General features: G+C 35.9%; 6 protein-coding genes and 1 long non-coding RNA gene across 10 annotated transcripts; 3 read left to right on the forward strand and 4 right to left on the reverse strand.

Annotated features, from left to right (window-relative positions):
- Positions 1-5,168: 5,168 nt before the first annotated feature.
- Positions 5,169-158,205, reverse strand: LOC140137727 (NMDA receptor synaptonuclear signaling and neuronal migration factor-like). Of its 2 annotated transcripts, XM_072159490.1 has the most exons (15): positions 157,767-158,205; positions 154,972-155,063; positions 145,752-146,325; positions 112,484-112,552; positions 70,166-70,213; positions 67,757-67,836; positions 65,948-66,049; positions 43,446-43,567; positions 29,074-29,151; positions 28,071-28,104; positions 26,910-26,980; positions 24,743-24,828; positions 22,799-22,901; positions 19,965-20,040; positions 5,169-18,833 (listed from the first exon to the last, which is right to left on the reverse strand). In XM_072159490.1, the coding sequence occupies exons 1-15, from the start codon at positions 157,805-157,807 to the stop codon at positions 18,745-18,747; spliced, it is 1,665 nt and encodes a 554-aa protein (XP_072015591.1). In that variant the 5' UTR covers positions 157,808-158,205; the 3' UTR covers positions 5,169-18,744. The 2 variants fall into 2 exon arrangements, with proteins under 2 accessions (XP_072015591.1, XP_072015592.1); XM_072159491.1 differs by lacking the exon at positions 70,166-70,213 and having other exon boundaries at positions 157,767-158,203.
- Positions 157,978-165,901, forward strand: LOC140137192 (uncharacterized). The gene is made up of 3 exons (XM_072158844.1): positions 157,978-158,022; positions 160,965-162,824; positions 165,848-165,901. Exons 1-3 carry the CDS (start codon positions 157,978-157,980, stop codon positions 165,899-165,901), a joined length of 1,959 nt encoding a protein of 652 aa, XP_072014945.1.
- Positions 165,902-175,089: 9,188 nt separating this feature from the next.
- Positions 175,090-176,543, reverse strand: LOC140137728 (C5a anaphylatoxin chemotactic receptor 1-like). The gene has a single exon (XM_072159492.1). It carries the CDS (start codon positions 176,382-176,384, stop codon positions 175,320-175,322), a length of 1,065 nt encoding a protein of 354 aa, XP_072015593.1. The 5' UTR covers positions 176,385-176,543; the 3' UTR covers positions 175,090-175,319.
- Positions 176,544-179,431: 2,888 nt separating this feature from the next.
- On the reverse strand, positions 179,432-180,463 carry LOC140138418 (neuromedin-K receptor-like). The gene has a single exon (XM_072160313.1). The coding sequence runs from the start codon at positions 180,457-180,459 to the stop codon at positions 179,461-179,463; it is 999 nt and encodes a 332-aa protein (XP_072016414.1). The 5' UTR covers positions 180,460-180,463; the 3' UTR covers positions 179,432-179,460.
- Positions 180,464-192,708: 12,245 nt separating this feature from the next.
- On the forward strand, positions 192,709-228,743 carry LOC140137729 (uncharacterized). Its single transcript, XM_072159493.1, has 2 exons — positions 192,709-193,300; positions 221,093-228,743. The coding sequence occupies exon 2, from the start codon at positions 222,467-222,469 to the stop codon at positions 225,188-225,190; it is 2,724 nt and encodes a 907-aa protein (XP_072015594.1). The 5' UTR covers positions 192,709-193,300; positions 221,093-222,466; the 3' UTR covers positions 225,191-228,743.
- Positions 198,372-202,094, forward strand: LOC140138420 (uncharacterized). Its single transcript, XR_011856997.1, has 3 exons — positions 198,372-198,633; positions 201,039-201,126; positions 201,669-202,094. It is a non-coding gene; the product is annotated as an uncharacterized lncRNA (long non-coding RNA).
- Positions 228,744-248,436: 19,693 nt separating the features above from the next.
- On the reverse strand, positions 248,437-286,531 carry LOC140137730 (oxysterol-binding protein-related protein 11-like). 3 transcript variants are annotated; one of them, XM_072159495.1, is made up of 18 exons: positions 286,416-286,531; positions 282,764-282,789; positions 279,070-279,175; positions 278,098-278,151; positions 277,703-277,864; positions 276,816-277,061; positions 276,490-276,531; positions 272,502-272,644; positions 264,126-264,211; positions 263,010-263,140; positions 261,756-261,841; positions 258,532-258,613; positions 257,349-257,544; positions 255,429-255,539; positions 253,870-254,030; positions 252,294-252,410; positions 250,855-251,016; positions 248,437-249,685 (listed from the first exon to the last, which is right to left on the reverse strand). In XM_072159495.1, exons 1-18 carry the CDS (start codon positions 286,521-286,523, stop codon positions 249,557-249,559), a joined length of 2,148 nt encoding a protein of 715 aa, XP_072015596.1. In that variant the 5' UTR covers positions 286,524-286,531; the 3' UTR covers positions 248,437-249,556. The 3 variants fall into 3 exon arrangements, with proteins under 3 accessions (XP_072015596.1, XP_072015595.1, XP_072015597.1); XM_072159494.1 differs by having other exon boundaries at positions 264,126-264,238; XM_072159496.1 differs by lacking the exon at positions 282,764-282,789 and having other exon boundaries at positions 264,126-264,238; positions 286,416-286,529.
- Positions 286,532-288,358: the final 1,827 nt, after the last annotated feature.

The raw sequence follows: 288,358 nt of genomic DNA on the forward strand, positions 1-288,358 counted from the left end.
TACAGTGGCTATCACTTACATCCACATGTAGCTGTCATTGCACAAGAAATAGATATGGCACTCTCTTTTTTGTGCTCTGAAGATTCTTAAGTTTAATATTTTCGTAGCCCTAAGGAATGAAAGTTTACTACGTCGATATGTGTACTTTCCTCAATTAGCATGATTAGGCAAAAAAAAAGATTGCTTGTTGTCCTCCACAACTTTTTCAGAATTTGGTCGGTCGGTCGGGATTTAAAAAAAATGTGTAAAGGTCATAGCCAAAACATGACTGTATGCCTTTAATTAGCTTAATAAATAGTCCAAATAATTCTGAATTGGGATATTTCTCTACTGTATACCACTTCATTCTTGTTTTAAAGCAGTTTGGAAGTGTGTAGAAACTGTAAAAAAATATATCCAATTACTAGTTTACACAATTCTTATACACGGTAATTCAGCTGCTGATTTCCCACTGGCTCTTCTGTCTTTGGTCAGTGTGCTATTATGGTGTAAAGAACTTGTGCTCCACAGTCGGGATATGAAAGTTAAAAAGCCTATTTGAAAACAAAAAACGTACTTCAGAAATTTCTGTGAATACGAAAACCCCGCGATTTTTCAGTAAAAATTCTAAATCTTTGCTAAAACGTCGGATTTGCATTGGTGACAAGTAAGATATGTATATTATAGGGGGAAGGACTACAACTACTGCACTGGAAATTTTATTTCAACACAGACAACAGTTGTGGAGTTAAGCGCTCCACAGACTCCGAGTATTGTACGTACAATATTGTATGTAACATATATATACGTTATTTAATCTATTGCCATTCTATTTCCAGTAATGTTTAAGTTCTAACGAATGTTTGATGACGAAAAATCGATAATATGTTACATACAATATCTAGCAGAAATATATTATCGATTTTTCGTCATCAAACATTCGTTAGAACTTAAACATTACTGGAAATAGAATGGTAATAGATTAAATAACGTATATAATGTTACATACAATATTGTACGTACAATAAAAAGTCTGAATACTGCTTAACAGTCAAAAAAGAGGGGAAACCAATATTTCTTCTTCTTCTTCTTCCTTATAAGTGCCTCCCTCATATGTATGAGTATTATCGCACTGCGTACAGACAAGCTGTACTTACTTTTTACTCTGGAACCTAGAGTAGATGTGTGTATTTTGAAGTACAGTCAACATGACCGGGATGATCCCCTGCTCTTTTCGAATAGCCTGTGACGTTCTTTAACGTGCACACTACATTAATGTGAGAAAATATGCATGTACACGGGACCGACAGCTTAAAGTGCCCTCCGAAGCACTAAGCAAGTAGAGTGAAGTGTCTTGCTCAAGGACACAAAGAGCCGGACCTGGGATTCGAACCCTTGACCCTTGGGTTCACAGTCCTATGCCTTAACCGCTAGGCCACGCTCTCCTCGATCAATAAATCAATAACTACTTGTCTTGAGTCACTGAAATTCCAGTGTAGTAACTGGATTCCTTGCCCCTATAATATACATAACTTTTGTTACCAGTGTGTTAATAGTTTTTGAGAAAAATGCAAAAATAGTCACAAATTTATCAAGGGGTGTAGTACCACCTTAACGTAGACAGCCAATTAGCCGGTCCCTCTTTATTTTTTCCACGAACGGAAGAACATAGGGCAGCGTGGCCGTACGTGGTAGCCAGTGAAGGCGCCAAGTCCAATAGCTATAAAATATAACCTTACACTTATTTGGGTCTTTTCCCCATGTTTTACTCCCGGGGTTTTACTATATACTTTACTCGCATCCTAACTTTATACATGTGCGTTATCATGGTTATAGCTCATCAAGCATCAAATTATTCAACACATAGTGAGAAATTCCAAGTTTCAATTAGGCGCAGGACTGACACTGGTCTTGTTTGCATATCACTGACAGACAGATATTTTACATGTATTTCTACATAATCCAGTTGTATAACTTCTTCTTCATTGTGTATACTAAACTCAACTTGACTTGGAAATATTGAAATTGAAATTGGCGATCATCTTGGATTTGAAGGTGAAATATACGTCAATTAATTATTACTTGTAGTTTTACTATCCATATCTCAACTCCGAGCACAAACAGAGCTTTTATTATAGCCTATTATGAAGGCTTTACTTCGACTTCGAAAATTTAAGCTTTCCGAGATAAAAATCGGCGGTCATTTTGGATTTGAAGGTCTAAAGTAGTAGTCCGGTATCTACGGGAAGTTAATGATGACCCCCAACAGGACTCTACCAAACCAACCTTTTAGCTTCCTTTTATATGGTCCTATAACACATTCAAGATGTTAACAAAAAATAATTCCCGGCACTCCGGCCATATTCAAGGTTAAAGGTCAACACAGTGGTCAAATTTAAACCAACACATCAAATTATTTCTCTCATTGCAAAGATTCAGAATAAGTATAGTTTGACCTACCTGCGACATACCGTTCTTGAGTTATAAGCAAAAAGGTCAAATTTTGACGAGTGGTCAGTTTTTTGGCCACACAGGGGCCAAAAATTTAAAATGCTCCGATTTCAGCGAAATTGAAACTGTTGTGAAGCTGCTATGACTTTCAAAAGGTTAAAAATAGGTCATCAAATCGACATCAAATATGAATTCCTCGACACAAAATACACCAGAACCCATTATTCAACAGATTTACCACATTCGCCTTGATATAAATATTGAATTGCAATATAAATATTGAATTGACGTAATGAAAAGGGGGAAGTGTTAGCTTTCGTTCGATATAAAAAATTCTGATTGGATGAAGGGAACATTCGGAGTTTTGACAAAAAACAATCACAGATACCGTATTTTCCACTAGTCACCAGCTAGAAGGTCACACAGCTCTTATGATGCTATGCACTCAACTGCGTAGTGTAAACAAAGACTGTGTAGACACAATTCACTGCTTGCTTGGAAGCTCTTGGACGAAATTGTGTGCTCATGTGTATCGAGGTGGAAATCGTGCATAGATGCGTTCATAAGAGAACCGTTTTGTAGCCAAACCTTTCCACATGACCCTACTAATGTAATAACCCCATCGGGTTTAGATTGAAATAATACCGTTAAGATTCACCTAATGGCGCTACGGACACCCTTGACATAAGTGGAATTTTAGGCACAACCTAAAACGTACCTCTCGTAAAATTCTCACCAGCAAATAAGGACACGGAACCTTATTTCTCGATGGGATTACAGGCAAAAGAGCCAAAGTGCCCCATTAGGCGAATCTTTATGGTATTATCAATTATTCATAACCTCATTAATAAACCCGATGCGCGCGGTCCAATTACATTTAGTTATTTGTGAAAACGCGAACGCAAATCGAGGTCATTAATTAGAGGTTAATAACTGCGCATCGGTTATTTGGAGGGCATTGTGAAAAATCTAAACATTTTGCCTTTGGAACCGAGGAATATCCCGAGGGGCGTAGCCCGACATATTACCGATGCAAAGTTATTAACCTCATTCATATAAAAATAGATGATTTTTACATCTTTCCTTTCCAAAAATCGATCAGGCTAAAACAGGACGACCAATAACAAAAGTGCGTATCACAATCTGTGCAAATATGGTAGCGCGCAATCCAAATACGGCAGCCAGCGCGCGCAGTTTGTTCGACGCACAACAACACGCAAACGCCGGTCAATTGTGTGCGCCATTGGAACAATTACGCATTTTGCGGTCAATTGTGAGATATTAATGACCTCGATTTGCGTTCGCGTTTTCACAAATAACTAAATGTAATTGGATCGCACGCATCGCGTTTATTAATGAGGTTATGAATATCTCACATTTGATTTCAAAATGCGTAATTGTTCCAATGGCGCACACAATTGGCCGTTGTGTTGTTGTGCGTTGAACAAACTGCGCGCTCGCTGGCTGCCGTATTTGGATTGCGCGCTACCATATTTGCATAGATTGTGATACGCACTTTTGTTATTGGTCGTCCTGTTTTAGCCTGATCGATTTTTGAAAGGGAAGATGTAAAATCATCTATTTTTATAAACTTTTGAGCAAAATGTTGTGTTATTTTGTAAGGTGAAGAGATTAAAGTGACGGTTATGAATGAGGTTAATAACTTTGCATCGGTAATATGTCGGGCATTGTGAAAAATCTAAACATTTTGCTTTGGATCTCGGAATATATTCCTCGGTTCCAAAGACAAAATGTTTAGATTTTTCACAATGCCCTCCAAATAACCTCTAAATATTCTTCTTTGTTTTGAAATTTTGTGAACCTCTTTAAGTTTAAAAACGGGTGCCAAATTATGCGTAACATTTGTAAGTTAATTTGTAAGTTAATTTGTAAGTTAATTTGTAAGTTAATGTGAATGTGGTCCAGGAAGTTGTTCCATATCAGTGCATTTTGCTGTTGTGTCAGTTTGACAACTGCTTGGTTACTGGCATGTGTTTAGAGTAGAGTATTGAGGCAATCCTGTGTGTCATAGTCATAGTTCATTGAATTTATAACCGTACGACAAAACAGGCGAAAATAATAACTTTTGCACAAGATTGGCAATTTCAAGAGAATTGGCCATTGCTCATTAAAATGAGGCTAGTATATGGACAATATAAGTGTGCTCTTTTATTTAATGACATAACATTTGAATAATATTGTAAGGAACACTTGAGGTTTTGACTTTTAAAACCTACAGTTTAGTCAAAAAATGTGATTGAATAGGTAGTTTTCAACAGATTTACCACATTCTCCTTGCTATAAATATTGAATTGCGTTATCTGTTGACCTAATTGGGAAAAATGTTTTTAGGGGCAAGTGTTAGCTTTTGTTTGTTATAAAAGATTTTCTGATTGGATGATGGGAACACTTGAGGTTTTGACAAAAACCAATCACAGAATCCTGTTGTCCACTAGATCTCACACAGCTCTTATGATGCTATGCACTCAACCGTGTAGTATAACACAGACTGCGTACTAGGCTAGATTCGCTGTGCTTGAAATATCTGTATGCTCTGGTGTATCGAGGTGGAAACTGTGCGTAGATGCATTTATAAGAGAATCGTTTTTGTAGTCAAACCTTTTCATATGTTAAAAATAATGAGTTGTGAAAAATTATAAATTTCCTTTTTGGCTTAGTGTATGTACATTGAGTCCCGCGCTCCACGCTACATAAATCACAACACACTTTACTACACATACATTTTTTTAATACTTTTATTGTTCGTATGGTTCCAATACAGTCATTGTTAAGTTACGTACGTATCTAGGCCTACGTCAATATTTTTCTGCATAATTAGGGGTCATACGAGGTCATCCGTCCGGAAGTATAAATCTACGCACCACTGTTGTTTACTTACACGTCGACGTCATAACAGTGGTATTTAAATAATTTTTATGTAATATATACTTTTTGTTCATACATATCTTTACAAATTGTAGAAAGGTTTATACAGGTTCTTAATAACATCTAAAAATTGTGGAACTATTTATACCGTGAAGGTAATTACAACACCGAAATAGAACGAGAATCAACGAGAATTTACGTGATAAAGACAATTCTTTTCCCCTTTTTCGGCTGATCTCGCGTGACGCTCGGTAAAAGCGAACAAATACTTATGATTGTTAAAGAAACAAAGCACAATGATATTTCTGTAATTAACAAGTTTGCTTGAAATTAAAGCATTGACAAAAGTGTTAGTGTACAGTATATGAATTGCCTTTTAAGACATAAAATTCATTTATTGCGAGTATTTCATGACCCGTTATGGCCAGATTAGACGGTAACCAAGCAAATGCAAAAATGTTTTTCCAATTTGGTTTTGGTAAAAACATTTTAGTAACATTTAAATGACGGGTTATATAAAGGTCATGAAAACGTTTTGAAAATGTTTTATACGAATAAACAAAGCAATGTAATTTTAAAATGTTGTCAAAATGTTACTTAACTTTTTTTGTCAACACGTGATAACATTATGTTAGAATGTTTAGCATAAAGTTTCCAAAAACGTTTTCTAAATGTTATTACAACGTTTTATACCCTTTATATAACCCAACATGTTTGCTGGGAATCGATGGGTGAATACGTCACCAACAATATTCGGGTACATACTTAGTAAGCTAGCAAACCTCATATTATAATTAGTTTTCAATTATATCGTTACAACTCAATTACCATTGATGTTTGGAAAAAGAAATACAAATTTTAGTTATAGAGTATGTTTGGTCTCTTTTTTTAACAAACCTTATTGTTATTCAAATTTCAAACTTACACAACTGTATTTCAATTTGTTAAGTACCGATTTTACAAAAGTGTGATTGGATAAATTCGGTACTAATATATAGAAGGTAGTTCCGTACATAATCAAGGGAATCAATCCGATTTGTGCTGTATATCACGACGTCAATATCTCGGACTTTTGAAACGGAGTATACGATTGGTTCCCACGATTATGCACTTCCCCATATACGTATGTAATTATTTAAGTTACTAATTTAAATATTTACAGTTGTAGTTATTCTCACCTACCATATTATATATATTATCGTTACATTTATCAAAAAATAGTTATTTCTTGTCATATTTGTAATATATTAGTAAGAAAATAATACGACATTAGTATTCTTAGCCCATCTGCATGCATAATTTACATTAATTACATTATACAGATATTACGGTATATGGTGATCAAGTGTTTTTCATTAGTTTTTATAACTACAATAATTCATAATATTATAATTCATTGTAGTTCGTAACTCAACTTACTTGGACCGCACTCACTTTTACTCCAATTGAGCCTATTTCCCTGTCATGAAGGTAATGTTGGAAAAGCTCCTTGCTATAGATGATTTGACCTTTTGACCTATGATGTCACTTGTTTACATTCAGAACGCCCTCTGTTATTTCACACGAGGCTAAATAATACAGCGTATCTATGGCCGACCACATAAATAGTTTCAAAACCCATCTTGCAAAACCTTATGCTGTATAAGTTCTTGATAATATGTAGCCTATAGCTTGTAGCACCTGTAGGCAAGTTTAATGAAATTGCTGGTATTATTCGCTTTGAAACCCAAGTATTTGCACAAAAAAAATCAAATGCCTCCATGTGGACTATAGGTATCTCAGACCAACAGGGGGCGTACACCTAGGTTTCATTATCATTGAGGTATAGGACTTTTTATTTTTTTAGGAGAAGAGCAGGTAAGGCAACTACTTGATTATATTTCTACATGTTCATACTACATACTCTGAAAATTTTAGAAAATTCGCACGAGTCCGTTTTCTTTAAATCACATTTTTGTTCCTAAAATGGGGGTTATAGCGCCCTCAACGGGCAGTCTCTCCATAGGGTTACATGTAAAGACCAGTTATAGACAAATGGCCCTAAAATAAAACGGACTCGTACGAATTTCCTCAAATTTTGCATATGATGTAGATTTAACATCTGGAATGTAATGCAAGTGATGTCGTTGCTGCTCTTCTAAATTCATTTTTAAAATGTCCGCCCCAGACCAAGGTGCGTACCAAATATAAAAACAAGTTACTTCCTAAGCGATTTTTAGCACGTAACTTTTGTTTTGTATTCAATTTTCCTTATGTACCATCTGAGTTTAAAAGTCACGTGTAAGGAATTACTCTGCGCATGCTCGGTTTAGATTAAAGTGTGTAAAATTTGTTAAAATTAACAAGCAATTAATCAAAGCCAAATAATGTACGAAAAGATTCGATTATAAAATTCAGGTTCTTTGTTAGGTTACCACTAATTTGGCCAATTTTACGAAGAAATGACTCGCAACTTGAAACCAAAATGTGAGTATCTCTGCAGAAATTAGTTGAATATTTAAATATTGTTTGAAATAACAAATTTTAGGCAATTCATATTAGTACTCTTAAAATTACGCACATATTAGTCTTTATCATCATAAATAAAAGTGTCTCAATAGTAAAACACAATAATAGAATAATCCTAAAATAATCATATAACATGTTTCATTTTGTTTTCATTTGTTATCTATAGTCCAATTTCAAATTTTGTTTGCATAGGACCCTAATTAATGAAAACCTACTGAGAATACACGATTAAGTAAGTAATAGCCATTTTCCATTTCTTTGGAAGACATTATATAGTACATGGCGTTGTATGGTAAGTAAGTTCCTTTTCAACTCAATCTACAATAACGCGGCCTATCATTATACCTACAGTAATCTATATCACAAAAATATACGAGTTTGTATTTAAAAATACGTCACAGATAGTTATACAACACTGATGGCAGCGGTAGATTATCGTGAATTTATGAAGGAACAAATAAACTAATCAATGACCGATTATACACTTTTTTACATCAATGACGCATGTTGAAGAAACTTTGGTCCATACCAATCGACCATTTCGGTAATTTCCAAAAACGTCTGCAAAAGAAACCTAGACTACGTCATCGATAGTGTGAACATCGTCACTACGCATGTTCAACTGATCGAGAGTGCGCAGATACTATGTGCGCATGATCAGCGCATCAATGTTGACGTAATATCGGTTTCTTTTGCAAAGGCTTTCGGAAATGACCAAAATGGTCGATTTCGATTACGTGATTTTCCTAGTATACAATTATACTGTGTACCCTACAACAATACATTTACAGCAATGGAAGCATTGCTCGCAATAAAGTATTTTTAAAGCATTCGTTATACATTGTATACATAATAAATCCAGATGCAAGAATTAGGAGGTAAATCCATAAAGCTTAACAAAAACTTTACAGAACTAGTCATAGGGCGAGAAATTTTACTCATAACTCTCAACATGCGAGAAAATATGGTAGAAAGGTTTGCACCCTCTGATTTCCGTTAATGTGAATTCACATCGTGAATTTTGTTTCCTACATTTCCTACATCTGGTACAAATCATTGATAAATAATTAGCATTAGTGATCAATTAATACGACTAAACTTTGTAATTTAAGAAATAGGAAACGATTTTGTCCAAAACAAACTCGGCTCTTCACACTTTTAAATGTCCCTTGCACCTCCCCCATTTCCTAAAGATTCTTTCCAGTCCTTGAATATCTTTAATTGATAGAATTAAAGTTTAGCTTGGGATCACACTGAAATGTTGAAATCCATATATCCCCTATGGAAGACATGAGCTTAATCTTCCAAACAGGGAGTGCAGTGTGGATTTCAAATGGGGTTACCTGAATGGGTGGTTCCATTTGAAATCTACACCCCCTCTGTATGGGCGATTAAAGTAATGTCTTCAGGTAGGTGTGTGGATCTCACCTGGAATAGTCCAATTGAACAGAAATAACATGTTTGTCAATGATCAATCATTAGTTGATTATTATACGTTACGATTTGTGCAGAGTGCCGAATGACAGTTTACTATTAACCGCGCCTATATAACACGTGATGTACTTTAGGCGATTCGCCGAGCGCGAGTAGCGACCAAATCAAAAGTGTTAACAAATCAAACGCTGCTCTCTGATGATAAATCTATACAGGAGCTTTAAACTTGGATTCAATTCAGCAATGTGCCGTGATCACAATTTGCTCATTTCTTGATTAACCCTAACACCCCACCCGAGATTACTACAAAATACCACGAGGATAACCACTGCGCATGCATGAATCCCAGGTGATGCGATGACGCAATCACCCAAAATGCTATATGCTCAGGAAATCGCTGGCCGGACCAGCGAAACCCCTGTGGCTACCGGCCGGTGATCGTGTGCTTGGCATGCTAGGGGTCTAAGGTTCAAATCCCGAGGTACCAAGTGACTTCTTTGTTCACCTTCTCTCCTTTTTCATTTCTTCTTTAACTTCCTATAGCAAAAAGCAGTGTACGGTGCTCGGGTTAATGAAATATGAAAACCATCAAGTCTGATTGGTCACAAACGGTTCCCAAAACAGTCTTCTGAACTCTTATTATTGCTTGCCCATTTTCACACTGTATGTATTTCATCCAGATCAGAAATGAAATAGATTTAATTAAACATTTCTTTGTATGATAAATAACATTGTGATGTCCCGTACATTTCAACAAGATAAACGAAACAGTTATTTAAGTGCACTAAAGTTACAACAAAATATTAACAAGCAGCAGTTTCAAAGCCATATCTGCACACACAACATTCCCTTATATTTTGAAATAGTGATGTCTCATTACGTTTTGTTACCTGCAGAGATTTGATCATGTCTCACCTCCTTTTTCAACCAAAACTCACATCATGGGAACTAAATACCACACAAGGTCATTTTTATGTAACTCATTGACCCATGTGTGCCATATACTGCCTCTAGCTATAATGACAGCCTGCAGGTCAACTCATTAAAAGATATACCAACCTCAGGAGGGAATTCATTTCTTGATCAATTCTCTTTAGGTAGTGAAACATAATGTTGTCGGGAGTAACGACTGGTGCCATCTTGATATTCTAACTTATAACCATTGCGTTTACATGTGCGTCTTATAATAAAGCTTTTACAATAAATAAAATGATCATACAACACAATTATGTACATTCATATGTAACTTACTGCAATTCCCTCGGTACGGTATTTGTATATACCGAGAGTATAATGCAAAGTTACAGCATCAAAACAAACTCAATAACTATACACAAGTTGAATATTAAATAAATCATATCGCATTGTTATAATTTACAATAAACATGGTACTGTTCATATGCTATTGACTTCTAGCCAATGCCTGTGAGAAAAATATATAACAATATCTTATATTCTTAATTAATGACTTTCGCTCGTGCGAAAAAAAGGCTGTACACGGGGAAAAACCACATTTTTACAAGCAAAGTTGTCACTATGAAGTTCAGATGAATAATACACATGATATTTATTTAACATTTCTAGAATCAAAGCTATTACCTGAATGTTAACAGGTTTGCAGTAACATATCAACCATCTGTCACATTATCATAACAGTGGCTACACCTGATGTCTATGCAACATTCCACGCATAGCAAGCGCATGCAACACATACTTAGAACACTATTATCTTCATGTAGAAAAATGATTCATGGAGCAAAGTGCCTATTCGTATAAAATATAAACACTTATAAGACAGTTTCTTTGTCTCGAGTTGTAGCTTTTAATTATTCCACAAAATAAATACATGCAGCCATGAAAAATCGGGCTCTTTGAAATTCGGTACTGAAATTTGAATCTCACAGTAGCAGATTCTGTAGGTAAAATGTCTTTGTTACGAATCTGATACTCTGCATCTGCGATTATAATGATATGGATTAAAATATGCGTAATTAACGACAACGCAAGAGCAGCACCGGTCCTCCATTTTCGTCTTAATCACGGTTGCTGCTTAAAATCCCGACATTACGGTATTTGCAAGGAGGTCGCGCAGTGAGTTGCTTCCCTCTTGCTTCTCACGTGATATGTCGCATGCAAGATCAGCAGTTATGTGCTGTAAGTAGTTACCATGCATGAATCCAATATCGGTTGCAAGTTTCTTACTTGTCAGGTTAAATCAATGGCAGCCGTAATATGCTCAATAAGATTTATTGAGTATTATGGCGAACAAATTCACACGGCACAGAATATACAATCGCGGTGTAATCACTGCAATCCCGGACTGCAATATCGCTAGTAATGAACCACCGAATTTCTTCAATTATATGAAGATCTTGGTTCCAAACCATGTTAAGTCCACAAACACATGTTTCTGATTTACCTGTGCGATATTGCAGTGGGTTGTGATGCTATAGGTATAGTAATTTCAGTTGGATGCACCATTACAAAGCAAACAGTGGATAGATGCACAGTACCAATACTGTGTGCAGCCTTTGGTTCCTAAATGAAAACAATAGTCTGCATATTGTTAAACAGCATTGTTGTGGTAAGTAATGGCTTGTTGATGGTACAACTCATTGTTGCTAATGTCAATCCTTACATCTTCTCTGTTATATCACACAAGTAAAATGAGAAACATGTGGTTGTGGATTTAACATGGTTTTGAAACAAGCTCTTCATATATTATTAAAGCTGGAATTTATACTTCAATCACTAGCAAAGAGCGACCGTCGTTCGGCGTAGCCAATGAAGCAAAGTAGCCCGTACTTTTCAGCACACGAACCCATCTCATTGGTCGGTGAAGTTTTCTCGTCTTTGTGATTCATAAACAATGAAATGCAAATATCTGTGGCTCCAAAATTACAACAAATACGAAATCAACTAATAAGTGAATTCACAATAATATATTTGTATCATGTAATTAACATAATTGCATCGCACTTCATAATCACATTATAATTATATATACATCAAATGATATGCAAATATTGGGCTATTTCAGATAAGATATGCCCCAGGCCCAGTTCGAATTAAAATAAATCTGGCTTAAAATAAAAAGTACAAATATTGATTTCCGAGCAAACACAAAACGTTTCACAGAAATATTTAAATATCGGTTATATAAAAGGGTCTAATAGGGTATAAAACGTTTTGATAACATTCAAAAAACATTTTGAAAACTGGCTTTAAAACATTCCAACATACTAAAATATTTTGCATTTTTAAAAAGTTGTTGTAGTGTTTTTTCAGATAAAACGTTTTCAGAATGGTTTCATGACCTATAAATAACTCGACATTTAAATGTTATTAAAACATTTTGACCAAAATTTTGACCATTTTGTAACCAAAACGTGTATCGTTTTACAAACGTTGTTGTGTTTGCTGGATTGCATGTTTAATGGTTTATGTGAGTGTAATCGTGTCTAGTGAGAAATATTGTCAAATAGCTGCCACATGTAAAATCATTCTTTGCGCAGCATAGCAAGTGTAAAATTATGTTATTTTCCTTATTTGACATTGTGATAATACAAGTGGCAGCTACTGTATGCACAATGGCGATTCTGGCCACATGACGAAATGTTCTGAAGTGTTTCTAGACTTTGTGCTCTTGATAGCAAATTACACAATTAGAATTAAATTCCAGATTCCATTAGCTTATATTATTTACAAACGATTACAAATTCTGTGGATTATTTAAATAGCAGTTCATATTGAAATTTCCGATTTGCGGGTCTATTCGGTTATTAGTCATTGATATTGGGTATGGACCATATCTTATCCTGAAATTACCACTTTTTCCATTTTATTTTAAAGAAACATGCAGATTTTACACATATAAAACCCATAATAACATAATTTTGATATTTTAAGCTGCAGTGATTAAACATTCAATACTCAAGTTACGCTTGATATGAGAAGTACTCGCACATTTAAAAGTCTCATTGAGTTCTTAAAGGAATTCTTTTTGATAATAATGAGCTAAAGAAAACTAAGAATATTTCTTGGGAATCACAAGCTACCGACTGACATGTTGACTTTTTTGATAACTTTCAAGTATATCATTATATACATTGACAAACAGCGTCTGGTTTTGTTTTGTAAGTACAAGAATAATAATTACACAGATTCTCAGTTAATACAGTTTATATGGAAATACTCTACCCATATTATATATTCATCAATTTTTATTGCTAATACACTGACTGTGCGTAACCGTCCGACGTTTACGCCAGGATCATGATAATAATAATAACACTATAAAAATTTCTTGGAATGTTTTTATTACATAGATTGTAAGTCATTATAATGCTTACCAAAGCTAATTAAAATAAAGAAAATTCATTAAAGAATTCATAAATGTACGCGTTTGCTGAATATAATTATAGGGTACCTGACACACTAAATCGCATGGGTTAGGAAATGATCTCCGCGATAAACTTTGAAGGAAATTGGATGAAGTATGTCACCTATATTAATAATGAAAATCTAAAATCAATAGTTTTGAATATTGTTATAAGATGAAGCAGAAGCATTTCAGCCACTAAAATTATACAAATTTGCGTTGAATTGTATGATGTCGTGATTTTTTGAAAATGTGGACATCGCCATACACAGGATGCTCTGTTAACTGTTAACATCGACAAAAACGGCATGTGAATAACCTCTTGAAGAAAATACAGCACACTTTGCAACAGGTTGGTGCATGATTTTGGTATAATTTAAAAACCTTGGTCTTCGACAACTTTGTACTGAGTAGATTAGATTGACGCTTTTTCGTTGAAGCAGGTTAGAGTTGGCCTAAAATGCTACACACAGGGTCACATGGAAATGTGAAAAATTACAATTGGACAACGGGGATAATGACAGTAGATCCACCGTAAGCCAATACCGTAGAATTCCGTCTAGAAGCATATATGCCTCTAAACGGGGGGTTTTTTTAACGAAAGATATGAAAGGCCAATACCCTTCTCAAAAACATTGCAATAGATTGGTCTTACAAATATACATGTTTGTACAGCCGCCTTTATCAGTAATATAGTTGTTCAAACTCCAAATAACGTTTTTGTTGAGAGTGTCTGCCTCTTGTCTCTTGTGTCAAAAAAACCTCGTTTAGAGGCATATGCTTGTAGACGGAATTTTACGGTATACCTTAAATATTTCGATGGCAGTTTGTCCGTGCAATAGCAAATTGTGTAACAAACTTCGTCCCTTAGCCTATTTAATTTGCATGTCATTGTACTTCTCTGCTTCGTGTTCATTCAACCCTGGGTAGTCACCAGCTCACCTCAGGAGTCAAGAAGGGACTACGTTTTTCAAAGAATTTATCTGGCCAGCGAGTAAGTTAAGATTTTTTAAGGGAAACGTTTGGAAACCAAACGTCACCGATGTGAAAGTCTCAAAGGGTATACCGTAAAACCCCGTCTACACGCATATAGAGTGCTTCTAATGAAAGCTACATTAATCCAGGCGCCATTATGGAGTTTAAATAAATTACGGATCCAAGCATATACAAACAAGTATTATTTAAGACCAATCAATTGTATTGGCATATTTACGCTTGTTTCAAATTAATTTAGCTTTCATAAAAAACACTATATATGCTTGTAGACGAGGTTTTACGGTATAGCGATTGTGATGTATAAGGCTTACTCAATCACATATCCAGAGGCAAAGAAACGCTAGTACAATGTTGTGTAAAACCAACCGTTCAAATTATGATATCAAAATTATGCAAAATGATATTATGGAAATTACGCGTTAAATTTGACAAAAATACAATCTTTTATGTTATTAAGTCTGATCAATGAATCACTTACCAACTCTAGGCCTAATTCATGTAATTTATGATGTCAAATGGTAGGTTTTTCTGCCTACGTATCATATTAATATCGTTTATAATAATCGGAAAATGTTGTCGGCTACTTGGTCCTAAACTAAGAGAATGATAAAAAACAAAGCCTATAATAACGTGCCTGAACAGTATGCTAAACTAAAATGGATTTTTTTGTTCTTAAAATCAGCCTCGAACTATGATCTATAGCAGTATACATTATATTTCATTTATAAGGTATAATAGCTTTTTCCACATACATCTATGTTGTTTGTATTGTTCGTTGGTTTTTCATAATATACATAACTCATGTGTGAATTAACGCATATTTAGGAACACAAAATTGGAACTAATTCGGGAGCACATAAATGTACGTTGAACAACGAGATCACTAAAACGGTTATGAGTAAGCTGGTTACGGTAACTGCGTAAGCTGGTTACGGGAACTGCGTAAGTTGGTTACGAGAACTGCGTAAGCTGGTTACGGGAACTGCGTGATCTGGTTACGGGAACTACGTAAGCTGGTTACGAGAACTGCGTAAGCTGGTTACGGGAACTGGACACGAAACTACACTGAGGAATACTTAAACTAACTTAATGTGTGTCGACAAAATATATACATAATTTGAAACAATATTATTTTCATTCAAATAACATTCTTAAAAAAAACCTATTTTAACTAAATTTTGAAAAGTCTACTTCTGACTGTAAAGTTAGTTCTTGTCGGTCTCATGAATTTTTTAGCGTTGAATTTGATCAAAATCCTAATAATTGTGATTAAGTATTGTAATGTATTTTTAGTTAAAAAATAAATTTTGCGCAACAAACAAGTGCCAGTAATGTTTTTATATCTTGTTTGCTAAACCAAGATAACATTGTCAAGATAAATCAAATCACAGTAAAATTTCAACGAATGCTATGCAAATGATCTGTTTACATAATGCAACATATTTTAACCTCTGTATTGCTTTTCATTGTATTCATTTGAAACACTATAATGTCTAAATATGTCCGGCTTTGTGTTGCTGTAACAATAAAGGTTATTGTTCCAACTACCTAGGTTAGCATTTCATGTGAAAATAATCCGAGAATTTTACAAATTTACAATGTACGACAAATTCATTGTTTTGTTTCTGCATACAAAATATCGTTGATATAGTTCCTTTAAGGCTATGGAAATGACTACGTTAAAACCTTCAAAATTCTAAGCTGTTTTAAATTAAAAAGTTTCTTTAACGTGTACAGTGCCCCATATGGTTTGCCATTGTAATGATTAACAACTGCTGCATTTTATTGGGCAAAGAAATATCTTGTTTGCCAGCTCGGCCACACTTACGGACAGACATTGTGTAAGCCGTAGCTTATATCACGACATTTACGGTATATCACTTTTTTTGTTTGCTTTAGATGTGAATGAATATTCAAGCAGGAGAAAATATTTGAAATTCTGTTATTGCTTTACGTGTTGTAAATTTGCATAATTTGAAGTCATATCTTACTTGAATAGTTTTGTCAAACTTAATCTGCAGATGTTTTGCCCGATGTTCATGATGTTGAGCGCACTTCTTGGTCTAGAACAAACCCGGGAGAAAAAAACTTATCATATACTTACATGCGTTTTACGACATTGACAAAATTGCATTGAACCATAACCCTCAAATTATATATTACATATGATTACAGTAAATGGTCAGTATTCATATCAGGAGATAATATCAAATCTTATGCGGCCCATACACGATCAAAATATTGATCAATATTGGGGACCCTAGATGCAGGAGTGGATACAAAATATACTATTGTGCGTGTTCAATGGTAAATTTTGTATTCACTCTTGTATTCAGGGTCTTTGATATTGATCAATAAGCTTGAACGTGTATGGGCCGCATAACACCAAACTGAGCTCAAGTCGAACCTGGCAGATTACCTCTGATGAGCCGTTTACTCAAATAGAGATACATACCGTCTCTTATATTATTATTCGGACATGATTTCCGCACATTATCAGATTGCTACAACCGTCCCCATATAAATCGTGAAGTGTCTTACGTGATTCGCGGAGCGCGAGGAGCAACCAAGACCAAATCGGCTATGCAATGCTAACCAGACGGTACATTACACGATATGTGCACGTTTTGAATAATCCATCTTGGTTAACACGTGATTTTGAAATACAAAGTCAAAATTTGTTGAATTACAAAGTCCAACAATTTAAGAATGTGGTATGTTGTGATAAAATACTTTTCCATTCTTCATCCACTGGAGTTAGAGAACTAACTCCAGTGTAGGTATTTTGTTTTTAAATTTTGAATTGCCTGGTGGTTTCGTCAGCCTCGTACGTAAGGTGATGCGTGAAGCGTATCAATAAATTCGACAATATCGCCCTCTATGTTCGTTATAATACAAAGCGACGGTTTCTAGTTATATGGGGTTATCAGTGTGAGACAATCACCACGATTATATATGGGCAACACTTACGCATTCCCCGGTGAAACTGGCAAAAATGAGGAATCTGTTTAGAAATTCAAGGAGCAACTTGGTTCCGATTAGTGTATAGTGACCAATTTCACAATCATCAATATCTAAAAGTTAAGTACATTAACGTTTCTTATTTTATATATGTGATAAAAAGCCAAGCGATAGCGACAGACCAATGTGACTGACAATGGGCAATGCTGGAGGTAGTCTTTTTTTCTCAAGTATGTAAAATGCATATGCAACATTTGCATCATTTCAATTAGTATACAGATTGATAAATATATGGTCCATCCACACCGCGTATTTCAATCCATATTTATCTGTACTCACACAATCCGGATGCGTTTTGGGTCAATGACTAGTGCATATTAACTCTGTGATCTAATCCGATCCTGATCCAGATTGGTTCTCACTTGGATCCGATTCAATCTGGATTAAATTACCCAGTGTAGATGACCCCTATGTATCTAACAAGTAATTATAAACTACTTGCTAAACCCAGGGATATGAGACAACCTGCTAAACCCTGCATGGTCATCGCAAAATGGAATATTCATTGATAAAATGATAGAACTTTTGAATCATACTTCTCTGATTTGATGTTAATAGTTTGAAAATATATTTCCACATAATTATCTACCTACTAATCACCCATTCAAGTGTGTTCTTTATTTGCAATAGTAGTTGCTGTTTATACTGCTGTATGTTTCTAAAGTGTTTAAAAGTTGAAACCTCCAAACCTTGCATAAAATGCAAACAACACATTGTGGTATAGCCTAAATATTAGGTCCAATGTCGTTGTAATCGATGAGTAAGAAAAGAACAAAAAAAAATCGTGTTATAATACTGGGTGTTTACACAGAAAACACAATCTAACACTTTTGGATGAGTAACCATCTATAGAGTGTAGTCCACTGCTCGGTCATAATATACAGAACTGAATTAAGGCTGTATAAACGGTAACACTAGTATTAAGATGATCGATGCCCAAAATAATCGAGTGCATTCTCTGTGTAAAAAGCCCGTATGACTTCCCCAAATGAATCATATCATCCAGTACGGGATCATGACCAGCATATTTCCTATACTCAGATGGAACCAAGATTTCTCCTCCTCCTATTCAGCCCATATTCCTTCTACTAGTCCATTCCGTCCACTTTAGAATTCCGCCGATTCTTCCATAACTTGTATTTTTCGAAGTCAAAATAGGATTCAATAACTTTCCTCCCTGAAAATAAAAATAAAAACAAGCATATATGAATATCAATTTGCGACCATTGTTTAACAACGAACTTGTCCACCTCTATTCTTACACCAGGATACTTGTGAGGTTCAGCATTATGTGTGTATAAAATATGCCAGTGGTTCTTTCTGGGGTATGCACATATCTTGTGGTGTACAAAAAACGTATCACAAACAGTTTGTGGGGAGCGGTTTTTTTTTATACAGACCCTCCTAACCTAACGAGGTACCTCTAAAATAGCATTTTCACACGTTTCAGACCTTATGGGGTCCTATAAGCTATTTTTTCTTTATGGGAACCATGATTGGGGAATTACACTCCGCAAAGAAATTACACAATACTCCACAACAATGCTGGCACTGGAGAACAAATGCACTACTCACAAGCTTATTAAGCCCACCAACGAGTTACCAACGATCATGTAAACCATGATCTATGTGTAAACACACCCCTGTGCCTACTACCAATACACTCGAGTCTACGTAATTTTCTAACCGCTTTTCTGATTGGCATATCAGATATAGGAGTATATGACTTTGATTTGACAGTGAATCCGATATTGACCTCTTAAAGAAGTGGAATTTCTTGAGCCCAATCACAGTTGGCATTGTCATGAATTAAAGCCATATTGTAACATTTCCATAAAAATAGATTAGAATTTCTTTTCCATAAAATGTTAGCTTTTACTGTCAGATATGTCCCTTTTTAATTTTGGGCCGAACAACTGAGGTCAAGCAAAGAAAATTGGAATTTCCGTCGGTCGTGCTACGGTACCATCCTTTGATGTATTACCGTCCCGCACGCCATGTACGTACCAGTTTACGTGCTGTGTTATGAACATCGTATACGCGTTCGACTAACATTTTCATCGTAATAATAAACCGCCTTATTAACACGTTTTATTCAAAATCTCGGATTTTGACAAAACTACAGCAGCTATAGTCTTGATTTTTGCAGGGTATCTTAGTTTACTGAAGTACATTACAATCGTGTAAAAAGCAGAATTTAGACAAATATTGAGGGCGTCCTCCATCAGCAAATGTTACAATATGGCTTTAATGTAAATAAAGTATTTATCTATTTGTAAATATGTGTTCATTATATGTTTATTTATACCTTCGTCTGATTGTTCCAATGGTGCTTCTAACTTAACAATGGACGGTTTCATTAAGTCTGCTATATATTCAACCAGCTGTGGAGATAAAAATACATTGTAAGTCAGTTAAAATTGACTCATATCGTAATTTCTTAATTGTTTCAGCACTTTTAATAAAATAGCATATGAAAACTTTAAGGACTTACTAATTAATTTCACTTTTGATCAAAATGTTAGCTTTCACTATACACCTTCAATGACTTATGTACCTATAATAGATCTTGGTCTTTAAAAATGTACATTAAGCAACTAATCGCACTCATCGCACGCATATAAAATAAGACTTTTAAATGATATTCGTCCAATTCGCATGTCCATTGTGGAAATTGTCATCTGTGCGAGGAATTTATACGCAAAGGACATATAAATTCAAGTCAGCAGTGGACTTTGCTGAACAGTGATCTTACACCAGTCGTCGAGAGCACTAAGTGCAACAGAACTTTGTAATCAGCAACAAGAAGAAGGCTACTGGATAAGTAACAGTCCTAAACACTGTATTTTATTGATTCTAAATGGTTTTATGTATTTTCGTTCATTTGCAAAATCAGTATTAAATCATACTGTACTTTTCATTAAATATCAGATATTGTTAACTTAATCAAACAATGTAGTCCAGTCAAAGGTGGGTTTTGACTCGCCACTAATTGCAACAGAATATTTTTCACTGCTATGCATTTCCGTGATGTCCCTGAACAGCATATAAAAATTTAAAAATAAAATTGCTCCAATCATTTAAAAAAAACCATATCAAATCATTCCTCTAGTCGTAAGGATTAAGAAAAAATATAGTTTGCCATATATGTGATGATGTACGGTTCTTGAGTTATAATTCAGAAGGTCAAAGGTCAAGTGTTGGTCTCCACAGAGGTAAAAAACTAAAAATTGTCTGATTTTAACCAAACTGGTCTCAAATTGCACGTTTTGCAAACACAATTCATTAAAAAAAATATTTTCACTCTTTAGGATGTTTAATTACATAGGTAACATCGGAAAATAGGTCATGGTCAAAAGAGTTCAATCACCGAAGATGTCTTTTACCCTGCTACCTATCGAAACATCCCAGATTATGCAAGATATTCTTAATTTGGAATATTTTTCAAGAACGAACAAATTGAGACCATTTTGAAAGAGATCGGTGCATTGTTTGGAAATGTAGCCACGTGTAGCCCAAAATATGACCTTTGACCTTTGACCTTTTAACTTGAGAAGAGTACATCACAGATATAACAAACTATACTTTTTCTGAATCCTTATGAACAGAGGAATACTTTGACATAGTTTTGAAATACTATCCATCCATTTATGCTGTCGCCATACATTTCAATAGCTGGGATTTTTCACTGAATCATCATCCAGTGTAATACTTTACTATGTAATATGGCAGCCATTCAAATGCAATTTCCTCAGCTATAAACCGACTGGTTGCTTCAAATGTACATTTTCTTCAAATATCAAGATCTAGGAAGTCGTGGTGAAGGCTAATATTTTGAGATACAAACTGTCGAATGGGATCCATGTTTTGTAATCGCCCAGACCTGATCCTCATTACTGTCTTTGCATAATTGAATATTGATCATAGTGCCATAAGCCATGATACCCGTGCATCGATTAAACGCCGCATTATCCGTGCATCTATTGCACGACGTAGAGCGATGTATTGGCCAAAAATATCACTTCTTGTTGGCTCTCAAAACAGTGCGGACGCAATTATCTTGTCTCCTGATGTTTTGTTTAGGCTTTTGGTTTATGAGCGCGAGTATGATCAAATTCAATTATGCAGCAATGTAACTCGGGTAAGGTCTATTATTATTAATACATACATTTATTATTTTGATCCGTGTGTTAATTGATGTGAAATCACAATGAATTTTATAAAAGTAATAATTCTGTTTCATCTGGTTCATTTCGTGTTAGCCATTCCTTTTCCCGCACATTATTCCTCCTCCTTTGGGACTACAAATCCGGTATCTCTCTCTGCCCTCTCTGTGAGTAATTCCCTAGTTTAGCGTCATAATATTACTATTATATTGGTGACCAATATTATTCGCATCTACTTCTTTGCAATTTCCCAAAAAAATGGCACAAAGAAGATAATTTTTAACAGTCATACGATGGCCATTCAGAAAGGTATACCTCCACCCTCGTATCTCAGCTTGTGCATTTAGTAACCCTTTCATATTTTCCATCATTGTAACCTAGGGTCTCACCTAATTTGTGAGAAAATTGTTTTAATATCTTTTTCCATTTGTTGTAGGCGAAGTAAAAATGAAATCAGGATTAGGAGTCGCGGAAATGGTGAAAAAGAAGTAGACCAAATTTAAGTGACCATAAAATACAATTTGGTCACTTCAGTTGGCTTAAAATAACGCTATAAAGAATACTGAGAAAAAGAATATAAATGAGAAAAAAACTGCTTCACTACACAAATATTATTGCTTTATAGCAAAGAAAAGATAAGGGGGATAAGAACTGTAATCAAATTTAATGTTTTTCTTTAAAATGCCCAAAAGACGTTTATGCAGAAATCTGAAAAAGGTATCAATATACATTTTTACCCATTTGTGGGTAATATTCCGATGTATAATCATAAGTTTATAAAGTTTGAAGAGGCTACCATTTACAGAACCAAATTTATAACAGCGTAGGTAGAACTTATTGAATGATCTTCGTAATAGGTCCTTATTTATGATTTGATGATAAACTTGCGCCAAATTACAAGTGCCAACTGGTCCAATTGTTCTCGCATCGTTTGCTAGGCTACTGTATTCCGTGGTTGTGGACTCTATAACCTTACCTCTGGTCCTTTTTCGTTGCCCATCAGATTACAGCCAAGGAATTCTATTTTGGTCTCTCTCGGATTTATCTTGCTCATTAATCCACCGAGTTCCTTCCAAAACCTGTCAACAATCAAAGAGTTTTTAAGAAGCAAACTTAATTAAAAAAGAATTGTCTAGCTGCACAGATTACATTTGCACCGGCGTAATTATATTATATACAGGCATCAGAACTCGTGAGACCAATCTGATTTTGTTTAAAGCATTCATCATGCTCATGAAGGTTTTTATCAACCCTGTGTTTGCTAGTAACATGCTAAATATGGTCATTAAAGTTATGGAATAAAACGTATAGTTGGGATAATGGTTGGGTGTAGTTGAATAGGTTGGGATAAAGGGACTTAGATGTTATTTCGTGATAAAGGGACTTAGATATTATTTCGTGATTTTGAGATATGAAGCAAAACCGATATTTATCAGATTTATGCAAGATTTATCACTTTTTAAATATATGAAGAGCTTGATTCCAAACCATGTTAAGTCCACAAACACATGTTTCTGATTTACCTGGGCGATATTGCAATGGGTTGTGATGCTATAGGTACAGTAATTTCAGTTGGATGCGCCATTACAAAGCAAACAGTGGATGGATGCAAGGTAATGGGCCTTTGGTTGCATTTGAGAACAATAGTCTGCATAATTGTGACGTAGCATTGTTATGGTAAATAATGGCTTGTTGATACAACTCATTGTTGCTAATATCAAACTTGTCAAAGTAGTTGTGATTGTATCACACAAGTAAATGAGAAACATGTGGTTGTGGACTTAACATAGTTTGGAAACAAGCTCTTCATATATTGATCAAATAATGTCAAATGCGTAAGAAGTTTATCGGTTTAAAATATTATATAAAATGTTGTCTCCCAAGCTTCCTTTTGTCGCGGTTTTTCATCAGATCTATATTTTGCGCGCACAAATCTAACAAGTACTTGTCATCCTATTTTTTAACTTTTCAAATCCAAATGTTTGATAGGAGGAAAATATTGAAGGTTTATCTATCCAAAGAACAGCATTTCAACAAAAATTACTCTTCATTTATTTTGTCGCGGATGGCTTAGGGCGCAGTATAGATGTGTAAGTCACTGGTCGCTGCATACAGTTTTTGTTCATTGTCGCAAAATAAGTAATATGTCAGTTACACCTTTGTTCGTGGTAGGGCAGCATTGTAATTTATATTTGTATACCTGATAATATAAACATGGTCATCAAAATGATGGTACAGTATATATTTGGGATAAGAGTTAGGTTTAAGACTTGGGTTGGATAAGAGATTGACATTACAAACACTTATTCCCCATCAGACCTGAATGCTCACGTATATAGGCTACTTCACTGTGTAACATCAACAACCAATGCTGTTTTACCCTAGACCTGGATATCCAACAATATATAATGTCGGTTTGTGAATGGTAAAAAATACATTTTTTTGGTCTGGGCATTTCCAATTTGGGAAAAAAGTGGGCCCTGCTGTTATACTAGTCCGACACTCGTGGTCTTTTTAAAAAGGCGACGAATTTATATAACGCAATTATATATAACATAAGATCATTGCGCTTTACACAAAAAGTCGCTGATCGATAAACTATTGAGCATCATTCATGGACGTAGTTCAATACAGGCGCAGAACCCTAGTCAACATACATATAACAACCATCGCAGCCAGGATCATCAGTTTTGTATGGGTAGACCCGAACAGTTTATAGCAGTAAGTTTATCAAGCTAGCTAAATTTTTCCACTTGACATTGCGGAGGCTCGAACTCGTACCTTTAAGAACTCACACGAACCAGAGTCTAACGCCTTATCGATTGAGCCATTTGGATTGCGTCTCTTTGTATACTGGAAGAGCATATTTAAGGATTTGGTTCTTGGTATTTTCCATGTATATACAATTTGACATTCTTACCTGACTTGATCTGCCTCTGTTTCCTTCTTTAACTTGGCTACTGTCACCACTTTTCGTTTCAAAAGATACAGATGACCAGGTCCACCCTGTAAAAGTAAAAGATATAGATAATGTATAGCTACATACAAGTATGTTGTAGTAATTTGAAAAATTAATATACAGGTATGTTTAAGCTAGTATTATCCGGCCACTAAGGTCTGATTTCTTGAAGCTTGGCTAGTGGTGAGGCTTCCTAAGCCAGTGGGTTAACTCTACCAATGTGGAATCATGTCATTGATGTATCTTTCTTTGTGAAATTTGTAAGTACTGGTATATACGACTAATTAGGCTTAAGCCTGATGGCTTAGGAAGCCTGTCCACTAGCCATGCTTCGAAAAACCGGCCCTGAATGTTTCCATATTATTGTGTTTTCAAAGCGATTCTGAAAAGGATCGTCAATCAAGGTGGTCCTTCAAAACATATCCTTGACGTCAATCTATTTATAAATAATAACCAAGTGAATAATTTTTTATTCATTAGATTATTTTGAACATGCTATTTATATGTCACTGAAATATTTGTCTAAGCGTCCCATGGTGTTATTTTGAAGTTGGTATTAAAACAAAAATCCCTTTAAAAAGGGATATGTCGGTAACGGATGAATTAACATAAGTAAACATCAGATTTCTTTTTGTATAAATGGTAAAAATAATGTATAAGTATTATGGTTGTTCGAACATTTTGGGTCGAAAAATCAATCTGTTGCGATTCTCTTAAAATCGGGCATTTTCAAGTTCCAAACTTCTGATCTAAAGACTGCATTGAATTTCTTACATTAGTTCGATTCTGCATAGTATATTTTTATGTTCTTTATGGTGTTACTTAAATTAAAAATAAGATGAAAAAAAAATCCAAACATTTGGCACCAAATGTGATCCTTCTTGCATCCTTAAGAATTTCCGAAGCAAATTCATCAGCGAGTACAATCTCCTTCAGTGTAAGGTGCATGATAAGCTATGATATGTAAACAATGCATGTCGGGATCAAAATTAAATCACCTTTTAACGGATATGATAGGAAATCACATGATCGTTATACTGTCAAGCGGTGGCTGTTATTTTTACACACGATTAACTATAATGACAATAAAAGTAACGTCATTTTAATTTGATATGATAATAATTATGTGCCATATTCACAGACCAAGTCATATACATACCATATCAGTCTGGCGAGTAAATATTATAGAAACACTGTAGTGTAAAAACACTTAAATGAATTATCGGCTTCGTTGAGAGTGTCTACAGGCCAAAATCAAATCAACAAAATATCCTGTATTTTTCATGAATTTAATCAACGGAGCATGTAGCTTGTCCCGATAATAATATCATCCCTTGAAGAGCTGTGGTGTTAATATTGCATCACCACTAAACCGTAAGATTTTGAAATATTATACTGCTGTGTTCAAACATTTAGGTCAAATGGTTTACTGCGTTACTTACCGTGCTTACTGAGATGAGTTAAATATGATAAATCTATTGTTTAATATGAATGTACTCCCAATTCCACAAATGTAACTCAATGGGGGGGGGGAGTAAATTATTATCCTGTTTTGCCAAATAAAAGATACCTCACTCCTGATCCTTTAGATGACATAATAATCCAATTCGTAGTATTTTTTAGAAATACATGTAAGGGTCAAAATGTGATTTTATGGTGTTTTTTGCATGCTGTGACAATCAAGCTTAAAGGAGGATTTCGTGATCCTAGCATCCTCTTTTTATGACATTTTTCAGTAGATATCCACGAAAAAAGCTTATTTCCAAAATTTCAGTTGATTCCGATTTTGCGCTTGCGAGTTATGCATGATTATGTGTATTACACTGCTCCATAGACAATGTGTTGTAATTTCGTTCTGGTGCACCAGAACGAAATTCAAATTTGGCGATATTTTTGCTAAACGAATTAATCTGTAAGAAATATTTGGTACATAAACATTATGTAGCCAGAGGTATCCAGTGGTGTAAAAATCTCAACTTTTTTTCGGAAAAGTGGGGGGATGAGGCTGTGGATCACGAAATGCCCCTTTAAATACTTGTACACTATAAAATCAGTCTTCATTTTAGCAAACATAAGTCCTATTCAATTTTTTTACCGATAATTAAAATTTTAAATCAAATGTTCGTACCTGACAATATACACATAGCGTTCTTGCTCGTGAACCCTCCTTGTATGCGTCCAAATGTCTTTCTATCGATTCTGTACAACAAGTAACAAATAGTATATAGAATTAGTCATATTTGATAATAATAAATATGGAAAGTCTACCTTCGCATCAAAGTTGCCCATGTTTTTAATTGTACCTCTAATCGATCCTGGACATGGAAAGTCTACCCTTGTATCAAAGTTGTCCATGTTTTCACTTGCACCTCTAAGCAATCCTGGACATGCAAAGTCTACACTTGCATCAAAATTGTCCATGTTTTCACTTGTACCTCTAATCTATCCTGGACATGGAAAGTCTACTCTTGCATCAAAGTTGTCCATGTTTTCACTTGTACCTCTAAGCAATCCTGGACATGGAAAGTCTACCCTTGCATCAAAATTGTCCATGTTTTCACTTGTACCTCTAAGCAATCCTGGACATGGAAAGTCTACCCTTGCATCAAAGTTGTCCATGTTTTCACTTGTACCTCTAAGCAATCCTGGACATGGAAAGTCTACCCTTGCATCAAAATTGTCCATGTTTTCACTTGTACCTCTAAGCAATCCTGGACATGGAAAGTCTACCCTTGCATCAAAGTTGTCCACGTTTTCACTTGAACCTCTAAGCAATCCTGGACATGGAAAGTCTACCCTTGCATCAAAGTTGTCCATGTTTTCACTTGTACCTCTAAGCAATCCTGGACATGGAAAGTCTGCTCTTGCATCAAAGTTGTCCATGTTTTTAATTGTACCTCTAAGCAATCCTGGACATGGAAAGTCTATCTTGCATCAAAGTTGTCCATGTTTTCACTTGTACTCTAAGCAATCCAGGACATGGAAAGTCTACACTTGCATCAAAGTTGTCCATGTTTTCAACCAAACCTCCAATCAATCCTGGACATGGAAAGCCTGCACTTGCATCAAAGTAGTCCGTGTTTTCAATAATAGCCTACGCGTTTCTCCTCAATCTTTAATTGTTTGTGGTACAAGACACCTGTGCAATTTGTTGTCTTTTGGAACTAATATCCTCTACAATTACTATTTTTTAACTTCGAAGACAAACGATGACGACGATGACTATAATACTTGAGCAAGGACGTTAATATAAATCCATAAACGAGCAAATAAACGTCGTGATACTTACTAAGTAACGAGCTGCATGTGTGGTTGTCAAAATCCTGCAAAGGAAAAAAGTAAACAGTTACATGAATTACGAAAAATGTTTACAAAATCGAATGTTTCTGCTTACAAATATGTAGTTCAGGTGGGCCAATATGCTGGTTCATGATACTGTATGCCTCAAAATAACCACCACTCGCACTACATGGCACTACATACCATTTCATACTGGGTTATATACCCCCCAAGAGGTACTACAAAGCTACTATCGAGGTACATCAAATAAGATTGTCTCATTTGGAAATATCAATCAGTTTCGTAAACCATAATGACGGAATCTGGTTGTGGGTTATTAATAAACAATAATAAACAATATATGGAGCAAATACGTCACCGCTAAGGCGTTTTTGCCGCAGGTATTACACATAAACAGATGTTTTCTAGCAGGTAAATAAGATTGAAAAAACAAAAAACTTTATTACGTCGTTCAGCTTCATATTTGTACCCTACGCTTAAGGTTATTAAGTTTCCAATTTTCGAAAACAAGGCATTTAATATGTTGCCATAATCTAAGCTCCACAATGACGTGTATAGTTTAGTTAAAAACAATGGCTGCCACGCGTGGGTCTGATATTGAAACCAACCCTTGAAATTAATCCAGAAATTACAATTCGCCGATCTTGACTTTTAATAAAATTTAGAAGACCATTTGTTTCAGTCAGTTTATAAAGTAAAACATCCAAATAATAAGGGATTTGTTTTTAATAAATAGTACTATAATTATTTTGTATATATAAATAGAGAGAGTATGTCCTCCCGTGTACCCCGAATAAACGTAACAACACCAACACTGGATGTTATATTCCAGAGGACCGAATAACCAGCATCGCATGTTTATTTACCTACAATTGTGTGTTTGTTTCAAAGATGATTTCAAGCACTTTTGCATGAGGCAGCCATCAATTACAAAGTACTCGCCTAGGAATATGGATTTGACATATATGTAACATAAAATGTGTATTACTTACATAATGCATAACAATGACCCCTTTGGGATGTGCAAGTGTTGGAAGTACATCTCCTTGAGGCACCTTAGATGAAACGAGCTGTCAAAAACAACACAGAAATTCTCATTATTTAGTACATAATATATATCTAAGGGTGCCAAACTTCACATATTAAACCATATCATTTCGAAGCGCGCCAATGTTCACCTATGTGGCGTATTTATTAGTAGCTAGCTCAAAGAATGATTTGTGAATCCGCTCATAAATTTGCATCGTTTTCGCGCCAAGAAGTTCTGTGTCAAACGCGTTGCTAAAGAATATTAGACAAAATCGCTTCTTAGGCCTACAGGATGGACGCAGCAAAATTGAAATATTTCAATGATAGTCATGTTAAAACTAACTCACACATTTCGATTTTGTTTTTGGAAATGTTAGAACTACATCATATACATATACCATGTATACTAGGTCTTCGTTTTGCTTACTTCCAATAAACTTCGTTAAATATTCACTAACCATAGTTTGCTTTATTATAAACACTGTTACACTGCTACAAAATAGCGGTTTGTTAATTAACATAAACCATACATTATTCACCGTGAGATTGAAAACCACTTTTCACACTTGTGCGTTGAAGTGAGCAAGCAAGATAAATGGGGCTGAGAAATATGTCGAGGTGTATTATGTGCCATGCGCGGCATGCAGCAGTTTTACAGTATTTACCCGAATACTTCAGTTAAAATCTCGCAATACATACAACCACTAACTCCACTCTCCGACCGCGATCCCATGACCCGGTCACAATAATAAATACCTTCTACACATAAAATATTAGCATATTGATGTAATTTGAGATCGAGGATGCCACAGACATACATGCGGAAGAGATAAGCTGTTGTTATCACTAAAATGGCGCGCGATTGCCAAGACAGATAGGTTGGTTTATTCAAGTGAACGATAAATCCCGAGATTTCGCTTGCTTGTTGCAAATAGACTCGTTTGTCATAATATTACTCATAGTCCTAACGTCTTGGATCTGTCTTCGAGACAACACAAGACATCAATGTTTACAACACTCTAATTCATATAATTCTAACATTTATGATAGCCCCCATTATTATATACGGGGGGCAGTCAGTATGTAATATGAAAGCCCCCTAATATATAGGAGGGGTAGTCAGTGAGTAATGAGAGTTGACTGGTAACCCCATATATGAGTTATTTTGCATTTCTCTGTGATCACATAAACACTATACCTTTGTCTTTCAAACAACACATGTAAAAATTATATCGCACACTTGATTACGTAACAGCATTAGCATAAAATCAATGATCTATATTCACTGGCTGATATAGATCATTGATTTTATGCTAATGCTGTTACGTAATCAAGTGTGTGATATAATTTTTACATATGAAGAGCTTATTTCCAAACCGTGTTAAGTCCACCCACCTTCAAAATTGAGATTTTCATGAAAATGGGTAGTGAGTAACTAGGGCTATCCAGCAATGTGTTTGTTTTTTCCCAAAATTAGTCAAGTTTCGAAATATTGACACACAAAGTATCAATTTTTTTCCAAAACGTGTTAAGTCCAATCCAGTTTTGTAGCAAACTGTGTTAAGTCCACGAACACTGCCCTTGTGGGCAGCTTGTAGGCAAGTAGCACGGCATAGGGCTTCCAATAGTTAATCGCCAAAGTTCTTGTTTGGTCTTGAGACTAGTATACATGAATTTGGTCTGCATAAAAGTTGTTGTTGTTGTTTTTTTTTATATTAGTAGGCTTAGTTTGTATGGGATTTCTGAAATATTTGATAGATACCTCCAGAAAGACATGAATAGGGTGGGAAGGGGGAGAGGGAGAGGCTGTGATGGTAGAATTAATGTTAGAGGTTCTTGATATTATTATTTTGTATGATTATCAAAATGTGCTACTAAATTCAAGGTATAATTTTAAAGTTAAAGGTATAAAAAACTTAGGACTTAAAAACTTACGACTGTCAATATGAGATTAGGGTGGCAGCATGGGGGAGGGAAATATTTGTGATAATGTGATAAAACAAGTGGATATTTCAGGTCATCACTTATTGTCAGTGAAATGATGTTTATTCAATTCTGAGAAATGCAATTCAACTAAGTTTTGAATTTTGAACTATTTTAAACGTCGAATTTTGGTAATAAATGGGCAGCAGGAGGGGGTTCGAGATGCAAGGTGTTTTGTGGCAAAATTGTATTTTATAGTAGAGAGAATCACATTTTGTATGTTTTTAATAAATTTGTTATCTTTTAAGACTAGTTTGAGAAAAATATGGTTAGTTCTGTGCTACAGATACTATGTTTTGTGTCAAAATGTGTTAAGTCCATGCCAGAAATTGCGTTTTGTGTCAAAACGTGTTAAGTCCATGCTATTTTTAAAACAAATTAATTCATTAAAAAAAATCAAAAGTCTCTAGATTTTAACTTAACATGTTTTTATGGTCCTATATTATGTCACCTTCACTTCACTGTAATTTTATAGAAATCGAACTTTTTTTCATTGCCATAAAGAAAATTCCTGATTTTCTTCAAAGTGAATCTTGTGGACTTAACACGGTTTGGAAATAAGCTCTTCATTTGTTGTTTGAAAGACAAAGGTACTGTGCTTATGTGATCACAGAGAAGTCCCATGAATATAATTCATGGGGTTACCAGTCAACTCTCATTACATACTGACTGCCCCTCGTACATTATCTAATTTCGCGTATTATTTACTGTTGTTGTTTTTTTAAATTTTAATGCGGGAAGTATGTTCATGTTGGTCACCTTATTTTTCAGTCAAAATATCAAATGTCCCAAATTTGTTTACATATAAATACCATAGAAACAAATCATGAGGCGTCACGTCTAATATTATTTTGGTACTACTTAAATTCATCAGATATTCTCTTATTTATATTTCGCTAACGATATACAATGAATTTGTTTACCAGCCCCTGCAAAATGTCGAGAAAAGGCCTCCATAAAATGTACAAACACAATGTGACATGTTTAACTCTCCGAGCATCGCTGCCAATTTAGACGACACGTCCCCTTTTATTTTTTAAAGAAGTATAAAACATTTCAAAATTGTAACATCAATGATCACATTTGTATTTTTCAAGAAAAATAAGTCCACACGTGCCTATAGTATTATCCCAGCAGCTTTTGAAATAGCCTTTAAAATCTGTGAAAAATATAGCGTTTCACAGTATATAAAATAATATAGGATATCCGCATCGAGTGCATTAAACTCAACAAATATACTGCGCCTCCCACGCATATATCCCTAACCCCGAACACCCACACATAAATACACCCAGAATTGCATTATCATACCCTATACTGGATACTGCTAATGCACAATGATTATGGGTTCCTTTTTATTCCAAAGCATAGCGAGGAAATATAATGTACCGATTCTTGTACGGAGAATATACCTTCCTGAACAGACACATTACACGTACACCTCTGTAGTTTTAGCTGCGTATTTCTCATTGCATTATTAATTATCAATTTGTGTTTATCGTATGTGTTCGTAAGGATGTGAACACAAACAACAGGACTTGCAATCAAACAAGTAGCCTAAACAAAGACACAAAAATGTTATAAGAGATTGCTCAATGAATTTCTAAAATACAAATTCTTAACCCTTCTGGTATATTTTTTTAATTATCTAAAAATAGTGTTCTTTAACAATTATATGTGGATGTATATTATTTATGTATCATTTATTATGTATCATTTAACTTATGAATATATAAATGTTGCTTCAAAATGTCTTTGTTATTAATTTGCAAAAAACGCAAAATTACTGCGTAGGCTACTGGCAGTCAGGCTATTGTTTACACACGAATATGATTTGTTTCAATCTCATTGGGCTATGCCATTTAAAATCCACACTACCCCTGTGGAAGATTTGGGAAATTATCTTCCACAGGGGGAGTATGAACATATTAAGCAGCTCCAATTGAATTTCATACACCCTCTGAGAAAGATCAACTTGAATCTTCCACTGAGGGAGGGTGAGTTTCAAATGGAGCTGCTAATGTGTTAATTCCATTTGAAATTCGTATTTCCAAAATCTTGAGGATTTAAATGGAATAGCCCATTACACTACATATTTCGGGACCGTAGTTAAACCAAAAATACCAGAAATAGTAAAAAGAATAATAAACCACACTGGGGGTAATGCAAAGCTCGTCTCCCATTATGGTTAATGGAAGAGACTGCAATTATTACTCACTTTTCATGTCAGAAAATGAGTTGGCATACAACCATAATGATGGCATTGAGTTTTTGTGAGAAATCGCAATATAATAATACGTAAACTTGGAAGAGAAAATGGAGCACCGCATGGCATTGATTAACAAAACGAAAAAGACAACGCTAGATTTGTGATTAAACATAACAATAGTAATAATAACAATAGTAACGTTATTTTTTCTAGACCTCGATACTAAATAAGAAAAGTGTCCAAGGTCAAAGACAGAATTGTTTTCTCAGAATTTGGTTGCCCAGTAAACATGTGTGCATTACCAGCCGGAGATTAATATTCTTTCACTTGGACCTGATAGCTTTTTCTATTTAGTGTACAGCGTCAGAGTTGTGGTCCCTAGTAATCAGCCCTTACATAATAGACTGTGTGGTGTGTTTCTTAGATCTGTGTGCCCAATCAGACTACTTACAGTGTACAGTATCTTGTATCTTACAGAAAAAACTATGTTTTTTCCTGGACTAGTGTGACTCTACATATTATTTAAGAGCTGCAATATAAGAAATCTATGACATCTACGTGTCCTTCTCCAGCGGTTATATAATTGCATTACGTCAGGGATTACTACTTAGGTCGTCCTTGACATTGGTATCCAGTAAGACTATTATAAGTAGAATGTCAAATGCTACTTTTGCCCTTAACCAAAAAAACCACTCCATTTTATGACGTCATTGACTTTTGTCGTTGTTTCTGGACCAGGATGGATTTTGTAAGTGTGCTTTATCATTCACTAATGTCGTCTATTAATATTGTTATTCCTGGACATATTGTATGACATCAGAGATTTAATGTTCTTCTTCCTGAACCTGGGTGCCCAGTTACACTATTTTAGTGTATTTTATCAGATACTAATGCCTTTCATCCTAGTAAAATTCTCTTTTGTGTGATATCAGCTATTAAAGCCCTCAATGTATGATTTTCTTGAAGTTTTAAATTCGTTATTCTATACTCAAAATGCTGAAATAATACTCGGTAAGGGTTTCTGTCCATGGCCATTTAACATGTAGTTCATAACAGGAGGACATAAAGTAATAATTCATGAATTATGACTTTATATCGAACTTTGCTCTGATGACCTACAAATTTGGCTGATTCAATTTAGGTGCAAATTGGGATACGTGTAAACATATTTACAAAATGCCTTTAAAAAAATTACCAATTTCACATTATAAGATCGTACATTATGGCTTTAATGTGGTTTCCCAAAGCAGAGCGCCTATAAATAGACTAGACATAATGTACAATATGAGACCATAAAATCGACTACCGCTGATATAACTCGTTCTTTCCCAGCAAAATGCTCTATTGTATGTCATTAGAGACTAATATTGCTTTTCCCGGACCAGGATGTCAAGTCAGACTATTTTAAGTATTATAAACTGTATCAGACAATAATCGTTTTCTTCCAGTTCAAAAGGTCAGACTATTTCAAGTGTATTAACAGTATTATACTGTATGAGATAATGTTTTCCTTCTCAGTAAAAATACGGCAATATATTTGTAATTCTATGCCAGTGATAAAGTGTAATAAATAGATAAATAAAATAAACTTAGAGACTAATGTTGTTTTTCCTAGATCTGTGTGTCCAGTTACACTATTTCAAGTGATGCCATACAATAAAGTATTTTACTGTGAAATAAAATAGCATTGTCTTATACAGTATAGTACAATTGAAATAGTGAGACTATTTTCAAGTGTATTATAATGTATAAGACAATAATGTTTCCCTTGCCAGTATCAATACTCTATTTTATGGCATTAGAGACTTATGTTGTTTTCCTGAATTGTGTGTCAAATTGAAATAGTGAGATTATTTTCAAGTGTATTATAATGTATATGACAATAATGTTTCCCTTGCCAGTAACAATACTCTATTGTATGGCATAAGAGACTTATGTTGTTTTTCCCGGACCTGTGTGTCCAGTCAGACTATTTCAAGTGTATTATACTGCATAAGACAATAATGTTTCCCTTCCCAGTAACAATACTCTATTGTATGGCATTAGAGACTTAAGTTGTTTTTCCTGGACCTGTGTGTCCAGTCACGACTATTTCAAGTGTATTATACTGCATAAAGACAATGATGTTTCCCTTCCCAGTAAAAAATACTCTATTGTATGGCATTAGAGACGTATGTTGTTTTTCCCGGACCTGTGTATTTCAGGTGATTATACTGAATAGGACATTAATATCTTTCCTTCCCAATAAAATTATCCATTTAATTGTATGGCAATAAATTAAATGACTATTTCAAGTGTATTATACTGTATAATGCAATAACGTTTTCTTTCCTACATGTAGTAGAATTAGAGAATAAACGATAGGAATTTTTATTTTGCCTATCCTCTACCGTGTGATAGACGACAGGCAGGTCCAATATTTTGAGTAGTGGATGCCGGCGCAGCCGGTATCCAACTACGATAAAAATATTGGACCTGCCTGTCGTCTATCATAGGTAGAGGATAGGCAAAATAAAAATTCCTATCGTTTATTCTCATTCTTAGTCAGTTAAATATTATTTTAATAACTGTAAACAATTTTTTAAAGCAAAAACTAAGTTACCGTCATAAAACTCCCTCATTATAAAATGAACGAAACTTGTTTACAACTTCACGTATTCTGTTGCGAGTACTGCTAGCGCGTCGCGTATTCCGCACTAGTCTACGCATTACAGCGCAATACATACGCGCACCTCTACAAGCGTGTAAGGCATTATCAAGACGCATAATCACGTGGGGTCGTCTACGGCCTGATAAACGGCACCCGAAATCTTGCGATTGTCCAATCAAAAATGTGTCTACGAACTAGACCACTCCCGCTGACTAAGAATGCTCCATATTGTATAGCACTAGAGACTAATGTTGTTTTTCCTGGGCCTAGGTGTCCAGTCAGACTGTTTCAATTATATCATACTGTATAAGACAAATATTGTCTTATATACATTATAAGTATTATAATGTTTTATTTCTCATTAACAATACCCTACTAATATAAACTCAACCCAGAAAGTATCGAAACGATTATAGATTGTCAGATATATCGGGAACTGAAATATATAGCAAAAACTTATTTAATGTATATAAAGCGCAGCTTTCTCCTGCGCATTTTGATACCTCTTTTGTTGCTCTACGATATCATTTGGTCGAGTTATTGGCGCTTGAGTGGCTTCAAGTCGGATTTTAAAGTTGCACTTAGCATGCTTAGCTCCTATTCAAGCCAAATGCGTTCGTCGTGTACACACACACCCCCACACACAATCAAGACAAAGGACACCGCGCTCCCGTAACCATGAACTTTACTTTATTTTACTCCTTCGACTTCCAACTTCAATACTTGCTACCCTTTACTTATCTCTGACTTATCTCATGAACTCTTTCTGCTGACATCTCAATACTTGGTGTGCCCACCATCACTGTCTATCACTGCCTGGATTCGTCGTCGCATGCTCTGAACAACGCATTTGGCTTGAACAAGAGACAAGTGCAACTTTCAAAATCCGACTTGAAGCCACTCAAGCGCCAATAACTCGACCAAATGATATCGCAGAGCAACAAAAGAGGTATCAAAATGCGCAGGAGAAAGCTGCGCTTTATATACATTAAATAAGTTTTTGCTATATATTTCAGTTCCTGATATATCTGACCATTTATAATCGTTTCGATACTTTCTGGGTTGAGTTTAGTTTTCCCTGGATATTGGTGTCCAGAAAGCACGGTTCTTTGATGTGATAATTTATTTATTTTCCTAACAAAACACATTAAAAATGTTCAATTCTAGACCGGGACAATACAACAGCTATCACACTAATACACATACATCTAAAAATTATTTGTAAGATAAATTTCGTTTCTATATCAACGCATTCATTATTTTCTGCTTTTTTGTGGAAATTTTTATTCTATAAACTGTACATTTGTGTGCAAATTGAGGGCGCTATTTACATATATTCTAAATTTAAATTGGCCAAATAATGACTTTTCCTTACATTTCATAATAAAAGGTTTTTTGAAAATTCCCTTGCCATTTGTTAGTATTTTTGCTGATGTTCTAATACCATTATACAAGTGTCCATCCCTTGTAAAGATGCAAACAAGATTTAAGATAAATAGCGCCATCATTGTTCAACGTTACTTAAAAATGACCCAGTTTTACATTACATCAAACAACCGTGAAAGGCTATTTCAAGTATATTACACTGTGTGGGACAATGGTGTTTTCCTTCCGGTAAAAAAAGAAAGAAAAAAGAAAAGAAAAAGAGAAAGAATCGAAAAGTTTAGAAGTACTGATGTGCGATGTGTGATCGAGGCAAAGATAACAAGTGGTTGGTCTACGCCCGAGCTTGAGATTTAATAAACTCTCAACACTTCCAACACACCATGATACAGATTTCCTTCTCTATATCACAAGCCTTTCAACGTCGTGTAAGACTTGTATCACTAACCATGCTTTCAACATAAACCTACCGAAATAAATGGGATGCACCTATAATGAAAATATTGAAAACATAACCTAATAGTGGTAAGAAAACCTACATTAATTATGCATGGAGATAATCATCACAAAATGCAGTGATGTAAGTCTGTGTATTAGAACACAGTGACATGCCTCAAGACTAGACTAGGTATTGCAAGTAAGACATACTCCATATTCGTGTAAGTGTATGTATTGTATCATAGCGCAGCCCGACATGTTATTAATTGATTTTCGCTATTCACTGAAAACCATGGATACGGAAACGGGTTCTGGATGCAGACACGATTTGACCCGAGGGCGGGAAAATGGTGCATTGTTATTGTGAAAAAGATGCATCTGACACAATCGTCCATAGCTGCCGTATATGATATTTCTTTTGAGTAAACGTTCTATGAATCAGTGGTTTACTTTCCTTTAAGCGGAAATAAAGCAGAGTAGCTTAGAGTAATACGGGTATCTCGCGGTAGACCATTTTGTTATTACATCGTGTTGTACCAACGAATCACGGCCAGACACAGGTATTTGTGATGTAAATCTACAGCTGATACTCAAAGCAGCTATAATTCTATTTAGTTGATACGTTTTCTTTGCCATGACACGACGATGTAGCCTGCAAAAACAGCTCTGATATTACATGTAGTGTGTTCTGCAAGCAAGTGCCTTACAAATTAAATGCGGATCCGGTACGTAATAAAATATCTTGTCCCTACTTGAAATTCAGATTTGGATTTTACGCAAACATTATATTTCACAAGTCGAAATTATACCATAAATAACTTGGTTAACTTGAAGATTCAGACTACTTCAATTGGAACTGATAAAAACTATACTACTTTTTGTTACTGGTATTTCGCTTCGTTTCATTAACAAAAAGCTCAGAAATAGTACAGTAATTCTCTAACACGAGGACTAGACAGAATACATAGTCCAGAATAAGCACAGAGACACAAAATCCTTGTTTCGGGATTGAATTATGTAATATAGTCCTGTGAATATTCGAACTTTGCCTCCATTAGTGTCCAATGATTACTGTTACAATGGTGGAAGATGTGTTCCCTTTAGCAACGGAAAATGTCGGCGAGGTCACGAGCCCGGTACTAACCCTCACGGGTGTGGCATTTATTACATTATTTTTAGACTGTGTAAGTCCTTAATGTACGGACGGATAGGGACGTAAGGCTTGTGCAGCAAAATACGGAAACTCAATATTGTTTGGGTTGTCGTTGAGCCTGAAGTATGCGTATTGGTTTGTTTTTGTTTATTTCGAGGAGTTGTAAATATAACTGAAGGTGAATAACTAAATGTGGACATAATGAAATTATTACGCGTCGTTAACAAACACTAAAAGCTGTAGCTTTATCTATTAAATGTAAGCATTAAAGGAAAAAAACTAAACAATGTATAAAGCAGTGTGGTTGCCTTTGCCTTTATATTTTAATCCAATGGCAATTGGATTTTACGCAAACATTATATTTCACAAGTCGAAATTATACCATAAAATAAGTTGGTTAACTTGAAGATTCAGACTACTTCAATTGGAACTGTTAAAAACTATACTACTTTTTGTTACTGGTATTTCGCTTCGTCCCTGGTTTCATTAATAAAAAGGGGAATTTCCATAACCTGACCACCTTTTCTGACTACCTTTTCTGACCACCTTTTCTGACCATCTTTTTTGACAATCTTATTTGATATTATTTTGATGTTTGCTTCATTGTTATTATCTTTACACTTTGCACAATAATGTTGTACCATTCTGGATGTTAAGTGACATAAAATTGAAATCATCAAGTGAAATTTGTTTTGTTTTTCCATACTTCCATGGTTTTTCACAGGGCAGTTAACTTCTCAGTTTAGAGAGGAGACAGTTATCATTTCAGGTGCTGGGTCAATAATCAATAGAGTAAACACAATTACCACTTCACAAGGTCACATTCATGATATTTGTCAAACATGGGTTTAAGGGTATACGAGGTATTGTTGGTCGAAGCAGATTTTCATTTATCTGAATTAATATATTATTGAAAAATAACACTTTGGTGTTTTGCAGAAGTTCATTATACAAATCATATACTTTGGAAAACTTGCTTAATTTATTGTTTATGAGTTATGTACGTTTTACAAAAGTGTTGTTGTTTCAGCCCTCTCTACAACATAACTCAAGAACCACAGGACCTACAAAAGTATATCTGTGATATTTGAATTATTCTACACGCTCGCTATGAATAAGCCCAATCGCCATAACTTTCAGGTTTTTGGGACACTTTGACCTCTGACATATCTGGAAAATTGCTGTAATCATTAATTTATTATTGTAATAATGTTATCATTATAAATAATAAAATAATTAATTTATACAATAATCAAATTTTTGGGTTTGTTTTTATTCTAAAAACACGTTTTAAATTATATTTTGTACGCTCAAAACCCCAATTTTTCTGAATTTTCCCGATAGGTCAAAGGACAAAGTGTCCCAAAACTGCAAAATATGTCCCATAATGCATTGCAAACTTCCAATGCCGATTGGGCTTATTGAGCAATGCAATTTTTGCTAAAGCTCACTACCATTTGCAAGGTGCTGTGAACTACTTTGTTTTCTGCTGCTTCGACCAACAATACATCGTATATCCTTAATTGTCCATCAGACAGACAAAGTATGAACAGGGAAGTGCTGAGGGTAACACTTGGGAGCACTCGTTCGAATGAAGTCAGGAAAATGGGATGCGTGTGCAAGTTTTTATTTTATTTGTTTTAAACCGGTGTTTTAAATAATTTCATTTACCATGAAAGTGTTGTAGTTTTTAAGTTTCAAGTTTTTATTTGGAAATTGCTTTTACATCAGTGGCACTCGATCCGATGGTGCATCCAAGACATTAAATATACAAACAAAACTGTATTAAACAAAACAAAATCAAAGGATACTCGACAAGCAAAAGGTACAAATAAATAATCTAAAGTGAGAAAGAAATAACAACCATGTACCCTTAAAATGTTGTTTATCTATTAACAAGTCCCAGAGAAAAGCTTGCTAATTATCACCCAGCATGACTGTCTATGATTATGGTGTAAAACACTAGGATCCAAAACATTCTCACCTATTAGTGCACAGTTCTTTAACTCCAATACATTTGTACATTCATTGAATGACCTTTGAAAATTGGGGTACAAAAACCTCATACTCTGCAACTTGAGTTCAAATTTTGCACTATGATTGTTTAGTTAATGTTATTGGACTATGGCATTGGGATAAGGCCATTGTGGTAAAATCAAATATCAGAGGGCTCACTGTAAAAGCTGGTCAGAAAAAGTAGTCAGAAAAGGTAGTCAGAAAAGGTGGTCAGGTTATGGAAACACCCAATAAAAAGATCAGAAATAGCACAGTAATTCTCTAACACGCGGACTAGACAGTGTACTCCAGAATAACCACAGAGACACAAAATCCTTGTTTCAGGATTGAATTATGTAATATAGTCCTGTGAATATTCGAACTTTGCCTCCATTAGTGTCCAATGATTACTGTTACAATGGTGGAAGATGCGTTCCCTTTAGCAACGGAAAATGTCGGCGAGGTCACGAGCCCGGTACTAACCCTCACGGGTGTGGCATTTATTACATTATTTTTAGACTGTGTAAGCCCTTAATGTACGGACGGATAGGGACGTAAGGCTTGTGCGGCAAAATACGGAAACTCAATATTGTTGTATGCGTATGGGTTTGTTTTTGTTTATTTCGAGGAGTTGTAAATAAAACTGAAGATGAAAAACTAAATGTGGACATAATGTCTTCCATTGTCTTCTTGCCATGTGTAATTTAAGTATGTTGTAGTGTAAAACCTTTTTGGTATATCTTTTTAAACATGAATTCATTTTGTATATATTTGTTGTAGTTTACTTAAGATATTTTACTGTTCAGCGCATTGGGATATGTTCTTGTATGTAATGCGCTTTATAAAAGTGTTTTATTATTATTATTATTATTATTATTATTATAATTTAGACGCAGGATTTTAAAATTAAGATGTGTCGTTAACAAACATTAAACGTTGTAGCTTCATTTAATGAAAGCAATAAAGGAAAAAACTAAACAATGTTTAAAGTGTGGCTGCCTCCGCTTTTATACTTCAATCCAATTTCAATATTCAGATATATGGTCGTATGTATGTTTGCTTCGTTCTATAAATTTAGACTCAAAAGTCTTTCCTCATTAAAATGACTTTCTCATAGTTGATGATTTTAATCCCAATTCAAACTTTTCCCGATTTGGTAATTAATTATTGAAGTTCTTTATAATCCAATGTTGATATTTTATGTACGTGTTGATTTTATGTTTTAAAGGAAGTATATTCTTCAGGATGACTAATTATTATGCATGCAATTGTTTGTATTGGTAAGTTCAATTAAAACTAGTCATACATTATATGAACACTAAAAATAATATAAAGTAATTTATTAATTTGTGTAATACTTGTTGTGTAATTACTTGTGTAATAATTGTTCAAAGTATAAAACACAATACCAAATTCCTATTGCTGACAACCCCGAAGGTACACTGCTGCCCAGCTACCTTGTGGCTACTCTAGAGTACCAGTGCAGTATTAATCCAGTACTACTGTGTGTAATGTATATTATGTGACCGTACACCACGAATGAGCCGTAAATGTCCTCAATTGTATTCTGAGTGACAGGGTAAAATGGGCATGAAGGTCATATTCATAGGTATTTCAATTTGGTGCTACGTGTATCTCATTAAATGAGGTACACGTAGCACCAAATTGAGGTACCTATGAATACGACCTTCATGCCCATTTTACGCTGTAACTCAGAATACAATTGAGGACATTTACGGCTCATTCGTGGTGTACGGTCACATATGTGTACTTTTAGACACTCTTAAGTACCAATAAAGTAGCTGGACACCAGTGTACCTCTGGGGTGGCAGCAATAGGAATCCGGCAGTGTAGTATTGTCGTGGTCTTTGTCTCTATTATTAGTCAACTTAATTGCATCGCGTAAATTGAATAATAATAATAATAGCTTTATTTATTCACGGCCTCCATGGCTTTTTGGGCTATCCTTGGTCTTATCAACGTGCTCTCTATAAATATGTGCTGTCTACATTCTTATTCTGTTTTTATAAAATGTATATAAGTATTTTCTATATGTGCCTTTTAAAATGTCAATTGTTGATGTTGATAAGACTAAATAAATATGAAATGAAATGAAATGAAACCATTGTTCTTCCACATGTCCTTGGCAAACGAATAACAATATACAGATTAAAGTGACAGGTTTACAAATTAGTACAATAATTATTAAAATAATATATTCAATATATTATAAAATCATAAAGCACAAGTGCGACTTCGTGAGTGAATGTGTAACTGGAAGTAAGGTATACATACTGCAGTAAGGTGTAGATTTTTATTACTTTTATTCTGGTGTTTTTATTCATCATCTTGTCTGTTTTATTAGATTTTGATGTTATTCTGAAATGAGTTTTACTGGATTCTAATTTTTTTTTAAAGGACAAAGGGACACACAGACTTTATTTTCTGCAAAACAGACAGACACCCAGACAGACACCATATAGACAGACAGAGAGGTAATCTGACAGACAACAGAGAGACTCACCAGAACTCTTGGTGGAACAAACCCAACACCTCCCATCGAGATTTCCATTTGTTGGTCTGCCTTCCATTTCAGCTCTGTTATTTCATCTTGGAACTGTAAAATGTTTTCTTGCGTTTTCTCGCCTGGAAAAGTAATAATAGAAGAGGAGAGTCAAAGTTAGTCACAAAAATCTTGTGGAAACTTTACAATTTTCTGAGCTTTTCTTTGAATATTGTAAGTTTATCGCCCATAACAAGCGTTATAGGAGTAATCAATCAGAAAACCCCTCATTTATGCATACAAATGACATTGTTTTTGCACCCTATAGGGCACCACATGTAGTTTAGTCCTATATCGCTATATCGGTGCCCTTTTCAATGGTTTTGTTCAATTACACCAGCCGTCATCCTTATACTAGCTCTAAAGTTGACTTCAGGTTGTGGAGTATATGCTGTTTTGCTTACCTTATTTCATCTAAGGTCAAACATTTTGCGAATTAAAAAAACAACACAAACCTATTTTCTTTCTTTTTTTCTTCTTTTTTTAAATTTTTTAAAAAGATTTTGGGTCGGTCGGAAAGAGAAATACATTTTTAGGTCTAATAAATGCCATTTGCACATTTTTTTGCAAATGTTCAGGGTATGGTAGAAAGTGAAACCGGGGTATTGATAATGCTATAGGACCAAACTAAATGATGTGCCTAGGTACTACAATATATGACATGGTATGATGGTAATTCTGTCCCATGAATTACAGCATCACAGAATGCCTTGTAGTCCGTACAGAACAAATGGAGAGGTATATTCACAAGATTATATTAACATAGAGTGCTGTACTTAACTATGTTTATTTTCACCTACATGTTCTGCTACCTATGGGTTGGATTTTAGAACTTTAATATGCTTGCACACTTTTTGATTGACCTTGAAAAATGTTGGGTACAAAACTGCATATACTCCACGATCTGAAGTCAACTTTAGAGCTAGTATAAAGATGACGGCCGGTTTAATCGAACAAACCCATTGAAAATGAGACTATTTATATACTCGATCGCTTTTGCAGACAGGCGAATCGCGTACACGCTCAGTGTGCAATAAACAAAGCAATTTTTGCGCACTGAGCATGCGTACGAATCGCTTGTCTGCAAAGAGCGATCGAGTATAAATTTTGCGTTTTAGTGGTAATATAATGCTCGGATATAACAAGTTCACATACGGTCCCTGATATAGTCGCCTTTTATGTAGTAATTTACAAGCTTGAATGAGGGTGTACTCTATAAAACTCTTTTGCAACATCTTTTCTTGAGCACCATGTTTCTATGCTTTTAAAATGTCTGTCAAATGCACGTCCTATTAATACTGTCAGCCCATACATCAATCTAGATTATTTAAAAGTATCAGGTTAAGAATTTCTTGTTAATCATAGACGATGTTCAAGGCATGGAAGCACTTATGATATATATCGAAGCATTTCTGTGCGCTCGAAAAGAGAAACAGATAGCTTATACAGTGCATACAATCGACGATCTTGAGAGATATTGTTCACTGTACTTCACATTGAGCACAACATTAACATGTATACTTGTCTCATGCATACAATGGACATGCAATTCACTTAGTTTCAACATGCTAACGAGTCAACATGGTCAATGAAGTAGTCACAACAACAACGAAACAAGAATAAATAAATACATAAAATGAACCTTAAAACCATCACATTATGAGCAGATGGTATCATATACTTACGCATGAGAAACTGTCCTCAAGTAACACTCGTCTAATTAAGGCGGGTGGTCGCCACCCCTATGGGTCCCTCATTCCGGTTAACTAAACATACAGTTCAGTGGCCGTAAGCTTACCTTATTTCATCATCAGAAATATTTGCCTTTATTACACTGAAAGTAGCTTACTATACCAATATATCCAGGTTCTGGTGGTGAAGCCTAACATGCTCAAACAAGCTTGGCGTGGAATTTAAGGAAGTAGAAGTGATATCTACCATCTTTGAGGAAATTTGTTACAAAGAGTACCTCGCTGAGGCTAATGATAAATGTTTAGAGAATTGAGCCACATATGATATTGAGGAAATAGCATAATGAAGCATAATTAAATGTATCGCAATGAATTCCCTTTATAATGTTTTATTCATATCCTCTTGTATCAACTTTAGATATTTGACATTACCTATATGTTCAGCAATGTTTATTTTGATTTGCTGAAATGAACGATATAGAAATATAGTCACGAGGCAGTACAACGGTTCTTTGGGTGGTCAGTTTATGGAAGTGATACAGTAGTATTACATAATAATTCTTGTCAACTAGATTATTCCACATACCTTGAAGCAACCAACATCCAACAAGTAGCATCCCATAATAAAGTGCGCTTGTTTGAGTCTTTTGTGGTATTGAACACAAAATGTGTGTTTTCTTAAATTGGTATTACAACTTGTATCATCTCATATTGAAGTCTATTCTTATTCAACATTTAACTGGTATATATTAACCATTTCGTCCTTGTAATTACAAATATCAACAGAGATATTATTCTCCCTCTCTTATTTCCAAAGATTGAAGATCATGCTCTATGCACATAAAAGGTCAAATGTAATACATACTGAGGAAAGAACATCAAGTCAATAAGAGAGGGGCCATTTCTACAACTAACGTAAGTCTCAGTATGTCTGGTCTTATAATCTGGTTATTGCAAACCTGATTATACTTGCTAGGATTACTATCACATCCCATGAGATATAGATTTGAATGTCATCCCAGAATTCATTGCGAAATTCTTATGTAATTGTCTAAAAGAGCAACATTTAAATCTATTCATATATAACAGGTTTATTCTTGAGATTCTCATGAGCATTATGAAAAGTAACACAATTAATATTGTGTCAAAGATAGTCCTGATTCAGTTCCTATGCACTTGCGCCGCTAAGCGCTCGGTGCCTTTCTTTTTGCTGCTCTTTTGTGCTATATGGGTGTCACAGAGCACTGAGTCGGTGCTCATCGAAGATGACCCCTTATAAATTTGTATTTATATTTCCAGTTCCATGGGTTCGGTTACAACTTAGATATAAATTTAAATATGAAAGAATGTTGGTTTTGCTCGCTTATATATGATTCTTTTAAGAATCAGATAGAAGCAAAATCCGGGAGGAAAACTATACTTTGGCTCACATCAAGTTCAGTGCGTAATTGCGTATTTCGCTGGTTGCAGTATCAAATCTCGTGCATACAGTTAATCGCATAGAGCGTACACCCACGCGTACAAGGGCGGTCAGTTGGCATTCATGCGGTGCAACCGCGAAAAGACGTCGGTACCAAAGTTTTAGGAGAAACCACAACATTTACTGAGGCTAACTCACCAGACAGTTCAACATTTTTTTATTCCACTGGCTAAATTAAACAATGATTTATTTTTATAGTCGTCTTGAATATTTATACATTAACCTATGCGAGTAAGCGCGAGTATTTACAATACGTAATGTAAGATCATTCAGTGTGTTGCTTCAATATGAACTCAGGTGGTTAGGTGTTGCTACAATATCCATATTTCTAGGTGAGTTTGTGCTTATGACATTAATACCAAAAACTTCTGTTCCGATTACATATATTAGATTAATATATCTTATAAAAATGGATGTGCGTCAATAAACCCCCTACCCTCGAGTTGGATGCTCTACCATACCCCGGGTAAGGTGGTAAGATCAATTGTTTTGCTAAAATGAGCACAAAGGATGGTCGTACGACATGGAGCCGTTTGGTGTTTTGTATATTATTATTTTTGTTATTATTATTGTTATTATTAATATAATTCTCGTTATTAATATTGTCACATACTGTATATTTTATGCTCATACTATTTGGTATGGCAACCGATGCAAACCGCCCAACGATTCAACATGATGTAAATCCATTGCAGAATGTTGTTCATGTGACATGGACATACCAGTGTCTACCAAGTAACTAAGTAGTAGTTGCAACCCCTCTGGATTATCAAATGTCCAATGTTTATGATTTAATGAATAGGGATGGGTCTCCTCTTTCCATTCATACCAAACAAGTGCAAACATTCCCAAATTATATTGAATTTAGGCCAAAAATTACAGAAACATGGATTTTTACAATATTTACCACTGCAGAATAAGAAACCACTAATATAACACATATGAAGTTAGTTTCCAGCCCATAATATTATCTTATAACAGTATGTACCTGGGCCTCAACAAATATCCTCCAAGTTGGATGTCCTACCATATCCCGGGGAAGATGGTAAGATCGATTGTTTTGCTCAAATGAACTCAGAGGATGGTCATTGTGGCGGTTTTAGAGCCATTTGGCGGTTTGTTTGAGTGTAATGACGACAGAGAAACAATCCGCATCCTTTCGTTAAACAAGGGTTAATTATGAATCGCACTCTTATATTGAATAGTGTGAACTACCATTTTACCATTAAATATTTATTTCTACATTTTCCTGCATGTTGTAATCAACTGCGCATGACTAATGTCAAGGACGAAAACCGTGATGGTTTCCTTGTGTATGTCAATTTATTGCAAATGATCATCGATTGAAAAAATTATGGAAGCTGGCAGACGACAGTGGTTCGCTTCCATCAATTTTTTAACATTATTGGATAAGCGATGCAGGCAGGGATTTATGAATTGGGGGCCTCGTCAACCCGAGGAAAATAGTTTTCAGAATTGATTACAAATCAAGATAATTTACTAGAACTAAGAAGAAGATGAATAATCGGAAGAAGTGAAGGGACTGGAAGAGAAGAAATTAAGAAAATCGCGAAAATTGAGAAAATCGCGAAAAATAGCAGACGACAGTATTTTTTCTTGTATTGATTTTTGGATAACTGGAGCAATCGTGTAGCCCTGACTTTCTTCCATTGGTGTCTCGCTAAGCCGAGAAAATGGTTTTCCGAAAAGGACAAGAACAAGGACAGCGGATGAAATGACAAAGGCAGAGCCACGTGGTTTTCCACTAATGAATTTCAAGGTTTCAAGGTCAGAGGGCTGACTTAATTTCCACTTGTTTGACATATTTGATTTTAACGCGATTTTAACAAACATCTTGATCGGAACAAGTAATATCAAAAAAAATGTTAAGCTTTACTAATTATTCGAGCCATTCAACTACCATGACTACGACAATCAAAGTTGTGACAATTCCATTGAAATTGGTAAATTGGCGGAGTAGTCTAATAACCTAAACTCCTGACTGAGCCATTAAAGCGATTTACACCTAATACAAAACTGCAACAACGTGATAGTCCTCCCACTCCGATTAATGAATGCATCTATTCCAAAAGAGGTTGTTATGGGAAAACGGGATGCCTAAATAAGGTCTAAAACATGACAAACAGCAAGTTGAAGATACTTTGAAACATAATCCGTTATAAGGGTAGCAGTATAATGTTAACTAGCATGTTACACAATTCATAATATTCGGTCATACAAACAAACAAGCCATCTACTAATTTTACCCTAAATAGTCCTTCTAAGGGACTAGATTTATCCAAGTTTCAGAAGAGAATTTCTTTATCCCATCCGTGATGTTAACAATATATACATGTAGTATGCATTCACGAGAAGGTCAGCACACGTAACCGTAAGCCGACTACTGATCCTGCATGTATCTTTGTACGTGTATGTAGTTGTGAGGAGAATGACGCAAGTATCATCAGCAACATTTCTCCTGCGCTTAAGGTGGTACTTCACCCCTTGATAAATTTGTGACTATTTTAGCATTTTTCTCACAAAATAATAACACACTGGTAACAAAAGTTATGTATATTATAGGGGCAAGGAATCCAGTTACTACACTGGAATTTCAGTGACTCAAGACAAGTGGTACGTTATTTAAGATAAGAAAAGAGGTACCACTAGAATGTACCTCATTTCTTAACATATATAATGAACCACTTGTCTTGAATCACTGAAATTTCAGTGAAGTAATTGGATTCCTTGCCCCTATAATATACATAACTTTTGTTACAGTGTGTAGTTATTGTTTGGAGAAAATTCAAAATTAGTCACAACATTTATCAGGGGGTGTAGTACCACCTTAAGCTTTAGTGAAACATCCAATCTGTAAATTTAACATGATATTTGTCAATCTATATCTACTGTATTTGCGTTTTGCTATATCGGAAATATTTTGTTAAATATCAAGATCTTAGTAGCCAGATCAGTAATGCTAACACGCGCGTTGGTATGAGCCATGAATATGTTTGGTTTGGATAACATTAGTACAAAAGCAAAGAGAAAAATTAGATTCAAATGTATAATATCAACCGATTAACTTTGTGATGCTAATTATTGTCGTACAAAAAACTTAACAAGCCGGATTTCGAATAAGAAAGAAAGAAAGAAAGAAGAAAAGAACGAAAGCGCAGTGATTTATAGTGCGCTACGCACAGGCACAACGCCTAGACGTTGATCCACAAGCCTCAGCACACTTTACAGTGTTCCGAAATATAATATACACGATCCTTGGAATATAGTTTAAGAAGTATATACAATACAATACAACCACTCAACTAAACTGTAGCAATACGGGCTGCCCGGTATCTTTTTAATGGCATTAACGCAGCCACATTCCTGTCTATTTCTGCAATCAGGGCCTCGCGTGCGCTACAAAGAAACATACTTAAGGGTACACGATATATTGTTGGTCGAAACAGCCAAAATATCGATTTTCATTATCTTAATCAATATATTATTGAAAAATAACACTTTGATGTTTTGCAATAGTTCATTTTACAAATCATATACTTTGAAAACTTGCTTAATTTATTGTTGTTAATGTACGTTTTACAAAAGTGTTGTTGTTTCAGCCCTCTTTACAACATAACTCAAGAACCACAGGACCTACAAAACTAAATCTGTTACATTTGAATTCTTCTACACACACTCGCTATAAAATGATCAATGCAATTTTTACCAAAGCTCACTACCATTCGCAAGATGCTGTGAACTACCTAATCGTAACAGTTTAAAAGTATATCACTGTGTATGCTCATTTAAAAGTACTTACTAACTTTAAAGCCAGTGTGTATTAAATTTAAGTAAAGCACCTGAAACAATGGTCTTTGCTTTGCTTGAGTCGAGGGTAGTCATATTGTCAAAGCTTTCATACATAGCGTATAACTTTGTCATTCATTAAAGGTTACTCAAATAATTCTATTACTATAATAAATGACCTTGAAACTCCTGCATGTGCTTTCCTATATATGTACGATGGATTTTTAGCTTGCGCAAACCACTAAAATCGTTGTACTTGCACAAACTGTACCAAACAATTACCGGTCTCAAATATAAGAGTACGTTACTTTCATACAGCAAGCTTCCAACATACAGGAACTCAGCAATCATTTCCCTAACTCCTTAATATAACTCAGTTATTATTACAGATGACCTTGAGCGAGTAACGCATTCTTTACCATTGCGCACTTAAAGATATTGATATATTCTAGCATAGAAAATGCCATTCCGAAACACAAAATTGCTTTTCTTTTAAATTTAGAGTAGCATATCTTTGAATTTGCTCATACATTTTTTTGTCATACAAGGTCAAAACAACGAAGCAGTAATCTTAAGTAATTCAAGTCGAATAACTCGGCTGTATCTATACTCACAACTTCGAAAAAGCACAATCGCTCCATTCTGTAATTCTACATGCAGCACTATACCGTAATACTATCGTCATTGCGAGACACATAATATCGCGAGTCCTTAGAATAATACGCTTATTTTAAATCTCGAAATGAAGAAACATAGCCTCCCCTAGATTGTGCACTTAACTTAGTACAGTATTATCAAAAGCCGTTCGCAGTATAAGCAGCGCAAATAACACAACCAAATCTATTACCTTAAACGTAACACTCCACCCACTCTATTACATGCAACAACTTGACCTTCTATAACTCATTACGATAACTTAAATATGACTCAATGTACTCACGACCTCCAGAGACTCACCTGAAGAGCTCATCTCCGCCGAATTCATGGTTCAAATGACTACGGGGAAACAGAATACCATTTAGCCATTTGCTACGGTTCAATTAACACTGATTTCCCTGACATTTAAGAAAATACTTGCACATCAGCGCTACACAGGTGGTTTAAATGTGACAGTGCAGACGGCCAACAGGGTGTTAAAGCCTTAACTTAATTTGAAAGTAGTTTCGAAAGTATTGCAATCCCATCTGGAATACGTAACTTACGAATTTCATATGTTAATTTGGTATTTTTAGTCGAATGGTGTAAAAACAAACGAGAATTTGTTAATAAATTGGATTTTTTAATAAGAATTTAATTTTGATGATTCCACGTCACCCTATATTGAGTATCGTTAGCTAAGCACACAATTGTGTCCGTAGGGAGCACATTTCAGCATGACGAAAACTGTTTGGTCGCTGATCTATCACCGTCAAGTATAGAGCTCATAAAGGCGAGAAATGACGCGGTGTTTATGATATGCTTGTAGGCACTTAAGGGCCCTAAACGGTTGAGATAATACTGTTATTACGGGATCCCGTTGTTTTTAATGCCTCTTTGAAATTCCCGCGAGAATAGTGCTATATTTTGTCTTTTAAACGGCTGAAATAACGTTTGAATTCAAGTTCCTGCGTATTTTACAGGTTCTGTTACTTTCTAATGAAAATGTATCCCTTTGTGGGAATTTGGCGGGAATCTGAGATGCAAACACAAACAGACAATATAAATGAATTCTTATGGAAAAATAATGTACTTTCAGGAATTCGTATGGAAAACCATGCACTTTTTTCATAATGGAATTGATTTTTTGAGGTGATTTAAGTGCATTATGTTTCAGAAACATTTTCTTCAGAAATAAACATTTCTATAAAATAAAAATGAGAGATAAATCATTCTTGCTGATTCAATAATGAAAATCGTATATAACCTAAGTACCTCGATGGCTAAACATACTATAGCTAATATTGTTACATGTTCTCACATTTTTCATTTGATTTTGATGAATCCTTCGTATTAAGGAATATGACAATGAAATTTCAAACCTTGGGTTCAAAGTATTTTTCGAATGTCTTTTAACTCGAGACCCGGAAAGAATGTTTACTAGCAGTAGTTTGCATTAGATGGGTAGCGCAGAAAAGCACTTTAACAACAAGTATGGCAGAATAATCGTCTACTATCCAATCTTTTCCATATATATAATGAAAAAGTCGGATTTCAAAGACTACCGAAGATGAGATGATTTGTCATTTTAAAAATGAAACACAAGTTGATGCAGCACATAAAAAACAACTAAGCTATATATAGGCATTGCGGGAATGGAACGAAAACACGAGAGCCATAATTAGACCCAGAGCCTGCCTTGCTCTTACCGCTTAAGCCTTAATTGGATCACCATTGAATTTGCGATGGCATTTATATTACTTGGTATCAGCCATTTGGGTCTTAGTTATCAGCAAAACCCCGATGCACTCTTTACACATTACCCATAATTCATAGCATCGGGATCCAAATTACGTCACCTGCTGTCTTGTATTGCAATGTGGTGCGTGTATACGGAGTCTACAACGCTGACGTTATTAGAGTATCGACGCAAAGCATTACGGGACGTTCGCGTTTCATTACTTTGTGTCTATCATATTATTTTAGAAATCGCGCGACACTGGAAACAATTTACTCGTGTTACATTACGGTTGTAAGTGTTTGTAAAATGCAAGCTTGGGAAGATGCTTAGATGGTTAATTCAATGTTGTGAATGAGCCTCAATTAGTTTATAGGATAATTGAAAATAGGCTCCTCACAACTGCTTTCGTATCTGTCTTTAAGTATTTCCCCATGCACCCATTCGTTAGTCTTACTTCAGCGCAATCAGCGTTGCATTGATAATTGATGGGCAATTTTGCGAGGCAATGCTTGGGACGGGAAAACACTACTGCGTCGATATGGTAATGTTTTTAAAACAATGAATATTAATTCGTAAGGTTGTTTACAATAGACATAAAAAATATATTTTTAAATCCTTGATTGATAATAATATTGATTTTGGTGATAATACTTCTTGAAAGTTTGATATTGCTTCATCATCATGTTTCGTGACTTTTCCATGATACTGTTCAAATTTTTGTGATATGCCACAAAATTATGTCGAAGATATTCCTTGATGTTGTCATGGATGTAGGGCAAATGACATAGCTTGCAAACAACTTGTTACTTAAAAGAAAATAATTTCAAAACATTATTCACCACCTACCAAGGAATACTATTTACTCCAGTTATTTCTGCACCAGAAAACTGTAACATTACGGGTCAACCTTTTCTTAGGGCTGTTTGCTCTACAAATGTCGCAATTGGTATATGTATGCATGGTATGCTACTGCTTAAGTTAAAAGTTGAGTCGCCAACGCTATGCGATTTTGTCAACCAATGAGGTGGAAAGTACATTTCGCCTCAACAAGTAACAATTGATCATATCCATGTTATTGGTTGATAATTATTGCGTATGTTATCTATTTTAATTCATCAGTGTCTAAGAATTATTATCCCCATTCCTATATGTTTATTTATTATTATTATTATTAGGCAATGGAATTCGTTCGATCAACTTGGTTGATCGTTATTATCAATTGATTAATTATCAATCAATTGACTTGTTAACTGTGACTTTGTTGATCACATGCGCCATCATCATAATAATCATCATCATTATTGTGTGACCCTTAAGGGTATCCGTAGGGAGAACACTTTGTTTTACGGCCAGGTCTGGCCAGGTGCATGTTTGTTCGCAGTCTACAGGTGTAACTAGGTTGTTGTATATTCTATAATTTTCCTGGTGTGTTAACTGTGATTACATCTAGACACCAGTTTATTTTTTATTTGAACGGGACCCTAATTTAATGAGAAAAACGCCGAAAAGAGAGGCCCGGCAAAAGCCGATTTGCAGACAATTTTGTAGCTACAGACAGCTCGTATTCCATATAACAACTACGGAAACCAATCAGTGCCAGAAGTGTTGATTTATATTTCATCCACTTAGGTTTGGCTTAACCCACTAAAAGGTAAAACTTTAAGGCTGATCATTTTAATTATAAATGTAGTGTGTGTGTAAAAGTATATTTCTCAAAATGGAGGAGAGCGCCTATGACTATTGTCCGTTCTGTCTACATGGTCTATGATAATTATTTTCTTACCGAAATATATTCACTTAACACAGACCACGGTTGCCAAACAAATGAGGGCAAACCGCGGGTCAAATCATTGAAAAGTCGCCCAATATATTTTTTTTTATCAACCGTTGGTTTCTATGAGATAAAAAACTACCAGAAGTCGCGTAAGCCAATGTTGAGAAGTCATGCAATATTTTTCTTAACCATCAATTGGTGTCTATAGGACAGGAAATTGTCGCGAGGAAAATCTTCAAAACTCATCCTATTGACCTAGGCCTATTACATCGCGGGTTTGGCAACCCTGCAATATATACAGTTATATAACATCGCACCGCATTGTGAGGTGAACGAACTGAATGTTGACATTGTATTCAGGATTTAAAACAAGAACTGTCTTTAACCAGACAATGCGGTTGGTATAAAACATAGCGTGTGATATCATGATATCAACTTCAAAATCTAAAAACAAAAGTAAAGAAATAATTTAGGGCGAAATAAATAAACAGCGTACAGAAGGTGCTATCTTGTCAATAATGATAAGAGGAACATGAAAAAAACCAGCAGAGAGCATGCACCCCAGTAAAGAGTTAAATAAAGCAAGGAAAAATCATAATGTGCAGAAGGCCTACTTTTCGGATGATATTCACAGAAACAAAAATAAAGAACTAAAGATCTAAAAACAAAAGTAAAGAAAATGAGGGCGAAATAAATAAACAGCTTACAGCATGTGATGATAATTATACACTTCGACCAAAAATTTAAAAAATACTTAACACGCGACATAAATAAACAGCCATCTATCAAGAATGACAAGAGGAACATGACAAAATCACCACCTAATATATGAGAGCATGCACCCCAATAAAGAATTGCTTTAAAATAAAACAATGAAAAATCATGACATGTGAAATGTATGTTGATACACTTATAAATAATACTCAAGGGTGAAATAAAAACACCTTATCTACCGATATTTCCACAGTTAAACATACTCAGTGATCACTTGTACTAAAACAAAAATAAAGAAATACTTCACAAATGATAAGAGGAACACATAAAAATAAATAAGCGAGCATGTCCCAAAAAAATTAGTAAAAGATAAAATAATGATAAAACGTACAAGAAGGGCAAAAAATTTGTCGCAAAAACTTATTAAATGCTCATTTGCTCTAAGATATTTTATGTTTGCAATTTACTCCTAGTTTATCATTTATTTATTATTTATCTAGGCTTATATATCTTTTATTTATTTATCTATTAATTTATCTATTTATCAATTTATTTCAATATCATTATTATTAAGTGCCTATTTATAATGATATTTAAATCTATCAACATTATGCTTACGTCATCCAGGAGTTATTATCCCACTTGAAATCGCCATATTATAAACACAAATTAATAAAGAAATACCCAATGGGTGAAATAAAAGCATGATCTATCTTTTCAAGAATGAAAAGAGGATATAAAAATATAACAGAGCATGTCCTATAAACATGATAAAGAATTATTTAAAATCGTACAAATGTGAAACATGTAATATGACATATACTTAAGGGATCTGGAATGAGCGTTTTGAGCGTTTCGACAGTATTTTTGTGGAAATGAGAGCACATCAGACATATCGAATTGCATTCTGAATACGAAGAATGTCTTTTCATATCAAATAATTTTCATTTTTGAAATTCACGATATAATGCAAATTTTATGACAAATTATTAAAATTTGATATTTTTCAAATTTTTGATATATAACAGTCCTCGAAGTAAATTTTATAAATCTAATGACATATTCTTAAAGTGTATGTAGCTGGGAGGAAAAGCCGACGATCAATTGAAAATTTTGACCTTTCATATTGAAGATATGGATTTTATTTCCCAAAAGACCTATTTTTTTTTTTTTTGGGGGAAATCCATATCTTCAATATGAAAGGTCAAAATTTTCAATTGATCGTCGGCCTTTCCTCCCAGCTACATATACTTAAAGAATGTATCATTAAATTTATCAAATTTACTTCGAGGACTGTTATATATCAAAAATATCAATTTTTAATGATTTGTCATAAAATGTGTATTACATTGCGAATTTCAAAAAATCAAAATTATTTGATATCAGGACATTCTTAGTATTCAGAATGCAATTCGATATGTCTGATGTGCTCTAATGTCCCACAATAAATACTGTCCAAACGTTCATACCCCAGCCCTTAACATAAAACAAAATAAAACGGTCATGATAATATGACATTAAGGGTGAACACCGCTAATGAAGCGTCTTGGTTGAAATGCACGTGAAAATTAATGTCTTTCTTTGCTCAATTTGAGGCCTTTTTGGCTCTCATAGTTGCCTGATGTACCCCGTTACATTTTATTAAGAAACAAGGTAGTATAGTTTCTCTCCATTGATTTTGCAATAGCGTCTCCAGGAGGGGGGCTCAGAGGGGCTTTCAGATTTATGCGGTGGGGGGGGCTTAATGGCTAAAATCGCCAAAAACCGCCTGATTTTACATATCCCTCTAGCGTTGGTTGTCAGTAGATTGCAGTCACTCCTCATCAAGTGTTGACAAAGACAACAGTGGTTGTTGAAACGTACACAGTAAGTGCATTTTCTTGGATCAGATACTACGAACTCTGGTTTACTAGTTTACTCTACCGATCCTGATGAATTTGTTCAATCAATAACGATATCTGGGGACCAATCACAAGCCAGATTCATTTAAAGATGCATTACATCATGACCAATTTTAGTTAGGCCAGAAATTGGCCTAACTCTCCATAGAATCCCGTGTTAAAAAGTTATCCGCAATCCAAAGTCAGTAGTCCACTTGGGAAGCTAACAAACAGAGGGCGTACGGTGACTGAAAAGATTAGATGTGAAAATCTATCAATTGTGCACAAATAATAATCAGAGTTTTAAGCTTAAATGCAATAGCCAGAAGCACAATTGGCAAGTGGAGTACGGAGAAGTCTAGCTACACCATGGAAGGAAAAAAAACAGTATTTGAAACGAGGAAATGTGCAATATGACTTAATGTAATACATTAGAAAAGGCTTAAAAGGCAACTATTAGGCCCTGATTCATATTTAATCATCATTTAGGCCTGTAAATTAGATTGTCTGTGTAAATTTAGCAGGATCCGACTTTTTATGACGACTTTCAAAATGTGTTACATTTCAGAAACACCAAGCTGTTTGTGAGGTGGCGTTAGCTGTATGGGTTATAGGTTGAACTTTTTACAATATTTCTGGAAAAAAAATCCTGAAATCCATATATTAATTTTTACAATGGATGTCGTCATCTGACCTTCTGCTTGCAGAAAAGGGAAGTTTTGAAGAACTGAGTTGTTTTCCCGGCCCCTGTCTGTACAGAAAGTCAGTGGGGGTTATTTACTGGTGTGCACCCTAAAAGGCCCTTGTCATAACCAATGGTGGCGGCATGATTTTTCCCGTGCATGAGGGTTTAGGGAAAATTAAATTATATGTCTAAACTTGAGGATGCATGTGTAAAACATGGTCTTTTTTTAACGCATGTTTGGGGTATTGAAATGATATTTTTTTGGCTTGCACAATCATGGTAAAGATCCATGTCATACATAAGAGATTATAGGACATACAATACTTGGTAGGCCTTATGATAATGCGTAAACTTTGTACCTGTTAGGGAACTGAAATCAGACTGAAAACACAAACGTCATTCGAGGCTCTGTCTCACCAGTTGCATTTACAAGGCCCTTGTTATAACCAGTGGTGGCGGATGATTTTTTTCTGGGGGAAGGGTCACACAAGGTTCTGAACAGAAACGTCACATACGGACCAACCCACACTACCGAGAACCGCGAATGCCGAGAACCGCGAAAGCCGAGAACCGCTCTAGTTATTATTGCGACAGTGTCTACAGAAGTAGTAATAAGCATTACAATAACAAATTCAATGCCAATGTACGCTTCCCACACTACGGATGCCCATTGAAAACACTTCATCAATTCTAGAATATGCACTCTTAACTTAAAAACATGGATGTTGCTATACCTCCTCTTGAAGTCATATCTTCAAAGTCTGTATTTTTAATCTAGAAACGTTTTAATGGTTGTTGCTACCTCCTCATTAAGTCCATATCACCTGTTAGATAAATAAGAGGTTTTCCATTATAAGTGAATAAATGATGCATGTCTATTGCGTCATACGATGCAACATCATGAGCACAGGTGTCCCTTGGAGATAACCCTTTCATGCGCAGATACTAAAAGGCGCATGCTGGGTCAGCTTTTGTCCGCGTTTAAAAAAATAAAATTCTAAGGTTAAAAGTCATTTTTTGTAATTTTGATATTTGAGTGTAACGTATTGTGAAGGAGAACAATAATGCCTAGTATTGATTTGAAGGTTCTCCAGATTATTAATGTCATTTTACAACCCGAACGAAAGTGACGTACAAATAGCACATTTCAAGACATATTAATTTCAAGGGACGACATTGGTTGTCGTGTTTTCTCTTTTATATCTGAAAAATGTTTACCTTATAAATGACAACCATGACCGAATTTAAATGTTTGACACTATACAATCAACTCATTCATTAGATATTTTAAGCTCCATTTTTTCGAAAATATCCAAAGCATAGGTTTGTAGAACATAATAATATTTTAAAATTGGCTACTTTAGCACTCCCAAATATATACATATAACGTTTTTGACAAACAATTTCAAGTGATGGATATATTTTAAACGATGTGGAAACTGGATCCGTAAAACCAAGTGGTGTACGGCTTACAATAGCCCATCCTGTCCTGATTGGAGTCACCCGTTGGGAAATCGAGCAGTAAGACACTTCGCATTCGTTTCTTTGCATCGTTCATTTCAGTCTCACCGTAATAGATGCAATTGAGTCTTACAAAGATAGAAGTTCTTCTTCGGGCTCATAATATATATATATTGTATAAATCATGTTTGACACTTGGTCAGTGTGAATTTAATGATGATTTCGTCGTTTCTGTTTCCTTTATATGCAAAAGTAGAAGATTTGAAATGTGTTGAACATGGTATTTATCTATACATTTATTCGCCGTAGAAGTGATGACTTAACAGGATTAACTACCATAGCAATAGGTTCAATCAATGTTTGAATATTATCGCACTGCACTAGTACGCGGTATCTCTGCATTGAACCACTGATGTCAAAGAACAGGGATAAAGACCTGGATCGTAATTCTATACAATATTCATATCATGCTGATCACTCGCACCTGTAAGATTAGTATCTTTGAAAAGAGCGGTATTGTATGCAATCGCAGACATATACACAGGTGATGAATGCAACCTGCTTGTAGTGCAGGGTGCTATATTCAAAAATAAATAAATAAATAAATAAATAAATAAATAAATAAATAAATAAATAAATAAATAAATAAATAAATAAATAAATAAATAAATAAAAAATAAAACAATAAATAAAAAATAAATAAATTAATAAATAAATTTAAAAAAATAAAATAAACAAATGAAATAAATAAACGTCTTTTTGTGTGCATGATTCTAATAAAACATAAACCATTTACAAATAAGTAAAGAGTACGATCTGGTTAGCATTTATTTCTTACTGCTCGTATGGCTTAGGCAGGTGTTAATCTACACGCATGACAAGAAGGCCATCAATTTCTTGATCAGACCAAGGAAAATAGCTTTTCATTACAGACAATTCTTCACTACAATTGCCGTTCAGCAATGGTTGTCGTATGTTTTTATCGCAATCATTTCTCATGTCTATTTATAACATGTCGGAATGACCCATTTCGATTTGCGCATTGTTATTTTTGTCTAACGGTAGTTTGTGAGAAATTTGCACATCTCACTAATATTTGCCGTAGAAGTGATGTAACAACCGGATTAATAACCTTAGCACTAGGTTAAAATAATTTTTGAATATATCGCGCTGCACTAGTACGTTCACGCGGTACCTCTGCATTGAACCATATCATGCTGATCACTCGCACCTGTATGATTCACTTCTCCCTACGCCATACATAAATTCGCCCTGCCTCATTTCCCTGATATGATTTTTTTAAAGTTGATATTTACTTAATCCTTTAGCGGAGCATGTTTATCTGAGCTCAAAACACACAAGATGACAAAATATTGTCTCCAAAATACCAAACGTTAAATTTTGGCAAAAATTGATCGTTTGAAAAGCATTCCGGCACTCGATAATCAATACTACAGGTTACAGCATATGTATTTTTAAACACGAAGTATACAAACTGCATTAAGTCAGCAGTGCAACTGTTTAGTTTTAAAGCAAGGGAAATAAGACTAGAAGCGAGAGTAATTTGCAATGCATTCAATTCCTAAGTAGGACATGTGGGACACAGGTCTTACTAACATATGCTGGATGCTCTTAATATCTTGCACGTGACCGTGAAAGACAAGTTGCGAGTACTTACAAAATAAGCCAAATCGGCAATGCATTGTAGGACAGTTTTTGCAGTTTTGGGACACTTTGTCCTTTGACCTTTCAGAAAATTCATAAATATTGGGTTTTTGTACGTACAAAATATAATCTAAAATGTTTTACATTAATTAAAACAAATATAAAAAATATTAGTATTATATAAATTAATTATTTAGTATTTTTTATGATCAACATTATGATAATAATAAGAAAATTAATAATAATTACGTCAATTTTCCCGATATGTCACAGGGCAAAGTGTCCCAAAACTGCTCTCAAAAACCGGAAGTTAGAATGGCGATTGGGTTTATTGTTTACGCATTTCGTCTCAAAAACACTGACACAATACTCGGACTAGGTGTACTCACTGTCCTTAATGAAATGTCTATTTGTGTGCATGATCAAAATCTTCTTATAAAAATATGACAATTTTGAGGAAAATTGTTTATGTGTTACCTGCTTATTTCCCGCGCAAATGAGTGTTCATCGTCCTGTGCATTTATCTAATCCAGGTGATCTTTTAAAATACTTAAATGGTGACACGTGAAGGACAGTTGACCTTTTTTCCTTGTCAAGTTTTCGTTTTGTTTTTTGTTTGTTTATGGGGTTCTTTGTTTCTTTGTTAATTCCTGTTAACTTGCAAAACTTGTTAACTCACAAACTCTCCGTTATTATGCAGAATGCTCGCTAACCTTTGTGCCTAGAGTTCTGATTATGTAACAGCATTGGTGTTTTGGTCAAACTACTATTATTATCTGTTTGCGCTTTTTATACGCGTTTGAAGCAATTTATATGGTAAACCATCGCGTTCTAATGATTTCATCGGTGAGTATCAACTGACCGACTCCTGGGGACCGACTTCACTTCATAAATGATAATGCTCAATGTGACAGTCTAATTCAATATTGTGTACCAGGTAGTACCTATAGATAGTTCGGGGACACCCGATTCCATCTTCATCTAATGCCATGTATTATTTAAGAGATTTATATTTCCAAACAGTGCTGATAATGTGCTGAAAAACACGTAGATCCGAACAAAAATATCTGGTACAACTACAAATTGATGCGTTTCCAAAATACGTCGTATTTATGTAACATAAAACCTGTCCTGGTTTTTTGTTAAGGGATGGGGTTAGAGCATTTAGATTAGAGCACATCAGACATATCGAATTGCATTCTTAATACGAATAATGTCCTTCTGATATCAAATAATGTTGATTTTTTGAAATTCGCAATGTAATACACATTTGATGGCAAATGATTAAAAATTGATATTTTTGATATTTAACATACTCGAAGTAAACGTTATAAATCTGATGATTTATACTTAAAGTGTATGTAGGTGGGATGAAAAGCCGACGATCAACTAAACATTTTGAAAACACAAAAAAAATTCGGCCTTTTGGGGAAAAAATCCATATCTTCAATATGAAAGGTCAAAATTTTCAATTGATCGTCGGCTTTTCCTCCCAGCTACATACACTTTAAGAATATATCATTAGATTTATAAAATTTACCTCGAGGACTCTTATATATCAAAAATGTGAAAAATATAACAATTTGTCATAAAATTTGTATTCTATCATGAATTTCAAAAAATTCAAATTATTTGATATCAGAAAGACATTCTTCGTATTCCGAATGCAATTCGATATGTCTGATGTGCTCTCATGTCCCACAAAAAATACTGTCGAAACGCTCAAAACGCTCATTCCAGATCCCTTAAACACCGTTAACAGTTTTCTTTATACCCTGGTGCAAAACCTACTCATGAATTAAAAAAGAGCAGTTGATTTTCTGAGCAACATAAACAAAATTACAAGTGAAATCCGTAAGACATAATAATATTCTGTGCAAATCTCAAGGAATTTTGTCGCTGGCGAAAAAAAATTAATTTTTGATCATTGAAATAACTTATTCTTTCCAAATTTCAAAAGACAATTCAGCGCATTGGTTAAATATTTAAATTGATCATCGGTGTCGACATAAAATATTGTTTTATCTTTAGATATCATTTGGTGTCATAATTGAGGTTAAAACGTCAGCCTGAATATAGCACACTGCTATTTTTGTCGCAAACGTCACAGTTCTCTTGGCAAATTAACACTGCCATTTTAATTTCTTATTGCCATCGCTATTGTTAATTTTAGGAATACCGTCATTTCATACCCTCATAACATGAAGTATTTTACACCGAAAAACTAGGACATTTATTTGTTAAGTAAATAGCTGTTGAGTATTTGTGACAATTTAAACTACGTAAGTCGCATAAACTACCCACTTTTGCACTGTGAAACTTGATCATTGCAAATGTTCACGAATATCAATTTATGCAATACGACGTCACTCATGACAGAGCCATCCTCAATTAAATAAAATTCTGTCTACCAGAATGCCTCCTGGGGAATTTCCTGTGATAATACAATAAAACACGCGGTAGGTATGAATGGTTGTGGGATCGAACTAGAGACCTGTTCTGGTATTTTAGAACTGTCCTCCAAAATGACTGCCATTTCAATTGTTATATTGTTCCGGTTGGTTTATTGCATAGGGTCTATTCTTATGGGAGAAAGTCGTTTTTGTACAAATAGAATTTCAATATTTGAAACATTATTTTGTTTTAATTTCTATCTCGCATTCATACAATATTATTAATATCTAATTCCTATTATTAAAATACCTTTATATGGGAATCTGTTACCAATCTCTGAGAGGCTCAGGATTAGAAGGTTAAAGTTTGCAGGGCACTGTGCAAGAAGCGAAGAGGAAGCAGCTTCAAGTGTTCTTATGTGGCAGCCCAAACATGGAAAGCGAACAAGAGGTGCACCCAAGAAGGATTATATCAAGATGTTGGCAGATGATACAGGATTAACAGGCCCAGACATCAAGAATTGTATGCTTGACAGAGCAGTTTGGAGAGCCATTGTGGGAGTCCGACTACAAGAGTCGACATAAGCAAGCAAAGCAAGCAAGCAAGCAAGCAATCAATACCTTTAGTATATCTTACAGATGAACGTCATATTTTTTGGGAAAATTACTGTATGGTTTTTACTGTGATGTGAGGAAATTTATACTTAGTATTTCCAAGGTCATTTAACTGTCATTTTGTCACACTTGCAACCATAATAATAATTAATACGCCTTTAGTGAACCGTTCCTATGCATATAAAGATTACTTGCATTTTGAGGATCCGTGCTCTTGTTATCATTTGTAGCTGAAACTGTAATGTTATAATGGCCTTCTGGCGCGGTTACTCTGGTCAGCATGTTTTATCCTGGCTTGTAAAATTTGCACGGCGGTATTTCCGTTTTACCCCATCACGCCCGAGGTAATGTTCATTTTAATCCATGAGTATACTAAAGACATGAAGCAAGAATGCTCTCTCTCTCCATTCCCTTCTCCCCCTCTCTCTCTATTCACTCTCTCTCCCTCTCTCCGTCTCTTTCGCTTTCACTCTTTTCCCCTCTCCTCTCTCTACATATCCCAACGTCTCACATATTATTAATCTCTCGTTATGTTGCTAAAATGTTAACGACTAGCATTATTATAAATGTATACACTATAGTGAATCGAATGGGACTAAACGTAACAGAGAAGCTAGTGATGTTTTAACTATTCTATATGCATTTCTTATGACAAATAGTCCTACTTTAATGCTATTGGGCATACTAACACATCGTGCTATTCCGGTTGGAATACGTACACCATGGAAGACATGGCCTTAATCTTCCTCACAGAGCGAAGGGTTTGAATTTCAAATTGGATATGGGTGATTCCATTTAAAATCTATACCCTTTGTGTGGGGGAGATTAAGGTAATGTCTTGGGATGCCGTGAGGATTTTAATTGGAATAGCCCACATTTCTCATAGGTGGTACTACCATTCACGAATCAAGCATAACAAGCAAAATATTTTTTTGAAAATCACAATTTGCACAAATATACACTTGAGCCATATTAATGTGTCATAATCGAGAACAAACATTCCTAGAATTGGCATAGTCACTGATATAGCGTGGTTCTTGAAACCCCAATCCCTTCTAATTTGGAAAAAAATCACTACATTAAAATAAAAACCTTCTTTTCCCGGTATAGCTGTCATCACACATACACACAAAGTATAAACGATTGTCCCTTGCATTTCTTGGAATCGTACTGTTTCACCAGCAATCCACATTAAAAGTTGAAAAACATCGTTAAACCGTAGGCATGATACTATGGAGGTGGGTGTAAATGACATGGATGTATAGAAAAGAGAGTGACGTTTTAAATGTCAAATCTATAAATAGTTCCATGTTTGACTGTTTTCAAATTATGGCATATTTTATCATGTTTATCTAAACATATTTAAAAGGATGTCAATATTATCACGATCATAGTATATTGAAATGAAAATGGATGCGATGCATGTAGTGAGATATGGTGGAAACGATTGACTCGCTTGATATCTCTATGCATATCATAAATATACGATACAGTTCACCTTAGTAAATTTCAATCTTGGCCGAATTTCACCAGCTATATACCAGGTTTAGAAGCCTCCGTTTGAGGCGTCAGGGCCTTCTAGTTTGTTGTCTGAAAACCATGACAACAAAAGCAGTTCCTAATCTGATATTATTATACACAGAATCGAGAAGCAAAAAAAACCTATCCAAGAGAACTGACGCCGAGGTTACTCCTTCTGGTGATCCGACTACTTAGTTATAACTAAGGGATCAATAGACACCTCAAAAAAATACCTTTGCCTCATATGGTCATATACAATGGAATCGCACCTCGTCAACTCGTCACATAACTGAACTTACCTTCATTTTCACCAAAAAAGTATCTACCGATTCATAAATTTGCAATTTGCAGCTCGTGAACAACAACTTATAATAACTTGTGATTGCGTTTCATTACTTACCCATTTTCACCGTAAACTTCTCGTGATATTCGTCCTTTTGGTCTTTGTGGTCATTCCAACCTTTTGGTCTATTTTTTCTGTCTTTTTTTCTTTCAGCAATGGCTACAAATTAAAACAACAAATAAGCACATGCAAGGGAAGGTAACAAGGGATTACAAGCAAACATGCATCATGCAGGGAGCTTGGCAACATTGGGTATATACTCGGATCAGCCTGAAGTACCAAATTAAAATTTGGAATGCTATGCTATTTCAGTATGTATAGATATATATTAAAATAATTAAAGTATCGGTAACGAAGTGAAACAAATTCATACTTCAGGGCAGAGTATATTTTGTGTTCAAAGTGATGCCTAACGTCTCAATGAATGGTTTTTAGAGGGGTTTAAAGTTGTTGTTTTTTTTGGGGGGGTGTTTTTTTTCTAATTTGACAATAGCGAAGAAAAAGGCATACAGAATCAACCATTAAGCATCACTTTATTGAAATGCACAATAAAAGAAATAATAGTTTATCATTCACAAACAATATAAATGATAATTTTGACATTTCTAAATAAAATCAAACGCATATTTTTGCAACATAAATTAACAAAAAGCACCCACAATTCTCTTCACATCCTCTTCGTCATCCGAGATATTTCCAAATATGACGGCACATAATATTGTGTGTAATATACACTTTACAGGGTAATAATAAGATGTGGCACTTATATAATGTTACAAAAACGTAATAAAATATCGCAAGGATCTGCACTAGATAGTACGTGCACTCTTGTGTTCATGCCATACGAAGAAATGAACATTGTGGATGTGGATTGAAACTCGAAGAAAAGGGACGACAAGGGCCGTCAGTTTTTGGATTCTTTTAGCATCTTTTTTCTTCTTTCAAAATTTACAATATGTGAAAGCATCGTATTGTAGATATTCTCAGAAATTGAAAATAGTCCACGTTGGTTAAACAAGTCTCTCAGTTCACTAGGATCCACAACATACTCATCTAATAAGGCACAGTTCTTTAACCCCAATACATTTGCACATTCATTAAATGACCTTTGAAAATGTGGGTACAAAAACTCATGCTCTGAAACTTGAGGTCAAAATTTGCACTATGATTGTTTAATTGAGGTTATTGAACTATGCAATTGGGATGAGGCCATTGTGGTTCATAGTGGTTCTTGTGTCAAAACGTGATAAATAATATACGCATTTGCTTTCAATTTGATAAAAAATAATTATTTTTTCTTCGTACTCTCAATGGTTCAAAGATGAAAATGACTTCAACAGTAGAGAGATGAATATTGTGGATGTATTCTGTAATTATGTCTGTAAAAATATAGGAAGTATGCGGAACATAATGAAAATGATATAATGTGTAAATCAAAATTAAGAACATTTTACATCATAAATAAAAGTTGTCAATCTACTTCAACAAGCATACACAACGGCAGGTCGAATAACAGGGAATACAATTACAAATACTATTACATGACTTAAAACTCCTAGTATAATAAGCTATTTCTGTTTTTTACCTATAGTGTGTATATCCTTCCTATATAAATGAAATTCATTCTAGTACAAGTATTGACAGATGTGCATACTAAAGCTGACTTTATAGTTAAATCGTCATCGCTCTGCGACTTTCACTGACTAATTAAATGGAACATAACTTCCTACTCTGAAAAGAGCGAGAAAACAATAACATACCCTATATAGCAATTTAACAATTAAAAATCAGCTTTAACGCCATTTTGACAAACTCACAAAACGGAAGTGACCTTTAACCTTTCAACCACCGTACGATTTAACTTACTCTTTGCCCTCGAACTTGATTCTGATGACCCATCTGCAATTTCGTTGATATTATGATCCGAAAGGTGCCGTCTAAACCTCCTGTTTCAAAGCAAATTTAAGAAAAACGTGTCAGTGGGCGGGAAAAGAAATCTATGAACGCAAACACATGACCTGTTTTTATCTTACCAATTGCTATGCCTTAATTCAATTTTGGATAGGTCGGACAAGCCTTTGATATAGTGGAATTGGTTGTTAATGAATAGGTGCGTGTGGGCATACGTGTAACAATCGTTCAGATTGCCTCTAGATAGCATCTTATGTATGCAACAGATGATGAAATATTTATACAAAAAAGTGTACGAAAAAATGATTGCAAAGTTATTTAAATGGTACAAAAAGGTGATTTAATTGTAAAAATGGTAAAATGATTTCTTACTTTAATAGCATGGGTCAAAATACGACATACACAAACACTTAAGATGAAAATAACTGATACAATTCAACACATATATTTACACATTGATCAAGGTCATGTGCGGCCAGCCTTGAGAAATTTCACAAATTTAAAATAAAAATGAATGAAATATACAACCAACCAGCATTACAATCGACTTCATTTAATACATGCTGCACTTGCTCGTATACACTAAAGATGAACTTAATTAAAATTGATGTTCAAAGTGAAACATATAAAATAAAACGGCAACGTGTCTGAGTCGCTTGCTCGGCGCACATGCGAAGGAATAAATACCAGTTACGGATCACAAACCCGATGCACTTCACACATTTGCCAAGGACGAATATTTGTATAACTAAACAGCTTCTTTTTTTTTAAATAAATGAACAGTGGAACCATATAAAAAGTTAAAGCAACAACAACAAAATAAGTTTGATTGAAAAAATGAGGCAAGCAAGCGTGATATGATATGTGTTCGACTTATGTGTTGTCTGTATGTTAAAAACATATAAATAAGCAACTCACAACTGAACTCTTAATATTGTAGCGTATATAACATATAATACTCTGCGCTTTTAACAAAATATTTTGAAAAGAAACAAATCCAACTGTTGAATAAAAAGAAACTTAACACTGCTTGTTCAAAACCTGTCGAGAAAAGAAATTAACAATGTCAAAACAATCATTGAAATAATTTTTGCCATTTGCCGGTAACGTGCTCCAAATCGATTTCTTTTTTTTTAGAATGCTTGTAAATTTAACATACGGTAGTTTGATCATTATGTCAAATTTAACTTAATAAACTTTTTGCAATTAGCAATTAGATGTGGAGAACATTATGTTTACCTATATGTATCGAACTATCAGAAAAATGTTATGGCGAGGATTCAAATCGTGACCTTTGACACGGTCGTAGTTTGTCTTTTTTTTCTATAAATTATGTATGAACCGGCAAAATGGCTTCAGAATGACAACATTCCATCCAAAATCGGCAAAATCATATAGAAATAAAACCGCATAATATAATACAGCCCTGAAACAAATTTAACACACGCAATACTACGTGTGAATATTTGTAAATATAAAGATAAAGGAAACAAAATGAAACAAATAAAATGTGCTTAATTTGTTTAATCATAAAAAAATTCCATCGAAGTCATGCTTATTAACAGCGTGAGTTGAAATCATACAACAGGTATTGTACACAATCAACTAACACAAGTCAAAGAAAGTATATTGAAGATTGAAAAAAAGAGTGTTTTTATGTTGAAGCGCTTTAATAATAATAATAATAATAATAATAATAATAATAATAATAATAATAATAATAATAATAATAATAATAATAATAATAATAATAATAATAATAAAGAATAGATCATAGACAGTCAACACATGAAAATTATGTCAATATTGTAAAAAGATGTTTTTGTGCGTTGTACATAAACTCAAAAAACGGAAAAACGTATACACTGAAGATTGAAAACATTGAGATGTGGTTTGTGTCGATCAAAACACGCAACATGCGAAATTAAAACCGATATGTTCTATGATACTCATTACTACATCCACTTGCCTGGCCACATAATAATCCATTCCTCAAGTTCGTCATTATGAGGAAGCATTGAACGTAGCCACAATTTATTGGAAACATAAAAGTGCAAGAACCCACGAATAAATTCAAAACTATTGATTTATTCATGACACAAAATAGCAATATATACCTGTAAAGAATGTATACGAAAAGCAGTAAGAGCGATTTTTAAATGGCAGAAAGAGAGATGTGATTTTTAAAAATAATTAAATAGCACATGCAGTAAAGTTTGTTTAAAATCAATGAAATTAATCGGCAAAACTGTGTTTTTTTAATAAAAAATAACTTTAAAATAAAAGTGAGCTGATGATGAGAAATTGGCAACAACTGATTCGTGTGGCGTCAAAATCACACTGTAAGAAAGCCAAAGTTACTACCTGTGATGTTCTACTATGGGCTTCTCATCAGTAGGTGACGTGTGTTCACTGTAGACGAGGTTAGGTCAACAAGGTGACGGCGTGGAGCGATCATGAGACAAATAAAATACGAAGTTTAGCAACACAAACGCTTGATACCTTCTTATGGTGGAAAAAGGAAGGGCATACGGGTCAGAAACAGTAATTATATAAAGCGGTTTATGCAATAGGTCAAACAGAGCCTCTCTACCGGATTAGTCGATTTGCACCTTAACTAGAGGCTTGTTATTGACGAACCTGGCTGGAAAAAAATATCTAAGCTAGTCGTAGTATATCATTAGCACGTTAATATTACACAAAACAAGGGACTTTGATTGAATTCAAATGTATCATATTGAAACATCAATGTAATTTTACCCATCATATAGGCATGTTGTTTTACAAATATTTCGTTTATATTTTGAGTATAGGAAATACGCAGCTAATAAAAGATAACCAACGCAGCTCACACCCCCCACATGCACACCCACCCTCCATGTACCCAACCACACACACCTACCCCTACATGTATTTGCCAGGAAACGGGGACCCTGTACTTAACTATCCAAACGCGGACGTGGTTTTTTCTGATATTTCTGCGCATAACGGGGACGTTGATCCGTTTTACACAAATTATACACGATGTTTTTTTGGATTTAACCTCAACCGGGGATTTTGTATCAACAATAGGGGGCGCACTCTCATATGCATTATCAGACTGTTTGCAGTCATTTGCACATCGCAGCTAAACGAGGAAGATCCCTGGTTGCAATGACGTCCGCGGTTGGCATGTAAAGTTTCATAAACACGTCCACGTTTGCCGGCAAACACACAATTTATGCAAGAAATGCAACAAATGCACGTATAAAACAGAGGGTATTTCTCATACATTGTGTTCGAGCTCTTAATGTGCAAGATTATGAAGCATGAATTAATACACGGATCTAATTCATTTGACCCGGGCCAATTAATGATGCAACAAAAAATGAAGTCAAAATATGTAACATAATTCATTAATAATTTTAACCATATAATGCAAATCCAACCTATGGTTTGTTGATGAAATGTAAGCAGTGGTTTACATTCGTTGCCTAATACGTATCTATTACACGATCAGGCTTATAGATATTACCAAAATAGCAGTATAGATTACATAATGTTATGAAAACAATGCTATCTTTACATCAAAACAATACACTCTATAGTCTCTACGAGAACCAAACTTCTACGTATAATTGCAAAGTGATTTAGAAAAGAGCAATGCTTGTTGTTTAAATAAATGGGAGCTTTAGGTATATATCATGGCGCACGTTTGCGCACATTATACGTGTACTCAGAACCTATGTGGCGTATATACGGTCTAACACATTCAAGTACGGTTGCTTAGTTTATGCCTGCCTGAGCTCACGGTTTATCTGCGGGGAGTTTTGGCATAGGACGATTGCATTACTGATATCTTCACAATGAGTCCCTATCCGCCCTGAGGCGGAGACTGATTGAATTTGTGACTACCTTCAAACCATTTCGGTGTATCCTTCGTCACTATGTTGTTCCTTGTCTCAACATCATATACAGTACTTAACCGCAACATAGGAATTAAGGGTTCTTCCAGTTATCCTTTTAGGTGGGCGAATATGCATTTTCAATTGCACCTGATCTGAAGGAATTTGTTCTCTCTTCTTGTGAAGGTATATGTTATAGATATGCATAAACTCTGAACTACAGAGAAAAATTAGGATGAGACATTGATCATACACTGCGAATCATAGTAAAATTATATGAAATATGTAATGGGAGTTTTATTATGTGTTACGTCTGCTAGGAGGCTCACTAGATAGAACGAAGCGTCTAGTCATCATCATTTATAACAATGACATCTGCATGATTCAAACGATTACTCTTAAATTAACCCCATGAGAACTACCTGCCGATTGGTCAAAAAGAAGTTTTCATTATCAATTGGACCAATCAGCAACATTGTTAGAATAATTTCACCACACAAACAAATTCGGGTGAATTATTTGCAAAGCTCCATTCTGATTGGTGATTAAAGTGAAGATATCATGTAATTGACTAATCAGAGGCAATGTTACAATGTTAGTGCTCAGGGGGTTAAAAAGCAAAACACCGTTATGCATTTGTTACTTCGTAAGTTGCACGTATGAATTTGGAACATCCACTTCTGGAGTCGTAGGTCAAAACAGGCGCACAATGTTTACCACGCACGTTTGAGAAAAACAAAGTTTACTCGTACAATGCCCAAGCACAAATGCATTACAATAAAGCTGACTTTAAAGCACAGTCGCCAACGTAGAGCGATTGTAGACATCGTCAATTTGTACGCACACTCGGTTGACTGCCTGCTTGTCCGTATAACTTTTACCTATTTGGCGGGTAATTGAAAAAAACATAACTTAATCATCCCATGTGACCCAAGTGGTTGTGTGGGTGCTAGGTTGATATAGGTTGAGTCGAATAAGAGTCAAACAAGTTTATTATTTTAGAATATCAACAACAGATAATTATACAGCTTCATAATATACACAATTTAAAAATCCCGTTGTCCCATGAAAATGCAATTGTGTTGGTAAAGTAGTTTTACCGGGTTTTGGTACACCTTTGAGTAATAATTTACTAAACAAAATATTGCAAAGTAGTAACTGATAAATGCACACACATATCCAAACACACACACATATTCACTAAACACACAACCATCCCCACACTCGCACACATCTCCACCTCCACCCCAACCCCCACCCCACCTACAATATACATATTCACATATTCATTGATCCCACAACAATATGGATTTATCTCTTTCAAGGCCATTATTGTTTACATCATCACCACGCCAAACCCGATAAAACTACTTTACCAACACAATTGTATTGTCATGGGAAAACAGGTTTTAAATTGTGTGCTTGTATATATTATCAAGCTATTTTCCGTTGTTGATGTTTGTGACTCTTCTGCAACTCAATTCACATCACCCGTCATGTAGCATCAACACCAACCACTTGGGTCACGTGTGGTGACGATTTAAACAATAATAACCATGAAAGAGATAAATCCATATTGTTGTGGGATCAATGAACATGTAAATATTGTAGGTGGGGTGAGGGTGGGGTGTGTGCGAGTGTGGGGATGGGGATGGTTGTGTGTTTAGTGGATATGGGGTGTGTTTGAATATGTGTGTGCATTTATCAGTTACTATACTTTGTAATATTGTTTAGTAAATTATTACTCAAAGGTGCGCCAAAACCCGGTAAAACTACTTTACCAACACAATTGCATTTTCATGGGACAAGAGGCTTTTTAAATTGTATATATTATCAAGCTGTATAATTATCTGTTGTTGATATTCTAAAATAATAAACTTGTTTGACTCTTATTCGACTCAACCTATATCAACCTAGCACCCACACCAACCACTTGGGTCACATGGGATGATTAAGTTATGTTTTTTCAATACTCGCCAAATAGGTAAAGGTTATACGGGCAAGCAGGCAGTCAACCGAGTGTGCATACACGGCGTAGGAGCTAAGTTTACCCGATTAAACTAGGAATAGTCAATGCGTGTAAAGGCAGAATATAATGTACGTGTAGGATAAATACTCAATCTATTATTCTATCCCCTGTATTACTTCTCTCGCTTAAGGCAAAGCATACCGCGGTTTTACATGATATATTAAACAGAGACAAATTTCATGACCAGGAAGTGCGCCAAAAGACAAGAGGGACAAATATATAATATATATATAGCAGATTGTGCTTCAGGTCCGTTTGTTTGGAAAACCTTTCTTGGAATACATTTATATTTTTCAATGCGTGAGTCAACATTTTTTTTGCTCATGGGGGCATCTTTTTTATAAGATAAATACCATGGCTGGGTTCTTTATTAAACCACAATACATGGATATGGAATTAAAGGTCGCGAGTTATTAAGTTCCTTGTTGAATGTTCCAACCAGTTATTTGATCAATTCATCACTGAAAACGAATTAAGAATATATTATTAGAGCTACATTCACCTGTTTCAATCGGTTCATTTTATGAATGTGATTATTTATATACGTGTATGTGTGTATGTGGTGGATAAATTGATTTCATTGGAAACCTTAATTACTATTTTAAAGTTCAGTTGTATTAAAATGACTGAAAGATTGCGACTGAAAGGTTTTATGTTTTGAAATCGAAGTGAGTTGGTGGTTTATAAAAAATTATTCATCAACAGATAGAGTTAGTCCAGGAATCCAAAATCAAACCACAATCCCTAAAATATTATTGGTTACGTAATGCAAAAGTAATTATCTTAGGGGCAGCTATCATAGAAACGTCTTTGTTGTATGCACTTATACGACGAATATTTTGTAAAAACTTTGAACTTTATTTGCGCAGACGACATTGATATGAAGAAGGATATACTCAGTTTGTTTCCTACATGATGTAAATTGCAATTCAAAACAATCTCACTTCCCTCTCACAAAGCTCAATATCCTGTATATTTGTGTGGAGTCGTAAGAATTAGCCGTACATTATGTAGCAAATTTAGTCCCCAACATACATAAGGTCATCTTAGGAGTATACATTATATATTGAGGTTTAAAGAACTATGTCGTCAAGAGAGAGGTTGTCGTGTGTGAGCTCGTAGTGTTACGTTGTAGTTGAACGCCCTTTTCCAGGTGAGCGGAAACGAAAGGGGAATGCATACGTTAACTATACGTCTCTGAACACGACGTTACGGAAGCCAACTAAAAGCATCAGAAAATGTAATGGGAAACATGACCATATGTATAGTTGACTGAGAATGTCAGAGATAATTCTTGAATCATTCACAGGTGACTTGGTGCATTGAAATTATAGATATATTATATACATATCAGAAATATTTCAAACTGCCCGTAGATATAATTTTCAAAAGTCCATTGTCCCAAGACAAAGCAAATGTATCCACAGTGTAGTTTTTCCTGTTTGTGGTGCTTCGTTGTGTGATAATCTACCCAACAATGCAACGATAAAGTAAGACAGACAAATATGCTCATACACCCCTCACACACACACACCCCCACCCACACAAACAACTCCCTCAAATGAAAAATTATATTAATTTGTAAGAGTATAATTATTGAACATTAATGAAAACTACAATTAGTGAAGTTGAAGTTAGTTAAAGTTGAAGTTGAAGTTGAAGTATACAAACATATTCTTACAAACTCGTACATATTCTCGATATTTTGCCTCATATTGTCGCGTATGTTTACAATATGTTCTCTACCACATCGAATAATAGCTTATATAACAATGGACCAAAATGTTCATTAATACCACAAACATGCAGAGTATTGGTTTACGGAATCTCACTTCTTGGTTTACGGATTCTCGTTCTTTAATACTATGCAAAATGCTTTGAATGTTTAGAAATATGGTATCATGATAGAGTACAGCATTAGACATTCTTTCTACACCGCTAACCACACGAAATATGATGTATAAAATCAATAATTGCAGACCTACGTTCTGGGAACACCGGCGCCACAGAAATAAACAGAGGAATGAATGCATAAATAAGAAATTAGATAGATAAATAAATAAAATACCTTCACCTAGGGAAAAGCCCACTGAATTATCACCCGTAAGGGCCGGAAATGAAATTCAAATTCACGGAGCTGTTTAAAACAATAACTTAGTTCCAATAAATTTGAGTTTGAAATACATTGACAATGAATTTTATAATCAATAGGCACGGATATCTGAGAATGGCGTTTGAGATATTTGGATATACCCTGTCTCTCTCTTAAAGTGTTTTCAGTAGTTGTGGCACTGCGGAGGGACATTCCATGCACTTTTGAGGCAAAAAACCCAAAATTACAAAAATTTCCACTTTTTCCGGCGATTTTGCAAAAAATTTTGATTCCTCCAACTTCACTTTGCCCCATGCCCTCCCCCCCCCCCATCCTCCTCCCCCACCTCCAAAAAATCCTGGTGCAGTAGCAATTTGTCATATACCCTTCACAACTGATTGAATTTCAACATACAAATCTAATCTGAACCCTTTTTATTCTAGACATATTTTAATTATCATATTCTTATGACCTTGGACCTTAAATTTGCGAGATCGCACTTTTTTTGTATACGGCTTCAGTGAATCTAACCTGAATAATTGTAACAAAAGCAGTATTTTGATTAATTTTACCAAAGTAAAAATGAACACACAAAGATACACAACGGGAATATACATCATAAAGACGTGCGCTTCATTGTTCGTGCTTATGTTAATGGGGTACTAATGTTAATGTGGTAAATTTGTGACTATTTTTGCATTTTTCTCAAAAAATAATTACACACTGGTAACAAAAGTTATGTATATTATTGGGGCAAGGTATCCAATTACTACACTGAAATTTCAGTGACTCAAGACAAGCGGTTCAGTATATATGATAGGAAACGAGGTACATCCTAGCGGTACCTTATTTCTGATCATAAATAACACACCGCTTGTCTTAGGTCACTGAAATTCCAGTGTAGTATTTGGATTCCTTGCCCCTATAATATACATAACTTTTGTTACCACTGTGTTATTAGTTTTGAGAAAAATGGCTCGTCAATCTCCCTGTGATTGTTTACCACGGCCCTAGAACTGTTCTGTATTTTGACTCCCTTTTGCATATCACTTACTCTTGCTGAAATAAACTCGTATGACTATATAGTTTACTCTTTTGAATTGAATTGTGCATCAAAGAAAACTAAAATTTTAAACCAAACCACATGTTAAATGTTCTTCGCTTCTAAGGAAAGAAGAAGTATAAATTCAAAAAGCTAATTAACTTTCGATTGAGTGTTGAAAGAATAAATTGAACATGTGTGTACAAATTTTCAAACAAGAAGCCGAGGCATAAGACTCTTCATTGCAAAGAACGGTCCAGTGAGAATCATTCACGCCAATATTATACCTCTCCTAGGCTTGTTGCAGCTAAATAGAGCTATAACAATCCCACAATTCATCACAAATTTCGACCATGACTTATAACTATTCAATTTTCATGATTAATACTAAATGACTTTTCATTACTAAAATTAATAACAAAATTGCCTCTGAATGTGACCTCAATTCTTAAAACTCTCGTGACCCTCTGTAAAATTGTGCTATTTTTTTGCTACACCGGGAAAATTCACGGCCTCTCTATACCTAGGTAATAGGTAATATCTTTGCATTCTGCCATATCTTATTGACTACAATATATATATTATACACTGCATTTTTAAAAAAGATACTGTCTGTTATGCTATGCTTTTTGAGAGATCCTGTGTTTCTAGACTTGGTATCGCCACTGGACCTACAGACTGGTATGTTTTATGTGGCTCGAGCAATTGACTACAGTGTATTTTGACCTGTAATACATAACATGTAATTCCAAATCATCGTCTGTGTCAATCAGGTAGTGTTTTTACTATATTATCTCTTTTAACCTGTAAAATTGATGACGATAGAAACGTTTATCTTTTATAGAGGATGGCTCAATTTCACTCCATAATACTGATTCAATGATATGACCTTGACCATAACTCCCAACCTGAGTAGTTTCAAAATGGTTTTCCAAATTAGAAAGTTAGAATTATGGAAGACATCACCTTAATCTTCCACACATCAAGTTACGTGTATTTCAAATGGGATTACCTGAATGTAGGAGAATGTGTGCTTGTAGAGCCTCCTGGTGATTAAGATTATGTCTTCCATAGTGGGAATACAGATTTCAATTGGAACAGCCAATTTGGGTCATTCTAGGATTCGGGACGAAAGTAAATGTATGCAATGTGAGCCACGCTTTTCCTCACTCCCCTGCATCATATACATAAGCAAGTCATCAGAATTCTAATATCATACCAAGGACAAGACCCAACGTATGACCTTGATATGACGGTTTCTGGCCGAAGGGAAATGTATTTAATGTGAGTGTTATTTTTTCCGCTCTCTCGTACATAAGTAAGTCATCATAATTCTAATATTATGCCGAAGACAAGACCCAAAGTATGGCCTTGATATGATGGTTTCGGGAAGAAGGTAAATATATGTAATGTGAGTATTACTTTTGTTCGCTCTCTCGTACATAAGTAAGTCATCAGAATTCTAATATCATACCGAGGACAATACTCAAAGTTTTGACCTTGATATGACGGTTTCTGGACGAAGGTAAATGTATGTAATGTGAGTGTTACTTTTGATCGCTCTCTCGTACAAAAGCAAGTCATCAGAATTCTAATATCATGCCAAGGACAATACCCAAAGTATGGCCTTGATATGATGGTTTCTGGACGAAGGTAAATATATGTAATGTGAGTATTACTTTTGTTCGCTCTCTCGTACATAGCAAGTCATCAGAATTCTAATATCATACCGAGGACAAGACTCAAAGTTTTGACCTTGATATGACGGTTTCTGGACGATGGTAAATGCCAGTAAGTGTTACTTTTTCCTCTCTCTCGTACATAAACAAGTCATCAGAATTCTATTATCATACCGGGGACAAGACCCAAAGTATCGACCTTGATATGACGGTTTCTGGACGAAGGTAAATGCATGTAATGTGGGTGTTATTTTTTCCGCTCTCTCGTACATAAGTAAGTTATCAGAATTCTAATATCATGCCGAGGACAAGACCCGACGTATGACCTTGATATGACGGTTTCTGGACGAAGGTAAATGTATATACGGTAATGTGAGTATTATTTTTTTTCGCTTTCTCGTACATAAGCAAGTCATCAGAATTCTAATATCATACCAAGGACAAGACCCAAAGTATGATCTTGATATGACGGTTTCTGGACGAAGGTAAATGTATGTAATGTGGGTGTGGTTTTTTTTCCAGTTCTCTCGTACATAAGCAAGTCATCAGAATTCTAATATCATGCCAAGGACAAGACCAAAAGTATTATCTTGATATGACGGTTTCTGGACGAAGGTAAATGTATATACGGTAATATGAGTATTATTTTTTTCGCTTTCTCGTACATAAGCAAGTCATCAGAATTCTAATATCATGCCGAGGACAAGACCCGACGTATGACCTTGATATGACGGTTTCTGGACGAAGGTAAATGTATGTAATGTGGGTGTTGGGTTTTTTTTCCAGTTCTCTCGTACATAAGCAAGTCATCAGAATTCTAATATCATGCCAAGGACAAGACCAAAAGTATTATCTTGATATGACGCGACGGTTTCTGGACGAAGATAAATGTATATACGGTAATGTGAGTATTATTTTTTTTTTGCTTTCTCGTACATAAGCAAGTCATCAGAATTCTAATATCATACCAAGGACAAGACCCAAAGTGTTATCTTGATATGACGGTTTCTGGACGAAGGTAAATGTATATACGGTAATGTGAGTATTATTTTTTTCGCTTTCTCGAACATAACCAAGTCATCTGAATTCTAATATCATGCCAAGGACAAGACTCAAATTATTGACCTTGATATCATACTGAATACTATGTGACTTACTTCATGTACAATACAGAGGACACATTGTTGGTTACTCACACGTTACCTATCATGAAACCCTTGAATGACCCATTTGAATATCCTACAGAATACTGTGTGAGCTACAAATATATGTTAACCCCTGCAGAATGTGATAACCAACCAAACACACCAGGCAAACGAAACATATTTTATAGCCCTAATTTCACAAGTCGAAAAGGTGAGTAACATGTAGGGATGACGGCGCCAATAAGCCCTGACTCCAGACGGATATTCCAAAGTACAACCAACATTAGAAGGAAGATATCAATATAAAACTACACAGGACGTAAAAGGGATCAAGGTCGTTTTGTGAAAGTGACATGTTATGACGAGCAAGAAATGTGTATTTGAATGCCCTTTGCAATATTAGTGTATCAATTGATGGTAAAAATATATAATGTTGGCCCTTATATATACACAAGTACTTAAGGAGGAAAGTATGGATTTCATGTGTTACCAAATCGTCCATTTTGATATCAGAGACAAAGCTGTTAAACGGGACATCTTCCTGTCATATGTCGCACAATATATATTTGCAACGCATGATGGGGAGTATTACGTTTAAGCATGGCTGGATAAGCAAGTGTGTGTTGAGCTCATTTATATATTAACCTCTCCCTCGGTGGCTCGGTGGCTGCCATCATGTACAGACGACGAAAGGCATCAAATATATTGCAAAATTTGGAGGGAAAAAATTGAATTTTACGTTTCAAAGTTTGGAATTGATATTGGCGTTAATGTTAATGTGTAACTATTTTAATGCTTGATAGCCTTTTTGTAATTATTGGAAAAGGTGCTAGAATTTGTCGCATCGTATGTGTGGAGTTAGACCCTTGTAATGCATTAGTACTGTCTCGAGCTGGTGTAGGAAATACTAACATGTCACACTTTAATTTATAAAACAGGCTGAGCTGAGACGCATCACTAAATTTCCTTTCTTTCTATAAGAATAAATTAACCAAGTAAACAATATAAACACTATGTATACATTTCAGAAATAAAGAATGATAAAATTAATCGGTGCGGTGTTTTGACATCTTTTTTAATAAATTCTAAAATGCCTTAAGTCAGTCATGGTATATATTAGATCTTATTCTAATCATGTTTGCCCTCTAGGTAGGCGGAACATCTAGTTAATAAATGCACACCCATGTTCTAATTATAGTCATTCTAATACGGGCAAACATGGGTTGTTTTTACGAGCGTGTTAATTAAACTCCTTGTCAGATTTCTTACTCACTTTGTGCATATACACAAAATGAGCTAAAATGATCTCAATTCCAATGACGCAATTCATGAGTTTACATTTTAAACAATTGTAGCTCATTATTTGACCCCATGTTACGGTGTATGAGTTTATGTACTCAACATAGTCAAAGGTCACTCTATAAAATACAAATATGTGGTGTATTCAAGCAAAATCAGTTTGAAGTCGGGCATATTCAGTTTTTACATGATTGTGTACAAATTTTGCAAAGCTACATTTTGCAGAAAACCCATTTAAATTGAACATTTAGTTCCAAAGATATGAACAGTTAAGTGTTTCCAAAACAATATGCAAAAAAAGAAATTATTGTCTTTGTTTGGCTACATCTGAAAGTTAATATATCCGACTTTCGACTGATTTTGCTTGATTACATTACATATATTGAGGTTGAAGAACTGTGGCGGGATAGGTGAGCATGTCGGAGATCTTAGACTAAGAGAGTAAGTACTGGTGTATTATGTAAATTAAGCAAAGGTTGCCGACGCGCCGCGCAAGTTGATTGCGTTTTGCAAACCACAAAAATGCGCTTGCGTTGGGAGGGATTGTTTTTGACAAAGTTATGCAAATCGATCATCACATGAATTTACTAATTGTGGACGTTAATTGTTATTCATTGCTATGTGCTGAAGATGTTTCTTATAACAGTATACTCATAAATGCGCTTTTATACGCACGTGACCCATGGGCACGACATACCAAGACCAGCAAGCGTGACCAAATCCTCATGCATTGACCACGATACAGAAAGAGATAGGAACTCTGCAGAAAAATATCAAATTTAAGTATTAATTAAATTGCAAAATTATTACACATTTTGCAATTCCGAATTTGTAATATGTTATCAAAAACAACATTTTGAAAGTATTTGATGACGGAAATAAATATTCAACGACGGAAACGTTTACAATATGATCACAAAGTTGAACAAAATAGACAATTTTTCTGCACAGCAGTCGTCTCACGTTGTTCCGCCTTTGCATTCAATTATATAGGAAGACCACTCGCTATGTAGAAGGTCACTTCGAGACTTACTGTCTATAAGCTGTTATGGCAGGGCGGAGGTGGTCACGTGCGTATTTATAAAAGCGCATTTATAAATATAACCGAAGTACACTGTACAAAGTATATTATGCTGAATAATGATAATAATAATAATAAAACATGAAATATTGGTATTCATTTCTAGGTAATGATATTGATAATATAAAGACACTCTGATCTGGTGATGAATAACGTACTCAAAATAAAAAAAAGTACAAACAATGACTGATGACCTGCACTTTAGGCATGCTATTTAACGTAGCTTCATGTGCACAAAAAGCGAACTGATTCTGATGTCTACTTTAACAAGCATCGCTTTGCTACTCTTTTCAACGCGCCATTTTACATGTCGTTAGATAGATGAAATAGCCTAATTAAATATGGAATGACTGCTTTTAAGAAGATTCGGATGATTAAACCTAACTATTGTAATGCCTATATTGAATATGTGGTACTCTACAGATTATAACGCCCTTGGCATTTAAGATTTTTTTTCTCAAATTTATTTGTTTAAGTTTAATACAACGGAAGCGACATGGTAAGTCTATTGAAATCCTCTTTCTTAGCGATGTCCATACATTGTTTTGACAGTAGATTACACAGCGCTAGTTTCAATACGCGACAGAATTTAAAAGATAACTATCTGCAAAATGACCTAGTCGATGCTCCCGCTACAGAGAGTCCTCGTACAGGCATTAAGATCGCAACCATTGCAATCTGTCAGGCATAATTCTGCGATATGTTTAAATAATCATGAACTATTAATATACATACAGGCTTTTCAATAAACATCAAAATTGATAGGTTATCATTTAAACAGCCTGTACAGTACAGATGATGTCCAAAGGGGCAGAATTTTGCTCAAAAATGTCAAGCACGCGCATATTTTGATGATAATGATGATTGCAGGAACTACTTTTTTATAATATAGATATAATTATTATTTCATTCTTTACCGAGTAAATTTGCTCTTTAGAATGGTGTCCGTTTCTTCTCTAATTTCTTAACAAATTACAAATAGTTTCTATACTTGGTCATAGTCATAGAGTTTAGGATTAATATGAAAAAATGTTAATATAGAGTCGCTTGCCTCACTTTATAACATTCTTGGTCAGAATGCAAAATATCCACAAATTACATGCTTTATATCAAATTTGTAATGTAGATGAAAAGAACAAAATTCCATCGAGTACTAACATGATAACTACATTATAACAGCGCAGCGGTTCTTGAAATAATTATGAAACATAAACATTATTAGCTCTGTGAAAGCTAAAGTGAGCTAAATCATATTATTGCAACAAAGCAAGCGAGCAATGCAATCCATAAGGCAATACGTCTTTGCTCGGCACACGATAAATGGTATGATAAAATGAATGCTATTTGGCGGGGAATATTGCCTAATAGATTCAATTCCCCAGCTGTCGCTTTCCATTTAGTATGCTACCTGCCTTCAGTGTTTCCAGAACTTGGGCTCTCTGATGATGATAATGCGCACAAAATGGACTAAAACTAGCGTTTATTTTCAAACAAAGCTTACATTCCTCCAGACGCGGTGTGTGACGATGATACGTAAGCCATTTTGTGGATAATTTTTCATTTTAAGAATTTTCAATTTTTTTCAAGTTGTACAAATGTATCGAAAGTATTTAAATTTGACAGTCATTTTGCAGCACTGGCAACGCTGTGTTACCTGTTTTCAAAACGGATGTGAAGACACTCTAGTAACACTTGCTGGATGCTGTACTTGACCTGTTTCTAAACCAGGAAACAATTCCGAATACATGACATTAGGACATTGTATTAACACTCACAAACAAAATCTGGTATATCCAGTAACAATTTCTAGAAACATTTGAGCTAAAAAGAAGATCGAAAATGTTTTTTATTACATGCTATATCTAGCTTGTATGGCCTGCCTTCCTAATTAAACAAAAACAACAACAAAGGACAAGACAATGATGAATGCAACTTAAACAAAAGTAAACAATTTGTTATGCATGTCACAAACATTAAATGCATAGGCAAGCAATTTTAATGTTTAAAATATAATAAAAATCATAATGTTTTTACGAGCCATAAATTGTATCAATTGAAAACATGGGCAATATAAAAATATCCACAATGAAAATCTAATAAGGCAGGTTTCATTTGTGAAATATAGTTTCTAAGGAAGCAAATAAATTATTAATTTTATCAGGTGATGGTTTAATTATAAATATCTTCATTCAGATAACTAAATAAACGAAATCATTGAATCATATTCAAAAGCAAAAGGAAATCGCGCTTACGATGTAAACAATTCTCATGAAGAGATTTTCCGTCTCTAATCAAGTCAAAATCACTATACAAAATAATGCAATGAATCAGACCTTTTATCTTTCAAAAGAAATTCACATGTTTATGGTACTAATATATGTACGTAGACATCACGATTGCCATGGAGACGTGGTACGTAAAACCAAATTGAATAAAAGTGAAATCTAGAAAAAAAATGATGAAGCCCAACAATACGCGTGGCAGCGACAAGCAGGAATCCAATAACTATTATGATAGGCCAAGGACACCAGGTATAGTAGGCATAATAATGCTGCATGGCCAGTTATATAGATTTTAGCGCAACAACTATTTCATTTTGAAGATTCAAGACAAATTCAAAGAATCAATCTCGAACAAAACATACCATATAAAAGTATTTACATCAGCTAGTATAGACCAACTGGCTAATATAGATGAATCTCGCCGATACCTGAACGAAGTTGTTATAAATAGAATTGCAACCAATAATCAATCAATTAAAAGTATTTCCCTACTGATTTCTAATGAGTCAATCCTAAAATCATGAGTTGTTTCTCGTCCTCTTCTTGTTTATCTTGTTCTTTCGTTTCCTCTTTCTGTTTCACAATTGCAAGCACGCAAGCACGTAAACACGTACTAAAGGTGTCCTGATATCAACAAGCAGCCAACCAGCCACCCACATCTAGCAGTCTGTATCAGTCATTCATCATTGCTGTCATCCACTCTTCCTTTTTTCTTGCATTACTATAGTTCATGTTGAACCTGGAAACGTGAGGCTCACGTCCTGTTCTGAATGAATACAACATACGCAAAGGACTTTGTATATGACATTTGAATCAATCATAAATGCACATTATACAACACGATTGTTTTTAATAATATATTTACCATATCTATATCTTTTGCATCCACATCTATTTTATGTTGAACACAAGAATTAAGGTGCGCAATTGTGCATGCATGAAATTGTGCCTACTCCGTAACAGCCTACCCTCCCCTCCCACACATACACCCCATACCTACCTACCAAACGCATGAACTACGTATAAGCACTTATACTGAGATGTTGATACGTCATTACACCTGCGAGGCTCGTGCATTAGACGCATCAACATCTCAGTACACGTGCGTTATTTTGTACAATTTCACTCCATACAGCAAGTGATACGCATTTATTGACTAATTAGCAAATGTAATATTCATAAACGGTAAGCCTATTAATATTCATGAGGCAAATAACCAATGGACGCGTATCTTTGTCAGATAAGTGCGTTTCGTACATTGATTATTGCCAATGAACGGACGCGAGTTAGCGTATTACTACGTGACCAGCACTCATCTTCGAAGGGCTGGCTTGATCAATTTAATCATGGGTAAGCAATTATGGGCTACCGATTATGGATTAGTATTTTCGTTTAATTTTGTTATTTTTTTAATACCTTAATTACCTTAATAAAAAAAATACCTTTATAAAAACGATGGTTTTATGATTAAGATTAATGATTGGTGTTGTTTTGTTGTGTAACGTGCAAATGACAAAAATCATTGTATTTGCCTTTCAATTTTCCCATCACAATGTACTCCCCTTCGGGGTCGTGCATTGTTCTGGTGAAAAAAATTAAAGGGCGTGTGCATTTATTTTGTCATTTTCACTACACCAAATCATCTTCAGTCATTATCCTCACCTCTAAATAATAGGATAAACACGCCAATTAAAATTGTTGAATTTCTGTTCAATTTACATAGCTAAAACAATAAAAAAAACATTGAAATGCTAAATTATTGGCAAGTATATTTCAAGGCTGGGTGCGTTTTGTTTGATATGAATAACTAGAATAGCAATTTTGCTTATAATTTTAAAATTATTACATTATTGGTACGTAAGAAATACATATCACCATGTAGCTTTACGTATAAATTTTGAGTAGCATCAAGTAATGAGACTCCATACATATCTTGTGATTAAGGCAGTGATGGTTCTCGATGTTCCCCGCGGCTCTTATATCAACTATATCATTTCTTTATCCTTGATTGGTCATGGGAAAACAGTCCCCATCCTCTACACCACACGTAGAGTACATTTCATGATTAAATACAGTGTGTATCTTATATAATCCGGTAAGGTGCATGGAAGCGTTTAAGTACATAACATCATGTAACCCTTAATAACCATACTGAATCCCCATATAGACGTAGACTCAATTCGGTTCATATACTTGCATGCTGAAATCTAGAAGGTACATTTACATTTTTCTTAATATAAACGATATGCAAGCGAGTCAAATATGTGTTTCAAATATTCAACGCTTTGAGGTGCGTTGACTGAAGTCTGCTGAGTGTGGCTTTCCTTACAGAATGTTACGAATTATCTCAATGTGATTAACCAATACTAGTAATGTTTGTACTTGTCTCTATAATATGTGTCCGCTTAACGCTAATTTCAAATTTGACCATAATACTCTATATCTTTATGTTTCGTAATTATATTTGATCTAATTAAGGTTGGTCTGAACCCTGTAATTATGGAAACTTTCGGGCCTCATAACTTCTAAATTGTTGGTCTAAAGTATATAAAAGTATACGTATTTAGAATGGCAAAGACTTGATAAGTTCATCTGTGAGGTCAAATTTGGGCCAAAATGGCACTTTTGGCCCAAAATCCCAAAAATAACGGTTTTTGGCCCACTTCTTTTTTGTGCACCATAACAAAAAAGTCTTGGGCCAAAATTTTTTTATTATTAATTTTTAAAAACTAGATCAAAATATCTAGGACCCGTTTTTTAATTTTTTTGAATTTCGACTAACTTTGAGAAATTTGCGCCAAAAATGGTCAAAAAATGTTGATTTTTCAAAAAAATCATAAAAAAGCCCGATTTTGGCACAAATTTCAAATATTTTTGGTGAAATTGGTCAAAATTAAAAAAATGAAAAAACGGGTCCTAGATATTTTGATCTAGTTTTTAAAAATAATAAAAATTAAATTTTGGCCAAGAATTTTTTTTACGGTGCACAAAAAGAAGTGGGCCAAAAACCGTTATTTTTAGATTTTGGGCCAAAAGTGCCATTTTGGCCCAAATTTGACCTCACAGATGAACTTATCCAGTCTTTGCCATTCTAAATATGTATACTTTTATATACTTTAGACAAACAATTTAGAAGTAATGAGGCCCGAAAGTTTCCATAATTCGAGGGTTCAGACCAACCTTAAGCAGAGAAAATCAAACAAAAGCTTGGTTCTCGGTACTCGCGATCGCGTCTAGAAGGATAAAATCGAAAATATATCAAAAAAAGAAAATGGGTACCACAGTGTATTTTAATCGATGCATGCCGGTGGCGAGATTAACCACCCTTCAGCAAAATGAGTTCCAAACTTGCTCCACCTGCTCACCAACTTCAAAATTGCGATACCAACTCAAGCAAATTAATAAGACTGGCTTATTAGCTCGGATCACTTACATAGATACAGTTCAATTTGAGCTCCAATGTTATCATAACAAGAACATACAGAGTTCAGTTTATATTTTTATTTGGTAAATTATGTTTATATTTAATTAATATCTCTCACAATATGGCATTAATAAAGCAACTTGTGTAGCACTTTACATTAACAGTTTAAGTCTTTGCTATCTACTGAAGATAGTCTATTGATACCTTAAAAGATAGACAATAGTTTATTTATGGTAAACCTTGTTGTCTACTGAAGATAGGTCAATAAGTACACCTTGCTATCTACTGAAGATAATTCTATATACATACCTTAATGTCTTCTTACGATAAACTATAGTTTAGTGGTATATACCTTACTGTCTACTGAAGATTATCAAATTATAAGTACACCATGCTATCTACTGAAGCTCGTTCAATAAGTACACCTTGCTATCTACTGAAGATAGTTAATAAGTACACCATGCTATTTACTGAAGATAGTTCAATGAATACATATTGCTGTCTACTGAAGCTCGTTCAATAAGTACACCTTGCTATCTACTGAAGTGCAGATAGTTCAATAAGTATACCAAGTTATCTAATGAAGATAGTTCAATAAGTACATCATGCTATCTACTGAAGATAGTTTAATAAGTACACCATGCTGTCTACTGAAGATAGTTTAATAAGTACACCTTGCTATCTACTGAAGATAGTTCAATAAGTACACCTTGCTATCTACTGAAGATGGTTCAATAAGTACACCTTGCTATCTACTGAAGATAGTTCAATAAGTACACCTTGCTATCTACTGAAGATAGTTAATAAGTACACCATGCTATTTACTGAAGATAGTTCAATGAGTACATATTGCTGTCTCCTAAAGATAGTTCAATAAGTACACCTTGCTATCTACTGAAGATAGTTCAATAAGTACACCTTGCTATCTACTGAAGATAGTTCAATAAGTACACCTTGCTATCTACTGAAGATAGTTCAATAAGTACACCTTGCTATCTACTGAAGATAGTTCAATAAGTACACCTTGCTATCTACTGAAGATAGTTAATAAGTACACCATGCTATTTACTGAAGATAGTTCAATGAGTACATATTGCTGTCTCCTAAAGATAGTTCAATAAGTACACCTTGCTATCTACTGAAGATAGTTCAATAAGTACACCATGCTATTTACTGAAGATAGTTCAATAAGTACACCTTGCTATCTACTGAAGATAGTTAATAAGTACACCTTGCTATCTACTGAAGATAGTTCTATATATATATGGAAACCTTACTAAAACTTAAACTTAAAGTAGAAGATATAATGGATATGCCTTGCTGTCTACTGAAGATAGTTCAATAGGTGCACCTTGAAGATATTTTTTATTGTCCCGTCTTGCTAGCTACCGGAGGCAGTTATGTAAGCACATTTTGTCTATCTACATGATAGCATTGATGGCCTTTTAGATTTGTAATATCATTACAAAAAACAAAACATTATCCAATTATATGCAAACAGTACGACTGTTTAATTAATATCTCTCATCTCATGTTAATGCAGGAATGCACTCTGCTATTTTAATATATTTTCATTCCTGAAGAGAAATGATCAATCATGAAATAGTTCCAAACTGCTAGTGGAATTGGGCAAACAAACAAATCAAAATTTGGAATTCTAATTTGTCTAAAAATAAGTCCAACTTGTTTACGTATAACGACTCTCTAGTATAGGTGTTGTTTCAGTGCGTATTTGTTATACGTGTAGTGAATATGAACGACGAATATGCCAAATCACATTCTCTTCTATTATGCATGTATGTATGTCTGTTGAATGTATTGAGTTTGCAAGGGTGAATACTATTTTGGTTTGATACAAATATGTAAAAAGCCAAACATAATAATCCAAGGTAAAGAATTGTCAGATTTTCATCAAGTTCACATCAATATTTACAAATGAAAGTGTTACCTAATTGTTGTCATTATATAGCCTGCCAATCTTAGCGTAGCGCAAAATGGCAAATATATATACACTCGTGGTTTTATTTGCGAGTTTATTTGCAGCTGTATTTTAGAGAAGCTCAAAGAAAATGTTAAATTCTAAAGACATGTTCATGATCAATGATTACACGCATTCTTATCTCGAAATCTGAGACCATCGTGCCATAATGTTGTTTTGTTTCAACAAAAATATTGCTAATAATATTCTAGAATCGGTGAACTAATATCTTTATTTGGGTTATTAATATTCTGATAATAGAATAGATAATAGCATTATTATGTTACCGTTTACATATATTATTTTAGATCCAGGAATTAATCTAGCAATCCGTCAGCATTTTGTATACAAGCCAACTCGTCGATACATGTAAACCATATAGACTGACACGAATATAATGAAGACGGTCTAATGAGTTTCCCCCAGGCTTCAACTGCACATTCACATTGACATGTACCAATGGAGCAATCTACACGAATCAGATGATCCGCATTGATGTACTTCAATGTGGTACGGTACTTCAATAACCGCATATTAATATGCGTACCGCGATACTGTATTGAGTGGTCTGTGCTTATTAAAGGCAACGTTCTCCCAAATGCATACATGTATTTACTGCGTCCTGTAATGTCACGCTAAAGGCTTGCTTTTGTTACCACGTCAAATGCGCAACAGTCGAGCAGCGAGTAAAATCGCGCTATGTAGATTAAAAAAAGCGTGCCACACAAGTCCGCATTAATCTTGATTCGCAATTTCACATGTATCATATTAATGTGGATTTAGTATAACATGTGCATAGACTACCAAATATACTACCATACTATGCTGCTATTCGACAGATAACTTTCGCATTCAGTTTTGTTTCTGTTATACCATAGACAGTATACCGGCTTGTGTTTTTTTGTTCACGCACAAAAAAGAAACTAAAGATGTTATGTAAGAGAACGTTTTGCCTACACTACCAGATTTCTACTGCTGTCAAACCCAGAGGTACGCTGCTGTTCAGCTACTTGAGGATACTCTAAGAGTACCAGTGCAGCACCAATCCAGTACCAGTCTGTGTGTGATTCCAGTGTGTACTCTATAGTACCAACACATGCAGGTACTCTTTAGTAACAATGAAGTAGCTTGGTAGGAGTGTACCTCTGGGATGGCAGCATTAAGAATCTAGTAGTGTATAAGAAATAAGTAAAATAAATGTGAAAAATATATATGTGCGGACATTTGTGTGTGTGTTGGTGTCATGCACCCGAAATTATTGGTGTTTGTACCTCTGTGAATCTAATTATTCTGATTCTAATCATCTAAGTGTTTTGAATAAAGCTGAAATTGTGCATAGATGTACAAAACTAAATTAAGCGATTATGGATTTTCCAATTAATCATCAATATTACTAGTAAATCATTTTTGTTGCAGGTAACATTACTACATACATGTATGAAAAAGAAACGTAAAGTTAACATGGATATTTTGTATATACTTGACTTTCATGAAGGTCACGGCCTGCGAGCAATAATGTATCATTCACACTGGTCTACGAGAGAACGTAAAGAAACATTTTACTTCGGAAAGTCACCAAAATGCCACTGTGTATACTCTCGGTCATCTGGGAAATGTTCAAAGTTTCACCAAAATACCACATTTAAAGCTTGAAAATCTAAAAAACCGTTTTAACTTCTTTGCCATTAATAGATTGATATTCTATATATTTAGCAACAATTATTAATGAGTGAAAGACCAGTGTTGACGGGCTGTGTAATCGACAATTAGAGGCTCGTTCTTCCTAACAAAGACCAGAGCAATATATCCTTTGGTTCGTGTAATGTAAATCATTGACATCGCTAAATACAGAAAAGGCCAGAGGCACACACGAAAATAGTGCATAATGGTCGCCTTTGAAGTAGTCATTTACGCCATTGCAGAGTCTACACTATTGCAATATAAGTATATAGTAATATATTTGTGAATCACTATCACAGACCATTCGTTGCAGGAAACAAATTTAATAGAATTTCAAAAATCCTTCAACTTTATTAACTTCTCTTCAATAGTATGTCCATAATTTACATGAAATTATGGAAATAATAAAAGATTAAACAGTACATTTTACTAGAATATAAATCTTTGTCCTATGATTTACACGTTGCCTTTATTAAAACCCAATAAATGGTGGTTTTTAGCCTGAAATTGCATGCACTATAATTATGAAACCATGTTTTGTGTCAATATACATACACTACAAAAAAGTATTGCCACATTGCAGAACAAAAATAAGAATTCCGCAAACTGTAAGTTGACCGTTGCTCCAATATCCTGTCGATTTCTTACGACGTACTGGATAGAAGTGTTCTTTGCTAAAATAAGTAAGATTAGGCTAATAAATGGGATTGAAGGCATGCGCGTATTTTTTTTGGTGGGGAGGGCTTTGGGGGCGTCAGCCCCCGGGGTAAAAGCAAGGGCGGCCAATATGAAGGGGCGGCGGACGAAGAAGGGGCGGCAAAAACAGGGGCGGCAAAAACGAAGGGGCGGCAAAAACGAAGGGGCGGCAAAAAGAATTAGTAAATAAAAAAGGGCGGACAAATTTGATAAAGCATAAACATTTTTGAAAAAATGGAACTATACATCAAAATGTGCTGCTTTTAGGACACTAGCGCCTGAAACCCTTCGTGGATGTGACGGGTGGAAGAAATTACCAGCATTAGAAGACCAAGATCCTTCAAGGTCTGGGCGATTCAGATGTAACAAAGGTCACGTGGCTAGCATTATATGGTACCGGATGACCTTGAATCGCACCAAATATACTGTCCTTTATGTTCTTTATGTAGTAACCACATCCCCTTATTATTGTAATTAAAATCCCCCGAGTCAGCCACCTTTGACTGTTATTTTCACCCAATCACCAACCTCCCTCTGTTCTGTAACCACTTTCCTGATACCTTGCAGAAACCGATTAAACCATTTGGCGACCATTCTAAGGCATCTGGACATTTTGTGGACTAAAGTTTCTTTGTCTCTTGCATTCAAACGGAATTCCGCCATTGTAAGCACCAGAATAGGCGCATGGTGTCACCACAAGCATGACAAGTGATGCCTTCCATCCCATTTATTAGTATAATCTTACTTATGTCATGCAAAGAACATTTCCATGCAGTACGTCATGTGAAACATACAGGATATTGGGTCAATTGTTCAACTACAATTTGTGGAATGCTTTTTTTTCCAACAATGTTGCAATACTTTTGTGTAGTGTTTGTAGCATGCGATCTTGTATCTAAAATATTCGTGTGGTTTTTACTTGTATCTCGGACTTGTATCTCCTGACTCCAAAGGGTAGTCCGATTCAATCACATGTTATTGAATGAACTTATACCCCCTTACCCCTCACTTAGGGAGTTTCGTGCTTGTATTTCAATCCCTTTTGAAATGTGCATTTGAAGGCTCCATTGAATACTACGTGAATAATAAATGGGTCAACCTATCGTAGTTTGGTTTACGAAAAATCCAAACAAAACATTTGACTAAGGTGACATGGTGGCTGAAACAGAAAATGAGAAATTGTGATTGTGCAAATAATTATGACTAATACACCTTTACATATTACAATGCAATTTTATTGGGCAACCCAGCTTTTGGGCAACCCGTAACAAACTCGTATTGAAAAATAGCAATATTGTGATTTCTGGTCGTCACGCCAAGTATAAATGTTGGTCGCATAATGTTACTCCAATATGTCCTTTACCTTTTCACCCAACATTAAGGCTGGTTTCATACTGTCATACCGCTTGCCGCTAAGCGGCGTGACGCACGCGCATTGTAGACAAACGGACACAGCCAATGCTCGTGATTGGCTGATACGCCAGCAAGCGGTATGAAAGGGGCATTAGAACCAGAAGGTGAGAAGCATGGATGAATTAGTCTGTGGTGAGAAGTGACTAAATAAAAATGGCGAAAGCCGTATTACTAGTGACATTTGGGTTTCATTCACAAATTGAGCGCGCGTATATGTTCATCAATTACTGCATCGGTTTTCTCTACTTGCTATGGACCTATCATAGCATTACCAGTTTTGTCATCTTGCCATTACACTGTATAAAGATAATATTGCAAATAGAGGTCGGAACTCAAGTACTCATGTTATAAATGCACTCATATTATCAAATAATTACATCTGTAATTTAGGCAATTGGAAGAAATTTCGAAATATGTACAATTGATTTTCAACTAACACAGGGTCATTAAAAAACGCGAACAGAAAATCAGATCAGATCATAATTCTGAACATATTCACTTCATGACTTCACACATTTAGACACTGGTTTCCTAAAATTCACTGGATTTTGTTTAAATTGTCAAAGAAATTTAAAAAATGCTGGCGGATTGTAATATCTTAAAAATTAGTTGTTACCCATTAATTATAATGATTCTTGTCAATATTATTGTTTAATTTGATTGTATTTTTAACTTTGATTTACATGTTTTGAGAGCGATTTTAATTTCGAAAACACCTTTATTTCTTTTAATTAAACTCATATGGAAATTCATAAAAAAAAGCCTCAATCATAATTTCCTGTAAATGCCCAATTTCTACTCACACTCATTGTGTCTTTAAATAACGCACATGTCATTCACCTGTGATATTCCATAAATAAATCTTCATAATTATTGTTATACGTTAGGTTTCATAATTTTGATAAATTCAGACAATTAAGTGATATTTTTGTCAGACAGAAAAGAGAGAGAGGGGAAAAACAATCTTCTTCTTAGGTTCTTATCACAGTAGGGTAAGTCGAGTGTTTCCAGATGACAATATCTTTCTTTACTTCACTGTTATATTGCCATTTTGCTCACTTGAAAAATGACCAAAAATGTCAATATCATAATTAGGTATGTTCCATTGAGGGATGATACAAAGATATATAAAATAAATGACATACTTAAGATTATTTTAAACTGTTGTGATTTGGTAGTTCACAGCATCTTACGAATGGTAGTGAGCTTTGGCAAAAACTGCATTGCTCAATTCATAGCGAGCGTGTAGAAGAATTAAAATATCACATATATACTTTTATAAGTGCTGCGGTTCTTGAGTTACGTTGTAAAGAGGGATGAAACAACAACACTTTTGTAAAACGTACATAACTAATTAACAGCAATAAATTAAGCAAGTTTGCAAAGTATACGATTTGTAGAATGAACTTTTGCAAAACATCAAGGTGTTAATTTTCAATAATATATTGACCTAGATAATGAAAATCGATTTTTAGGTTGCTTCGACCAACAATACCTCGTCTACCCTTAATGCAAAGTGGTTGTAAGAGAGAGAGAGAAAGAGATAGACGGGAGGGAGAGAGAAAAACTCGTCAACTATCTGATACGATGAACATAGTGAACACGTTTATTAATAGTATAATAATGAACATAATGTGATTTTAGTCATTCGTCCACAAGAAATTACCGAAAGATTGTTATATTTCTAATGAATGCCAAAAGTTCAAATCAGATTGGTACTAAAAAACTTTCTTTCCTGGCAACTGATAAGTAAGTTAAGAGGTTTTTTTTTTCAACATTTAAAGAAGTAGGTATATGACGGGGTTCTCAGAACTTGAATTTGTACCGACTTAAACAACACTACCCTCCGGCTAACTACACAGGCGAAGATCAGCGAAAGGTGAAAAAAAGAAGCGAAAGCACAACTGATGAGGGGATAGAAAACGGGTCGATTGAGTTCAATCTTGGTTTAGTTTACATGCCATAGGGTACATATATGAGGAGTATGTGGACCAGTCTGTTCGCTTGCTAGAGCTATATGGTTAGATTCCACGGGGCTGGCAGGAGTACTTGCATACATAGCGTGAGAATCCCGTGCACGGAGTGCATCCAGGATGTGGAAAAACTACGTTAGTGTGGTGTGTTGTTCAGGTAGACAGCCAGAGCAGGTTGTACGCACACAGGTTGGGGAATTTATATCGATATGTGGAGGAGGACCAAAAAAGGGGGGAAATGTTTGGCTGAGAAAATAAATTGTATTTTATTTTAAACTTTAATAATGACGTGTTGTGATAAGGGATAAATTACGGTTTCCTATAATAGGAAGTGGTAGTTATGTTGTTTAGTAAGTCAATACGAGGTATTTTAAGGCGATTATTTTGTCAGAATGTAATATTGGAACTACTCTTAAAGTATAACACCAAATAAACATACGATTGATGTGTTGTCTAATTGTTGCTTGTCTGTGAGATAAAATTATTTTTATTATTTTTTTATTTGAAATAAAATATCAAGTTAACTATGACGTATGTATGAATATGTATTTTGAATATTATATAATACAATTTAGATGTATTAATTGGCAAAACGCTATCATTTCTACATCTACCGCCTATTTCTGTCACAACATACGCTTATACTACACATTTTACTTACTTATTTATTATTCTTTAAAAAAATAAACATAACAGTCTGCTCAAGCACTTGTGTCACTGAAATTGTTGAAAGTTTTCATTACATTACATTCAATACAAAACCATATATTATTGAAAACTCCTGTATGAGGGCCGCAAGGAACACAGAGCCTGACCTGATTCATTCCCAAATTAGCAACTGGCAAGTGCCACTTGGTGACTCTGGTTTCCCCACTCCTCTGACTTGCATTGCCATTGAATTCATCAATGATAATATCTCATAGCAAAGGTTTGTATGCAAAATCAATTTTGACATGAATATAGTTGAGAGAGAGTTGCGAGCAAGCTGCCGCTATAAAACAAGACGTAAAAAAATATGTTGTATCTTGAGCTGGTAAATATACAGCCACAGCCGCAACGAAAATATAGAAATAACTTAAGTGTACATAAGTACACACGGAGCATAATAAATAATTTTCTTCTAAGTGGGTAAGTTTTAAGAAAAAATTATAAAAATATCTAGCCTTGTAAAAGTGATGAGAATATAAACATTGGAAGATTTTCAACATGGGGGGGGCTGAAACTTGAAAATATTTTGGTGGTCAACCGTGGGGGTGCCCAATGGGGGTTTGCCCCCTCGGAGTCAGAAAAATATAGGTCACAAACACCCATTTTCCCTCTATTTATCACAATTTTTGAACTTCACCTAGGATTATTGGGGGGGGGTGGCTGAAAGGTATTCCAGCCCCCGGACCAAAATTATTGAGGGGCCCCGCCCCCGGTTCCTAAACCTATGATAAAAATAGTGTCGATTCCATTTTATGTCCTTGCATGGATTAAATCTTCAAGCGAAGCCAATTACGTCACCTAGTTTAATCTTGTTTCTCTAATTTTCACCCAAGAGATACACTCTAGAATGATGTGTAAAATAATCCATTTTCATATCGTATTTGTTATTCGTATTGTTGTTAATTAAGCACCGTCATACGTACGTAAACATTAAAACCAAACGATTCTCTATTTTTGTTTGTTAATTATTTGTTCATGTATTTCTTAATCATTCGAGGTCATTTTTCTATGGACAAAAGTGGACTTTACCATCCATTTTCTTTTATGCCCTGATCCTAACAATTGGTCGAATACAACTTGAACAATATACCCGTATTAAATGCCCATAATATAAATCGAAAATTATGTCAGGAAGATTACAATTGAAACAGTGGAAAGTGTACTTCGAATAATAAAAGGATACTCGCGGACCCGTCAATCCCAAACTACACACATTTCTTGCACTTTTTTTAGAATATTTACTGTGGTACCGAACACCACGATATGTACACCACCAAATCAATTTCACGAAGTGAACAATCTTACACAACAGTTTACAGAGTGTAGCTTCAAAACATGGAAGTGGCTACCCTGGATAAAGATGAAACCTTTGGAAAAGAATGATTGGATTTATGGTCTAATTTAATTTGACTTTATTGGATACAAAATAATGCTGTCCAAAATATATGCACATGATATAATAACAATATTTTACACAACGGGGTTATTTGGAAGAAATAAATCCAAAAGCATCAAAATTTGAAATATTATTGTATTCACGTTATCTTACGTTTAGGTCGCGTAAAAATAAAAATGTGTTCTCGTCCAGGTTTTCAACAAAGGGAGGCGGTGGCTTTTTTAAAATCGAAAAATATGTGTAAATACCCATATATTAAGCCCTGTATTTAGCGTCAATGAAAGGATGCCTTTTTTATTTTATTTTTCTGGTAGGTAAGCCCCTCTAATGATCACAGAACCTTCCAGAAGTGTTTGTTTTATATTAGCAAGGTTATACTAACTTCCTTAACATCTCTCTTCAAAAGTTATGATTGAATTTTTTTAAATAAAAATAGATTTGAAGCGGCCTCAAAAAAAGCGGGAGGGGACGAGAAACAAGTTTAACTTTTACTCGGCCTTTATCTGTATCCCTAAATCTAACCCTAAAATATAAGTCCAATAGTATTAAGCAGGGTAATTGTATAAAGATATTGCTACCGGTTTAAATACTTTACCATGACCATTATCCTCACACTAAACATGTGACTAAAGTTAACCTAAACTATATATTTTCATAACATTTGACCAACACATTTTATTTTGTGAAACATGGAAAGGGTCAATGTTTTGAATGTTCAATCTACCAGTATAATTAATGATCTGGTGATGTCACAACAAACGTAATAATAGATAATTTGAAAACCAAATGACGTCACGTTTGTACTCCCTGAACCACTCAGCCTAGGTTAAAGTACAAACCACGGTGTTTACATAAATAATAAAAACACGGAAAACCTTTTTTTAAGTGCATCTGTCGGAATTAATCGTGAATCATTTCCGATTGGAGACACTGTGGTAGAAGAAATTAAATATTGCACCATAGTTAGGTTGTGTTGGTTCAGTACAAACGATGCTCCCATGGTCGTGATCGCTTCCAGACGATGCTCATGCGCTACCTGACAATGACGTCATACTTTCCCCCTTTCTCCAAAATACCCTCAGTGCTTATAAATCCATGGTCGTTTATAGGGTGCCAAATATTTATATTCACACACCACTATATGAATCTATTTATGTTGGCAAATGAAATTTAAGTGCAACAGTAATAGAAATTGAACCGAAACTCGATTTGTTATCAGCCGTTGCAGTGGTTTTCAAATCTCCTTAAATTCGGAGGATTAGCAATCGGATAGTATGCTTTGAAAAATAACACTGCTGTCCGGTGAGCCCGCTGCAGAATGGCTATACGTAAGATAAAAACAAAAGAGATTGACAGCGATGATTTTGTGTTTTCTTGTTATATTTCAATAGAGTTGCGCATTCGGGCTATGCATATTATATAACGTGTTTTCATCCATCGTCATTTTTCTTTGAACTATTGTGTTTCAGCTGAGGATAATTGTGAACCAAGAAGATTGGAACACAAATTAGTATACGGTGTTCAAAAGCCGCGCCTTGCATTTTCTGGAAGTAGGCCTATATAATTTTCAGGTACTTTGATGTGTTTTGAAATATATAATTAAGATTGCATTTTATTTTTTAGCGTAGAAAAGAAAAGCATGGTAATTACAACAAGTGGCAATGCCAGTCACAAAATCGCTAGAGACTGCATGCCTTGAAATATATTTCTTTCCAATTTGGTAATGGACAAAACTGCAACAATGGACATATATATCATCTTATTTATTAAACTTATTTATTTATTTATTTATTACATTTGGCAAATTACAAAAAGCACAGGCAATACCCAATAGTACTCAAAGAGCACTAAATTAAAGGGAAGTCCTAAACCTTATTTAAGATACAAAATGTACCGGTAATAAAGAAAAAACAACAATTTAGCATTGTCAATTTTCTGCAATTAACATGTATAATAGCAAAGTGATTCAGAAATTGAATCCAGTTTTATTTTGCCTTCTCTGTACTTTTAGTTTTCCCATGAACTTAATTTAACCTCCTCCTATTGATTTTAAGCTTACATCACATCCTTATGTCGTACTAATGAAAACGACGAGTAACATAGCCTTGGTGCGCTCATGTATAACATATTAGCTTCTGTCTTCCGATATCGTCAATGTTATATAACTAAAAATCTATGTTTGAACAGCTTTCTTCCAAATATCATCCTTATACATAACATTCCAATATCGTCAATGTTATATAACGAAAAATCTATGTTCGAACAGCTTTCTTCCAAATATCATCCTTACATAACATACCATATAAGCGAACATATGAAGTATAAGATAATACCCATGCACGTTTCTTTTAAGTTTACGAATTTGACCACATCTTTAAGTCGCGGATTGTTTACAGTTTAATCCCCTGGACATATGTCGTTGAGTATGTTTACTGACGTAAAGACTGTTAACAAAAAGATTCCCCGCATCATAAAGCAGAAAAAAGACTAAGCCAGGTACACTTTCTTCCGTCATTAGGCAAATGAAAAATGATAAATACTGCCAAGTGAGGATAGTATATATATATATATATATATGAGCAAATATATATAGAACTCTTTTGTGTTCGGTGTTGATTTAACCAACCTCAAAATGTCCGAACTCAAATCAAATATCGTAGGTGTCGAGGGAAATATCTAGAATGTCAAGGGCTTTTTACTAGTACTCACTGTATTTGTTTAATGCAGTCGCTCTGCTTTAGTATTACCACAACGGCTATTCGACATTATTTGTGGGTTAACTCCTTACACACAAATAAACAATGCGTTATCTTCCTATCGTAACGTTGTCTACAATTCATAATTGTTTATTTTTTGACTACAGAATTACAATAAATTAATGTATAAAACAAATGCAAATATATCTGGTATTGTTGGGTCCGGTGTGTCTTGAAATAGGACGTATTTGATTATGGTGAAAATAAATTGCCCTTCGTGTGACGCTTTCCTTATAACGCGCAAAGTACATGTATTACACATTATTGAGCGAATTTCGACTGAAAATTAAAATAGACATCACGTCTCTATTGTCAAAAAGAGCCATGTTTTTGTTTTAATTCAGATCTGTTAATGTAATCAAATGGGATGTAAAAAAAGGCCTCGTCTCAATAGGTTCAGTGACTGAATTACATTAGAGGCTGCCTACTGGCCAGGAAAGAAACTCGGAAATGAACTAATTGTATAATGGTGAACCCAATCATGGTCGTATGCATGGCATACATTAACATTATATCGTTGAAGGGACTGGGTCACATTAAATTGAATTTCAAATTCTAAAGCTGTGCCGTATGTGTATTCTATCTATGTTATAACAGACACTGATGGTACTGCTACATCTAGGTAATATACACATAGACAAAACATAAATAATTGACATGCTTGTTTACTTTGATATTAGAAGACGACGTAGTGGTTAGAGTATTTGCTTTGATCCATAGGTCACTAAGCAGCCAGGATTTAAAGATACCATGTACAGAATTCTACACATTACATGAGCAACAAAATATATTTCTCATTCTGTAAGGCATGTTTGGAATTACGCCTATGTGAATGAACAATGTTATACAGCAACATAAAATGTGGTACCGGTCCTTCAAAGGGGAGGCTAAACGGGTAACAAAGATTCACTATTATTATCTGAGGGAATGCATTCGCAATCCATCATGGTACAAAAATAGTTATTCAAGTTTATATTTAGATGCTTTATCTGACCTTGAGCCACCTGTATGGAACACAGTGGCATTGAACTGAATTTTATGTAAAACAGTCAGGCAAAAACCTTGGTACTTGAGGTGAAGGTTCTATAGGTGTCATTAAATTAAGATTAGATGCAAATACTAATATAGATAATTATGTTCAATGAATAGCGTGTTGGAAACCATTAATGGAAAAATTAATGTACAATGTGCTTCCGAGATCCGGAAAAACTACATTCGTTTTCAGTTTCAACACTGTTGTTACAGCTAAGTGACGAGATCAGAATTGCATGTATAAAAATAGAAAAATAACTATTGTATTCAATTACAAGTGCTCTGAAACTTACTTTAAAATGGATAAGTTATGTATATACAATGTACACCCAAAATATGGCAAAACTACGTTAAGTTTGAGTATCAACACTATCCAACCGTATCGCTATACGGCAACAGTTGGATTCAATGAGTGTTCAAACCTATAATGGATAATTATTATACAATGTACACCCATATCTGGTAAACTTATGTGTAAATTGAGTTTGAATACTAATACAGGTATGTATACTCTACGTAATAACTGTATCAATATTAATAACAGATCTGTGCTTTGGTTGAAATAACAGATTCGTCGCTATTTGCTATATAGCAAAAACTAACATTAAACTGATAAAGGGCGCACACCCACTGACCGAGAATAATTGCACCGTGCACATCCAAGATCTGGTAAAACGACGTTATATTTGCATTATTATTATGTAAATGCTCTACGTTTTGAAAAACAAAAGAAACAGAACTTTTGAATGTTATAAGTGCTAAAAACCCTACTGATCGAGAATACGTACTCATAATACTCTTGCAAACCTACATTATTACTGATTTCATTTTACATATTATAGTTCATGTATGTTTTTTAATCGTTGTATAAAAAATAGACACTAGCTAACATAATATGAATGTTACAAATAATGGAAGAATACAGTGGGTATAGATCCCTAAACCCACAGATTAAGCGAGAATAATTATGTAGTGTGCATCCAAGATTTGGTAAAACAACGTTACTATTGAGTTTGAGCAATTGGTGGAGACTGCGCTTTTATTATAGATCAATTTATAATGGGTGTTAGCACTATATCTGTGTCGTTGGATTCCGAGCTTTAAATGTGGTTATCTTCTTTTTGACGGTGATATATACGTACAAAATATGAAAGTATACAGCTGTATCAGTGCCAAATTCAAATTAATCTGATTTTACCAGAGCTTGGGTACACATCTTGCAATAATTATTGAGTCCGGATACTCTAGACATTACGTGAACTGTTGCTACGCAGCAAATACATAACCGTAGTGTTGTTTTACCATGTCTTACATACACATTGCAGGACGTGGTGAAACAACGCTACGGTTATGTATTGCACCAGGTAACATCAATTCACGCAATGGCTCGAGTACTCACACTCAATGATGAACAATTATTGCAAAACGTATATTGAAAATTCCAAGCTTTGGTAAAACGAGATTTGAGTTTGGCACTGATATATACAGTTGTATGAATTCTACGTATATATTACCGTCAAAAAGAAGATAAGCATGCACATAACGCTCGGAATTCACCCACATAGAATTAATGCACAGTGCGTTTCAACGTCATGGTAAAATGACCTAATTTGTAGGGTTACGATTATGCAAATCTTACATAATCAAACGAATGATGATAATAATAAAAGACAAAATCAATTATACAGGGGAAAATTTTAAATTGGTCACTCATAAATAGATACATGTGTAAATTAATGATAGTAAATAAAGAATAAAATTAATAAATATATAATAATATAAAAAATAATTTGGAAAATCGATCAGTAAATGAATAAAATTTTAAAAATGACTCAATATTGATGACATTTTCTACCATATATATGGTTTAGCTATTATGATGTATGACTAGATTACACACAGAAGCCTGTACTTGTTATTTTCATTATACTCGTGGTATCATGTTCTCTAATTAACTATCTATAGCCACATTTAACCTCTTCTGTTCGCATATCTCATGCCAGAATTTTACAAAATTTTCAAAAATTTAAAAAATTTGTAACTACATGCTTATATTTGAAGTCTTCATGAAAAATGCTTTCAAATGAGTACAAACACGCCTAGCATTGGTTCAGTGGTTCTTGTGAAAAGGTTTCTTATTGTGTTAGGGAAGGTAATGTGTTTGAATATTTTGTTAAGGTAGAGCATATGGTAGTATGCAAAGTGTATAACATCCTGTCTACGGGCATTACCATTATTGATTGATCACTCGCATTCAATCACCAATTCTCTTGCAATATCCAAATCAATTATATCATGAAACTCTTTTATTAACAATTATCCCCAGACTTGCCATTCGAATCACGTCATTAAGAATACTCAACGAGAAAATTCTATTCGTGTAACATTACCAACACTACAATCCTTTTGGCTATTGTAGAAGTGTATATGGTGAGATGGTACACTTCTTCCTTACGTGATACTGATAACATCCAAAACTATATTTTTCATTGGTTATTTTACTAGCATAATTATGTTAGTATTCACTTTGTTTGTGTTGGGGTGTATGTAGGGGTTTGTAGGTAGGTGGACCTGTTCGAGCGGGCGGTATACGTTGGGGTGTTTGTAAATGTGCGCCATTACAACTATAATCCGTTTGGCTTCCTCGAGAGAGTGACGTCAGTACTTTGTCGGTGTTACTTCGCGCGTGTACAGATGTACCACCTTTGATCGTGTGTGTTAATATCAATTTGGAGCGCGCACTGATATGATGTCACTCTCTCGAGAAAGCCAAATTGACTATAGAGGTTATCCACTTTACTCATGCGTGACTTCTAACAAAAGGCGCTGGTTCCCGTATAGTATTCCTCATTCAAACCAATTCAATGCATGACCTCGGAGTTACCTGCATTACTTTGGCGGGCTATTTTGAAATAGTCATGGTTGCACATGCAGGTGCTTCTTTTGAAAGTCCTGAACAAGGTATAGCAGCCGCTGATAGGATATGCAGCTTATAGAACACGGATAACCTCTATAGGGCCTAATGCTGGATTTGCCATTGTGCTACCGCTGTAATTGATTTTTGACCAATCAGGAAAAGCGCTTTTGCGTTAGCAAAAGTGGGAGCAGTGCCCTGTTTTAGTTGTCAAGAAAGTCACCAACCGCGTAAAGCGACAAGCGACATGCATGGCACTCTAAAACCAGCATAAAATTACCAAGACACTGCATGCTTTGTAACTCATAGGAAGCTTTAAAAAAATCTGTTTATTTTTATCCAATATGTCTTTACTAGAAACATTCAAACAATTTTGTAAATTGCACTACACTGGGATTCAAAATGCACGTTGTGGTTATCCATTATTGTATTCACTGCATTGATAATAGGTGGCTACCTTGTGACAAAAATAATTATGTATAGCTACAATTAATGAAATGTGATGTATAAAATCTTAAGAAAACATTTTAATTAAAAAAAATCAATTTATTCAGTGTATTTGTTCAATTATATTTAGTACTAACAGTCTGAGAAAGAAACACTGACATAAGCACACGGTTATTATTTGAGTAAGACTTTTACAATTTGACAAATGGCAGCTACTAAGCAATATAATCCTACGATAATGGCATCTGAGTTGATACCCTGCCAACAAAAATGCGAATTCACTTTAATCGCTCCCTATTGTGCTCCTACCTAAAAATACCACAGTTGTCGTCACTAGTTCTTATTCCTGGCAATGATATTTATATTTAACAAGTTAGATTTGTTCAGGGAATATAGCACGTTGGGCAACTATGTAAGAGAAGACTTTAGTAGATGGCTCTGAAGTGTGCTTGCCGTCTATAAAGCTCTCCGTTTATTAACTTTCATTTCTACATATTTAATGGTGTTTAAATCAAATTCAACTAGTACCAGATTCTTGGGTTTTAATGCTTGTTGTAAATAATGAGCATTTTGAATGTGTGCCCGGGAATGTGCGTCCGTGTTCTGTCTTAAGTAGTGTGTTTAGAGCTGGAGTTCACATGCCCTTTCCGCTTTCCCACGCCACATTCCGTTTGATAAACTAAATACATTTTTCTTCAAATTTTAAGATTTCAGTTAATTGTTTTGCATTATTTTTCTATAAAGGTGGGGACGTGAAACGAATTTTTAATTTTATGTGGCCTTACTTCAATTATCTTCATTTAGCTATGCGGCAATGACTGTGGCCAAAAGCAAAGATAACATGTTATGCAAGTGTTGCACAGGGTGTCGCCAGGCGACGGTAAAAGCACACTGACAAGGCAACTTGTCTGAAACAGCTTGATATGTCTACTTTACTCCACAGTTGCTTTGTTTATAATGGTCCTTAAGTCCTTAAGTGAAAATACCATGGAGTGATTCTATCCACCGATGATATAACCACAATGGTTGTACCTCCAAATGGCTTTTTTTAAAATATAAATCAACGATCATGCTTTTAAGCTAAAATTGCGCTGTGCGAGATTTCCACAGCGTGCAACCAGGTACCGGTAAAACCACACTAGCTTGGTATCTTGAAAGTATTGTTATGTCTGCCTTCACTTTTATTATTACTTGTCTGGGGTCAAAATTACATAACCCAAATAGAACGTTTGTAATATCACACATGCGTGAATAATGAACTGAAATCTGCGACTCTTGTACTTGTAGACTACAACTCGCTCATCTTTTTAGCACCTGTTTAGCATACAATGTAATTTCATGTAGAAGTGCTTTACTTTTGCGATGTCACAGCCCCTAAAAAAGATGGTCTGTTCTTAAAATCACAACAGCAAAAACGACACAAAATTAGGAAAAATTAATCAAATGATAATACCTAAATAGCCTATTGACTCTGATCTAAGGAATATTCTGATTTGTAATAGACATTACAGTCAGAAACGTCTACAGAGAACATTCAATAATGTCCACACGTATTCGTGTTCATCTGATTCGCGAAAATGACATTTAACCATCGATTGTTTTAAACGGGCTCATGGGCTCTTTATATAAATCTAAAAATATGACTTAATTTGATTTGAGTAAAGCATTATTGCCTGATGAATCATTGGAGATAATCACAGTATTTCACAATCGGGCTATGACTATGACTATGACGAAAGACTTTATCTCAAATACGTTGTGAAGAGCATTATGAGTGTTTGTTAATTCGACAGAATAATTACACTAACAGTTCGCCCACAGACTGGCAAGTCCCATAGGTATAAAGTTCAACTACGTTGAATTAGTTTAGGTAGGGTAGACTGAATTGGCTGTTTACTCGCTTCGTTGAAGGGGCTATTCCAGTTGAAATACATAGACCCCCTGTAGAAGACATGACCTTAATCTCCCACACAGGGGGTGTAGATTTCAAATGATGTCACCCATTCAGGTAATCCCATTTGAAACTTACACTCACTGTGTGGAAGATTAAGGTCATGTCTTTCATGGGGTGTATGGATTTCAACTGGAATAGTCCAATGTCTGGCTGGCAAGTATGCACTATTTTCCCTAGTTGTGAAACCGCAAAACTGATCAGGACGATTTAGGGAGTCATAATACCATGTAAACATCAAAAACGGGTGATGGAATCTCCACATAGTGAAAAAAATCTTAATTTTTTTAATGTATTTTATAATAATAGCAGCATGTTTCAATATTTTGCATTAACTATATGATTTAGAATTTAAAACAAAAATGAAAGTGGTTATGAAAATATTTAACAAATATGAACCTTTCGGATAAACATCGCTGATGATCAAGAAATAAAGCAATAACATGTTTAAATTTCAACATCTTTTGAGCTTTTGTGCATAACAACAAAATAATATATTAATTAGTTTCCAACTATTGCAATTTACCGCCATGGTACCACGACAAACAGTGGCTAAAGGGCAGGACTCATAATTTGGCGAAATTGATATTTCATTTTAGAAATTAGACAATAAGTTTTGCTTCATTAATCTATCTTTTTATGATTGTATTTCAACCTCCTTTTATGTTTCCTGTTTAAAATAAAAGGGATGTGTAAAAATTTATCATACACTTTTTGTTAAATGTGCTAATACAATCTAAATCACTTTGAGCCAGATACTTTATACATTCAGTTAAAGGTTAAAATACTTTGAATGTAGTCGACAGCAGTTCTCTGTTCATTTTCTCAAAATAAGCAATAGGTCAGTTACGTCCTTTTAGCAATGTAGGATGGCAAATTTGATTCAATTTCATTATTTGGTATTAGATATCATGAAACTGAATTAAATATGCCATCCTACATTGCCAAAAGGACGTAACTGATATATTGCTTATTTTGAGAAAATGAACAGAGAATTGCTGTCAACTACAGTCAAAGTATTTTAACTGAAGGTGTAAAGTATTTGGCTCAAAGTGATTTATATTGTATTAGCACATTTAACAAAAAGTGTATGGATAAAATTTTACATCCATTTTATTTTGAACAGGAAACATAAAAAGGATATATAATGGCGGAAATTTAAATCATAAAATGAAAGATTAATGAAGCGTAACTTTATTGTCATCAAAAACATCTGGGGGAAATGAGTGGGAAACAAAACTGATTTTTAATCGTAAAAATAGTTCAAATATGAAGGAAAATACTCATAATTTTAACTAAATTAAGTCAATGGGCTATTCCATTTAAAATCCACCGTGGAAGATTTTACAAATAATCTTCTACAGGGGGAGTATGTTTGTCAATTGTAATTGGTCAGAGTTAATCATTTTGGAACCCGTTCTCCTCCTGTAGATATTATAGCTTTAGATATATCTTTCACAATTGGAATGCTTATTTCAAATGGAACTTACCCATTTGTTAATTCTATTTGAAACTTATACTCCCTCTGTGGAAGACTTTAGCTAAATCTTCCACACGGGTAGTGTGGATTTTAAATGGAATACGGTAGCCCAATGAATTGTCCGATGATAAATTTCAAACATTTTTAAATATAGTAATAATGACATGTATAGAAGCTATAATATGTAACATTATAAAGATATAAATAATTTTCAACAATAAATATGAACCATTTATTCATTATAACGTTTAAATTTAAACCACTTTATCATCTCGTCCAATTATCCAATTTCAAATATGATAATGATGACCAGCCTCAGTATGAAACCATGATAAAACCTTTGGCCTGTTATGTTCCGGAAATAGTCGAGCTTATAACGAGAGAATAATTACCTACGGCTATATGCATAACTCCATTTTGCTTTTAATGGTAGCGGGTTAATTGTAGGTAAACACATGCCTTAACTGCTACTACCAGTGCTCACTCGCTCACTCGCTCGCTCGCTCAACAAAAACTGAATCTTGCAAATGTCAAGTGTTAGTGTAGCATGCTGGTATTGTGTGTCTCTAATATTACTTGAGTGATTTGGAATGACAATGGCTTAACCCATCGTGAGTGTATATTACAGGTGTTGTTGTTATTTACAAAGTGGTCTAACGTTAGATTTTTGTTGGTCTATGTACGGAATAAAAAACATTTAAGTAAACAAAATTTCAATTGAGTTTATTGTTTTGTGCTTTACCGGAGTAGAGTATGTCGTTTAAAATTGAATTTCAGAAACAGGTGACTCTTGTATGATGTAGCTACAGTCTACCGTGCGCAACGCTTTTGTTATTACCTGTATGCCACAGAAAACGGAATTTCATAAGGTCAACTAGTTATTATGGCCAAATATTAAATTATGCAAGGGCATTTTCAACAATGTCAATCTAAAGAAAGTCTGCTTTGCTAACATTTAATTTGGCTTAGACGAACGTGCACAGAATACAGTTCTGATTAATTTTAAGAAGAGGGAGAAAGGGCAAGGATATAGAGAGACAGACAAGATGGGATAAAATGAGATGATATGAGATAAAATGAGACGAGATGAGATGAGATAAGATAAGATGAGATGAGACGAGGCTAGATAAAATAAGATGAGATAATATGAGATAATATTACACGAGACTAGATGAGATAAGATGAGATAATATGAGACGAGATGAGATGTGATAATATGAGACGAGACAAGATGAGATGAGATAATATGAGATTATATGAGACGAGACGAGATAATATGAGATAATATGAGACGAGACTAGACGAGATGAGACCAGATGAGATGAGATGAATGGAGAGAAGAGGAGGGTAGAGAGAAAAACAGAGGAAAGAATAAAGAGCATCCAGAAAAGAGAAGAGAAAGGACAAGAACGACAATTGTGACCTTCATTTTATTTTTAGAGTGTGAATCATTAGCAACCGTGTTCATTTGGTATATTCGTTAAGGTAAATCTAAAGTTACGTAATTGGTAAAGAACACTTCATCCAGCACAGTTGGAACTAAAAACAGCTTTGACCCCAAAAAATAGCGTTATCCTACAAGCTAATTTTAGCTCCAAGTAAATATATATCACTACTTAATATTCATGTCTCCATTGATCATAAACGTCATCTTCTCTAGCACAAAATTGACTCACTTTATCACGCGCGATTTTGTTTATTGATTTCCCTCCCTTCTCTGTGATCCAAGCTGGCGATTTTAACAACATAGGTTGATGGTTTGCTTGCTTTTGCTTTTAACTCACATCGTTAGATGAAACACTCATTAATCTTTTTGTTTCTCTCAAGTTTAATTAGATTAGTACTATTCCCAAATGGTGCCAAGATTATTTCTACACATGGAGAACAATCTGTCGGGTTTAAGTAGTTACAGAATAAAATCATAACACTTGACATACAAGTGGTGAGGCCGTGATTTTCAGCCGTCAAATTCCTTTGGTTGTTTTGCGCCTTTTTCTACCAACTGCTGTTATAGTATCAATGGCGGTTGTATTGACCATATAAGCGTTCTCCACATGGTAAAGGCCACTCAATCTATATTATCTCCATCGGATAGCATTAAGGCAATTCTATCTGCAAGAGCACTTTTTAACCGTGTCTTCTGGCTATTCTTACAATATTGGTTAATTATGTCCCAGTTTTTTATAAATAAAAAGGCGCAAAAAGATCCAACTTGGTGCTTGAAGTTTCTAACGGAACCGGTTAATGGGAAATATATCTAGTAAACAAAAGGAGGGAGGGAATGTTTGAATAATTTAACTCTCTTCACGCCGGTGTCGACTGCAGACGACATGTTTCAAATTTTTTTTTTTAATTCAAAAATTTCAGAAATGTACATTTTCATGACCATATTTGGAATCAGCATGACAAATGCATTAAAATGAGTACAAACAAGCCTAGTGTTGATTCAGTAGTTCTTATGATAGCTCTTCATATTTTGAGAAAAAATTGCAAAACTTCAACTTTTTCCGTTGAAGCGCATGGCCAGCACGCAGAGCATTAACTAACCAGCTTACAGCACCTCTATACATCATATTGATGGTCTGTACTCACAGCCGCAATTTACTAACTAAAATTGAGAATGAGAGTTCACTGCCAACAATTAAAATCCGTGACCCCAAATAAAATTACATTGAGTTAGAACATAGAGGCAAAAACTAATCTTTTGACTCCATTCTTTCATTTTGCCTATATTATATTAGTGTGCTGTGAACATTTATTTTCTTAAACAATAGCAGCTTAACCCTGAAACAAAACTCTGTCGCATTACTTAGCGTCTGTTACCAAGAGTTTCTCAATTTCAATCTTGCTATCTTCAGAAGATAGCAATTTTCGATATAAGTCCACGTAGTCTCCGTAGATTATATTCGTGTGTTGTGAGCATTCATTTTCTTGAACAATAACAGCTTAACACTGAAACAAAACTCTGTCGCATTCCATTATGTCTGTAACCTAGAGTTTTTAAGTTTCATTTTTGCTATCTTCAGAAGATAGCAATTTGCTATATAAATCTACATAGTCTGCGTAGATTATATTCGTGTGTTGTGAGCATTCATTTTCTTGAATAATAACAGCTTAACACTGACACAAAACTCTGTAGCATTCCATTATGTCTGTTACCTAGAGTTGTTCAATTTAATTTTTGCTATCTTCAGAAGATAGCAATTTGCTATATAAATCTACACAGTCTGCGTAGATTATATTCGTGTGTTGCGAACATTAATTTTCTCAAACAATAGCAGCTTAACACCGAAACAAAACTCTTGACGCATTCCATAGCGTCTGTAACCTAGAGTTTTTCAATTTCATTTTTGCTATCTTCAGAAGATAGCAATTTGCGTCTACGTAGCTCCTATATATCCCAAAACAGAAGGCAATAGGCGTATCTCCTATTATAGCTCCAAAGGATTGAAAGGTTTGCTGCTTCTTCTTCTTTTATGAAATCTTATGAAGATTAACACAAAATCTGAAACAGTATAATGCTCCATAAGTCCACCCGACGAAGCCGTGCTTAAATCAGTGAATACAATTGCATATAATGTGCACTTGAGTAATACGACTACAGTCCTTTTTCGTACCTCACATACTCTAACAAGTGTTTATTTTACACATATTTAGGATCGCCACAGAAGCATCTTTCGGCTAAAGACTAGATATGTTAGTGGTAACAAAAACAAAACAAAATACATAACTCTTCTTACAGTATCATATCTTATCAGTTAAAAATGAATGCACTGTAAATAAATGGTTAATACAGTCTGACATAGTATGATGTTAGTCAAAACAAAGAATACTTTGAGTACAGAGTGCGTGATAGAAGTCATCAGAACAAACTGTAAACCTACACTACAATAACAAAGCTACCTCTTTTGCAGCTTTTACCGGTGTGCCATGAAAACATGAAATATTTATCTACTGAGGGGGTGACATAAGGGCATGACCTAGGTCATCTTAATGCTTATCAAATGTAGAAATAAATAAATGTTTTTGTGTGCAATGTTACGTCAGAATCTCAACAACAATGATGTGGTAGGGATTAATTGATATAGTCAAATATTACACATAATATATTCGGGTTTAATTTAAATTTGTCCTTCAATGCTTCAATTATTTATAACAAAGTCTGAATAATTTGCCACTTGATTTTTACAATTAACCAATTATAGTGAATGCATAAGGTAGGGAGTAAAAAGGCGGGACTTTAAGAGGTGTCGTTAGTAAAGTGTTAATGATGTTCACATAGTACATTCCTGTACACTCACCTCTGTATTTTCGTGGCCGAGTCCACCTGCTGTTTCTGTGATTGTCTTTCTTGGTAGCCCCGGAACACGCTGTAAACATAAAGTTCACAATTAGTTACATGTCTTTTCAAGGTAGACAACATAGATGTATCTTCCTGGGGTTCTGATGGACCCATTTGGTATTCCGCTGCTGGTTTCATGTCGTTTTTTACTGCTGAAGCTTCGCCTGTCTGTGGTAGTTTTGCATATAAATAATCACTACGCTTCGCCATATTCTGACTCCGTAGAGCAGTAGGAGTGTTATGGTGCTGCTCAATGCTTGTGTGCTGTGCGCCTGCTTGCTTATTCGGTGGCTTGGGCAAATTCACAAGGCACGGCAGTGCGCACGATTTAGCCACTACTGCACACGCATCGATTGAACATTTTGTGATCGCGCAATGTTTATTAGATGAGGTGGCTGTATGAAACGTTGGTCTCTCTTTTTCTCGATTTTTTTTCGTAACGACGCTTTTACTTGGATAGCTACGACAGTGTGGTGTCTAGATCAGTTGGAGAGTGTTCATTTGTTATGCATCGCCGGTTCATTATCAGCCAATAATCAGATGTCATATTAGAAATGGGATAAAGTACATGGTAACTATGGCAATTAAGGCGCCATCTTTGTTCTAAGATAACGTAATTTGAGCCCAAAAGGTGACAGAATGCTTAGCAAAAATATCACCTGTTACTTTGAAGAGAAAAATTACCAAAGATATATAATTAGCTTATATAATTAATATGACATTAGAATTTGTGCATTATGAATCTATTTTGGGATACATACATTCATCATTGTATATATTCGTCATTAATAAGTCACTCTGACCTTGATACAAATAGTCACACAAGTAACAGCATAATATCTCCCTTATTTATGATTTCCAGAGCTCTTGTCAGATGTGGATGATATTGTTAATTAGTGTAGACCGTTCTTGATTGGGTAACAATTGATCACTCAACAAAGTATTGGTTACACGATGACCCCACTTCTTCAAAATACTAGTATGATGCTTTCTTCCAAAATGGCGCATTATGGTCTTCTAACATGTCTAAAAGTAGTCTCAAATATTTGAACTACAATAATTTTGATCGGTGTGGTGCCATAAATATAATGATTTCATAGCTTCAATTTGTTAAATGAATTTGACCTTGTTCTGGTATATTTTATAGAATAATTATGATATTTACAATCACGAGCATGACGATATTCGGCATATTCCATTATCAAGCATTGTTGACATGTTTGTTGTTGTGATAATTTATATTGTTTAATTTATCTAGTCTAGAACACACTATGAGCTACTATGGGAGATATGGGTATTCCTAACTATCAGAGGGATGAGTTTTCCTGACCAAGTGGTGGATCTGATCAGCAAACGTTATCAAGACCAGGAGTCGGCTGTCAGAATTAGCAGAAGTGATACCAAATGGTTCAAAATTGGAAGAGGTGTCAGACAAGGTTGCATCTTGTCCCCTTAGCTTTTCAACATTTATGCTGAAAGAATAATTAGACAAGTACAAGTGAATTCTAAGGAGGTGTGAAGATTGGTGGTCGGCGAATTACAAATCTGAGGTTTGTGGCAGCAGGAAAGAGCTAATGGACCTTCTGAGAGCAGTGAAAACAGCAAGCGAAGAGAAGGACTAGTGCTGAATACCAAGAAGGTCAAAAGATCAAGGAGAAAACGTCAAAAATGATGATGGTGTCATATAAAAGTGCAGAGTTTTGAGTTTCTGGGACCCATCATCAATACTATAGAGGCGACTGTATCCAAGAGATTAAGCATATGCTGACAATTGCACGAAATGTAGTTCAGAACATGAGCAAGTTATGGAAAAGTAGACTTCCAACTTCCCTTAAGGTACGGCTTGGCAAGTCAACAAGTCAACAGCGGCTTCCCAATCATGGACAATGAAGTCAACCGACAGAAAGATGGTAGATTCATTCGAACTCTGGTGTTACCGCAGAATCCTGAGGGTATCTTGGACAGAAAAAATAAGAAATGAATGGATCCTAAGAGAGATTGGAGATTGGAATAAAGAAGACACTATATAATACAAGTTGAAATATTTTCCCGAAAGCTATCATATTTTGGACATGTTACACTCAAATCAATTGTGGAAGGGATGGTGGAAGGTATAGGCAGACCACAGAAGAGACGAAAACCAGCAGTAAGCTGGATAGAAGAAGTTCACTGGCATGAGGGTGACAGATGCAACAAGGACAGCTGCTACCCGAACTCAATGGGAGCTCTCATGAGGACCACACCTGCATATATGCAGGTGTGTGTGTATGCTATGTGACTTTTGAGGTGAATGTATGTGGGCTGATTCTGTTTCCAGATGCATGGTGTTTTGTACCTTATACACTGAGGTCTAAAACAATTATGATTCAAGGATTTACGTCATACTTTACAGTTTGGATATTAGGCATTTTAGAAGCATAAACGTATATCCCAATATCCATCGGATATTACGCCAACCTTGGGTGAGGATATCAATTTTTGTTCATAATCATACGATCTGTCTCTGCCTTTAGAAATGTTACTGGGGTTATCATTATGAGAAAGATAAACTTTCTTTACATTCCAAAATCTCACTTTATGTGACATGGAGATTTGATTTAAAATTTGCTCATTTACCTGCTGCTGGTTAGCAAGTCACTATTCATACAAGGCGACTAGTCGTTCAGCCATATCGACGCGACGAAAACAATGAAATGAGCTTAACCCTACCGCACTCTTAAAATTAGTCCGTCACTCGAGGGATTTTTTTCGAAGGAACGAGGATGGAAATCTTGACAAATTGGATTTTGCGTCTATTTATAGCACCTTGTAAATTTCGAATACTTTAGTCATTATGAAATGGTCTCCCTTGCATTGGAACTCGATAAATGTATAAATTGCGGTTTGTGTTACAAAATTGCAATCGATAGTGATGCTGATTATCTGTTTGGCATAAAATTATCCAAACCAGTCGATGTTATTAATATTAAGTAGGATACAATGAAGCTGGAGTATGGATTTGTTTTAAAGATGAAATGTAAGACAACGGGTACATGATATTTAAATAAGCAAATATCACATTTCAAAAGAATCGAAATTGAAGAATCACCATTGTTGTAATGCATTATGGGTATGTAAACAATAGCAATAACATAATCTTAATGTAAGTGAATTAATTTGATAATTTATTCACACATATAAATGCTTAATACACATACGTCCTCGTGTCCATTTATATGATAACATCTTTAACCCTCGAACTGACTTGCTCGATAAAACTGTTTGTGAATTTGATATCTCTATGTGATACGCTTTCATTTTCAGACTTGAACAATTGATTACCAAAACCTCAGAACATTGTTTATGCACATATGTTACTAGTCTGTGGCGACGAAAGCCTGTCATTACTCAATAAAAGATTTTAGGATTTAAACCTTGTTACTGAGTTGAGAAACCGTGGTTCTATCCATTATCCATATAATATCAATGTCATTTTTTCCCTCAAATTTTGCAGGTATCTTTTGCTGGTATTTCAAACTATAATACTATTAAAACAAATTCAATGATGTAAAAAGCTTTAACCTTTTAATTTTATTTCCACTCTATATTATTTTCTGGTAATGACGAAGAATGTATCACTACTTGAAGTATAACAACTCCGAATTGTTAAACCTGTTCGCAATTTTAATATCTCAATGTGATATGTATATACTCATATCATGAATGGTTTATAAACATGGCAATTACACACAACTGAACCGAATATAACTAAGCAAGGCGCTTTGAATATTACATTTGATATGTTATGAAAGAAATATTGGTACATTCATAACGTAAATAAATAATCCACTATACCCTTAGCCATATATGCCACACATTAGCTCCTAATGTTAGCGAGGTCAGTGTATTTTGTTACGATACGATGTGGCACCTCACCATCTGAGCCCACCAAAAACGCTCGCAAATCAAATATTAAAATAGATTATGATATCATATTTTGTCTATTCTATCAGTCTGATGCTAACTATATATATTACAAATGTGAGCGCGTAAAAGATGTATGCAAAGGAAAGGTAAAACCAGTAGCAGGCATGGTTTCAGCCAACCCGACATAACAATCCCAAAATAACATATTATATAATATTGTTATCTAATAATAGGGACACATTTGACGTGGTGTGTTAAAGAAGTTGTGGCAGATATTGCGAAAATATCAGATGAAAACACATTGACTTGTTTTGATAGATTGGATAATCCGACCATGAGAGCATATACCGAGCAGTGATGTCAAGACAAAACTTATTTATAATTTACAATAAATAAAAAATAATTTGCATTTTTTGGATTTTTTTGTTGCTTGTATTGTATCATCATAAGGTCAAGAGTTAAACGGATTTGTCCTTTTACCCAGGTAATAAAACACCTGAGACACGGAAAATTAGTATTTGTTTAAAATATTTTCCCAACATGAGCGGCCAATTTGGTTTTATGCAAATTAGCCATTTCTCCCAACTTCCTTTTTCCCCTTTTATGATTTATTGTTCAGGATATATAGGGGAGAGGGGTGGGTGCGTGTGCACTCACATGGCTGCGAGTATCGTATATGGTCAATTCCAGCGAAAGCGGACAAAATTCTCTCTATGTTAACTTTCCACTTTAAAATGTCATTAATAAAGGAAATCACGTTATTGATGGAGCATATCATGTCACGTCCAATGTGCTCTCTTTGTGCATATAGGCCTTTACTAGCAAGTCATACCAGGGGACAAGTTATGATAGCTTAAATGATTTGGCGTTACCCACGAATTCAAAGATAAAGCACCATATATGTCATTGAATGTCCTTCAATCAAAATGAAATTATTACCGTTAGAAAGACGTTTGCATGATCTCTCATCATATGTAAAACGATTGAATTCCACCAAAGTTTGTGGACTCTAGAGGCCATTAAGTCAATTTGGCTAATAATTTTGTTACCCGCGTATCAAAAATAAAATGATCGTTCTGAAAAATGTTAAGTGGATATGCCATAAATGACTATATCATGAAACGAAGTTTCGTTCTATAATTCTGAGGTCCAAGTCATTATTTTATGCAAATACGTTTTACCCATAAAATTCCATAAAATCAAATTTGACGTTACCCACGTATCAACTGTTACCCACGAGTCCAGCAAATATAATCGCCATAACTTAAATTAACATTTAATGACTTTGGACACTGAATTTAGTTTGACAAGCGCTTAAAATTGTAAATCGTAAAAATACGTTCACCGCTTTAAAAAGAATCTACGACGGTTTAAACTTTTGTTACCCACGAATCCCGAATAGATGCTAACCTTGAAAAATAAGGAGATTGTTTATTTTAAGTTTAAATCAGCACATATTCAAGCCATGGGTATGCTATAATTTTGACAGTACTTACAGTTTATACACCTAAGAAACGCAAACCCCAAACGGTACTATAGTATTATAGCTTTACCCACGAATTCGGCGTTACCCACGAATCCAAGGATTTACTCGTAAATTATATGTTTCTTATGCATCTTAACATTTTTAAAACATGCGAAATAGGTTCCAAAACCGTCCTGTTTAATAGCGTCCTCTTGAAGGTATACTGAAGCTGCATCGTGAAGTTTTGATTGATTATCCTAAATTACCATTTTTTGGGTAAATGCAATTAGTTAGAGAAACGGGAATCATTGAAACACAATGGAGGAATAACCGCATGGTGGTTTCCAACCTTCTGTAATAGTTTCTATTTTGCCGCTTACCAATACATACCTTCAAATATGTGTTACCCACGAACATTTTGGTTACCCACGAATCCCTACTTAAATTATAGTTAACAATGTATTGATAGTGTTTTAGTTCATAGGAACTGTCAAACACGAGTTAATAGAATATTGCTGCATGAAAATATGGAATGATTTTACTAAAATAATAATATAAAACTGTTTGCTCTGTCTATTTGAATTTGGCAACTTCATTATTCTCAAAACTTTCATACCCAAAATGCCATAATGATCCATTCTAAATATTCCATGTAGTCTGTATTTTGATTAAAATTCATTTTAGTGCCATTGCAGCCTGAATTATTGACATACGGAAAAGTATTTTTTATTTTTATTTAACGAAATTAATAGGAATTGCTATTTTCCAGACGCTGTTACCCACGAATCCATCCGAGATCCTCATCCTGCGATGAGATACAAAATCTAACTTTATATTTATATGAAGCATTTATTCTAATCTTTCGAAATAATACAGTAATGTTAAATGACAGCCACTTTGGAAAGAGTTCGAAGAATTGACACAATCTTAACTGTACACCTGGTTCTTTCTTAAAATTTGTAATAACCAAAATATTTCTTTGTAGATATATGTAATAAAATTCTATTTTACGTTCAAAGTCTTCACCGGTTTCTATTGTATATGAGTCACACATAAAATATTGAAAGATATTAAAGAAAGTGAAATTTTATGGCGTACAACAGGTAAAAATGCTTGAATTCGTGGGTAACATGCATATGCGCATTTAACACTTTATTTGGTCTAGCAAGAAAAGTTATTTTTCAATCCGATGGCACTTCCACCTGATGATTCACTAGACATGATCGTCTCATTTGATAAGTCTAGAATTGAAAAGGAAAACATTTTCAAAATGGCCCCCAGAGAGAATTTTGGCCCGCTTTGGCTGGAATTGACCATATACTGTACATTCACATTCAACTGTGAGGGTAAAGTATGTAAAGAAATCAATTTTGGAAGGGACTATGGAAGGTAGGCGGAAGAGATGAAGACCAGTAGTAAGATGGCTAGAAGAAAATCACTGGCATGATGGTGACAGATGCAACAAGGACAGCTGCTAACCGAACTCAATGACGAGATATCATGAGGACCACACCTGCATAAACATTATGTGTATGCTATGTGACTTTTGAGGTATGTGGTCTGGTTCTGTTTCCAGATGCATGGTGTGTTGTACCTTAGGGAGTGTTCAGAAATACTTTGGTGGGGGGGCTGGAAAATATTTATTTTCATGTCGAAATTTTTTTAACCCCCCCTCTTCGCGAACCAAAAACTTTTTTGACCCCCCTCTTAATGGACCTAAAACTTTTTTGACCCCCCTCATATAGGTTCAAAACTATTTTGACCCCCCCCCATCATAATGTACCATTCTACTAATTCAATTCTAGTCAAATGGCATTAATGATACTAAAATTTGTATTCAAGTGCAATGAAATTATTAATTATACCCATGTCATTGATACAAAATATGTGGAATTGTGGAAATGTTTTAAAGTAGCACGCTAAAATTTTGCCATTTGGAAGCTAAATGAATGAAATTCGATGTAAAAGTGGATTAAATACGCGCGAAGCGTGCAAAAATTTGTACTTTGGGGGCTAAAATGGCCAAATATGAGCTTAATTTGGTCAGAAACACACATACAGGCGTCAACATTGGGGGGATGATTGTATGGGCCATCTCCCCGGGATCTACGCCTATGTTTACTGGGACTTTTTGTTGCGGCGAAGCGCGCAAAACAAGACTATTTTAGCCCAAAATACAGGGGCGTAGCCAGTTCTCCAAGCTTCCTCCACCTATAATTGTAATGCAACATGATTTAGTTGTATATATCAGTGATAATAAATTAATAATCTGTACTACATGAAACATTATTGTAAAATTGTCAACAATAAAGAAGAGCAAAGATATTGCAGCTTTTAGTGATTTAAAGAGCTGACCAGAAAGAACTGACACAAACCTCAAATTTAAGTTATAGATGACAATTTTTCACAATGGATCAAATGTACTTTTGTTCTCCAGGGTTTAAGATGGAAATTTTATTCGCGCAGCGCGCGAAAAATTTTACACCCCCCCTCTACGTGCCGAAAAACTTTTAAACCCCCCTGTTCATACACCCAAAACTTTTTTAACCCCCCCTATTCAGAACTCCTAAAATTTTATGACCCCACTACATATTTTCCAGCCCCCCCAGAGTATTTCTGAACACTCCCTTATACACTGAGGTCTACAACAATATGATTCAAGGATTTACGTCATACTGGATATTAGGCATGTTAGAAGCAAAAGACGTGGATCCCAATATCCATCGGATATTACGCCAACCTTGGGGTGAGGATATCAATTTTGGTTCATAATCATACGATCTGTCTCGGGCCTTGGAAATGTTACTGGGGTTGTCATTATGAGAAAGATGTAAACTTTCTATACATTCCAAAATCTCACTTTATGTGGAGTGGAGATTTGATTTAAAAATTGCTTGCTGTTTGTTAGCACGTTATTATTCATACATCGCGACTAGTCGTTCAGCCAAATCGACGCGACGAAAACAATGAAATGAGCTTAACCCTACCGCACTCTTAAAATTAGTCCGTCACTCGAGGGATTTTTTTCGAAGGAACGAGGATGGAAATCTTGACAAATTGGATTTTGCGTCTATTTATAGCACCTTGTAAATTTCGAATACTTTAGTCATTATGAAATGGTCTCCCTTGCATTGGAACTCGATAAATGTATAAATTGCGGTTTGTGTTACAAAATTGCAATCGATAGTGATGCTGATTATCTGTTTGGCATAAAATTATCCAAACCAGTCGATGTTATTAATATTAAGTAGGATACAATGAAGCAGGAGTATGGGTACATGATATTTAAATAAGCAAATATCACATTTCAAAAGAATCGAAATTGAAGAATCACCATTGTTGTAATGCATTATGGGTATGTAAACAATAGCAATAACATAATCTTAATGTAAGTGAATTAATTTGATAATTTATTCACACATATAAATGCTTAATACACATACGTCCTCGTGTCCATTTATATGATAACATCTTTAACCCTCGAACTGACTTGCTCGATAAAACTGTTTGTGAATTTGATATCTCTATGTGATACGCTTTCATTTTCAGACTTGAACAATTGATTACCAAAACCTCAGAACATTGTTTATGCACATATGTTACTAGTCTGTGCGACGAAAGCCTGTCATTACTCAATAAAAGATTTTAGGATTTAAACCTTGTTACTGAGTTGAGAAACCGTGGTTCTATCCATTATCCATATAATATCAATGTCATTTTTTCCCTCAAATTTTGCAGGTATCTTTTGCTGGTATTTCAAACTATAATACTATTAAAACAAATTCAATGATGTAAAAAGCTTTAACCTTTTAATTTTATTTCCACTCTATATTATTTTCTGGTAATGACGAAGAATGTATCACTACTTGAAGTATAACAACTCCGAATTGTTAAACCTGTTCGCAATTTTAATATCTCAATGTGATATGTATATACTCATATCATGAATGGTTTATAAACATGGCAATTACACACAACTGAACCGAATATAACTAAGCAAGGCGCTTTGAATATTACATTTGATATGTTATGAAAGAAATATTGGTACATTCATAACGTAAATAAATAATCCACTATACCCTTAGCCATATATGCCACACATTAGCTCCTAATGTTAGCGAGGTCAGTGTATTTTGTTACGATACGATGTGGCACCTCACCATCTGAGCCCACCAAAAACGCTCGCAAATCAAATATTAAAATAGATTATGATATCATATTTTGTCTATTCTATCAGTCTGATGCTAACTATATATATTACAAATGTGAGCGCGTAAAAGATGTATGCAAAGGAAAGGTAAAACCAGTAGCAGGCATGGTTTCAGCCAACCCGACATAACAATCCCAAAATAACATATTATATAATATTGTTATCTAATAATAGGGACACATTTGACGTGGTGTGTTAAAGAAGTTGTGGCAGATATTGCGAAAATATCAGATGAAAACACATTGACTTGTTTTGATAGATTGGATAATCCGACCATGAGAGCATATACCGAGCAGTGATGTCAAGACAAAACTTATTTATAATTTACAATAAATAAAAAATAATTTGCATTTTTTTGGATTTTTTTTGTTGCTTGTATTGTATCATCATAAGGTCAAGAGTTAAACGGGATTTGTCCTTTTACCCAGGTAATAAAACACCTGAGACACGGAAAATTAGTATTTGTTTAAAATATTTTCCCAACATGAGCGGCCAATTTGGTTTTATGCAAATTAGCCATTTCTCCCAACTTCCTTTTTCCCCTTTTATGATTTATTGTTCAGGATATATAGGGGAGAGGGGTGGGTGCGTGTGCACTCACATGGCTGCGAGTATCGTATATGGTCAATTCCAGCGAAAGCGGGACAAAATTCTCTCTATGTTAACTTTCCACTTTAAAATGTCATTAATAAAGGAAATCACGTTATTGATGGAGCATATCATGTCACGTCCAATGTGCTCTCTTTGTGCATATAGGCCTTTACTAGCAAGTCATACCAGGGGACAAGTTATGATAGCTTAAATGATTTGGCGTTACCCACGAATTCAAAGATAAAGCACCATATATGTCATTGAATGTCCTTCAATCAAAATGAAATTATTACCGTTAGAAAGACGTTTGCATGATCTCTCATCATATGTAAAACGATTGAATTCCACCAAAGTTTGTGGACTCTAGAGGCCATTAAGTCAATTTGGCTAATAATTTTGTTACCCGCGTATCAAAAATAAAATGATCGTTCTGAAAAATGTTAAGTGGATATGCCATAAATGACTATATCATGAAACGAAGTTTCGTTCTATAATTCTGAGGTCCAAGTCATTATTTTATGCAAATACGTTTTACCCATAAAATTCCATAAAATCAAATTTGACGTTACCCACGTATCAACTGTTACCCACGAGTCCAGCAAATATAATCGCCATAACTTAAATTAACATTTAATGACTTTGGACACTGAATTTAGTTTGACAAGCGCTTAAAATTGTAAATCGTAAAAATACGTTCACCGCTTTAAAAAAGAATCTACGACGGTTTAAACTTTTGTTACCCACGAATCCCGAATAGATGCTAACCTTGAAAAATAAGGAGATTGTTTATTTTAAGTTTAAATCAGCACATATTCAAGCCATGGGTATGCTATAATTTTGACAGTACTTACAGTTTATACACCTAAGAAACGCAAACCCCAAACGGTACTATAGTATTATAGCTTTACCCACGAATTCGGCGTTACCCACGAATCCAAGGATTTACTCGTAAATTATATGTTTCTTATGCATCTTAACATTTTTAAAACATGCGAAATAGGTTCCAAAACCGTCCTGTTTAATAGCGTCCTCTTGAAGGTATACTGAAGCTGCATCGTGAAGTTTTGATTGATTATCCTAAATTACCATTTTTGGGTAAATGCAATTAGTTAGAGAAACGGGAATCATTGAAACACAATGGAGGAATAACCGCATGGTGGTTTCCAACCTTCTGTAATAGTTTCTATTTTGCCGCTTACCAATACATACCTTCAAATATGTGTTACCCACGAACATTTTGGTTACCCACGAATCCCTACTTAAATTATAGTTAACAATGTATTGATAGTGTTTTAGTTCATAGGAACTGTCAAACACGAGTTAATAGAATATTGCTGCATGAAAATATGGAATGATTTTACTAAAATAATAATATAAAACTGTTTGCTCTGTCTATTTGAATTTGGCAACTTCATTATTCTCAAAACTTTTATACCCAAAATGCCATAATGATCCATTCTAAATATTCCATGTAGTCTGTATTTTGATTAAAATTCATTTTAGTGCCATTGCAGCCTGAATTATTGACATACGGAAAAGTATTTTTATTTTTATTTAACGAAATTAATAGGAATTGCTATTTTCCAGACGCTGTTACCCACGAATCCATCCGAGATCCTCATCCTGCGATGAGATACAAAATCTAACTTTATATTTATATGAAGCATTTATTCTAATCTTTCGAAATAATACAGTAATGTTAAATGACAGCCACTTTGGAAAGAGTTCGAAGAATTGACACAATCTTAACTGTACACCTGGTTCTTTCTTAAAATTTGTAATAACCAAAATATTTCTTTGTAGATATATGTAATAAAATTCTATTTTACGTTCAAAGTCTTCACCGGTTTCTATTGTATATGAGTCACACATAAAATATTAAAAGATATTAAAGAAAGTGAAATTTTATGGCGTACAACAGGTAAAAAATGCTTGAATTCGTGGGTAACATGCATATGCGCATTTAACACTTTATTTGGTCTAGCAAGAAAAGTTATTTTTCAATCCGATGGCACTTCCACCTGATGATTCACTAGACATGATCGTCTCATTTGATAAGTCTAGAATTGAAAAGGAAAACATTTTCAAAATGGCCCCCAGAGAGAATTTTGGCCCGCTTTGGCTGGAATTGACCATATACTGTACATTCACATTCAACTGTGAGGGTAAAGTATGTAAAGAAATCAATTTTGGAAGGGACTATGGAAGGTAGGCGGAAGAGATGAAGACCAGTAGTAAGATGGCTAGAAGAAAATCACTGGCATGATGGTGACAGATGCAACAAGGACAGCTGCTAACCGAACTCAATGACGAGATATCATGAGGACCACACCTGCATAAACATTATGTGTATGCTATGTGACTTTTGAGGTATGTGGTCTGGTTCTGTTTCCAGATGCATGGTGTGTTGTACCTTAGGGAGTGTTCAGAAATACTTTGGTGGGGGGGCTGGAAAATATTTATTTTCATGTCGAAATTTTTTTTACCCCCCCCCCCCCCTCTTCGCGAACCAAAAACTTTTTTGACCCCCCTCTTAATGGACCTAAAACTTTTTTGACCCCCCTCATATAGGTTCAAAACTATTTTGACCCCCCCATCATAATGTACCATTCTACTAATTCAATTCTAGTCAAATGGCATTAATGATACTAAAATTTGTATTCAAGTGCAATGAAATTATTAATTATACCCATGTCATTGATACAAAATATGTGGAATTGTGGAAATGTTTTAAAGTAGCACGCTAAAATTTTGCCATTTGGAAGCTAAATGAATGAAATTCGATGTAAAAGTGGATTAAATACGCGCGAAGCGTGCAAAAATTTGTACTTTGGGGGCTAAAATGGCCAAATATGAGCTTAATTTGGTCAGAAACACACATACAGGCGTCAACATTGGGGGGATGATTGTATGGGCCATCTCCCCGGGATCTACGCCTATATTTACTGGGACTTTTTGTTGCGGCGAAGCGTGCAAAACAAGACTATTTTAGCCCAAAATACAGGGGCGTAGCCAGTTCTCCAAGCTTCCTCCACCTATAATTGTAATGCAACATGATTTAGTTGTATATATCAGTGATAATAAATTAATAATCTGTACTACATGAAACATTATTGTAAAAATTGTCAACAATAAAGAAGAGCAAAGATATTGCAGCTTTTAGTGATTTAAAGAGCTGACCAGAAAGAACTGACACAAACCTCAAATTTAAGTTATAGATGACAATTTTTCACAATGGATCAAATGTACTTTTGTTCTCCAGGGTTTAAGATGGGAAATTTTATTCGCGCAGCGCGCGAAAAAATTTTACACCCCCCCCCCCCTCTACGTGCCGAAAAACTTTTTAAACCCCCCTGTTCATACACCCAAAACTTTTTTAACCCCCCCTATTCAGAACTCCTAAAATTTTATGACCCCACTACATATTTTCCAGCCCCCCCCCCCGAGTATTTCTGAACACTCCCTTATACACTGAGGTCTACAACAATATGATTCAAGGATTTACGTCATACTGGATATTAGGCATGTTAGAAGCAAAAGACGTGGATCCCAATATCCATCGGATATTACGCCAACCTTGGGGTGAGGATATCAATTTTGGTTCATAATCATACTCTCTGTTTCGGTTCTTGGAAATGTTACTGGGGTTGTCATTATGAGAAAGATGTAAACTTTCTATACATTCCAAAATCTCACTTTATGTGGAGTGGAGATTTGATTTAAAAATTGCTTGCTGTTTGTTAGCACGTTATTATTCATACATCGCGACTAGTCGTTCAGCCAAATCGACGCGACGAAAACAATGAAATGAGCTTAACCCTACCGCACTCTTAAAATTAGTCCGTCACTCGAGGGATTTTTTTCGAAGGAACGAGGATGGAAATCTTGACAAATTGGATTTTGCGTCTATTTATAGCACCTTGTAAATTTCGAATACTTTAGTCATTATGAAATGGTCTCCCTTGCATTGGAACTCGATAAATGTATAAATTGCGGTTTGTGTTACAAAATTGCAATCGATAGTGATGTTGATTATCTGTTTGGCATAAAATTATCCAAACCAGTCGATGTTATTAATATTAAGTAGGATACAATGAAGCAGGAGTATGGGTACATGATATTTAAATAAGCAAATATCACATTTCAAAAGAATCGAAATTGAAGAATCACCATTGTTGTAATGCATTATGGGTATGTAAACAATAGCAATAACATAATCTTAATGTAAGTGAATTAATTTGATAATTTATTCACACATATAAATGCTTAATACACATACGTCCTCGTGTCCATTTATATGATAACATCTTTAACCCTCGAACTGACTTGCTCGATAAAACTGTTTGTGAATTTGATATCTCTATGTGATACGCTTTCATTTTCAGACTTGAACAATTGATTACCAAAACCTCAGAACATTGTTTATGCACATATGTTACTAGTCTGTGGCGACGAAAGCCTGTCATTACTCAATAAAAGATTTTAGGATTTAAACCTTGTTACTGAGTTGAGAAACCGTGGTTCTATCCATTATCCATATAATATCAATGTCATTTTTTCCCTCAAATTTTGCAGGTATCTTTTGCTGGTATTTCAAACTATAATACTATTAAAACAAATTCAATGATGTAAAAAGCTTTAACCTTTTAATTTTATTTCCACTCTATATTATTTTCTGGTAATGACGAAGAATGTATCACTACTTGAAGTATAACAACTCCGAATTGTTAAACCTGTTCGCAATTTTAATATCTCAATGTGATATGTATATACTCATATCATGAATGGTTTATAAACATGGCAATTACACACAACTGAACCGAATATAACTAAGCAAGGCGCTTTGAATATTACATTTGATATGTTATGAAAGAAATATTGGTACATTCATAACGTAAATAAATAATCCACTATACCCTTAGCCATATATGCCACACATTAGCTCCTAATGTTAGCGAGGTCAGTGTATTTTGTTACGATACGATGTGGCACCTCACCATCTGAGCCCACCAAAAACGCTCGCAAATCAAATATTAAAATAGATTATGATATCATATTTTGTCTATTCTATCAGTCTGATGCTAACTATATATATTGCAAATGTGAGCGCGTAAAAGATGTATGCAAAGGAAAGGTAAAACCAGTAGCAGGCATGGTTTCAGCCAACCCGACATAACAATCCCAAAATAACATATTATATAATATTGTTATCTAATAATAGGGACACATTTGACATGGTGTGTTAAAGAAGTTGTGTCAGATATTGCACAAATATCAGATAAGAACGCGTTGTCTTATTTTGATAGATTGGATAATCCAATCATGAGAGCCTATACCGAGCAGCAATGTCAAGACAAAACTTAATTTTACATTGTTTTGGATTTTTTGTTGCATATATTGTATCACAAGGATAAGGGTAAAACAGGGTTTGACTTTTTGCCCTGTTACCAGGTAATAAAACACGTGAAACATGGAAAATTATTCTTTGTTTAAAGTGTTTTATTAACATAAGCGGCCAATTTGGTTTTATGCAAATTAGCAATTTCTCCCAACTTCCTTTTTCCTGATATAATGATAGACAAAGATAAAAAGACTAGTTTGCGTCTGACGTCATCTGTCAATCAAACTCCGAGCACGGTTTGTTTACAAGTGTCGTGATGATATGAGTTGCTGAACACGGCGGTAAAACCGGGCGCCTTATTGTTAATTTTGCACCTTTTAACATACAAACCATCTCAAAAGTTAGGTCTTAATAGTAGGAAACTTTTTTTGGCGAAGGCACCATGTCCACAATGCCTAGAAAAGTTGCTTTTTGCCTTGTAAAAGTACGTATTTTTCGCCATTCACTGCTATTCCTTTTCTCCGATCGGCACCAGCCAGATGAATCGTCCTTCCTTATACGCGCTATTAGCCAATCAAGGATCGTAGAGAATTTGATTGAGAGTGACGTCAGACGCAAACTAGTCTTCTTATCTTTGTCTTTCATTATAGGTACCGGTGGCTCTTTCTATCGTACCCTGAACATTTGCGCAGTGCTTTAGTTTTTTATGAAAATGGAAAACAATAACGCTGTTAATGTTAATTATTTTACTCGATGCTATTTATTACATCATCAGGGTATGACAGAAAGAGTCATCGGTACCTAACCGGGTGCACCGATAGTGCTATAGGACCAAATTTGATATGGTACCTTAGCTTATGATCTTTTATAGCAAGTCATGGCTTCATGATTCTTGCAAAGGTTACGACACCTAACGAAGCGTAAAGCATTTCACTGTGCATACATTTCGTAGTAAAACGTCTATTTTGGGCGTTATTAATCAATTACAACCCATTAGGGTCATATTAATGGTTAATTAAGTGTTTTGCTATCGAGGTACCTCCTTGTATTAGAACACCCCTGGTAAAATAACTAAATATTATAAAACATGATAGGTGCTATGCGCTCATGCACGGTATTATTAATACAAGCGTATATTTATGCTAGAGGCTTGACTAGAATTCAGTAATAACCATCGTAATGATTGCGACGATGATGATGGTGATTGACGAGGACGAAGATAACAACGACGACAATGATGATGATAAGGCCTAAAAAATTATCTGATTGGCATAACATAAAAAAATAGGGTAGGTCGTCAATTTTTTTACACACACATTTTAAGCTGTAAATTGCGTGTGATAAAGGCTTCGGAACTTTCTTTTTTCATTTTTCTTTTTTTTAAATCTAATTTAATTTAATTTTTTGTTTTTTTGGCAAAAAAAGAAAAAAAGTCCAGAGTCGGGTCTATTTTTAGGGTCGGTCGGATTACGCCAATCAAACAATTTTTTAGGCCTAACGATGATGACGATGATTAACATAATTAACACAAAACAACAACAATAATAATAATAATAATAATAATAATAATAATAATAATAATAATAATAATAATAATAATAATAATAATAATAACACTAATAATAACACTAATAAGCCCCTGGTTTTGTTGAAAAAGGGTTTCATTGTCCTGTAGATCATGGCCGACACCCGTTGTGCATCTATGCCTTGTGTCGAGTCGCGTGTCAATCACATGCAGCGGTTCTGGGGGCGTGGCTGTTCTCTCAGAAATTATTGCCGGGAAAATTCATAAGCTGTTTTGATACCATCCGAAGAGGTCAGGAAAATTTTAAAAACCCACCCACCACTCCCCTTATGAAAAATATGATATTAAATGGCATTGTTTCTTTTGCTTTTTACCATTTTGTCCAATATATGAATCAAAATGGAGATAAATTGCTGCATTTGGGCAAGTCATTGGGAATGTTTTCTCATACTTAATATTTAATGTTCATTCCAAATTAGGCTGTTTGGAAATTAATTTGGGTCATCTCATTTCATGACAAAAGGTTAACTGGGTAGTTAAATGCCCGTTTCAAATTAGGCTGTTTGAAAATTGAATTGGGTTGTCCTAATTCCGGGAAATGAGTGATTGTTTTATATTTAAATGTCCGTTCCAAATTAGGCTGTTTGGAAATCTGAATTAATATCTAATACAATGTAAGAATCTCAGATGATGTAGCTGTCTGAGGTGATATTAAATTAAGTATGAAGAACACAGTTGACACTTGATCAACTGTGTAAATGAAAGGAAATAAAAGATTCGGATGGTAAAGATCCGGCTCCGGCAATCGTCGTTGTGTTTGGTCTACTTATTGCGTCCATAGGACAATAATAATAATAATAATAATAATAATAATAATAATAATAATAATAATAATAATAATAATAATAATAACACATGATGAAAATAAAATGATTCATAATAATTATTATTAACAAGAACAACGTATTATGCAAAGGTTTGGCTACAAACCGATTCTCTCTTATTATGACCGCATCTATGCACAGTTTCCACCTCGATACACCTGAGCTGTGAGTACCCAATTTCGTCCAAGAACTTCCAAGCAGTGAATTGTCTCTACAAAGTCTTTGTTTACACTACACAGTTGAGTGCATAGTATCATAAGAGCTGTATGAGCTTCTAGCTGGTGACTAGTTGAAAATACGACATCTGTGATTGGTTTTTGTCAAACCCCGAATGTTCCCTTCATCCAATCAGATTTTTTTAATATCGAACGAAAGCTAACACTTCCCCTAAAAAATACTTTTTTTTTCATTACGACAACAGATAACGCAATCCAATGTTTAAAGCAAGGCGAATGTGGTAAATCTGTTGAAAACGACCTATTCAAGGGCAATTTTTGACCAAAATGTAGGTTTTAAAAGTAAAAAAACCGAGTGATCCTTACAATATTTTTCAGATTTCATGTCATTAAATGAAAGAGCACACTTATATTATCCATATAGTAGCTTCATTTCAATGAACAGTGACCAATTCTCTTTAAATTGCAAATCTTGTGTGAAAAGTTACTAGTTTCGCCTGTTTTGTCATACGGTTGTATATTAAATGAACAATGACTTTGCTCAAAGAGTACTTAAAAATTGATATGCAATAATTGTAATTAGTCACCTTACGCTAAATTAATCTCAGCGTGATTTAGATATATCGTTTTTAAATGTATAGGCTATACATTCACAGCAATCGAGTAGGATATGTTACCATTAACTAAAAGAGTCCTACAAGATGTGGATAGATTCTTCCAGCAGTCATGAATGACAATCCAATATAAAGACAATCTTTACAAAACTGTTTCCGGATAGTGGCGTAGCATCATAAGGACATGGGCACGTCATCCCATCGTTCGGTACCCCCAATCAATCCCAGTGCCCTCTCAATCAGTCCCGGTGCCCCTCCCATCGGACGACACACACTACGCCACAAATACCGTAATTGAGGCCAAACCAATCTTGAACTCATTCGTGCGGTATTGAGCTAAATTACGCGCTCAATTCGGCACTGCAGCGGTATTATGTATTTTCCAATGCAAAAACGGCATCACCATTTTCATGGCGGAAATGAAAAGTATTTCTCCTAAATTTGGACTCATTTTCTTACTTCTCGATTAATTTGACTTATTTCTTCACGAAGTAACGATAGACGCACAGAGTTCACGAAGATGGCAACTTATGCCGGCTTACTGCACAATTTACCAATTTCAGTCGCCTAACCCACATTCTTTTAACCTGTCTGTTAAAAGCCTATTTCTTTTTCTTAAAAGCCTCAAGCCGAAGACTTTCTATCTGGAGTAATTTGACTTCTTTATAAACCAATGACCTATAGTATTTTTGCGTCCAAACACCACGATTGCTTAATTAAGCCCTATTTAATTACAAGTTTAATCGGGCGTATCAAAACACGATTAAATCAATCTCACCATAATCATTCGAAAGGTTATTCGCAGATAACATTCTATTTTATTCGATGTATGCTGAATATCAAAACGTAGGAGTGTCCAGTTATTGTTGTTTAAATCTTATCTATTCACACACATAAATGAATTAAATGTAAAGAATGTAAACAGATAATTGAACTATTTTGTAATGTGCAGCTAATAATTTTGATATAATATGATTTTATATTGTTTTATATAATTGGTTAATTATATATGAGACATTATTTGTAAATGGGGTAAACCGTCTCCTGGTTTATGGACGTGCCGATATACTATGCGGTAGACATTTTCTCCTAAATGTACCACGATCCACCATTCTATGATTTTATATCGGTCTCAGATCATTCAGATAATATGAACATTTTTCGTTAAATATCTGACCAATAAACATCGAGAAATGCATGAAATATGTGACCGCACGCCACAAATGAGCCATAAATTCCGCCAATTGTAGCCTATTCTGTGTTACAGTGCAAAATGTGCATAAAGGTTCACATTCATAGGCACTTCAAGTTGATGCTACATGTATCTCATTTTTGGTAGTGCCAGTGTTTAATGATTTAAACCAATCTCTTGGTATAGATTATTCATCCAGTTGATACATCAAAAGTACAGAAATACGCGTGGGACCAGGCACTGAAAGGAATTGATCGCCATCTCTCACGTGACCAATAGCTACCAATCGACCTAATTCAGTCACCTGATGATGTCCGATGGTTTCGGATAACTAAACTTAAGTTCCAGTATTTGATTTATTTCTGTACTTTTGATTTAAACCAATCATTAATCCTATTGTTGAAGAGGATAATAAGCTTCTACCTATGTATAGAATTCTAAAAGCTATAGTTTTTGTTTGCATTGGCTAAATCCTGTTCAAGTGGTGGAATACAAAGTAGAACACAAAAAAAGACATGTAGCACCGAAATAAGGTACCCTTTTACTGAAGGAGCAAATTTAAACAAACCATAACTCCGCTTCTGGATATCGTTGGGAGTCAAATGAAATATCATTTTAAAGCTTATGATACGAGTATATATTTTCCAAACACGAAATAAAACAAAACTGACCGGAGGCCGACTTTTGATACGGATCATTCGTGGCGAACGGTAACATTATGTTAAAAAAATATGCATAACAACATTAAGTGTATACCTAGTTTTAATTTTGCAGTCGGTGCATGTAAAACATAAAATATTTGTAATATTCTACTGGACTGTGCAATGTAGAGATGGTAGAAGGAAGAATATAAATTCCACGGCAAAATTCATCGTCGCGACAAAACTTCCCGTCAATATTCATAATAGTTCGACTATCATTTTGGGTGCGCCAATCGGAAAAAAAAGATTACTGACATTGCCGACAATACAAAATAAAGTGTTGTGTCGGACTGGCGGTTGTAAGTAGTCTACACGTCATCTCTCCCGACAATGACATCAAAACTTCATCTCCATGAAATGCGTAGGGACAATTCATAAGGAACTACAAAAATATGGTGAATGACCTGAAATACAATTCGCGATACGTGATGGGTCGTGATTGAATATTCCCAGAAAAAGGCGGGAAACTGGCAGGGAAAGGACATTAAGACAAACGCCGTTTTTTGAGATAGCATTTCAAGGCACATTATAACTTCAGATGCAAACTCTTAATAAACTCATTGAAACTCTAGCGTGTTGCATGGAATGTGTAGCTACATCGGGAGAACTAAAATATCGATGTGCCTTTTGCCGTTATCCAATGCTTCCATCATGGCACATTCATGCACCAATCCACAATTAAAAACTGATTTGCTACTTCAGATGCTTACAAAGAGCGATTGTTTTCAACCAATAAACGATGTCGTTCTATTCAAGTTAACATGTCATGTCCATTGGCCAGATATTAATTGCTTACGTTAGCGACGTTGTAATTTAAGTAAATACTGTATACGCTCGGCTATTGACATACCCATTCAAACCTGTCTTCTCAGATAATTTTTCAATTTTCCACAAAATCATATATTTAAAGAGCCACTGACCCAATGCTATAAGCTTATTTCAAATTCCTTTTCCCATGGTTACGTCCATTTTTAAAATGTATCACAAAAAATTGTAAAATTCAGACTTTTTTTTTCAGAAAAGGTTGTAAACAGTTGAATCTATACCGTCTGTAATGATACCATGTCATATAGTTAAACCAAATCTAGGCCCCGATTATAACGAATCGTCTTTCATATCAACATTTTCTAATGTTGCCTTTGACATTTCACGCAATACTGACATACTGTTGCAAGGTGAATTTTCAAAGGGGGAAAAGGGGGAAGGCCTGGTGTTTCCAGGAATTCCTTAATGCTATTGCCTGGTGTGGATGGATGAAAATATGGGCTAGTCCTGTTGAAATCCATACACCCCCTATGGAAGACATGACATTATCATCCAAACAGGGAGTGTGAATTTCAAATGGGGTAAACCTGAATGAGTGACTCCATTTGAAATCTACACCCCCTGTGTGGAAGATTAAGGATATATCTTCCATAGAGGGTGTATGGATTTCAACAGGAATAGCCGCAATATTGGGAAGTGCGGTAAACAAACAGGCGAGGAAGTAATAGTGTGACGTCAATCTGACGAGATTGGACTGCAGGGAAAATTAAACGTCATCTCGATTCACTGCCGCTATTACAGGTCTTTGCCATTTCAAGTCAAAACGTCATAATATGACCAAGATATGTCTCAAGAACCACGTATCTAATACTAAGTATGTTTGTACCTATTTGAATATTATATTTGTGTGGAATTAAAACTATAATTATTAAAGAAGCTGAAGTTTTTACTATTAGTATATGCAATGGTTATTTGTCTCCGAGCTCGTTTTTTTTAAAGATCGCTCGCTCCCTAAAGAATCATGTATACACGTAATACACATGTTCTCACCACAATCTGTTCCATTCCAAAACTGCCCAGACCTAGAGCTCCAAGCTTAAATATTAATATATTAAGGATGAAACCTAATAATGATTTTCAACCCAAATGTCAAGATAGGCTCAAGATGGGATTCGCAAACCCCAAAACAAAGTACCGGGATAAATAAGAACCAAGCCCCCAGGCTACAGTTGTCGCAGTCATTTTTGTATTTATGTTTTGCTTAAATGAGGGGATCTGAAACCTTTGCGATATTTCGGTAGATTTTATGTCTATCAAAATCACTTTGGTTACAGTCTTATACATAATTTTAGTGCTTGGATTTAGTGACTTACAGCTGTAAACGGAAAAAATAACAGTTTGTCTATTTTATAGACAAATAACAGTGTATCTATCTTCTGGGCTCGGCTGTATACGGAGACTACTTGAACGGTTTGTCTATGGGCCCGGCTGTATACGGAGGAAATAAGGCCCGGCTGTATACGGAGACAACTTTGTCTATGGGCCCTTGAACAGTTTGTCTATGAGCCCGGCTGTATACGGAGATAATAACAGTTTGTATATCTTAGGGCCCTGCTGTATACCATGTATACGGAGACAATAATATCAGTTTCTCTATGGGCCCGGCTGCATACGGAGACAATAACAGTTTGTATATCTTCTGGGGCCCGGCACTACGAAGGCAATAACACTTTGTCTATCGTCTGGGCCCGGATGCACACGTAGAAAAAACAGTTTGTCTATCTCCTGGACCCGACGGTATACCATGTATACGAAGACAAAAACAGTTTGTCTATCTTCTGGGCTCGGCTGTATACGGAGACAATAACTGTTTGTATATCTTCTGGTCCCGGTTGTATACGAAGACAATAACTGTTCAGTTGTATATCTTCTGGGCCCAACTGTATACGGAGACAATAATAGTTTGTCTTTATATCCTTCATTCATAGATTCTTGTTCATTGATTGGTTAAAAGTGTGTCACATGATCAAAAATAAACACACTATTCTGTGAGGAAGTGCAAAAAGTACTATTTACGTCCGTAAATAGTACCTTCAAGCCGTAAATAGTACTTCTGGATATTTACTATTTACGGATAGCAGCATACCCATGTCGCAGTCCATAAAACATAACAATAACATTGAACGTCGACATTGACTATGAGAGTAGGCCCTATTTTGTCACTGCCGAGAAACGACAACACAAAAATGGCGAAATATAAATCAAGCTGGAGTGGACTGCTACTGCTGAAGAAGATTCACGATTTCAGCTGTTTAATTTGAATTGTTACCAGTTCTAGCGCAGGAATATGTTTTAAACCAACACAGTCAGATTCAGAGCAATACTGACATGGTAAGCTTAAAAACAAACAGTGCGAGACTAGTCTTGGACCGCCGGCCGCCTAGCCGGCCTAGTGCCGTGCGTACGGAGGCCTATCCCGATGCATGATGGCATTCGAGTTTAGGCCTACATGTAAATCGTTTTACATGTACATCTTTTCAGTAATCTTTGTACAAATAATCTATGAATGAAGGCAAAGTGGAATGAAGATACATCTTGAACAAAATACAATGACAACTAGATATATTGCATCCTTAGTAAGGCTGCGAAGTCTAGCCGTGACCTTGAAATGACCTCTGATGACCTGGAAATGACCTTCACCACATATTTTGCATCATATCCACATAACGTATACTAATTTCCATGCAAATTGAACAAACTTAGCAATTTGACCCCTTTTGACCTTTGGTTGACCTCTGGTGACCTTGAAATGACATCCATTATATTTTGAATCATATCAAGATCACATACACTAATTTTCATTTAAATTGGACAAACTTTAGAACTTGACCCCTTTTGACCTTTGGTTGACCTCTGCTGACCTTGACATGACCTCCAATATATAGTGAATCATATCAAGATCACATATACTAATTTTCATTTCAATCGGACAAGTTTTAGAATTTTACCCCTTTTGATTCTAAAACAGACCCCTCCTCCATGTTTAAGCCAAATCTGATTACAATCGTATATGAACATAATGCTAGAGCCCTTTTGGCATTATTCGGATGATCACAGCACGTAATATGCAGAAAATATTGAATTTTAAAGTGATTTTCAGTAATCAACCATTTTTGTCCCCTGTATGACCTTGAACTCAAAATCTGTGAGGACCCCATAGACACCAACTAATGTCAATGCATATGTGTCAGTCGCATCTCTGTACCATAGAATCTGTAGGAAAAGAAGCATTTTGAAGGTATTTGGTTATGTGCTGGAAATACCACCTTAATGACCTTTGACCCCAAATCTGTGAGGACCCCATAGGCCCCGGCTATAGCCAAGGTCAATGTATAAATCTCATTACTGTACCATGTAATCTGTAGGAGAAGAAGCATTTTTGGTAAAAATCACATTTTTACCCTAAATTACTCATGCATGACGTTTGACCCCAAATGGGTCTTGTCAAATGTAAAGGCTGGGGTAGTGGAGCTTGTGCCCAAGTTTGGTCATAATCGGTCAAATAATAAAGGAGCTAGAGCAAATTATGTTAAATGTTGACAGAAGAAGAAGAAGAACTAGATATATTGCATCCTTAGTAAGGCTGCGAAGTCTAGCCGTGACCTTGAAATGACCTCTGATGACCTTGAAATGACCTTTACCACATTTTGCATCATATCCACATAACATATACTAATTTTCATTCAAATTGAACAAACTTTGCGATTTGACCCCTTTTGACCTTTGGTTGACCTCTGGTGACCTTGAAATGACCTCCAATATATTTTGAATCATATCAAGATCACATATAATAATTTTCATTTAAATTGGACAAACTTTAGAATTTTACCCCTTTGACCCCAAAACAGACCCCTCCTCCATGTTTAAGCCAAATCTGATTACAATCGTATATGAACATAATGCTAGAGCCCTTTTGGCATTATTCTGATGATCACAGCACATAATATGCAGAAAATATTGAATTTTAAAGGGATTTTCAGTAATCAACCATTTTTGTCCCCTGTTTGACCTTGAACTCAAAATCTGTGAGGACCCCATAGACACCAACCAATGTCAATGCATATGTGTCAGTCGCATCTCTGTACCATAGAATCTGTAGGAAAAGAAGCATTTTGAAGGTATTTGGTTATGTGCCGGAAATACCCCTTAATGACCTTTGACCCCAAATCTGTGAGGACCCCATAGGCCCCGGCTATAGCCAAGGTCAATGTATAAATCTCATTACTGTACCATGTAATCTGTAGGAGAAGAAGCATTTTTGGTAAAAATCACATTTTTAGCCAAAATTACTCATGCATGACGTTTGACCCCAAATGGGTCATGTCAAATGTAAAGGCTGGGGTAGTGGAGCTTGCGCCCAAGTTTGGTCATAATCGGTCAAATAATAAAGGAGCTAGAGCAAATTATGTTAAATGTTGACAGAAAGAAGAAGAACTAGACTTAGCTGTGGTCTAAGACCACGAACACAGCCGTGTTGTGGTGACCCCTTAATGACCTTTGACCCCAGAATATATGAAAACGCAAATAGACATTGGCTAATGTCAATGCATGGGTGCACGTGGCACCACTTTGCTATGTTATTTGTGGCAGAAAGGGGCATTTTGAAGGTTTTTCGTCTCAGACCGGAAGTGACCCCTTAATGACCTTTGACCCCAAATGAAAAAATACTACATGTACAATAAGTAAACACAATTCACGTGTGAATATACCATCACTCTCCAATGTTTTTCTTAGCAAATAACAAATTTTGAAGGTTTTTCGTTTTATACCGGAAGTGACCCCTTAATGACCTTTGATTCCAAATTTGTGAGGACCCCATAGACACTGGGTAATAACAATGCATGTGTGCAAGTAGCGTCACTGTCATACGTAATTTGTGGGAGAAGAAGCATTTTAAAGGAATTTCGTTTTATACCGAAAGTAGCCCCTTAATGACCTATGACCCTAAATAAAAAAATACCACATATGCACAGAGTAACTACATTATTTATTTGTAAATATACCGTTACTGTCCTATGTTTTTCTTAGCAAATAAAATTTTTTGAAGGTTTTTCGTTTTATACCGGAAGTGACCCCTTATTGACCTTTGACCCCAAATCTGTGAGGACCCCATAGACACTGGATAATAACAATGCATGTGTGCAAGTGGTGTCACTCTCCTACGTAATCTGTGAGAGAAGAAGCATTTTGAGTTGAAATCACGTTTTTGACCCCTATGACCCCTGCTTGACCTTTGACCCCACGAGTTTCATATGACATATAGGGGCATGGTCAATGATGCTTGTGACCAAGTTAGGTCAAAATCGGTACAAGCATGTAAGTGCTAGAGCAAATGTAGTGGTCGGCAGAAGAAAGAAGAAAGAAAGAAAGAAAGAAAGAAAGAAAGAAGAAAGAACCTGTAAGAAAAAAGACACAGCCGTGACTAACGTCACGGCTGTGTAAGAAGAAGACTAGACTAAGCTGTGGTCTAACCCACGAACACAGCCGTGTTGTTACCCCTAATGACCTTTGACCACAAAATATATGAAAACGGCCAAAGACATTGGCTAATGTCAATGCATGGGTGCATGTGGCACCACTTTGCTATGTTACTTGTGGCAGAAGGGGCATTTTGAAGGTTTTTCGTCTCAGACCGGAAGTGACCCCTTAATGACATTTGACCCCAAATAAAAAAATACCACATATGAATTGGGTACCCATAATTCATGTGTGAACATACCGTTACTGTCCTATGTTTTTCTTAGCAAATAAAAATTTTTGAAGGTTTTTCGTTTTATACCGGAAGTGACCCCTTAATGACCTTTGACCCAAAATCTGTGAGGACCCCATAGACACTGGGTAATAACAATGCATGTGTGCAAGTGCTGTCACTGTCCTACGTAATTTGTCGGAGAAGAAGCATTTTAAAGGTATTTCGTTTTATACCGGAAGTGGCCCTTAATGACCTTTGACCCTAAATAAAAAAAATACCACATATACACAGGGTAACTACAATTTATGTGTGAACATACCGTTACTGTCCTATGTTTTTCTTAGCAAATAAAAAATTTTGATGGTTTTTCGTTTTATACCGGAAGTGACCCCTTAATGACCTTTGACCCCAAATCTGTGAGGACCCCATAGACACTGGATAATAACAATGCATGTGTGCAAGTGGTGTCACTGTCCTACGTAATCTGTGAGAGAAGAAGCATTTTGAGTTGAAATCACGTTTTTGTCCCTATGACCCCTGCGTGACCTTTGACCCCACGAGTTTCATATGACATGTAGGGGCATGGTCAATGATGGTTGTGACCAAGTTAGGTCAAAATCGGTGTAAGCATGTAAGTGCTAGAGCAAATGTAGTGGTCGGCAGAAGAAAGAAGAAAGAAGAAAGAAGAACTAGACTTAGCTGTGGTCTAAGACCACGAACACAGCCGTGTTGTAACCCCCAATGACCTTTGACCCCAAAATATATGAAAACCCCATAGACATTGGCTAATGTCAATGCATGGGTACATGTGGCATCACTTTGCTATGTTATTTGTGCAGAAGGGGCATTTTGAAGGTTTTTCGTCTCAGGCCGGAAGTGACCCCTTAGTGACCTTTGACCCGAAATAAAAAATACCACATATGAATTGGATAACCATAATTCATGTGTGAACATACCGTTACTGTCCTATGTTTTTCTTAGCAAATAAGAAATTTTGAAGGTTTTTCGTTTTATACCGGAAGTGACCCCTTAATGACCTTTGACCCCCAATCTGTAAGGACCCCATAGACACTGGGTAATAACAATGCATGTGTGCAAGTGGTGTCACTGTCCTACGTAATTTGTGGGAGAAGCATTTTAAAGGTATTTCGTTTTATACCGGAAGTGGCCCCTTAATGACCTTTGACCCTAAATAAAAAAAAAATACCACATATACACAGGGTAACTACAATTTATGTGTGAACATACCGTTACTGTCCTATGTAATTCTTAGCAAATAAAAATTTTTGATTTTTTTCGTTTTATACCGGAAGTGACCCCTTAATGACCTTTGACCCCAAATCTGTGAGGACCCCATAGACACTGGATAATAACAATGCATGTGTGCAAGTGGTGTCACTGTCCTACGTAATATGTGAGAGAAGAAGCATTTTGAGTTGAAATCACGTTTTTGACCCCTATGACCCCTGCGTGACCTTTGACCCCACGAGTTTCATATGACATGTAGGGGCATGGTCAATGATGTTTGTGACCAAGTTAGGTCAGAATCGGTGTAAGCATGTAAGTGCTAGAGCAAATGTAGTGGTCGGCAGAAGAAAGAAAGAAAGAAAGAAGAAAGAACCTGTAAGAAAAAAGACACAGCCGTGACTAACGTCACGGCTGTGTAAAGAAGAAAGAACCTGTAAGAAAAAAGACACAGCCGTGACTAACGTCACGGCTGTGTAAAGAAGAAGAAGAAGAAGAAGAAGAAGAAGAAGAAGAAAGAAACTACTGGGAAACAGGAGTCTAGCCGCCGCTCGGCTAGACTAATGAGTAAGCTTAAAAACCATGAACACATGGAGTGATGGACCGCCTAAACCGGCCTACCGTGCATAGGTCCTACCTAGGCCTTTCTCGCAACATGGTGGAGTTTTCATGTAATCTTTTAACCAATCAATGAACAAAAAATCTATGAATGAAGGATATAAAACAAATATATACTGCCTTCATTCGAGGTACTGGTTAAAACTATGGTACTATAGTACTATTTTCCTTCGGGGCTGCGCCCCTCAGGAAAATAGTACTATTGATCTCACCTCGGGCCCATAGTTTTAACCAGAACCTCTCATGGCAGTATATATGTTCTGGGCGGAGGCAATAACAGTTTTGTTTATGGGCCCGGGTGTATACGGGGACAAACACTTTGTCTCTCTTTTGAACCCATGTATACGGAGACAATAACTGTTCAGTTGTATATCTTCTGGGCCCAGCTGTATACGGAGACAATAATAGTTTGTCTATCTTCTGGGCTCGGCTGTTTACGGAGGCAATAACAGTTGGTTTATGGGCTCGGATGTATACGGAGACAATAATTATAACACTTTATCTATCTCCTGGGCCATGGGCCCGGCTGTATACGGAGACAATAACAGTTTGTAAATCTTCAGGGCGCGGCTGTATACGGAGACAATAATAACAGTTTTCCTATGGGCCCGGCTGTATACGGAGACAATAACAGTTTGTATATCTCCTGGGCCCGGGAGTATATATATGGGGAGGCAATAACAGTTTGTCTATCTTATCTTCTGGGCCTGGCTGTATAAGAAGGCAATAACATTAACACTTTGTCTATCGTCTGGCCCGCAGGAACACGGAGAAAAAACAGTGCGTCTAGTCTATCTCCTGGACCCGGCTGTATACCATGTTGGCCTATACGGAGACAAAAACCGTTTGTCTATCTTCTGGGAACAGCTGTATACGGAGACAATAACAGTTGTCTACCTTTTGAACCCGGTTGTATACGATGACAATACTTGTTCAGTTGTATATTTTCTGGGCCCAGCTGTATATGGAGACAATAACTGTTTGTATATCTTTTGGGCCCAGGTGTATACGGAGACAAAACAGTTGTATACGGAGAAAATAACAGTTTGCCTATATATCTTCTGGGCTCGGCTGTATATGGAGACAACTTTAACAGTTTGTCTATGGGCCCGGCTGTATATACGGAGACAAGTTTGTATATCTTCAGGGTCCGGCTGTATATGGAGACAATAATAACAGTTTCTCTATGGGCCCGGTTGTATACGGAGACAATAACAGTTTGTATATCTCCTGGGCCCGGCAGTATGGGGAGACAATAACACTTTGTCTATCGTCTGGGTCCAGATGTACACGGAGAAAAAACAATTTGTCTATCTCCTTAGCTCGGCTGTATACGGAGACAATAACAGTTTGTCTATGGGCCCGGATGTATACGAAGACAACATTTTGTTTATCGTCTGGAATCGGCTGTATACTGAGATAATAACCGTTTGTCTATCTTTTGAACAAGACTGTATATACGGAGACAATAACAGTTTGTCTATCTCTGGGCCCGGCTGTATACGGACACAATAACTGTTTGCATATCTTCTGGGCCCGGCCGGCTGTATACGGAGACAATAACACTTTTCTATCTACTGGGCCCGGCTGTATAACAGTTTGTATATCTTCTGGCCTCGGATGTATGGAGATAATAATTATGGAAGGTATAATGGTATTTTAAGATCAAATATATAATGTCACTGATGGCAAATAATCTTGGTAGAAACACATTTGACGTTTGTAGCTATTTTCATTATTTCTTCGTGCAAAGTGACCAAAAGTGTCAGTGCTTTTTTCTGTTTTGATCTATTGTTGACAAATATGCTATTGCTCGTGTTGAGAAGATGCAATAACCTGATCTACATTTCTTTTGCCTTTATGATGATGTTTTTACCGCGACCACCATAATCATTAACTATATGATGGCGGCTAAAATATGATTACATTTTTCATCGTATGCTTGCAGCTATAGAGACGATAACATATTAAGGCGATTATAGCCATATAATCAGGTAGTGTATAGTTTGCCCCGAGAGTCTCTATAACTCATCAAAATTTAAAAACTTGCAAGGCATTGATGAATAAGATGCATGGTCAAGGCCGTGAATATGACGAAGATATGACACGATCAAAATAATGCACGTACTGCAGTTCTTTCAGCCAAATATATAATAGAAAATTGCTATCTTTAAATTAAAGGATATTTTGCGATTTTAGATTCAATAGATAATCCCGAAAAAAATTTATTTCCAAAATTTCAGTTGATTTGGACATTGAACATACATGAGATGAATATTTCGACTACTCAGTGCCAGAAGTGCATGGGTAAGTGCAGTAGCTGCCCTGTGAACATTTGGCAGTTTACACATAGTAGGGCCCCCTATGCCTATATTGTTCTCATGGCAGCTGTTGCACTTACCAACTTCCGGCGATGAACAGTCAAATTACTGTATTTTTAGAAGAAAAAAAATGTGCAACTTAACACTTTTTGTCCCACAAGGAGCATCTTTGGCTAAAATAGGTTCACCCAAGGGTTCTTTATAATTATGTTCTTACAAGGGGGTTTCGACTGTCCTGAGTGTCCTCCAGGGGGAACCTTTGAAGCTAAATTATTCAAAGAACCATTTAAAATGTTCTCCAAAGGGGTTTAAAAGGAACCCTTTCGCGTCATGGGTGAGAACGTGATTTTTAACATTCGGTGAGAGCAAAAATGTGGGGTCGTTGGGTGAGAGACGGACCATTTGGACCTAAATTAGGAAAAATTGGACTTTTTTAAATGGGGTATCATGGGTGAGAGCCAAATAAGCATGAACATTGAATTTCTTGTTATGGTTGTTTTTATTTTGTTTGTTTTTTAAATTTCAAAATAAGTAACAAAATCAGTGAAAAATGAAGGTTGCTGTTCAAATTGAAAAATAGTGGCAGATCGAATGACAAAATAAGGGGTCTTTGGGTGATAGAGCATATATGTTTGAAAAAAAAATATGGGACCTTTGAGTGACAGGCTGACAGCGATATTAAAAGCCCTACATTATACGCGTAACCTCCAAAGTGGGAGTTCCCCGTCACCCCACCCCCACCGTATATGTGATACGTTTAAATGAGGAGCTAAAATTCTTTGAATCTGAACTTATTTCCTATTACAAAAATTACAAAATTGACAGTGGCCCTCACCTAGTTCACCACGTAAACTTATGGCTCAAAATTCGGACCGCTCGCCAATAAGTTTACTGCTTTCTGTGTTTTGAAATTTGTTGACGTTTTAACGATCCCTGATTCCCGGTCGCTTATTTTCGCTGTGTCACGTCACATGCATGACGCTGGTGGGTACCAACCAAACTTCAGAAAAAAAAACCTCGATCGCCGACAACGATGTGATATGGGACTTACATAGGATTACACAGAGAGATATTTTGCCAAAATTTGACCATTTCTATTTAGCTTGGCCCTACTTTGTCTGCGCTATATGAAAAAGGACAGTCTTAAGTAAGTAAATGTACAATGATTTTGATGTTTTGATGTTTTGGGAGACTGGGAGGGATCAGAACCAAAAGATGATGGAGCCTATTCTTGACTGTAATATTCCTTCACCACATTATCGTACGGTAAGATGCTTATACGATGGACAGAGAGTATCAGTTTGTGAATGAGGACATCGTATAAGTTCCTTGTACTAGGCCCTCACCGATAGTGAATCTTACCGTGTTGGTTGATTTTATGGAGAGGGCGTTCGAAATTTTTTTTGCCAATGCAGACCAATGAGCAGGTGATCATGCGCGTATTTTTTTTTGGGGGGGGGGGTCAAAGCAGTGGGCGGCCAAAACGAAGGGGAGGCGGAAGAAGAAGGGGCGGCAAAAAGAAGGGCGGCGGAAGAAGAAGGGCCGGCAAAAAGAATTAATAAAGTAAAAAGGTCGCTATGGGTCTAAACTAAATATCATCGCTTTTAGGGCGCTTGGGGGGGAGCTTTGGTGGCGCGAGCCCCCCGGGGTCAAAGCAGTGGGCGGCCAAAACGAAGGGGCGGCGGAAGGAGAAGGGGCGGCAGAAAGAAGGGCGGCGGAAGAAGAAGGACCGTGGCTCTTCACTTTTTCAAACCACCTAAAAACAATTGGGTCAACCTTTTCGGGCTGTTGAGGAAGGGGCGGCAAAATTGAATTTTCTTCAGCCCCCCGGGGTAAGAGCGGACAGTGAGCATGGTGAGGGCCACAATGTATACGTTTTTTAGGAATTAGCATATTAGGGAATTAAGAAATGTATTCTTACCTTTGTATTTTGACAGCCGACTGTTTTCGTTGTGTCATAGTAACAGCATCCATCTCGAGAACTGTGTCCTCTGCTTCCTCCTCTTCTTCTTTGGTGAGGCCTGAAACATTGTTCTCTTTTCCCTCTTGTTTGAGGCTGTTAGAAGCGTGTTTATTTGTCCCCTTTCTTTCTGGTTTTGAACTACCCATTATACTTAGGCCTCCATTAGCACCAGTTTTTCCGTTATTCCCGATTTTGCTACCAGAAACTGACACTGAGCCACTTGGTTTTATTCCTTTCTTTCGTTTGGTAGCTGGTGAAGCCCGTGGTGAGGCCCGTGGTGAGGCCCTAGGAGAAGTCCGCGGTGAAGCACCTTTCTTATGTGTCCCATTTGGTCTCGAAAAACTTGACATGTTTATTATAGTTAGTCCTCCATTGCCGCTGGATACTTCTTCATTCTTAGCGTCACTTTTAGTTTGAGCTGTAGTGCCGTTGATGTCGTTGCTAATTTCTCCCGTGATCTGGGGTTCAGATTGATTGCCATTGGTTGATGATTCAGGTTGGTGATTAGAAACGGACACAGATGGTACATTTGCTGAAAATTAACAATTAGATGTTTTAAAAATGTTAGGATTAACAATATTATATGCATCAAATACCGTAGAAACCCGTCTATAAGGAATAGAAGCGACTGTGATGATAGCATATTTTAACTAGTAACAAACGCACGGCGCATGCGCGAGCCGGGAAATTCAGTTTTGGTTTTGAAACGTAAACAAAGCCGAATATCAAAACAACTCCATGCAGAAAATCACTTCTTTTTATAAAACTAAGCAAAATTACAACAATTACTTCAGTGAATATAAACACCAAAGTCATATCTACCACATATGTCAAAAAGAAGTTGAAAATTCATCAGATAAGCGAGAAAGGGTCGAATTTTCGGTCAAAAAAAATTTCGAAAAAAATCATATTTTTTTGGCCTGAAACTTGGCCATAACAAAATTCCCGTACACCACCAATTTCATGATTTTTTGTCCTCAAAAATTAACTGAGAAATCCTCATAGTGTTTTCAAGTCAATTCCTCGGGAGACGGAAAAACGGACATATAGAAAAAAAGATATTTAATTTTATTTAATTTTATCCACAAATTGACACCTGAGTTCGGGCGTTGCAAACGTGCCATATATGTGTAGGGACCGAGTCTACAGCAAGCTTGAACTTCCCGGCTCGCGCATGCGCCGTGCGTTTGTTACTAGTTAAGCATATTTCACGCTAGCGCCCTCCACAATATTATATCATTATGGAATTTGAGCAAATCATTTACCGACACAAGCAGGTATACAATGTATTATTTTATCTTTATTTCGCATCTCACGAGCATAGCTCACTTGGCAAGGCATAAGACTTTGGTTCTTTAGATCGGAAGATGGTGAGTTCGAGCCTCATCACGGTCACACAAACTTTTATAACAAAATATTGTTCAAACTTTTCATTTATATTTTCTTGCATTTTCTAAAGACTCCTTTCGTGATCATTTTTTTTTTCATATTTAGTTTAATTTATTCTATTGTTTTTCTTTTATTGTTTCTTTTCTTTGTCTTTTTTTCTTGTTTAATTTTATTTTTTCTTTATTTTTCTTTGATTCATATAATATTGGCAGGATAAGGAGAGGAGGGAACTAAAGACCCATTCAGTGATTTGCTCATCCGGACGATCGTAAAAATCATCAAAATTCACCTTTGTCATTGTCATAGATGTGGTAACATAGCCTGCTAGTGGTTCAGCAGAAAACCGTGTGACACATAATATACATTTGGCTACATTTTATTATACGATAAATACGAATTTATTAAACATGGTAACAAATATTCTCTAGCAGATCGGTTATACGATGGAACTGGTAGGCATAGGCCTATTATAAATTCGGGATATTAAATATCTTCCTGACGAGACAGATCTGCGCATGTGGTCAAAGACGATTCCTTACTAGCCACAGACCGTCCGCTGGAATTAGTTGAATCGCTATGGCTGTTGGTCGGACCTCTCATCTCTCCACATCGATTGTGACCTATCCCCGACATTGCCCTTATGAACTCACATCCTCCTGTTTTATTCAATACGCTGGCGAAGTTACGTAATAATCGGATTAACTACCATAGCAATAGGTGAAAACAATTTTGAATATACCGCGTTATACACTGATACGTTCAGGCGGTACCTCTTCATTGAACCATATCATGCTGCACCTGTAAGATCTTTGAAAAGACCAGTATTGTATTCAATCTATGATTGCAGTCATACACAGTACAGGTGATGAGTGTAACCTGCTTGTAGCGCAGCGCGATATGTTCAAAATTGTTTTCACCTATTGCTATGGTAATTAATCCGATTAATTACGCAACTTCACCAGCGTATAATGGCCGAATAAATTCTGACCATCACTTGGCTTGTTGGATTCGTCTATACTACAATTCGCTGTCGAAGTGACGTAATAATCGCAATAACTACCATCAAGCAGATTGCACTAATCACCCGCGTATGTCACCAAACATAGATTGAATACCACTCTTTTCATAAATACTAATCTTACATGGCGAGTGATTAGCATTTCAACTATGGTTTAATGCATAGGTGCCACGTGAACGATGAAGTGCAGGGCTATATATTCGAAATTGTATTCATCAATTGCTATGGTAGTTAATCCGATTAATTACGTCACATCGACAGCGAATAGCCTATAGTATGGGTTCAAGTGGAACAAAAAATAGTGTATGTCCATTGCTAGCTATGGTAATTAATCATGTTAGTGTTTACATCACTACTTCGGTGAAGACAAGAGAAGTGTGCCTTCTCTACCAACGCCTGTGATATAACAGGTGCAAGCGAAACAAAATTGAATGACCAGAATAGTTTCCTTTGTCAGATGAATTGATTGAAGTTTTGAAGACACTCTATTCTTGATGGGACAATAGATTCAAATATGGAATAATTATTATTCCTCATCTATTTTTTTATTGAAAAACTGCAATTGTGGCAACAGAACAATATTTATTTTGATTTCATTTCAAGTAGAAACAAAATCGTGCTTAAGCCAAAAACGCACCCTACCTCAAGAATTGGGATGGCACAAAGGTGCAACATAGGTTTTATTGCAAAGACGAGGACAGACAAGTAGTTACAACACATCTGTCTAACCGTGGGTTTCGCTATTATTTAGAATAAATGCTTTTACTAGTTTCTATAAAACCACAAAATTACTAAAAAAACTATAAAAAAAAAAAAAAAAAAAAAAAAAAAAAAAAACGCACCTAAAATTAAAAGTAGAAAGGTAGATTTGAAGAAAGATAAAAAGAACATGTTAAAAAGTTAAAATTAAACGAGAATGAAAAAACGGAACCGGTGCCCGGACCATGCTCTCTTCAGCATGTCTTCAGTTCCAAAGTCTGACGCTCTATCATTTGAGCTATACGATCCTGATATACGAAACAGTCGTTATTATGTCAATACAATTGATTGGTGTTACAACATACTTAGATGGAATGCATAGCCACCCAGTGCCAGTATATATTTGCTCAAACTCCAAATACAACAAGCAACCAATTTTATTGAGGGCGTTTCTTGGGTATATCCTTGTAGACGGGGTTTTACGGTACGTTTGTAACGAAAATGAAAATATGTATACTTTTATAATAATATTTCTAATTCCTTCAAATATTACTCTTAAAATTTGTACAACAAAAAGAACTAGTCAACATGGTGGCAACACCCTGTTCTACGAGCGACAAACTTTTTCAAATATAGGGTCGGTCGGTCGTTTGTTTTTTTGTTGTTGCAAATGTCTGAAATATTCTCAGAAATATCTCTGAGAATCACACAAATCTGTTTTAAAAAAATAATTTCACTCCCTTCGCTCGTATTTTTTCAAACAAAATATACTTTCGCCCAAAAATCCGGCTGATTTTACATTCATGCATGCAGCAAATAATAATAATAATAATGATAAGTGGGCAAAGAGGCAAAGATAATATTGGTCATTTAGTTCTAATCATTGTTAGCCTACAAGATTTATAAACTGAGAATACCCGGAACGTGGAAAGTGCGCCATTTCCAAGCTTTTGTTGCAACACGGAGTCGACTCATTTACAGCATCATGTAATAATATTAAGATACTTTCTACTATTTTGAAATTACTGACAATTTATGCCATTCATATTCCGGCTATTATAATATCCAGTGTCAATTTTTCGCTCGTCAATTAATGTTTTTCTTTTTCTGATTTTTATAAAAAGGAATAGAATAAAAAGGATATTTTTCCAATTTTTTTTACACTTAGTTGTCAAGTTTCGGACTGTTTTAAGTCAAATTAAGTAAGCATCATGCGGTTGGGAAGCCAAAGTGAGCTGGGTTTGAAATAAAAGGTTTCGTCACTAGTGATTCTGATAGTTGTCTCTTTATTTCATGCAAGTATAACGTTTGTGGTAAAAAATATTTAAGAAGTTAACATATTGTATCTACGTCTATCAAATAAGCATTATGCTAATTAACCACTCAGAATCATTAAATAATAAGATTTTACAAGGACCTCATCCTCCTCCTCTTCAAGAAATACAATTAATGATATAGATAAAAATGGCGATTTCGCATAAGAAAAACAGGACCCTCCTCCTTCCTTTTTTAAAGTCTGAATGAAAAATAGTTTGTTTTTTTACTTCGCTTTACGTCTATAACCCTTTCAAAATGTTATACCCAAATGCGGCCATAACACGGGTATGGCGCATCACCATCGCAGAATATCGATACTAGACATGCGATGTTAATGGGTGTTGAGAATACCATTAACTCATATTGATCGTTGCTTATTCTATGCCCCATGCACTGATCTGATAATTATTTATTACTCATTTTGTTTTGTCTTCAAATTATGGATTTTTAAATGCTTCTCATAAATATTAATAATTACATCATCTTCGCATACTTCCACTATTTTGTTCGTTCTAAATTTCCTGGAAAGAAAGAAGTGGAAGACACTTTTGAATAACTTTCGTCTTAATATATAAAATAACTTTCCTTCCAAGTTTTTTTGAGATTATGAAAATATATTTTATGAATGTCAATAATTATGAATCTTTGATTGTCTTCGCATTTTTGTTGCTTTTAATTCGCATAGGCGATGAATGTTTGTGTTAATACTTTCTAAAAACTAGAGTTTAATATATAACATACTTTGAGCAGCATGTTTTTAAAAACGTCTATTCCAACATTTCACACTTACGTTTTGGGGTGGGGAAGGAAGTCAACCTCCCAAAGAAAGCATTTTCGTATTTAGTCCAGGCCCTAGCTAGAACCCGGCCTACACCGGATAGGGCAGAGATTTTGACACTTGATTTGGGTTATTGGACCTTTGAGGTTAACGAATCACAGAGGTGCTTTTGCGAAAGCGGCTGCGAATTCGAGAAATCCAAGATGGCCGCCGGCGGCCATTTTGAAAATTTTAAATTTTAGTTTTCACTCAATATTCATGTGTAATACATCATTCTATAGGTTTTTGCATACAAGGAATCAATTTCTGACATTATTTTTATGATTGAAGGTCAGTATAACATGTTTACATTCAAAATGGCCGCCGAATGGTTGCCAAAAGATGGGGTTTTCATTAAAATGCATTTAGAATTCAATATTTTAACTTATTTGATGTTAAAAATAACCATGGGATGCTGATATTATGGTGACAACAAAGCATAAGTCGTCTATGTCATTTCTATCATCTCCTGGATATGTTTAAAAATCAAAATGGCTGCCAAAATGGCCGCCAAAATAGTCTTTTTTCATTAAAATGTGTTACAGGAGTATTATAAAGTACCAGATTTACAATGAAATGGTGCCAAACATTGTGTTCTTTTGTATTCAAAGTATCCCTCTGGTAAAGGGGTAACAATATGACATCGGCATCAATTAATATTATCTCATATGGGCATGTAAACATTCAAAATGGCCGCCAAAATGGCTGCAAAACATGATTTTTTCATTAAAATGGTATTTAAAACAGCATTTTAATAGATGTTGTGTTAAATATTTCCATGGAACGCTGATATAATGTTAAAGGGATATTTCTATCCCAATTTCTTCCTGCTCATGTGTTTTTACATTCATAAAAGAATCTTAAATCCTAAATTTCATGCAAATCGGACATTCCGTTGGCGAATTATGGACTATAACATACCGTATATTTCAATGGTCCATAGGATTGTGTGTTATACTTTCGTTGGCGACAGAATAAAATTCAAAATCGAACATGTTGGCCGGTTTCTCTGGAAAGGGAATATATTTGCAAGATTCCTCTTGCATTTGATCATTATGCACCTAGTATATAAGGGGTCCCGTTGGTATGAGCATGCCGGCAGAATCATTTTACGACAGAATGTTAACCATATGCCATGAAGCTGAAAAAATGACATCTCCTGTAAAAAACTGGTATCTTGAAAGTTGGTGTAACAGTCATTTAAAAGAATATAATATACTCTTTTAAATGACTGTTACACCAACATCCAAATTATTATTTTGGTGGCCAAGTTGAATTTTAAACATGCCCAATTACCCATAAGTCCATGCTGTTTTCCTATTACTGCTATGCTATAATGATTATGTGGGAAAATACTCTCCTTTTATGGCACCATCCCTTGAAAACCAGATACCTAGTGTCGCTGTAACAGATTTTGATGAAAAATAATATTTTGGTGGCCATTTTGGGAGTCAATTTTATTTCTTTGAACTTACCCATGGGATAATTTTGAATGACATATTTTACGTTACCCTTCTGCCACAAAGATATTTTTGGATCTCGAAGAAAGCACTCATGTGGCACCATTTCCTTAAAAAATCAGATAAATTACATGTTGTTGAGACATAATATTATCAATTTAAAACTACTTGCATGGTCATTTTGGAGAAAAAAAGAAAGGAAAGAAAGCACTATTGTTGCACATAATACATTATGTAAATTGTAAGTTGCTGGAAGGTATGGGTCTTGCTTAAAATGCCATATAGTTGAAAGCTTTCCATCCTGTTTCTGTTTTGCGGAATTTGATGGAAAACAAAAAATAGACTATGGGGCAGGTTGGCCCACTTGTGCTGGGCAGGTTGCCCCCATTGTGTTTATGGGCAAGAGTTATGCATACTTTCTCCATTTTCACCCATTTTGTGTCAAATGAAGCAAAATACAATTTACACACCAACACTAGTCAGTTCCATGGATAAAATTGTTCAAAGGCGGAGTATAGTACAAAAAAATCTATATTGTTGTCCTATTTGAGCACTTTTTGACTGGAAATAGCAATATTTCAATATCATATTTCTTTATAATTGGGAATTTGTACATAAAAAGTAATTCATCACTCAGAATAGTTAATAATGAACAAAAAAGTCAATTACAATTGTTATCCACAGCCTTTCAGTTTTTCGTTATGGGTTTTATAAGATGATTGGTTAACGTTATTTCCTTGATTTTAGCTATTTCCTCAAGAATGACCCATGATGGCGCAAAATGAATTTTATTTTTGATTATCTTGGAACTATGATAGGTGATATCTTACCGCAGTTGTAACTTTAGAATGTTTTATTGGAAAGAAATATGGCAATAACACACGGTTGTGCATAGAGGGCCAACCTGCCCTGTTTGGTGGGCCAACCTGCCCCGGCCTGGTTAATTTTCTTTTCGCTCTCTCCTACAACTACTATAACTTTTGTATAAGTCACAGAGCCATATAAATTTGTTAGCATTTACCTAGAGTAAACAGCTCTCAAGTATCAAATTGAGAGCCTCCTAACCCACAAACTGAGCTCTCCAGATAAGTGGGGAAAAGGGGCCAACCTGCCCCGGTCTCCCTTACTAGGTGCATAATGATCATGTGCAAAAGGAATCTTGCAAATTTATCTTATAAATTTATAATTTATATCTAGAGAAACGGGCCGAAATGTTCGATTTTGAATTTCATTCTGTCGACAACGAAAGTATCACACACAATCCTATGGACCATTGAAATATATGTTATAGCCCATAATTCGCCAACTGAATGTCCGATTTGCATGAAAATTTGGGTTTAGGTTTCTTTCATGAATGTAAAAACACATGAGCAGGAAGAAATTTGGATAGAAATACTCCTTTAACATTATATCAGCGTTCAATGAAAATATTTAACACAACATCTATTAAAATGCTGTTTTAAATATCATTTTAATGAAAAAATCATGTTTTTGCAGCCATTTTGGCGGCCATTTTGAATGTTTACATGCCCATGAGATCATATTAATTGATGCTGATGTCATATTGTTACCCCTTTACCAGAGAGATACTTTGAATACAAAAGAACACAATGTTTGGCACCATTTCATTGTAAATCTGGTACTTCATAATACTCCTGTAACACATTTTAATGAAAAAGACGATTTTGGCGGCCATTTTGGCAGCCATTTTGATTTTTAAACATATCCAGGAGATGATAGAAATGACATAGACAACTGACCATAATATCAGCAACCCATGGTTATTTTTAACATCAAATAAGTTAAAATATTGAATTCTAAATACATTTTAATGAAAACCCCATCTTTTGGCAACCATTTGGCGGCCATTTTGAATGTAAACATGTTATACTGACCTTCAATCATAAAAATAATGTCAGAAATTGATTCCTTGTATGCAAAAACCTATAGAATGATGTATTACACATGAATATTGAGTGAAAACTAAAATTTAAAATTTTCAAAATGGCCGCCGGCGGCCATCTTGGATTTCTCGAATTCGCAGCCGCTTTCGCAAAAGCACCTCTGTGATTCGTTAACCTCAAAGGTCCAATAACCCAAATCAAGTGTCAAAATCTCTGCCCTATCCGGTGTAGGCCGGGTTCATTACACATGAATATTGAGTGAAAACTAAAATTTAAAATTTTCAAAATGGCCGCCGGCGGCCATCTTGGATTTCTCGAATTCGCAGCCGCTTTCGCAAAAGCACCTCTGTGATTCGTTAACCTCAAAGGTCCAATAACCCAAATCAAGTGTCAAAATCTCTGCCCTATCCGGTGTAGGCCGGGTTCTAGCTAGGGCCAGGACTAATTATAGGACGTCGTAGAACGTCAATTTGGTTTATTCCCTAAGTACTGAATTTCATGAATTTCAATGGTGTAAACGTGGTAAACCGGGAGATATGAAGCTGTCAGTCGGTCCCTATCAACGTGAACTTACCATTCGTCTCCTGATCATTCTGTGGATTTTGTTCTGCAGCAGCCCTCTTTTCTGCAGCAAGTTTGCCTGCATCTTGGAATGCTGAAACCGCACTAAAATAAGAGAACGCAAAGTTAACAATGTATTAATGGAACATGCATGAATGGTAAGAAATTATGAACCACGAGGAGAGTTTTGTTTTATTTCTTCTTTTGCCTGGGTTACTCATTCAGTGGATGTTAAGGTATCCTCTGTTTTTCCATGAGGCCCAGGGTAACATTAGGGGAGGCACGAATTTTTTGGCAAGATAAAGAGGTGAAGGAGCGCAGAAAGTTTTGACAACTTGAAAGGGGGAGGAGTCGTTTTTGGCACACATTCATGTGGCACCTTTTCATCATATTCAATAATGCTCTGAAAGAAAATTTATACAGAAACGTTAAGGGGGTACTACACCCCTGTGGTAAATTTGTGACTATTTTTTGCATTTTTCTCAAAAACTAATAACACACTGGTAACAAAAGTTATGTATATTATTGGGGCAAGATATCCAATTACTACACTGGAATTTCAGTGACCCAAAGACATGGGGTTCGTTATTTATGATAAGAAATAAGGTATACGTTTCCTATCATATTATACTGAACTGCTTGCATTGAGTCACTGAAATTCCAGTGTAGTAACTGGATTACTTGCCCCAATAATATACATAACTTTTGTTACCAGTGTGTTATTCTTTTTGAGAAAATGCTAAAATAGTCACAAATTTATCAAGGGGTGTAGTACCCCCTTAAACTATACGCACATTTCATGTTTGCTGTGTTATATGTCTCATCATGACGGCTCTATACGAGTATTAAAATTTATGATTTTTTTGTAAAATCATGCGTGAATATTTTCATTCGATTATTGAAATAATAATTTACAGCTTTTATCGATGAAAACATTATTCATTTTGACAGCAAAACAATCGACAATTTGGAGAGTTGAAAGGATCCCTCATGGTTTATTGATTGGACATGTTGACTATGCTTTTACCATGTTTACAATATTAATGTTGATTAGTCTGATACACAATAATCGGACTAACAGCAATATTATATATATGATCACAATTATTTTAGTTTCTCTACGTTCGTTTAATTAAGGGGGTACTACACCCTTCGATAAATTTGTGTCTATTTTTCATTTTTCTCAAAAACTAATAACACAGTGGTAGCAAAAAGTTATGTATATTATAGGGGCAAGGAATCCAATTACTACACTGGAATTTCAGTGACCCAAGACAAGCGGCTTGTTATTTATGATAAGAAATAAGGTACCGCTAGTATGTACTTCATTTTCTATCATATATACTGAACCGCTTGTCTTGAGTCACTGAAATTTCAGTGTAGTAATTGGATTCCTTGCCCCAATAATATACATAACTTTTGTTACCAGTGTGTTATTATTTTTGAGAAAATGCAAAAATAGTCACAAATTTAACACAGGGGTGTAGTACCCCCTTAACATTTCTTATTTCTCAATCTTTCCGTTACAGCCCGTATACCCACTCGTGCAGTTGTATTACAGAAATAAACATGCAAACGTAAGTTAGTCAAATAAAGTGTATGATACGACTAATTAAAAGTAGTCATACAAGATATATTTTTTAATTCAAGGAAAATAATGCTGAAATTATGTATTTATAATGCTAAAAGAATAGTAATATCATTTCACATTAATTTGCATCATTTCAACATAATATTTTCATGACTTATAATATTCAAATTGTAAAGAATAAGAAATTGCATGACTAATGACGAATTTATAACTTCGCGATTTATCGTGATTTAATTAGTCATTTACGTGCATTACTAATTGATTACTAATTGAATGACAAATTAAATGACTAATTATTTATCGAAAATCAGATTTTTGAAAAATAATTAGTCATTTAATAAGTTAGTCGTATTACACACTTTTTTGACTAACTTACGTTTACAGTGCATGAGCCCTGAGCCTTAAAACCGTTAAGCCCTATACGACTTCTGTAATATTTTTCACAAAATATGATAAAATAATATTATTATTAATATCTCTCCCATGACGTGTCTTTTTGCATTTAAAGCTGATTATGACGGGCAAAATAACAAAATATTATTTAATATTAAAATTGATAAAAATTGCTGTCATGGAAGTTGGCTAGTTTGAATTCGAATTGTATTAGATATTGGATGAGTTGGAACATGTGTAAAATTACAATTGGGCCTACAATGTATGTCACGGAATCTGTTAAAAATATTTGAATTTATTAATAAAGATCCTATATAGGGGCCTATAGTATATTGTGGCTTTAAACCAGCGTTTAAACAGAACGTAATGTTGCTTACTTTTATTGCATTTTGTATTTTTTTTAAATGGATAGGCTAAGCAAAGAAATGAGATTTTTATTTATTTATTTTTAATTCATTTTTTTTAAATGTTTTTTTAATTTATTTATTTATTTATTTATTTATTTATTTATTTATTTATTTATTTATTTACTAGTATTTATTTATTTATTTATTTATTTATTTATTTATTTATTTATTTACTAGTATTTATTTATTTATTTATTTATTTATTTATTTATTTACTAGTATTTATTTATTTATTTATTTATTTATTTATTTATTTATTGTTTTATTGTTTTATTGTTTTATTTATTTATTGTTTTATTTATTGTTTTATTTATTTTGTACTTTTATTGTGTCACTATTACGAGGATCTGTCAAATTACTTCTTGATTCCCGGACTTAATTAAATCAAATTATAAAATACAAGTACTGAAAACTTACGTGGTTACTGTCTTGGCTTTCTTCGATGCACCCAGTCCCATACTGGATTTTGATAGTCCCAAGAGTTACAAATCTTCCGTTTTTGCTTCTACTTTGGATATAACTTTATATAAACGATGGGCGTACAAGTATAAAGAAGTCTTAATATTCCATCAACTATTACGTTTAGTAAGAACAGTGGGGTTTCATTATTATCCTCAGCATTGTCATCATGGCGATTGTCCTAGATCATCATCTTGTATATCATCCACGTGTGGTAAACAAAAAACTGCAATAATCCATTCAAGAGATCACTTTCATTTATTCCTCCAGGAGTCGATTTTGACGGGAATTTCTGGTAACTAAGCACGCTATGTATACTTATAGTAGTAACCTGCCGGTGAATTCCGGTAGAACCACTATGTTTGAGACCAGGGTTTGACAATTCTTGTACAATAGAATAGAAAAGATATTGTATCAAATCATCAAGTTTCCATCATTAAAGTATACAAAATCCGAATCAAATGGTCGCTAGGTAAACGACATGTTTGCAAAAACCAGTTCGTGTAAATAATAACGTACACCTTAGCGAGGTCATAAGAATACCACAATGAAAACGGTGATCGGTATCATTGATTTCTGAAGAGTAAAGGCTCCTTGCATTGACAAAAGGGGAAACATTTGCATAACTTTTCAAACATTTTCTAGATCACTGCCTGAATCGAACTATAATTCAGGGGTAATGACTTACGTGTGTTTTATATAATTTTGACCAGACTAGACAACAAAAATACATTCACAATGTTTTTTTTAAACTAATGTAAATCTAAAACAGTTAACCAAAGGGGAATTTCGTAATCGACAGCCTCATCCCCTCCCCCACTTTTCATTTTTAAAAAGTTGAGATTTTTATACCACTGGAAATCTCTGGCTACATAATGTTTATGTAAAAAAAAAAATTATTGCAGATTAATAATTCGTTTAGCAAAGATATCGTGAAATTTTTATTTACTATAATTACAACACAGTGACCTATACATGGAGTAGTTATGCACATACTCATGCATAACTCGCAAACGCAAAAACGGAATCAACTGAAATTTTGGGAATAAGCTTTTTCGTGGATATCTACTAAAAATGTCATAAAAAGTTAATTATTTATAGTATATTTTCAGGGCATGCTTGTTATCAAAATTGACTAAAGCTTGGAGTACATTACTTACTGCCGTTACCATGTAATGTGGCATGTTGCCATCCCAGTAAATGAAGTATTTACTCAACCTACCTTAAATTAATAGTTATTTTAATGTTTGAATTTGTCTATGGTAAAGAAAGAAAGAAACGATAAAAAAAAACATTCATAAAACTTCAATTCCAACCGAAATAAAATAGACCAAAAAATCGTGCAAATCATGTTAAATTTGCTGTATTTGGTAGATATATAGCGCTGATCATTCTATGGAGGCATCTCAGCAGCACCCGTATTTGGTCTTTAACTTTTACACTTTTGTCAAGTTCAAAATTGCTCGAACATGGTTAAAAACACAAACAATGTGTTTCTCTAGTCATAGGATTCAGAAAAAAGTATAGTTTGACCAATAAACGACGCACGGTTATGGAGTTACGGCAAAAATGTAAAATTAATTGTGACGTCATATGTCTAATTTTGGCTCCACGGCATTTCAGCAGCACTCTTATTTGGTCGTTGAATTACACCGGTGTCAAGTTCAAAATTGCTCGGACGTGGTTAAAACACAAACGATGTGTTATAAGGATTCAGAAAAAGTACAGTTTGACCAATTTACGATGTACGGTTATGGAGTTACGGCAAAAGGTAAAATTAGTAGTGACGTCATAGGTTTAATTTTGGCTCCATGGGGGGGGGGCGACATCAGATTCTTTACACGTTATTGGGCATCCATGCAGTTGTAGGATAAACGACATTATTCTCTATTTCATTTCATTTCATTTCATGTTTATTTGACAAATCGACTGACATCACAAAATACAAGATAAATCAAGCAATGAAACAACACACACCGACATCGCCTGGCTAATAATTACTTGGTACAGCAGAGATACTAAAATAAATACCCGGGATCGATACACGTGAATTTGCTATGCACGAGTTTGATATGAGAAGAAAATCTTTGGATACCGGTGTAGAAAATGATGAATATCTCCCGTAAATGATTTCGTATAAAGAAACCAGATGTGGTTCCTTGCACATGAATATATATTTTGAACACATAGTCGTTAGCTAGCGCTTTGAGACAGTAGCTTGCGTCTTGAGTCAAAAACTGACAATAATTCCGCAATAATTCTGATTTATATGTGCCGAATTATATAGCGCAGTGTATAGGCCAATCGTGAAGGTTGTCTAAAAGAATATGACCTATGGCATACCATGCTTGACTGACACACAGCGAGGTCAGTTACCGAGTTAATCGGGGCTATTGTCAGTAGCCTTGGTCAGATGTCTTTCAGCCTATTTAACTCAAAACTATTAAACAGGTCGATATGTATAATGGCCATGCGTGGCGGTGGATTCAATCTACCATGGCGATTTCTGCCATTGAAGATATCGGGGCGATGACACTGTGCAACACACAGTGTCATCGCCCCGATATCTTCATGGCAGAAATCGCCATGGTAGGTTGAATCCCCCGCCACGCATAGCCATTTTATATCAACCTGTTTAATAGTTTTGTGTTGCATCATGGGCCGAAGGACATCTGACTAAGGCTACTGATAATAGCCCCGATTAGCCCGGTTTTGGCCTATACACTGCGCTATATAATTCGGCACATATAAATCAAAATTATTGTCAGTTTTTGACTCAAGACGCAAGCTGGTATCTCAAAGCGCAAACTAACGACTATCATAACTGTTAAAAATATATATTCAAGTGCAAGGAACCACATCTGGTTTCTTTATACGAAATCATTTACGGAGATATTTATCATTTTCAAACCCGGTATCCAAAGATTTATCGTCTGAATATCAATCGTGCATAGCACATCCACGTGTATCGATCCCGTGTATTCATTTCGGTGTCTCTTGCTGTATAGTGTAATTATTAACCGGGCGATGTCGGTGTGCACAGGAGGGTGAAAGTGCATAGGAACAATGCCGGGAACTACGTCACGCTATTGTTCGACTAAGGCTAACACCACTCCTACGACTGATGAAAGTCTTCTTAATCATCCACTCTTGAAGCGGGAAAGTCTTTTCACACCCAATGCTGGTCAAGATCCATTTCTTGATGCTTATATCACTGAGGTTAAGGCAGACATTATCCAAGGGATAAAGCCTAAAACATATCGGAACATCTCTCGTGATGAGAACAAGGCTCTGCATGATATCAAAAACAATCGTAGTATTGTTATCAAGGAGGCTGATAAAGGTTCTGCAGTTGTCATTCAAGACAGGGAAAGTTATGTTCACGAGTGTTTAAGACAACTCAACAACTCTGATCACTACCAACAACTTGACCATGATCCTACCCCTGAATTTGAAAAGCGTGTGTGTAAAGGTCTTAACAAAGCCTTGGAGGTGGACCTTATAGATCATGATCACAAGGTTGCACTCACACCCAAACGTCCCAAACCAGGTAGATTTTATACTCTACCTAAGATCCACAAACATTTTGACACTATACCAGTTGGTCGTCCAATAGTTAGTGCCAATGGCAGCGTCACAGAGAAGGTTTCTCTTTTCATTGACCACCATCTCAAACCACATGTCTCTACTTTGCCATCGTATGTTCAGGATGACATGGATTTCCTTCGCAAACTAAAGGCTGTTAACGCACATGGGCCCCTTGCGCCTAACACCATACTTTGCACTATGGATGTTTCAGCCCTATACACTAATATCCCGGCAAACGAGGGTATAGATGCATGTCGTTCTTTTCTTGAACCCACTTACTCTCCTGACCAACTTGATGCTTTCTGTGACCTCATGGAAATTGTTCTTACTTGCAATAATTTCACATTTGACAGCACTAACTACAAGCAAATATTTGGGACCAGTATGGGAACGAAAATGGCACCCTCTATGGCCTGTCTTTTCATGGGCTGTCTTGAAGAACGTCTGCTCTCTTCAATCTCCAAGAAACCCCTCATGTGGATGAGATATATCGATGATATTTTCTTTCTGTGGACACATGGACCTGATGAACTTCAGCTCTTTGTCAACTTCTGCAATTCATTCCATCCAACTATCAAGTTTACCTCTGAATCCTCAACCAAGGAAATACCCTTCCTAGATGTACTGGTATCCATCAGAGATGATACTCTCCACACGGACCTGTACTCTAAACCCACTGATTCACATCAGTTTCTTCACTGGACTTCCTGTCATCCCAAGCATACCAAGTCAAGTCTCCCGTACAGCTTGGCTTTCCGGTTGAACCGCATCTGCTCCTCCCCTGAGACACTTCAGAAGAGAAAAGTTGAACTTGAATGCTTTCTAAAGGCCAGAGGCTATCCTGGTTCTGTTATCAACAGACAAATCAACAAAGCTCTAGAGATACCTAGATCTGATGCTCTCGAGCCTAAGACGCCAGACTCTGATAATCCAGAACGCATTCCACTGGTCATCACTTACCATCCTTCGCTTCCCAAACTTTCTCAGATACTTCACAAACACTTGCGTATCTTGCATTCTTCAGATAGATGTAAGAAGGCTATTCCCAACCTACCCATGGTAGCTTATCGGAGAAGTGCTAACATCAAGGACATGATTGTACGTTCATCCCTACCTCCAGCCCAACCTCCTCCCAGAGGCTCGATTGCATGTGGCTCATGTACTTTATGTAATCATGAGATCCACTCTAAACCTAAATGGGGTGGTGGCTCACCAGTCGCACACACCAAGAAAGGGTCGTCTTTCACTAGTTCTTCCACAGGTGAAAGTCATGTCATCCACAAACACCTCAGTTGTCAGAGTGAGAATGTGGTCTACCTTATCACATGTGCTAATTGTCAAGTGCAGTATGTGGGAGAGACTGGTCGTAGCCTGGAAACCAGACTGACTGAGCATTGTGCCGATGCTCGTCTTAACAGAAATACACCAGTAGCTAAACATTTCAACCTCCCAGGACATTCTGCAAATCACATTACTGTCATGTGTATTGACAAACCCCCAAAGACTGACACTTTCATGCGAAAGAAACTTGAGAAAGACTGGATCTCTAAACTTCAGACAACCCAACCACTTGGCTTAAATGTTAAAGATTAACATGCCAGTGTATCTTTAGGCCTATGGATCTTGTTAGCATTTATTACTGGACCTACATGTAGGCCTACATGTTTGATGTGTCAATTCACATTTGGCTTTCTTATTGTAGGCCTCGTTGCTTGCTAATATTTTTCCAGCTTTTAGCAGTCCCTGTATCACTACCTATTTTGGCATATTTCATGTCAATTTGCAACGGTATTTCACTGTGCTTTGGTTTTAGTGATTTTTGGCTCTATCACTTTCATCCGCAGGCCTATATCTGTACATGCACTGAAATTAAATTTAATCATGCATGGACCACATGCTTTCTTACTTTCTCTGTTTTTCTACCTCCCCTTCTTTTCAGTATGCATATTACACTTTAATATTTGAGACCTTCATTAACTTGTGTTTTATCCAGCAATTTTTGGCTTATTTTTCACTATACTTGTATTGTGTAGGTCTATAAACATTATTTGTTCTTTATTTAATATGCATTACTTTTCTCATAATATTGCAGTTTGAGTGACATTAGTCCACTTATCCTATCTATTCATTCTCTACAACCTCTATTGATTGCGACCCCACTTGACGTAACTTTGTAGTGAATTTGCTCTCAATGAGAGAAGACACAACTTATTTTGCTCTGAGTTTGCTGTCTTTTTTGCTACTTATTTCAATTTGAACTTGCCTTCAATTTTTGACTTGAATTTGTTTTTAAACTACAGCATGTAGTTTTTGTTGTTTGCTTTATATTTTGTTGTCTGTCCCTGAAGAAGAGCAGTTTATCTGCTCGAAACGTCGGTTGTTTTTTGTCTGTTCTGTGTTTGACTGCTATGTACACAGTGATTTTCATCACTTCCAGTGTACTGTTTTCCTGACACTTTTGTGGGCTCTGGAATTGGCAATTTTGGCCATCGAACTTTGCCTGTTTTGTGCCTACTCTGGATGTTTGGTTAAGCGTGTCTGTTTATATGCACAGTGATTTTCATCACTTGTTCTAGTGCAGTTTTGTATTACCATTGATCCTTGTTGTTTTTGCAGGTTCAGCACTTACTTCTGTGGGCCTTGGAACTGGTAAAATTTGGCTATCGAACTTTGCCTACTTCTTCTGCCTACATTTGCTGTTTTTTGTCCCCCTGCATACTGTCTAGTCTGCATTTTACTTGTTTCCCCACATCAAGTTGGTGTACCTTGCTTTTTTCTTTCCTAAGGCTACATCATTTTTAACGCATGCGTGTTCGTCAATACAGCTTTAGTCTCCTCCACCTTCGCAACACGGTACGTCGAGTGACTGGAATCACACTGACGGCAGAGGAGAATACTAGCTGGTTAGACAATTTAATTCTATCAAGCATATAATACCTGAACAATCACCGTCATTTGATCGATTTACTACAGAATATATTGTATACACAAAATGTAATTTTAAAATTGTAAACCTGTTAACTTATATATTTGTGTACTAAAGTATAAGGACACGTGAATAAAATCATATAGAAGACAAAATGGCCGCTAATCCGCCTATTGTCTAGACCTAGGCTACATCTTCCGGTTTGGTTATGTAACCTAGGATGCTTATCCCTTCGTATCGATCCCTGGTGTGCAACATACAATATAATCAGACACCTAAATGTCGAGATGTCAGGATGACCCATAAAGTCTGGCTAACAGTGCAAACTTAATTCCAATGGGGTCCCACAAACAAAACAAACAGGTGCCCGGAACAAGGAAAAGAATAACACAACAAAAAACAAAAGGGACCAAAAGTTAAACACTGTAAGCAGACTCATAGATCACCCTGGCATTTCTAGCAAGGTGCTTCTTCATGGTGGACTTATAAGTGCATTATCAGAAAGAGAGGGCAAATTATTCCAATCCAGGTAAAAGAAAGAAGAATATTTGGCATATGAACCAATCCTTGGTATGTGTAAGTTGAAAGAGCTAGATCTAGTTGCATGTGATGGATATCAGAAATTTTGGTAAAGAATTGGTTAAAATATGATGGACCAAGGGAGTGGAAGATGTTAAACATGTGGTTGAGCCTTAACTGCCTGGACCTGTTTTACGGATTTAAGGAGTTTGACAGATTCAAATGGAACCTGACCAACATGATCTCTGGGACCCAACTGCATGAGGTACCGAATCATTTTATTTTGGAAAATTTGCAATTTTTGTTGATGGTATTTTGGCAATCCATGAAACCAAGAAGTGCAGCAGTAACCTAAGTGGCACTGTAATAAGGCTGAACAAAGATTTGTGCGAAGTTTCTGGTTAAAATAAAGAGAATGCCTGTACAAAAATTTCAGCCTGCCAGTTGCTTTCTTAATGATAGACTCAACCATAACTTGACCAGACAATTAATGTTGATCAATTAAAACCCCTAGATATTTTAAAGAGGAGATTGGCTGAATTTCATAGCCATTATAGGAAACATGAAAATTGGCGGCTTGTTTGAGCTGTTTACGAGATCCAAATAAAATCAGCTCAGTTTTGCCTACATGCAATGATAGCTATTTGTTGATAAGCCAGTTATTACATGATTCTAAATCCAAGCTCAGGTCACGAGCAACCACATCTGGATTTGTATCAGATGAAATGATTACACTATCATCTGCATACAATGCAGTTTGTTTTTAACCGAAGTAAACATGTCATTGCTATAGCAAAGGTAAAGCAAGGGACCGAGTAAGCTCCCCTGAGGAACACCGCAGGAGAGCTACATAAGGTCAGATCGAACACCTTTGACTTCGACAATCTGCTGCCTGGCAGAAAGATATGATTTAAACCATGCAGACTTGATGACCATGCATGGCCTCCAGCTTGTGACAAAGAATTTCATGGTTTACTCTGTCGAATGATTTTTGTACATCCAACAGAATAATGCCTACAAATTTACCTTCATCGAGTTGAGTTCTAATGTAGTCAGTTAGATAAATGAGACAAGTTTCTGTTGAAAACCCAGGACGGAAGCCTGACTGAAATTCATAAATGAGATTTTTGGAACTAAGGTAATTTTGGAGTTGAACATAAATTGTTTTCTCAAGAATTTTGGAAACTGAACTCAATAAACTTATCGGTCTATAATTGAATACATGAATACAAAACCCACCCAAGTCGATGGGAAGTGATTTTGAGAGAAAAACCTGTGTATCATTTTAATTCCTTCAGTTAGATTTACCTGGTCAATATGGTAAGTTTTACGTGCAAATGAGTGGATCAAACTGTATTAAGTATGACGATTAGCATTTCAGGGACTTCGTGGCGTTCATTTTAAATGCTGGACTTGGGTGGTTTTTTGAATCATATACAAAGACAACAATGTTGAAATGAGATTACCTTTAGTAAGATAATACAAAATAAAGCACACAGGTATGTATAATGTTGATAAGCATTCTGCCATATAATATAAACCACACACTTTCCTTTATTAAACCCATTTTTTTTTTCAAAAGTCACTCTCCAGCAATGAATGTGTTACAAGTGGACTTTTATACATACTGGATTTCAATCAATGTGTTACAAGACTCAAATCATGGAATTAGGTGGTTCTTTCATACATGCTAATTTTCACATGCTCAATAGACACAGAGGATGAATTTGAGTTGTTCTTTCATACATATGACCGGCCTATGTATAGCAACAATTTCCCATGCTTTACTCAATTTGGTCAAAGTATGGACTTGGGTGGGTTTTGTATTCATAATTATATTCAATTACCAAGCTCCATTTTGCATATTATTGGGCATCCAGGGGTTGGAAACGACATTAGACTCTGTTACACATTATTTGTCATCCATTCAGTTGTATTAAAAAACGGCGTCAGACTCCATTGTTGCACATTTTAGGGGCCAACTTGTTGTTAAAGCATTACAAGTAGTTCTGGTGTTACAAGTTTAGGCATCCAGTTATTGGAAAACGACATTATTCTCCACTAGCGGGACACCCGCGCTACGCGCGGGTCCCCGCTAGATGAGTAAATGGGAGCGTTCACTAAAACAGGAGGAATTACTGAACAGGTAGAATCATTGAAAAGGTAAATTTTATTTATCTGAACCTGACCCTCTTTAAGCCTACGTTTCCATTTTAACTTCTTTCTTTCTTTTTAGTTTTTTCTACATGGGCCAATTTTGTTCCATTTATATAAAAAATTCTGCTGCTAAGCTTCCGATTTTCCGTTACCATGTTTTTTTATTTATTCAACCCCGTTCCCGTTATTTTCTAAATCTGTCCTTTCTTACATTTCCATTTTAGCTTCTATTTTATTTGCTGCATAGCTTGTGATTTCCCGTTTTCATGTTATTTATTTAATTCTGTCCTCAGTTTAATAGCTTTTTTATTTAAACTTCCTGATTTTATTATAGCTTTTTTTCCCCTTACATTTCCTGAAGAGTTTCTTTTTTTCCTTCTTTGGCCTATTTTATTCCCGGTTTCATTTTGTGACTTAGTATAACCCACATACTCGTACAGCCTGTTTGTCCTCATTTTGTTTTCTTTTTTATTTATAGTAGGCCTACCTCTTCATGTTGTTTGTACTTTTTAACACACATCTGTTTCCCGTATTTATTACGCTACGGTCGTTCACCCGTAATATCATTCATTACGTGACTCTGCGTCGTTTACGCGTGCCATGGCGTAGTGCTGCGTTACCCGCGCGGTATCGCTGCGCTACGCGAGCGGCTTGGCATTAGATACGCCCGTGCGACGCGCAGGCCTAGCTTAGTAACTGACTCCTTTTTTTGTTTACCTTGGATAGCAACGGACCACATTTTCACTGATTTTGCAGCCAATTCTTGACCGTTTTCAACCAAATAAAGTTTAAACGCGTTCCCGTATATTCATCGATCTCCCGTATGAATTTGGCGACATTTGGATCGAAACTGACGGAGCCTTTATAGCATACATACATAGATACATAGATACAACATTTCCCTATTTATAGTAAGACTAGCGGGATACCCGCGCTTCGCGCGGGGCCCCGCTAGATGAGTAAAGGGGAGCGTTCACTATAACAGGAAGAATTACTGAACAGGTAGAATCATTGAAAAGGTACATTTTTATTTATCTAAATCTGTCTCTTCTAACATTTTCTTTTTTAGTTTCCTCTGCTTAGCTTGTGATTTTCCGTTTCCATGTTATTTATTTATTTAACCCAGTTCCCATTATTTTCTAAATCTGTTCTTTCTTACATTTCCCTTTTAGCATCTTTTTTTTTATTTGCTGCTTGTGATTTCCCGTTTCCATGTTTTTTATTTAATTCTGTTTTCATTATTTTAGCTTCTTTTTTTCTTACATTTCCTGAATCCTGAATAGTTTCTTCCCTTCTTTGTTTCGTTCCCGTTTCATTTAGTTATTTAATTATTTAATTTAAACTCATTTTAATTTAATTTTTCTTTATAGTACCGCTTCATCCCGTGACCCGTCCATGTACCTTTTTGTCCATTATTATTTTTCCTTCTTTCCCTATTATCATGTCCACTGGTCTCTGGCTCGCAAATCGTGTGGCTCTGCGCCGTTTACGCGCGCATTGGCGTAATGCGCATTACGCACGCGACGCCGACGCGCTGCCGGCCAGCTGCAGTGACGCGTAGGCTGGTAAACGATTTTCATAACAAAACCCCCGTTTTTACCCATATTTTCACTGTTTTTGCAGCCAATTCTTGACCGTTTTCAACCAAATAAAGTTTAAACACGTCCCCGTATATGCCTCGATGTCCTGTATGATTTTGGAGACATTTGGATCGAAACAGACGGAGCCTTTAACTTTCATGCATAGTCACATAGTCACATAGTCACAACATTCCCCTATTTATAGTAAGATGATAATTACACATTGACCATTCAAGTGTTTCTTTTGCGACACATCGGAACTCAATTGACATAGGTCAGTCCTTCCCGCGAAGACACGCAAGGCTCTATCGCGTAAGCGCGAAAGCACGCAACGCTGGCGTGATTGTTAGACTCAACCACAGATAATTCTGTGGACTCAACACAATCGAACGATCGGCCCTCATGAATAGGCGAGAATTCACAGCATACAATACACAGGACTTTTGATAAATAGTCTGTAGTAGTCTGTGCTTAAAGTACTTTGGCCATATTGTCAAAAAACGTGGAGGAGGCTAGAAAAACAAATGTTCAAGAAGTTGTGGAAAGCTGACGTGGAAGGAGAGGTCCATCAACATCCTGGGCTAAAAACGCAAAGCTGGTTTCTAATCAAGGAATGCTTGGTGCTGTGATTGGTTCAAAGCACTTGGCATCAAATCGAAAGAGATGACGTACACTTATGAAAACCACCGTTTTGGCCATACACATCTAAACCGCTTAAGGGGGTACTACACCCCTAGCCAATTTTTTGCTTATTTTTGCGTTTTTCTCAAAAATTATAGCGCATTGCTGACAAGTAAGATATGTATATTATAGGGGCAAGGACTACAACTAGTGCACTGAAAATTCAGCAACTCAAGGCAAGTAGTTATTGATTTATAATCAAATATTGGTTTTCCCTATTTTTTTACTGTAACTTGTCTGTGCTGAAATAAAAATTTCCAGTGTAGCAGTTGTAGTCCTTGCCCCTATAATATACATATCTTACTTGTCACCAATGCTCTATAATTTTTGAGAAAAATGCAAAAATAGGCACAAAATTGGGCAGGGGTATAATAGTACCCCTTAACCATATATTTTAATATATTCAGCGATTACACATATTTAGCATGCAGTTCTCTGACCTAAAACAATTAATAGTCTTACACCTTTAACACGCGTCTGCAATCCTTTCTAAACCGCTCGTTTACCAAGCTATAAATCAATGGATTCGAAGCATTGTTGAGTAGATGACTGTCTCGCATTATTGTCAATACAACATAGGCTCCTGGCCTCGTGCAACGGATATACTACTCCAAATATGTGTCTGAAATGGCATAAAATATAGCCGTAGGAAGCAAAGTAAGGAAAAGTGCAATTGTTGCTAAAAGAAGCATTTTTGTTGTTTTACTCTGTAAATCTTGTCCTCGATTTTTAACAGTTTCACCTTTCTGATTTTCGCGAGTAATGTCAGTGCTATTTGCTTGGTTATGTCGCTCGGCCCTTGTCCTTTCACCTACTTGCAAATTTCGTTCTTGTTGTCCCGGTCTAATTTTGACCTGTTTCCTTATAGCTAATACTACAATTACGTACAAAACGGCCATACAAATAAATGATATGAATATTGCTAAATAGTAGGGAACGATCGTTACCGAGTCTAATGTTTTATTTATGACACATTTATATGAAGATTCTTCAAGAGCAAGTCCTCTTACTAGAGCCAATCTCGGCACTGCAAATGTTAATGAAAATACAAAGCAACAAATGACGACACAAATAGCTTTCTTAGGTGTCATTATTCGCTTTAAAGGTTTACAAACAGCGAAGTATCTGTCAACCGCTATTGCCGTAGTTATAAAGGTTGCCGTGTATGCCATAAGGAAAGTCAGAATCGGCGGGAAACGACAGAAGAATTCACTTTTATCTGCTGCTTTTTCTCCAAATGGTGAATTTCTATTTATGATTGGTTGAAGAATGCACACGATCAAGTCAGTTACAGACAAAGCGATGATGAGAATGGTAGTGCTGTTGGGTAATCGCTTGACCAAATACACCCGAATGACGAGAATATTTCCTGGTACACCCAACATAATTATCAGAGTCCCGAAAATAATGTCAGCTATATGATGTGGTTCCATGATAACTGCGTTATATTCATCAGTGCTGTTGGTAGCATTCTTATATTCTACTTCCATGGTACCGTTAGTTTTGTATCCAGAGACCATCTTCAAATGTTGTTTAAATGAAGACAGAAATTTGAGTCAGTGGATATAGACCATATCGAATTCTATACCATCAAATTACTTACAAGAACAACACTATATCTGGCATGATTCAAACAGGTGAATCCATTGTCAATCTGAAATACAAGTAGCATATAGACTCAGTAAGATGGCTGCCATTTCAATTGTTACTGTCGTTCCCGTTTGTTTAAAATGATACTGACGCAGCTGTAAGACTATCACTTTCAAACACCACATGCGATTTTATGCATGGTTGTAATTGTTTCTGGTTATCTATTCGTGTTTCAACCGAAGAATATACAATTTTCATCAGTACCATTAGTACAATTCATATTGAATGATGCAGACATGATATACGTCAGTTAAAAATTCAGCAAAAATATACTAAAGCCATCAAGCGACTGTAATGTAACCAATGAGCTGGATCCTATATAATGTATATTGTGGCTTTGAAAAGAACAATCCACTCAAAGCGCAACCATAATTATCTGCATCTATGGTAACCATCGTACTTTTGAACTTTTGATTGATTTTGTAATATTCTTGAAAAAATAGAACGCATCATTAAGCGTCAGAAATAATCTATGTATATGCAGCTAATAATGTATCTAGAGGCAGACATTAGGTTTCACTGCATGAACAGAACTGATCATGTCTCACTTCCTTTTTCAACCAAATCGACGGTAATAACTCTTAAAGTGAGGGATCAACATTTAACGACATATTTGCTAAGGCAAAACTCACTTTCTGAGAACTACATCTCACACAAGGTCATTTTTATGTAACTCATTGACCCTTATGTGTCATATTCTGCCTCTAGCTATAATGGCAGCCTGGTGAACTGTCAGTTCATTAACAGATACTAACCTTCGGAGGGAATTCTATTTCTGATCAATTCTCTTCAGGTAGTGAAACGTAATGATTGGAATGCATCATGAATCTTGGTTATGTTGAGTCATTTTTGGTAAGACAAACTATGAAGAGGGATGCAACCACTCTTATTTTTCTATATGATAAACGTAATATGCTGTTGTATATTAGGTGTTGGAGATTGTAGGAGGTTGCCGTACGTGTACAAATAAGAGTGATTAAGATAGACGGGAGGAACCGGGAGATATTGTTTATGCGAAACGGGAGGAGCCTTCACTCAATAGGGGAGGCGGCCTGCGACACAACTTGGCTGGGGCCTACTGCAGTTCAGCGATCAGGAAGATACCTTTCAGGTTGAACTCAAAGGTGGTGACCTGTGATACTACAACATCCGTTTCACAGGTCAATGAACTTTTACCGCCAGATGATCAGTAGGGCTGATGATGCGTTCAGGATTGGACGTGAAAATTTCCCACTCAAAAATAGTAAGTCCAGTTGACTAGATTATAGTCCAAATATCATTATTGTTTTGTCAAACTTGGAATTCCACATTTTACGCAATATTCTGTTACTTCCATTAGAAATGTCGAATATTTAAATTCGAATATCTGCATCTATGGTAACCATCGTGCTTTTAAACTTTTGATTGATTTTGTAATATTCTTGAAAAAATAGAACGCATCATTAAGCATCAGAAATAATGTATGTATAGCCAGGTAATAATGTATCTAGAGGCAGACATTAGGTTTCACTGCCTGAACAGAACTGATCATGTCTCACTTCCTTTTTCAACCAAATCGACGGTAATAACTCTTAAAGTGAGGGATCAACATTTAACGACATATTTGCTAAGGCAAAACTCACTTTCTGAGAACTACATCTCACACAAGGTCATTTTTATGTAACTCATTGACCCTTATGTGTCATATTCTGCCTCTAGCTATAATGGCAGCCTGGTGAACTGTCAGTTCATTGACAGATACTAACCTTCGGAGGGAATTCTATTTCTGATCAATTCTCTTCAGGTAGTGAAACGTAATGATTGGAATGCATCATGAATCTTGGTTATTTTGAGTTTTTAGTAAGACGAACTATGAAGAGGGGTGCAACCACTCTTATTTTTTTATATAATAAACGTAATATGATGTTGTATATTAGGTGTTGGAGATTGTAGGAGGTTGCCGTACGTGTACAAATAAGAGTGGTTAAAATAGACGTGAGGAAACGGGAGATATTGTTTATGCGAAACGGGAGGAGCCTTCACTCAATAGGGGAGGCGGCCTACGACACAACTTGGCTGGGGCATACAGTTCAGCGATCAGGAAAATACCTCTCAGGTTGAACTCAAAGGTGGTGACCTGTGATACTACAACATCCGTTTCACAGGTCAATGAACTTTGACCGCCAGATGATCAGTCTATATAATAAACGTAATATGATGTTGTATATTAGGTGTTGGAGATTGTAGGAGGTTGCCGTACGTGTACAAATAAGAGTGGTTAAAATAGACGTGAGGAAACGGGAGATATTGTTTATGCGAAACGGGAGGAGCCTTCACTCAATAGGGGAGGCGGCCTACGACACAACTTAGCTGGGGCATACAGTTCAGCGATCAGGAAAATACCTCTCAGGTTGAACTCAAAGGTGGTGACCTGTGATACTACAACATCCGTTTCACAGGTCAATGAACTTTGACCGCCAGATGATCAGTAGGGCTGATGATGCGTTCAGGATTGGACGTGAAAATTTCCCACTCAAAAATAGTAAGTCCAGTTGACTAGATTATAGTCCAAATATCATTATTGTTTTGTCAAAACTTGGAATTCCCCATTTTACACAATATTCTGTTACTTCCATTAGAAATGTTGAATATTTAAATTCTTAAATTCCCAAGAAAGCTAAATATAATAGAATTTATATAAAACAATAATGAGCAATAGCAATGCCATTTATACTTTTCACTTTTATTTGTTCTAGGTTTTGTGTAACATATATCTCTTAGATATTGTCAAAAGGCAACATCACTACTGCTAAAGATTGTGAACACATAACACATTACAATAACGATTTATACGATCTAGGCACTTAGCAAGCAAATATACAACAACTAATACAAATATCAGAGTCGGAAAAATATGATGAGAACAAATAACATATCTACGTGAAATAACAGATCTATCGTGAAGATGGTTTTTAGCCATGTTACTTATAATACCAGCAAATTGTAAAAACAGATGAATCATGAACATATCATGAAGTAATTTATGCTATGATATGCAATGAGAAACATTCATATCAAGTATCAAGTATCATTGGGTACATAATACGCAATATTTATGCACATAAGCTTCTTCATTAAGCTCAGAGTTTTTTAAATGAATACGTCATCATCATGATTATATCTAGGAGTATAAAATTATTTATGGACATTTGATAGATCCATTTTCTCCTCAAAGATCCATTTTCTGCTCTAAGATGGTGGTGTCAAAAGCGTAAAAATGGATAGATAAGTTGTTTTTTGTATCAAACGGTCCTCGACGGAGGTCATTTTCATGATTCTGACACCTTATTCCAGTATTTGCAACATTTTCTGAAACCGAGAGGTACCCATTTGGGCTCCCTCATGCAGAATGGTCGATAGAGTGGTATTTGCCCTTAATGTTTGGGCATACGAAGCAAGCTTGAAAATGTTTCAAAAATGACTCCCCTTCAAAAACTTGGATCCGTGTTTATAGGCATGAGCCTACTGAATTAGACCTACGTGCAATTTAATGTTTATCTTCTCCTTTTGTCCCCTTTCTCTTCTCTTTTTTCTTCTTTCCCAATTGCCCTTCTTCTCCTTTCTTCCCAAACTTTCTACTTTTTAGGGGGGACGACCCCTGAGCGGTTCTCAAACTATTTCTATATGCATCGGGCCCTATGAAATGAGGTTTTCATGAAAAGGGATGCTGAAGTGTTGAGTGCGGTCAAAAGTGCGAACATTTTAAAAATTTCTACCTGAAAGTGACTGCAAGAAAGAAAGGCTCCAGCATCTCTTGTCTGATTCACATTTTTAGCACGGATTTTTAATTGTCACTGCGCGGATTTTTAATCTCACTGCACGAACGTGCCAGGAAGCACGTTAAAATAGCCCCTGTTCAGAATGTAGTAGAACCATCTAATCTAATATTTCTCGTGGCGATATTCTTTAATTAACAGTTTATTTATACATATTATCTTATTGATAATAGAGATAACTTTTTCCTGCACGATAATAGTCAAAATACTCACAGTTAGCTATGCCACCAATATGCGATAAAACATTGGTATCATAGATATTTACAGATCATGATTGCAAAGCTGTAGTTATACTTAAAAATATTTACACCTAAAACTAAGGTTTATTTACAATATAAAGAAAAAATTTCTCACATAGTCATTTCTAGCAAAACCAACCTTTTTATCCATAAAACGACAACAATATCTACGAGTATTGTTGTACATTAGTGACCATACATTGAATAGAAAAATGACAATAATCTCTATTGTTGTACATTTCTAGCCATGGCAAAAATTGCGTAAGTGTGGATAAGTGGACGTATTCTTTCCTCAGAACATGGGTGCTATTAATCGGGGACCATCAGCGATTGCACATCTTTAGCAATTGATCCTCTTAGACCTTTAACATTCGTCTGCAATCCTTTCTAAACCGCTCGTTTACCAAACTATAAATCAATGGATTCGTAGCATTGTTGAGTAGATGAATGTCTCGCATTATTGTCAATACAACATAGGCTCCTGGTCTTGTGTAGCGGATATATTCCAAATATTTGTCTGAAATTGCATGAAATATAGCCGTAGGAAGCAAAGTAAGGAAAATTGCAATTGTTGCTAAAAGAAGCATTTTCGTTGTTTTACTCTGTAAATCTTGTCCTCGATTTTTAACAGTTTCACTTTTCTGATTTTCGCGAGTAATTTCAGTGCTATTTGCTTGGTTATGTCGCTCGGCCCTTGTCCTTTCACCTACTTGCAAGTTTCGTTCATGTTGTCCCGGTCTAATTTTGACCTGTTTCCTTATAGCTAATACTACAATTACGTACAAAACAGCTATACAAATAAATGATATGAATATTGCTAAATAGTATGGAACTATCGTTACCGAGTCTAATGTTTTATTTGTGACACATTTATATGAAGATTCTTCAAGAGCAAGCCTTCTTACTAGAGCCAATCTTGGCACTGCAATTGTTAATGAAAATACAAAGCAACAAATGACGACACAAATAGCTTTCTTAGGTGTCATTATTCGCTTTAAAGGTTTACAAACAGCGAAGTATCTATCAACCGCTATTGCCGTAGTTATAAAAGCTGCCGTGTATACCATTAGGAAAGTCAGAATCGGTGGGAAACGACAGAAGAATTCGCTTTTATCTGCTGCTTTTTCTCCAAATGGTGAATTTCTATATATTATGACTGGTTGAAGAATGCACACGATCAAGTCAGTTACCGACAAAGCGATGATGAGAATGGTAGTACTGTTAGGTAATCGCTTGACCGAATACACCCGAATGACAAGAAGATTTCCTGGTACACCCAACATAATTATCAGAGTCCCGAATATAATGTTAGCTATATGATGTGGTTCCATGATAATGGCGTCGGTATATTCACCAGTGCTGTTGGTATAATTCATATAATCTGCTTCCATGGTACCGTTAATTTTGTATCCAAAGCCCATTAAATCAAATTTTGTTTAAATCAAGAATATTAACCATTTCCAATTATTGCTATCACATTACTTTGTCTTCCAGAGCGGATGAATTCCATACAACAATATATCAGACATGATTCGAATAGGTGATTCAATTGTCATTCTGGAATTCAAGTAACCTGTAGATCCCAAGACTACCAAGATTGTTACTACCATTTCGGGCGTGTTTAAAGTGCTACTATACACCCTTCCCGTTCAAATACCACATACAGTTCTAAAGCAATTATCGAACCTCGAATCCTCTGAGCCTTTGGTAATTATCATGCATTTTTCAACGGATTAATGAGTTGTAAGACATATTAAATGTATAGTGCGCTTTCCCTAGATATTCATCAAAATGTCAAATTAAATTAAGTGGCTACAAACAAGCGACTGCAATTTACCCAATGAACTGGATCCTTATTGTGGCTTTTGAAAGAACAGTCTATTTGCTTAGTCAAACCCCAATCGCGCGTCTCAGCGATGGGAGTGTAAATTCAGATTAGTTATAATCCAGTTTCTATAATAATAATAAAAAAACACGCCGCAATAAAAATCGTCGGTATATCCTTGGTAACCCTCATGCGTTTCAAGTTGATTGATATTGTAATGTTCTTCCATTGGAAAGCTAAAAGATTGATTAATCGTATTTTAGACAGTAAAGTACATTAAATTGAAGAGTTTTAGAATATATCATTAATCAATATGACCGTAATAGACAGTATCGGAATAGTGTCATCGAGTATTTTTTCTGTAATTCTTGTGATTTGCACTGAGTAGTCAATGATATTAGTGAGGCAATCCTTAAAGGGACGTGGTTGAAGTAATGCCTTTTCCCGTATCTTTTACGAGAACAATTCTTCTAGTTATGTGCATTATAGAAAATATCTTATATATATTATACACAGTCAAAAGTCACACAATATGGCTACCTTCAATGTTAGAACAATTTATTCGTCGCATTATGATAGAGAGAACTTACAGAATGGCCAATCACATGACATGTGCAAATTGAGCTGATACAATTAGAAAAAGCAACCTCATTGCTATTCGTCGTAGAAGTGATGATGTAACAGGATTAACTACCACGTAAATGTTAGCTTTTTTAACGTCGAATTTCCTTTCTTTATTAATTATTCACCTTTTTATTTTATTAACTGTACATTTGTGTGAAACTTGAGGGCGCTATTTATATTTGTTAATTTAATTTAGCCAAATCGTGTTCGTATATTTCTTTTCATTTCGCAATAAAAAAAAGTGTTAAAAAAGACCCACTAACCGCTAAATTTGGATATCCAACTAGATTGCCCCGCAGGGCAACAAAGAACCACTAACCGCGAAATATGTATACATCCAATTGCAATTATCTACATCAAGACATAATGGAGCCTCTACATTATTGACCATCCAGTGATTGGAAAAACGACATTATTTGTTTTTTTATTTTGCTTCGATAGATTTCATGACATTTATAAATGTATATACTTTGTTTACATCAAAACATTTACCAAAAATTTTTCATAGAATAATCAAATCCGGATATGTACATATATATTTTGATATGTACAATTATTATTTTATTTGTTTATTTGTTTACCCAGGTTGGTCGAGGGACACATGCTAATCCATGGGAAATTCATGGACTGTTCCAAGCTCATACAATAATTCGGTCAGTGTAGGCTAATAAGATGCTTGCTGGCCTAGATAGCTTTGATAAACAAAGCAAGAAATGGAAAAGGAGAAAGAAGAGGGGGCCATTCCTAAATACAATTGTACAATTTTACTCTTAGCCCATACTTTGTGAGAAAGGAAACTGGAATTCCAATCTCAAGCCCTGATGCAAAGGCTGAATTGATAATAGAATTCATTTTCCCCGCACGGTAATAACCAAAAAGAGCATCAGTTCATTATTTTCAAATGTAATAATATGTTTTGACATTTGGTTTTGGTTTAGTCCATTATATCATAACTTTATGCCAGAAGACGCGACCAGTTACATTTCTATATGTTGTCCGATCTCCGCTGGTTGCCGGTAAAGGAAAGAACAATCTTCAAAACATCGTCCTGCTCATTTACAAGTGTCTAAACAATGACGTTATTGTTCACATTCCATCTGAAGACTGCAGCCTCTAGTCATCTTTCGATTTACAAGACGAGAGTAACCAACTGAATTTACTCTCTTGCTGGAGTTGCTGCGTTCAGTAATTCCGCTCCACACATCTACATTCGCAGATGCATTCATATTCTAAAAGCTGGAATTACTCTTAAAATAATTATGCATACCTAACTAAGCGTTATTTTCAGTATAATGAATCTCTGTCCATGTAATAATTTCTAGTGAAATGAACTTTTTTTTGGATCCATAACGGCTTTAAAGAGTCCAAGAAGATTTTAAAATGGAACTGAACCGTTTTATACTGTAAATTTCAAAACATCTGTAGGTCCTATATTCCTATATAGTATAGAACATTGTTTGCCATATGCAAGCATTGTTATACAGAGATTGTCCTTAATGATAATAGTATTCAAAAAGCCGATGTCGTTATCTACTTCAGTAAAAGCCAGGGACGTAGCCAGCTTTTTTGGTCAGCGGGGGCAAAATAAAATTTCGGGGGCACAGACGAAAACATTACAGTTGCATCAAATCAAAGTTGCCAAAGTTTGGTATTTTACACTATTTTTGTCCATTATGAGGATGGAAATTGGCTTTATATTTACAATGTGCGCGCGTAGCGCGGAAAAATTTCGCATTTTACACTATTTTACACTCCTTGCCTCTTTTTTTTTCTTTTGCCATTGTGATTTGCTCTTTTATTTTATGTCAGAGGGGCACTTTTTTCTTTCATTTTTTGTCAGGCCACCTGTCCCACCGCTGGCTACGCTACTGGTAAAAGTATTCGTCAACTTTAGTATAAAATAACACTATCGAGTGATGCAGTTTCTGTAACAACTGGCTGTCCAATAATAAATATGAAATAGGGTTTTTCCAATACACGTGGCCAATATTGTTGATCATTTACACGTATTTGCTATGCAGTTCTCTGGCCTCAAACAATGGACCCTCTTACATCTTTAACAGTCGCTTACAATCCTTTCTAAACCGCTCATTTACCAAGCTATAAATGAATGGATTCGTAACATTGTTGAGAAGATGACTGTCTCGCATTATTGTCAATACAACATAGACTCCTGATCTTGAGTAGTGGATATTGTCTGAAATGCCATAATATATCCCCGAAGGAACCCAAGTAAGGAGAAACACTATTGTTGCTAAAAGAAGCATTTTTGTTGTTTTACTTTGTAAGTTCTGTCCTTGATTTTGAACAGTGTGACCTTGAGCTGCTTGCCCTTGCTCAAGAGTTTTCTTCTGATTTTCCGTTTCGGTGCTATTTGTTTGGGTATCTCGCTCAACACTGGCAGTATTACCTACTTGCAAGTTTGGTCTTTGTTCATGTTGGTGTCCAGGTCTGATTTTGATCTGTTTCCTTATAGCTAAATATACAATCACGTACAAAACAGCCATAACAAGAAAAGATGTCAATATTGCTAAATAGTATGGAATTATCAATATCGAATCCAGAAGTTTATTTGTGGCACATTTCGATTTGCCTGTAGAAAGTACTCTTGGTAGAACCAATCTTGGCACTGTAAGTAAAAATGAAAGAGCAAAGCAACAAATGACGACACAAATAGCTTTCTTAGGTGTCATTATTCGCTTTAAAGGTTTACAAACAGCAAAGTATCTGTCAACCGCTATTGCCGTAGTTATAAATGTTGATGTGTATACCATAATGAAGGTTAAAATCGGCGGGAAATTACCCCGGAAACGACAGAGGAATTCGCTTTTTGCCACTTTATCTCCAGATGGTGAATTTCTATATATTATGACTGGTTGAAGAAAGCATACGATCAAGTCAGTTACCGACAAAGCGATGATGAAAATGGTAGTGCTGTTGGGTAATCGTTTGACCGAATACACCCGAATGACGAGAACGTTTCCTGGTATGCCGAACATAATTATCAGAGTCCCGAAAATAATCTCAGCTATATGATGTGGTTCCATTAAACCGGCGTTATTTTCATCAGTTCTGTTGGTAGCATTCTTATATTCTACTTCCATTGTACCGTTTATTTAGTATCCAAAGCCCACCTTTGAATGTTGTATAAATCAAGATAGAAATGTGAGTTAACGGATATAGACCATATCCAATTATATGTTATCAAGTTACTTTGTCGGCCAAGAATATATCAGGCATGATTCGAACAGGTGATCCAATTATCATTCTGAAATACAAGTAGCATATAGACTCAGTAAAACGGCCAATATATGATTCGAACAGGTGATCCAATTGTCATTCTGAAATACAAGTAGCATATAGACTCAGTAAAACGGCCAATATATCAGGAATGATTCGAATAGGTGATCCAATTGTCATTCTGAAATACAAGTAGCATATAGACTCAGTAAAACGGCTGCCATTTCAATTGTTACTGTCGTTCCCGTTTGTTTAAAATGATACTGACGCAGCTGTGAGCCAATAACTTTCAAACGCCACATACGATTTCATGCTTGGTTGTAATTGTTTCTGATTATCTATTCATGCTTCAAAGGCAGAATATATAATTCATAACGCAATTTTCATCAGTACCATTAGTACAATTCATATTGAATAAAGCGGACATGATACAAGTCAGTTAGAAATTCAGCAAAAAATTTACTAAAGCCAACAAGCGACTGTAATGTGACCAATGAGCTGGGTCCTATATTGTGGCTTTGTAAAAAACAATCCACTTGATTGGTCAAGACCAAAACACACGATTCTATTGTTAAAGCGTAACCATAATAATCTGCATCTATGGTAACCATCATGGTTTTAAACTTTTGATTGATTTTGTAATATTCTTGACAGCTATAATAAGCATTGTGTTTTTGCCAATAAGCTTCATGAAATTAAAAAAATGGTAAAATAGAACGCATCATTAATCAATATGACACCGGAAATAATGTATGTACAATGCAAAAAACATTTTACTCAACATTGAGTAAAAAGGTCACAACTCAACAAATTAGTTAAACATTACTCAACATTGAGCTCATGTTGAGTAATTTTTTACTCATTTGTTGAGTTGTGACCTATGAGCTCTATGTTGAGTAATTTTTTACTCACTGTTGAGTTGGACCTTTTTACTCAATGTTGAGTGAAATATTTTGGCAGTGTATAGGCAGCAAATAATGTATCGAAAAGGTAAATTAGAATGCATCATAAATCCTGGTCATGCGGAGTCATTTTTGGTAACACGAACTATGAAGGGGGATGCAACCACTCTTATTTTTCTATATAATAAACGTCACATGTGATGCGATCAAGCAAAATCAGTCGGAACTCGAAATATTAAATTTTCGGGTTCTTATAGGATAGTAAAAAGCATTTAGAAAGCTGCATTTTGCAGAAAACCACATTGAAATTGAACAACCAGTTCCAAAGATATGAGCAATTAAAGAGTTTCCAAAACAATAGAAAACAAAAGGAAATATTTCGTTTGTTTGGCTATATCTCCAAATCAATATTTCCGAGTTCCGACTGCTTTTGCTTGATCGCATCACATATACTGTTGTATTTGGTACCGATGTAAAGCTGTAACTCTCCTCTATCCAGTGATCTCAAAATAAGTACACACATTATTCCCCACGTAAAATGTGAGTGAAACTGGGACAATCTGACTATGTACAAAGAATAGGCAAAATCGATAAAAAAATTATCCCGAAATGAGCGCAAAGGATGGCTCTACAATTAGCTTCAGCCGTTTGGGTGTAAACACAGGCGTTTTATTATGACGGATGAAAACCTTATGTTGGTGGTACAACCATCCCCCTTCCGCAGGACTGGTGTTAATCAATATGGCATCAGATATAATGTATGTGGGCATATTATAGGCAGAGTAAATTTGTGTAATCGAGTACTTTTTCTGGAATTCTTGTGATTTGAACTTTTGACTACATTCAATTACTATAGGCCTTTGAAGGAAATGATAATACAATTTTTTTCATTAGTCAAAGACAATCCTTGATAAGATCTGCCTTGTCATGTCGCCATATTTTAAAGATATTTAGAGTATAAATGGGTGTAACTGTGTTCTTTCTCTCTCTGATGTCATTCTGAGCATAAATGGGTGTAACTGTGTTCTTTCTCTCTCTGATGTCATTCTGAGCATAAATGGGTGTAACTGTGTTCTTTCTCTCTCCGTGATCATTCTGAGCATAAATGGGTGTAACTGTGTTCTTTCTCTCTCCGTGATCATTCTGAGTATAAATGGGTGTACCTGTGTTCTTTCTCTCTCTGATATCATTCTGAGCATAAATGGATGTAACTGTGTTCTTTCTCTCTCTGATATCATTCTGAGCATAAATATATGTAACTGTGTTCTTTCTCTCTCTGATATCGTTCTGAGCATAAATGGGTGTAACTGTGTTCTTTCTCTCTCCGTGATCATTCTGAGTATAAATGTGTGTAATTGTGTTCTTTCTCTCTTTGATATCATTCTGAACATAAATGGGTGTAACTGTGTTCTTTCTCTCTCCGTGATCATTCCGAGCATAAATGGGTGTAACTGTGTTCTTTCTCTCTCCGTGATCATTCTGAGCATAAATGGGTGTAACTGTGTTCTTTCTCTCTCCGTGATCATTCTGAGCATAAATGGGTGTAACTGTGTTCTTTCTCTCTCCGTGATCATTCTGAGCATAAATGGGTGTAACTGTGTTCTTTCTCTCTCTGATATCATTCTGAGCACAAATGGGTGTAAATGTGTTCTTTCTCTCTCTGATATGATTCTGAGCACAAATGGGTGTAAATGTGTTATTTCTCTCTCCGTATCATTATGAGCATAAATGGGTGTAATTGAAGACTGTAGTGGAAGAAGTGCTCACGTGTAAAATACTAGTTCTGAGAAAATTCTTTTTGTAATCTTTTATTATGTTGTACTAAAACTTGCACCTATTATTCTTTTACAGAGCTAATTAATCGATATCACTTGAACCATTTTTGGAATGCCCATATAGAGAGAACAATTTGAAAAATTTGACCTCGTTTGACCTTTGACCTTGAGCTTATAACTCACGTTGAGATATGACCCATGAGCATAAATGGGTGTACATTATCCACTACGGTCTTCAATTGTGTTCTTTCTCCTTCCGTGATCATTCTGAACATAAACGGATGTAACTGTGTTCTTTCTCTCTCCGTGATCATCTTTGATATTACCGTATTGTGAGCACAAATGGGTGTAACCCAGCAAACTCAAAACGTTATACAGAAAACGTTAATATGTCGGGTTATAGCCTATAAATGGCATAAAATGTTTAATAACATTCAGAAAACATTTGTGAAAACTTTATGCAAAACATTCTAACATGATGTTAAGTGTTGACAAAATATGTTTCGAAAATGGTTACCAAAATATATTTTGCAAAAACATTTTGACAACATTTTAAAAATATTCCCGTAGTGTTTTCATATAAAACGTTTTAAAAACGTTTTCATGACATTGATATATATAAATCGACATTTAAATTTCATTAAAACGTTTTGATCATAACCAAAAACATTTTGACAAGATTTTGAAAATATTCCCGCAGTGTTTTTATATAAAACATTTTTAAAACGTTTTCATGACATTTATATAAAACGACATTTAAATGTTATTAAAACGTTTTGATCACAACCAAAACGCGTTTATAACGTTTTAAAACACTTTTGTGTTTGCTGTGAATGACTGTGTTTATCTCTCTCCGTGACCATTTTGAGCATAAATTGGTGTAACTGTTCTGTGTTCTGCCTCTCTTTATGTGATCATTTTGAGCATACATTGGAGTCCCATCGTGATCTTTCTGAGCTTATTGGAGTAACCATGTTTCGTTCTCTCTCCGTCGTTCATTCCTATTGATCATTTGGAGCATAAATTCGAGCAACTGTGGTTTTTTTTTCTCCGTGATCTCTCTGAGCATAAATTGGAGTAACTTGGTATTTCTCTCTCCGTGATCATTCTGAGCATAAACTGGAGTGATTGTATTATTTCTCTCGCTTTGTTCATTGTGAGCATAAATGGTCTAGTAGTAACTGTGTTCTTTCTCTCTCCGTGATCAATCTGAGCATAAATGGGTGTAACTGTGTTCTTTCTCTCTCCGTGATCATTCTGAGCACAAATGGGTGTAACTGTGTTCTTTCACTCTCCGTGATCATTCTGAGTATAAATGGGTGTAACTGTGTTCTTTCTCTCTCCGTGATCATTCTGAGCACAAATGGGTGTAACTTTGTTCTTTCTCTCTCTCTGATATCATTCTGAACACAAATGGGTGTAACTGTGTTCTTTCTCTCTCCGTGATCATTCTGAACACAAATGGGTGTAACTGTGTTCTTTCTCTCTCCGTGATCATTCTGAACACAAATGGGTGTAACTGTGTTCTTTCACTCTCCGTGATCATTCTGAGTATAAATGGGTGAACTGTGTTCTTTCTCTCTCCGTGATCAATCTGAGTATAAATGGGTGTAACTGTGTTCTTTCTCTCTCCGTGATCATTCTGAGCATAAATGGGTGTAACTGTGTTCTTTCTCTCTCTGATATTATTCTGAGCATAAATGGGTGTAACTGTGTTCTTTCTCTCTCCGTGATCATTCTGAGTATAAATGGGTGTAACTGTGTTCTTTCTCTCTCCGTGATCAATCTGAGCATAAATGGGTGTAATTGTGTTCTTTCTCTCTCCGTGATCATTCTGAGCACAAATGGGTGTAACTGTGTTCTTTCTCTCTCCGTGATCATTCTGAACACAAATGGGTGTAACTGTGTTCTTTCTCTCTCCGTGATCATTCTGAACACAAATGGGTGTAACTGTGTTCTTTCTCTCTCCGTGATCATTCTGAACAGAAATGGGTGTAACTGTGTTCTGTCTCTATCCGTGATCATTCTGAACACAAATGGTGGTGTAACTGTGTTCTTTCTCTCTCCGTGATCATTCTGAGCATAAATGGGTGTAACTGTGTTCTTTCTCTCTGATATCATTCTGAGCACAAATGGGTGTAACTTTGTTCATTCTCTCTCCGTGATCATTCTGGTCACAAATGGGTGTAACTGTGTTCTTTCTCTCTCCGTGATCATTCTGAGTATAAATGGGTGTAACTGTGTTCTTTCTCTCTCTGGTATCATTCTAAGCACAAATGGGTGTAACTGTGTTCTTTCTCTCTCTGATATCATTCTGAGCACAAATGGGTGTAACTGTGTTCTTTCTCTCTCTGATATCATTCTGAGCACAAATGGATGTAACTGTGTTCTTTCTCTCTCCGTGATCATTCTGAGCACAAATGGGTGTAACTGTGTTCTTTCTCTCTCCGTGATCATTCTGGGCATAAATGGGTGTAACTGTGTTCTTTCTCTCTCCGTGATCATTCTGAGCACAAATGGGTGTAACTGTGTTCTTTCTCTCTCCGTGATCATTCTGAGCATAAATGGGTGTAACTGTGTTCTTTCTCTCTCCGTGATCATTCTGAACACAAATGGGTGTAACTGTGTTCTTTCTCTCTCCGTGATCATTCTGAGCATAAATGGGTGTAACTGTGTTCTTTCTCTCTCTGATATCATTCTGAGCACAAATGTGTGTAATTGTGTTCTTTCTCTCTCCGTGATCATTCTGAGCACAAATGGGTGTAACTGTGTTCTTTCTCTCTCTGATATCATTCTGAGCATAAATGGGTGTAACTGTGTTCTTTCTCTCTCCGTGATCATTCTGAGCACAAATGGGTGTAACTGTGTTCTTTCTCTCTCCGTGATCATTCTGAGCACAAATGGGTGTAACTGTGTTCTTTCTCTCTCCGTGATCATTCTGAGCACAAATGGGTGTAACTGTGTTCTTTCTCTCTCCGTGATCATTCTGAGCATAAATGGGTGTAACTGTGTTCTTTCTCTCTCTGATATCATTCTGAGCACAAATGGGTGTAATTGTGTTCTTTCTCTCTCCGTGATCATTCTGAGCACAAATGGGTGTAACTGTGTTCTTTCTCTCTCCGTGATCATTCTGAGCACAAATGGGTGTGACTGTGTTCTTTCTCTCTCTGATATCATTCTGAGCACAAATGGGTGTACCTGTGTTCTTTCTCTCTCCGTGATCATTCTGAGCACAAATGGGTGTAACTGTGTTCTTTCTCTCTCCGTGATCATTCTGAGCATAAATTGGTGTAACTGTGTTCTTTCTCTCTCTGATATCATTCTGAGCACAAATGGGTGTAATTGTGTTCTTTCTCTCTCCGTGATCATTCTGAGCACAAATGGGTGTAACTGTGTTCTTTCTCTCTCCGTGATCATTCTGGGCATAAATGGGTGTAACTGTGTTCTTTCTTTCTCCGTGATCATTCCGGGGATCATTCTGAGCATAAATGGGTGTAACTGTGTTCTTTCTCTCGTGATCTTACGTGCAGCCATTTGTGAAGGGTTGCATATATAGGTTCTCAAACAAAGGTGATTCGAGTAGGATTAGTTTTTTTTAACTTATTCAAAATATTCAATGGAAAACAAACATCTTTTTCATTATTACAAAATTTTGGAAATTTTTATTTTCTCCCCTTGGAAGAGAATCTTATATTTTGAAACAATCATATCCATTTATAATGGGTCACTTATGATGACTTGCCGAGACTATGAGATTATGAGAAGCAGACGATGAGGGGGGAGCAACAGAACTGCATGCTTGTTGAGTTGTGCCAAGACTTCGCAATTTATTTTTGTTTATTTGTTCACAGGGGTGTGTGCGTGGGATGAGTGGGTGTGTGAGTTGAAGTTGTGGGGTGGGGTGGTGGGGCCGGGGTGTGTACACGGTACTGTGTACCATTCTGGGTAATAAAGCTTGTACCCATCTTGACCATTTTACTCCAATTTTTAAACTATTTTCACAACTTTCTCTCTCCGTGATCATTCTGGGCATAAATGGGTGTAACTGTGTTCTTTCTCTCTCCGTGATCATTCCGGGGATCATCCCTTGGAAGAGAATCTTATATTTTGAAACAATCATATCCATTTATAATGGGTCACTTATGATGACTTGCCGAGACTATGAGAAGCAGACGATGAGGGGGGAGCAACAGAACTGCATGCTTGTTGAGTTGTGCCAAGACTTCGCAATTTATTTTTGTTTATTTGTTCACAGGGGCGTGTGCGTGGGATGAGTGGGTGTGTGAGTTGAAGTTGTGGGGTGGTGGGGCCGGGGTGTGTACACGGTACTGTGTACCATTCTGGGTAATAAAGCTTGTACCCATCTTGACCATTTTACTCCAATTTTTAAACTATTTTCACAACTTACTTGGTTTAAGTTTGTGCAATTCCTAATTAATAATTCATTGACTGCATCAAGTTGGAATAAGTTTTTCCTTTCTTTTTTCAATCTTGTTTTTCAGAGTTTTTTTCTTTCTATAGCTTTGTTCAAGCCTGCTTGCCTTTCTTCCTCCATTCCTTCCTATTTTCTTTCTTTTCTCTTTCTTTCTTTCTCTCTCTTTCTTTCTTTCTTTCTTTTTTCAAGTATGCATTAAACATAGCATATCTAGGGGGGGCACATTCAAAAATGTTAGTGGGTATGTTCGGCGGAATTAAGAGGTGGTGGGTCTTTGGGAGCCACCGGGTACAGGTAAAAGGGGTTGGAGCTGCGAACAAGTAAAATGGGGCCTTTTGGAGCTGAAAACAGTCAAAATCAAAGGTCTTTCTTGGCTTTTTGGTTGAAAATTGTCTGAGAAAACCAAAAATATGAGGAATGATTAATTTTGAGGTTATTTAGAGCTGAAATTATCAAAATCAAGCGTCTTTCGGAGCTCTACTTTGGTCAAATATCGGGGGTCTTTTGGAGCTGCGAAATCCAAAAAAGGGGGATCTTTCCGGGGGAACATACGGGTCATTTTGTGTTAAGAGCCATATCGCCAATCTTAAAAGAACAAATGATAATACAAGTTAAAGGGAATAATCCGAAATGATTAGTGTGACTGTCTTTGACTGATGCATGCAGTGTTTAAACCACACTTTGTACTTTCATCTCAAAATTACAACAAAAAAATGACTTCGGCAAGTAGGGCCTAGGCCTATATAAAATCGCAGGGCTGTTGTGCAGTGCAACTTCGATTCAATTAGTCATGGTTTCCCTGGGTTTCCATTTCTTTTCTTCATTGCACTTCGTGTGGTTATACCATTCGTATGTTCCATTTGTGGGGTTTTTTTTTGCTACTCGTATAAAGATTCCGTCAGTCTTTCGTTTTCATTTTTTATTTTTTATTCTATTTTGAAATCTTTCAATTTGTGGCAAAGTCTCCACGACAGTCTGCATTTACCCTGCATTATCCTACACACAGACCTACACAGATATCGGTATTACGCCCTCTGTAAATGGAACAGCTTTAGTAACTATTCTTCCATTCCACTGTGCTTCCATTCAGTAAAATCATCAGCATGGACCAATCATTCATGTCCTTGAGTTCTGGGAGCTAATAAGCTCTAATACCAATGAATACGGAGCTTCTGAAGAAGAATGGAATCTTCAGCTACAAGTACATGTGAAATGACAACATTGGTGATCAAATTAAACATGGAAGTTTCGAGCCGCAGCTAGCTATAGGCTCATACGGTAAATATAATTATTATTGTTCATAAATATTTGAGCAATTAAGTCATTTTTTATTGATTCGAAATTTTGTATAGGCCCTATTTTGTTGAAGTACATGTAGCTACATAGGGCCTAGTATTTATATACCTTCATGGTAGTACTACTAAAGGACATTGCAATGTTTGTCCAAAAGCTGTTAAAGCCTACATGTAGTTGGGCTGAGGAACATGTGGCTATACTGGGAGGCTACCAGGCTAGCCGTAATTCACTGTAAAAACATCGTGCGATATGTTTATAACCAAAATTTCTAATATCTTATTTTAGTTATTTAGGCTAATTTGTTCTTACGGCACAGGAGATTCCAAGTAAAATCGAACCGTTTTTCTTCTCATCGTGATCTTGAATGGAATAGGCATGATGACAATAATGGCTAAGTTATAGGCTTATTGATTTCTTGATTTTTCATGCTTGCTATGATTTTGCATACTAAAATTGCTTATACATGATGTAGGAAAAGAGCTATGTACATATCATAGGAAGACATACTAACTTCGCATGCAAACACCTGTGATTTTATCGGGCTGGCCGACAGCTAATTTATGATTACGTTTTTCTCATCGGACTGAATATTGCTTTTTCATCACCACTGTTCGCGTTTTGAAACATAAAATTTGTATACTTGCATGCAGATTGAACGGTAAGTTTAATGCTCGATGGCTTTATTTGCAATTCCGGCATCTGTAAACACATGGACGTATAAATTATTATTAACTTTCTGACACCTGTTATGAGGGTCTTGTGAGCTGTTGTGAACAATCAGTTGGTGTCTCCTGACTTCTCAGAAACTCCGGATTTTAGGTGGACTTTAAACTGTCGCGATGCATAGGGCCTATATAAATCGCTGTATATCACCATGTTTACCACGGAGTTTCCCCATATTTCGAAGAGAAAGAGCTGGAATATAAACACTGACTGTAAAAGTTCCCCGAATTTGCCCGAAAAGTTCAATTATTCCATTCAATGAATCAGTGACCTACACTAAAAGGTGAGTGACCAAATACCATGCAAATACTATAAAAACAACATGTGCAAATGTCATTTCGCATTTATAGCTGTATAACAAATCCTTGCTGGTTTGTGTTTTAAAGCCATACTGTATGATTTCCATCCAATTCTAGAACTTTTTGTGATTCTTTGCTCAAAATGCTGAACTTAATATTGTGTTTTATGGCTCTCTGTTTTATGGAACACTGTGACAAAACAAACCGAAAACAATTACTATAAAAATAATCCACACACACACAAAACAGTATTTTTTATATAAAACTGTTGTTGTTGTTATTGTAAAATATTTCTTGACAAACATGATTATTTGCTAAATATTTTGTTCGACACGTACAATCACATTAGGTTAGAATGGAGACTCCGTTTTACAACAGCATGTTTTCAAAAAACGTTTTATGTTATTAAATCGTTTTATATACCGTTATATAACCCGACGGCATGGCAATGTTATTCATTGTAAGTAGGCCTATAACATATTTTGTGTTTGCTGGGCAGTTTAATACCTATTAGGTATTGTATCACATTTCATTTTTCATTTTGCAATCGGTATCATTACAAATCATTGTTCAAATAAATCCTAATTCTAACGACCTAAATGATGTATATATTAACATTCTTAAATACTGTACTATTGTATAATGGCATGACTTGTGCGTCTTTATGAGGCAATCGATATGAGACAATATGTCATATTTTGTCAATATAAATAATAATAACAATACTACTGTAACACACCATGCGGGGGGGGGGGGTCCAAATTAGTGCGATAGAGCCATGTTTCAGAAGCCTTCCAACGGTATACCAGTAGACCTATCTAGCAGCTAGCAGCGGGATCTCGAGTCACAAGACTCATCCCCATGTACACAGATCATGCTGATATTTGATGGACGATAATTACAATTTCCAATGATAATGATGATGATCATATGATGATGATGATGATGATCAGATGATAATTCAAGGCTTATTTGATTTCAAATTAAAAGGGGCTCCCTCCCCCATTTTGGCTTGCCAAACAATTCTTCCCCCCCCCCCCACCCACCCTCAATTTCAAACTTATGATGACAATGATGACAATAATAACGATGGCGCAACCAGTAACGATGACAGTGTTGATAACAATTAAAGACGATGACGATGACGCAAAACAATAGTGAATTTTCGTTTTAGACGGTTTAGACGAGTTGCAATTTTCACAACAACGCAGATTTTCCGCAAGTTGTCGTAGAAACTGGAGGATGACGAAATTACAAAGTCGGCACATATGCGCACAGGGTAGGACTCGAGATTTACCGTCTCAAAATCATCAGTCGTCCAAAACGAAAACTTGCTGATGATGATTGACGACAATGATGATGAGATTTGATGACGATAACGCATACGATGGCGATGACAATGACGTAACATGACGACTACGATAGTATAGCTGCCCCGGGATAGCTGCCATAAACGAATTGAATTTCTCTGTGCCTTTACAAAATCCACTGCGCATACATGCATTCCACGTGATGCGATGACACAATCGCCCCAAGTCATATATGCTCGACGAATCGCTGGCCGGGCCAGCCAAACCCCCGTGGCATGAGGTCAGTAATCGTGTGCGTGTCCCGAGGGTCCTGCCTTTTTCGTTTCTTTTCTGTCTTCCGATAGCAAAAAAATATGAACCGCGTTAGGGTTAATAGCACTATTTAAAACGACAGAACACTCGGTATTCAGCATTGAAAACGGAAGCGCGCAACCCAATTAATTGTTTTGATGAATGCAAATCTTAAATGAACTCGACATCATTAAATGTTCAAAGTGCTGAGCGTCAAATGTCAATTCATATTGGTAAAACCGAAGACCGATAAGACAGTATTTATTTGCCAAGTCTGCTGGCATTATCATGATTATAAGGTGCATTAAAACCAAGGACATAGATAAAACGTAGACAATAATAAATGTACATATCTAAAGATGACACGAACATGTGGAGATGTTATTATAACCTCCTGATGGATACAGATAATTAACAATCGTCTTTTAAAAAAATTAACCTGAAAATCGTCAAAATATTAGAGATGTATTTTGTCAACGTCACTGTTTTCACGAGTATGGCGAGCTATTTAGACATGAAAAATTAAAATTTGAAAAAGAGAAACGTGAAGAAGATTGTGATTTTTTGGCCAAAATTGATTGATTTTGGCAGAACATTTTTGAAAATAATTCAGAACGTTTTCAAAATAATAAAAAAAAGCACTTTCGTGAGTCCGTCCGTTCCACAGTGGTCCGTTCATAAAATATTTGGTCTTGTTGGATAGCATTAGGAGTAAAAACGCATTTAAACATGTAGAAGTTTTTAAAAAAAAGTTACAAAAAATTAGAGAAGATTATTTATGTTTTTTGTTTCAATCACCGTTACACCATATAAACTTGAACACGGAGGCATTCTTTAGATAATTATCATTGATATTCTTCTGCTGGAAAATGTTAAGTATTGCAGGAACTTCAAATGCATAAAAAAAAATTATGATGAGAGTAAATAAAATCCATGTACATTTAAGTTGTTAAAACTTTGGTTAAACTGTTCCCGGGAAACTGTTAAACTTCTCTTCACTTTAAAATTACTTTTTCTTTTCTTATTTGTTTTAATGCCCACTTGTTTAGGATGAAATGCTTTATTGATCTTGTAATTAATCTATGTGGGAGACTTTTGTCACTAAATTAAATAGTATAGTCGTGTGAAATCAGGGTATATAAAACGGGATATAAAATTCAGGCACCTCAGCTTCTCAAACAATAGCCCAAGATAAACAATCAATATAATCAACAATCAACGAAAAAACGGAAAGACGTAATTTTTGAATAGCTTGTAAATTTTACGAGGTTAAGGTTACCAAATGAATAGAGCTCGGTATTTTATTGTCGCTGATTGTGAAAATTTCACCATCAAGGTCAATTACTGACACACGTAGTAATTTACCGGTGACATTGACCGATTTCTTTGTTAAGGTTCAGTTACGTTCCTTTAGCGTATACAATAGTCTTGTGTAGCTATTCAGTCATTTTGTCAGGGATTATTTGCATTGATAGCCACAATTATAGCGATTTGGAATATTATTAATATTAGGATACATGGTGGAATACGTTGCTTGTGAGGTACACGTACATATTTCGTAAAACGCCGGGTTTATTTAACTATAAGAGAAATATAAATGGCGTTGCGGTAATTAAGGTAGGAAAATGCTTAATGAAAATGAAAATAATTTTATGATAATATTTACAATGAGTTTGAGCAAAGTTTGAGAGTGCCATGGGTAGCATTTTTGCAATATTTTAATATTGCAAAAATGTGTCGCATGTAGGGCCTATTTATATGCATCGTGTGACTAGTGTCACACTGCAAATATTATTGAGCTATAATTGTGCATGTTAGGGTAAATTGGGGTAAATGGAACGCTTAAGCAATAAATCACTTTCTGTGGTCAGGAGGGTATCCATATATGATTTGTGTTTGTTTCAATAAGTAGATAATATGTTTTTACAACTTGTTTTAACAGATAAACTCCCATTTTATGGCTTTGTTTCTTGTATCGGTCCAAATACATGCATGGTCATGGTGTTCCAGTTACCCCACCAAATTGGGGTAAATGGAACAGTGGGTTGGGTAATTGGAACAAGGGGTATTACTTGCAAGGGCCCTACATTCATAGCTATATTTACATTGAAAAGACATCAGAATATTTTATTTAACATATATTTTGTGACTAAACAAAAGATTAACAAAAATAATTTTGTTTTCATGTTTTTTATAAACATGGTAAAATACCACGTAAAAAAACACTTTCTCTCGGTACATAACAGAAAAAATGGTTTTCAGATTTTTAAAAATCAATAGGAGGCCTAATCTACCATGAATTTGTTATTTGTAGTATATAATTTCATAATAATTAAACCAATTAGTAAAAAAATATTAACATGTTATATATATTTGAAGTCAGTCAACCGTGTTCCATTTACCCCAAGTGGATCTGTTGTGGGGTAAATGGAACACCAAACTAATTAATTAGCTAATTAGCATATTAATTAGCATAATTTCATCATTAAAATCTGCTATTTTATTGTTTAAAACATTTATGTTATTGTAGAAAACAAACATATTGCCAATATTGTAAGACAACTCTCAGCACAACATTCAAATATTTAGGAATCAATACCCTTAAATTAGTAATGTTCACTGAACCGTAGCACCACTTCAAGGTCAGTGACAACATTTGAGATTTTCTTCCACTCAAATACCGAGTAAACCCACGCTTGGGGTATGAAACGAAAGCAAAACGTATGGCGTTGGGGTAAATGGAACACTCGGTATGATGTTGCCCAATTTTTTTCTTGATTGAGGGAATTGTATTCTCGGCGTTCCATTTACCCCACCGTTCCATTTACCCCAATTTACCCTAACAATAAGCTACAATAAAAATAAATAGGGGCCTAATATATTATTGATATGTCTAGTGTCTACTCTAACAGCCTCTTTTTCTTACGCCGTTAATGAGAATTTAATTTAATTTAACCATATAATAATGTATTTGGACGTTCGATACGTTCGGAGTGAAGAAGACAATAGGAACTGAGCTATCACAGATTATACTCTGTGTATAGATAGTGAGGATCCTTCACTATCTAGGCCTATATGAATAACTGTGGGTTTACCACTGTATTACTTGTTGTAATTAACAACTTCCGTGAAAGAAATAGTTTATGTCTAGTATCATTTTCTCCCGGGGGGGCACTCACATTTCCCAGCTATACGGGTATGTGCCGCGGCGACGACCCCCTTTTTCAGAGCCGCTGGCCGTTCCTTAGACCCTCTGAATTCATTGTTTGCCCGCTCTGAAGCCCCAAAAATTTTCTAGCCGTTCCATAGACCCTCAGATCATCGATTTCCGCTCTCATCGGCATCTTGAGAGGCGTGTTTTCTGTCCTACTATTTCAAGCCCAAAAGCAGACCCAAAAGCTACTTTTGCGAGCCCAAAAACTTTAAAGGGAATTTTCCATTAATTTCTTCCCCCTTGAAACACATTGTAAAGCGAACTTTGGGCGGGATTTTGGGCTCCTTTTAGAGTGGCAACACTGGTTGACCGTTTGTAAACATTGCAGCGCTGCCTACCGCGATGCCTCTAGCTGGTGAACATTTAGCTAGAAATTAATGATTTTGAGATCTCTTTTGGGAATAAAATTGCCAAATAGGAGGATAAGTACTTTAAATAATTATGTACACATCCTTGCAGCTCTCCATAAACAATGAATTAAAAGGTAATTTACGATCTACTGGTCTAGTGAAATCAGGAGTGGAATGGCTGTCAAATTCTGCACACTTCACTCAATCATCTCATGTTAAGGGGTGGTGCAATAATTATGTGTACCCCAGAAGGGGTGAATTATAGGGGGGCAAAGATTTTTGGCAGGCCAAAAGGGGGGGCAAGCATTTTTGGCAGGTCAAAAGGGGGGTCAAGCGATTTTGGCAGGTCGAAAGGGGGCAAGCAATTGTTGGCACAGATATTTTGGGCACCGTTTCTATATTACGCCCTCAAAAGGCGTAGGAAAACGTTAGGAACACGTTCAAATATGCAAAATTTCCTGCTCGCTGCGCTCGCACTGTATGATAAGACAATTTAAGGTTTTAAATTCGGGTTCCCCAAAATCTTGCATGTGTAAGGGGGGGGGGCAAAGATTTTTTGGCACGTCAAAAAGGGGGGGGGCAAAGGTTTTTGGCACGTCGAAAGGGGGGGCAAAGATTTTTTGGCACGGCCAGAGGGGGGGGGGCAAGCGATTTTTGGCAGACCATTTTGAGAATTCACCCCCCCGGGGGTACACATAATTATTGCACCACCCCTAAGTATGGCAGTTCAATGTTGTCTAAATGTTTTTCTTTTTGGCACTGAAAAAAATAATTCTAGTGGGTTTGATTTTATGGTGGGCTGCTGCTATAATTATCAGTAGGCTAATAGCATAGACTGTAGGTCTACTACAGGGTCTAGTAATTTTTGATTTGAATGCTGTTTTGCTTTGTTGAGGTTTCCATCGTATAGGCCAAACCAGACCTATTTTGCATTAATGGTTTTCCTGATTAATAATTTAATGCACAATTCAAAGTGAAATCGATTCCTTCACAAATCTGTGGCAAAAACGCAACAAAATTGAACCCTGGTTTGGCCTGCGGGTTTAGTTTCCGAGATTTTTCGGATTTCGGCGGCCGATCAGTTCCCAAGACCCCCCTTTTGGTCGGTCAATCAGTTCCCAAGACCCCCTTTTGACCGGCCGATCAGTTCCCTAGACCCTCCTTTTTGACTGTCCGATCAGTTCCTTAGACCTCAAGTTCGAAACTGGTGGTGGCCCACCCCTACCAAAAAAAAATTTGAGTGCCCCCCCCCGGGCATTTTCTAGCTCATGACCGCGTAATGTTTTATTGGGCGGTATACTTATTCTATGCATGCATACACATTTTTATATACTAGTATTTGTTTACGTTGTTTGCGTAAAGGGAAAATGTTAAACCAATGAGTGATATAATTTGCTTGTTTTACATGTTTACATGTAGGCCTACAGACCATTTGTCTCCGTAAAATTGATATTATTTAAACAGTGGAATATTGATATTTTAATGATAATTCTCAATCAAAAGCAAAGCTAATAATATAAAGTTAATTTGACATATTTCCAATTCTATGTAAATTCTATGTTATTTTGGTGACAGGAAAACAAAACAAAAAAGGGGGTCATTGGTGAGAGGGAGTTCAGTAAAAACGAAAAAGGGGGTCATTGGGTGAGAGGGAGTTGAAAAATGGGGGTCAATGTGACCGCACATCCTCGTCACCCAGTTTTAGTGAGTGCCCCCCCCCGGATTATATCATATAGGCCTAGGCCTAATTTAGAGGTCTAATGCTAATTATAGGTAACTATATATTTTGATACAAAATGATGGTTGGTCTCTTGTGACTAACAGTGCAATGACATATGCCTAAATCACAAGAGATGATGTGATACAACCTGTAAAATTATGGCAAAACGTATACATAAAAATAGCCGCCAAAATTCAGCCTGATTTCAAAATTGACACAACTTGACAAAACCAATTAATAGACAGACGGATATTTTTGATTTGAGAATATGCTGCATTTCGGTTTACACATCTGGTTCGTTTGAAGTATATTGCGTGTAAAAAGGTTTGATCCGGTTCGATTGAAGTATATTGTGTGTGTGATTAAAATGCGGAGAAAGTAGGCCTATCCAGCCTCTGATATAATTCTGATTTATATAATCATTTTCTTTGGCCCTAAGACACGAATAGATAACGAATAAATTGGTCTATAAAGCACAACGCTTTCATTGATAATTATAACGTCTGCACAAAGAGTAACACAGCTGTTATAAATACGCCTATAGCTTCAAAACTAATAATTGTTTTCACAATAAAGCCCGCCATTATCTTCGCTCTGACTTCAAATCAATACAAATAGCTGCAACTTTTAAATTCATGTATTTTTCTTTCAAAACACTGTTGAACACATTTGGTTAAATGGGGTATCAAAATGCGCGTAAATAAATCATCCTTCTTTTTATGTTAAAATATTGTGAAAACAAGAAGCTATTAGGTGTATTTATAACAGCTGCGTTACTTTTTGTGCAGACTTTAGTTGAACATATGTGACGTGTCATGTCAAAAGGAGACACTTTTGGGCAGGATCGTAAATGGAGAAAAAGCCAAAAATATGCCTGGGTGATTTTTTTCACAATTTGGGTTTGTTGCGAATTTGTGATGTTATTAATGTTAAAAATATTGTCTGATAGTTTCAGACCAGAATATAACTGGCATCTTGTATTTTTTGAGACATTTGTCAAGGTAATTCCTACTCTCAACATTGTCAATGATATTTTTAAAGGCCGATATCTCAATTTCCAATTTTATAATACCATAACTTACAAACTCAATATCTTCCCTTAGGAATGTCCGATTTCATTGGGGGAAAAGGCATTGTGGAGCAAAATATCTCTTTATTTAAGATATGTAAAACTTCAAAATTGATAACCTGCCCAAAAGTGTCTCCTTTTGACATGACACGTCACATATATTATTATTAAACTGTTATAAATGTTAATTTTATCGACCTACTTTCAAGATTTAACGCAATTTTCACGGGAAGTCATCCGAGAGAGTCTGTCATATCACTTCCCTGCATGGCCAGATTATTGCCAAAAGAACGACTTCATAATAATGTTTACAACGGTAAATGCGTGTGCAGGGTCCTATTTCATAAAGCTCAACTTAGGATTCATCCTAAGTAACTCTTCCTAACTTATTTAGGAAGAGTTCCAATACAATTCATCCTAAGTCAGGACTTATGATTGATCCTAGGATAGGAAGAATCCTATTTTGATTCTTCCTAAATAGTTCAACAGTATGCCATGTATTTGTGGAAGAAGCTAATTTGCATATTCATGAGTTTGCTCCTCTAGAGAAGAAACCAAGATGGCCGCTTTTTCAATGTGCACACAAAAGTGAAAATGGTGGAGTAAATTGCCTCAAATCATGGCTTATATGTATGATTTGAGGATTTTCTTCATTTTTCTGCTAGTAAATGACACTATTTTACCTATGTGCTTTTGTCTGGCCATAAAAATGTCAGAAAACGTGAAATTTTAAAGGAAGTAAATCGGCGTCTGTGAGCTTCTGTGGAGGCACACGAAACCCTATGCAAATGTATGGGGGTAAACTTCAGCTTTTTAATGTCTTCACGGCAGACTCGTATTTATTGAATAGGCCTTTATTTTTGTTTAGACAGTTTACCATACACATCACGGTCAGGAATTGTGAAGTTTTCAGGCAGTAAATTGCGATAGGGAATAGGGGGGAGTAATTTAAAATATTATTTATAGGCTAGGCACGCAATGCATAATTTTGTAATTTTGTAAGTTCTTTCTATCATGCATGTACGTACTGCCATGTCCCGATTCCTTTTTCAATCATGCATGTACTGCCATGTCCCGACTATTGTTCCACCGATAGCGTTCACACGTACAATCAGGGCTGTCAACTTTTTGGAATTGCTTGGCGTGAGACAAGAGGTGTACCGGATTTGCCGACTCCAATGTTCATTTTGTACCATGATTATTTGAGCCACGGCACTCGAGAATGTGAAAAGCGGGGGGGGTAGTTATTCATGACGATGCGTGAGATTTTGCTCATTTTCCAGCTTTTAGCGTGAGACTTACTACCTAGGCGTGAGATTATACTACCTTGGCGTGAGAAAGTGACCCAATGCGTGAGACTCACGGCCAATGCGTGAGAGTTGACAGCCCTGCGTACAATGAGAACTGTTAATGTTTATCGAAATTTTAGGCCTCGTAATTAGCTTTGAGTAAAGCAACAGAACATTGAAATCAATTAAAATTGTCAACTTCAATTTTATTGAGAGTTTTAGTTTAGGCTTTGTAAAGCCCCGGTGGGGTTACTCAACTTGCAATACTGACCGTACGATCGTTACCAAAATCGAGGAAAAATGGGTCATTTTTGGGGCTTGTCCATGGACAAAATTGTCTGTGAAATTGGAAAAATAGGGGTGTTTTAGCACACAAAGGTCAGCGAAATTGAAATAAAGGCCAAGGGGTTCTTATTATTTTCTCCCGATCCAGTGGATAGCTGGCCAGATAAATAAATCACAGGAATAAATTTGGTTTCCTACTTCGTACTCATCCCGTGATCAATATTGTTCTCGGTTCTATTTCATGCGTAGCCTTAGCATAGATTTGGAGAAATTTTGCAATAATAATTGTTTGGTTTATTTCATGCTGTCAAAAACACCCAATGGTAACGGGTGTAAAGCTTTAAGTTTAAGAGGCCTAAAAATCTTGATAAGATTTTATATTTCAATGTTCCATAAATTAAAAGCTACGGCACATTGAAATCAAGGATTTTATCAAGATTTTTAGGCCTCTTAAACTTAAATTTTTTTCAACAGTAGAATCAAGAATTTTAAACTCGTAAAAGTTTACAAGGCCTAAAATCTTTAAAATTGAAATTGATAATTTTAATTGATTTCAATGTTCCGTAGCTTTTGCACAAAGCTTTACGAGGCCTAAAATCTTGCTAAATTCCTTGATTTCAATGTGCCGTAGCTTTTATGGAACAGTAAAATCAAGGATTTTATCGAGATGTTAGGCCTCGTAAAGGTTTATTAGATCTAAAATCTCGATAAAATTGAAATTGAGAGTTTTAATTGATTCCAATGTTGCGTAGCTTTTATGCAAAGCTTTAGGAGGCCTAAAATCTCGATAAAATCCTTGATTTCAATGTGCGTAGCTTTTCCGAACAGTAAAATCAAGAATTGTATCGAGATTTTAGGCCTCGTAAATCTTTATTAGGCCTAAAATCTTGATAAAATTGAAATTGAGAATTTTAATTGATTCCAATGTTCCGTAGCTTTTACGCAAACGTTTACGAGGCCTAAAATATTGATAAAATCAGTAAAATCAAGAATTTTATTGAGATTTTAGGCCCCGTAAAGCTTTATTAGGCCTAAAATCTCAATAAAATTGAAATTGAGAATTTTAATTGATTCCAATGTTCCGTAGCTTATACGCAAAGCTTTAGGAGGCCTAAAATCTCGATAAAATTCTTGATTTCAATATGCCGTAGCTTTTACGGGAATAAAATCAAGAATTTTATCGAGATTTTAGGCCTCGTAAAGCTTTACTAGGCCTAAAATCTTGAAAAATCCTTGATTTCAATGTGCCGTTGATTTTAAATGTGCTTGTGTGGACATCAGCACATGAGTAAACACTAGCGATTAGAAGCTGAGCCCAATGACCCAGTGGGCAACTGGCAGTCGAGTTTTGAAGCTGCCCCTTATAAAGTTTGATTTCTTTTTTAAAATTAACTGATCATAATGCTTAATTGTGTGTTTGATTTGCAGTTGATGCTGGTTATCAATGTGTTAAGTGGATTGGTTTGATTTCTATGAAGAGTCTGTGAAGATGCAGTGGTCAGTGGATCTGTCAATGGTAAGTAGAATAATGAATGCAAACAGCAAACCCATGCAGATAAAAGATAACAGAGAATTTATAACTCTTTATTTACATGTAATGATGAAATCCACAATATGAAGAATGTTGGAGAATTGGGGTAAAATCTCTTGTAAAAATTTACCTTGTATTTCTTTTCAGTATCAGGTCCATGATTTAAATCAAAATTATTTTTAAAATTTAAAGAAATTCAAAATAAAATTAATTGGGATCTTTTAAAGGTAAACAGACTTCAGTACAAATTATGTAATAATATGTGTCTGTGTCATGACTTAGAAAGTTGGTCGGTTATATTTTAAGCAGTACGTTTCACAGATTAGGCGTTGGAAAATAATTTTAGATGGTAATGAACTAATTTCATTCGATAAATTGAAATTCACGTTGGCAGAATTCATTGCAAATTGCATAATAGCTAGCTAGCTGAGACCCAGAGACCTAACCTATTTAGAAACATGTCAAAACGTTTTCCATTTAATTCACACTTTTTAATATGTTCTTACTATTTTTGTCTTATTTTACAGGGGCATGATTTAAAAATCAACCTTACAGCTGCCATGGTTGCAGGAGAAACAACACAATTTGTGACTCAAGAGACTGATCATATTCTTGATGATTATGCAATCTACATGTCCCGGCTACATGACTGGTACACAGTAAATTTACAAATGACACTATAAATATTAGTATAATAAGGATTGGATAAATTTATCTCTAAAATTGGAAGTAAATGGCAATACATATTACCTGACTATCTTTAAGATGGACTAGAACTTAAAGTTACAAATGTTATATAATTTACAATTGCAAAATGCACCTACAGGTAAGTGCAATAACACTGTTCATGTCCATGGTTACATGAAAAAATTGTTGTGATATTCTCTCAAGTGGCAGAGCAATTAGGGGCTGTGCAATAATTATGAGCTCTGGTGGGAGAGTAATTTTTTTTTTTGGGGAAGATATTTTTGGCGAGCCAGGGGTAGAAATTTCTGGCAAGCCAAGGGGGGTTAACATTCATGGGGGCTGTGCATGTGCAATGAAATTTCCGAACGGCTCTACAAAAATCACTTGCCCCCTCACGGCCTGCCAAAATCGCTTGCCCCTCTCAGCCTGCCAAAAAATCTTTGCCCCCTCCCCCTTGTTCAAACCTTCATTGGTCTAGATACATGTTGCGAGCAGGAAAATTTGCATATTTAAGCATTTCCGAACCATTTCCTTTTTTGGTGCCCCATGAATGTATGCCAAAATCGCTTACTACCCCCACTGGCTTGTCAAAATTTGCACGCACCCTCCCTTTCAGCTGGCCAAAAATGTGTTGCCCCCTCCCATTTTACCCTCCCATCTGACCCACCAAGGCTCATTATTATTGCACAGCCCCTAAAAACAGTACAGAAACACTTAAATATGCAAATTTGTCCACTTTATACAGCAACACCATGATTTCTATTTTATTTTCACTCCTATCTTTTCTATGAGTAAAAGAATGGCACTCAGTATTATTTTGAAAATTGAATAGCTTTTTGATGGAGAAATTGTTGTTTTTACTAGCCGTGTGAACGGTGTGATAGAGGTAAGGCAGGTTCAATATTTTGAGTTGTGGATGCTGAATCATGCTGGCACATTTGCGGTAGGCCTATCCATTAAGGCAAAATATTGGACATTCCTACACACAGTTGATGATAGTAAAAACAGAAATTCATATAGTTTATTCTCATTCTTAGTCAATTGAGAGGGGGGGTCCATTGGTCTTTGATACTGGTGTTAGGTGGTGTAGGAGGTCCCCGATCCAACACTAAGGCCACTAAGATTAGAATATTAGTATGTCTTCCTCCAATCCTCGCACAGAATTACTACATGAAGGTCCATGTCTATTAAACAGGATCTGCGGCAATCATAACATTATGCCTTGTTAGAAAATAATTATCAAGCATGAATCACATGGTTTTATTTGAAACAAACTCATAATCATATTGACCATAAAAACGAACAAAAACAGTCGGCTCTCAACACGCGATATTCAAAATTCCCACACCAAAATTATCTAAGTGCAATGACGTAATGGTTACTTGTGCTCCATTGTCGTCCGCCTTCATTGTATTACTGAGACGTCATTGCACTCGACGTTTTTATGGTCACTATGAGTTTGTTTTAAATAAAACCATGTGATTCATGCTTGATTATTTTTCTTATATATAAGGCATAATGTTGTGATTGCCGGAGACTTTTTAAAGAGGAACCCCGCCAGAGCAGTTCTTCTGGGGTGAACCAAACCTGCCTGGTTATAAAATTAATCAGTGACAAGGTCATCTCTGAATTTGATAGGTGCTAATTGATGCAATTGTCAATACCCTTGTCAAATTCAGAGATAACCTTGTCACTGATTAATTTGATAACATTGCAGATTTGGTTCACCCAGAAACTGCTCTGGTGGGGCTTCTCTTAAAGGTTATCATAACAATCAAAATGTGAAGCAAGTTTGTAGTGAACGTTTATGCAATAAATAAATGATTTCCAAAACGTATTTATGATTTGAAGTTGCATTATGTTTTGTGTGTTTTAGTGTTTTTGATAATTGGTATAAAAACTACTTAACAAATCACCCACCACTAATTGCAACAGAATCCATTTTGCATGCATTGCATCCATCTCCCAAAAGCTAACACAAAAGCATATCAAAAATCCAAGTAGTGGAACACTGCCTAATTTGCATAAATCCAAAATGGCAGTTTATGCAGGGGGGGTGAAATTTCAAATTTGGTCAAATCTTGCTAAAAACCACAATGTATTCCTCTCGACCAGTTGGATTAAAATTGGAGCATATTTCCATTGTAAACGACTGTGGACCCAAAATGTGACCTTTGACCTGTTTGCCTATAACTCAAGAACTTTATGTCAGAGACTGGAAAAACTATACTTTTCTGTATCCTTATGATGAGAGCAAAACATTGGTATGGTTTCTAACAAGATTTGATTTGACCAACTTTGAAATTTCACCCCTGCATAAGCGGCCATTTTGGATTTATGCAAATTAGGCACTGTTCCACTACTTGGACTTTTGATATTTTCTTTAATAATAATAGGCCTATACTTTTCTGAAATGAATGGTGATGGTGGAAAAACTATACTTTTTCTGTATCCTTATGATGAGAGCAAAACATTGGTATGGTTTCTAACAAGATTTGATTTGACCAACTTTGAAATTTCACCCCTGCATAAGCGGCCATTTTGGATTTATGCAAATTAGGCACTGTTCCACTACTTGGACTTTTGATATTTTCTTTAATAATAATAGGCCTATACTTTTCTGAAATGAATGGTGATGGTGATTAAATGGTTTCTGTTGCAGTTAGTGGTGGGTTAAACCCTGATTTTCCTTAATTTGATTGGCCTATTAAAGAAGCCATCCCACTTTTTGTGTTCAAGTTCCTCCATGTCAATTATGTTCTCTACGATGTGAAAATTTTATCTCTCCACATACAGCTTTTTTTTTTTTTTTCCAAAAATTCTTTTCATTTTTGCTTTTTCTCATCAAAATGCCTGTTTTCTCATCATAACCAAATCTGTTAACACCAAAAAAACCTTATACACAAAGTAAGGCTCTCACCTAACGGCTAATTATGTACTTGGGTACCGGATTGAATTTTCGAGCGGGCATCCAGGTCCCCCCCCCAAAAAATTTTTTTTTTTTTTTTAAATTACTTGTTATACTAAAAAAATCAAAGCTGGATAAAGTTGTATATTTAATAACTTTTGCTTCTATAGGGCCAGGGACACATTTAATTAGTATGCATTGCTAGGATTTTTTAAGTAGCAGAATTTCTACTTGGAACTTTGTTTTTTTGTGCTAAAAAGGAGATGCACAGGGCAATAATTGCTTAATTTTTTCTTCTAATATGATTTTTAGGGGGGACGTCCCGTCGTTCCCCCTTGCAAACATTTAGCGGACCGGGGACCGGACATGTCCCCCCTGCTAATTCCGCCGTATATTGGGTACATGGTTAAGTAGAAGGGATGAGGTTAGGCTTAAGGGTATGGTGGAGATTACACATGTGAATTTTATACATGTTACCATGGCAACAGAAGATAGCGAAAATATATGTTTTACTTAATTTTAATATATATGGTTAGCTTTTATCAACCTTGATACACCAAAGTTTCATGTTCGAGTTTCTAAAAATAACGGAGTCAGACTCATTTTTTACCAAATCTGTGGATTTTAAACGTTACCATGGCAACAGAAGATAATGAAAACATATGTTTCACTTTACTCTGCTGTTTATGGTTAGCTATTATCAACCTTGACATACCTGTAAAGTTTCAGATTTGAATTCCTAAAAATAACGGAGTTATACTAATTTTTTACCAAATCTGTGGATTTTAAACAAGTTACAATGGCAACAGAAGATAGCGAAAATATATGTTTCACTTTTTTGACTATATATGTATAGCTTTGATCAACCTTGACACACCTGCAAAATTTCAGGTTCGAGTTCCTGAAAATAACGGAGTTAGACTCATTTTGGACCAAATTTGTGGAGTTTAAACACATTACCATGGCAACAGAAGATAACGAAAACATGTTTCACTTTACTCTACTGTTTATGGTTAGCTATTATCAACCTTGACATACCTGTAAAGTTTCAGGTTTGAATTCCTAAAATAACGGAGATAGACTAATTTTTTACCAAATCTGTGGATTTGTAACATGTTACCATGGCAACAGAAGATAGCAAAAATGTATGTTTCACTTTATTTTACTATATATGGTTATCCTTTATCAACCTTGACATACCTGTAAATTGTCAGGTTCGAATTCATAAAAATACCGGAGTTAGACTAGTTTTGACCAAATCTGTGGATTTTAAACATGTTACCATGGCAACAGAAGATAGCGAAAATATATGTTTCCCTCTTTTGACAATATATGTATAGCTTTATGTTTCACTTTACTCTACTGTTTATGGTTAGCTAGTATCAACCTTGACATACATGTAAAGTTTCAGATTTGAATTCCTGAAAATAACAGAGTTAGACTAATTTTTTACCAAATCTGTGGATTAGTAACATGTTACCATGGCAACAGAAGATAGCGAAAATATATGTTTCACTTTTTTTGACTATATATGTATAGGTTTGATCAATCTTGACACCCCTGCAAAATTTCAGGTTCGAGTTCCTAAAAATAACGGAGTTAGACTAATTTATTTACCAAATCTGTGGATTTTAAACACGTTACCATGGCAACAGAAGATAACGAAAACATATGTTTCAATTTACTCTACTGTTTATGGTTAGCTATTATCAACCTTGACATACCTGTAAAGTTTCAGATTTGAATTCCTAAAAATAACGGAGTTGGACTAATTTTGTTACCAAATCTGTGGATTTGTAACATGTTACCATGGCAACAGAAGATAGCGACAATTTTTGTTTCACTTTATTTTACTATATATGGTTATCCTTTATCAACCTTGACACACCTGCAAAATTTCAGGTTCGAGTCCCTAAAAATAACGGAGTTAGACTCATTTTTTACCAAATCTGTGGATTTTAAACATGTTACCATGACAACAGAAGATAGTGAAAAATATAAGATTCACTTTATTTTACTATAGATGGAAGTTTATATCAACCTTGACATATCTGCAAAGTTTCAGATCCAAGTTTTAAAAAATAACGGAGTTAGACTCATTTAAACCCTTTTCCCCCTTGATTTTCATCAAAATCACAAAAATCATGTTTTTTTGACGTTTTAGCTAAGATAGGGACTCTAGGAAGAATCCCTAAAGTTAGGACACCTCCTGACCCCTTCCTAAGTTAGGAAGAAACTTAGGAAGGATATTCTTCCTAAGTTGCTTTATAATATAGAAGATAGGATGAATCCTAAAGTTAGGAAGAGTTCAAGACTTAGGAAGAATCGATTCATCCTAAGTCCCACTTAGGATGAATCCTAAGTTTTATGAAATAGGACCAGGGTCCTATTTCATAAAGCTCAACTTAGGATTCATCTAAGTAACTCTTCCCTAACTTATTTAGAAGAGTTCCAATACAATTCATCCTAAGTCAGGACTTATGATTGATCCTAGGATAGGAAGAATCCTATTTTGATTCTTCCTAAATAGTTCAACAGTATGCCATGTATTTGTGGAAGAAGCTAATTTGCATATTCATGAGTTTGCTCCTCTAGAGAAGAAACCAAGATGGCCGCTTTTTCAATGTGCACACAAAAGTGAAAATGGTGAGTAAATTGCCTCAAATCATGGCTTATATGTATGATTTGAGGATTTTTCTTCATTTTTCTGCTAGTAAATGACATTATTTTACCTATGTGCTTTTGTCTGGCCATAAAAATGTCAGAAAACGTGAAATTTTAAAGGAAGTAAATCGGCGTCTGTGAGCTTCTGTGGAGGCACACAATGCACACGAAACCCTATGCAAATGTATAGGGGTAAACTTCAGCTTTTTAATGTCTTCACGGCAGACTCGTATTTATTGAATAGGCCTTTATTTTTGCTTAGACAGTTTACCATACACATCACGGTCAGGAATTGTGAAGTTTTCAGGCAGTAAATTGCGATAGGGAATAGGGGGGAGTAATTTAAAATATTATTTATAGGCTAGGCACGCAATGCATAATTTTGTACTTGTAAGTTGTTTCAATCATGCATACTGCCATGTCCCGATTCCTTTTTCAATCATGCATGTACTGCCATGTCCCGACTATTGTTCCACCGATAGCGTTCACACGTACAATGAGAACTGTTATCGAGATTTTAGGCCTCGTAATTAGCTTTGAGTAAAAGCAACAGAACATTGAAATCAATTAAAATTGTCAACTTCAAGTTTTAGTTTCGGCTTTGTAAAGCCCCGGTGGGGTTACTCAACTTGCAATACTGACCGTACGATCGTTACCAAAATCGAGGATAAAGGGGTCATTTTTGGGGCTTGTCCATGGACAAAATTGTCTGTGAAATTGGAAAAATAGGGGTGTTTTAGCACACAAAGGTCAGCGAAATTGAATAAAGGCCAAGGGGTTCTTATTATTTTCTCCCGATCCAGTGGAATGATAGGCCTAGCTGGCCAGATAAATAAATCACAGGAATAAATTTGGTTTCCTACTTCGTACTCATCCCGTGATCAATATTGTTCTCGGTTCTATTTCATGCGTAGCCTTAGCATAGATTTGGAGAAATTTTGCAATAATAACTGTTTGGTTTATTTCATGCTGTCAAAAACACCCAATGCTAACGGGTGTAAAGCTTTAAGTTTAAGAGGCCTAAAAATCTTGATAAGATTTTATATTTCAATGTTCCATAAAAGCTACGGCACATTGAAATCAAGGATTTTACCAAGATTTTTAGGCCTCTTAAACTTAAATTTTTTCAACAGTAGAATCAAGAATTTTAAACTCGTAAACCTTTATGAGGCCTAAAATCTTGATAAAATTGAAATTAAAATTTTAATTGATTTCAATGTTCCGTAGCTTTTGCACAAAACTTTACGAGGCCTAAAATCTTGCTAAATTCCTTGATTTCAATGTGCCGTAGCTTTTATGGAATTTTGTAAAATCAAGGATTTTATCGAGATGTTAGGCCTCGTAATGGTTTATTAGATCTAAAATCTCGATAAAATTGAAATTGAGAGTTTTAATTGATTCCAATGTTGCGTAGCTTTTATGCAAAGCTTTAGGAGGCCTAAAATCTCGATAAAATCCTTGATTTCAATGTGCCGTAGCTTTTCCGGAACAGTAAAATCAAGAATTGTATCGAGATTTTAGGCCTCGTAAATCTTTATTAGGCCTAAAATCTTGATAAAATTGAAATTGAGAATTTTAATTAATTCCAATGTTCCGTAGCTTTTATGCAAACGTTTACGAGGCCTAAAATCTTGATAAAATCAGTAAAATCAAGAATTTTATTGAGATTTTAGGCCCCGTAAAGCTTTATTAGGCCTAAAATCTCAATAAAATTGAAATTGAGAATTTTAATTGATTCCAATGTTCCGTAGCTTTTACGCAAAGCTTTAGGAGGCCTAAAATCTCGATAAAATTCTTGATTTCAATATGCCGTAGCTTTTACGGGAACAGTAAAATCAAGAATTTTATCGAGATTTTAGGCCTCGTAAAGCTTTACTAGGCCTAAAATCTTGAAAAATCCTTGATTTCAATGTGCCGTTGATTTTAAATGTGCTTGTGTGGACATCAGCACATGAGTGAACACTAGCGATTAGAAGCTGAGCCCAATGACCCAGTGGGCAACTAGCAGTCGAGTTTTGAAGCAGCCCCTTATAAAGTTTGATTTCTTTTTTAAAATTAACTGATCATAATGCTTAATTGTGTGTTTGATTTGCAGTTGATGCTGGTTATCAATGTGTTAAGTGGATTGGTTTGATTTCTATGAAGAGTCTGTGAAGATGCAGTGGTCAGTGGATCTGTCAATGGTAAGTAGAATAATGAATGCAAACAGCAAACCCATGCAGATAAAAAGATAACAGAGAATTTAGAACTCTTTATTTACATGTAATGATGAAATCCACAATATGAAGAATGTTGGAATTGGGGTAAAATCTCTTGTAAAAATTTACCTTGTATTTAAAGAAATTCAAAATAAAATTAATTGGGATCTTTTAAAGGTAAACAGACTTCAGTACAAATTATGTAATAATACATGTGTCTGTGTCATGACTTAGAAAGTTGGTCGGTTATATTTTAAGCAGTACGTTTCACAGATTAGGCGTTGGAAAATAATTTTAGATGGTAATTAACTAATTTCATTCGATAAATTGAAATTCACGTTGGCAGAATTCATTGCAAATTGCATAATAGCTAGCTAGCTGAGACCCAGAGACCTAACCTATTTAGAAACATGTCAAAACGTTTTCCATTTAATTCACACTTTTTAATATGTTCTTACTATTTTTGTCTTATTTTACAGGGCATGATTTAAAAATCAACCTTACAGCTGCCATGGTTGCAGGAGAAACAACCCAATTTGTGACTCAAGAGACTGATCATATTCTTGATGATTATGCAATCTACATGTCCCGGCTACATGACTGGTACAAAGTAAAGTTTTAAATGACACTATAAATATTAGTATAAGGATTGGATAAATTTATCTCTAAAATTGGAAGTAAATGGCAATACATATTACCTGACTATCTTTAAGATGGACTAGAACTTAAAGTTACAAATGTTATATAATTTACAATTGCAAAATGCACCTACAGGTAAGTGCAATAACACTGTTCATGTCCATGGTTACATGAAAAATTGTTGTGATATTCTCTCAAGTGGCAGAGCAATTAGGGGCTGTGCAATAATTATGAGCTCTGGTGGGAGAGTAATATTTTTTTTGGGGGGGGGAGGGGGAGGGGATTTTAACATTCATGGGGGCTGTGCATGTGCAATGAAATTTCCGAACGGCTCTACAAAATCACTTGCCCCCTCACGGCCTGCCAAAAATCGCTTGCCCCTCTCAGCCTGCCACAAAATCTTTGCCCCCTCCCCCTTGTTCAAACCTTCATTGGTCTAGATACATGTTGCGAGCACAGCGAGCAGGAAAATTTGCATATTTAAGCATTTCCGAACCATTTCCTTTTTTGGTGCCCCATGAATGTATGCCAAAATCGCTTACTACCCCCCACTCGGCTTGTCATAATTTGCACGCACCCTCCCTTTCAGCTGGCCAAAAATGTGTTGCCCCCTCCCACCTGACCCACCAAGGCTCATAATTATTGCACAGCCCCTAAAAACAGTACGGAAACACTTAAATATGCAAATTTGTCCACTTTATACAGCAACACCATGATTTCTATTTTATTTTCACTCCTATCTTTTCTATGAGTAAAAGAATGGCACTCAGTATTATTTTGAAAATTGAATAGCTTTTTGATGGAGGAATTGTTGTTTTTACTAGCCGTGTGAACGGTGTGATAGAGGTAAGGCAGGTTCAATATTTTGAGTTGTGGATGCTGAATCATGCTGGCACATTTGCGGTAGGCCTATCCATTAAGGCAAAATATTGGACATTCCTACACACAGTTGATGATAGTAACAGAAATTCATATAGTTTATTCTCATTCTTAGTCAATTGAGAGGGGGGTCCATTGGTCTTTGACACTGGTGTAGGAGGTCCCCGATCCAACACTAAGGCCACTAAGATTAGAATATTAGTATGTCTTCCTCCAATCCTCGCACAGAATTACTACATGAAGGTCCATGTCTATTAAACGGGGTATGCGGCAATCATAACATTATGCCTTGTTAGAAAAATAATTATCAAGCATGAATCACATGGTTTTATTTGAAACAAACTCATATTGACCATAAAAACGAATAAAAACAGTCGGCTCTCAACACGCGATATTCAAAATTCCCACACCAAAATTATCTAAGTGCAATGACGTAATGGTTACTTGTGCTCCATTGTCGTCCGCCTTCATTGTATTACTGAGACGTCATTGCACTCGACGTTTTTATGGTCACTATGAGTTTGTTTTAAATAAAACCATGTGATTCATGCTTGATAATTATTTTTTTTTTATTTTAGGCATAATGTTGTGATTGCCGGAGACTTTTTAAAGAGGAACCCCGCCAGAGCAGTTCTTCTGGGGTGAACCAAACCTGCCTGGTTATAAAATTAATCAGTGACAAGGTCATCTCTGAATTTGATAGGTGCTAATTGATGCAATTGCCAATAACATTAAAACATCAATTAGCCCTTGTCAAATTCAGAGATAACCTTGTCACTGATTAATTTGATAACATTGCAGATTTGGTTCACCCAGAACTGCTCTGGTGGGCTTCTCTTAAAGGTTATCATAACAATCAAAATGTGAAGCAAGTTTGTAGTGAACGTTTATGCAATAAATAAAATGATTTCCAAAATGTACTTATGATTTGAAGTTGCATTATGTTTTGTGTGTTTTAGTGTTTTTGATAATTGGTATAAAAACTACTTAAGGTTATAGACCAAATCACCCACCACTAATTGCAACAGAATCCATTTTGCATGCATTGCATCCATCTCCCAAAAGCTAACACAAAAGCATATCAAAAGTCCCCAAAATTCCAAGTAGTGGAACACTGCCTAATTTGCATAAATCCAAAATGGCCGTTTATGCAGGGGGGGGGGTGAAATTTCAAATTTGGTCAAATCTTGCTAAAAACCACAATGTATGCCTCTCGACCAGTTGGATTAAAATTGGAGCATATTTCCATTGTAAACGACTGTGGACCCAAAATGTGACCTTTGACCTGTTTGCCTATAACTCAAGAACTTTATGTCAGAGACTGGAAAAACTATACTTTTTCTGTATCCTTATGATGAGAGCAAAACATTGGTATGGTTTCTAACAAGATTTGATTTGACCAACTTTGAAATTTCACCCCTGCATAAGCGGCCATTTTGGATTTATGCAAATTAGGCACTGTTCCACTACTTGGACTTTTGATATTTTCTTTAATAATAATAGGCCTATACTTTTCTGAAATGAATGGTGATGGTGATTAAATGGTTTCTGTTGCAGTTAGTGGTGGGTTAAACCCTGATTTTCCTTAATTTGATTGGCCTATTAAAGAAGCCATCCCACTTTTTGTGTTCAAGTTCCTCCATGTCAATTATGTTCTCTACGATGAGAAAATGTTATCTCTCCACAAACAGCATTTTTTTTTTCATCCAAAAATTCTTTTCATTTTGGCTGTTTCTCATCAAAATGCCTGTTTTCTCATCATAACCAAATCTGTTAACACCAAAAAACCTTATACACAAAGTAAGGCTCTCACCTAACGGCTAATTATGTACTTGGGTACCGGATTGAATTTTCGAGCGGGCATCCAGGTCTCCCCCCCCAAAAAAAAAATAAAAAAATTACCTGTTATACTAAAAAAATCAAAGCTGGATAAAGTTGTATATTTAATAACTTTTGCTTCTATAGGGCCAGGGACACATTTAATTAGTATGCATTGCTAGGATTTTTTAAGTAGCAGAATTTCTACTTGGAACTTTGTTTTTTGTGCTAAAAAAGGAGATGCACAGGGCAATAATTGCTTAATTTTTTCTTCTAATCGTTCCCCCTTGCAAACATTTAGCGGACCGGGGACCGGATATGTCCCCCCCTGCTAATTCCGCCGTATATTGGGTACATGGTTAAGTAGAAGGGATGAGGTTAGGCTTAAGGGTATGGTGGAGATTACACATGTGAATTTTATACATGTTACCATGGCAACAGAAGATAGCGAAAATATATGTTTTACTTTATTTTAATATATATGGTTAGCTTTTATCAACCTTAATACACCAAAGTTTCATGTTCGAGTTTCTAAAAATAACGGAGTCAGACTCATTTTTTACCAAATCTGTGGATTTTAAACGTTACCATGGCAACAGAAGATAATGAAAACATATGTTTCACTTTACTCTGCTGTTTATGGTTAGCTATTATCAACCTTGACATACCTGTAAAGTCTCAGATTTGAATTCCTAAAAATAACGGAGTTAGACTAATTTTTTACCAAATCTGTGGATTTTATACATGTTACCATGGCAACAGAAGATAGCGAAAATATATGTTTTACTTTACTTTAATATATATGGTTAGCTTTTAGCAACCTTGATACACCAAAGTTTCATGTTCGAGTTCCTAAAAATAACGGAGTTAGACTCATTTTTGACCTAATTTGTGGATTTTAAACACGTTACCATGGCAACAGAAGATAACGAAAACATGTTTCACTTTACTCTACTGTTTATGGTTAGCTATTATCAACCTTGACATACCTGTAAAGTTTCAGATTTGAATTCCTGAAAATAACGGAGTTAGACTAATTTTTTAACAAATCTGTGGATTTGTAACATGTTACCATGGCAACAGAAGATAGCGAAAATATATGTTTCACTCTTTTTTTTTATATATGTATAGGTTTGATCAATCTTGACACCCCTGCAAAATTTCAGGTTCGAGTTCCTAAAAATAACGGAGTTAGAGTCATTCTTTACCAAATCTGTGGCTTTTAAACATGTTACCATGGCAACAGAAGAAATAACAAAACATATGTTTCAATTTACTCTACTGACCAAGTACTAGATGCAGTAGATGAAGTTTTGAATGAGAAAACGGACATTTTGATGGTTAGCTATTATCAACCTTGACATACCTGTAAAGTTTCAGATTTGAATTCCTGAAAATAACGGAGTTAGACTAATTTTTTTACCAAATCTGTGGATTTTAAACACGTTACCATGGCAACAGAAGATAAGGAAAACATATGTTTCAATTTACTCTACTGTTTATGGTTAGCTATTATCAACCTTGACATACCTGTAAAGTTTCAGATTTGAATTCCTAAAAATAACGGAGTTAGACTAATTTTTTACTAAATCTGTGGATTTGTAACATGTTACCATGGCAAAAGAAGATAGCGAAAATTTTTGTTTCACTTTATTTTACTATGGTTATCCTTTATCAACCTTGACACACCTGCAAAATTTCAGGTTCGAGTTCCTAAAAATAACGGAGTTAGACTCATTTTTTACCAAATCTGTGGATTTTAAACATGTTTCCATGACAACAGAAGATAGTGAAAAATATAAGATTCACTTTATTTACTATAGATGGTAAGTTTATATCAACCTTGACATATCTGCAAAGTTTCAGATCCAAGTTTCAAAAAATAACGGAGTTAGACTCATTTAAACCCTTTTCCCCCTTGATTTTCATCAAAATCACAAAAATCATGTTTTTTGACGTTTTAGCTAAGATAGGGACTCTAGGAAGAATCCCCTAAAGTTAGGACACCTCCTGACCCCTTCCTAAGTTAGGAAGAAACTTAGGAAGGATATTCTTCCTAAGTTGCTTTATAATATAGAAGATAGGATCAATCCTAAAGTTAGGAAGAGTTCAAGACTTAGGAAGAATCAATTCATCCTAAGTCCCACTTAGGATGAATCCTAAGTTTTATGAAATAGGACCTGGTGTTGCTTTATACAGGGTGTCCCAAAAAAAGAGGCCCCTCATTGCGCCCTCTTTTTCTCCTATTTCTGAAAAGTTGATCAAATATATTTTGGTATGATAACAAACCTTAAGTCGTTAGCTTTAATAAACCAAAACAATTATATCAATCGGCTCACTACTTTTGAAAGAAATGTACCCGTTTTTCACCCTGTCCACGGAGAAGGTTTGGCTACTTCAAAGATTGAAAAGGAGTACACATACCATACATGAATATCAAACATTCCTCAATGATAACTTTATAAAATAACTTTATTTATGGAATGGGCTTTACCGGTGGGTTTATGGGTAATGGATTTTGTTAATAGTGTCATTAATTTGTGTGAGTAAAATGGATGCCGAATGGGACTTCTTTTGCTTTACTTGCAATTACTTATTTTTTCTTGGCCTTTTTGTTTTATTATGTTTCTTACTTTCTTACTTTGTTGTTTCTTGCTTTCTTTTTTTATTTACAACATAAGTCATTTCTCTTTTTAGGATAAAAGGTAGCCCTAAAAGGTTGTTTGGTTTGTCTTTGGTTCTTCTGAAGTGAGTTTACGGTGCTGCTCTGCCCTCTACCTGGTTGCCTCCTTGGCGAAATACAGGTTTGTGCCATCCTTGTGCGCCGGATACTTGCGAATGCATTCAGTAATACGTTTGCGAAGATCTTGGATTTTGCCACAAAGGAAAAAAATCAAGTGGTGTGAGGTCTGGTGATCGTGCAGGCCACTCCACAGCATGAGCCATCCGTGGACAGAGTGCAAAACGGGTACTTTTATTCAAAAGGCCATATCTTCAACAGTTGTAAGCCGATTGAAATAATTGTTTTGGTTTATTAAAGCTAACGATTAAAGGTTTCTTTACATACCAAAATATATTTAATCAACTTTTCAGAAATAGGAGAAAAAGAGGGCGCAATGAGGGGTCTCAATTTTTTGTGACACCCTGTATATGTGGCTATCATGTCGTTTTTCATGGGTTTTTTTTAATGGGATATGTAGGCCCTACATAATTATTTTAAGGGGTGGATTTGAACTTGCATTCAACGAACAAAGTCAACAAACGAAAGAAATTGCCCTCACCATAATCGTCAATATTTTTACGCGCAAAATGACTAGGCCTACTTTTAATTGACGATTTTGTCGAGAGAACCATTTAACTAATGCGTAACTTTTCATGCTCAACAACATGCTCAATGGCGTAGGGGGTGGGCAGCCCCCCCGGGTTTCCCCCTCTGTAAGAAGTCTTACCCCTCTTTCCCCTGTTGGATGCTGGTCGCCCTAATATTTAAGATTTGTACTTGCAGGCCTTTTTTTATACTTAAGACCATTTTAGTCAACTTTCCCCCCTTGAAAGTTATCTCCACACATCAGTTGCCCCCCCCCCTCCCTCTTAAAAGGTCAGTGGCTACGTCGCTGTTCATGCTCTCTTTGGCAACCATCAATGGCGGACGTGTAATGAAATATATAAAGCAAGTCGCTTCTCATACTCTGAACGAATGATTCTCTTCAAATTTGAACCGATTTGATTAACAAAATGGTTCTGTTGAATCACTAAATATTGTTATAAATGAAAGGCTATTTATAGGCCCATTATGATAAATGCGTTTAGGTCTATGTGATTTGCATGGAATTGACACGTTCATAATAAACTATAGAGGGAACCGTTCCAACTGCGTTATTTTTGTTACATGATCTCATGGCGACTAATATCAATCCGTTTTTAAGCTTCAAAATTAACTGATGATTATGTTCTCTGCAAAAGTTCAACGTTACAAACAATTTGTCATAAATTGACAAAACGCACATTGGCACTAAAACTCTAATGCATCATTATATAGGGCTTTAATGTCATTTGCTTTTATATTGATCAAGTGTTGTTCCCAGTTTTGTTCAAGTTTCATTATACTTGGTATAAGGCTACAGGGGCTATTTTAGGAGAAAAAGTCAAAGTTGGCGAATGTGATCGACCAGAGACTTTTAAATATCACGCGTTAAAATCGCGAATTTTAATGACTCATTTTTGGACACTTGACACTAACAAACGTGCAAAATACTCTGTTTATTTATTTTATTCTGTTCAATACTTTAAATTACCCACGAAATGGCATGAATGGGTACACAAAATCTCTAATTTTCACAAAACTTGAGGAGCGGTTACCGTACCATAGCTGAACCACGGGGCTTAGGCGGTATACTGTCACCCAGGGGTTATACCTTCTTGGGATTGTCATTCACAGTGACCAGGAACCGGGCCGTACACTGTAAAAACAGAAGAGCAACATTTAATAAACACTTTAACACTTCATAAACACTTGTTTGTACAGTGAAGGTATAGGGATGTTAATTTATAAACATCAAAACACGTTTAGAAATATGAAGATGTTTATGTTTTTTAACACAAGATAGTGTTTAAAAATATATTTTAAACACTATCTTGTGTTAAAAAAGCAGGAGCACGTTAAAAAGGGCGCTGTATAAAGGTTTATGTATTTGCTCCTTTAGTGACCGTTTGATTTTACAGTTTTATCATACAGGTTTGACTTGGCCAATAATGTTAATTGACATTGGCGTTTTTGATCACTCATTCTTAATCACGTTTCGAATCTGAACACAGATTTTAAGGCGAGAGGGATAGCATTGCAGGGGTCATATTTTTCTAGTTTTAGCCATAAAAAATGCAGTGCATTTCCTTGACTCATGACATTTATATCTTTATAGGTCTTGTGGTTCTTAAGTTTAAGGTCAATAATGCACTTATCAGAACAAAGGTTAGTTGAGCGTTTTTCTCCTCCCGAGAAAAATCATGCACATGGGGTGGAAATTACACCCCAAATATCAAGCCTTGGGATCTCCTTTATAGAACCCATACCATTCTTCTTGTGTGTCGGCTTTATTTGTTTCAATATTTGAGTACAAAAACTGCTAGGTCGTGCTTCCCTCCGTCCCGCCTTAAGCATGTTAAGTGCATTTTAGTCGGTTTATAAATACTCCAGTGAATCAATCATAGCTCAAAAAGTGGGTGTGCCCAGGCATAATACCAGAGGCGGATCCATGGGGTCGACTTGGGCGAGGGACGGAAGCGAACCTGGGTGTATGTTGTGCTACCGTGTTTTATATTACCAGCTATCAATATGGGCAAATCATGCTTATAAGGTGAACCATTAATGTTCAATAGCCTTCATATCCCCAGGGGTCAGTGGGAGACACGGCTTTTGAAGTGACTGGGCCGCTGGTGAGGGTGGACAGCGATGAACCATGGACCCAATAGAGGGTATGCAATACTACGTCACTCATGACAGAGCCATCCTCATTTAAATAAAGTTCTGTCCTCCGTAAGGTACCACAGGGCAATTCGCATGATAATACAATAAAACAGAGAATAGGTATGAATGGTTGTGGAATCGATCTAGAGACCTGTCCCTCTGTCATCTTAAGCTATCTTAGAACTGTCTTCCAACATGTCTGCCATTTCAATTGTTATACCGTTCCGGTTGGTTTATTGCATAGGGTCTATTTCTCCTACAGTCTATGGATGAACTAAGTGTCTTTCGGTGAGAGATGTGAGGTCAAGTGAGGTGGTCTTTGGGACGAGAAGCCCTAACTGTTTTTTGTTGATACTTGGGCCTAGTATCAGGCCCGAGGCCGGAGACTCCCATAGTCGAGCAAGAAAGCAAGAGTTACCTTCATACAGTAACTTTAATGTAACATTGACCAACATTAATGTAACATTGACCAACAGTAACCTTAATGTAACAATGACCAAAAGTAACCTTAATGTAACATTGACCAACAGTAACCTTAATGTAACATTGTCCAAAAGTAACCTTAATATAACATTGACCAACAGTAACCTTAATATAACATCGCACCAACAGGGGCGCTATATTTGTTCAGTGCGATATAGACTGAATATCGAATGTGGGTACAGTGCGATATAGACTGAATATTAGAGAGACCAGGGGTCCATTTCACTATACTTTTAATCCATTTTAACTCAAGTAACCGTTCGTAAAGTTACGAATACCCAATACCAGACGTAACTTTACGAAATCCCTATTACTTACGAAGGCTACCGTTCGTAAGTAAGTTAAGTGTAATACGAAGATTCGTAGAGTTTAGTGAAATGGACCCCAGCAGGTTGCTTGAAAATTGGGGGTCACTGTACCACACATCCCCTACATCACATGATCACCTTTAGTGCACAATAATCAAAATGAAGCAAGGTGGTATATAGAAAATGTTCAGAATTGACAGGAATCACAGGAGAATCTTTTGGTAAAAGGTTCAAGTAATAGAAGTGGTACGTTTTGTTAATCAAATCATTTGTCTGTTTTATCTTTCCTATTTCGCTAATCAAAACGAATCATGTCCTAATTTAGGTAGATTGATGATAGAGTGCTTTTCATATGGAAGGGAAGAAATGCATCGATCGTGTTGAAATCATGCATTTATGTTTCGAGTTCATGGTAACTGTCAACATTACTATCACTCATTTTGAGGCATGTTCGTCCAAGTTATGAATACCGTTTAAACAAAGTATTCTAGCCACTGGCAGGCGCGTAGCCAGCATCAGAGCCAGCATTGTCAGTCCAAGGGGGGAGGACGGGCCAAACGTCAGTATCGTCCCTATTTCTTCCCTCCCCTTCTCTTTCTCCCTCTCCTCCCATTTCTCTTCTCTTTCTCCCTCTCCTTCCCCTTTTTTCTCTTCTCTTTCATGTCTTTCTCCCCCCTCCTTACCCTTCTTTCTCATTTTTCTCCCCTTCTCGTCCCCATTTTAGGTGTGCGGAGGGCAGCCCCCCCCGCTGGCTACCCTACTGTATATATATTGCTAGAACCATGATAAAACCAACACTGATACTAATAAGTTTTATATAATTGGATATTACTCCTTGGATTTCTTACTTCAAGCGTGCAATATAAATCTCGATTTCACAAAAGTGGTTGAATTTAGTTAGAAGTGAAATTACGAATCTCAAAACGCGGAAGGTTGTGAACGTGCCGCTGCGACTGCCACAATTGAACTAAATGAACAATTTGTCGCTAAAATTGATACAGATTCGTAGAAGTTGTCAATTATCATTGGTATCACGTGAGTGAAACTAAGCCACAAATTTCTGGAATCGTAAATCATTTAAATTTTCAAGGATGTTTTAATATTAAATGTTAAAATAAAATCGATTTTGTGCGTCAAACGATTCATTCTGCTCCATCGCGTTACTATGGTTGCAAAGGGTTGTCCTTTTCTTACAAAATTCATGAAATTTGGTAACATGGTCATGATGGTTATGGAGTTTCTCTGAGGCAGTGGACAATTCAGTTTATTATCACAAGGTGTTTTGGCAATTGTTAGCACATTCTCACAACACGAATATTCCATCCAGCTTAATACAGAAGAGAGCTAATGGGTGTCACTCACTAATGACATCAAGCGCAATCATTTCAGTGGGTAACTCCTTAAATCGGAAAAGATATATTAAAAGGATTGCCAATTAAACGGTATTGCGATTGATACGTCATTATACATGTTATAGATCGTACTATCATCGTAGCCACACCGGTGATACACTGAAGTCTCAAATTATATGACTGAATTTAATCAAACGTAGAAGGAAAATTATAGTGGCGTAATTTTAGATCGCCCTGCTTAACGAATCGGATGGCCCATTTTTCCGACCATTTATGAAATGAGCATGTTTCTGGTCACAGTCTGACGTCTGTGGCATGACCCTCTGGACTTCTATGAGCGCGAGACCAGCCTGAAGGGCTGTGACGTTACTTCCTATCATCAAGTGTGTGCCTGCATGGATCTCGGCATGGATAGTAGGCCTACACTACTAAAGCAAGAGAGTCCAAAAGTAACGTAAGATTGAGGGCAAGTACAGATCGGATATGTAAGTTTCTAACTATTTTAATATACTTGGTAACTAATTGATGTTCTTATTATCTCATCTTGACAGGTTGCGTGTACGCTTTCCACGAAGTGACAATCCATAATATACCTATCAACCAGCAGTAAGCCATCCCAGTTGTAACTCATCCATACGCTAATTGACTTGTATACATCGGCTGATGACCTTTGCGCCATGCACGAAGACATATCCCCTGGAATTATTTCTTTAAAGAAGATAACACTACAGATAACACCTAAGGCTGCTTATATAGAATATATCTGCATTATTAACGTGATGTAAGCGAGAGATAATTCATCTTGTGATATTTAGTAACGACTTAAAAGTCATTAACGCAGTACTATGTCGGTAGCAATTAGCACGTTTCTAATCATGTCTTTGACAGTACCAGTGTGATAGCTTTGTTATGCTCTATTTTCATTGGTCGTGTGGGATGAAGAATACTGAGCTTAGATCCATTATGAGCTGAAATATTCCATCATTTTTGGAATATCACGCAGTGTAGTGCCTTTAACCAAACAATGCAATTGGTTCGAAGGTACACAGTTGTTACATCGAATGCATTTAAGGCAGCCTTAAACTTTCTCGATACTCATGAAACTGCTTGTGTGGGTGGACGAAGTTTCAAGGACATTCATCAAGTGCTGATAAAAGAAGCATATATAAAAGAGACACTAATTGCAGTCGCTGTCAATTCCTCCGTCGGCTGCAAACGGTGGAATCGTCACTGCGTCACTGATACGTCTGCGTTGTCTGCCAGCTTATAAACCTTTTTGTTTAAGTAGGTTTTAGAATCACGCGTTCAACAATCACATCAGCAAACGTGTATGCATTTTGTGCAACCATCTAATTTCATCGTCAGTGTTTCTTTGAAATATCCATTTATTCGTTACATCTTACAAGGTGGTGGAATGTTTGTGAATGGTCAGTTTGTATGAGAACACCACTGACCAATGCAGGAGAATCGTTGAAGTGTTTGCTAAATTCGGATCTAAAAACCTCGGAACGCCACGCTTTCAACTGGATTCTTTGAACTCAAATCACAACCACCTGACAACAGGGCCATTCAATCCACCTAGCGAAACTCAAGAACGTTTTAGCATTAAATATAGGGCCTGCTTTACGAATGTAATTAACAACATAATACAGGATATTCGATAAAAGGCTTTAATCATCTAACAAATTATATTGGTTGCACGAATACAATGATATTATAATCATTTTACTTAGAAAAAACCAGTAGCAATAACATTAACCGAGGAGTCGAAACACGGAAGCGAAGTATTTTACCACTATATTAGCTAAAGTGGACGCGTGATCATGTTAATTGCATTTGCAAATTATTGTCATATCTTCTTAGTGCAACAGTGATCTAGTGCTGACTCGTATATACCCACTGGTTATCCGCCTGCTCACTATACGATGGCTGTTCAACAATTCTGGAAGTCCAGAGCTTCAGCTGTCATCGTTGGTCTGATTTATGCGTTGGTATTCATGTGCCAATGTGCTCAACCTGGAGAAGACCCCGTGTACAGTGTCGTCGACAGTGTTTGTGATGTAGACACTGTTAATTTTGGTAACAATACTACAAGAACTCTGACGCTGATTGGCAATGGCACACAAGACTGTTATATTCAAATAAACACTTCGCCAAATGTGCTGGTAGAATTCCGAATCATTCACGCTAACATAAGCTTTTCTGGATTTGATTATCTTTACTTAGATCTCTTGGACGGTGGCGAGTCCGATGAGAGATACTTAACTTTCTCAGGCCAAATTCAGGACTGTGCAATAGTACTTCAACAAAACACTGTGTTGTATATCAGGACAGATGCAACGATACAGCTTCAAGTTAAAGACACAAAGGTAGTTAATGCTGCAGCTCTTACAAACGAAGGTGGTAACTGCGGGACTATGAGACTTTATGAAAGGGTGGTCACTTGTGAGGCAAATTATGTGCCACCTGGTGATAGAGGCTATCATAACATCGAAGGTGTGGAAGGCATTTGTAATCCTTCCTGTCCATCTGATTGCTCCTGCGCTCTGTATCATCACGAAATACATTATCAATGCCAAAACGGTTCAGATGGTTTGTTTTACGTAACGTACCCACAAGAAGTCTACCGGTTCTTCAAATCGTCCAACAACGATCTTACAGATCTTGGTGTGAATGCGTTGCAAAGTTTTCCTTGGATTGTAAAACTGAATATAACACATACTAAATTGAGTCGACTAACGAATGGTGTGTTTGGCGGTATGCAATATATGGCTTCGGTAGATTTGTCACATAACATGATCAAAGTGATCGAACCAGATGTTTTTACAGATATGCAATACTTACAAATGCTAGTGCTGAGCTACAATCAACTGAAACTGATACATAAGGAAACATTTCACGGTTTGGGGTGGTTACGTTTTATCGATCTGAGAAAGAATTACCTGCAAGAGCTTAGCCATGATGTGTTTCGGGACCAAGGGAACGTATATTCCTTGGATCTATCATATAATAACTTGTCTGTACTACATGCTGATGTTTTCAGCAGCCTGACAAGACTTGGGGCTCTGAATCTTAATTACAACTTGTTGATAACATTACCTGAAGGTTTATTCGACGGTTGGGCGAATCGTCTGACTCAGTTATTTCTCCACAACAACTCTTTGAGTAGGTTGGAATCATCTATGTTCGAAGGCTTGACTAATGTACAAGTACTTACTCTAGATGCTAACCGCTTACAATGGATTGATCCATTGCTTTGGTATGAGCTACCCAATCTCGCGCGTCTAAACATTTCTCACAACTCGTTGTATGATCTACGAAGACATGCCTTCCATAACCTGTCCGATCTTGTGTCACTGGATGTCCAGTTTAATCATTTACGGAAAATTGACAAATCATCCTTTGCGGATTTCAGTAATTTAACATCTCTTTACGTCGATGATGTCCCAGCTTGCTGCTTTGCTAAACAAACCAAATGTATTCCGCGTAATCCACAGCCAGCATTTATGACATGCAAACGACTAATGCCTTACAGTGTGCTCAGATTCTTAATGTGGGTACTCGGTTTCGCAGCTCTATTCGGAAACATGTTTGTCATAATTTGGCGATGTTGTAGACGAAAAGACAGCAAAGTGCAACCCGTACAAAGAGCTATTATCGTCAACTTAGCAGCCGCAGATTTACTTATGGGTATCTACTTACTTATTATCATCTCAGCGGACACACATTTTGGTATTTATTTTCCTCTATTTTCAGAGGAATGGCGAACAGGAAGCGTTTGCAAACTGGCTGGCATCTTATCAATAACCTCAAGCGAAGCGTCAGTGTTCTTCGTCACTCTTATCAGCATTGATAGGTTTCTGGGTGTCGTCTTCCCGTTCAAGCAGTACAGAATAAGCCAAAGAAGAGTTGCTGTGCTGATAACACTAATGTGGGCAACTGCTCTCATTCTTGCCACAGTCCCTACCTTACTTGCAGGCAGAAGTCCCAAGTTTTACGACATCTCTCAAACATGCATTGGGTTACCATTAGTAAGACAAATGATATATACTCAAGAAAATGTTACTTATACTCAAGATTGGGTTGCTTTAGCAAGCGGGTGGCACGGAGATGTGGAAGATACTTTCCAAGTCAGCCAGGTCACAGGAAGCACGTCATGGATGTATTTTTCCATCGCGATGTTTCTAGGGCTAAATCTAATTTGCTGTATCATCATATTTCTCTGTTATCTTGCCATATTTCTGACTGTAAAATCAACAACAGTTCACGTTGGACGCTACAAAGAACGTCAGTCGGAAGAAATGACAATGGCTATCAAAATGGCGGTCATCGTTTTAACGGATTTCTTCTGCTGGGTACCGGTAATAATAATGGGCATTCTCGTCCAAGCACACGTTATAACTTTATCACCTAACGTCTACGCTTGGACTGTGGTATTTATTCTCCCTATAAATGCAGCAGTCAACCCATTTTTGTATACTTTAGTAACAGCAGTCGTCGACAGATTTGACCCAAAACGGCGGAGGAGTTCGGGATACGGGTCTGTACCTTTTAGAACATCAACAAGGCGTACTACGCTGAACTCGACATCTAAAGATGTGTCCCTTGCGAACTCGCCGCCAAATGGTGTGAAGGACGATCCGGTGTGACCATAGTTGTTTGTTTCAGATCATCAGAGAATGAATTTGGAGAAAACCTTCAGATAATTACAAACACTCGCTGAGCAGCAAGACCTTCCCTCTAAGCTTTTAATCCGATAAGCTGATTATCTATTTGTTTTCATGAATTGGAAGACATTCTTTGATGTATTACTGAGCTCAATCATCTGAAATTACTGGAGCGTGATCCACCCAGGCTGGTGGCTCAGCATAATATTTTATTAACAGGTTTTTTCCAAATTCATTTCCTAATGTTAAGATAAATACAAAATGTGCTGCAATTTTAAAACTGTATGTATAAATTATAATGTGATATATTGTGTAAATGTCTATCATGTGTCTGTTATAGAGAGAGTGATTAGGTGCGTACAATCGTTTGTAGACATCGCGTTTTTATACAATTACATAATGACCAGCTCTTTTCAGAGCCAATATCGATTCAGATGTATTCCTGAAATTATGAAATAATGAACAATAGAGAGCTTGCGATTTCCAAACGTACGTATCATCCCGTCACATGAGAGTGATTTTGAATAGATGCACGGGCGTATGATACGTACGTTTTGAAATCGCAAACTCTAATTACTGTTTCATAAGGACGTCAACGAGTGCGTTGCACCTTCACTTATGGATAATCAATCGACATGTAATAATAATTTGTTTGATATTTGTTACATATGTTTACTTCCTGGTGTCCGCTCGTCTTATAACATCCAACTTATCTCAACTTTACATTTATCAAAAATTAGTAATATACGCACTCCACAGTTTTTGTTCACGTACTTCACTAGTCAGTGAAGTGATCATGCAAATGATTTGGACTAAACGTACATTCATCACCATTGGCATTAAATGGAGATTAATAACTCACAATTTTGTGTATCAAAGTTTCAAAATGAAATAACGCAAAGAAGCTCAGTTATGTTCTGTAAATTCTGATACCTCATTTTGTCTCAATAGCGGAAGAAATATTGCTGTAGTGACCCTTTGAATAAAAAAAAAGGTGCATATTTAAAAGTTGCACTGACAGGCTATTCTCGCGCCAATGGAAAAAGTGTATTATCTACATGATCTACGTGCATGATGCATGGTCAAGAATGACAACTAATGACCAGGCACTCTAGCAACAAACGCAGCATTCTCAATGGGTGCAACTGTAGAATCAATGCATTTTTTATATGACCACCATGACAACATTCAAGTGGCTATTGATACTAAAGGTACCAAAATGTGCAGAACATACTTGGGCTTCTTATTGCGATTTCGGTTTGCAAATTTGATGCACAGATTGTGAGTTATTGTGTTTAAAAAAAGACCAGTTACTTTTTTCTTACTATTTGTGATGTGTTTATTCGGTTGGATAGAGGTTTGCATTGTACACTTAGATGTAAAAATTTACAGGGAAATTCCAAACCTCCTGGATGTCTTTGAATTTGCACGATCATGCCAACATATTTCTGGTATTACTCTGACAAACATTAAATTGACTCAACACAACCAGCATTTTCATCAAATAATATATTTCATTTATTTATTTTATTTACTGTTCTTTATACAGGGTATCACTGACAAATTTCTACATTGAAATTGCCAGATGACATATTTTACCTAATCTACATGGTTTTCTTTGCAATATTTGAACGAAAATACTTTACTGGAAATACATATTTTACACATATCATGGTAATCATACAATTTATTTAAAGTGCTTTTCAGAAAACCGTTCCCAATATGTTTTTGTGCTCATTTACCAATTAAATTTCCCTAATTTTACTAAATTAACATTGAAACCAGATTTAATCCAGTTTACATTGCAAAAACTTGGGTGTTAAAAATAACACCATTGGTGTTACCAGAGGACCACATCATCAGGTGTTATATTAAACACTTTCGGTGTTATAGTTGGCAATGTTTTACACCTTTGTGTGTTAAAAGAGGGAGCACAAAGAGTAAATGTAACACCAAAAATGTTATACCAAACACCTCATTGTATGGTTTTCTGGTAACACCAATAGTGTTACTTTCTAACACCATAGTTTTTTTTGCAGGTTAAGTCTGATATATAAACATTAGGGTTTCAGACAAAAACCAATCAATATGCTATTCAGCAACAAGTAACAAATAGCAACCACTGTTTCTGAATTTTACTTTTTAACAGTGGAAACTTTTATCAGCAATTTCAGCATTAACTATGGAAACAATGGTATGTAGAACAGGAATTATACTTTACAATAAAACTATGTAAATTTAATAAATTTAAAAAGAAATTATGATTATGTTAAAGTGTGTTATATCATCACTAATATGATGATTGACAGTCCCATATCATAAAATCTTGAGTGCTTTGTTGAAGTTTGATTCATTAATAATTATATACACCTTTATCAAGTTATGGATTAAACCATTTCGACAGAAAGAAAATTTACATTTTATGTATCGGTATCTATTTGCTCTTTGGCATTGCTAGGAAAATAGTGAATGTTCCTATGGTAACTCAGAATATTACAGCATAGACTTTTATATCAGTAATACAATGTACACCAGGCACAAAAAGAAACTCGTCAGTTATATTCATCCTTGCTGTTCAATAACTTGATACTTTTGGATTATTCTGAAATATACATTTTGTTAATTGGACTTTGCTTTCTCATTTGACACCCTGTTCGTGAAAAACGAACAAGAATTGACCAAGATCTGCGCTTCCAAAGCCTCAAACCCCAAAATCAAAAGTTGCATTTTCAATGATTTTCAATGGGAACGCATCGTTGCATTGCACACAAGCACCAATCAATAAAGCACATAAGGTAACAGGCACAATTGAATCGTTAAAATTGCAACTTTTCATTTTGGGGTTTGAGAGTTTGGAGGCGCATATCTTGGTCAATTCTTGCTCAATGTTCACGAATAGGGTATCAAATGAGAAAGAAAAGTCCAATTAACAAAATGTATATTTCAGAATAATCCAAAATTATCAAGTTATTGAACAGCAAGGATGAATATAACTGACGAGTTTCTTTTTTTTTCTTTTGTATATTAAAGTACTTGTATCTTGTTGCATATCAGTGAGGCAATTACAGAAAACACATCCAAATCAACAAATTTAATGGATTGTTCTTATTCACAGAGCAAATTCTGGTCACAGGCTAATACAGTATGACTAATTGATCTGATTAAGCATGATCTGATGAAACGTTAACCCCCTGGACAGTATTGGTCATCTCACAGCATTTCTGATTGGTTGATAACTTGAAATGCTCATTTCAATTGCCAATTATGGCTAGGCTTTAAACTATTTATGGTCAAACTTGCATTTGCAGATTATCTTATTAATACCCTTCTTGATTGGTTCAAAGTTGGACACAAAATTTATTTTGGCCTATCGGCAGGTAGTTCGCATGGGGTTAAGTGGATGAACAGTGATTTGATCACAGATAAATCTCTATTACCATTATCAATTATAAAGTTACGTTGATTAGGCCTATATGTTACACAGTCAAGTTATGTAATTTATACATACTGTGAGGGGACAGTTTTATTCAGCTTTGCATTCTTTTCTGGGACAGAAGTTTCTTAATAAATGTTGCAGAGTGTATGTTATCATGTGTGTTTGTGGGTGTTCTCATAATCTGTACATATTTTTATGGCAAATAAAATAAAGTGCCATATAAGCTGATGTACTTTGTATTTGGTGTGCTAAAGCTCAAGTGCTAAATTGTGAAAGTTTCTATCCATGTTAGTGTTCGTTCTAAATGTTGTATAACACATGATTCGGGTATTCAAGAACAATGGCAGGGTTATTTTAATAGAATTATGAAGTATATTCTATTTCAGAATTAGCTTGCCTTGGCTTGAACAATGTTATGTATACTGAAAGTACAATAGTATGTATGTGTTTTAACAATGTAAATATATATGTGTATATGAATGCCAGAGTGCTATTTCCTTGAACAATATTGAAGTCTATTTATTTGTTTTGATATACAGTAAAACCTCATTATAACGAAATCGGATACAAGAAAAACCCTGTTATAAAGAAGTATTTTTCCAGAACCATGATACAAAATTCTTTTGTTATTTATTGTTTTACAACCCTGATATAACGAAATTTGGATATAAAGAACTAATTTCTCTGTCCCTGACAACTTCGTTATAATGAGTTTCCACTGTACAACACTAGTTGTTTTCACTACTTTCAAAACTTATTGTAACTTTATGATATGAAAACACAACAAAATTAGGGTGTCCTAATAAATCTGTTTTCTATACAAATACAATATGGTTTTGTTTTACTTTTGCTTTCCATGACCACATGAAAACACATAATCGGTGTAAGCATTAGTAACAAAGACCCTTGCATTCAACTGTTGGCATGATAACATCATTTCAATGGTTCAACAAAATATGTATGTTAGGCAACAACAAAAAAACTGTTCCATGGGCCCAACTGACCCTGATTTTGCATTTTGGGGATTTTTTAGGGATATGAAATTAAAACAGCCATTTTTAGCTAAAAGTGCATCTAATTTTTAACTGATATTTTTTGAGAAAAATTCAGGAAATTTTAAAATATCTTTGCAAAAGTTTTTCAGATTTTCAAGCTTTCTGTGATTTCTTAGGGTCATTTAGCCTCTAGTCTTACAGAAAAAAAAACCCTATCCAGACCAACCAAGGCTATAAAAAAGTTCATCCGCCCATAGAACATCCCCCCTTTCTTGGCGCCTAATGCAATCTAGCAAACAAGTCCTTTTATCATTAAAAAAATTAATTTCTAGTTAAAAATGTGGTAATTTTTCTTTTGTATTCCACTGTTTTTAGCAATGTGAATGTAATTTCAGATACTGTAATTCTAATATTTGAAATATCTGAAAACTGATTTTGCATGACTGACAACTTAATCTAAGATTAGTCTCAGGTTTAATCCCCTCATCTGCTATACTTGACAAGAAATGAGGGTGTGTAAGCATAGTTGTATTAGTTGAAATCCTTAGTTAATGAGTTAATGGAATGACTCACAATATATACTAGGTACCATCATGTCATTTTAAAACACCAAATGTCTAGTGTCCCCAATATTGATCAATCAAATTGATCGTGTATGGGCTGCATTACAGAAAGAACTTTTTTTCATTGGCTGCACAGTGATCTATATACCGCCCATCAAAATTCAACCAATAATAGTTGTTGACATGATGACATCAGTTGACAATAATTATAACATCATTTCAGATATCAATTACATAATTCCAATATATTATGATATCTTGTGACAGATAAAACAAAATGATGTGGAACAATTCAACGGTGATATTTATACTTGATGTTCCTGCATGTTATGGTTGAACACATTTGGGTCATGTAGCTCATTTGAAGTGTAACAATTGCATATGTCTCAATATTGTTATCAAATGCTAGTACATTTATAGGACTCATAATTAGGTCATGAGATAATGAAATGAAATAAAATTAAACAAGTGTAGCTTAATGGTTTCTTTATGAGGCAAGTTTGTTTTTTTGGCTGGTTTTTGCCCTTTTTATTCTTACAAGAATCAAATTTTACAAATGGCTATAACCAATTCAAACCACTTGTCTTCAATTTGACAAAAAAATGTTGGAAGTTTAACTCTCTTCACGCGGGTGTCGACTGCAGACGACAAGTTTCAATTTTTTTTTTTAATTCAAAAATTTCAGAAATGTAAATTTTCATGACCATATTTGGAATCAGCGTGAAAAATGCATTAAAATGAGTACAAACAAGCCTAGTATTGGTTCAGTGGTTTTTGAGATTTGCCGGCCAAGGTTTTCATGCCTAGGCTCTATGTGTGTTTGGATGATTACACAATCAGATTGTGTGTGGGATACTTGAGCTTACAGTCACTTTGTGCATTGATGTTTGGTAGTGTTAGGGTTAATATGCTATGGGTTGACAAAGAAGGTAAAAGTATTAATAATGTCTCTAAAAGCAGATAATGGTTGGGACTTGAGATCACCCAATATCTTGCTGAACCATGAACAAAATAATCGCTACACAAAGTCTATGGCATGGTGATGCTAATGGGTTTGTCCTCATAAATAGGAAGCTATATCATCATTCTGATAGTGATATCATCAAAAGGGTTAATAGGTGTAAATTGTAATATGCCAAAACTGAAATGTGATTATTTTGCAGGGATATAAATGGCTTTTAAGCAAATTGCCAAAAATTATCACAACCTTAATCAATTGCCTGAAATGATGTACATACATACTACAGACATGTCATAATTGGAGAATTCACATCAGCTGCTGTAATCTATTATTTCTACCAATACACATTGTGTTTAATGTTTATACAAATATTAACTGTCTATGAGTGTGGTGGTCGAAATATAATGAGCTGAAAGATGGATTGTTCCATTCCACAAGCTAGAATGGCGAGTGGAATGGAACAAAACATCTTTCACAAAGTGATTATATTTTGACCATTACACAAATTTAATTTAACACAGTTAATATTTGTTTTATATCACTCATACATAAATTAAGGGGGTACTACACCCCTCGATAAATGTGTGTCCATTTTTGCATTTTTCTCAAAAACTAATAACACAGTGGTAACAAAGGTTATGTATATTATAGGGGCAAGAAATCCAATTACTATACTGGAATTTGAGTGACCCAAGACAAGCGGTTCGTTATTTATGATAAGAAATAAGGTACCACTAGGATGTACCTCATTTCCTATCATATATACTGAACCGCTTGTCTTTATTCACTGAAATTTCAGTGTAGTAATTGGATTCCTTGCCCCAATAATATACCTAACTTTTGTTAATAGTGTTATTATTTTTTGAGAAAAATGCAAAAACAGTCACAAATTTACCACAGGGGTGTAGTACCCCCCTTAAATAAACAGTTCAAGAATATTTCATATTTTACAACACTACACCACACACCCAAGTTTTGCCATGGCTTAATTCATTGTATCCAAATCCAATATTTCGATAGTTGGGAACACATGCGCAACAAGAGCTACATGTAAGGTCTGACTGGTGGATTGTTATGTATTGAGCAGCATGAGCGTCAATCCTGAGGAGGAGGGCAGGGGGATGTGTTCCCACCTCCACCTTTTGGCAAAATGACTCATTTTTTGTTCTTTTCAGACACTTTTTGACAATTCAGGCCTCCACCAAAAAAAAATCATGATGGATTGATGCTACTGAGTGTGAGCATCATTGGGATGATAAATCTACCAAAAGGTGTGGTTGGTAAAAATATGATAGTCAACTAATGAACTGTTTAGAATATATGTATGAGTGAAATGATATTATAATTAAAAATTGATTAGTTTAATGGCCATACCACATGAATGTAACAGAAGTGTTTGCAACTCCTGGTATATGTAAACCGGGTATGTAACAACCTGATAATAAAATGTCTTTTATTTTAATGTCGTCTGCTGATTATATCTTTACATGAGTTTGTCTGTATTTTGGGTTTTTTTTACCAATATGTTGTAAGAGCATATAATATAGGATATTTGAGATATTGAAGTTAAAATAATCATAAAATATTCAACATCAACAAAGTCCCATTTTGACTGCAGAGAAGTTAAAGATTGCTTCTGGCTTTTTAAAAAGATTCATTGAATATTTAGTCAACATATTTATTCATTAATTACAGTTAGTTCCACATATTACCTGCAAACAAGACCATTAATTTCAAAATTTGTGAAGTGTTTTTTAATAACACCACTTCCTTCACAAGGCATTGTTTTATATCGAAAACTAGAACATTCTTTTCTGACCAAAAATACTCAAGATTACAGTAAACAACTGCCAACTCTCAAAATGTCTGCATTTAAACAATTTTGCTACTTTTTGAGCTACAAATATTTCGTTTCATACAATATTTTTATATTATACTCGACTCCTTCACATAACAAACATGCAAATGTAACAATACGGTAGGTAACAGGTTGTTATTCCGAAGGGTCGTTATTCCTAGGATTCAATACTATATAGAATAAGGCTCGTTATTCCGAAGAATCATTACTCTGAATTTACAGTATAAGGATCATTATTCCGAAGGACCGTTATTCCAAAATTTCGAGTAATGACCCTTAGGAGTAACAAGTGTTGACAAGCCTTACTGGAATAACAAGCCTAATTCTAATTTCAAAGGAATGACCCTTCGGAATAACAAACTGTCGGAATACGACCCCTCGGAATAACAGTCCCAACAATACATACTTAGTATGCATGATGCACATTTTGGAATTTGAAGCTTTTACAAGATAACTTAATTGCAAACAACTGTGTGTGGTTACATGAATTGAAGATACATAACAACACAGCAATGATAAAGTATAAGTTGAACCAAAAATTGCTATAATAGCATACTGAAACAAACTACCCATGAGACCCATATAGCTCCTGACTCCAAGATAAAGCTCCTGGGTACCATTTTATTTTAACCCCTGTTAATTACAAGGGTTTTCTTGAATTACTGTACAGCAGGATAATTTAGCGGTGTTCATTTGTTGCTATTTTAATTTTGAAAAGTTTTGCATGTTTTTGTTCTTTTTGTATTCACATTAAAAATGTACACATTAAAAAGCTGTGTTCAAAATATTTTAATGGGCTTTTAAATTCAAAGTTCTGAAAGTAACCATGAATATAAAAACATCGCAAAATTTTCCACTGTTACAGTATAATCTACAAACACATCTTACACTTGTTGATTTTCAATTATGGACTATATAATGTTTTTGATTCATGTCACATGTTTTAATTTCATTAAATTATTACAGATATTCTACAATAAATAATAATAACATTCATCATTTTATAGATAAACACTTGTTAAACAACATTTTAACATTTGACATAATACACAGTCAAAGTATAATACAAATAAGAATACATCAACACGATAGTTACTTATATACCTTATCATAAAATGAATAGTCTTAAAATACTTACGAGGTACAACGGAAGCAAAGTTTGTGCTAAAGGCTATTGTGTATGTTTGTTTTTCATGTTCCTTTAATCATTTTCATCAATAAGCCATAATCTATGGCTACACGATATAAGTCTATGCAAGCATTTTTATATGCGTATAAATACATATCACCTTTCTGTCTTCCAAGGTTGCGCTTTTTAAACAATTTCTGCTTTTTATAATACTTTGAATCCAAATACTATCCATACCATGTCAGTTTTTAAATAACATTATTTTCCATGTAATTTGGACCTGGAACTGGGTGCACATAGACCTGATGTAGTTGATTTCACAAAAGTCGCAATCAGACTTATTTAGCCCGGATTTATTTGGGGGGGGGGGGGTGCAGCGGGCTAAAAACTAGACCTTTTGTAATTTTTTTCTTCAAAAACAACTTTTGCACAATTTAAATGCAATTTTACTCCTGAATGTCAGACCTCATAGCCAGAGCCGTAGCCATGGGGGTTCAGGGGGTACGATGCACCCCCACCCCCAAATTTGCAAAAGTATACAAAAAGTCCCAAAAAATCAGATTTTTAAGCTTTTTTGGTCAAAAAAGGTCCAAAGTCCACTTTTCACAAAATTGCCCCCCCCCTCCCCTGAAAAAAGTCCACTTTTTCAAAATCAGCACACCCCACAAAAAACCCTGGCTACGGGCCTACTCATAGCCATCTAAGTATCAAAACTCCAGGTTGTATCCTTTCCATGCCTAACTATATCTCCTTCCATTTCTCAATAATTGCTAGCTTATTAATATTATGTGAAACATAATACACGAGCTTGTTCTATCATTAACCACGTGATTCATTGTCAACTCAATTTGGCTACAGTACATCAATGTGACAGTTAAATATCTGAAGAACCCACCTTTCATCCATGCATCATTAAGCAATTGATGATAGTTTCATTGAAAACAGACCAGTTCACCTAATTGCATACACTTCTATTTATGTATGCATTGATATGGTTTATTAAAAATGGTAACACATGATGTGCATTTTGTATACCATGCGTCTCTGGAAAATATATTCACATAGATAAATGTCAAAAGCCAACAGGTTTCGGTTGATTTCACTTAGAAAATTCAATTTGAATTAATTGGTAATTTGAGGTAAAGTGGTAGTTTTTGCACATGGAATCAAGTTTTGCTCTTTGCCAATTTTGAACTATGTGAGCACTTTGCTTGTTCTTTAATTCACATTTTTTACAGAAATTTTAAAAGATTTCTTATATAGACCTATACATAAACAAAACATATTCGAACATCATTATTGTTGTGGTGGCTGTGTTGCAGGCGTAAAGCGCAAAAATATTCCGTAAAAAAAATCCACTTGTACAGTGATACGAGGAATAATCTAAATTGCTGTAAAAAAGGAGACTTTTTCAAGAATGACTACAAAATAATTGCAAATTGGAGAACAAATATATGAAATAAATATTTTGTATTAATAAATACATTGGTTATAATAATAATATCTGGTACATGGTGCACAAGTCTCTCCCTTCTTCAACTGTCAATTTCACCAGCATATTTACTAATACTATTTAATCTTAATGAGATATGACACCCTTAGCAATGAATCGCAATTACCAAAATAAACCAAGAGTTATTTTTATACTTTTTTCAAATCTGCTTTAATTATTCTGGAACCATTTATACTATGAATGAAATAAAAAGATATTACATCCTTTGATGGCATTTACCCAGGCTTCACAACAAAAGTCCAACATGATACGGTCCAATTTTTTCTCACCATACAAAATTGAACAACAGAGGAGAATGTTAACATTTCTAAAACTCTTGAGAAGTGACGGGTATGTGCCTATCAGCATCGGGAAGTAGGGGCCTATTATAAAACGTTGTCTTAAAAAGGGGGAGTCATTGACACAAAATGAAAAACAGGGTCATGTGGTATAAAATCTTGAAAAAGGGTCATTTGGTATAAAATTTTGAAACAAATGGGTTGTTGGGTAGAAACTTTTGAAAAAATTGATCAAAATCCTATCTTTGTTCCAAATTTACAATACAAATTTGCCAAATTTACAATACAAATTTGCCAAATTTACAATACAAATTTGCCAAATGTACAGTACAAATTTACTGAAATACAAGTATTTAATAGTTTCTGCATAATTTCACGGCATTTTGATGATACAGTTCAAGACAAGAGGGGGTCACTGAGTAGTCAAAACCTAAAACAGGGGTCATTAGTAATGACCCCTTTTTAGGTTTTGACTACTCAGTGATTTAGGTATGACTTGTAATGACAGGCACATACCTGTCACTTCTAAAGTTGAATTTTCCCCCTCACCCTCACCAGTAAAAGTTCCATCATTCATAAGATATTTCCTGGATGGGTTATACCTGTTGTTTGGCAGTCCTACTTCTTGCATTTGTATTCCATGCAAGTATACAATTCTGAGTTGGTAGAACATGGGAAGAAAACCATATTCCATCTAGGACTACAATACTTGGCACAGTTTATTAGACATACATGAAGATGTCAAATATTTAACAGGAATGACATGTGTTAGAATTAACAATACATGATATTCATCTATATAATATGATATGATATCAATGGATTTGGTATAACCCAAGGCCAGACATTCATGTTAAACCGGTATCGTATACATTTTCCTGCAAGGGTATTGTATCCGAGTCAGTTACCTTCAAGGAGTTTTTGAAAGATATTTTGTGACCATTCACCATTTCAGTGTACTGCTGTACTTGGCTACTATCCCTCATACAACGGATCTAAAAAAACCAGAACATTTCCTGTTTTCAAGGAAATGCCTTTCCAACCACCTTTATGAAACCTGATTGATGACATGCCCCTTGCTATTCAATTCACTGCTTCCTAGTGGTTTACAATATGCTTGAAAGCTCTAGCTCTTGGCTGAATCCATGGGCCTGAATATGATACACATTATACTCCTCATCAGCATGATCAGCTTTAAAGATCATTCAGTCAAATTATTGAAAAATATTAATAAAAATAAATGGACCTTTTAAGCTTTTAAAGCTTTTAAGCTAAAGCTATAGAAATGTAAAAATGAAGCCGAAATTGTTTGTTGTGTGTCGCCAGCTCATATTTCTATTTCAGAGATTAGTTTTGGACTTTCAGTTTAGCTGAACAAAATTTGCCCTACATTTCCAACATTTAGAAACTCATGCTAGTCATCTGCTGGCTATTATTATACAAGGCAGATCCAATAGCATGTTACATTTTGTAAATGTATGTTACATTTTGTAAATGTAAACTCAAAACCACAACTAATACTGCATTAAATATGCATATATCCAAACCACATATCCCAGATAACTACCTGTTACTTTTTCTACTTGTAATGTATACCACACCATCTGGATTTGTATTACCTACAATTCATCTAGTAGTAACAGAGAAATAACAGTGATGCAATGGCATAGTCAAGGGGGTAGCTGTCACTCTGTGATAAGTCTTTGCCCCCCCATGCTGACCGCCCTGATATTTAAGATTTTAGGCCTTTTTGTACTTTTGCCCCATTACAAGTTTGCCCTCCCCCCCCCTTTGACCACCATCTGAGAAAGTGCTGGCTGCACCACTGGCTATACAATGACTTGAACAGGAAAATGCTCACTACTTCTAGAAAAGACTCTCTGCACTATCCACAAGCAATGGTAGTGGTAGTTGTCCATTTTGTTGTTTTTAAAAATGGTTGCACACTTGGGTTCTGATGGGACCAAGCTCAAGCAAAATGCGGGGCAAAATGCTCAAGCCAGGCTTATCAAACCTATATAGCATGCTGGCATATATATGGAAAGAACAGAAACATAATTGAACATTTTAGAGAACAAGGAAAAGGACACTCCCAACAAATCATCAATGTTGCTTCCTCCATGTATGTGTTTCGATATGTAGCTCCCCCCCCCCACCCCACATACAGAGTAAGTTTAATATTGTAACTCTACAAATTGGCTGCTCAATTTACAACACCAAATGGTAGTGTTTGCAAGGTTAACTAGTCTACTGGTATGGTAATGAAAAACGGAGACTGTGTAAAAGGTTAAAGGGGAAAAACAATACCAATCTAGAGGACATTGGTGAAACTCATTTGCAGGAATACAGTACCTTTTAAATTTAAAACTATGCTTTCCTCTCACTATATAATGTTACTTTGATTTCATGTTTTACCTTCCTTTTTTTCAAATTTACTTGCCCAACAATATTGCACACAAAAAGTACACTTAAAACAAAAGCAATATCTTAAAAACACTAAACCTAAATTAATTTTAAAAAAATGTCAAATAGATTTTTATTCTTGATACCTCACCAGGCACAAAGCCTACTTTTTGTGTGCAGTGTAGTTTATTATGCTATATGCTTTTAGGACAGAAATCTTGAAAATAATCTTGGGAAAATCAATTGGTGTGATGATTTAATTCTTAGAATGCTCACACAATTGAAAGAGCAAGGTTTTACACCCAAAACGTTACATCAAAATACCGAAAATGTTACACCAAAAGAATCTACACAACATTTATCATACATCTCCCTTGAACAACATATGCAGCCATTTAATAACTTGTATATGGATTAATGATTCATAAAGCAGACTTTCCCTTCAAATTAGGGCTAACGACCAATTTAACAGGGAGAGAGCGAACAGTGCTACATGGTGGTAATTAATATCAGTAGCTGGTAGTGCATGTATTCATCCACCTGTACATTTCATATAACACAGTGTGGTTTCCTCTCTCGTCCTCATTCCCATCCATCATTTGCATGGAGAAGGTGATGCAGGATGTTATGCTTAAGGAGAGTGGGATGGCTGGAGCCATTTTTCCAGTTTCAGCCATTTTAACTAAACAAAATTGCAGTGTACTTTTTTACATAATACAAATTGAGTCAAGGAAGCCAATAAATGCATTTACATGTCTTGCTGCTCTTGAGTTAACGCAAAAAATATATCAAAACAAAAGTTTTGGACACTTCAACTTCCGGAGAAAAATCATGGAAATCACAACCCCATTGTCTCAATATTTGAGTGCAAACACCGCGGGGTCATGCTCTCTTCCGACCTGACTTAAAACACTTTGAATCAAAATGGTCTCATTTCCCATAGCATAGTCCCATAACATATATAAGTAATAAGTTGACCTCACATTGAGAAGTATGAGTTTTGTACCCAGAACATTCAAATGTCATTCTTTGAAGTTTGAGTGAACATATCCAGCGTGTTTATACTGAGCACATGCCTGTACGCAGGGGGGGTGCAGGGGGTGCGACCACACCTCCCCAAATTTGCAAAAGTATACAAAAAGTCCCAAAATTTAAGAATTTGTGAGCGTAGCGAGCAAAAAAATCATTTTTTTACGTTTTTTTGGTCAAAAAAGGTCCAAATTTGAGGGAAAAGTCCACTTTTCACAAAATCGCCCTCCCCCTTTGGCAAAAAGTCCACTTTTTCAAAATCAGCCCCCCCCCAAAAAAATCCTGCGTACGGGCCTGACTGAGCACCTCGCATTACCGCATTTTCACCCTCACCATTATATCGGGTCGTTTCTACTGCACTGTAAATGCAAGGTAACAATTCTTTTCCCACTTATTTAGTGGGGAGGGCAAAAGTCCAGAAAATATTTTTTGTGACCTTTGGTTTTGAATGCTCACACTGTTTTGAAATAGGCTAATTGCTGGTGTCACCCGCAAAATCGTCATCCCGAACTGTTTCTACTGCAAACGTCACCGCGTATCACCACTTTTAATCTCCTCAAAAAGTCCTTTACATATTTCCACATCATAGTGAATGCATAGACTCTAGAGTCTATGGTGAAATGGAGTCAATGTACTATAAATTTGCATGATGAGATACAGCCCAATTTATTAGATTTTATTATAACATTCAACATATTCAAGGTTGCAATAACTAAAATGAAATTGGTTAACATGATTGAAATGAGAACATTCATTGAGTGACTATTTATTATTCCCACTGGGGTTGCAACAAAAGATGGAAAGAAAAAGAAAATTATGGTATTCCTCAAAATCTCATCCCAAATCTTCAGCACTTGACTGTGTTTTAATGCCATTTTTGTATTGTAATTGTATTGTTGATGTTTTTGTTTGACCCCGGGCATCCCTTAAATTTCATTTTACTGATGGGATTTCCTAGCAAAACAAGTGATAATATTTTTTTAATTTTAATGTCACGTTGATAATATTAAACAGAAGTACAATTAAGTAACCATTTATTAACAATCATTTGTAAGGCCTTTTCTCCTAGAACCATGAACCAGACATGGCTTGACTGAATATATTTGAATACATTTTACATGGAAAATAATGTTATGGAAGTGATGCCAAAAATCCTGAAATCTTCTGACAATAAATCCTGAAATCTTCTGACAATAAATCCTGAAATCTTCTGACAATTTACATCTTCCAATACCTTTTGTACAGAATGAACTAAACAACATTTCCTAAATCAAGATGTGTCTTAAAAACTCTGGCATCTTTGGAAAAATAATGTCAAATTGGCTTTTCCTTCCTATGTTAGCAAACAAAAAAGTCACTAATGGGAATTCCTGATCATGAATAATATATGTTTTTAATAGCTTTCTAGAAATATTTAATTTGTTTGATATAAATATGAAAATATTTGTGTACAAACATATGCAATGAAGGATGTTCAGTACCTTACCCCCCCCCCCGCCACACTGTGTATCTTAAGGTAGACATGCTCATCAGAAATTTCACGAAATAAGGGAGTGTTTTTAGATGAACATGATTCGCGAAACACAAAAAAGGAGTCATTTTTCAAATCACAGGTTTTCAAAAAAAAAAAAAAAAAAAAAGGTGTTCGTCATTTACTTAATCATGTGCATAAATCGTTACAGTTTTATTATATCCTTCTGCCTTACATCACAAATTTATTTCATAAGATGCATAAAACACCAATTTATTAAGGGCTGGGGTATGAGCGTTTGGACAGTATTTATTTTGGGACATTAGAGCACATCAGACATATCAATTGCATTCTGAATACGAAGAATGTCATTCTGATATCAAATAATTTTGATTTTTGAAATTCGCAATTTGATACACATTTTATGGCAAATCATTAAAATTTATATTTTTGATATTTAACAGTACTTGAAGTAAACTTTATAAATCTGATGATTTATACTTAAAGTGTATGTAGGTGGGATGAAAAGCCGACGATCAATTGAAAATTTTGACCTTTTCAGTATTGAAGATATGGATTTTTTTCCCAAAACACCAAAAAAATTAGGTCTTTTGGGGAAAAAATCCATATCTTCAATATGAAAGGTCAAAATTTTCAATTGACCGTCGGATTTTCCTCCCTGCTACATACACTTTAAGAATATATCATTAGATTTATATAATTTACTTCGAGGACTGTTATATGTCAAAAATTTGAAAAATATCAAATTTTTATAATTTGTCATAAAATTTGTATTATATTGTGATTTTAAAAAATGAAAATTATTTGATATCAGAAAGACATGCTTCAGTATTCAGAATGCAATTCGATAGGTCTGAGGTGCTCTCATGTCCCACAAAAAATACTGTCGAAACGCAATAAATGCTCATTTTGGATCCCTTAAGGGTATATTATAAATATTGGGGCATTGTTAAAGGGCAACAAAATTGCAAAATCACTTTAAAAGGGATGTTTTTCTCCTGGAAACTTTCGGGAAATCAAAACCAGGTGTTTTCAAAGTTCGCCAACGAGCATGCTTACTCCTGGATACACGAACTGTGGAGGCTGGGGCCTAGTGGAGCAAATATTAATAAACACTCAACACTAAGTAGTTTGAAATTGCTTTAGATTGAAAACAATCAAGTGAAAGTGGTAGTCTTACTTGCTGTTAAAGAATCCAAGACCCAAAATTTCATTTCTTAAAAGCATTGACTACATGTATTCAAGAGGATAAATTTACTCCAAAGCGATATCAATTTCAAACGTGCTTCAAGCATGGTATTAAAATTCTAAATTTACTGCTATATATTTAATGCCACATGTTTTCAGGAAATGACCAGCATCTAACTCACCAAAGGATAAAATTTCCTTATGTTCAACGCAAAGGTCAATAAAATATAGATATTATTTCAACGAACATCTGCTCTAATTTGTACTAATTGCAATTTTTAGTTTCTTTTTCAACAAATTCAACTAGAATGCGTCACTAACAGTAGATTCTGTTGAAATGATAATATTGTGATAAAAAAAAATGGAATAATTATGGAAATATGGTGAAAACTTGTGATAACAAAATCATGGCTACTAATTATTGGTCACTGTGTAATTATATAAGCACTCTCAATAATATTACTTCTCCTTAGTCATTAAACATGCATTACAACACCTCTACTTCCCAGTTTATAACAACTAAAAAATTAATGTTCAGATATTTTTTCACAAATACTTGGTTTTGTACTATTTCACTTGTGTTTAGACTTGACTTTAAGCTTCCTCACACAGCCCTATACAAAATATATACACACATAGTAATTTTCAAAATAGCTGCTTGGATTGTGCAAAGCGTGAAAATAATGCACCATGAAAATATCCACTTTATCAGTCATCGTAACTGTTTCAGGTACACTAGCATTAAAACTTAATCACCATGTGTGTTGATTACTAATTACCTGCTAATTTTGGAAAGCTAATTACTTCAAATGAGCAATGTGTGTCATTCACAGCTTTCAGCTCATTATAGGAATAATTTGGGCCATTTAAGATTAGTTTATTTCTGGTGCACACTACCACCTTTCATCTTTTTTTCCCCATCCCATTTTCTTTATCCTTTACTTTCCTTCCTTTATTTGATCTAAACAAGTTTTGTTTTTTCCTTTTCCCATTGTTTTGTGCTGCATAAATATACATGCTTATCAATTTGTGACTTCATTATTTTTGGGACAATGTCATGGCTACATTTTACTTCCTTTTACATATATTTTCTACATGTATGAAAGGTATACGTAGGGAGTTCACTACACCGTAACCAAGGTCACACGTGACGAAGTGCACACAATAGAATGGCATATAGCATTATCCTAATGTTTTCAACATTTCGTGATGGTTAAAAATAGATCTATTAGTAGGAAAAAAAACTGTAAGTCATTTACAATACAAGAGACATGTTCATTAACCTCACCACCATAATGATCTCATCCCAATGGCACATTTCAATGACCTCAATTCTACAATATGAACTAACATATTGACCTCACAAGTTGTGGAGTGAGTTAAACATCAACTACATTCAAAGGTCATGCTTTGAATGTACAAATGCATTGCGGATGATGAACTGTGACCTGACACATGAGCATGTTTGAAATCTTAGCTCCAATTCTGTCCACTCAACTTTCTGTATTTATAGTGTATCCTGCAGAAGCATTATTCTGCTATTATCCTATGTTACATAATGTCTGCGTCATCAATGATAAAATATCTTGTATCAATAAACTATATTTAATTACTTTTGTTGATTAGAAAGAAGTCCCATTATTTTGACATCATATGCTGTACTGATGTGTGCAGGGGTGAGTGTGGAGTGGGTGTGTGGGGGGAGTTGCAAAATGCTAATTATGTTACTGCTGATTACATGACTGAGAGGGTACGGGTCCCGGTATGAGTGAAGGGTGTGGGTGTGTGTGGGGGATACTTGTGGGAGTGGGGTGGGCATCTGGGGTGAGTATACAATGTTGGGTTTTTTTAAACTCTTGCATCACAATGCCTACATCTTAGTGATCTTACATATTTTCTTTCTTATGGTTTGACAGCAGCTTTGATTTTTCTTTTTAACCTTTAATAGTTCAATAGCAACCCACTCTCAATAGAAACCCATTCTCTTTGCAATAAGTTTCCTTATTATTTATAAAAACAAACTAATCAAAGTTGAATTGTACTTTCTAATTGTACTTTTTAAATGTAGCAAAAACTCTCCATCCATTTGTGATCCTGCGGTGGCCTCAACCTGATCTCTTTGGTTTATCATTCCATCAAGGACCAAAATATAAACTTGCACTGATATTTCCGGTTGAATCTGATGTGTTGCAAGTTATATACATTTTTCAAAATAATCCCTTTAGGTCCTGATGGAAAAAATACCTTCTGAATGACAAACTAGGCAAAATTGATCACACTTCACACATTACTTTACTAAAAGTCTCAGTCTCTACATAAGTGACAGATGAGACTGTGGATCACCAAGAACACTTCAACAAAATCATTTTGCTGCCAGCTAAAAGTTGCCAAAAGGTTTCACTGGGAAACAGGAAAGCATTAAACCTGATCCCAGCTGTTTCATTCTTTGTCCTGACAACACTTCCCTTTGATTGAAGATAACTTTGTTCTTGTTGTTAATGGCACAATCATAAATTATTCTTTCTATCAAGTTGGCACAGGAATGCAAAATATCATCCTTGATCTGAATTTGAACCCAAGTTTGTAAACTTGTCCAAGATTCTATATTTTCCCCAATCCTTTAGTGACAAATTAAGCAGAAATAATGTTAAGTAATTCTAGCTTCAAATTTCAACTTTTTATCTAATTCAATTGGCAACCTTTACTCTAGTTTGGCCCCATAGGTTTAGCATTCTGGTTGGAAAAAAAGAAATAGTATATAACTGTTTTCAACATACATGTAGCAACATGTGCAGCTTGGATAGCAACATTACTGCAGATATATATGTCATGCCAAATATTGCCCACCAAAATTGCACAACACATACATTACAAGAGCAAATTGCATTGATACCATCCCTTCAAGCACTAGTATCATCTGTTCAAGTACAAATTCCGGAGATTTAATCATAATTGTGATTATGTGATGGCAAAGTATTGGGTTACAAAAGTTTGTTGTATATACAACCTTCTCTCATTCAATATGAATAACAAGTGAATACATCAACTTCACCAACCCAAAATGCTAAAATTAAAACTTTTATGGAAATTAACAAGTGGCAGCACATATCGTGGATCAAAACAAATTTGAGATTGCCTGGCACTGGATGGAACGCAGACACACAAGACCTCCTTGTTCATAAAATGTGAATAGCTTAATATGTGTAGATAATTAAATTTGTAAGATAAATTAAGAAGCTTCACCCAAACAAGGTGTAAGACGATGTGAAACACAAAATATATATGTGTGGGACACACAAAATATATATGTAAGGGAGACACAAAATATATATGTGCGGGACACACAAAATATATATGTAAGGGAGACACAAAATATATAATATATAAGTGAGAATCGCAACTTGTATATATAATTCACTTAACAGCTTACGTCAAATCACAATAATGGTGCAGGCGCTATTGAATAGCAGGAGTATAATAAGTATGGATTGATTGGATTCAATTCACAAAATGTCATCAATAAAAACAACTACTGACAATAAAATTGGCTAAATAAACATATACACCACAATATAGCGATAAATTATGTTGCTTAATGATATAATACCCAAGTATTTTCCGAACAAAATCGTTAATATATGTATACATACAATTTCCACGAAATTAGTCTCATTCTGCTATTAATGAGTGTCATGCTTCCAGGAATTAACTTAACCACAGACATGCATTTGACATTGCATGAGGCACAAAACTGGTAAAAGAGAGTTTAGCCTTTTTGTGGAAAAAGAGTGTACATTATTACTTTTAGTATCTATGTCATTACATGTCTTCTTGCCTTAGTTCTGTCCATTTTTGTTTGAAGTATTTTACCAAAGCTCATTATACCTGATCCTAGAATGAAAGTCAGAAATAAAGAAAGTACTTTCTATCTGATGATCCTGTCAATTAAAATCGACACATCCCTTGATTGGTTAGTAGAGCTCTCGTAAAAGGGAGGTTCATTCATCTTGTGCCTTCATCTGAGGAAATGGTGGATGATGAGCCTTGCTTTCACTATTATGCAATCACAGAAAAAAGCGCAGTGATTTATAGTGCACTATGCATTATAAGCACAACACATTGATCCACAAGCCTCAGCACACTTTACAGGTTGTTGCTGACCTATGGGCCCCACAACATTCCATAAACCATTTAACAATAACTCAGGGACTTTACAGCTTCAAGAGCGCACACCTTAGAATTCCACAAATGACCTTCGCAACCAGGCTCAGCTCCCTGAGTTTTGTACAGGCTACAACGAGACAATTAGCAGTAAGTTTCTTGTCCAGGGGAATTTCAAGCCAACTCAATTTTTTCAAGAGAACATACTTAAACTACCAGGGTTCGAACCTGCAACCGCTTGCACCATAGTCAAACGCCTTATCGATTGAGCTACCTTGACTGCTTGACAGAAGAAGGCAAGATGATATTGGTTCTCTATAAATTACATCATTTCAAACATTAATATCTGAAACCAAGGCAAGAAGCAGTATGATGAACATGTACAAATAACAAATACACTCTTTTGCCAGAGAAAGACAAGTTTATCTCTGCAATGGTCAGCACCACCAGTATCTCTTGATTCACACAGCTTTAGAAGCACATGACATTATTTACAAAAACAATTCATTCAACAATGATTTCACATCAACATGAAATCAAGCACCAATTTTTTTTTAATCTTATATTTGTGACATGTTCTGATGAAACCAGTTAAAACTTTGTGCCCTCAAAGATTGAAACCATTAAAAACCATACATAAAATTCTAAAAATAGAATCATTTCTATATTCTGGTAAGCTCATGCGCAATGTTGACTATTTTGGGGCACTATGCATATCCGTCTAACACCTCATAAGGCTCATATCCTGACATTTGTCATTTGACCCAATTCAATGGGGTCAAAGGTCAAAACAGCTGACTCCACCTGCTCCATTTTAATCTCAACTGATATCAAAAGAACATGTCACATGTATAGAAATTGGCACTGCTGCTGAAATATAGTCACAGACAGACATTTAACTGACCAAAAATATATAAACTATATTCATATCGTATAGTCAGACACAATATGACTGTATCATCAATTAAAGCTACCATTGTTAAACAAGATTCTTAAATAGATGAGTACAATAATATATATACCATTGTAAAATGCAAACTATTTTGTTAATAACAATAATTAGATTGCACAAATCTTCACAATATCTTTTTTTTTAATGATGATAAGAGTAAGTATTACTATAAGTATGCATAATATGTATAATATTTCTAAGGCTCGTATATTGCATTGCTCTAGTCCACCAACAACTTGTTTATGTGCAAATTCTACAACGCCTAACCGTATCTTGATTGTACAACATCAGTTTGAATTCCTTAGTAGTAACTCACTTCATATTTTCACACGTGCTATAAAACTGTAATAGTCACCTGCTGAAAGTAGCAGATACAATTAGCCTAGCATAAGGGTAGGTATGAGACCAGCTTAGCGGGAGTTTATTGAATTCAGCAGTTCCCAACTTATCCATTCGAGGTCATTAGTCGAATTATCCAAACTGCATAGGAAGCATTGAACGTGTCATGTATACACCTATCCAATTCGCCATTACTGCGGTGCCCCTGATGTAAAACTGTGGTGTCCCAATGTCGGGGGTTCTATCCATTATTTATTGTCTGCTATACAGAATTGTACCAGAGAATTGTACACAACAGTGATATTTAATACACAATCAACGAATTAAATCTCCCACTCTGGTACATCAGTGTTGCCGTCAATAGAGGGCCAAATACAGTAAACGCTTCTCAGATTGGTGTATACCATCTCCCAATGCAGGCAAATGCAGATATGAACTGCATATACGTACAATACATACATGTATTTGCTGGAAAAACTTTCAATTCATTTCAGCAATAGGTTTAGACCATTCAGACAATATAATAGGGTCCAACAAAGTTTGACTTTGACCACACCCAAGTAGCTTTAATATATCTCCAACTGCACCAACCCCATTACCCACCATATACATACATAACAAAGTTTTTCTATCGGCAAGGCTATATGCATATTTGATTACTTTATTTCTCCCAGACAATGGGCTATTCCATTTAAGATCCACACTACCCCTGTGGAAGATTTTGGAAATATCTGCCACAGGGGAGTATGAATTTCAAATGGAATGAGCACATTAGGCAGCTCTATTTTAATTTCATATACCCTCTGAGAAAGATTCAACCTGAATCTACCCCCGAGGGAGAATGAATTTCAAATGGAGCTGCTAATGTGTTACTTCCATTTGAAAATCATACTCCCCCTGTGGAAGATATTTCCAAAATCTTCCAGGGGGGTGTGGATTTGAAATGGAACAGCCCAATTAATACACTAACAATAATTGACTTGATCTGGTCCAACAAGGCTTGCATCGGTTGTCATCTTTCATTAATACCAGCAAGATAGCTTCAGGTCTAGAGTCAGAAATTATTTAGGGAGGGAGTTCAGGGCTCAAAATTTAGCACCTATCCGTTGGCAAAATCCAGTCTGTAAATGCCTCGAGCAAACTGTACATGCTGGCGGCAAGTTGTAAAATACAGCCAACTCAATTGCCATCTGATTCAAGCTGAAACAGCGAACCAGTTGTTAAGTTAAGTGCAAATCCTGGTGAAGTTGTTCAAAGTGGGCTTTGTTGTGTCCACAGCGCATACCACACATGGGTGTCCCACTCAGAAGTTAACAAATTTTTCAAAATGAAGTCCCAATAGAAGCCATTTGGTGCACTATTTTTACCAAATGTGGGCTACTTATATGCAAATTTGCACAGAAAGGCAGTCTTTTGGCTACACTAGCAAACAATAATGGGTAAAACACATCTGACAGTCATATTCTTTTGACACCAAAAGCAATATGCTTTGCACCATTTGGAAGCATTGGAAACAGGTGCCTTTCACAATCTAACCTTGTTGCATCAGATCAAATCAAATCCCCATTAACCCTCTAGGCAGTGGCATCATCTAAGTACTGTATGCAAGGATATAGGGCCAGGGAATAGAAATATTTCAACACAAATAGAAATTCACTTGCCAAAATACAGTGCAAGTTTCAATTTCATCCACTTTCAAGGTTTATCGTTTTATTTATATCATGTATTTTTCACCTGTTTTTCAGGTCTGGGGAAACTACTGCACATTACATTACACAGGGCAGCTTTTTCACCTTTTTTCAGGTCTGGGGAAACTACTGTGCACTATTACACAGGGCAGCTTTTATCTCCCATCCATATAGCCCTCAAGTGATGGGATTTTTATCCTCCTCATCATTACATCTTCAATTCTTACATACATACATCAGCCTCTACATAAAGCAACAGACTTAGAATATATATATATATATTGCAGTTTACTTACTGGAAGTCCCTACATAGCATCTATGTGTTTCTCTACTTTTAGCCCGTATCCTTGCCTTCATCCACTCCTACGATGATGGCTTCTGTAGAATACGATTATACCCCCATCCTTCACCTTTTCTTTGGAAGAGTTTAGTTTCCCAACTTGTACTGGATTCTTTCCTTTGTCTCTCCTCTTGGCGCTGCCTTTCTTCCAGCTGAAATCAAAAATTTCGTTTTGAAATCATTCATTTCATTGTTTGTTCATATATCATATCACTATACAACCATCATATGCAAGTTCTTAACGCTGCTTTCACACTTTTCTGCCGCTCGCCACTTTGCTGCTCTGAAGAGGATTTTACTTCACTGCGCAGTCGCATCAGAAACGCTAGCGGTGACAAGCAGAAAGCCGATATATTGATCACTCCACCGCTTTGCCGCGGTGGCAGCACCGCTGGGAGTTGAATTCAAATCACCTTTGAGCGGTGCCGCTCTGACGTATGAGAACAAAATACGATTTTGGAGCGGTGCTGAGCGGCAAGAGTGGCTTTCAGAGTCGTGCCGCTGCCGCTGAGCGGTGTGCCGTTCCGCTTGCAGACAAGTGTAAGCGGCATGATAAAGCATCACGCCGCTCAGTGGCAAGCAGCAGAAAGTATGAAACCAGCATTAAGGTACTCATGATATTAAACCTAACCACCCAGAATGCAACAAAAATATAGTGCAGAACGAAGCAACTGCGAGCCCAAGCATCCCACATAATCTGAGCACTCCTATAAACACAAATATGTTGGCCGGCCAGGTCACCACACATGACATGGCGTGATATCACAAGCTTGTGCTCCAAAACCAGAGGGGTTGGTGGTTCAAAACCAGTCAGAAAAGACAAAAACAACTTTGCTTTTTGTCTTCTTATCTTCTTCCCTCTCCCTCCTCCAGAAAAGCAGGAAAGGTGTTATTCTTAGGTGAGGCCTAAAAACTAGTTTCAGACTTAAGGTTCAGATAAATGTTAAGGTCATCTTAACCGTTAAGAGCCAGTTTGGGTTTTTTTGATGGCTAGTATTTTACACGCCCCTTTTCATAGATACTTAAAAAGACATGGTTGTTCATTTTTCATCAAATTTACCTTCATTTTTCATGCAAAAATCAAGAACAAAACTGGCAGCACCCCTTTTGGTAAATTGGTTACTCCTCATCTACATTTCTAGGCTGTGGAGTGTCTTCCTTATAGATATTCATTTGAATTGTGATTTTATGAGCCTTGCGTCATTCAAACACCTTACAATACATTTACAGATCCAACAAATATAATGAGATGATCATGACATGGTAGGTGTAAAAGACAATTATCAACAGGATTTGACGGGATGCTACAAAACAAACTTACATATCTCTTGTGTTCTGTTGCAGTATTTATATCACCAACTTTTAGACTATTTGTAACATGTTGCCACAGACGACGGGATTCAAATGTTCCTTGCAGGCTGATTGGCCGCACCTTCTTTGGAATGCTGGGCAATTTGGTAGTGTCTATAACTTTTTTGTCTCCCTGTTGCGAAACAAAAATTATTATCAACTTATATACAGGTTTGTTCCAGTTGAAATCCATACACCTGCTATGGAGGACATGACCTTAATCTCTAACACAAGGGGTGCAGATTTCAAATGGAGTCACCTATTCAGGGAACTCCCTGTGTGGGAGATTATGCTTATGTCTTCCATGGGGGGTATATGGATTTCAACTGGAATAACCCATTAATGTAGAAAAGTATTATTGCAGATTTGTAACATATGAACCTCAATATTACAAATCATGTGAGAAAAAAAGTGATGATCTTTGCTAAAAAACAATAAATAAGTTAGGAATTTGGCTTTCAAGGTATTTGTAATTCTTAGTTTGATGAAACCTATGTTTTACCTCATTAATTCAGCTTCAAATGGGCAGAAAACCTTCTACAGTATTGTTACTGCTATTATTTCATAATTTTTGGTAAGGAATAGCAAAATTAAAATTTCACCAAAATCATATGTGACACGATCTGGTTCATGGGGGGCCAAAGGAGGCATTTTTGAAAATTGAGTTACTGTAATTATTACATTATACATACAATAGGCTATCATTTATTGAAAACACCAAAGGTCTAGCATACTTGGTTCTAAAGTTATGGCATTTTTTGATGTAATTTATTGTTTTTTTACTCATATTTTTACCTTTATCTCAGTTTCAAATTTGCCGCCTTTGCCCCCCATCAGAGGATGATTTAAGCACTTCCCAGCAAGTCTTGCGGTTAGCACAACTGTGTGAGTGAACATGACACCACTGCCCGCCCACTGCATACACACGTGCACGGTTAAATTTGAATTTGGACAGATATATTTACAATAAAAACACCTTCTAAAGGTTGGTCGATTTCACATTTTATGTTATCTACAGAAGGTGTGGATTATCCTTCATGCATACATCACTTTAGATCTGAAATCGACCAACTAATAATGACACACGGGCAATTCTAAAACAACATCTTTTGCACAGAGTTCAATGGGATTTGAAAAGTAAAGTGGTAGTTGAAACTCTAGTGATAACACTTTTACAGTGCATGATGGGGCTTCCTTAAATCATCCTCTGGCCCCCCATGGACCAGATCGTGTCACATATACAGTTTAATGCATGATAAACATAATGGTCACTCCTCATCTACAATTATACATCTTTGATACAGCATGCATTGATATTTTGATCATCATTTTAACATGACCACACCAAAAATCTCTCAATAGATATCTAACCCCTACACACACATTTCACAAGTATCTTGTACTACATACCGATGAATATGAAAACTCCAAGGTTCCATTCCACTCCCCACTAATTCTACATATAACAGCATTGCTAGGATTCTTCACTTCCGCACTCACTCGATGTACTTTACCACCATAAAATGGCTGCAATACAAAAAATAGAGTGGTACAAACAAATGCGAGAGGTTAATACTTGGCTGATCATCACCACCTTTTACATTCATCCTGATCTCCATGATTTTATTTTTTATGTTAGACTTAAACTTGCTAAATATGTTAGAAAGTTATTTTCACTAGAACTATGTGAGAAAAGTAATTTTCACTAGAACTCTTAAACTGAATATATACTCAATCGCTTTTGCTGAAAAGCGATTCTCACGAATGCTCTGTGTTTACTTCTGTTTTCAGAGTGACAAGCTGTTCAATCGATACAGATCGCTGCAGCCAAAACAACATCGTTTTTGCTAGTTGAAGAAATCTCAACTCCCGAGCAATGTTGCGTGACACGTGAATGCATCAACCAATCATTTCCTATCAACTGAATTTATTATTTTGCAACGTACATCTCTCAATTGTTAACTTTCGGAGAGGAATAAATTCAAAACAATAATTATTGACAGCAATGGATGTTCTTAAATTTTATTTTGTATCCTTTTTTAATTGTCGTCCGCAATCACTAACGCCATGATTAGTATAAATGCGAAAGCAACTAGCGATGCATCGCAAAATTTGGTGATCACCCATCACTTTTCAAAAGCAATGCATCACAATTGCTCAGCGATCGAGTATAAATTCAAATGTAACAACGTCTTTATCATGGATCACCTGGCCCACCTCATGAGACATGGGGAGAGCGGGTTTGATCTTTTTTGTCATGCTAAGATTTGAACTCGCGATCTCTGGCACCAAAGGGAAAGACCATAACCAGTGTGCACCGCTGCTCCCTTTCTTGTGCCCCTTCAGCAGATTCACTGATAATGAGGAAAAGCCTGGTAAGGTAATAAACCAGGCCTGGAACTGGAAAATATGTTTATTTCATGGGAAAATAAGTCAAACTTTAAGGCCAAACTTTCTGATAAAGATAACAAAATCTCTTACAATTTGTAATGCATTAGCTTTACATGTGGAAATATAATTCCCATACATTAGGGATGGGTTATTCCGTTTATTTTTCTACGAGTTTAACGCATCAGTGATGCGTGCGTTTAACGTATTAACACGCACTGATCCAGCCCCGTCTGGCGGCAAGATTTCATGATAATACGATAGGTGCGGTGCACCTCACAAAACCGGAATTTCTAACAGAATATGTTAGTACCAATGACGCCGTACACAAGGTAAAATTCGCGAAGTCAACAGACCAAACATGTCAGAAACTATGCATTATTTTGATGTATTAGTGTCAAATAATTAATGTTTTGAGCAGCAAGTTTCATGTAAATTATTAAAGTCGTTTCAGCTTTTGTTACTTTACACTATTGATTAGCATTGAAAATGGAAAATTGAAGGTTGAAAATGACTTGCGTGTTACACGTTTACCACAATTACTAAACGTTTAACGGATCATGCGTGCGTTTAACGGTACATGCGTTCACAAACTTACCTTTGTGTGAAATGTAATAGCTGCTTGGTAGCCTGACTGAGGGCACTGTATATTGCACCTACCACCTAGTTCCATCCAAGGTACTGTGAGTATAGATCTACCATATGCACTGGGGAATGTTGCTGTGTATTCTTCACCGTGATCTAATAATGATATCACACCTGGATAACGACAAGGAACCACATAGGTACTGTTAGTGACAAAGTATTACTTAATTAAAGTTGCTGTTCATAAAAACATTTGCGATGCGATCAAGCTAAATGAGTGGTTTGTCAAGCAAAATCAAAATTAAGTTTTAAATTTCAATGTATGTATCATTACATATTCAGAGCTTTAATTTGTTGAAAACTCCCATCACAATTGGACTTATGGTTCTAAAGTTATGCTCATTTTAGTATTGCTCAGAACAATGAAATACAAAAGATGTTGAATCCTATTATTGACTATATCTCAAAATACCGTAAAAACTCAATAGTTATCATATGTGCTTACTATATCGAGCGCTTTTAAAACATGCAAACATGAAAAGCCACATCCACAAAAGCGTAAAGGGTTTTGAGCAAATCATAGACACACATAGTTATATACGAACAAGTAAACCTACAAATGTGTGTCTCAACCCCATTAGCTCAGTTGGTGAAGTGCCAGACTTTGGTGCAATTTCATGTTTTCAAAAGCGCTTGATAGTAAGCACATATGCTAACTATCGAGTTTTTACGGTATTAGCGCTTTGGGTGACAGAGCAAGTGCCGGTAATGGGGTCTTTGGTTGACAGCGATGGTGAAAAGGGGGGTCTTAACAGCCATACATACACGCCACCTCCAAAGTGGGAGTGTCCATTTAGGTTGATCACATTTCATATTTGTAAGATACAGACCATTTCACCAAGGTCACACAAAAAAAGGTTTTTAATTGAAACAGTACCACTGAATTTAAATGGTAAATTTGTCACAATATGTATGCTACCACTAACTGTGGTTTTATTTAGATATGTACATGGTTTGATATGCAGGCTGCTACTGCTCAATGGTTTACTTTTGAAAAAGTCTATAATTTCATTATATGTCTTCACTGTGACCAAATGACCTTAACTCCTACAACTTATAGAATACGCACAACCCTTATTTCTTGACCCCAACATCTATACTGGAAATTTCAATTGAATGAACACAGCCTTTTTTTTGCGTACACTTTGCGATGCACGCCAGCGTGTGTGACTGTGCGTGTGTAACGCCGAAGTGAATCTAACCATGCCAACGCACTTGTGATGGATTAGTATTGTATCCAAGATTGTGTGTTTGTGTTGTATTTTGAAATACGCAATATACGATCGTGGTTGGATCGAGTAAAGCTGTTGAAAGCTGTGTTCATTCAATTGAAATTCCTAGTAGAAAACCTCATACAACACCACTATCCTTTTTAATGGCATCTTCTCAGTATAATACACAATTATTTTTTATCAAAACATTTTTATAGATATGAAATTATAAACTTTTGTAAGCCTTTGAAATTAAATTTTTTTTTGAGGAACAGGAGGACAAATAGATGTGTAAGCTTACCTTCTCCCACCATATTGACACCCACTGACATCCCTAGGAACTTGGACTTGGTCCAGATCCATGAATTCATACAGATGTTTTTACTTGCACACTCCGCATAAAATGCTGACACTGAAAAACAAATATCAGATTAAATAATGTTTAGATTTGAAAAACATTAACCCTTACACCCAAAAATACCACAGAATACCACGATGAAAAAATCAAATCATGCAATGCATCCCAGGGTCTGCGATAACGCAATCAGCCTAAGCGCCAAATGCTCACGGAATTGCTGGCCGGGCAGCAATAACCCGCCTAGCTCCCGGTCCGCGATTGTGTGCTTGGCATGCGGGGGGTCAAAGGTTCGAATCCCGGGGTGCCAAGTCAAAAATTCTTCTTGAAAAAAAATCGGATCTTCTGTGACTTCCGATAGCAAAAACCTGGGTCAGTGTTAGGGTTAAGAAAGATGTATTTTTCCACATTAGAGCCTATGTTAACCCTTACACCCAAAAATACCACAGAATACCACGATGAAAAAATCAAATCATGCACGCATCCCAGGGACTGCGATGACGCAATCAGCCTAAGCGCCAAATGCTCACGGAATTGCTGGCCGGGCAGCAATAACCCGTCTAGCTCCCTGTCCGCGATCGTGTGCTTGGCATGCGGGGGGTCAAAGGTTCGAATCCCGGGGGTGCCAAGTCAAAAATTCTTCTTCTTCTTGAAAAATCCGGATCTTCTGTGACTTCCGATAGCAAAAAACCTGGGTCAGTGTTAGGGTTAATACTGTTACCGGTATTATAAAATGCCCAAAACTGCTGACATTAAATCCACACATTTCTTTTTCATTTAGATTTATCTATGCACATGCAGTTGTACATATTGGAAATTGGACCAAACTAGATGGACAGAATAAGCCCATCTTTATGACTTTTGACAGAAATTTGATAATTACTTATGCAACAAACCTCACATCGATCATTAGAGTTTCAACAACTCTTCCTATACTTTTGTACAGGAGCCAACCGTTGTTAATCCGTGATGAACACACACTTTTGCAGTGAGCGTATAGCGTATACGCGATCGCAAGGTTACGCATACGCGTTACGCATGTGCGCGTAAAATTCGTCATGCCTGGAACGTATGCGTAAACATAAACTCACTTATGTTGGCGGAAGTATTACCGCTTTATTCTTTAGTTTTATTGCTGATATCAACAGAGAAATACCGCGATCTTATTGTAAGGTTGAGTGGCAATGACAAACAGACATTCCGAATGAAAGAATTATGTAAATTAGACATCTTTAGCTTGTTTCGTTGTTGAAAGGATTCAATCATGTTTCATCGTTGTTCATCACCGACAACAACTGCGCGTCAGCGCGTCTGCGTGGTTTATTTCGCCGGGCAGCTAAAGCTGCCCTCGCGGTAAACCACGCAGACGACGCTGAACGCATCGTTGTTAATCGGTGATGAACAACGGTGAAACATGATTGAATCCCTAATTCATTTATTTACAGGACATACGGTATTACCCTCATGTAAGCCTCAACTGATTTAGTCTAGTATCAACACGCCAGATGCAAACATTCAGAGTTCATCTCTCGTGGCGACTTTAGCCAACTGTTTTGCACATGCATGTATGCAGTGTCTTTAAACATGTTCATGTGCACCAGTGCTTTTAGTGAACACTTGTGTGATTTGAAGCTGTGCCCAATGAATATTTAACTGACTGCACATTCGCTAAATGCACTATCATACATAGCCGCTTTCACCAAACGTTTGACAAACATTTAGCAATCACAAAGGTTTGCCAAACATTGACAGGAGTTTACGAAAATGTTTGTGATCGAGTCATGCGTTTGGCAAAAACAGCTGTGTAGTACCCAATCCACCCTTCCCCTCCCATCTATAACTTCAGTTGAAGTTCATGGGACCTACCTGGTGGATGATGTGACACCTGTTCTGCTGTAAATGTAACCCTATCATTCCCATCAGTTGTGCTTCCAACTGTTTCTGTTTTATCCACTTCTGTTTGTACTTCTTCCTGCGTTGATTTTGTTGGTTGTGGTACATCCCACGAACAATGGAAAGTTTCACCTATGATCGGATTGAATGGCTTCTTGGCAAGGGAACCCTGGGAATATGGAGATAATTTCATATTATTTTGTATTAGAGTAAATTCAGATACATATCTGTTCCCCTACTGGCATTGGATGAGCCAATTACTATTGGCCAAGACAATTACTGTTTGAGTCTAGTTAGGCAATTACTATTCATCGATGAAGGTGTCTCAAAGGTGTTCTGTGGTACAGGTGCTTACCCCATACACAGTGTCAACAGCCAGTGTTATAAATATAAACTTAATACTCCGTTGGTGAGCGACGCGACGGGCGATTGGTATTTCACCGAACGCAAGAAAAGGAGGCCTACCGTATCTGATTGGCTAGAAATCGATCGCTTTGTCGCTCAGAGGTGTAGTACAAACTCAAAATGGAGACATATATTCAATTCGATTGAATCAATATTCTATTATTGACGCAGATAAAGAAAGTCGATAAATGTACATTGTATTATAGATACAGCACCTGGGTTTTACACGGGTTCCTTTGTATAATTCATTTCTCAAACAGTTGAAAATATCATAACTTTTACTTTGGATTTCAAAATCTTTACTTATAAAATGCAGTTAAAGATATCCACAGCAAACAGCAAGGCCCCGCTAATTAGTGTATTGCTTTTCGAATTAGTGTACTGGAAACAAAACCTGCGTTTTACCTGAAAACAAATCGAATTTTCTATAATAGTAACACCATATGTGGTACTGATCATGCGCAAATCGTAGAATAGAAACTAAGCGGCAGGATCTATGGCAGGGCTATGGTATCTCATATCATGTAAATGGTATGCTTAGCCTGAGTCGCTCAGCCTATCTCGAACAAAATCGCCATGCGTAGCTTTTGAAAAATGAGAGGATTCATGGTACTATCACGGCAATTTTTGACACAAAGATATAGGGATGATGACGCAGTGCCATATTGGCATTTCATTTTCATGATGCTTGTGCTTATACTTATTTTTAATTATACAGTAGTAATAGTGCATAGTGACAAGTTTTATTTACCTTTCTGCCAACATGAAATGAGCATAAATAATATTCCACTACAGCAATCATTCTGGCATCAGGTGTAGATAACCCAGCTATCCTGTAATAATACAATAATAATAAATTTTGGATTTATATGATGCAATTTGCAGAGGATTCAAAAGCTGTAATTTTGCTGCAACTTGTGAATCATCAGATTCAGATCGCATCAACTAGGCCGGTTGCAGCTGAACCTGTCGCAAACCTATCCACAGATTGTAACATCCACCAATTATCTGTGCAACGCCCCAAATTCTATTGGGTGAAGAAGTTTTTGATAACCAAACAACTAATCACTGATCACCTGGGAAGGGCAAATAGTCCTAAATCTAGATGTAAAATATCATACAAGTTCAAGAGGCATTTTTTTATTTTGCCGATAGCCACATGATAATGCAACTTTCCATAAGTGAGTCAAAAATACATGTTGTTGTCTAACAATATTTTTAATAGCTCCTTATCATCAGGTATTGTTCCATCAAAATTGAAAACGGCCAAAGTGAATCCGGTTTTTAAATCTGGTGACAAACATAAATTTACCAATTATCGTCCCATTTCTATTTTACCATCTATCTCAAAACTGCTCGAGAAGATCATTTATAACCGGATCCTTGACTTCATTACTGATCACAAAATTCTCAGTCCGAACCAATTTGGCTTTCGCAAAAATCATTCCACTTACATGGCTATTAATAACCTGTATGACACCATTACCACTGCAATTGACAATAAACTATGCACAGTAGGTATCTTCCTTGATTTAAGCAAGGCTTTTGACACCCTTGACCATTCCATTCTCCTTCAAAAACTTTACCACTGTGGCATTAGAGGAACTTCCAATTTGTGGATCAAAAACTATTTAAAGGATAGACAACAATTTGTTGTCTTCAATGGGAAACATTCCACCACTAATACCATCCATTGTGGAGTTCCACAGGGTTCGATCCTCGGTCCCTTACTTTTCCTCCTTTACATAAATGATTTGCCCAACTGCTCCTCTAAGCTTAAATTTATTTTATTCGCAGATGATACTAATATAATTTGTACCAATAAAGATCCTAATACCCTTGAAACCCTGCTAAATAAAGATCTTGAAATAATTTCTAACTGGTTTAAATTAAACAAGCTGTCATTAAATGTAAATAAAACTAATTACATGATATTTAAAAGTAAATATAGTCGAATCCCAACATTGACATTAAAGTTAAGATTGATAATAAACAATTAGGTCAAGTTAATACTACTAAATTCTTAGGGATCCTAATTGATGATAATTTAAGTTGGAAGTCCCACACCACTCACGCCTGTAATATCATCTCTAAATATAATGGCATCATCAGAAAAGTTAAGCAATTTCTTCCAATTGAGTCCTTGCCAACCTTATACAACTCGTTGGTTTATCCTTACTTAAACTATTGTGCAATTATCTGGGCTGATAATAATAATTCACACCGTGACTCTGTTCTCCTGTTGCAAAAGAAGCTCGTCAGAACCTGCACTAACTCACTCTGGTTAGCACATTCTGACCCACTTTTTTCAACACTTAAAACATTAAAAATTCATGATTTGTACATTCTTCAAATTGTAATTTTTATGTATCAATTTTATCATTGTCTCCTTCCCAACGACCTACTTGATCAAAATTATTTTACTATCAACAGTGATGTGCATAACTACAACACTCGTCATGCAGGTGATATCCATATTGAGCAAACCAACACGTGCCTTGCATATAACACCATCAGAATCCAAGGTGCATTACTTTGGAATAATTTACCACCAATCCTGAAAAGCGCACCTTCGGTAGCTGTTTTAAACAACACATGAAAAAACATCTCCTTGGAAAATATTTGCCAAGTGAATCGTAATTACATTCATGTTTCATTACTACTTTAAAACGGTCTCTCATTTCTTGCTATCAGGTCAGCTTTATGTCGGCACCCTAATTTTTTGGTACATTATTTAGTTTACCATCAGTTTTATATTTTCCAATTATGTATCATTTCACTCCAAATTGTGTGCCCAGTGCATGGACAGCCTTGTGGCCATAACTGCTTGCTTTCACTATCTCGTCCATAGGCACTCAGTGCACGATTTTGAGTGAAAATTGTACCGGCGTATTTTATTTTTTTTGGTTAAATGTTGTATGTTGTAACTTTAGGCCGAGGGCACTGCACCTCACGCTCTGCGTTAGCAGTGTCCTCATCCATCTCATTGACGTTTTTCATAAAAATAGTTGCTTTTTCCATTATATTATTGTATATAAAATACATCATTATTGTATCTCATTGTATCATAATTATATTGTGTATAATGAATGGATGAAAATAAATTGATTGATTGATTGATATTTTTTTATTTCAATTCTGTTACGAAATCCATGAGTTGTCAAAACAAATCCAGTGTGAGTACTGTTTTTGGAATGGTTGAACGTAAAGGAATGTTTACTGTTAAACACCAGGTGAGTCTAGAAAATATTCACTTCCCACAATGCATTTCTTCCCTGTACTGAGTTGCTATTCAGTGCAACATGGGATGAAAATTAAAAGAAATACCTCAAATGCATGATCTGGATGAGCTCTGTTAATTGAGGTATTATTTGTCACTATCGACCAACGTTGCACTAAAAATCAATACAGGGAAGAAATGCATTATGGGAAGTGTAGGATATCTTCTCTGAGGTGAGTTAACACTATAATTTCTGGCAGAGAAGAATGGCAGTTGTTTACTTTTTGAGAGCGTGCAGAGCTTAAACACGGAAGTGGATTTCTGATTGGCTGATTCAATTGTCTGACAATCATAACAACCTGATAATCTGATTGGCCGATTACTCGTCAAAGCATTGGACGGCACAGAGGAGCGCTCTTGAAAGGAACACAAAGATTCACATATTTTGCTCATTACCATATTCGTCCGAGTATAGTCCCACGTTCGAGTATAGTCCCACCCACCCCCCCCCACCCCCATTTTTTTTTATGTTGTTTATTTTCGGTTTTGGAGTGTCCCTGGACCTAGACCTAAACGCTAGGATCATTCATGGTTGACCTAAAAAAGAAAAGAAATTCAAATATAATCCCACCCCCCAATTTTGAAAAATTTTCACCTAAAAAATGGGTGGGATTATACTCGGATGAATACGGTAATCGGGCGCTTGCGTCAAGGGACTACCATTCTTCTCTGAAACCGGGCTTAGATGAGCTTACCTTACAAACATATCAGGGTGTGCCATAAAGTCTGCATACATTTCTAATAAGGACCTCTTCTCTAGAATAAATGTAGGTAGCACCACCTGTCATAGAAATATAACATTGAAATTACATAACATGCACTTTAATCACATCATTTTAAAATGACGATATTTGGTGACTTTGTGAATCTGGGTCTTAAAAGGACAGTATAAAAAAAAACTTGTGGGCAACAACAATTTGATATGATTTCCTGTTTTTGAGATATATAGTACAAAAACTAAATTTGACAGCTTAGAGAGCTAAATCATGAAATGTGTATAAGTTAGGTTATGGGGTGTTTCAGTAACCACTCCCTGAATAAGCCAATTTCTTTATCAACAATTTTATAATGATCCCAAAGCTTGTGGTCTACTCCCAAATCATGTGCAATAATAAGTCTATACAACATTCTGTTGTTGAATTATGAGTCAAAACCAAATTTTAGATGACATACAATCAAGTAAAAAAATAGTAGCCACACCTTGATAATATGTTGGAACTTTTCATTGCCTGATATATAACTGTGTTTGATGAGAAGTACAAATATTCCCCTTTCCTCTTCCCTCTCCCAGTCTCTCAATCAATGTTGGGGAGACTGCAGAGCCCAATGTCAAAAGTGCGTTCATCAACATTGAATTGGGAGAGAGGTGTGGCGATTTACATTTAGTATGTCAGAGTGTGCCAAAATTATTTTCCTTGATTGTATCTTATTCCGGTGATAGAAATTTTTGAGGTAGCCTGTAGGATGCCATGATATTTCACAGAACCACTGTATGTCCAATTCTTAGTCAGTGGGAGTGGTCTAGTTCGTAGACACATTTCTGATTGGACAATCGCATGATTTCGGGTGCCGTCTATCAGGCTGTAGACTACCCCACGTCATCATGCGTCTTGATAATGCGTAACACGCGTGTAGAGGTGCGCGTATGTATCGCGCTGGATGCGTAGACTAGTGCGGAATACGCGAACGCGCTAGCAGTACGCGCAACAGAATACGTGAAGTTGTAAACAAGTTTCGATCATTTTATAATGAGGGGAGTTTTTATGACGGTAACTTAGTTTTTGCTTTAAAAAATTGTTTAGATGACAGGCAGGTCCAATATTTTTATCGTAGTGGATACCGGCTGCGCCGCATCCACTACTCAAAATATTGGACCTGCCTGTCGCTCTATCACATGGTAGAGGATAGGCAAAATAAAAATTCCTATCGTTTATTCTCTAAGTCGCTACCCTTGTTAAATCCATTCCTAATTTGAGTTGTGATAACAAGTGTAATATAACACTTTTATGTTCCTCTACACCACCCAAATCTCTGTCTGTTTCCTGCTTTGTGTCTGCTACTTCATCTGCTGGGTTGATATCTGATTGAGAATGAAAAGTAATGAAAATACTTGATGAAATTATCTTATTCAAATAGAACAGGGCTAGCTAGCTCTATTACAGGTTTTACAAACAGGACTCACCACCAGCGGATCCAGGAGTACTTCTCTCTGGGGTGCTGTAAAGTTAGTAACCAAACCGGAGGTCCAGGGGGCTGCTAGAGAAATTTTGCATTTCTGAACTTAATTTGTGCGATTTGGTGCATACTTTTTTCTTTTTTTTCTCTCTTTCTTTTCTCTCACTTTTTTTTTTGCAATTCATACCTTGGAGTGCTGCAGCCACAAAAACACCCCCTGGATCCGCGCATGGGATTCCCTATACTGCTGCAATTATAAGAATACTAATAACAAGCAACAATACTTCTGAATTTTATATCTTGGGCACTGAATTAGAAACTGGGTGGATACTTAATTAAGACCTTAAGATTACTACACATCCTTATGACCGCAACAATTTTACTACACAGCTTTCCACAACCATTAGGTGATTGAGACACCAATCTTGTTAATTCCTTTCAGTACATCAAGCCCATCTTTTAAAGATTGCTAAACAAATCAAATACCTTCACTTCTACCTCTTCGTTCCGGTCCAAAACCTGATGCACCGGGGGTCAATTTCACTAAACTTTTAACCCTTTGTAACTCAAGTAATTGTTCATAAAGTTACGAATACCCAATACTAGACGTAATTTTACGAGGGGTCCCTGTAGTAAATTCTTATTACTTACGAAGGGTACAGTTCGTAAGTAAGCTTAGTGAAATGGAACTTACGACTCCTCATAAGTTACAAACGATTTCGAGACTTACGAAACTTTGTGAAGTTGAGTGAAATGGACCCCTGGTCATACGCCCAACTAGAGAACCCAAAAATCCAAACCTGGGTCGGTCAAGCCCGTAAAATCGGATTTCATTTTTTTGTTGCCTAAAGCATCTCTTTCACACCTTCAAATATTAGTCTATAACTTACATGGTACCAAATATGAAGCAGCACTAGTTGACGACTCCCCATTTACTTCCTGTCCACTGGCTATATCACTGTGGTTGTTGGCACTGCTATTGATGTTGGATTGAATATCAACACTGTTAATGTCAGCATCCAAAACAACAAAACAGAAATGAATTATTGGTTAGTCGGTTAGTAATGATTGCAAACGTAAAACAACATAAAACAAAAAAAGTTATGTAAAGTGAGGTTGGATAGCAACATAAGCTATTCTTGAACAACTTTTGATTGACATGACACAGTGATAATTTTGTCTAAATCTGTGCTGATGGACTAAATGAGGAGAGGTGCATAAAAACGGGGGCTCATTGGCAGAGGTGTAAGTTTCCGGAAGTGCAAGGGGGCTTGTCTGGGAAATAGGCTGCAGGGTATCACCCCCCTCAAAAAAAAATTGGGGGGCTCTTTTTATGACGAATTATCATCATCCAATCCCGGAAATGTAAAAAGAAAACATTTCCGTAATTTTTTTTTTTTGGCCACATTTCCGGAATTCCGGGAATTTCCGGAAAACTTACACCTCTGCATTGGGTTATTTCAGTTGAAATCCATATACCCCCCCTATGGAAGTCATGAGGTTAATTTTCCTCACAGGGATTGTGAATTTCTAATGGGGTTACTTGAATGGGGGACTCTATTTGAAATCTACACTTCCAGTGTGGGAAGGCCATGTCTTCCATAGGGGTGTATGGATTTCAACTGCAATATCCCATTCCAAGCTTGACTTCTGTTAATATGCTATCTTCAACATTGAAGACATGGTCATTAGCACAAGTCATATATAATAACATGTAAGACAATTTGCCAACATCAGGCAACCACAATGAGATGTCAATATTTCTTAACCTGACTCCACTAGCCAACTGGCAGGTTATCACTGTTATTCAAGAACATATAACATTGCACACAAAAAAAGCAAACTAAAGAAAACAAAATGTTTGTGCTTTGTTCTTTGGAAGAACATTTCTGTTGAAATACCTGCAAAGAATGCTTAATAGAATACCAAAAGCACACACATGTGATACATTCTAGTAGTGCTCATTACAGCACACTGGCAGATCCTTTCCATTATCTTTTTAATTCTCATTACAGAAAATTGTTTAAGTCATATTCTCTTAGTCGGGCTGACGTCACACAAAGGTAGAAACCACAGAAAATCCAGTGTGCACATGTTCAGTCTTGCTGTGTTTCCCCTTTGTCAAGCTGGTTGCTGTGCACGCACCTGAAAAGAGGACAGCATACCCGGATGTCCGACTGCTAGAATTTCTACATCAGTAGCTGCTCTTTGCTAATGACGTTTTTCAAAGTTGAAAATCTTTTAAAAACCAGATTGTCTCAGCATCAGGGAAACTTGGGCATTCATGTGCAGCCAAGTCTGGACAATTATCCTATCAGTTCCACTTGAGCCATATCAAGTCCTCTTGAAAGTTTATGCTATTGATTTGGGTCATGGTATTGGAATGATGTAGGAGTTGTTGTGTTGTTATAGCAACAATCCCAGATTCTTGGCCATTCATATGGCACTTTAGTGGGGTGCAGCCAATCAGGTCTCTGCTTTAATTCCATTTCTTTTGTTGTGTTCACACCTTTCTTAGTAAGCCACTTGCATTTGCTCCTCCGATCATGCTGGACCAAAAATCCCACCCACCCTCCCAGTAGCTGGAAGGGTAATTCAGTTATCTCATTTGTCCAAGATGCTTCAATAAAAGTATGTCAAATTATAATACTCTCCGCTTTGTCTGGAGTTTTCTTCAAATCCTGAAGAATCTCGTCAGTAGATTGTCTCCACTTTCTACTACGCTTTGTGATGGCTTTATGAATGCTTTGTATGGAGTTCTTCAAATCCTGAAGAATCTCGTCTGTAGATTGTCTCCACTTTCTACTACGCTTTGTGTTGGCTTAATAAATGCTTTGTATGGATTTTCTTCAAATCCTGAAGAATCTCGTCAGTAGATTGTCTCCACTTTCTACTACGCTTTGTGATGACTTTATGAATGCTTTGTATGGAGTTCTTCAAATCCTGAAGAATCTTGTCTGTAGATTGTCTCCACTTGCTACTACGCTTTGTATGGAGTCTCGTCAATACCTGATGAAACTTGTCTGTAGATTGTCTCCACTTTCTACTACGCTTTGTATGGAGTCTCGTCAATACCTGATGAAACTTGTCTGTAGATTGTCTCCACTTTCTACTACGCTTTGTATGGAGTCTCGTCAATACCTGATGAGACTCGTCTGTGGATTGTCTCCACTTTCTACTACGCTTTGTATGGAGTCTCGTCAATACCTGATGAAACTTGTCTGTAGATTGTCTCCACTTTCTACTACGCTTTTAAAGGGAAATGTATGCTTTTATGGATTTTCTTCAAATCCTGAAGAATCTCGTCTGTAGATTGTCTCCACTTTCTACTACGCTTTGTATGGAATCTCGTCAATACCTGATGAGACTCGTCTGTAGATTGTCTCCACTTTCTACTACGCTTTGTATGGAATCTCGTCAATACCTGATGAGACTCGTCTGTAGATTGTCTCCACTTTCTACTACGCTTTGTATGGAGTCTCGTCAATACCTGATGAAACTTGTCTGTAGATTGTCTCCACTTTCTACTACGCTTTGTATGGAGTCTCGTCAATACCTGATGAGACTCGTCTGTAGATTGTCTCCACTTTCTACTACGCTTTGTACATGGAGTCTCGTCAATACCTGATGAAACTTGTCTGTAGATTGTCTCCACTTTCTACTACGCTTTTAAAGGGAAATGTATGCTTTTATGGATTTTCTTCAAATCCTGAAGAATCTCGTCTGTAGATTGTCTCCACTTTCTACTACGCTTTGTATGGAATCTCGTCAATACCTGATGAGACTCGTCTGTAGATTGTCTCCACTTTCTACTACGCTTTGTATGGAGTCTCGTCAATACCTGATGAAACTTGTCTGTAGATTGTCTCCACTTTCTACTACGCTTTGTATGGAGTCTCGTCAATACCTGATGAGACTCGTCTGTAGATTGTCTCCACTTTCTACTACGCTTTGTATGGAGTCTCGTCAATACCTGATGAAACTTGTCTGTAGATTGTCTCCACTTTCTACTACGCTTTTAAAGGAAATGTATGCTTTTTATGGATTTTCTTCAAATCCTGAAGAATCTCGTCTGTAGATTGTCTCCACTTTCTACTGCGCTTTGTATGGAGTCTCGTCAATACCTGATGAAACTTGTCTGTAGATTGTCTCCACTTTCTACTACGCTTTGTATGGAGTCTCGTCAATACCTGATGAAACTTGTCTGTAGATTGTCTCCACTTTCTACTACGCTTTATGTAGAGTAATTTATGCTTATTTGAAGTATCTTTTTGGCTTGATTGTTTTTGTCAGTGGATTATTTCATTATTAATATATTTTTATAGTAAATTTTGGCTGACTTTTCAATAATTACCAGCTTATATAGGGATTTAAAGATTTAATTCATTGATAGAGTTGGCATTGTTTCTTCTTTTGGAGATTTCTGTTTATTTAATAATTATGTTATAAATATTGTTTTCCAATTCAATCCTCTGTTTGATCCAAAGAGGTATCTGTATTTGCTTAAGATGAAATTTGGTTAAATGTGATACAGAAGTCAATTCTTGCATGTCCAGCCTATATGGTTGGCTTGTTGTACACATTTTCCAATAATTCTTGTATTGTGTTATTAATAATATTTATTGGAAGATAAATAACTATTTATATTATGTCTTAACTGCTATGAAAGTGCTATGATTATTATATTATTATTATATTATGAAATCTATCATTATTTATCATTATTTATCTCAATTATATTTATGTATATGAATATAAAATTGTTGAATGGTCATAAATAGCTTAATAAATGGTCCTCATGATCGGGAGGGCAATGTGGAGTCTAATCATTGCTTTGGTGTTGTGTTTTCCTGATGTCTCGAGACAATTAATATTAACATCATTGTTCAGAATGTCAAATCTACTAAGCCTATGAAGTGATTCTTAAGATGTTTTCTAATCACATTAGTTACTTTGCTAAACTGACATTGAGCAACCATTGCACATTCAAGTTTCCAGCACGAGCACAGTGATGTCCTATCTATGTTTCAAAATTAAGTCACTTAAGAAAGGAGTATCATGATTTGCTGGGCATGTGCAATTATGCTTCTACTATTTCAAACTAGCTGTAAAAAAGGAAGCCTCAAACATAGACAATTTACTTTTAGGTAGTCACATCATCGCTGCATAGTCAGAGTCTCGAATATGATTTTTGACTACCTTGCAAAAAAATTACCCAGCAACATATTCCAACTATCAAATGGTCACATATGGGCTTCTGAATTTTCTGATTGTACAGTAACAACTACATGGTACAATCAAAACCTAGTGACCATTTCATCATTGGATATGGGGATGGGCAAATTTACATGCGATACTTAAAAAAGTTTTGATAGAACTGCAACAAAGTATTATTCTTATGACAAATAAAAGCATTTAGTAGATATAGTTAGATGTAAGTAGTCTTAAAATGTACCTCTGTGGTGCAAACACCCACGCACACACATACAGGTACCAAAAACAAAAGCAACAAAAGAAAAACCACCTCAACAAAACATCCAAGCAAAAAAAAAGCAGAAATGTAAGATCAACAGGTGAAATGGAATGTGGAAATCATAGAATCACATCAAATGAGAACAGTTGCGATGTCTGAAATGTAGTTTTTAGTGTAATATCCCCAAGCTAATAACTTCATTAGGTGAAAAGGTAGGTAGTGGACACAATTTCACAAAGGCATCCAATGCAGCCTGAGTCCAACCACAGACTAACTGCAGTCTGTAGATTCAGCTGCAAATCAGGCCCACACCTAGGTCAGGATTTATTTTGAAAGGAGACAGGGGGGTGCAGGATTTCTAGAGGGCATGAAACTTGAATGCATGTTAAATTTGGACTATAACTCCCAACAAGTGGACCTCTTGGGTCATTAACATTTACACTTGAGAGAGTGAGTGACCCATTATGTGAATTTTTCTTCCAATTTTTGACCTTTTGTGTACATTTTAATGTGTAAAAATATTTTTTTAAGTGTACTGTTTAGTTGACAAGGTTGCTACATCAGCATGCAAAGTAAAAGTTACAAGTAGGGTTCCATGTAATGTTTCAGATATGAGCAGTAAAGACCATAAGGCATCAAATATTGTGGATTTGTATGGAGGTGCAAAGAATGCACCCCTGCACTCCCTGGCTATGGACCTAGCCACAACGCATTGCTGCTTCCTCCTATGCAATTTCATCCTCTTACTTTTTGACCACATCTGTAGTGATTTAGGATTGGGTTTAACAGTTAGGGTTAAGTGTTAAGGTTAGGTTTAATTAATAATAATAATAATTAATTTTAGGGTAGCGGTCGCAAATGAAATGGCATTGTATGGACAAAAGTGGCAATAGTCCTTAGGCACTTTGGATGTCTTAGAAAATCATGCCCCAATGCTGAGCCTGATACTTTAAAATGTGAAAACAGAACACTCAAGTGACTATCAAAGCCGAATTAGTAGAAATTACATGTTAGTTTTGAGAGCTGAGAGGAAAATGAATGTGAGAAAAAGGAATTGTTTTGATCTCAGAGATCAAGTTAAGTGACATCAGAAATAGGACATATTTGCAATACACCACCCACAAGAATTTGATTTGAAACTCACATGCACTCTAAATCCCATGCGGTATTATAGCTATATGTGGTTAATGAAATGTGATTAATTGGCAAGTCATTAATGAATGATGGTTATAAGAGGCTTAGAAATTGGCCAAGATAGTTATTTTGAAAACATTGTTTACACAACTGAATTCGCAGCCCTATAGTATCTTTTAAGCGAGGTACCAAATGTATGATAGAGCAAGTAGTACCTACAATGTTTGGGTACCCATGATGTACCATCTGCGATGGAGTACATATGACGATATGGAGAAATTGAACTACAATTGGAATCTAAAAAGGCAAGTCTTTATCGGTAATTGCATTTTATGCAGAACAAAAAGAAGTATGTCTTCACAAAATAAAGTTTGCAATTCATACTTTTCAGGAAACAATCAGCTAATACACTGGTTTTTTTTTCAACCACAAGTCACATGGCAGAGCCCACCCTCCGTAGGTTAGGTACTTTATCAAAATGCAAATGTGACAAGGAATGTGAGTTATGGTACATATCCTTAGAACAAGGGAGTGTTATGAGTGTTCCCTTCATGCAAAACAGAGTTAGACTAAGGTAAAAACTTAATTATGAGGGACTAATGACTATACAGAATAAAGCTCATAATCTCTCAATGAAGTTTTCACACTAGACTAGTTTGGTGATTTCTTACATGAATGAGTAACCGTGATGAACAGGTGAGTATCTAACTCTTAGATGAGATGTAAAGGGTCCCATAGGGTACCACATAGAAGGGTCTGGTTGTGTATGTCATATTTACAAAAAGAACTTTACATAGCATTCACCTGCCTGCCACATATGCACTAACGGATCTAAAAAGGGGGACTATGTGGTACTCTAAGGGATCCCATAGAGTACCACATAAAAGGGTCTGGTTGTGTGTGTCACATTTACAAAAAGAACTTAAAAAACATTCATCTGCCACATAGGCATTAAGGGATCTGGCAAACTATGAATAGATGAGTATCTAAAATCTAGATACAAGGGATCCCATAAAGTATATTGCTGATCGAGATCGATGGGCAAACGTGATGCATGCTGGGAATGAAAAGGGCTCAAAAGCTATAAAATTTGTCACCAGAGATTGTGAATTTGAGCCCTTTTCCTTCCCAGCATGCATCACTTTTGCATATCGATCGCTATCAGCAATATACCTTATACAGCGGGTACCACATGATAAAAGGGTCTGGTTGTGTATGTCATATTTACAAATGAACTTCACATTATATTCATCTGCCTAAACATAATCTGTCTGAAACATAGCAGTGCAGACTAGCATGTAAATATCACACATATGGTAAGCAAACACACATAGCTTTAACATTAACCGCTTTCTGTTTACTAAATGGCACCACTTTTCCAATTTAATGAGAATTGGATAAAATTGAGCTGAGGGAAATATTGCATTAATTCTGGTATTATGATCTCATTTCCATGCCATCTAGACTGATTTTTAATAATGATTTGAAACAAATATTGGTTCTTTTTTTATCCAGCATCCGGTACATTTTGATCAATTTAGTTTCCTCACTATTTTTTCCTTGCTTATTTTAACTACATTTTAAAAGAGTTAAACTTGTCTTTGAATGAACCTAAACAATAAATGTCACAATTTTGATAACGATTTTCAATAACGATTTTAAACAAATATTGGTTCTTTTTTTATCCAGCATCCGGTACATTTTTATCAATTTAATTTCCTCACTATTGTTTTTTCCTTGCTTATTTAACTACATTCAGAGTTAAACTTGTCTTTGAATGAGCCTAAACAATAAATGTCACAATTTTGATAATGCTTGCAAAACACACACAAAAACCTATGCCCTACCAGCTTTGACTGAATTTGCGCATTTTATTCTAAACTTTAAAAGCTGGAGTTCAGCTGCAATTGAATGCACAACTTACATCTGAAGACATCTTGCACATAAATAGTTCTTATATCTTCATTAGGCAGGAAAAACCTCCCATGTGTCATTAGCCCCTGAACATGTTTAAAACAAAATCTCCTAAGTATTTATTTTATTTTATTTTATTATTTATTTTATTAGATCTTATTTTGCCTGGGGAACAAACTCAGTGGTCCACACTGATTTCCAGTCTGGCCCACGGGTCAAACAAAATACATCAAAATACAAATTAAATATATACAAAGAATAACATACCATGGATTTAACAAATAACATTATATATGAACACACCAAGGAAGCACACCTGTGCTGGCCGCACGGCTGGCCATGTCAGCAGGCTTCTAAGACAGCCCGCTGACAAAGTCCGCACTGCAGCCGACCATCACTGATGCAACAACCTGAATATTTAAATAATTAAATTGCACATCGCTTTGAAAAAGTAACCTCTTGGCAGTTTGTTTTAAACATGTTCAAGGGCCACATGTACATGGAGGTTGTTGGGCAGACAATATATATGCAAACCAAAATAGGGCTATTTACATACAGCATGCAATCAACATATTTCCAGGCTCCCCGGGCCAGGCTCTCGGGTCAATTCTCAAACTTTAAACATTTTTTCATTTAAAGCGAGTGCCACATCGCACTTTTCAACTGGATAGGCATCTAAAACCAATGACTAGTCCCACAAGTGATTTGATGGCATGCTATGTGTATAACCAGTATTGTAACGTACGTGATATTGGCCATGGATTGCGAAAGGTCCACATTAGGCTGTGACCGATGTCCTTGTGCATTGTCTTGCCTTTGTAGCATTCCTAAACATTGTTCTAAACAATCCATAGCTGACTGTGATGTGGCTTTAAGTAGTAAACAATCCTGAAAGAAAGGATAACAAAGAAATACAAAATTAGAGTCACGCGGTAGCATGACCAGCAAGTTTTAAAAAAAACGACTGATAAAGAAGAATAAGAAGATGCACCGCGGGACTATATTTACACGAAACAAAAGCGCTATTGTTCTATGATATTTTTTAAGCTGGGTACAAAATATATCTAAAACCATGCTAAATCGTATTTACTATCCAAAGTGTAATATTTTAATAACTCATTAATTCAAAAAGTTACACCAATCATACAGTTAATCCGATTGTTTGATAATAAATAAACATTCTTGCTTTATTTCACGCGGTATTTCATAGCCAAAATTAGTGGAAAATCATAGCTAATCATACTGATATCCACAATCTTTCGTCACTGCTACAGCCATACATGGCTGTCACTGTCGCACTACCTTTTGAGATTCACTTTCAAATATCCCCTAGTATATTCCTGGATACCCTACATACAAATTCTGGATCCCATTAAGCCAAAAAATCAAGTTTTTCGCAATTCTTTTATTCTTTCCGGACCACAGCATACATTCATATTAATAAATACTCCACTTTCACACGTCGTTATAACGGGTCGTCCCGTGGCGAAGCGGTTAAGGTCCTGGACTTCTAATCCATTTATGAATTTTTGCTCAGGTTCAAACTTCCCACCACTTTTTTTTTTTTTCTTAATGTTTTATTAACCAATGTATTGTCATAAATCAAGAATAACACCATCTCGAACATCCATTGCTATTATGATATTTTTTTTTTCATCAAACAAACATGTCTGATTTTTTATTCTCATCTAGGCCTAGGCCTAGGCCTACTTTCACCATCCAGATGCTTTCACCATGCCTGACTATCATGACATCTTCGTTATTTAAAACACATTTATCATTGGCTCTGTTCACAGTTCAATCTGAAATTATATTTGCAATAAATATTATAAATTGTCACAAATTAAAATCACAAACCGCGAAAGATCGCCAACAACTGCCGCTGAATATTGATATCAAACTAGATTTCACCGCAGGGGCTATAAAGAACCACAAACCGCGAAATTTGGATATCCAACTAGATTGCCCCGCAGGGCTACAAAGAATCACACACCACGAAATATGGATATCCAACAGGCTTAAACTATAAATTAGCTCCCGATAGAGGGCAGGGCCTGATAAGGGTAATTAAAATCACAAACCGCGAAAGATCGCTGACAACCGCCGCTTAATAGGGATATCCAACTAGATTGCCCCGCAGGGCTACAAAGAACCACAAACCGCGAAATTTGCATATCCAACAAGATTGCCCGCAGGCTTATCGATTATAAAGAACCACAAACCGTGAAATATGGATATCCAACAAATTAAGACAACAAACCGCGAAAGATCGCCAACAACTGCCGTTAAATTTGGATATCCAACTAGATTGCCTCGCAGGGCTATAAAGAACCACAAACCGCGAAATTTGGATATCCAACAAGCTTAAACTAATTAACTGCCGATAGAGGGCTTGATAAGCGAAATTAAAATCACAAACCGCGAAAGATCGCCGACAACCTCCGCTTAATAGGGATATCCAACTAGATTGCCCCGCAGGGCTACAAACCGCGATAAAATGAAATGAAATGAAATGAAGAGCCACAAACCGCGAAATATGGATATGCAACTAGATTGCCCCACAGGGCTACAAAGAACCACAAACCACGAAATATGGATATCCAACAAGCTTAAACTATAAATTAGCTCCCGATAGAGGGCAGGCTTGATAAGGGAAATTAAAACAACAAACCACGAAAGATCGCAGATAACCGCCGCTTACTAGGCATATCCAACTAGGTTGGCCAAGAGGGCTACAAAGAACCACAAACCGCGAAATTTGGATATCCAACTAGATTGCCCACAGGCCTATAGATTATAAAGAACCACAAACCGCGAAATATGGATATCCAATAAATTAAGACCACAAACCGCGATAAACGAAATGAAACGAAATGAAGAGCCACAAACAGCGAAATTTGTATTTGCAACTAGATTGCCCCACAGGGCTACGAAGAACCACAAACCACGAAATATGGATATCCAACAAGCTTAAACTATAAATTAGCTCCCGATAGAGGCCAGTGCTTGATAAGGAAATTAAAACCACAAACCACGAAAGATCGCAGATAACCGCCGCTTAATAGGCATATCCAACTAGGTTGGCCCGCAGAACTATAAAGAACCACAAACATTCAAACACGATTATCTTGCCTAGTCGGGGCATTAAGACGCTTCCGTAGTATAGGCTTAAATATATGCGCATTTACCAGTTCCAACTTGGAAGTAAATCGGACTTACTCTCCGTATCTCTCTGGCATTGTCAACATTGGGTGTGTGCTGTTTATATTTACATTTTCTGTACATATTTACGTTGCCTTATTGTGTACGCCTCAGTCACGCGTGACGAGCAAGTTTTAAAAATAAACGACTGATAAAGTTTTGTTTAATTATTTATTGTCATAAATCATGAACAGCAACTTCAAACATCTATTTTTCGTTTTATGGAGCACTTTGTAACCTGATGACTTTCCAAGCTTGGAGCTACTTGGTTACATTCATAAAAAGAAAAGAAATCTACCAAAAAAGCGTTGACAACGTAAAGAAATCAACAAGTTTAAAAAACCCACCTCGGCTCACTTTTTGAAACTTGGTCCCATTTGTAAAAGGTATTGATTTAAACTTCATCATATTATATAAATTTAAAACATTTCCAGAAGTGTAGTAGGCTTGTAATCTTGTTGGAAACGCTGTATTCTGTTGAAATAAAATAAAAACACTGATTTGCTGTTGGTATTCAAAATGGGACCAAGTTTCAAAAAGTGAGCCGAGGTGGGTTTTTTTAAACTTGCTGATTTCTTTTACGTTGTCAACGTTTTTTTGGTAGATAGGTTATAACCAGGAACAGAAGATTTTTCTTTTTCTAGTCCAATAAAACAGTACTCACTGTGGATATTTTGAAGTCTTTCAGACTCCTTTTCTTACACTATTGTTGTTGTGACTATCTTCTGTTTACCACTGAAGCTGACTTTGTTAGTAAAATGATAAAATAGTCTTTTTATTTTTCTATAATACTTGTTAACATCACATCACCACAACTATTTGCAAACCATGAGAGTTCTCAAAGGTGCATCTTCATCCCACACAATTTTGCTCTTCTTTTGCACTTTTTTATTTTTATAAAATGCAAGGTGTACAATGGCCCATTGGGAATGACTAGCACAGATATAGGCAACAGAGCACTATTATAACATTTATTTGTTAAATACATAAGTAGATGTTCTAAAAATGCCGACTTACCACAATTTGTATGCACCATCTCACAAATAATAATGCAGAATTTATTGTTTCTAAACTTTTTTTTTAAATATCTTTCTTAAAAATAGATTAAGAGCAGGTGCTGAAATGAATACATATATCAACCAGTGTCCTTTCTCCACTGATGAGGCAAGTCTCAAAATATGGAGTGTCCAGGATTCATGCCTATAATGTTTTTACTATTGACAAGTAACGTTAGCACACATTTTTGGGTACAGCTTGGAATCAAAAGCATATGCTCAAAGCACTTTGCACAAAAGCATACACATGCACATTTAAAGATGCTGCATGGATGAGCACATGAAACAGCTGCCTCAATACATTGACGTCACCGACTCGTCAAGTCAAAATATTACAGCCAGTCGATTTTACACTACCTCCCATATTATACCTTGACCTACATGTATCTAAAATAATTTTCTAAGTGTAAAATTATTTTTATAAATACACAACCAGGATTTATATGCAATTTCAGAACTCTTATACTTGTAACTTACATGATCTAATGCATTCAATGGATGACCACACTGAGGAAGACCCTGAAAATACACACAGAGTACAAACTTAGTAACATCATTAATGTCTTCAAATGAGTTCATTCAAAAAGCCAACAATATATAAAATACAATGAAATATATAATCAAATGAACAAAAGCTTATTTAAAGGATTCAACAGGTTCATGTTGATATCACCATTACCAATCCAGGACTAATTTAGTGAGTTAGCTATACAAACTTTCTTACACAGAGTATGGCCAATTTTATCCTTTCATTTTTTCCTGCTTCTGACATAACTTTAATGTTTTATTTAAAGATTACACACCTCTATATCGCTAACAAGTGCCCTCTTTTGAGTGTCAGCAACTGCTATAACATCTTTGGCATTACGTAGTGATTCCTGAGTTGCCGTTAACGAGGCAGCAGCGGAGGCCGATCTCTGACGTTGTGGCGTGACTACAGACAATGAATTGGAAGGTGAATGACGCAAGCCTGAATACCGTCGGACCGACGTACGTAGATCAAGTGACTCTGTGGAACCATGGGTAGGTGTGACTGGCTCAGGTATGCCCTGTAAGCAAACAAAGTTTGGGGAATAGAATACAACCTTGTCAAATCCAAACATGTTTTGCAAGTCAAAGATCACCTTACTTATTTAGCTTCCACCTTGTCATTCTTGAATGTTAATGATTCTTCTTCTCAACACACTTAACTCAAAGAATACACCGTGCAGCACTCCCAAGTTTTTCATTTCTTGTAATAAATAGCAAATTACATTGTAAGGCATGTCCATCCTGTGATGTTTGTCAAATTTCCTTTCAAACTTACTTATTTTTGAAAGCCTTTAAACATCTACCCTTGTTAATATCATTATTGTAAATTTAGCTTGATGTGTCCCACAAGGTTCAGTAGTTGGCCCATAAATTGGGCTATTCCATTTAAAATCCACTCTATCCCTGTGGTAGATTTTGGAAATATCTTCCACAGGGGAAGTATGAATTTCAAATGGAATTAACACATTAGCAGCTTCATTTGAAACTCACCCTCCCTCAGGGGAAGATTCAGGTTGAATCTTTCTCAGAGGGTAAATGGAATTCAAATGGAGCTGCCTAATGTGCTCATTCCATCTGGAATTCATACTCCCCATGTGACAGGGGTAGTGTGGATTTTAAATGGAATAGCCCAATGCTCACAACTCTCTTAAACACCTACCTGTGATAGCACTTCCCCTTGTCTTTGTACAACTGCTCTTAGCCGGCTCACCCAATGTTGCCTTTCCCTAGCATCTTGCGCTCGTAACCTATACACCTCCCCATTTGCTGCATTGACAGTGAATGTTTGTGAATCTTCATCACTGGGTGATACTACTGCTCCCTATTAATGAAATAAAAGTAACATTATTGACATGATTTTAGAGGGAACAAATGTTTTTCATGTGAATACAATGCAACTATTAGTTTGAAAACTGACTAACATTTAATTTTGACTACCTTCCTTTAATTTAGGTATCAAAGGTTTCTACACCCTTCAATATTTTAAACTTATAAAAATAATATACTGAACATTTTCAAATTGTTTGTGAAAACATTGTACATTTCTGTACTCACAGTTAAATGAACGGATCCCCTGGGTTTTTGCTGCTGCTTTCGATTATCTTCGGTCTGTAAGAAAAACAAAGAATGTTATACATGGCGACTCAGAAAAGTGCAGAAGTCATCTTAGTTAACTTTCCATGAATGGTATATTCATTACTAAACTTTTGTAAAAAAATGGAATTTCAAGTATCTCCCATTTATTTTTTATGACAAATATTAGTGGTACTCAATTTCAATTTTTGTCTGTGAGGCATCAGAATTTTGAATGAGAGAACACTGTATAGAAGAACTGTTGTTTTCTTCAACCTGATTGGCAATCAGAAAAAAGAGATTTATTGCCCCCCATTCAAGACCAATAAGCATTTTTTAAAGATGCCAAAAAAATACCCGGAATTTCTTATCCCCATGGGCACTACATCCTTCCTTAGAATGCCCCTGATTGGTAAATTACATGATATACTCATCTGAGTAACCAATCAAAATAGAGCTTTTAGATCTCTCAGCAATTTTAAGCTTAATTCCCTTCAGCCTGGCTGACCATTCTTATCATGTCTCCAATTGGCTCAGTATATTGATATAGCCCTCTTTGTAACCAATCAAATTGGGTTAACTGCTCTACATCTTCAGTGGCGTACCGTGGCCGCCCCAACCCCGGGGGGCCTGAAGAAAATTAAATTTTGCCGCCCCATCCTCAAAAGCCCGAAAAGGTTGACCCAATTTTTTTCTTGGTCATTTGAAAAAAGTGAAGAGCAAAAAAAAAAAAAAACGTTTCAGGCGGCCCTAAAAGCAGCACATTTTGATGTAGAGTACCATTTTTTTATAATTTTTTATGCTTTATCTAATTTTTCCGCCCTTTTTATTTACTAATTCTTTTTGCAGCCCTCTTTTTGCCGCCTTCTTCTTCCGCCGCCCTTCATTTTGGCCGCCTTGCTTTTTAACCGGGGCTGGCGCTAAAGCCCCCAAAAAATATGCGCATGATCTTACCATATAATAATCCAGAGTACCCCTCTGTGGGTCCAGCATAAACCACCGGTACTGGAATCCTTTCACTACATTTGTGTATTTATACAATTGCCCCTCCATTGGTTGACTGGCAAGAAAAAAGACAAATACTTCGGTAAAATATGACTTCTATTTAGTTATTCGATGGAATAATATGATGTATACCAACATCGCTGTTGGGTTAGCTTCAACACATGCAATTATTAAGTCACATAAATGCAAGCAAGACATAGATCTCTGCAACACTTCATATTTGGCTACTTCATTGTATTTGTAATCAAATACTATTGTTATTTTTTTCATATTTAAATAGAGGTTTTGTGTGAATCAAACATTGATTCTCGTAACTTTTCAGGGGTATATCTAGTGAATACCTTACAAGAATTGAATGATTCCTACAATATTTTTCACACTGCAAACAAATCCTTCACTGATTTCTGTATACATGCCAATTTGCCCGTGCTTAATACCAAATAAGAATCCTTGGTGCCTCTGAAAGTTTACTTCCACCCCAGATTATGTTGCAGCAACCTGCATCTTACCCGAGTCCCATAAATCTTTATCACATGACAAAATATGGACTAAATCACAACTTTTAGGACAATAGGGTAAGATTCATGTTATTGATATGTCTATCCTTGCACTTGCGTGACAACGGGGGACTCTACACGGGAATCAGGATCCGCATCAATGCAACCTCCTGGGATGTGTTTCAATCAGATCTCCTCTTGTACGCACATATGGCATTGTGTTATGAGCAGCGCCCTACATACACACAGCATCGTGCCATGAGCATCCTACGCTCTCTGCAATGTGCTGTAATGTACTGAACTCAAGAAACACACTCACTACACAATAACATCCCGGATGTTTATCCGAGTGCCGTGTAGACATTTTCTATTATGAATGCGCATCCTGGGAGATCACATTGATGCGGAGCCCACTCTTGTGTGGTGTCACCCATTAGTAACATGCAAAAATTGCAGAAAGCAAAAGGTTTGGTCCACTGACTTGTCTGAAATCAAAACAAACATCTACCATTATGTTATAATTAACAAGTTAACATTCATTGTGCATGCACTTTATTCATCAACTTAAACATACATGCAGAACACAACTATCTAACCGTGGACACACACATTTGAGTTTTTTTTCGCCTTACTGTGGACATGGTTAAGTTTTTACTATACAAGTGCAGGCTCGCCTTATACCGGCAACTGCTGTCAATAGCTATAACACTTTCTAATGGTGTTTTACATCTAGAAACACTGTCTAGGAACCGTGGATGTCCATTGTTCATGTGCATCCACGGTTCCTGTATGTCCGCTGTTGTACAGAGAGGGGTGTGTTTGTTTATAAACACATGATGAGGACACACCCTTGCTCACCCCTACACATTCACACACCTGCATGTAGTCATACACCTCCACAAACACCCAAGCTGCATGTTTTCACCGACAAAAATGGACCCTCCTATGCTGTTACCATTACAACCGTGGACCTCTAATTCAACTATTAAAAGCGTGGACTTTTTTGGTAAGATATGATATTAACTGCCAAACAATGAGCCTAGTATTACACAAACTTTATACTAGGCCCAATAATATACCCCATGCATTATTATGACATGTAGTGCCTCTGCCGCTCTCTTACGACAGTGGATATCTCGTTTCCTGTGGGTCTGCACTTATTGAAATGCCATAGGTGGATCCATGTTTGTCTCTATGTAAACAAACATACCGATGCACACTACACAAAATATGCATATAATCACATACACTTAAACTTGTACACAAGCAATTAACATGCATCCCGCAAACAACACACAGCATGACAGCAAAGTAAAAGATGTAAGAAATCGAGGCAGATACTACTACAGAGAGAAAAGAAGAGAAACACTGTAAAAAAGTATATTCAAGAGAAATTTGACAAATGAGTTAAAAATTAGATCAGTGGATTCAATGGAATGATGCAAGCAAGATGAATTCATGACAAGGATTATTAGATGTAAAAGGTAGAAATGAAAGAGTTTAAGGATTAGCATGATAAATATATGTACTATTACTACGTACCAACAAAATGATCGTGTTTGCCTTCAATCTAGTTTTCACTTTGAACAGAAATTCCCCTGGGTAAATTCTTATCATGGTTTCAGGAACGTTTTCAAGTTTTTTAAAGACTCTCACCACCAAGGACTCATGAACAAAATTTTTTCTCTGATCAGGGAAGTGTCAGCACTTCCCTGCTCTGATATAGGGTCACTCTGATAACAATTCTGTAAATGATAGCTTCTTTAGTAAAACTCTGCATGACTATCAAAGTGGTTCGATTCAAAGTGTACCAACTCGGAATTGACCTTTTCGGTAAATCCCATAAGCCTTTGCGAGTACACCTGAGAACTCATCATTTTATGTCACGCCAACTTGCAATGCGCAGTAACTACAGTCGATAAACAATGTGAGCATCGGCGCAGATCGGCGTGACCTATGTTCTCAGGTGTACTCACAAAGGCTTATGCTGTTTTAGTTTGTCACATATTTTGTTTACAAAAAAAAACTGCACGGGAATTCCAATCATGAACATTGACAAATTAAGAACATCAAAACCAAAAGAGAGCCTATATTACACTTGTTAAAACTTTTTCGAGAGTTGAGAGGCTTTTCTCCCAATTTCTAGTCCAAGTAAACTCACAATTTTGGGTTGGGGATATTCCCTGTTTTTGAAGGCAAGCAAGATATTTTCCTCTACACGCTTAAACACAGCAAACACTCTATACTAATTATATCACAGCAGTTAGTTGGGAAGGGAAGAGCCACAGCCACAGATTTATGTCTTGGAGATTAACAGCAACCAACTCTCCTGTAACCAGTGCTTCACTGCTCATGACATGGGCACAGATTGGGGATATCAATGACTTTACAATAATGAAATGAAACTTCATACATGAAAGTATTTCACTTAAACCCATTCATGGAATATCAGCCAAATATACATCATTATATCAGCCGTTTTGTTCCGTCACCATGGATGCTATATTTTCTGTAGTGTTACCATTTTATTTCTTGGTAGGTGTAGTAGTAGAAAGTAGGTACATCACAGGTGTCTACTCCATAGTGCTTACAGTTTTGTAAATGTTATTTTTATATTTGGTGATGAGTCAGTACACATTTTGGGCGCAACTGTAAATTGCGAGCACTCGCTCATTAGCTCAAGGCACTACATACATATATGCACACGTTTACAGGCCTACAAATTCGGCAAGAATCTGAGAATCCATTCTTGCAGAGGTTCTCCTTAACTGATTTGAGTGCATCTATATGAGATTTGCATAGATTTTTTAAGCCTAGACACTATTCAAGTAGATCCAAATGGATTCTCGCAAAGTGAAACAAAATACTACCTCTGGTTTAAAGATACCACATAGATACATGCACAAAACAGCTGCCTCAACTTGTTAAAGTTACTGACTCCCGAGATTTTAACTAGCATAGCTTTTTAATCGACAAAGATCAGATGCATAGCACTATGAGAAATCCGCAATATTGGATTGTCATTCATTGGGAACAAATAGTGTAACCCCTCCCAGGCAAATACCCCCAATTTCTGCCCATGATTACAAGACAGTGAAGCTGGCCAGGTCAAGAATCTCCTGTACAAATCCATGGGATGAGCATACCTAAAGATATCTTCTTCTTCCACCTCCTGTAGGATACAATAATGTACAAAACAATGGCATGATTTAACAAAGGATATACATGTGTGGACTAAAACTTGTGCTTGTAACATTCAGGATCAAATCAACATGGACATGCAGCAGAATGAACTTTAGTCCCAAACAGCCCTCGAATTAACCCACTGCATTTTGCCGTGGGTGCCCATCCCCACTGCCGTAATGCCCTCAAAATATGTCCTATGCCCAAGGCAGTCACTTGCCGTGCCCTCTAATGAAGTTGCCGTTGGTGCCCCAGCACTGCTCCTTCATTATAAAATTATCTATCTATGTTTGTGTGTGTTTTTTTCATTTTTGGGAAATTGCCTTGGTGCCCTCCTCAAATTTTCAACAGTTGCCATGATGCCCTCTTGAAATATTCCAAACTGCTGTGCTGCCTTGCCTTTCAGTGAAAATCCAAGGCAATTATCAACTTGCCCTAAAAAAGTTGCTGTGCCCCTTCAGATCGTTAATTCGATGGCTGGCCCAAATACTGACTTGCAGATACTTTGTAAAGAGTTAAATGACAAACTACTTATTTGTGAGAGCCCCCATCCCCCTTCCCCTGGGTCTAGTAACCAAAATGACCATGAAAGTCCCAACGAGGTTCAGAAATCTATCTTTTTTGGCATTAGGCATTTCAGGCACAGCCGGTGAGTGACAACATTCACAATACAAAGAGGGTCACAACTGTTTCAAGTGAAGAGGTTGTCCCTCAAGGAGAGGACTTTGTCGTTTGGACCCTTAAATTCCAAATTTTGGTCAGGGTCGCCAGACTTTGACGGCCCGCCAGTCGCAAACCAAGTGGAATAATGGAATTTGAATTGTTTTCTTGTGACCTCACCTAGGGATCCATGAAGGGTGCCTTTGAGCAGAATCCAAGAGGGTGGATGTACACTCGGTCTGCTTTGGCATGGACTGACCCATGTGCAATATTTATGTTTTGAGTTTAATTGTCTTAGTGGGTAAGAGGGGTCACACCCCTCGGGTGATAGTGTTCACGCTCCTGGCTCCTCTTGGCTAGCCTACCGGGACAATATTTTATAATTTTTATTTTATGACATGCTTTGTAAGTGTATTTTTGATGCAGATCTAATGTGAGGGTGCTTTAGCTTCATGAACATATTATAGAGCACCACTACACCTTGGCTGCCATGGGAGCATGAAAAACAACTGATTGGGTGATGAAATCTACTAAAAGAGAGCAAAAAGTCATTGGTATGGCATGCACATACAAACAATAATTGGCAACAGCAGATATTACTACAATTACGTGTACATCTATGAACTATGTGATTTAAAATGTCATGTGAGAGTGTCCATTTCTATCCAAGGGGTCGTCCATAATTTTCGCCATTTTCACTTACGTACGAAGCGTACGTAACTTTTTATCCCCTCCCTACCTCGAGTTACGTACAAATAAAATGGCGAAGGATTTCCATGAGTAAATAGCAAAATTGAGATGTTGGGTTGGGGTGGGTTGGGGTTAGAGTTTATGTGAAAGGTTCGATCATGTTTAGGGTTGGGATTAGTGTTCCAGGAGGACAGTTGGTTCTGAATTAATGTTTTTACAGATAAGTTGTGAAATGCTGAAAAAAACTTCTTTTTAAACCATATTTTCATGAAAACGAGAGCCATCAATAAATTAAAATATAGCTTAAAATGCAGCCCGACTCTAAACTAAATGACTAATGTACCCCAAAATCTGCCGAAAATCCCAATACTTTAATTTCCACTAAGAACCTCCGGGATCACATCATATATGGGGTACCAGGGGGACATCCCTTTGGCATGTTTGATGTACTAGTATGCGCTTGCAATTATGGGTTTCATGTCTTTTGTCGCAACTAACAGACAATCCACACTTGAGCCTTTGCTGCCATAAAGCGCAGATAGAAAATATTTTGGTATGAACTAAATTAAGCATAATGTAAAATAGGTCCATTGTGCACATTAGACTCAAAATTAAAGAGAAAGTCATTGTTTGCATGGCATGTTATAGAAAAATTTTAGGTCAATTTTATATGAATAAAATATTGGAAATTTTTTTTCATTGATCAAACAAATCGCCATTTTTCTTACGTACACATGCCCAGGATTTTTACCCCCTCCCTCCCTCTTACGTACGCTTTGTACGTAAGTGAAAATGGTGAAAATTATGGACAGCCCCAAACAAATATACCCTGGTACACAAAGTGATTATCAGCAAAGGCATTATCAGCAATTTGCTCAACAATTTTAACTTTATTTTTAAAGCTGACATTGATTGTTCTAATATCTTGTTGTTTGTCATGATTGTTTCTTGTGCCAAAACTAGAGTATATGCCATAGTAAATATTTTAGTACTTCCGCGGTCCGGGTACGCATAGAATTTGTGAGGTGTCCTCCCCTTCTACGCACCATAGACCAGGCAATGGGTGAGTGCCACCCATCTTGTTGTTAGCCAATACCAATCCGCATTGTTTATCACCTCTTGGGAGTTGGGACACTGCGTTTACGCTAGTATATGCTCGGCACACAGCACAGACCAAGGAAGCAATACAAAATTTACTTACCGGTACATTTGTAGTTAAGTACCGGTACGTCCAAAGTTGTAAAGCTGCAAAGATCAGCGATTGTTCTTACTGATTTCTCGCGTCTGCCAAAGGGGACACCCTTTCAAAATCCCTATTAGTTTGTACAGGGCCTTTTAGTTCCAACTTTTGAACTTATTAATTTGCTTTTCCTTTTGCCGTTATTGGCAAATTTGACAATCTAAAAAATTGTTTTAATGCGTTTGAAAACTGACGACGAGTCTCTGTCTGACTTAGGCCATATGATGATATTGGTTCCCCTATTTATCTTACGGTACACACAGTAACCAGATCGTGTTGTCGTAGATAGTAAGACAGATTTGTCGATCAAGCTTTTGTGTAGCAAATCCAAATTGAAATTTTGCAAAGCAATTTTTTTCGTACTTAAAAGGGCATTTCGTGATCCACAGCCTCATCCCCCACTTTTCTCAAAAAAGTTGAGATTTTTATATCACTGGAAACCTCTGGCTACATAATGTTTATGTACAAAATATTTCTTGCAGATTAATTCGTTTAGCAAAGATATTGTGAAATTTGAATTTCGTTCTGGTGCACCAGAACGAAATTACAACGTATTGTCTATGCTATGCCATGGAGCAGTTTAATACACATAAATCATGCATAACTCGCAACGCAATATCGGAATCAACTGAAATTTTGGGAATATGCTTTTTTTGTGGATATGTACTGAAAAATGTCATAAAAAGAGGATGCTAGGATCACGAAATACTCCTTTAAGTTATGACTTAATTTCATGGATACCGCACCTCACTTTACCTGGTCACTGACAGAGGCTGAAAATGTTACTACAAATTCTAATATTTCTTCATGTTCCTGTATTTATGAATCCCCACAAAATGCTGATCACCTCGGTGAACAAGGTGAATGGGTGTTAATACTGCACCGTATGTCAATATTATACATGTACTGAGTTGTCGAATTCGTCTACCTTTTTTTCACACTGACATAAAAACACTCTAAAAACCACCTCCCACAAAACTTACGACACTATTAATAAATTACATGTATTGTATAATATTACATACTCGTGCTCGCCTCACAACTGTAGCAATTTGTTGTTTCTCAGCTTCAGTAACAGACGGTGAATCTTCATTCGATACTCCTTCACGTAGACTTCCTTCATTAGCGGCCATTCTTATTTTGATATATCGTCGTCGTCGTCTCACGTGATGTCACAACTTTGCTTCCGTACTTTTACCTTTGAACTGACAGATTTTGAGGGGGTGGTTGAAGCTCACAGACATTCATATTCACAGTTCACAGACCCTAAAAGCTCCTAAACATTCACAGATTTTGTGGGGGGTGATCCCCGGGGTGACAAAAGACTGATTTTTTAAAGAATTGTCTAGTTTAGGGCCCGGTTTAGGGACCGTTCAAAAAATAGGCGGGGTGCCGGGGGCTGATGCAAAAAAGGGGGGGGGGGGGCCTGAAATTTTTGACCCTCCTAAGGGGGGGGCTCGGAAAAAAATGACCACACATTTTCCTGGGAAAATTGAGTTTAGATGCTTTTCTATGGGGTTGACCCATAATTTTAATGTCAAAAAGGGGGGCCCTGAAATTTTTGAGACCTGTAGGCCTAGGCCTAAAGGGTGGCCCCGTAAAATTTTTGCGATGCATTTTTTTTGCATCAGCCCCCCCCCCCAAGTGTTTGTGAACGGTCTCTTAGGGGCTGTGCAATAATTGGGTTGGTGAATTCTCAAAATTGAGTCTCACGTTTGCCTTATTTAGCCCAGCTAAAGTTGTATAGCCTAAGTTCGCTGAGTGCCAAAAAATGTCCGCTCACCTTGCATTTTGACAAGACACAAATATTGGCGATAGTTACTTCTTCGATACCCGGTAGGCCTATGTCAAAATATAACCCCCAACCCCAATTTAAAACCTACCTGAGGGCCCCCGAGTTACTCTCTCGGACCTCGAGTTACTATCTCGGGGCTACGAGTTGAATATCTCCGATGACCACGAGTTACTAGGCTATCTCGGGGCCCACTAAGTCAGAGCCATGAGTTACTATCTCAGGGCCCCAAGTTACTAAGTCGGGACCCCGCCCCCAAATTCCTATCTCGGGGCCCCGAGTTACTATCGGAACGCCCCGAGTTACTAAGTCAAGGCCCCGGGTTACGGTACTATCTCAGACCCCGAGTTACTATCATGGGACTACTCTTGGACCCCCAGCTTACTATCTCAGACCCAGGCGGCATAGGAAGCGCAACACGTGACGTACGAGGCTGGCGAAGATACCTAGGGCTGACAGCCCCATTCAAAATACACGGTTAGCAATTACAAATGGAAAATTAACATACATGTACTTGCAGTGTGGTACACGGTCGTACCCCGACGGTTTTAGAGTAAGATAATTTTGCTTTGACACCACATAACAAATTTAGAATTGTTTATGAAGATTTCATGATTATGTGTTAATCCAATGGCGACCTCAAAATTGGCGATATCGCTTCCATCACCGCCTGCTCAGACCCTGAGTTACTATATCGGAACCCAAAGCTACTATCGGCCCACTAAGTCGAGTCATGAGTTACTATCTCAGGGGGCGTTACTAGGTTGGGGCCCCAAGTTACTATCTCGGTGGCCCTGAGTTACTATTATTATCTTGGGGCCCCGAGTTAGATCCCGAGTTACTAAACACCCAGAGGTAGGAGCCTACTATCTATCTCGGACTATCTCGGTACTATCTAGGTACTATCTCGGACTATACTCTCGGACCCCGAGTTACTATCTCGGACCCCAAGTTACTATCTTGGGGCCCCTAGTTACTATCTCGGACCCCAAGTTACTATCTTGGGGCCCCTAGTTACTATCTCGGACCCCAAGTTACTATCTTGGGGCCCCGAGTTACTATCTTGGGGCCCCGAGTTACTATCTTGGGGCCCCGAGTTACTATCACAGACCCCGAGTTACTATATCTCGGGGTCCGAGTTACATCTCGATTGACCCCGATAGTATCTCGGGGTCC

The sequence above is a fragment of the Amphiura filiformis genome, chromosome 17 (assembly GCF_039555335.1).
Source record: "Amphiura filiformis chromosome 17, Afil_fr2py, whole genome shotgun sequence".
NCBI lineage: Eukaryota > Metazoa > Echinodermata > Ophiuroidea > Amphilepidida > Amphiuridae > Amphiura > Amphiura filiformis.

Coding starts and splice junctions, on each gene's coding strand:
- LOC140137729 (XM_072159493.1), top strand. CDS start 222,467: ATGGCTGTTCAACAATTCTGGAAGTCCAGAGCTTCAGCTGTCATCGTT.
- LOC140137192 (XM_072158844.1), top strand. CDS start 157,978: ATGGCGATTGTCCTAGATCATCATCTTGTATATCATCCACGTGTG. Junction 158,023..160,964: donor TTGTATATCATCCACGTGTG/GTAAACAAAAAA, acceptor CCACTCTTGAAG/CGGGAAAGTCTTTTCACACC. Junction 162,825..165,847: donor GTCTTAACAGAAATACACCA/GTAGCTAAACAT, acceptor TACATCCAACAG/AATAATGCCTACAAATTTAC.
- LOC140137730 (XM_072159494.1), bottom strand. CDS start 286,523: ATGGCCGCTAATGAAGGAAGTCTACGTGAAGGAGTATCGAATGAAGAT. Junction 264,239..272,501: donor CAATCCATGGCCAATATCAC/GTACGTTACAAT, acceptor TGACATTAACAG/TGTTGATATTCAATCCAACA. Junction 255,540..257,348: donor GGTGTCACATCATCCACCAG/GTAGGTCCCATG, acceptor TTTGTTTTTCAG/TGTCAGCATTTTATGCGGAG.
- LOC140138418 (XM_072160313.1), bottom strand. CDS start 180,459: ATGGAACCACATCATATAGCTGAGATTATTTTCGGGACTCTGATAATT.
- LOC140137728 (XM_072159492.1), bottom strand. CDS start 176,384: ATGGGCTTTGGATACAAAATTAACGGTACCATGGAAGCAGATTATATG.
- LOC140137727 (XM_072159490.1), bottom strand. CDS start 157,807: ATGGGACTGGGTGCATCGAAGAAAGCCAAGACAGTAACCAC. Junction 67,837..70,165: donor CCCATAGTAGAACATCACAG/GTAGTAACTTTG, acceptor GCTTTGAAACAG/GAGGTTTAGACGGCACCTTT. Junction 43,568..65,947: donor GAAGTTTACGGTGAAAATGG/GTAAGTAATGAA, acceptor TTACTTTTCCAG/GCGAGAAAACGCAAGAAAAC.